The following is a 288,358-nucleotide window of genomic DNA, read 5'->3' as shown; positions in this document are numbered from 1 at the left end:
GACCATGTTCCAGATTGTATATGACAGTATTAGATTTGTTCTTGTTTGAAATTCCTATAAAACAAAAACTTGTTACTATATACATTACTTACTACACAATATAAATATTAGTACAAACTAGGAACAAATGTCACCTTGCACGGAAGATTGTTTTGTTTCACATGTGTTTGTTGTTTTTGACACAGAAGTGGAGGATACTTTTGATTTGGCCAATGTGGAGTCACAGATGCTGCTTTCAAATCCATAAAAAGTATGTTCCGTCATTGTACTTTCGTTAAATACACTTGGAATTCCAGAAAAACCTTCAGCAGGACTGGCAGGTGGTATGTCTTCTTCGATTTCCACAGTTTCCTTTGGTTGCAGTTTGTTGGTAGAAGTTTTTTTCAAAGCCAGCTCTATAAAGTGGAACAAATAACAAGGATATGTCATACTTTCATACAACAATGTTTATACATATAGTACCCCAAAACATTACACTGAAAATGTCCCAGGTTACATGGAACTGGCTAACAATACATTATTGTGTTGTGGAATTGGCACATTTAAGAAATGGTGGAAAATGCACATGATAGGTGCAACAATATATAATGTTATAAATTATTATAAGTTACCCTTTGCGGCCCTTTTTTTAGTATGATGTTTAAGTTCTGCTACTAGGTCAGATTCGGAAATTCTGCCCTTACAAAGACTTCTGGAATCCAAAACACCCTTGACTCCCTCCACCATAATTGGATTTATTCTCCTTTTTACGATCTCTTCCCATAGTTTCCATTTGAATTTGATCTCTGGGCCTCCGCCGGTTTTCATAGCCAACATTTTGTAGTGGCCCATTTTTTTTTTGGTCTGACGCCGACAATCACTGTAACGCTTCATGCACGTTCTGGGTGTTCGGCGATTCCCAGCTATTGCTGTCACTCTAGAGGCAATATCTTCCCAGATTTTTCGTTTAGCCCGTGCAGCTGTCATTGTGGATCTCGGCCCATAAAGAACGTCATAGTGTCTCTCAACTTCTTCTACTAATGCCATGTTTTCAGACTCACTATAACGCACTCCCTTTTCTTTTTTGCATGTATCGTCTGAATCATTATCCTCTTCATTCGATTTTTCAGTATTTGCATCATCTACACATATTTGCCTCTGTTGAGAATGACTGGTAGCAGAAGATTTGGCTTTCTGTCTCCGAATCTAAAAAACGGACACATTACAATAAATACCTTGACAATGCCGTCCCATATGTGTTTGATTAGGATAGGTTAATGAATGTGCTTGCCACAAATATACCTTTTCTTTTTTTTTTTTTCATATAAATGCTTTTTCCATTGCAGATATTCTGCGCTTTGAAGCCAATCATCATCGGAATCTAGGGATTCATCACTGGATGGTGTAGCTGGTTTCTTACATCTTTTTAGAGTCTACAATCAATTTGAAAAGATATCGTTGGCATGTTGCATTGTTAATTGTATTTTGTCCCAAATGCTAAATAAATATGTCAAAAATCACCTTTTTAGCATTGTCTCGATTTGTACCATGGCTTGTCCCCACAAATACATCAGACTCTGAGGGCTCATCATCATCAGATTGGGTCACAATATTGATAGATTCCTTCAAAAATGGCACATAGCACCCAAAAGAAAAGAAAAAAGGTCACTTCATTTAATAAGTTACAGAAAAGCCGGGCCTACAATGTTGGAATGCAAGGTTTGTACTAAACTTTAAATAAGTTAGTCCCTGACCCATAAATACCACTTAAAAAAATATATGCTTACCATTTGGCCACAATCCTCCAATATTTCTTGCCGCATTCCCATATCAATGTCTGCCAAACCATCACTCATGGAGGAATTAGATTCTTCCTGATGTTTTCTCAGAGTGGACTTTGACATATCTGTATGTAAAACAAACAATTCAACCACAAATTAGCACTGGTCCACTAACTACCCGTAAATGCCCAATAGACATCATAAACACTATACGGGATGTACGAAAAGGATGATCAGAGAAAGGGGTGTTCGGGATGCTTGGCTGCAGGTCCTATTCACACCTTTACATGTGTGTACTTATTAGTAAACATTTGTTCAAAAGGGCTGGCCTACAAAGAATTTTACTATTTATAACTCCAAAAAATACACTTTGGTAGCATGAGCAATGGGTTATAACACAAAGGCCATATAATTAATGAAAGAATGCATGGGTTGATGAGGGTTTCATTGGTGATATGTGTTGCTGGGCCTGTTTTATATGTTTTTCTAGAGTGGTGCTGGCGATGGTCCGGGTAGACATAACAGCAATAAAAAGCTGATCACCCTACTAGAAAAGCATAGAAAACAGAGGCAGCTACACATATCATGAATACAACCCTGATCATGGCACTTAATTACTTATAGCGCTATAAAGCCATAGATAACAGGGCCAGCTAGACATAACAGTGCAAAACACATGATCATCCCACCAAAACAAAACCACAATCACAATCCTCACACTGGAAAGATATAGGAAAAAGGAAAGGCTACACATATGTGGCCACAAAAACCAATAATCCCATGATAAACCAAAAAACACCATCATCCCAGTGGAAACAATTGACCAATGTAAGCACATATGGATATTACAAGATAGAATAACTATGGGATAAATCACCCTTTACACAAATGTGAGAATTCAGTTTGGTTGTGTGACTGACAAATTTTGCTTACATCTATTTTAATTTGACAGGGATAAATATATAAAGCTGTCACAATTGAGACATCATGTGCTGGAGGGGATCTGCAGATAATCAGCCTGATCAGCCCTTTTGGAGATAATCATTTTAATACATCCCTGACTATACAAATGCATATAAATATAGTGCATGGCCAAGGAGCAATACTCTGCAGAGCATGGACTGGCCCCTGCAGCGCAATACACCCACAGCTGAGAAGGAAACCTTTGAAAAAACCCTGCATTGAGAGTGCACAGCCAGCAAGCCCCAACACAACCCCTCACCATCCATCAAAGCTGCCATGAACAGTTGCAATGCTCTGCACGCGCACAGTGTGCCCCATGGCTGCAGACCATGACCAGCACCATAGTTTATCACTGCAAATATTCCGCACACCCTACACACCATAACATAGCCAACAACAATTAGACTAGGGAAACAGGGAGAGCAAAGATTTGTCCTAGTGTGGTGCACCAAAAGAAGAAATTGTATACATAAAATGTAACCTTTATTGATTCATATTAAGAAGCAAGCGAAAAATTCTTAAAAAACACAAATAGACAGACACAAGACAAATAAAGTGTGTTAAAACTTAACACGTGCGGGCGTGTTGTGTGTGTTTTAAACCGTATATGTCTTATATTAGATAGGTCAGACTGGCTCCGTTATTACTCCATCGGGAATTTATGGGATTCCCTAGACTCAGCACATATTATTATATCGGCTACTGAGGCTCCTCAATATCATGTGCAATTGTTAGGGTAGCGGTTGGCAATATCAAATACGGATTGTGTCCAATCTATCAATCCCCAAATTGGTTACCCTGCATGGGCTCTGTTTATACCATAAATGTCCTCAGATCCAAGGATAGATTGTAGACAATTTGGTCTCACTCAATAAGAGTTGAGTATGGGATATACAGTATATATGTTTTTTTTATTATATTGGTATGAAGTTACACACAGGAAAATAATTGCAGTATGAAATTCTGCACTAATCAAAAGCCAAATCGGCTGGTACTGTGTGCCTTTATACCAAGCAGAGCACTAGGCAGCAGACTGCGTGCACATTCTCAGGCTTCTCCTGAGTGCATAAATCACGTACAACAGTAACAATAATGTTAACAGGTTTCGTTTTGTGCTGGCAACAAGCCAGACTGTGACACAGGCAGAGCCCTGAGATGTTGTTACAATGTATAACTATTGCACTGATTGAATGCCAGAACGGCTGATACTAAATGACTTATAACAAGCAGAGCACATAGCAGCAGAGCTGCGTGCACGCTACAAAGTCTCCTGGGTGCAAAACAGTTCAAACAGTATCACAGTGTACGTTTGTGCTGGCATGAAGCCAGACTTAGATACGGAGCAGAGCCCTGAGAAGGGCTAGCGCCGGAGCAGCTGTCACTATGAGATTCAGGTATGAGTACGGAACACACAGCTATTGCGCCCGCACGGCTAGAGTTGCCAAGCACGCGCTTTCGCTTAGCAGCTTTGTCAAGGCAAAAAAAAAGAAAGTTTTTTTTTGCCTTGACAAAGCTGCTAAGCGAAAGCGCGTGCTTGGCAACTCTAGCCGTGCGGGCGCAATAGCTGTGTGTTCCGTACTCATACCTGAATCTCATAGTGACAGCTGCTCCGGCGCTAGCCCTTCTCAGGGCTCTGCTCCGTATCTAAGTCTGGCTTCATGCCAGCACAAACGTACACTGTGATACTGTTTGAACTGTTTTGCACCCAGGAGACTTTGTAGCGTGCACGCAGCTCTGCTGCTATGTGCTCTGCTTGTTATAAGTCATTTAGTATCAGCCGTTCTGGCATTCAATCAGTGCAATAGTTATACATTGTAACAACATCTCAGGGCTCTGCCTGTGTCACAGTCTGGCTTGTTGCCAGCACAAAACGAAACCTGTTAACATTATTGTTACTGTTGTACGTGATTTATGCACTCAGGAGAAGCCTGAGAATGTGCACGCAGTCTGCTGCCTAGTGCTCTGCTTGGTATAAAGGCACACAGTACCAGCCGATTTGGCTTTTGATTAGTGCAGAATTTCATACTGCAATTATTTTCCTGTGTGTAACTTCATACCAATATAATAAAAAAAACATATATACTGTATATCCCATACTCAACTCTTATTGAGTGAGACCAAATTGTCTACAATCTATCCTTGGATCTGAGGACATTTATGGTATAAACAGAGCCCATGCAGGGTAACCAATTTGGGGATTGATAGATTGGACACAATCCGTATTTGATATTGCCAACCGCTACCCTAACAATTGCACATGATATTGAGGAGCCTCAGTAGCCGATATAATAATATGTGCTGAGTCTAGGGAATCCCATAAATTCCCGATGGAGTAATAACGGAGCCAGTCTGACCTATCTAATATAAGACATATACGGTTTAAAACACACACAACACGCCCGCACGTGTTAAGTTTTAACACACTTTATTTGTCTTGTGTCTGTCTATTTGTGTTTTTTAAGAATTTTTCGCTTGCTTCTTAATATGAATCAATAAAGGTTACATTTTATGTATACAATTTCTTCTTTTGGTGCACCACACTAGGACAAATCTTTGCTCTCCCTGTTTCCCTGAATAAAATACATTTGTCAGTGGTAGCACACCCCTAAAATACAATTTTCTGGTATAAGTCCGTATACCACTATATAAGGGGGCCTCTTTAAACACGTACTCTTTACCACAATCCACAGTCTTGTGCGATTGCACCCAACCTGTATGCCAACAATTAGACTAGTCAAGCACAACAATGAGTTCTATAGTTATGAAGAATGCCAATCTGGTGTTGTTAACAAACAAATTACAAACACAATGACCCAATACACATTGAAACATCTGCACCACCCACATACATGCTACAGATGAATTTACACTTACCTAACGCTTCTTCCGCAGCCAAAGGAAAGCAATATTTCTGCTACACCCACGGACAGCATACACTTCCTCCTCAAACTCGCTCGCTCACACGTGGCGAGCAGCACAGGGACTTATATAGAAGATGTCGAGGCGGGAAACGGGAAAAAGTGACGCCCACAACTCGCAACATTGTAACAACCTCGACGGGAGTGGTCTCGCATGATTGGCACATTGAATACCCGAGATCTCGCTTCGGCGACATAATATAATCTGGCGAGCAAAACGAAAAAGTCAAATACTCGCCGAGGAAAATAAAATCGACACAGATTGAATATCCCCCTTAGTCCTTAGCATGCCAAACTGAGTTATTTGGAGTGATTTGAGGACAAGTCAATATGAACAAATTTATATATCAACAACTGTTATTTATTTTTTATCTGATGCCAGGAAGAAAAATTATATGATGACTCTTTGTTTAATGTGAAAATGGAAATAATTCTAGGTGCAGATGACAGGGTTGGTACACCATGTGGTAATGTCTTATATTACAATTATTAAAAATAAATCTGAGAATTAAAGTACAAGGTTATCTACTGGGTTATGATTTCTTGCTGTTACAATATGAAAAATGTAGAGCTCCAGCATAAGGCGACGAATCATCAGATTCTGCTCCAGGTGACCTGGATTTTATAAAAGCAACAAAGGATATGAATTGAACTGCACCAGAAAATCATTTTAAAATATCCTGAAGGTAAGAATATTTATCTTTTGCAAAAAAAAATAAAAAAATAAACACAAACTGTTGGAAATCGAAAAATAAGTAACATTTACTTTTGTTTTATATTAAAAGAAAAATGTACTTTGATATCAAATGGTAATGCTAATTTAAATATAAAAAGAGAAATGATAAAAAGTTGAAAACTTAATTTACATAGTACAAACTTTAGTTCAGGTGAGAAAAAAGTGTTTATAGCATGAAATGTGTTGGTCTAGACAGCGGGCACCACTGGAAAAAGCAGCTACCACACCAAACGACTCAAGACGAAAGCCGGAAGCTGCAGGACAACACAGAGAATCAGCTTGGCTGGAGCCACAAGTGTAGCATTCTGCACAGAGAGGAAGCCACAAACTATACAATTGTAATAAGTGGAGGAGGACACCCAATATACCACCAGTAGGGTGGCTGCAATATAACTGGCACTCCAGATCAATATACCACCAGTATTGGGATAGCTGCAATATAACAGGCACTCCAGATCTCCTCATTCATGAAATAAATACTGCCAGTGCCCTCTCTAGCAAATTCAATAAACATGGAAACTAGCGGCACATTTAGACTAGGAAAAGACAAATACACTAATCAAACTGCTGTAGCAACACAAGAGTGTTGCTAGTTTTCATGTTTATTTTAAATTACCTGAGAGGACACTGGGCATATTTATTACATATATCTAAGTATCCTTACCAGTTTGGGAGACTGACACTGTTCTTTCTGTACTGTAAACAGCTGCATGCACTTTGAAGCATTGCTGACAACATGGAGTCTGACAGCCTAGCCTTGCAGTAGACACATGATGTTCAAGAACTGTACAGTAAAGGTACTCCCTAAAGGATTAATCTTACATACCCCCACAGTACACACAACCTCCAAAACATTTTAAGAAATAGAATGGTCACGGATGTATGGAAACAGTAATTTACAAAAGATCATAGCTGATTACACTGCCAGTACCGTCTTAAAAGAAATACTGTCACCACTCACAAATAAACCGTTTACTTTACATGTTAATCTGTCTACTCCCTCTTACTCTATTTCCCAGTACACTAAAGTCACTAATATACATACCCCAATATAGACACAAGCGCACTCCCAGCACAATCACATACACAAAGTATTACATACACAATCAGACAAATCACAAGCTACATCAACAATACCACCATATATTTCTTCCCCTCTCCCCTGCAGTGCCTCTCAGTAGAGGGTACTATTTTTTTGCATTTAAACTTGATATATACATATATGTGCAAGATTCTATATTGGGCTCACAAAAGCTTATATATTATCCTGATTTATGGTTTCTATAGATCCTCTATTGAGAGGGTACTATTCCTTGCACTTCCAAACAGTCTAATTATTATGAGGCCTTAAAAATCCTCCTTCCACTTATTTATGGTATGTACATCTAGTGTATAATCATTATTACTATGAATTAAGTTATAGAAGGACAGTATCACTAAAATTTTAGATATATGCTCTTCCACGCCTGCATTATTTGAAGAACCATTAATATTTAATCATCATATAAGGAAGCTAAAACAATCCACCCCAGAGGGGATCAGATCAAGTCGGGTACCACCGACTAGGAGGTAATTTTCCCCACGATAACTATAACTATATAAAAAAACATTTTTTTTTAAAATAAGTATCAAAAACTTTTTACATCTACTGGTACATATATGGCTCTCTTTTGGACAATAATTCCTTTCTTAGGACTAAGTCTAGAAAATCTCGAAATAAGAAGTATAGACATCACTTCATTTAAAATCTGGATAAAAGGTATGTACCTTGATTCAACCATTTATAGTTTTGAACAACAAGGATTAAATCCATAGAAGGAATAAACCCTGTATTTTTCAATAAGACCAATATGTAATTAGAAAATCGTTATAAACATCTAAGAAAATAACAATTTATGACTCTGTATATATATATGTATATAAATAAATTTCCCTGAAATGTCATCATATTAATAGTACTATTAGGTTCTATCTCTCTTTTTCCTTTGTCTTCTCTACTTCCATTGTGTCAATCTTTTTGTATGTGTTTTTATTCTTGTTCTTATTTGGAATTTTATTCTATTCCATATAACTCTATATGATGATGATTATTATTTTTATTGCACTCATTGTTGTATTCTACAGTCGTAGATCAATTGTTTCCCCCTGATGAAGTTTCTTGATGAAAGGAAACGCGCTGGTTAACTGCTACAAACTGTGATTGAAAAACAACTTTTAAACATCGTGAATCACTCCAGCCACAAGGAGATATGTAAAAGAATTGCCCAAAAAATTTTTTATTTGAACATTTATTTGGATTTTTAATAAATATATTTTTTATATATTAACAAATGTATCTTCGTATATAAGTATAAATATATTTGGGTGCTAAGAAAACACTATTGGTTGGTTAATATATATATATATATATATATATATATACGGTTGAAGAAAAATGGCATTCATACTGCATGTCTAGTCCTGAAGAAAATGTCTACACGTCATTGAAACGTCGACCGCACTGACATGCATGTGTCGACTATTTTTACATAAAAACCTTTATATTTGAAAGTTCCTCGGAGTGACGCCATTTTTCTTCAACCGTCTGTTATTTCTGGATGGCACCCAGGGCATCTCAACAATAAATTACAGGAGTGCCGGCTCGCACATCGCTATATATATATATATATATATATATATATATAGATACAGAAGAAGTACCAACACACTCGCCCTTCCTAGGAATGGGGTGCAAACAGCACCCACATCCCAGGGTGGGGTGCGGTGGCCTGTGACCACACACTCTAGTAAATACAAACACAGGGGGCCCTGCACTCACTACAACAAACTAACTCACCTTAACATTCAAATAATCAATAGATAAATAATGGGGTTTTAGTTCATGAATTGATCAATGCATTTAAACTTGCAGCCCATCGCCAAGGGACACCATTTCACTGCAAGTCCTACACTAGCAACTGGTTTTCTTAGGAACCTGGCACCTGCTTACACATCATAGCTAAAATGAACATGTGTTTTTTTTCCTGGGTTAATGCTCAACTGCCAAGTAACTTATGGCTTTTATAAGGTGAGACAATCCCAAACACAGCACCTGAATTAGAATTAAAGGGGCAGCTGTCACAGGTTTCAGGTAAATGAGCTTATCAAGGGTGCATGAGAAAGCTATGATCACAGTAACAGAGGTTAATTAAAAATCAACCCAAATATATAGATACAGAAGTACCAACACACTCGCCATTCCTAGGAATGGGCCCCCTGTGTTTGTATATGTATATATATATATATATATATATATATATATATATATATATATATATAGAAAAATAAATTAGAGCGCTCCATAGTGTAGTATATCAAAGACATTTATTTTGTAAAAAGCAATTTGAGCCTTGCATAAAAACAGGCAGTTATAACGTACCGCAACAGGCGGTTCAACAACCGCTGGACAACAGCATATACAGTGGTCTTACACACTGAGCAGTAGGAGCGGTTACACTCGTTTAGTTCAGGTGAGAAAAAAGTGTTTATAGCATGAAATGTGTTGGTCTAGACAGCGGGCACCACTGGAAAAAGCAGCTACCACACCAAACGACTCAAGACGAAAGCCGGAAGCTGCAGGACAACACAGAGAATCAGCTTGGCTGGAGCCACAAGTGTAGCATGCTGCACAGAGAGGAAGCCACAAACTATACAATTGTAATAAGTGGAGGAGGACACCCAATATACCACCAGTAGGGTGGCTGCAATATAACTGGCACTCCAGATCAATATACCACCAGTATTGGGATAGCTGCAATATAACAGGCACTCCAGATCTCCTCATTCATGAAATAAATACTGCCAGTGCCCTCTCTAGCAAATTCAATAAACATGGAAACTAGCGGCACATTTAGACTAGGAAAAGACAAATACACTAATCAAACTGCTGTAGCAACACAAGAGTGTTGCTAGTTTTCATGTTTATTTTAAATTACCTGAGAGGACACTGGGCATATTTATTACATATATCTAAGTATCCTTACCAGTTTGGGAGACTGCCACTGTTCTTTCTGTACTGTAAACAGCTGCATGCACTTTGAAGCATTCCTGACAACATGGAGTCTGACAGCCTAGCCTTGCAGTAGACACATGATGTTCAAGAACTGTACAGTAAAGGTACTCCCTAAAATCAACCCAAATATATAGATACAGAAGTACCAACACACTCGCCATTCCTAGGAATGGGCCCCCTGTGTTTGTATATGTATATATATATATATATATATATATATATATATATATATATATATATATATATATATATATATATATATATATATAGAAAAATAAATTAGAGCGCTCCATAGTGCAGTATATCAAAGACATTTATTTTGTAAAAAGCAATTTGAGCCTTGCATAAAAACAGGCAGTTATAACGTACCGCAACAGGCGGTTCAACAACCGCTGGACAACAGCATATACAGTGGTCTTACACACTGAGCAGTAGGAGCGGTTACACTCGTAGACGCTTGCTTGCATCAGGTAGGTAGGGACAAGGACTCCAACGCCAGGCCACGCCACAACGCGTTTCGTAGTCACGTACTTCGTCAGAGGGCTGGCCTGGCGTTGGTCAGATACCTCTTTTATAGCCCGAAAATCCTGCACAGCTGTGATGCATTAATAATTTAAACCAACTCCATAGTATTCTGTCAGCATACAAACACTGCAGATTGTGGGCCAGTACTATCTCAGAACTAAGAGTTCTCACCTTAACAGTATTTTACCGCAGGTATGCAGACATACATGTACATACTATACAATTTAAAACCATTTACATACACACATTACAATTAATTGCTTAAACACTAAAAAAAACATATAATGGGTAAAGTATCTTTCACATCGATGGTTCTACATCAATATCTCTACATCAACAAATTTATCATGCCAAGATATCACAAGTATATAAAAAATGTTTTTACATCATATATTTTAAAAGTTACATAATCAAAATTACATTTAAAACATTTGAAGGAGAAGAGAGAGAAACACATTCTATTATATTAAGACACATTGGCACGCACGATCATATACATATATCATCACCGCATTTAGTGACATCGCTGATAGTACACTATCATTTGGGAGTCCCATATGCATGAACAAACATTATCAATCAGTGAATTTCTTATCAGATGTTTTTTTTTTGATTTATCGAATCACTTGTTCATCATATCGTTGCGTGTCTTTGTGTCCGCTTTTTAGCCAATCATGTTCTTTTCTTTGCAAGGTATAACAGTGGTGGAACAAGTTTTTGTGATAAGGGAAGAGAAAATAACATGTTGTTAGTTTCATAAAAACATTAGATTTCACTAGTCTATTATTTACATTCAATACGGCAGATTAAATAAGTAATATAGCCGATGCATTGTTTCCTTTAAAACATAAATATAAAGAGATATATAATACATTACTCAGAATGTCATTATAAAAATAATTGGAACTTCATCAATTTGGAATAATTTTACCAAGAATATATAGCATTCTGCTAATAATGCATTTTTCGCAACAATTACACATTTCATGGAAACCTTTTGGTCCATGGAAGTATGCGGGAAATCCCATGTAGGACAGCAGACTAGTATTGACCGGGCTAGTTATAATAATGGTGGAGAAAAGATAAAGACCCTATTGTAAAATACGGTGTGATTTCCACTCCCTCGTTCATACCATCGGGATACAATGTTTTCATGGTGTAAATCCAATATGACTCACGTTTTAACAAAAAAGAGTCCCTATTACCCCCTCTAATATCCAAATTGACTTGTTCAAGCCCGAGGAATCGCATATTTTTAGGGTCACTCCAAATAGTATAGTATCAAGTTTATCACAGATTGTCTACATTTTGTATTATCCCACAATTATTTTTCTTTTCTTGGTGATGTTTATATCCAGACCCACGGGACGGCAATGGGCACGATTTGTGCCCCGGGGTATGCAAATTTATTTTTGGGTGAATGGGAGAAACAGTATATATATGCCAATAACCCCTTTAAAGACTATATAGCGCTATACAGGCGCTATATAGACGATATCTTAGTAATATGGAAAGGCACGGAAGAACAGTTCAACGAGTTTGTTAAATGTATATATAATGCAGAATATAATTTAAGTTTTACTTCAAAATTTGATCCTATATCAATAGAATTTTTGGATTTAACATTGACGGGTAAACAGGATCCACAGACGAGGGGAGTGGATACTTGTACCTTCTTCAAACCCGTTGATAGCAATATTTATTTAGATTTCTCAAGTTGCCATTACAAAAATTGGAAAACTAACTTGCCTTTCTCTCAGTTACTAAGACTGCGACGTAACTGTAGTTCTTTACAAAAATTTAATGAACAAGCTGAGATCTACGTTGGTAGATTTCTAGAGAAAGGTTACCCCCTGGACCTTATAAATAAAGCAGTAGAAAAAGCAAAAGCATTGGATCGTAATGAACTTATAAGATATAAAACCACCGAACAAGCTAAACAAAAAGAAAAAATCCCCTTTTGCCCATTCGTGACTCAGTACAATGTACAGAATGGTTTGATAAGGAAAATATTAAATAAAAACTGGCATATTATGAAGGCCGACCCCATTCTGGGTGAAAAACTCACGAGCGTACCAGAAGTTGTATTTAGAAGAGCTACCACTCTGAAAAATCGACTTTCCCCCAGCCTCTTGTCAAGTGTTAATATAGATAGTCAAAATAAATTCTTGACTACTAGACCGAATGGTTTTTATACATGCGGTAAATGTAAAATCTGCTGTCATGGGAAAAAAGGCACTAAGCACGTAATAAGTGGGGATGGTAAAACAAAGGAAATTAAAAGTTTCATTAATTGTAATAGCACATATGTGGTTTATCTGTTAATTTGTGAATGCAGAAAGTCCTATGTAGGGAAAACAAAAAGGAATTTTAAGATAAGGATCCTAGAACACTATAGAAATATTAAAAACCGAGTGGAGAATCATAGTGTTCCAAGGCACTTTAAAGAATGCCAAGGGAATGACCCTAAAAATATGCGATTCCTCGGGCTTGAACAAGTCAATTTGGATATTAGAGGGGGTAATAGGGACTCTTTTTTGTTAAAACGTGAGTCATATTGGATTTACACCATGAAAACATTGTATCCCGATGGTATGAACGAGGGAGTGGAAATCACACCGTTTTTACAATAGGGTCTTTATCTTTTCTCCACCATTATTATAACTAGCCCGGTCAATACTAGTCTGCTGTCCTACATGGGATTTCCCGCATACTTCCATGGACCAAAAGGTTTCCATGAAATGTGTAATTGTTGCGAAAAATGCATTATTAGCAGAATGCTATATATTCTTGGTAAAATTATTCCAAATTGATGAAGTTCCAATTATTTTTATAATGACATTCTGAGTAATGTATTATATATCTCTTTATATTTATGTTTTAAAGGAAACAATGCATCGGCTATATTACTTATTTAATCTGCCGTATTGAATGTAAATAATAGACTAGTGAAATCTAATGTTTCTATGAAACTAACAACATGTTATTTTCTCTTCCCTTATCACAAAAATTTGTTCTACCACTGTTATACCTTGCAAAGAAAAGAACATGATTGGCTAAAAAGCGGACACAAAGACACGCAACGATATGATGAACAAGTGATTCGATAAATCAAAAAAAAACATCTGATAAGAAATTCACTGATTGATAATGTTTGTTCATGCATATGGGACTCCCAAATGATAGTGTACTATCAGCGATGTCACTAAGGCCCTTATTCTGATCGGTGCGGCCGGAGCCGATTATGCGGCCAGGACCGTGCGTACGAAACCCCGCCTTCCATACGGATCGCCAACTCCGTCCGTATGCGGTAAGAAGCTGGCCGAGCGGACCGCACGTGTATTTTTCACGGAATACGCCTCCTCCATCTAAGGGAACCTCCCCCATCATTCGATGGTTACAGACCATCGAATGCAGGACCGTGTGCTCCACCAGCACCCGCAACCTCAGACCACACGGACATTTTTCCGTGCAAAAGCAGGGATCTGGGCGGGCAGCTGACATCCGGCGATGTCATATGTGCGCCCCCTACACGTGCGTCACGGCCGCATTACCATACGTACGCCCAGCGTTTTCATGGGAACTCCCATGAAACGCGGGGCGTATGCATATTTTAATGAGCCCAAATAGCCCTTCATGCCCCTCTCCACCCCCTGTTCGGAGTGTTCACATATCATGCGGGATTGGGCCGTACGCCCCGCTCGCACATGCGCAGAGACGCCTCTGCACATGCGCAGACACAAAACATCGGCGGGCCGAACGCACGCGGATATATCCGCACCGATCAGAATAAGGGCCCAAATGCGGTGATGATATATGTATATGATCGTGCGTGCCAATGTGTCTTAATATAATAGAATGTGTTTCTCTCTCTTCTCCTTCAAATGTTTTAAATGTAATTTTGATTATGTAACTTTTAAAATATATGATGTAAAAACATTTTTTATATACTTGTGATATCTTGGCATGATAAATTTGTTGATGTAGAGATATTGATGTAGAACCATCGATGTGAAAGATACTTTACCCATTATATTTTTTTTTAGTGTTTAAGCAATTAATTGTAATGTGTGTATGTAAATGGTTTTAAATTGTATAGTATGTACATGTATGTCTGCATACCTGTGGTAAAATACTGTTAAGGTGAGAACTCTTAGTTCTGAGATAGTACTGGCCCGCAATCTGCAGTGTTTGTATGCTGACAGAATACTATGGAGTTGGTTTAAATGATTAATGCATCACAGCTGTGCAGGATTTTCGGGCTATAAAAGAGGTATCTGACCAACGCCAGGCCAGCCCTCTGACGAAGTACGTGACTACGAAACGCGTTAGGGTGTGGCCTGGCGTTGGAGTCCTTGTCCCTACCTACCTGATGCAAGCAAGCGTCTACGAGTGTAACCGCTCCTACTGCTCAGTGTGTAAGACCACTGTATATGCTGTTGTCCAGCGGTTGTTAAACCGCCTGTTGCGGTACGTTATAACCGCCTGTTTTTATGCAAGGCTAAAATTGCTTTTTACAAAATAAATGTCTTTGATATACTGCACTATGGAGCGCTCTAATTTATTTTTCTAGAAATCCTACACCTGTGAATTCAGGTGATTTGGAGCTGCCGGGCTAATTGAAAAGACCCAGAGTGCTTACTGAAATTGATTGAGACGGAGTATCTCCCGTTGTGTGTGCCCAAGTCACACTATTTCCATTGGTCTCTAAGGTTTTGTCTTTGCGCACTTATATTTTCTTTGTGCATATATATATATAGTTCGTAGCTGTGACGAAACGTGTTGGGCGTGGTTACCTGTTCCCGACGTGGTGACGTCCTGGTCTGGTCCGTGCTGTACCTATGGAAGCTCCCGGCTGTCTGCTCTGGTCCTGATGTGCCCCGTCTGCAACTGATCACTGCTCACGGTTCTCCATCGACGCTTGGTCCGGCTGTATAGCCTTGTCCACACGGCAAGCTTTCTACTTTTAACCCTATGTATGTCAGCAGTTATATGAGTAAAATTAAGTAAATAAGTAAAATTTGGTAAATTTATTGCTGATTGGTGCGCTTCATTCTTTTCTTTTCTACAAGCATACCCCATTTTGGATTCGTGGTTGGATCCTTGTAATGGAGCTGCACACATTTATGGGACATTCGGACCATTCCTGATATAAGACTGTTGGACTTTTTGCGCTGGGTATTTTCTCTCCTATATATATATATATATATATATATATATATATATATATATATATATATATATATTCCATAGACAGCGTACACACGGGGGACACTGGGGTGGGGGGATAGCATACATACATGGGGGCACTGGGATGGGGGGACAGCATATACACACAGGGTCACTAGGGTGGGGGGACAGCGTACGCACACGGGGCACTGGGGGGACAGGGTACACACATGGGGGCACTGGGGGGGCGGCGTACACACACTGGGGCACTGGGGGGAAAGCGTACACACACGGGGGCACTGGGGGGCAGCGTACGTGGGCGATAGAAGTGTGTGTAACAAAGCACAAGTCTGCACAGGGAAAAGGGAAGAGATGGGTGGGAGCCACCTTGGAAATTAAATCTGAGTTTTGTGACCTATTCCCTTTACTGAAAAAAAATATGGGGAAGGCAGTTCAGGCACATTCCCTGCTTGGTGCAAGGCTCCTAAAAAGGTTCCCTATCTCATCAGCGACTGACATTTCCAGTCACGCGCTCTGCAATGTAATAACATAGCACCGCACAGTAGGGCAACCTTAATAACATAGTATTGGGGGAGCTGGAGGTAGACTCGGAGCTGCTGCGGGCGGATGGTAGGCAGGCGGCAATGTATATTTTCTCTCCCCCTGCTCCGTATTGTCACACCGCACGGAGCAGGGGGATGTATGCTCCGTGAGGTGCCGGGAAGGGAGCCTGACCGTGATTTTCGCATGTGGAGAAGGGGGAGGGAGGGGGGAGCTGGGCGGAGGCGGTAGAATGCTCCATAGTTAGCAGGGAGGGGGAGCAGGGGGAGGCAGCGGGGCGGTCCGGGCTGAAAGTGGATAACCGGTACTTATATGTTAGTTGGGCGCCCAATTAGCATACGTACGTTACCGTAGGGAAATCGCATCGCATCCGATGTTTTGCATGCGATGCGATTTTTCTATAGGGTTGTATGTTAGTGAATTTGTAATGCCCCAGAAGCTACATACAGCCGAATAGGCATCAGCAGGGGAAGAGTAAACCCGGCTGCAGAGGGGGCGGTGACGGCCAGGAACTGACAGGCCGGAGGGGTACCTGATTGGCGGGTCGGAGGAGGAAGCTTGAGGGAACCAGGACCTGAAAAGGAGGTGTGCATGGAGGAGGAGAGTGAAGTAGCGTGAAGGAGTGTATGGAAGCCGCCGACCAAGCTGCAGAGGACCGGAGCCAGAGACGCGAACCACCAGACCACCGGGTGAAGCTCCGGAAGAGACAGAGCGGCGAACAGAAGGGAAGGAGTGACGTCACCGGCGCGACGCCTCTGAGAGCCGTGCTGTGACCCCTGCCCGACCCGGAGCCCGCAGCGTGACAGAGCCACCGGCAGGACCGAGGCGGGGAGAGCTGAAGCACCGCCTGTAGTGCAGGGACCAGCGTAACAGAGCTGGCACCTGCCCTAAGAGTCACCGACAGGAGGGAGGGACCCTGCAGTCGACTGCCCACAACTGTCCAAGAGCCACATAGCAGCTGAGAGTCTGATGCCACCATCTTGGGACATCCAGAGGAGAAGGGAAGTGGCAGCCATCTTGGCCCTGAGCAACTAAACGTGAGTTTGCCTTTGAGGCATCCAGAGGACTGACCCCACACCAGCCACAGCCTCACTATAGCAGTACCCGGCTCACAGACAGTCCCTTTACCCCTGAGCCAAGCACCTCCCTGCCAGTCGTTCACCCACACCTGCCAGGCTAACGGCCGCTACCCCCCTAGACCACTAGACACTTACCTCAGTAAGGAAACTCGCCCACTATAAGGGCCCGGAGGCCTCCTTACTGCAGCGGAGACTGTACTTCCCATTGTCCCTACCACTCCTTATCGTCCGGATAAGTGCACCACCACGGGCCCCATCCCAAAACCTTGTGCACAGGTTAGGTCACTAGGACCTGCGAGTCAGGACATGTCTAAGTAGTATAGAAGGGTGTCAAGAGTAGCTTGAGCAGGTTACCGGTAACCTTAGGTTAGTTTAAATACGACTACAGCAGGCTGTAGATCGTTCCAGGAGATTCAGCCTATCTAATTGCCTGGTGTATGTAAGGGAAGTATTGTATTGTAGAGAACTAATGCCTTAGAGCATGGGTCTTCAAACTGCGGCCCTTCAGATGTTGCAAAACTACAAATCCCAGCATGCCTTGCCACAGTTTTAACACTCCCTTATAGCAAAACTGTGGCAAGGCATGCTGGGATTTGTAGTTTCACAACATCTGGAGGGCCGCAGTTTGAAGACCCATGCCTTAGAGGTTCGGGAAACGTTTTTCTTGTTTATCACCTGATCCAGTGTTGTTAACCATTTCCCCTACATACAGTTCATAGATTGGGGAAAACATTTCCTGTTTGTTCTGTTGAAGTGTGGTAAACCATTTCCTATTACTTGAAGTTTATTGTGATGCAAAGTGTTTCCGATTACTTGAAATCTGCTGTGCTGTAAAGTGTTTTCCCTAATTCGGAGTGTACCGTGTTGTAAAACATTTCTTGTCACTTGTACGTTTATGGCATTGTCAAGCGTTTCCAGTCTGGGAATTCTTCCTCCTTAACGAAGAAAATAAAGATAGTGTTGTATCGCCATTGTGTCTGTCTCCATCCAAGGTCACTCCTTCCCCGGAAAACAAGAACCTCCCTTGACCACTCCGCCCACGTTACAAATTTACTATACAATATCGGGTGCCATGGCATCTGATAATCACATCACATCCGATTATTTGCATCAGATGTTTTGCATGCCAAACATCGGATGCGATGCGATTTTTCCATAGGGTTGTATGTTAGTGAATTTACTGTACAATATCGGGTGCCATGGCATCCGATTAAATATTTGATCCGATATATAGGGTTTTATGCCATATAATGTACTATCCTTGTATTATATGACATATAGGGGGAAATTTACTAAGATGTGTATTCTACTTCAGATGTGATGTTACTGTGGGCAACCAATCGGAATCTACTTCTTATTTTTTTTGCACCGAGATAGTAAACAGGATCTGATTGGTTGTCTATAGCAACATCATATGTGAAGTAGAATACACATCTTAGTAAATTTCCCCATAATGTGAAGGACGCACCCCCCCCCCACACACTATCCACGCCACCCCAAAGCATGGCGAGCGCAGCGAGCACCGCGTGGGGCGGCGGAACACGTCCGCCCGACCTTTTCATACCCCCACTATCCACGTCGGCGTGGAGTTGATTTTATATAGTGTGGAGAGCGCAGCGTGCCACCGAGCCCAAAGCATGGCGAGTGTAGTGAGCTCCGCGAGAGGACGTGTATTACATTACATGTATTTTGCCATGGCATCCGATATTGTACAGTAAATTCACTGACATACAACCCTATGGAAAAATCGCGTCGCATAGCATCCGATGTTTCGCATGCAAAACATTGGATGCAAAACATCGGATGCGAATATCGGATGCCATGGCACCCGATATTGTATAGTAAATTCGGTACTTGTTTCCTAGCAGGGCGCCCAGATTTCCAAGTACACTCAGTGGTTAATTTAGTTAATTTATTCACTGCACCCTGAGTGAAATCGCATCCCATGGCCCTTTTGTGTGGCATGAGATGTGAGATGAGATGTGAGATATGCGATCTCAGTAGTTCATATGGTAAAACACCTAAAACACCACCACTCTCCACGACACCGCGAAGCGTGGCGAGCGCAGTGGAACGCGTCCTCCGACCTTTTCATACCCCAACTATCCACGCTGGCGTGGAGTTCATTTTATATAGTGTGGCGAGCGCAGCGAGCCACCGAGCCCGAATCGTGGCAAGCACAGCTAGCCCCGTGAGGGGACGCGGAATACATGTAAAGTAATCCGCGGGGCTCTCTACGCTTGCCATGCTTCGGATTCGGTGGGTCGATGCGCTCACCACACTATATAAAATCAACTCCACGCAGACGTGGATAGTGGGGGTATGAAAAGGTCGGAGGATGCATTCCGCTGCGCTCGCCACACTTCGGGGTGATGTGGAGAGTGGTGCTGTTTTATGGGTTTTACCAAATGAACTACTGAGATCGTATCTCACATCTCATCTCACACATCTGCTGCACAATGAGACAGTCACCCGGCCAACGCCCCCGTCATATAATACCTGCTGCACAGCGCAATAGTCGCCCACCTGCCCAGCTCCGGGAGCACTTCCCTTCCCCACCAAAAGCACTTTCAGTTTTTTATTTCCCAGTAGTACTGGCAGTGCAGTGAATAAATTAGCTGACGTCACTCAGCTTACACCCGTACCTCCGGCACAGCACTATTACTAACATTACTAATCTCATTGTCATTAGAACGGTGTCAGTGTAAATAATCACACAGCGCCCCCCACCCCTCCATCCCAACCCCCATGAATAACATAAACACCACTAATTACACTTACACAAAATATTTTCAGTTTGCGAGCAGGCGTAAGCCATCTTGGTACACAAAAGTGAAGCCTCTGTTTGTACTCCCCCTGCTGGTGGCTTCTGAGGCTGCGCAACAAGTTGAAAACCCCTATCTCTATAATGGGGCATGCTTCACTAAATAAATAAAAAACTGTAACTGTCTGGTAAACCTTAACCCCAAAAGGCACTACACTGGGACAATGTCTATCTAATAAAACAAACCCCAAGTCTTAATTCTTCCTCTACCCTGAGTTATACCTTCCCAAAAAAAACCTCATAGGCTATATACAGTACCGGTTGACGATTCTATGTGTACATGCCAAATTTCAGCTCAGTACGTCAAGTCACTTTTGAGGTGTAGCCCCTTAAACACCATGCCCCCATCTGAAAAGTTCCCTATGTGAAAAATCCGTTTGACCGTCTCAGCCTTAATATAAGGCCTAGCGGCCAATCAGGAGCCGACTTTCCCACTCCCCAGGACCCCTGCCCATGCTGAATGGTCAGGGGGATAAATGCTTTGGCAGGGGGGACTTGTATAAAAAGTCTCCCCCCTGGCTGTGGCATTACCCTGCTGGCTGGTTGGGCCCGCTGCTGGTTCTTGAAATATGGGGGACCCCTACTCATTTTGTTCCCCGTATTTTAGGAACCAGGACCGGCCTTTAAGCCTGGTGCTGGATTTATAAAATCCAGGGGAACCCTATTTGTTTTGCCCCGTGATTTTATGAAACCAGGACCGGCTCTTTGAGCCCGGGGCTGGTTATGATCAGGAGGGGGGACCTCACGCCGTTTTTTTTACGTTTTTTTTTACTCTATTTTTACACCAGAAACATGCACAGATCACAATGATCTGTGCATGTCTCTGACTAATTAGCACATCAGACCCTGGTCTGAAAAAAGTGCGATATATATCGACCAAAAAAGTGCAATTTCCATTTGCGCATGCCATTAAATAAGCGATTTGTATACTTTTCTGTGTGAAAACATCTGGATGCGAATTAAGTGCGATTTTTTACTCACTTTTAGAAAGTGCGATTTAATGCCAAAAAAATGCGAAAAACGGGCCATTGCGCACCCTATTAAATGTGCGATTTGGCCAAAAATGCGAAAATATTCGAAATCGCCATTTTTATACGAAAATATCGCAAAAAAAACACAAATCGACTCCTATTAAATATCACCCCATGTCTTTTATCCTAACAGCCTGTGGCCTGTTTGACAAAAAAAATTCAAGAATCCATCTACACATACACCAGCTCTACCCAATGTTGGAGAGTTTACTAACTAGTGATGTTGGAATAACCGTATTATAGGCCGAACTGTAATCTACATTTAGGATACGAGCAAAGGTACCCTTAAATTCAAGGTGGGCTAGAACTCGATTTAGTAAAATGAGTGCTGCATCATCTGTAGATCTATTTGCTTTATAGGCAAACTGGAAGGGGTCAAAACCGGGTGGAATACATTTCTTAATATGTACTAAAACAAATCTTTTAAATGCTTCGATAAGGGAAGTTAAAGCAATAGAGCGGTAATCATTCAAGGTATAAGCTCTACCTTTTTTTGGTACTGCGGTAATAATGGTAGATTTAAACTATTGGGAAGACAACACATACTAAGGGACAAGTTGAAAATAAAAGTAAAAATGTGAGCAAGCTGTGCTGCACATTCCTTTAAAACTTTCCCTGGAATCCCGTCCGGGGCTTTCCCTAACTTGGTCCTGGAAAACACTGTCTAACAGAATTCACATCTAACTCTAGAGGGCGTACGTCCTCAGAGTTTCCCGCTGGAAGGGTGTGTGACACAGTTGGTCTGTCAAAACGGGCATAAAAAGTGTTTAAAGTGTCCCCTAATGAGGAATCATTGGGGCAGATGTATTAAGCTTTAACAAGAGATAAATCCAAGGGTGATAAGGAGAGATAAACGTCCAGCCAAACACCTGCTAACTGCCATGTTGCAGGCTGTGTTTGAAAAAAGTCAGTAAGGAGCTGATTGGCTGGACATTTATCTCTCCTTATCACACTTGAATTTATCTCTTGTTTGGCTTCATACATCTGCCCCAGTATCTTGATTTGCTGAAATTTTATAGTTTGTAATATTTTGGATGCCTTTCAATAAAGTCTTGGCATCATTTTCCTGGCAAAAAATACAAAATAAGCCTTTTTTGCCCTAGCAATTCCTTTTTTTAAATTAAGACGAACGGCCCTAAAAATGGTCAGGTCACCAGATCTAAAGGCGTTATTTCTCTCTAGTAATAGGGTGCGGACTTCCACATTTATCCAGGGTTTATCATTAGCAAATGAATGTATCTACTTCCTGACAGTCGCACTCTCTATGCTACAATTCAGGTAACCTAAGACCATAGTTGTCGATGTTCACGCAATTGTTGATGTCCATAGACTCTTCAAAAAATAATTCCAAATCAAAAGACTCCAACCTATCCTCCAGGTTAGCCATGGCACCCTCCGGCCAGACAGTGGTGACAGATTTTCATACGCCGAACAAGGGAAACATAAGTGGGGGTTAAAAACAAGGAAACATGGTCCGAATGACCAATGTTTGCCTCTCTAAAAGAATGGTAGGCATCCTTACTATTACAATAAACATGGTTGAAAACATTCTCTCCACTAGTTGGAGTTTTGACATATTGGTAAAATTTCGGTAATACTGACTTCAACAGGGCTTGATTAAAATCCCCTACGACTACAAAAATTACATTTTTGAATTCAGACTCTAAATCAGTGATAGCTGAATGTAACATTTCTAAAGCAGAGTCTACATAAGCCTGCGGGGGGGATACACACAGCAACCACAATTACTACTGAAAATTCCCTTGGTAGATAAAAGGGATGACATTTAACAACTGCAAATTCCACATCAGCTAAACAGGATGATTTAACTAAGCTAGCATCAAAAAGCCTTTCTTCTTTTGATTTACCGGAGTTATCCCTTCTATCAGCTCCGAACACGGACCTATCTGTAAGTTGAAAAGCAGAGTCCAGAACAGAATCAATCAACCGTCTCTGTAAATATCAAAAGAGAGCAGGTCTTAAGCAGGCACTGCCTAGCCACCTGAAATCCATCCATTTTATTTAGGAGAGCTCTCACATTGGCAGTGAATAAGCTAGGTAATGCTTGATGATAAGGGCACAGGCAGAGTCTTGCCCTAATGCCTGACCTTTTTCCCCGCTTTTGTCTCCATTCTCTTCTTGGTCTGCATCTCCATCTAGGAGCAGGAAACCTCCAGGGATACCCAGGGCTCCCATACCCTCTATATCCCTGGTCCATTTGTGACTGACCTGACTGATCAAACTCCCCAGTACCTCAATTCTCTCCTCCAACAACTCCTGGGCCATCCACGTCCAGGGACACAGCCTCCCTACTCCCAGTGCCGGCCATGCTCCCTCCATCAACTCCTGGTGCATTTGGGCCCACAAGCTCTCCTCCTGGACTCCCAGCATTCTCATTCAGGCTCCCAGCATACCTTGCAGGTGGGTCATGTGATTTTTCAGCAGTCCCAGGGACAGATCTCCCCCACGAGCCTCTCAGCCAGGCATGCCCGGTGGCACTTCCCGCAGGCCCCCCTGCATTATCCAGGACCTCCACAGCAGCAGCCAAATGGCCGCCCTGACCTCCATCTGTCCTGGGAGTGCCATGGCCTCCCCTGACAGCACCGCACCACGGCACAAAGCCGGCACGAGTGCCTCGCAGTATGCGGGAGGTGGGGAGAGGAACAAAGGCAGGGCCGGGTCCTGGGGCATGACAGAGCACATGGTCAGGACAGTGTACCATCAGTTCCAGGTGGCCATACACCATCAGGCAATCAGCAGGTAGGAGCAGCCCACCCATACAAAGGGTAATCAGTCTCATACACTAAAATTCATATCTAAAGTAGTCATAAACAAACATTCACATTCAGCTGTTCATTAAGACCTATTGGTCTGACCATGTCTAGCAAATAAATCCATTTGGATTCCAACCTTAATAGTTTAGTATTCTCCTCGACGATAGTCATCTGAAATATGATCGATGATCATATGCTTGAATGTGGCCATAGAGTGTTTGGCCTCTCTGCATAGTAGAGATGGGCAAAACAGATCACTAAGAAGAGCTGGGATCTAGTGCCCAATCTGTGAAAAGATCCGGATCTTTTAGGCGGGTCATCAGCTCACTTTGGAAAAAGGGGTAATTTGATAAGAACGAAGCATAATTTGTTTTACAATCATTTATTGCCATTTTTTTTTACTTTTTTTTAACAATGAGCTGAACAAAAAAGAACATGCATGACCGAGTAAAACACTGATCGATGGCTGGGTGCAGAATCGCCATTGATGGCAATCATCGATGGCATCTGCACCAATGGCCATCCCTAGCAGCAGCCTTGTTATTCTTTCTTTCACTTGCAGTCACAGCACTGTACTCAGTCTCCAGAGTTAGTACATCTCAGCTGTCACAGGTGGCAGTGCTGAGATCAGGCAAATGCATTGAAATCCAAAAACTAAACTGAAAGTAAAATAATGGTGGTTCACCTTTTTGGGATCGGTGGCTCACTCACTCTTTAATGGGATCCGTCCAAAAGATCTGCTTTGTTCGTGAACGAACCATCTCTACTGCATAGTGCCTGGCTCGGATGTTTTACCACCCAATGCAGCACCTATTGCCATTCTGTGCAGGGTCATCCGCTCCTTGAACATTCTAATTGTTTTCCCCACATAACGTAAACCACAGAGGCATATTATGAGGTAGATTACATGTGTACTGCTACAAGATAGTGGGTATTTGATCTCAATTTTTCTACCTGTATGTGGGTGTAAGAAATGCCTGCCACTTATCATGTGGCTACATACAGGTAGTACATCCCAGGTGAAACAACCATTCCTCCTGCTTTGTTAACCTTTTAATAATTTCATGTGCTCCATTATATCCGAATTAACTACCACAAAATATAGGAGACAAAACCGTGACGAGAACAGAACAGGTCAGTGTTGGAAGTGAGGTAGAGACATCCTCTGGTGAAGAAGTAGGCACCAGTGCTGGTATGGGAAGAGGAAGGCAACCTTTAGGGGTCAGAACCTGCACAGATCGAGGCGCAGGAATGGCCAGATATGGAGAGGGGGTCAATGCAAGCACACCAACCACCAAGACAAAAAAGGGGTGCAAGAGAACATTGTCTACAACCTCTCAAGCAGGACTTTCACAGCAACCAAACTGGCGGTCCTCAACAAAGGGTTGGGATATGTGCCCACCAACAACTTTAATGCATTTAATTGGAAAGTGGACCAATACCGCTTGATGAGACAGCTTAAACTAAAAGAATATTTTGAACAATGACCACAGGACGACACAATTACCAGAACCACATCCAGCTTTAAAAGAAAATCTAACTTTGACCTCCAGACCAAAATTGCTGCCATCTTGAACTTTATGGAAGCTTTAGATGTACAAGTATCAGTTAAAAAACAGAAATAAGAAGGAGGCAGGGACTTCCGGAGGTATGGACCTAAATGACGGCTGCGTTTTACAGCTCTCCAGGACTCCAAGCACCGATGGAGATCTCTTACCAGTTAACTAGGAGATCGGCGCCCAGAGAGAGAACCAGGAGCGCTGGGAGATAACGGCGGGCAAGGAAGTAGACTACGTGGCCACCCGCTGACCTATACCCCAGAGTCACAGGCACTGATACAAGTGCCGCGGCATACAAATCCATCATATTGGAGGAGGCATATTGGCAACTTGATTCTCACAAATCACCCTGAGCCACTGGTGTGCAGCATAGGCTGAGGACCGAAAAAGGGGAGCGTCAGAGAGGCTTGGAGCAGAGGATTTGTGGCTTCATGTGAGAGAGCAGAGTTCAGAGATCGATCCTGGCAGACATCAAGTAAACGGCTGAGGGAAAAAAAACATATTGAAGGAAGAAGGAATCCCCCCCCCACGCATAGAGTGTGAGTACACAGTGATACTGACCAGAAAAACGGAGGATGTTGGAAACCACACAATTCAGGTACAATAATATCCTTCCTTAAAGAAGGAAATGTGTGAATGGCAGGATAAAAGGGGAGACAGAGACAATTATAAACCTTAAAAACAAGCTGGGACTTGTAGTGCACCAAGAAATGAACTCTGACAGAAACTGCATATAACATTACACACCACATAATATCAAACTCTACTCTGATATTCGAAAGTGTGGTCAAATCTAATCGGGGACTGATTCTGGCAGCCAAAGAGGTGCTCCAAAAGGGGAAAACTTGTTAAGAGTCTAAAGACCCACTAACTTTGTTTACAAACATAACTATCTGATACTATCCACAATAAGGCAGGTGGCAGATGCCTGGTAGGATAGGTAAAGAAACAGACAGTAATTGCCAAAGAGAGGCTGAGACCGTGAGAAAATCTGTCTGTAACACAGGAAATTATAATCAGACTGTGGTAAAGCTAACGCTGTTTTCCTTCTAAGGCAAGTTGCAGTTGCCTTGTAGGATAAAAGGATTAGAGACAGACAATACCTGTTAACAGTTTATTTGTAGTCTGTAGCACGCCAAGAGAAAAGATACTTGAGATGCAGGAAAATCTCTTAATATCTTGTTTGTGAATTGGAAAACGTGGGTAAGAAATAGACACCAAGCCGCAAATAACCAGGATTGGGGCTGGTAACACACTGCAGCAAAGCCAAAGGACCTGTGAGAAAAGTGGTCTGCAGCAGTAATTAACAGACAATTGAATGCAGGGGCTAAATACTTAACTGCCTTGAGAAGTACAATACATGAATATTAACTCTCCCAAAAGCAGAGAACAGACACCTGATAGGAGGCAAACAGGAACAGAGATTGAATACTAACAGTTACACCTAGTTGGCCGATAAGACGCTATAAAAAAACTTACTTTTCATAAATAGCCCAGGTTGGTGAGAAGAAAAGCCAAGATGGAAAAGTACATTGCAAAAGTTCCCAAAATGTCCAGAGGATCCCAGGCTCAAAAGGATAAAGGAAAAAAAAAAGATAAATCAATGTCCCTGGCTACAATTTCAGCCCCAAGTTCACCAAACAATGCTGGTACATCAGAGTTGCTGGATAAGACCATACATATGGGACTCACACCAGAACAAAGAGCTAAAGAAATCCTGGATATATTATCCCCACTTCTGGATGTCCTATTAGCTCCACTGAAGCAGCAATAAACAAAGTCATTGAACAGACCTCGCAACATTCAGCCAGATTCACTGAAGCAGAAGATAGAATCTCTACACTAGAGGATAATCTGAAAGAGATCACCACGCAAATGCAAACGCTGGAAAACACCATCACCGCGTTAATGGACAAGGTAGAAGAACTGGAGAACAGGAGCAGAAGAAGTAATCTTAGGCTCATAGGCCTACCAGAGAGTGTTAAAGCCAAATACCTTATAATGTTTGTTTCAGAAGGGCTACCAAATAAACTTGGCCTATCAGATAGTGGGCCAATAGTGGTGGAGCGAGCACATCGAAAAGGTGCAGAACGCCAAAATATACAACAGCGGCCTAGACCGGTGATATTTAAAGTGAAAATTATGAACGCATACCGAAAGACTACAGAATTAAAATATGAATCCTCCCGCCTCTTGTTGTTTCAAGACTTTTCATATCAAGTATCCAATAAAAGACGCAAATATACAGAAGTGTGTAAAGAATTCCACGCAAAAAACATCCGGTTCTCACTTCTTTACCCATCTAAGCTATGAGTGACTCACAAAGGAAAGACATTCTTTTTTAAGAGACAGACTACAATATCAGGTAGTTGGCACCTTAAAAGTTACAAAATGTTACAACAACCTTTTTGGTTGTTATTTTTGGATCAGATAAAATATAATAATATTGACGGGAATAATAGTTATGTTAAATATTTAGATATTGCACTGGAATTTCTTTATCACAAATTTAGGTTGACTTGGAAAGGATTAGAGTGTTGGCATAGTGGTTCCCCCTTACTCGCTGGGGACCAAGAAGAGAGGGTAATACAATAGGAATAAGCCAAGTGGTAAGAATGGGATGATATTAAAAAATACGAATAGTAATACACAGATAAATTTATCTTTAATTTCATGGAATGTAGAAGGGCTAAACACACCACTTAAAAGGAAAAAGGTGTTAACCCACCTTAAAAAATATAGGCCTGATGTGATGCTCCTACAAGAGACTCACTGGAAATCAGATCCAAATTTTTTTTAGGGATGCTTGGATAGGGGAGTGCAGCCCAGCCTAAATCTCGAGGAGTGTTGATAGCCTTTAGGAAGACGCTCAACTATTCTATATCATCAGAATGGGCGGACCCAGAAGGGAGATTTTTGTTTTTAAAAGTACATATAGACAACATATTATATACTTTAGCATGTATATATGCCCCTTCAGGTGAAAATACTCAGTTCTAGTCAGACATATATATGAAATTACAGGGATGGAAGGAAGGTGCACTGATAGTTGGAGGAGACTTCAATGCAATTCTAGATCCCCATCTTGATGTCAGGACGACACCGGATGAGAACAAAGGAAATAGGCAAAAACCTATAACATTAGCCATGCTTATGGAAACATTACACTTGGTGGATACCTGGCGCTTTTTTAAACCCAGATACAAGAAAATACACCTTCTATTCCCATCCTCATAACTCTTTTTCTAGGTTGGACTATTGGCTGGTTGAGGATACTATGCTTCACAAGATAGAAGGAGCATTAATATCCAATATATTAATTTCCGACCATGCCCTAGTATTGGTTAAGGTACGCCTGGACAGAACTAAGGAGCAATCATTTAACTGGGGTTTTCCAGATTATATGTCTGAATCAGTAGAATTTAAAGAGTTTCTGAACCAGATATATCTTAACTATGCAGAAGACACACTCTTAAAACAAAGAGTTGTAGAATATCTCAAAACCAGCAATTTACAGGATCCAAAACAGCATGGGTTTACTGGGGGAAGATCATGTCAAACAAATCTTATTGACTTTTTTGACTGGGTGACTAAAGTAATAGATCAAGGTGGGGCTGTAGATGTAGCTTATCTAGACTTTAGTAAAGCTTTTGACACTGTCCCACATCGCAGACTGTTAAATAAACTTGAAAGCTTGGGATTGGATTCTAAGATAGTTGAATGGATAAGAGCGTGGTTGCAGGACAGAAAACAGAGAGTTGTAGTAAACGGAGTACAGTCAAAGGAGGGAAAGGTTACAAGTGGAGTACCCCAGGGATCTGTACTTGGACCGGTGCTTTTTAATATCTTTATTGGTGATATTGCAAATGGAATTGAGGGTAAAATGTGCCTTTTTGCAGATGACACAAAGGTATGCAACAGGGTAGACACACCAGGAGGGGTAAAACAAATGATTGAGGATCTAGGCAGATTAGAGAAATGGTCAAGAGAATGGCAACTACAGTTTAATGCCAAAAAATGCAAAATCATGCACTTGGGTCTCAGAAATCCAAAGACTCAATATAGTATAAATGGCACTATAATGGAAACTACTGAGGAAGAGAGGGATCTAGGTGTCACTATTTCAGGGGACTTAAAAGCAGGTAGGCAATGTAACAAAGCAATGAAGAAGGCAAGTCAGATGCTTGGTTGCATAGGGAGAGGTATCAGCAGTAGAAAGAAAGAAGTAATAATGCCACTGTATAGGTCATTGGTACGACCTCACCTAAAATATTGTGTGCAGTTCTGGAGGCCATATCTCCAGAAGGATATAAATACATTAGAGACTATACAAAGAAGAGCAACTAAAATTGTGCATGGCCTACATCACAAAACGTACCAGGAAAGACTAAAAGATCTTAATATGTATACTTTAGAGCAGAGAAGGTAAAGGGGGGACATGATAGAAACTTTCAAATATATCAAGGGTTTTAACAAGGTACAGGTGGGAGACATTCTTCACAGGAAGAGGAGCAACAGAACACGAGGACATGCACTGAAACTAGAGGGAGGAAGATTCAGGGGAAATGCGAGGAAGAATTTTTTCACAGAAAGAGTAGTAGATAAGTGGAATAGCCTCCCAACAGAGGTGGTAGACGCAAATACAGTAGTACAAATTAAACATGCTTGGGATAGGCATATTGATATCCTTACAAAAAAATAAGGATCAAATATGGTTTGAGGTAACATGTTTAAAAAAAGGGGCAGACTAGATGGGCCAAGTGGTTCTTATCTGCCGTCAAATTCTATGTTTCTATGTTTCTATGACAATAAAGTGAACGAAGAAGATATACATTTGTGCCTCATTCGGGGCACATAATAGCACATAATAGCCTACACTGCCTCTCAGAGGAACAAATATTAACAACGGCTTCCTCAGATCTTCCTCAGGGCCCTGAGGAAGTCCTGCGAAGCGTACGCCGGCCGACCAAGCCGTGCGGACATCTTCTGAGCACTGCCTTAATTGTTTTCTGTGTAAATTGTAATACTAGTCCTTTTCAGGACTCTAATGTAGCTATTGTGCATGCCTCTGCACGACACTGAGCGTTTTGGTCAAGAAACACTGGGTTGCTTTGCAGTCCGTACACCTAATACAGGGAGACGCTGCTGACAGCAACGGCATGTCACTTCATGAGCATCGGTTAACGTGACCGCATACATCAGATCTGTTACATACCAGACCTCTCTGCATGCAGACACTTAGCAACGTTCTGGCAAAGCTACTGTACCTGGTACACATGCGTTGGCCACAATGTGTCTATTATCAAGCCAGTAAATGTAGTGTTTAACTAACAGATTGTGCAACAATAAAAACTATAATTATGTATTTGCATGTCGAATTCCGGCATGTATTATCCATATTCTTATTGGTGCCTCTGCACCGTAATGAATTACAATTGCCGGCATGTATAACTAGAAGCTAATTGGAATTACTACATTCCAACTGAGTGTTATTAACCCTCTAATTGTTCAAGAAACTGCAGGACCTATAAGCAATTTACACAGACTCCATTAAGAATTTTGAAACACCTCTCCATCATATCTATAATTAATAAATTATTGGTAAAAGGAGCAATTGATAGGTGTCACTTTCCTCATTAGGAGAATACTACACATGATAGGCAGTTGTTTTCAGACCGCACATGCATTTTTTAATTGCACTGTATCCACTTGTGTTTATGTTATTTGTTGTTTGTCATATTTCGCAGTTTCAACCTATAATTAATAAAATGTATATTTTATGACTTCTTTCTTGTAACTGGTGCACCACCAAAGACAAACCTTTCTCTTTCTTAGTAATCCATTGTAAACCTTTTGTCCATGGAAGCACACCCCTAATATCTACGAATAGATCTATACAATTAATACAATAGGGGACCAACTGATTTTTCATTACCTTTAGCCTCCCCATCTTGTGCAACAAACCCTCAACTCCTAGCTTAAGACTATACAGTAGAAATCGCATCAAAATCGAATAAAATGCCACCAATCGAATCGATTGGCGCAATGAATCAAAATCCACATCAAACCATGTGTACCCACTATAAGTTTGCTTTTAAAATAGAAACATGTCCTAACTGGTATTTAAGTAACACTGCAAATACTTCAGTATTTATTTTATGAAAATTCACATTTTCGTTATAAATAATTTAATTGTGTTATCTACTAAGACAGACAAGTTTGTTAAAAAGAATGACTGCATCACTAATTACCACATTTATTTAGAAAGTATATTAACACATTTATTGAACATTAGGTCAATACATACTATGGAAGACAAAGTAACTGAAACTAGAAATCGCTTAAAAAAAATGTTAAGAATTTGCAAAATAAAGTTTTTTTTTTGTTTTGTTTTTTAATTAAGCAGCAAGTTAATGATTCTAATTAGGAAAATAACAACAGTATCCTTTTTCAGTATCTATAGTTTATTGAAACTGTGCCAAAAAAAGAAAAAAAGAATTTGCTATGCACAATAAGAAGCCTCTGCTCATATAAATTAATTGACATGTTTAAATAAGAAACTAGCTTACACCAATTTTGAAAGCTTTCCCTTTCTCCCTCTTTCTTTTTCTCTTCTGCCCTTATTCTAGTTAACTCGCAAAGGCACAATAACTCTCTTATGGACAAAACCATATGCACTGCAGGTGGGGCTGATGTACGGTAACATGTGCAGAGGGTTAGATTTGGGTGGGGTTTGTACTTCAAAGTGATATCTATATTGCAGTGTAAAAATAAAGCAGCCAGTATTTGCCCTGCACAGAAACAATAAAACACCCAAATCTAACTCTCTCTGCACATGTTATATCAGCCCCACCTGCAGTGCATATGGTTTTGTCCATAAGAGAGTGATTGTGCCTTTCCGAGTGAACTAGAATAACCCCCTTTGTGTGTGTTTGGTGGTACGGGGTCCCAGTGGGATACATTCAAACCTTGCAAAATAGATATTAGTATACCCATGCGCAAATAAAGAAGGCAACAAAATAAGACCTGTTGGCTTTAATTGAGCTGGAAATATTTGATCAAATGCAGTGGTTCCCAACCCCAGTCCTCAAGTTCCCCCAACAGTGCACGATTTCCAGGTCACCCGACAGGTGCACTCATTATACAGGCACAATTGAAAAGGTGGAGCTAATTATAGCACATGTGATTCTGTGTGACCTGCAAAACATGCACTGTTGGGGGTACTTGAGGACCAGGGTTGAGAACCACTGATCTAATGCACACCTCCCAACATTAGCCTCTCCAGGAGGGACACATTGCTCTGCTCCTGCACTTCCCTCCTAATGCATGATTGCAATCACCTGTGTTTAAGCACCTTTCTTAGCAATTAACCTGTTCAACACAGATGAGGGTAATCCTACATTAAGAAGAAAGTGCAGGAGCAGAGCATTGTGTCCCTCCTGGAGAGGGTCATGTTGGGAGGTATGCAATGTGCACAGACTCACCTTGTAGCCTATTTGCAGAAAATGAATACTGTAGTGTTCCTAGAATAATTCATGGCTTGCGCATATGCACCAAGTTCCTTAGCAATACATGGTGCATACATGCAGTGACAAGTCTGCAGGAATTCGCTGCCATGAATAATACATATGTACTTGCGGCAGGTGGACAACTGAAAACAAACTAAGGAAATGTGTGTATTATAAGTTTCTATTTCTGTGCTAAAATACTGCTTTGGACACATACAGTAAGGTTGCCCAAAAGTGCAGTCACATTGCATGCATGAAAAAAAAATCCAATACAGATTTGTACACATCCACAGTATGCAGCTATGCCATACCATTCCACCTCCTTGCAAAAGTATTCAAGCATAACAACAGTATCAACATAAGCATGCCTCCCATCTATCCCAATTACAGTGGGACAGTGCCACTAAGTGGACAAAGTAGCAGTTGGGAGAGCAGGGGATCAGCACATTGTTGTTCTCCAGAGCAGCTGCTGACCCTTATATCAGTGCCGGAATGGAAGCTGGGTTTTTTTCCCAGCTGCATGGGGAGTGCTGGGCACAAAGCCAGAATGACAAAAATGGATGGTTGTGGTGCTAAGCCTTGCCTATCCATTTGAGTCATGGCAAGCCTTACAATGGCTTTGACCCTTCTTTAATGCTGGGTGCGCCTCGGATGTGACAGATTGTAACTAGAAGAAGCCTATCTCTGGTCAAAGATAGCTGTGTATACTCAGGGCTGCCAAGAGAAATCATGGGCCCCAGTACAACAACTTTCCGGGACCCCCATGGAGGGCGCTCCCCGCAGACTCCACCGGTGCTGGCTCCCCCAACCCGTACGCCACTGCTTCCAAGGTTGGTGCTTACTAAATGGCAGTTATTGCATTGATAGAGATATCTCTCTCTTTGAGATTGAGCAGCGAGCTTAGGCTCCCTGAGCTCCTCCACCGCACCTTCCCCTCCCACGTACATGCTGCCAACAGCATCTGGTCCCAGCAGGGGCTGACTGGCAACTTTTAGCCTGGGGGAAAGTACAGAGCACTGGCAGCATATGACTGATTACACACTGCCTTAACTATAGTACCAGTAACCCTGCACCAGCTTTCCTCACACACTACACTACCCTTAACCCTGCTTCTTTTGCACACTACCCTAAACCTGCACCTGTTTCCCACACACACAATACTGCCGCTAACCCTGCACCACTCCCCATGCATACTATGCTATCACCGCTAACCCTGCACCCGCTCCCCACACATACTGTTCTGCTGCTAACCCTGCACTCACTTCCCACGCACACTATACTATCACCACTAACCCTGCACCCAGGGCCGGTGCTAGGGTGTCTGGCGCCTCCCTGCAACCTAAAATTTTGCGCCTTCCCTTCCATAGCCCATAAAAAAAATGCGAATTCTGCCGCTGTCCTGACCCCCGACACCCCCTAGTGCTACGCTACTCTGCCAGCAAACAGGGAAGAGGTATGCTGACAAAACCTTTTTTTTTTAAGCATAAGCTGTCCCAGTGCCGGTGACACATTGTGTGTCAGGGAAACCGGCGCATGCGCAGAACACACACCTGGGGAAAAGCGCACATCCGTTATGGGAGACAGCGTATCCTGGTTGAGTGGGGATAACGCACTTCCCATAACGAAAACGTAAGGTATGATACATTCGGGCTAACTGGGGTCTGCTTCACCATGAAAAAGTGGTGAAGCGAGGCTAGCAGCATAACGAACATTAGGGACATGATAATAAATCTACCCCAGAGAGGTAACGAGAGAGTCAATCAGAGACAGGTATAGACAGAGAGAGAGAGAGAGAGAGAGGCAGGAAGGCAGAGATAGATATAGACAGAGAGAAATAGAGAGGGGGAGAGAGAGTCACACAGAGACAGGTATAAACAGAGGGAGAGAGAGAGAGAGTCACACAGACAGGTATAGACAGAGAGAGAGAGGGAGAGAGAGAGTCACACAGACAGGTATAGACAGAAAGAGAGAGAGAGAGTCACACAGAGACAGGTATAGACAGAGAGAGTCACACAGAGACAGGTATAGACAGAGAGAGACAGAGAGAGAGGTATAGACAGAGAGACAGAGAGGGAGAGCGAGAGTCACACAGAGACAGGTATAGACACAGAGAGAGAGAGTCACACAGAGACAGGTATAGACACAGAGAGAGAGTCACACAGAGACAGGTTTAGACAGAGAGAGACAGAGAGAGACAGGTATAGACAGAGAGAGAGAGGGAGAGAGAGAGAGTCACACAGAGACAGGTATAGACACAGAGAGAGAGAGTCACACAGAGACATGTTTAGACAGAGAGAGACAGAGAGAGACAGGTATAGACAGAGAGAGAGGGAGAGAGAGAGAGAGTCACACAGAGACAGGTATAGACAGAGAGAGAGCCAGAGAGAGGGAGAGAGAGAGAGTCACACAGAGACAGGTATAGACAGAGAGGGAGAGAGAGAGTCACACAGAGACAGGTATAGACAGAGAGAGAGAGGGAGAGAGAGAGAGTCACACAGAGACAGGTATAGACAGAGAGAGTCACACAGAGACAGGTATAGACTGAGAGAAAGAGAAAGGGGGAGAGAGATTGATTGCTATAGACAGACAGACATAAAAACAAACTCACTCAGTCAGTCAGGGAGGCAGCTCCTCTTCTGTAGGGTCCCGGACAGCCTCTCTCTCTCACCACTGATAAGGCCCCAGTTCCACACAGTGGGATCACATGGGGGCATCTAGTGGCTCCTAGCAGTACTGCAGAGCCTTCCTCTGCAGATCACATTCCTCTGCTCTGCCTCCCCTGACCCTCGTGCAGGACATCATCGGCGCGGCTGAGAGCATAATGTTACCGGCGCCTCTGTCTGTCATGGCATGTGACAGGCAGTGGCAGCCGGCAGGAGCAGCAGGGTGCAGAGCAGGAAAAGCGCCTCTACTGGTCGCCGCCTACCTGCTTTGCATCCCTCGCTGAGTGGGTTGCGCCGGCCCTGCCTGCACCTGCTCCCCATGCACACTATACTATCACAGCTAACCACCTGCTCTCCACACATACTATACTGCTGCTAACCCTGCACTCGCCCCTTATCAGGGCCGGTGCTAGGGTGTCCGGTGCCCTCCTGCAAACCATACATTTTGCGCCCTTTTACATTGCCATTGCAACAAGCTGCAGCCCGATTGTGGGAGTGTATGCAACATGCGATCCTATGGAGGATCTCGGGTGCATGTACATGTATGCATACACCATCTCAGTGCTGTGTCGGCAAAATGTTGCAGGCACATTGCTGCCCCATACAAATGTGCCCATGCACGCTGCGAGAATCGTATACGTTATGGGCTAGATTGCATCGCATCACATCGCACGGCATGCATGCAATGTGTGTGCGATGCGATTCAAAAGCAGTACAAAAAGTATGTGCAGCACTCGTGACTAAGGGGGAAAGGAGGGGAGAGAAGGAGGAGATGGAAGAAGAGGGGAGGAGATAGAGGGGGCGGAGTGTTGAGGACTGGCAGCGGCACTGGTACAGAACACTGAGAAGAGGAAAGGAAGGGGAGGCAATGGGTAGGGGGTGGATCCTGACATCCAGGCATTCACAGAGAGCGCTACATGCCTCAGTGCAAGTGTCCATGAGGAAGAGGGGGTAGGTTGCAGGAGGTGGACAGTGTGTGCACGGTGCAGGAAGCTGCTCAGCCTCTCCATACTGCCGCCCGCTGTTAGACAGGTGCTGGTGGTGGCATGCAGGAGGTAGTGACAGTGAGGGCTGAGGCAGCTTTAGCAGAGCAGGGAGGGAGACAGCGCCTTTTCAGCATGGCACCTCCCTGCTTTGCAGGAGCTGCTGAGTGGGTAGCGCCGGCCCTGCCCCTTATTCACACTACACTGCTGCTAACCCTGCACCCACTCCCCACGCACACAATACTATCACTGCTAACCCTGTACCTACTCCCCATGCACACTATACTATCACGCTAACCCTGCAACCAGTTCCCATGCAAAATATACTATCACCGCTGTTCCCCATGCACACACACTATACTATCACCACTAACCCTGCACCTGCTCCCCATGCACACCACACTGCCGCTAACCCTACACCCACTCCCCACGCACACTATACTATCACCACTAACCATGCACCTGCTCCCCATGAACATTATACTATCACCGATATCCCTGCAACCGCTCCCCATGCACACTATACTATCACCACTAACCCTGCACCTGCTCCCCATGCACACTATACTATCTCCGCTAACCTTGCACCTGCTCCCCCTGAACACTATACTATCACTGCTAACCACCTGCTCCCCACACATACTATACTGCTGCTAACCCTGCACCCGCTCCCCATGCACACTACACTGCTGCTAACCCTGCACCCACTCCCCATGCACCCTATACTATCACCACTAACCCTGCACCTGCTATTTGGGTGATATCCAGCAAAAATATGTCCATTAAAATGCCCTATAAAGTTTTTAAACATCCTAGCACCTTATGTGTGTGTACCTCTAGCATGTTCAACCTTTAACATAACATAACTTACTAAACAAAACCTGAAATAAAGACTCGGAGACATAGGTTTGGCAGAAATTGTAAGCTGATTTATTATTCAAATTTTAATCTAGTTTGATTTCTTAAATTAATTAAATAATGGTGGCCAAGAAAGAACAGCTACTTAACTAAACTCCACCCCCACTAAACACTGCATACATAATCAAAACTACCCTACCAAGCGGTATCCACTCAACCTACTGCATTGACTACCCACCCACCTAGCTGGGTGGGGTCGCTGCCCCCGAGCGGGTGATCGAGCAAAAGGCCTAAGTCAATGAATAGGTGAGCACACCGAAAAACAATCTATAGACGCTGCATCAACAGATAATGAAGGCTAAAACTATTAACCTGTTGTTCTTTCCCGCCTATCAGTCAACGCGATTAAACCTAGACCCCCCATCATTAACCAATGGAAGGGAGGGAGGGAGGGAATACTCAGCAGGAAAGAGAGGAAGACTCCTCACTTTCCTGCTCTAATGATTCAGCCATTCCCTTACACCTTATTGGATCCCTGAGTCACATGCTTCCCAAGGGTCACACACACAGCATTGGATGTTTAACCCACTCCATGCCTATTGCTGGCATTACATTAATCAAATGGTTTGTAATAAACATATTTACTGAAATATATTTTCTATTTGATTCTGCATAATACCAATGAGAACTACAGTTTTAACTAAAGATAATTATAACAGCTTAGACTATGCTATACTACAATAGTATCTAAAAATTAACAACTGTGCTGAAACAAAAAAAGAAAAACATAGAATGAAACTAAAATGAATGTAAGAAAAATACATAAATTAAGGCAAAAAATATAGGTTTTATGAATGCAACCGGATCATATTTTTCATTAAGATGTAAGGTATGAATGTTCCCAATCATGCCATAGAACAGTTTTGCTTCAATTCAGCATTTTAAAAAGATCACCTCCTCTAGGACCTCTATTAACCCTTTGAAAAGCAAATGCCTTGAAAAGGTTGCATTTGTTGATATGATGAATTTTTATACGTCTAGGTACACTGTGATATTTAAAAATAAATCTTGTATTGTGGAAAAATTCTATAACATGTTTTAAAAACAAAGTTTATGTCGAAAAGAGAACAAATCTCTTAAGTCAAATAAATATAACTCAGTAGAAAGAAAAGAGTAAAAATAACAGTTTTTGTTTGCTGTCAACTAAGGCTTGAATAAACTAATACAGTTTTTAAAGAATGACTAAACATCTTAAACAGATTGCTAATGCCTAATATGGTGGAGTCATGAACTGTGAGCAATGCATTTAAATGATTATATATATATATATTTTTAAATATAGTTTTTTGGTTGTGATACATACAGTATAGTTTGAATCAATGGTTTTTGTTCTGTACATAGTAAAGTCCATTACAGTAATCCTGCAAATACACATGGATAGCATACAAAGGTTGACATTAGTATACATAAAGTCAGCATTGTGGTCAGGAAAAGGCATATCAACAACAAACGATCTTTAAGTGAGCTATACGTGAGGAATGGGATTGCAACTGATGCCTCAAAACGGTGCTGCACCATTTGCAATGATCTCCATGTCATACCAGGAGGTTGATTTGAGACTATTTCTCAATATATCTTTCATAGTTTGACCTAACGTTTGTATGTAGGGTAACCACCCATCCACAAATTTGCTAACCAGATTTTCTTTATTAGTGGCGGTTTCTGTCCAATCCATTAAGAACAAATATTGTAATCTGGGATGTAGTAATGATAGGGGAATAGGTGTTTTGTCTATCCATTGTGATAGAATTGTTTTTTTTCCCTGCTGCAACAATCATATTTAATAGGAGTTGTGTGCCCTATGGCAGCTTAAGTATGATTATATATTTTATATGATTGTATTATAGAACTTGCCCAATTGACATATAGGGGGAAATTTACTAAGGTGTGTATTCTACTTCACATGTGATGTTGCTATGGGCAACCAATCAGATCCTGGCTATTATCTTCTAGAGGGTGGTAAATAAATAAGAAGTAGCTTCTGATTGGTTGCCCATAGCAACATCACATGTGAAGTAGAATACACATCTTAGTAAATTTCCCCAATACTGTATGATCATATTTGTGTGTTTGTGTGCATATTTTTTTTTTTATAATTTGGATCCATAAACAAGTACTGATGCTTCAAGCTCAGAAATGTATATTCTAGTATGTATTTAATCAAGTTGAAATCAGATTTATTAGGAGAAAATGTTAATTCATGATTAACAGAGATGGTTTGATTGTGATCATACTGTAAATTAAAAGATATTCCACTTTGTAAAACAAAATGTACAATTTTGGAATCAATACACAGAGTCATTGTAAATGTAGATGTGACCCTTATGATAATTGATATGGGTACTTGTTTAGTTTCACGGCGGCCGATATATCAGATGCGATATCGGCCGATATATCAGCTGATATATCGGATGCGATCTGATGCGATTTTTTACCTGTTCATAACCCCACTATCCACTACGCATGGAGTTGATTTTATATAGTGTGGCGAGCGCAGTGAGCCACCAAGCCTGAAGCGTGGGAAACGGACGCGGATTACTGCGCTCGCCACACTGTATAAAATCAACTCCATGCGTAGTGGATAGTGGGGTTATGAACAGGTAAAAGATCGCATCGGATCGCATCCGATACATCGGCCGATTTCGCATCCGATATATCGGCCGCCGTGAAACTAAACAAGTACCTTTATATGTTAATTTAAACTACTGTATATTGGTTGCCATTTGTTTAGTAGTAAGAATGCTTATTTCTCCTGAAATTACATTTAAAATATAAAATTATTGTTAAATTCAATTAAGTTACCCTAAAATGTAGCTTATTGTTATTCTTTCATTAATAGTTAGATAAGCTCTGTGAACACCACTGAAAATATTTACAATGCCTTTTTAATTTTATATAGCATTCGAAGAGCATTCCTATTTAATTGTAGTCCTACTTTCAATTGCATTTTGGTGACCTTGCTGAGATCCCATTATTCAATCCACATGGTGAGGAGTAGCGGCCTGCATGAAAAGTGTTGCCCCTGTTGAAGAGAGGCTTGCAAGGTTTTTTGGGTGTAAGGTATGTATTTTTTTGTTTTTATCTGTCTTTTCCCCTTTGCTGCCAGTAGGCTGCCCCTAATTAGATGCCCGCAAGTTTACCCTGCCCTCTGCTCAGCCATACACGTTTGTCTCTGTTATAACAGCACCCACTCTGTTAAGCAGACGCCATCTAATTCATGCTGCCTTCTCTGACAACACCCTGATGTGTCTTGCTACGTGATTCTGAAAAACAGATGGGCGCAACATTTAGGGAGCCGCAATGTAAGAGCAGAGGAGAGAAGAGAAGTATAGCGAGGCCCCAAGCCTGAAGCATGGCGAGCACACACAGTGCACTTTTCTGGTGTCCATGTTGACTGTGTCATCATTAGGGACAAAAAAAGGTAAAAAATCTTTGTCAACCTTTTGACTGTCGACCTTCCCATTGTCAATTTAATGCTTGTAGTGAAATTGGGGGTTAACCCTGCACTCACCTTCTGATGTAGATTGTAGACGGTATGTACCTCTACTAAGTGGATAAGTAGAATTGATCTAACAAGACGTTTATGGTAAATAAGATTTATTAAACAAAAATGCAGGACTAGTTAAGTGAGAAAAAAAAATATATATATATATATAAATACAAAGAGCTTTGGCACTCTGGAGGAAGGGTATCAGCTGTGGCGGTGCCTTACTGACAGAGTCAATATACTAAAGAATTTATACCTTTATTGGAGAGTGCCGACTCTGATTTTTTTGCTCACGCAGAAACATCTTCCCTGTATATATATATATATATATATATATATATATATATATATATATATATATATATATACAGGTACTATGATGGTATAGATGTCCAGTGTACACAGCTCTCACTAGCTAAAGCTATGTCTGCTGTTAACTGGTGTAGATACCTGTAGATGGAGGATGTGGTGTTGGGGGCACTCTGTGGTTGGACAATACACAGAGGAGCAAGTGAACTTTGGGGGCTTGAGGGAGTGTGGGCTGGAAGTTCAGAGCAAAATAAAGTCAGAGGGTGTGCAGGGAGTATAAATGTCACCAAGGGCTGGCGTCCCAATAACCCCTGGTGGTACACTTTACCCTTACCTGCTGGATCACAAAGGTTTAATGGCTCCTGAGGGTCCCCCACCATCAGTTTCTGGTAGTAGGTGTTGCTGCTGGTGCGTCTGCACTGTCCGCAGAACGCCGGCTGGGTCCCCACACCGCTACTACGCTTCCAGCAGTCACTTCCGGGTTTCGGTGTGACGCGTCACCCGGGAGTGAAGAGAAGCCGGAGCGGTGTGCGCTCAACTCTCCGCAGATGGAGCGGTCCCTCTAGCTCAAACGGGATGACAGTTAGTGAGGTACCAAGGCAGATAGTGGTGGTAGGGGATTCCATCATTAGGAGAACAGACAGGGCAATCTGCTATCGGGACCGCGATCGCCGCACGGTCTGTTGCCTCCCGGGTGCTCGGGTCCGGCACATCGCGGACCGAGTCGACAGATTGTTGGGAGGGGCTGGGAGCAACCCGGCGGTCTTGGTGCACATCGGCACCAACGACAAAGTCAATGGTAGGTGGGATGTCCTCAAGAAAGAGTATAGGGAATTAGGTATGAAATTAAAGGCGAGGACATCTAGGGTAATTTTCTCGGAAATATTACCAGTGCCACGTGCTAGCTCAGGGAGGCAGAGGGAGATCAGGGAGGTAAATGTGTGGCTTAAGGATTGGTGTAGGAAAGAGGGATTCGTGTTCATGGAACACTGGGCGGACTTCTCGGTCAGGCGCCATCTTTTTTGCCGTGATGGATTGCACCTGAACGAGGAGGGGGCTGCGGTGCTGGGGGGAAGGATGGTTAGAGGGTTGGAGGAGATTTTAAACTAGGCGACGGGGGGGTGGGGGCAGCAAGACATTATGGGACCATCAGGGAGAGAAACCGAACTGGGATCAGGAATCATATGGGGGAAGGACATGGGGGGGGGGGGGGACGGAGACATAGACAAAGTCCTGGGACATAACAAGGGTATAATCGGGGGTAACTCTCAGGGTGCATCAGGAATGTCATGTAATAAAATGTTATGTTGTAACAGTCACGTTACCCCATTACAGTTCTTAGGTACAGATTATCTTAGTATACGGGAAGGAGGGAATGACAGAGGAAGAATTCCCGGAACTATGGAGAGGGCAGGCAGTGTGCATGGTGGGGAGGCCTGTAGAGAGTCTATTGAAGGGGAGAGGGGAAAGAGTAAGCTAGTAAAGAATTCAAATGGGTCCTGGGGTGAAACTAATCACAATATTAGAGCCATATCTAAAAATAAACATAAATTAAAATGCTTACTGGCTAATGCAAGAAGCTTAGTGAGTAAAATCGGGGAGCTTGAAACGGTGATCAGTAGGGATGACTACGACATCATTGGTATTACAGAAACATGGTGTAATGAGTCGCATGACTGGGCATTAAACATGGAGGGATATACACTCTACAGGAAAGACAGGGAAAATAGAAGGGGCGGGGGTGTGTGCCTATATGTAAATAATAACTTAACATCATGTGAGAAAAATATGAGCACAGACCTGGAAGACGACAACTCAGAGACAGTGTGGGCAGAGATAATCGACAATAATAAGAAACCAAAAAACAAATTTATAATAGGGGTATGCTATAGACCACCAAATATAAATGAAAGGGAAGAGTCTCTTCTTTTAAACCAAATCAAACAAGCATCAAATCAGGGTCAGGTATTAATTATGGGGGATTTTAATTTACCCGACATTGATTGGGAAAACGAAACAGGTAAATCAGCAAGAAGCAGTGGGTTCTTAAGCTTACTTAAAGACCAGTTTATTACACAAACGGTAGAAACTCCAACTCGGGATGAGGCGCTCTTGGACTTAGTATTAACAAATAACACAGACTTAGTTTCAAACACAAAAGTAATTGAACAATTAGGGAATAGTGATCACAATATGGTTTCACTGGAAATCAACTTCAGTAAATTACATCAAAAAGGATCTGCAAAAATACTAAACTTCAGAAAAGCGAACTTTGAATTATTCAGGGAAGCCCTAACAGGAATTGGGTGGGAAACGGTTATGGAGGGAAAAAATGCAGAGGAAATGTGGGATACTCTAAAAAAGGTGCTTGATTCACTAACTATTGAATACATTCCTAAAGTAACTAAAGGTAAATTCAACAAAAAAAAGCCACCATGGTTGGACAAAGAAGTAAGGTCAGCTATCAACAATAAAACCAGAGCCTTTAAATTCTATAAAAATAACTTGAATGAGGAGGCGTTCGCAAAATACAAAGAATCAAACAATACTTGTAAAGGGGTAATCAAAGCAGCTAAAATATTATATGAAGAGTGCATAGCCACTGAAAGCAAAACCAACCCAAAGAAGTTTTTTAAATACATAAATAGTAAACGTTTAATTAAGGAAAACATAGGCCCACTAACTGATACTAGTGGAAAAAGTGTTACTGAGGACAAGGGAAAAGCAAAACTGTTAAATGAGTTCTTCTCATCAGTATTTACTAAGGGAGAGCAGACTGTGGAACGAACATTTACCACAAACGTGACAAATAAGCCAGATCTCATTGTGGATTTCACGCCGAAGGAAATAATACTGAGGCTAAGCAAACTCAAAACAAATAAGTCACCAGGGCCAGATGGGATTCATCCGAGGGTATTAATGGAATTAAGGGATGAACTAGCTACCCCCCTACATTATATCTTTAGCAAGTCACTATCGTCAGGTATAGTACCAAAAGATTGGAGAATAGCAGAGGTAGTGCCAATATTCAAAAAAGGAAAAAAGGAAGATCCCGCTAATTACAGACCCGTTAGTTTAACATCAATTGTGGGTAAACTATTTGAAGGATTTTTAAGGGATGGTATCCAGGAATATTTAGATCATCACCGTCTACTCAGTACTAACCAACATGGGTTCGTGAAAAATCGTTCATGCCAAACTAATCTACTCGGGTTCTATGAAGAGGTTAGCAAAAACCTCGATAATGGAAATGCTGTAGATGTGATTTTCCTAGATTTCGCTAAAGCATTTGATACTGTCCCACACAAGAGATTGATTAATAAAATGGAGAACCTAGGATTGGGTGAAAATATCTGCAGATGGGTAGGGAATTGGCTATGTAATAGAGAACAAAGAGTGGTTGTGAATGGTGCCGTATCAGATATGATACCGGTACTAAGTGGAGTGCCCCAGGGTTCGGTTTTGGGGCCCATTTTGTTTAACATTTTTATTAACGATATTGGGATAGGGTTACTCAGCAATGTATCCATCTTTGCGGACGATACAAAACTTAGCAAAGTCATCAAATCACCAGAAGATGTCACCATGCTTCAAAATGATCTTGCAATTCTAGATGAGTGGGCAAAAAAATGGAAGATGAGGTTCAATGTAGATAAATGTAAGGTTATGCACCTTGGGAGACACAACCAGTGTGCAAGTTACAACCTTAGCGGAGAGGAACTGGGTAATTCCATACTTGAAAAGGATCTAGGAGTCCAAATAGACAGCAATCTAGGATGTAGTGCCCATTGTAATGTAGCTACAAAAAAGGCCAACAAAATTCTGGCATGTATTAAGAGGGGAATGGAAACTAGGGACTCAAGGGTAATTATGCCACTGTATAAAGCATTGGTGAGACCTCACCTAGAGTACGGAGTACAGTTCTGGGCCCCACACTATAAAAAGGACATCATAGAATTAGAAAAAGTCCAAAGGCGAGCAACAAAGCTTATTAGGGGAATGGAGAATTTAAGCTACGGGGAGAGATTAAGCAATTTGGGACTATTTACATTAGAAAAGAGACGTTTAAGGGGGGACATGCTCAACATGTACAAGTATATCAAGGGCCAATATAAGGAACTGTCACACACCCTATTTTCTACTAGAAAGGAATCTAGGACACGAGGGCATGAGTATAGATTAGAAGAAAAAAGATTTCATTCAGCTAGTAGAAAGAATTTCTTTACGGTCAGAACAGTCAAACTCTGGAACTCTCTTCCCAGAGAGGTGGTAACGGCTGGCTCATTAAATGCGTTTAAGGCAAAGTTGGACAAACATTTACTGGAGAAAAACATCCATGGGTACAAATAAGAAATATAATTTGTCTGTAAAATACCAGAACCTACCAAATCAGCAATGGATATCTATACCAGGTTGAACTAGATGGACGCAAGTCTTTTTTCAGCCTTACCTACTATGTTACTATGTTACTATGTTGTGGTGTGGATATGGGGATGTCCGTGCTGCTGTCTGCCTACCAGCACTTATCAACTTAATGCTTGTGTTGACCTTTTGACCATGGCAACCTTAGCCATGTTGACCTTCAGTGGTCGACCCAGTAAATAAAAACCTTCATTTGGTTGACTCAATGACCCATACCTGTTTTGACAGTGCTTAATCTCTTGGTGTGGGGGATGGGGGGGTTTCTGGTGTGCGTACACTCTATGTGGGGGTGTACATATACTCTATGGGCGGATGTGTGCCTATACTCTTTGGGGGGATGCGTGCCTATACTCTTTTGGGGATGTGTACACCCTGTATGGGGGGATGTGTGCCTATACTCTATGGGGGGATATGGGCCTATACTCTATGGGGTAGGAAGTGTGCCTATACTCTATTGTATTTTTTTTTAAGATTATCCCTAACCTCTTATAAAAAAGAAAATACATTAAATGAAACCTAAAATAAATACTGTATATACTCGAGTATAAGTCGACCCGAATATAAGCCGAGGCACCTACTGTAATTTTACAACAAAAAAACTGGGAAAACGTATTGACTCAAGTGGGACCCTCACTCGAGTATAAGCTGAGGGGGGCTTTTTTAGCATAAAAATTTTTCTGAAAAAGTAGGCCAAGTTTAGACGTCTAGAAGGGTATTCAAATGTTATTGTTTGGGGGTAATCATTTTCCCTGCTCTCAGTTAGATGGCCTTCACGTCTTTTAAACAAATGGTCGGGCATGATATTTAATTATTATTTTTTTTTGGGATGCACACACCCCCACTATGATCACATGGCAGCCACCCCCTCCCCTTCACAATCACCCAGCAGGTACCAGTGGGCCTTCAATGCTCCACATGCTGGTACATGTGGTTCTCCCAAGTACCAACATGTGGGGCAGGCATGCTGGGACCTGTAGTCCCACTCATTATGTCCCCCATATTTTAGGAACCAGGGCTGGCTCCTAAAGCCCAGCGCTGTTTCCACATCCTGCTAAAATGCAGAAGAACCTGTGTGATATGGTCATTAGGTTGACCCTATTAAGGTCAACATGCATTTGGTGGACCACTGAAGGTCAACATCTAAAATGTACTATATGTGGGGTGGGATGTCTATACTCTATGTGTGGGGTTTGTGTGCCTATACTCTATGTGTGGGGTTTGTGTGCCTAAACTCTATGTGTGGGGTTTTTGTGCCTATACTCTATGTGTGGGGTTTGTGTGCCTATACTCTATGTGTGGGCGTGTGTGCCTATACTCTATGTGTGGGGTTTGTGTGCCTATACTCTATGTGGGGGGTGTGTGTGCCTATACTCTGTTGGGGGATGTGTGCCTATACTCTATTTGGGGGGCGTGTGCCTATACTCTGTTGGGGGATGTGTGTCTACACTTTATGTAGGGTTGTGTGTGCCTATACTATGTTGGGGGATGTGTGCCTATACTCTATTTGGGGGGGTGCCTATACTCTATGGGGGGATGTGTGCGTATACTGTATGTGGGGGGATGTGTGCCTATAATCTATTGGGGGATGTGTGCCTACACTCTATGTGGTGGATGTGTGCCTATACTCTATTGGGGGGATGTATGCCTATACTCTATGGGGGGATGTGTGCGTATACTGTATATGGGGGATGTGTGCCTATATTCTATTGGGGGGGATGTTTGCCTACACTCTATGTGGGGGATGTGTGCCTACACTGTATGTGGGGGATGTGTGCCAATACTCTATGTGGGGGATGTGTGCCTATAATCTATTGGGGAGATGTGTGCCTATACTCTATGGTAGGATGTGTGCCCATACTCTATTGGGGGGATGTATGCATACTCTCTATTGGGGGATGTGTGCCTATACTCTATGGGGTTGTGTGTGCCTATACCTTACTGGGAGGGATGTGTGCCTAGATTCTATAGGGGGGGATGTGTGCCTAGACTCTATAGTGGGGATGTGTGCCTATACTCTGTGGGGGGGGGGGGTGTATGCATATACAGTACTCTATTGGGGGATGTGTGCATATACTCTATTGTATTTTTTTAAGTTTATCTCATTAAATAAAACATTAATTTTAAAAGAAAATGTAAAACATTATATATAATACAAAACTTTTATCACCACCCGACACTAAGGTAAATAAAATGATGAGAACTAACCAAGTTAAGAAGATTATTAAAAGTGGAAGTCCATTGAAAATGACTGTGAAATAAAAGATGTTCAAAAATCTGTCAACTTTTAAAAGACAGTGAAGAATTGAATATCACACTTATATCACAACATAAAAAGGGTGGGGGAAAAAGAGAGAAAAGGTGTGAAAAAGGGAACAAAACAACATTTGAATACCCCCAATATGTTGTTGAAGGCATTTCTCTTATCATATTTACTTTGCTACTGAATTACTGTAATACTGTAAGACCCTTTCTTCTTCATCCTAGATAATTAAGTGCTAAGTGGCCACAGTTTTCCATCTATCTGCAGTGCTTTACCCACTTACATTTACCTATATATATATATATATATATATATATATATATATATATATATATATATATAAATGTTGGATGAGCTAGAAACGTAGAATTTATGACAGAAAATAACATACCGGTCCACAAAGTATATATTTTTCGTATTTGAAAAACTCTTTACAACAGCAATATGTTTATCCCATGCAATGTTGAACGTTTTACTAATGCTTTCTGAATCATTATCCCCACTGCTGGTTTCATATCAATAATAAATCTATTATTGCATTTACAAAAAAAAATCTTCTCTATTTTACCTCCAGTCTTCTTTCTTTAGATTAACACTATGTACACTCGTTCTTGAAATTAACTTAATACTGCCTGAATCCGTAATGTTTTTCAATGTTTCTATGATAAATCTTCTGTCCATGTTGTCCTCTAAGCTGTAAATGAACTTGAAGACTTTTTGATAAGTACCTACTGTACATCATTCTAGTAGCCCTTGTCTAAAATTTGTTCTGCTTCCTTCCTTGTTGTTTTGAGGCCCACCAAAACTGTACACAAGTTGCTGTAAGTAATTATTTCTATTTTTAAAATTACAACTAAAAAAATCTGAGATGATTTCTCACTTATTACCGTAAATGTTACATACACAATAATACAGTAAGACTATACTGAGTTGGGAGTTGCTTTATATTAGAGCCACATTCACTGTAGTGAGCAAGTTGAGAAAGGTGACTTCTATACTTAGTTTTTATTCTTATGACATCCGCTTAATTGATCTTAAATTTCTTATAATGTGACCTTCTGATTTGGCTTAAAATTCATCTCTTCATTTTAATCTGAGCTTTAACTACCTCATCATTGTTAATTCTTATGCATATGATGAAGGAGCAATGTCATATATTAATGATTTAATAATTCAGACTCTGTAGACTACTTAAACTTTCTCTTTGTCAAACTGTTTTGAGTCTAATATCATTTTAAATTATAATGTATTTTTTTCGGAGATAGACATTTGTTACTGTTATCGTACTTTTAGATAACTATTACTATATTACTGTCTTAAATTCAAATTCTGTAGTTTACCGTTAAAAGCGTATGCAATATGGAATTAACACTTGTCTTGTATTAGTTGAGACAACTAGTTTGCTGTTTCTGAGATTCATCCATCTGAACTAGGAGTCTTGGCTCTGAACCATCACATCCCAAGATCACTTTCTGATATCTGTAGACTGCTCTTGGACTTAAAATAGGATGAATTTATGGGCCTTATTCTAGTTCACTCTTTCTGACAAAATCCTTCTTAAGCCCCTTTCACATTGCAGTTTTAACATGGCATATTACCGATTTTTTAACTGCTTTAAAACGGTACCAGCTGCAATATGAAAGCTCCACAATCAATTTACCGGTTACAAAATACAGGTATTTTGAAACGTGTTAAAAGCAGGATCCTACACGTTTCTGAGCCGTTTTTCCTGCAGTCTGAACAGCTCAGAAACGGTATTTGCTACACATGATAACCACACTTGATCCCCGCCCACAAGCAGGAAAAAAACATTTAAAATGACATTGTATGGCTTTCTATGGGTGAAACGGGCTGAATCTGAAGGTACAAAAACAGTATTGAAACTGAAATATACCTTTACAACATGCAATATGAAAGGGGTTTAACTGGCTTTTGACCCGTTTTAAGACATGTTTGCAAAAACGGGTTGAAAGCAGGTTTTTGGTATGTGAAGCCAGCTTTAGATGGACAAAACCATGTGCACTGCAGGTGGGGCAGATGTAACTTGTGCAGAGATAATTAGATTTATCTATAACCAGTTGGTGAACTGTTTGTCACCCAACTTTGCTGAAGCTCTTCTCCTTCCAAAGAATATCTGTAAAAGTGATTACAGCTGTGTTGTGTATGCTTCTTAAGATTAACTTTTCATGGAATATTTTAATTAGCTAGGTAAAATGAAAACACTTCATTTAATGGCTAATTTTGAATATTCAAGAACCTCCCATTATTGTATCTATAAAGTATAGGGATTTAACGTTTAACTTTTTATTTCCATGGCATCTTCTAAAAAATAAGTGAAGTACAGTACTGTAGCTATAACCTATTTCTGTTACTCATAGATTAAATGCAGACAAGAGCCAATTATTATTAGATACATGCTCACATTTCATTACATGGGACAGCTGATTTAGCTGTGCCTGTCCAGGCTTTGTGAAGGGAACCCCTATTGATATCCTCTGATTACATAACTGCGGTTTTCTTTGACAATACAAATGAACTCCTGCTGTCATATTGTATAAAACTACATTCGATTTTGAAAGCTGTTTGCACTTGTGGTGTGGTGCATGGCTCTGTTGCTGAACCTGCTGGATATCATAGAGAGATGGTAATTGTGCAGGCGCACAATGCCTCATGTCCTTAAATACAGTATATCTAAACCATCTCAGCTGTATGCTTTGACCGTGTTAAATAGAAGCATACTTTCTCACTGTAATTTGACAGGTAAGATATTTAAGTGGTATTTAAAATAATTTAGTAGAACTTAAAATATGTATAGTCAATTCTCAAAATATGTATATCATATTGCATTTAAAATAATGTTAGATATTAAAATATAAAAAAGCTACTTTTGAGAGATGGCAATTCCATGTCTGCTCTAGGGGCCTTTTTCAAATGTGGTCACATAGTTACTATGGTACTGGTATGCAAGCCAGTCAATGTTATATTACTGCACTTGGATCTGTGCCAGAGTGTGCATGTGCAGCAAGAGAAATGTGATGGAGTACCAAGGATTAGCTGCAAAGTGAGTGACAGGAAGACTGTATTTGGGCATGATCACAGGAAGTGGTCAGCTAGACACAGATGGGTCATGGTGTTTTCTAGGCATACATAAATTAGAAGCTATGATTTCAGTTGCTATTGAAGAGTCCTCTGCATTCCAGGTGAGCAGCTCAGCAAGCGCGTCTACAGAGGCAGTCTGATTCTGTGACGTGTCCTGATTTGAGATGATGGTACAAATGTTTCTGCAATTATACTCTATTGGATAGAATGAAGAGACAGCAGTGTATATACATGTTAGCTTCTGCCCATATTAGCAAATAATCTCATATGCATACAGCAAAAAGTTAGCAGCAGCAATAACAAGAACCACATGTAGGTCAGGCCCATCTTCACCACCCTTTTCTCTATCCATGCAAATCTCTCTTCCTAAATCCATTCTGCTTTGTCTTTTACCATTTCCTCCACCCTGTATTTCACCATCAATTCTGCTATGTATTAACCTATCTATGGCACTTGGTCTTACTCCATCTGTGCTGCTTTCAACATCTATGCTGTTCTATCTTTTCCATTCATCCCACTCTGTTTCTCTCTGTATCTTTGTCACTGTGTTTTCTCCCATCCTTGCCACTCTATAAACCCAATTTGCAGTGGGGTGAGGCACAGGCTTTCCTGTCACCCTAGCGTATATACCTGCATTTTGAATTTATAAAGTATGTCAAAAATACAGAGAATTTATCAAAAAAATCTTCTTTTTATTATTCTAATTTTTAGAATAAAAACTTTGGAGTAAAAAGTCTATGGCAGGTGAGGCAGTGCCTCACCTGGCTACCTTTTCTGCACATCTCTTATCAAAACTCAGCGAATCTCCAGCAGTGTATACCACTGCACATGTGTATAATGCCAGCATGTACCCCATGGTGTGTGCATATCTGGCTCTGGAACTTGCCAGGGACTCTTGAGCCATTTACCTCACCGCACGTCCCTGACAATTTGTGATTTTTTTATATTCTTACACCCATGAAACCCTGCCCACACCATCTATTTCATTCTGTCAACCCTTACAACCTAATCATTACCCATATAAACTATTGCTCTCAGTCCTCATATAGACTTTCAATACATGTAAGGATACATTTTAAAATACGTTTTGGATAATGATAAAAAAGTTGGGTGAATAAGTGGTGACATTTGAGTGTAATTGGTTGGTAAATTATTAAAGAGTTTAAATGTCAATTGATTAAAAGATGAGCTACTTTGACAGATTTTAAAGCACTGAACCATAGATTGCAGTTGAGATAAGGGAAGAGAGTAGTAAGATTAGTGATAATTGTGACATAGAATTTAAGATTTTGGAATTTGTTATATATTTGGAAATATAAATAATTATTATTATAATTTATTAATATGGCACCACAGGGGTTCAGCAGCGCCTGACAATACATAGATGAGAAAAAATACAAGAAAACAGTGATTGACAGTACAAATACAAATTAGGACACGTACATGGTAAATAGAAACATTTGCAGTAGCCGACTCTGATGATATTTTAACAGTCGCAAAGATATACAGTATTCTTAGAGAAGCTCATTAGAGCTTACAATCTAAATAAATGGCACTTGAGATGTGAGTATTGACTTAGATACCAAGACTGGGCTTCGTTTCACTTTGGACAGTGGGATGTGTGGACTGCGTTTTAGTTTGTATGATGATTTCAGCTATTAGTCAGTGTTTTTGGAGCTGAAAGTGAATACTGAATGACATGTATGTAGGGATGTAGGGAGTTGTAATCTAATAGGATGGTTGTGAGTTTTGAGTGGGATTGTTGTGCCACTGCTAGGACCTTCAGTTCCATAGAGTACATGTAAATATTCCAGTGAACACACAAATCTGTGCATCTGTCCACAATTTTGTGAGATAGCAATCTCAATCCATGAGAGTGGTTAATATGCAGTTAATTATATTATGTGATGTCATACCATATCTGTATTGTTTACAGAAATTGGACAGAACTTGTCCCTTTTTTCAAAGTTTGAGAAGCCTAAAAGTCAACGATTAACACTAACATTGTTAAGCTGGCATATATACTGTTCCTTTGCTGTTGAAATCACAGTTCAGACAAAAACGGAAAATGCAATTACCAGGTTTATAAATTGTTATAATGAAATTATTGAGCCACATAATTTAAAAGGCTTTTATCATGAGAGTCCAATAAAGAAGTGCCACTTATTAATTGAGTGCACTGACCTACAGTAATTGTTAAATATTTTATTCTGTACATCCAGGCCTGTATACTGGGACTAGGAGCTAGCATTGGACAGCCTGAAGGCATATGAATAGTAAATAGTAGTAACTTTATTATAGAGGGAACAGACAATATCTGGAATTTAACTGAAACTAATGTAATGTAATGTAGGTATTGAACTGGAACCAATGATGCAATGCTATCTCTCTGGAACTAATGGCAGAGATTATCATACTGGATCCAATGGTGTAGGGTATCAGACAGGACTGATTACATACAGTATCAGACTAAACCCTATGGCATAGAGTATTGGACTGAAACCAATGGAGTAGAACTGGGGTAGCCAACCCTAGTCCTCGAGAGCTACCAACAGTGCATGTTTTGCAGGTCTCCTCACAGAATCACAAGTGAGCTAATTAGCTCCATCTGTGGATCTTTTAAAATGTGTATGTGATTAATGAGTGCAGCTGTGCAGCAGCTAGGTTGTCTGTAAAATGTGAACTGTTGGTAGCTCTCGAGGGCTAGGGTTGGCTACCACAGGAGTAGAATATTGGACTGGAACTGATAGAGTAATTGGACAAATAAATGCAACTGGGTTATGGTCAGGAAGCAAATGACGTCTGGAGCAGGATTATTGTCAGGAACCAGATGATGAATGGATCCAGATTATGGTCAGGAACTGGATGATGGCTGGAGCTGGATTATGGCCAGGAACTGGATGATGGTTTGAGCCACATTATGGTCAGGAACTGCTGACACTTCAATCAAGAGCCAGGTGGCACAGCAAGATATCTGTACTGGAGTCTCTGGATAGGAAATAATTCTGCAGGAGCTCTCTGAAGAATGCAGCTGGAATGAAGATATCACTGCACTGGCAGCTTGAGAATTATTTTATACCAGCTGGGAGGCAGGGAATGGCTGCTGCTATCATCTGGGTGGCTGGTTGGCTGAGATTGGCTGAGAACTGGTCACATTGACGTAACCAACATGGCGACACTTATGTATGGGTTTAAATGGAATTCTAGTGTTCAGTGTATGACTCCGAATTCTGAATTGTAGGGGCCACTAACCACAGATCTCCCCACTAAACTTCTCCTATGCTGCCTTCAGTCTCTGATCACATGTTCCTGATTCATCTTACACCTACGGCTTATTTGATATTACCATGTACTGTTCCAATGTGCTTTTGAACTTGCTTTGCTTAGTTCCATCTGCCTGATTAGTATAATCATTTGTTGTCAGTCTCTGCTAACTGAACATTCTCTCTACATCTACATTTCTTTATTGCTAACAATGCTTACTCACTGCAATGCTTACTTACTGCTCGATTGCCCCAGTGTCGTTTGCCAGTATCGTTAGATTTAAAATTAGTTATTGGTTTGGTTGATCCCTTGTTATTTTTACATGATTTGCAATTTAAACAGCTAAAGAAACTTTTATTTTGTGTGGATTTGTTTTCAATGTGGCTTTTGGTAAAGCTTGGGACAATGTGTTGTTTTATATTTTTTGCCTTCCTATAAATTATTTTTGGTTTGTCAGGTAATGATGTTAGCAACATTTCATTGAGTTTAAGCACAATCCAATGTTTATGAATCATGTTTTCTACTAGTGCAGAATTGCTGGTATATTGAGTGAAGAAAGCGAAGTTGAAGATGTCTTGATTTTTTCTTTTGTCTTATAAGTTATAAGATCATTCCTTTCCATTCTTTTTATAACTGCAAGTTGTGTATCGAGATGTTCATCATTGTATCCTTTCATTAGGAAATTGTTTTTTGTTTCTTCACATTGCACTTGGAATGTATGGTAATCTGTACAATTTCTTTTCACACGTCAAAATTGGCCCACTGGAATGTTTGATATCCATTTTTTTTATAGTTACTGGTCGATGGCAAGATGTTATTTCCATGTACTTCCTTTGTATGTTTTATTGTTTTAAATTGTTCTTTTTCTACATAGATCTCCAGGTCTATATATGTGACTTGTTGTCTGCTTGAAATTGTAGTAAATTCCAAATTTAATTGGTTTGAATTTATGTATATAGAGAATTGCTCTAGCTGTTCTTCAGTGCCTTGCCATATGAAAAAAAAATCATCTACGAAGTGGTGCCAAATTACGAGATGTTCACTATGTTGGTTCAGGGGCCAGATGGAATCATCCTCCCATTTCTATATGAATAGATTTGTGTAGCAGGGGCCAGGGGGGTCCCTTGAAGTGGTGCCAAATTACAAGATGTTCACTATGTTGGTTCGGGGACCAGATGGAATCGTCCTCCCATTTCTATATCAATAGATTTGTGTAGCTGGGGGCCAGTGGGTCCCCATGGCTGTCTCGCCCTTTTGTAAGTAAAATGATCCATCACGCAAAAAGTAATTATGTGACAGGATGAAGTGTATATTTTCCATGATAAAATGTATTTGCAAATTCTTTAAAGATGTCAACATTTTATGAGAAATGGAATGAAATCTTGGACAACTGCTAAGAGAACCTTATGAGATTAAAAAATGAAGACAGGGAACTGTCAATATCTAAGACCAATGAAAATATTAAAACATATAAGAAAAGATTTGAGAATCTTCAAACCATGCAAGACTTCTCATAAAAATTACAAATGATAAAGTACCTAAGCTCAAGGAAGATATTATATTTCCAAAACAGCAAAAATTCAAGAGATCTGGATGAAAAGGAAATTTTCATTAGCACAGGAATGAAAAAAAGAACAAACCAGTTAAATAAACAAGACAATCAAAGACAATAAATCAGAACACAAAGGAAAATGAAGACATACATCACCAGACAACCCCTTATAAGGAACATACCACAGCAAAAAGAACCAAGAAATTACCAGACATATAACCAGACATATAACAGAGGAAATTTCTCGTATGACAGAAAGATTCAAACCTCATACCAGCAAGGACAACAATGTGCCCTACAAGAAGAAAAAGATGCTTCTAGAGACCATACAGAGCAGTTGGTACTCATATTTTGCGCATCTGTTGGCATTTTTGACACAGAGATGTTGGCACTCAAAGGCTTTAGTAGTATAGATACAGAAGAGTGAAGTGTGCATATGGTCACCTGTATCAAATTGTGATAGAGATCAATAAGATTAAGCAGAAAGATGGGAATCTAACAATCATTAATCTATGGAAACATATGGGTTTTAAGGGAACACAAGGTATACATTTAAATTCAAAGAGAGAAAAAAGATACTGTAAAAGTGGAAATAACTTATCAATGCAGGCAACAATAAACTGGAGGTAAGATATGTATTGATAGAACTTGTATTTTATTATTTTGATAAAAGTTGTAAATTTTGTCTTTGCTGGTTATGACAATTTATGAAACAGTGGGCTTGATTCAGAGTTGACCACTGATGTTGTGCATTCACAATATGTTTAATGAATGAATGTGCATGCATATGGATTATAATGCACATGCGTAAACCGAAATAGCGTAAAAATAATGAAAAGATCTAAGCACAATTCCCTCATAATTTGACTGACAATAAGTTGGCATTTGGGAGTGGAAAAATTCAGTTTTCTGGGAGTGTTCCAAAAAAGCAGGTGTGCCCAGGTGTTTTAAGAAAGGGTGTGAGCTGTCAGCCTTGGCCTCAATCAGTCTGTCTCTGTCAGAGTTTCTAGTTTTTAGGAATAAATTAATGCGCTAGGTGCTGCCTGACACCATCCAGTTGATATGTCACCACATAAACAAGAGCATAGGTCAAAAAAGAATATACTGACAGTTTTTTTCAGGCGCTCCTCTCTCTCAGTCATATATTCAGTACCGTTTTCCACTGGTGTCTCTCAAGAAAGAAGAGACCATATATGGTGTGTTACCCTAATTTCATACAGATATAACACATGAAATCCCCAAGTGGGGAACTGTACCCATGGCGATGCTATATTGATGATATTTTATTCATTTGGAGAGGGGATAGAGAGATTTTAGAAGATTTTTGTATTTATTTAAATTCAAATAATCGTAACATCACCCTAACTTATGAAATCAGCACACAGAAAGTCAGCTTCCTGGACCTGGCGATTTACATAGAAGAAGAAAAAATAAAAACAAAAGGTACTTGTTTCCTAGCACGGCCACACCGATTTCCATCGGGGTGGTCGTGTCGGAAAAATTGCGTCGATCGCATCGCATGCGATTTGGTCGCATGCGATGCGATCGACGCGACCGACCCGATTTTTTAATTGAATCAAATGTGAATAGGGTCCCTGGGACCCGATTTTACATTGGATTCAATGTAAAATATTCCCTAGACCCCAAAATTTTACAACATAAACCCCACCCCACGATAGACGCCAACCCGAAGCGTGGCGAGCGCAGCAAGCCCGCGAGGGGCGGCGGTGCGCGTCCTCCGACCTTTTCATTCCCCTACTATCCACGTTGGCGTGGAGTTGAGAATATATAGTGTGGCGAGCACAGCGAGCCACCGAGCCCGAAGCGTGGCGAGCAGACGCGTATAACTTCACAGGTATACGCGTCCGCTCGCCACACTATATATTCTCAACTCCACGCCGATGTGGATAGTAGGGGAATGAAAAGGTCGGAGGACGCGCACCGCTGCCCCTCACGGACTCGCTGCGCTCGCCACGCTTCGGGTTGGCGTCTATCGTGGGGTGACGACAGGGCCATATATAATGTCAAATGGGTCATATTGGCCCATTTCACATTTTTCACATTTTTTCCTATGTGAGATGGACTTAATCAAGTCCATCTCATCTTGTGCCATTATAATGGCACAAGACCGACGCAATGCTCCCGATTTCAATGTTAAAAAATATTTTAACATTGAAGCCTATGGCAAAATCGGGGGAATCGCGTCGGTCGCGTCGGGACCAATGTTGATGGTCCCGACCAACGCAATGCCCCCGATTTTTCCTTTGCCGGCAAAATGGACCTGATTTCAAAGGAAATCGGGTCCATCGCGGGGATCGCGTACCTTAACATAAAGGTACACGATCCCAAAGATTGTGGCCGTGCTAGGAAACAATTACCAAACAAAAAACTTCATTAAATCTACAGACTCCAGGTCATACATCAACAGGGATAGCTGCCATCAGGACAACTGGCTAATCTCAATACTGACTGGACAATTCAAACAATTAAGGAGGAATTGCACAGAGCCAGAGGTCTTTGAAATACAAGCTGAAGAAATGAAAAATAACTTTTTATCCAATGGGTATAATAAAAAAAGAATTTGAAAAATCGATGGAAGCCACAAAAAAACTGGATAGGAAAGAACTCCTAAAAAAGAAAGATACAAAGAAGAAACGAAATAATTCACAAGATACAGACGCCTTTAAGTGGTCTTTTATTACAGATTTTACAGCACAACACAGTGATGTCAAAGCCATTTTAAAGAAACATTGGTCTATCCTGAGGAAAGATCCAACCATAGGCACGATCTTACCTGATCAACCCAAGTGCATCTTCAGGAGAGCGCCCAATTTAAAGTCTTCTACCAAGCTCACCCAAACGGGTTAACTAAAGGGTTTTTTAGGTGTGGATCTTGCCTTGGGTGCAAATGTGTCACCAACAAATTCGGTAATAAACTTACCGAATAATCGATCAATGGGCAACCGTGCAATATCAAGGGCTTTTTAACATGTCATTCTATAAATATTATCTACATGATTGAATGTTCATGTGATAAATTTTACATTGGTCGCACGAGCAGATCATTGAAAATTAGAATAGGAGAACATTTATGGAACATTAAAAAAGGCCTTGATACTCATGCACTTTCATTGCACTTTAAAAAAGAACACAATTGTGATCCACAACAGATTAAAAACTTTGCTGCTATTAAAAAGATCACAATAGGAGACAGAGGGGGCAACATTTCCACAAAATTGGCTAAAAAGGAAATTAATATGATCTACCAGTTTAAAACATTAGTCCTAAATGGTCTTAATAAAGACTTTGAGCTAGAATGATTTTTATAAGTGTTGGAGCAGATTTGATGTGTTTTATTTGTCTCCCTCTGCTAGATTTTATTGGTGAAAATTGTTCTATTGTTCTTTTAATCCTGTTTTTGATTGTTTTTAAATGGATTTTTATCATTGTATTTAATACTCTATGGATTGAGGTATACTATTTCCTCTTTGATTTCCCGACATATTGAATGTATGATGGATTGGGGACTTATGCATGGAACAATAAAGTTGCACATACAACCACCGCAGGCAAAATGGCGGTGGAACGCAAAGACTTCCGGTATGCGGCAATGGAATGCATGCCATTTCCGGCGCCGCAAAAAGGATTTCCGGCGCGGACTAGAATATGTGCAACTTCCGTCAGCACGCAGCGCATTTCCGGAAAGCGGGTACGGTTCCCCACTTGGGGATTTCATGTGTTATATCTGTATGAAATCAGGGTAACACCATATATGGTCTCCTCTTTCTTTGATTGAGAGACATCAGTGGAAAATGGTACTGAATATAGAACTGAGAGTGAGGAGCGCCTGAAAAAACTGTCAGTATTTTACTTTTTGACCTATGTCTTTGTCAGAGAGTTATGGAACGATCAGACTTAATCACATTTGCACAAAGTGGAAAAATCATGTGATGTGTTCATGAACTGCTGGGTACCGAAATTTTCACTCACAGATTTGCACAGGGTGAGATTTCTTTCTGTTTGTGCAGCAGCTAACGACTTGCAGTCATTAAGCCTATTTATCAGAGAAGTACATTAAAAGTGACATTTATTTAGGTGTATTTAACTGTTGTGTTCAAAGTACAATGTTTTTTTTTTTTTTTTTAAGAGAATGGATGTTGAATTGAGGGCAAAGGAGAGTCATTTACCATTAAATTATTTAATTTGAAAGTTGGGTGTAGGCTAATAATTTTATGCATTATTCCTTGTAATGTACTTAAGATAGACCCAGTCTGTTCTACATTTTCATTGTGACATACTTATTTCTGTGCCGATGTACAGTAGTATTCAAAATCAATTAATCTATATGAGGTGTGAGTTGATGCTATCAAATAACTTGTCTCGTAAAAAAATTGAAAAATGAACATGACCTAATTTTTTTCCGTAATTAAATTAATTCCTGAGAGATTTAAATTTTTCATTGCCTAAAAAGCACATAATTTATTTGTTTATTATCAGTGATTGTTTCTCCTTTATGCAGGGTCTTATTTTAAAAAATGTATTGTAAAAATAAAATAATTAGAGGTTGGCAATTGATAGAAACTGACATAATCAAAAGGGACAACATTAAGTAGATGCATTAAGTAGAAAGCTGTTCCTTAAGGCCTAATGGATGGACCGTCTGGAGTCTATTGATCCATCTAGCTTCAAATCTAAGTAAAGTACAGCCTCTATTACCTCCTCTAATGTTAGGGGGAACACGATCAATTATTATGTAGTATATTGTGTGTATAGCATAATAACAGGTTGCTCCGAACCCTTCCCATCTAATGTGGCAAAAATGCTAGATCTATGGAACGCTATTTTTAAAAAAGTTTCTGATGGTATGTATTATAGCTGAAAGTGGGGTTTTCTTGCGTTTGCAAACACGCAAACCAAAAAGAAAGTAAACACTTTGTGGGCGCACTCTTTAGAAAAAATTAATTTGAATTATGAAGTTTAGTTAAAACATAACTTTTATTTGTGAACTGAGTTAAAAGATTGTGGCGCAAAAGAAATATTTAGTATAATAATTGTTTTGTAGTGTGGTTATATCTCATGATATTATATACACATTTATTAGATAAATCAATTTAAACCACACTTTTATATATCATTTACTGCATATAGTCATCTCGGGTATAGGAACCAGAGTGACCGTAGGCTGCAAAATGAGTTGAACCCCAAATAGTTTGAAATTTTAAAGGGGGATTAGCTGCCCCACGTCATATAATACATGCCAGTGTTGGCAACAATTCGGATACAGACATTAGGCGGCTCCAGAACTGCTATTCTAGTGACCTCTCGACCCCAAATTTACGATACCACACCTAGACTTCTCCAGGGGTCACCCACCTGGATACTGCCCAGGCCCTTCACTGCTTGGCTCCCAAGTTCGGAAGGGTTTTGGGCAGACCAGTGAGGTATGGTGGTATAATAGGTGGGGGTTAAAGCGTGTCACAGAGCGCTGCTCTGGTTAACTGCTGGTATTGTAAGGGGTATGTTTTATGATATATTCAGGCTGTAGCCATGACCATGGTTTTAACAGCTTGTAATTTCAAAAAATTAAACTTGCCTGCAGCACTAATGGAATCTCCCTAGATTATAGTTAATTCCCTGTGAATAATCTCACGCAGATACTGTTTGATGAATTATGCCAAGTTGTTACTGTTGTAAGGTATAAATTGTACTCAAATGATCGCTCTGTCACAATTGTGGTGCATTGTACTCAAATGATCGCTCTGTCACAATGGTGGTGCATAATAGTACTTGTACAGTCTAAACTGGCTGGAAGATATATTGTGGAGCAATGCTCAGCTGCCGGTGCAGTCTGAGATAGCTCCCCTACCTGACCCTGCTGTAGTCCAGGCAGGTATCCGTGATCTTCCGTGCAGTACTGAATGGCTGAGATAGGGCTGAAAATGCGGCCGTTTTACTGGGATCCTTGCCGGGTGATCCTGGCGTTGGCTCTCACTCTCTGCGGGGAATGCACAGGAGAGGTGTTTGAAGGAGTCCGGCTGCCTGTTCCGACAGGGTGATGTGAGAGACCCGGCGGGGGACACGTGTTTCGCCTACGTCGGCTTCTTCATGCAGCGCTGCATGAAGAAGCCGACGTATATATATATATATATATATATATATATATATATACAGAAGTACCAACACACTCGCCATTCCTAGGAATGGGGTGCAAACAGCACCCACATCCCAGGGTGGGGTGCGGTGGCCTGTGACCACACACTCTAGTAAATACAAACACAGGGGGCCCAGCACTCACTACAAAAAACTAACTCACCTTAACATTCAAATAATCAATAAATAAATAATGGGGTTTTAGTTCATGAATTGATCAATGCATTTAAGCTTGCAGCCCATCGCCAAGGGACCCCATTTCACTGCAAGTCCTACACTAGCAACTGGTTTTCTTAGGAACCTGTCACCTGCTTACACATCATAGCTAAAGTGTGTTGGTACTTCTGTATCTATATATTTGGATTGATTTTTAATTAACCTCTGTTACTGTGATCATAGCTTTCTCATGCACCCTAGATAAGTTAATTTACCTGAAACCTGTGACAGCTGCCCCTTTAATACTAATTCAGGTGCTGTGTTTGGGATTGTCTCACCTTTAAAAGCCACAAGGTACTTGGCAGTTGAGCATTAACCCAGGAAAAAAACACATGTTCATAAAATTGCACCTATCCTTACATCTAGGCCTCTAACGTCTTTCAAATACATCTGTTGGAAGCGCTCCTCCTCCAGTGGTTTGATCTCAATACTGTACTCTCTTTTGGATTCCAACACGGTTTCCTCCCGGGCTCCTCACGAAATAGCTTGGGAAAGGGATCTAGGTCTCTCCCTAGATGATGAAGACTGGGAGGAAATACGTGATAACTCGGCCTCTAGCTCAATCTGTGTGAAAATCAAAGAAAATATATATAAGCTTTTATATCACTGGTATTACGTCCCCTCAAGACTGTATAGGATGTTCCCTGGTACATCCGACAGATGTTGGAGAGGCGGCTCTGCAGAAGGTAATTTCCTCCATATCTGGTGGACTTGCCCGAAGATAGCAGTTATATGGAAGGAGGTGGTAAACTTACTTACAAACCTGTTGGGTACCGATATCCCCCTAGATCCTAAATACTTCCTTATTCCACTGAAGCCACCTACGCTTACCTCTCACCAGCATAAATTACTCTGACACGTCTCCTCAATTTGACCGTTTTTCCAATCGGTCAAATTGCGGCCGATTGGAAAAACCGTCCCCTGCCCCAATGCAAGCAATACTCTCTCGGTTATGGTACATTTATAGAATGGAATTCATGACTGCCACCATGCGCCATTCCCTTAAGTCCTTTCACAAGGTGTGGACCCCATGGTTGGCTTCTCCGAATTCCCCTCCCTCATTCGACCCATGTTAATGGAGGCCCCCCTTCCCCCACCCTTCCCCCATTCCTAATTTGCCCAGACCCCTCCCCCTCAATTTATCTTCAAGCCTCACTTTGGGGTCGTAGTGACCCGCTATTTCAAATGGAAGGTCCGCCACTGAGGGGCCTTAAGCTTTTTCTCTTTTCTTCCTTTTCCTCTTTTTTAATAAAACAAAAATCTCCTTTCTTTTCCTGTCCTCCTCTCTCTGTCTCTGTTTCTCCTTTCCTCTTTCTCTTCTCTGGTACACGTCTAAGTGACGTATTGAGATTGTACAATGCTTATATTTTGGGGGTTTTTTGTACTCTTCTCTTAAGCTATGTCATTATATATGACCTTGTTTGTATCCTGACGTGTGCCTACCAATAAAGTGTGTTTAAAAAAATAAAAAACACATGTTCATTTTAGCTATGATGTGTAAGCAGGTGCCAGGTTCCTAAGAAAACCAGTTGCTAGTGTAGGACTTGCAGTGAAATGGGGTCCCTTGGCGATGGGCTGCAAGCTTAAATGCATTGATCAATTCATGAACTAAAACCCCATAATTTATTTATTGATTATTTAAATGTTAAGGTGAGTTTTTTGTAGTGAGTGCTGGGCCCCCTGTGTTTGTATATATATTATGTATATATATGTATATATATATATATATATATATATATGTATATGTGTGTGTATGTATGTGTATATATATATATATATATATATATATCCTGATTCAAACCTCTTTACTATGCTGCGTACACTCACAACCTGGCGAACAGGTCAGCACCGCCCACAGATAATTCAAATGCTGTGCTAGTTATTTGAAAAGGACGGGTGCGGGGTCTGCAAAGTAAAAAACAATGGAGTATATTTGCTTGTGTATGGAAATGTAATTAAGTGATGAACAATGATAAATTGTGTTTTCTTCAGGTAGTGTGAAATTTAATGAGAATATACAGAGTTTTAAGAAAACATTCCAAACTACTATACAGCTATAGTAAGTTTCCTATAAAATAGTTTTATCTGGAGAACTTTCCACATCCCTCATTTTAACTTCAAGACAAAAATATTTTATGTTTTATGTTCAGTTGTTTATATTTACTTGCTAAACAATCATTGTGTTCTGTAAAATATGGAGCATTAACACAATAGTGTTATGTCTTTCTGATTTAGCCTGTGTAAAGAAAAGCCATACATTAAAAAAAGTGCAGCTATTTCATGGAAATAAGGTCCACACATGAGGGAGTCTCTTGAAATATATACACTGCATAGTGTATGGTATATAGTAGATGATAAGAATATTATTTTTATTTAACAGTACCATGATTAATTACATACTGCAAGCAATTATATAGGGAAGGTCAAGGTAAACTATAAATTACAATTCAAATATGGTGAAATGTAAAGTTCTTAGAAAATGTCACTGTATAATAACATTTATTTTTATGGCATGAAGGTTGTGGCAGAGAGTGAAATTAAATCTCTTTCACAAATACCGAAAAACAGAGGCAATCACACATACAGAAACACATAGGCAATCACAAGGTAGCAGACTAGCTACCGTAGCATTTGGGGAACATTGGTTATACAATTATCTCCAATTACAATGATGGAATTTAACCCCTTCCTGACACAGCCAGTTTTTGCCTTCCTGACAGAGCCCTTTTTTTCAAATCTGACATGTATCACTTAAGTGGGGATAACTTTTTTTTGCTTTTACTTATCCCAGTGATTTTGAGATTGTTTACTCGTGACACATTGTACTTCAAATTAGTGGTAAATTTGGGTCGATACAGTCTGTGTTTTTTTGTGAAAAATACCAAAATGTCGTAAAAAAATGGAAAATTTAGCAATTTGCAAAATGTTAAATTTTCTGCTTGTGAGACAAATAATCATACCACTCAAAATAGTTAATAACTAACATAGACCATATGTCTACTTTATGTTTCCATCATTATTTCAACTTCCTTTTAATTTTTTTGGACACTAGGAGGCTTACAATATGAATAGCAAATTCTCAAATTTTCAAGAAAATTTCAAACACTGATTTTTTTAGGGACAAGTTCAGTTCTGATGTGACTTTGAGGGACTTGTATGTGAGACACCCCCATAAATGATGCCATTTCAAAAACTGCACCCCACACAGTATTCAAAACAGCATTTTGGAAGTTTATTAACCCTTTAGGTGTTTCACAGGAATTAAAACAAAGTGTAGGTGAAATTTCAAAATTTCATTTTTTTTGCAGATTTGCAATTTTAATACATTTTTCTAAGGAACACAGTAGATTTTACTAGAGAAATGTGACTAAAAATTGATTCCCCCAATTCTTTTGTTTTCATAAATATCCTATATGTGGCCCTAGTGTGCACGTTGACCAAACCACAGGCTTCATAATAGAAGGAGCACCTACTTGATTTTGGAGCCTCCTTTTTATGAGATTATTTTTTAGGCACCATGTAGGTTTCTAGGCACCATAAGATGCTAAAATTTAGGAACCCCCCCACAAGTGACCCCATTTTGCAAACTACACCCCTCAGGGAATTCATCTAGGGGTATAGTGTACATTTCAAACCCCCAGGGGTTTCACCAATTGTGGTACAACTGGGCAGTGAAAATGAAAAATTAAATTTTTTACACAAAAATGCAGTTCTGGCTCAAAATTTTTCATTTTCACAAGGAATGAAGGAGACAAAGCACCCCAAAATCTGTGCCCCAATTTCTCCCGAGTACGGCAATGCCTCACATGTGACCAAAAAATACCATTTGGGTGCATGGCAGGACTCAGAAGGGAAGGAGTGATTTTTGGATTTTGCAGCTCAGATTCTGGTGGAATGTTGGTGGGTGCTATGTCGCATTAGGAAGACCCCCCAAGCACCAATACAGTGGAACCCCCCACAAGTGACCCCATTTTGCAAACTACACCCCTCAGGGAATTCATCTAGGGGTATAGTGTACATTTCAAACCCCCAGGGGTTTCACCAATTTTGATACAACTGGGCTGTGCAAATGAAAAATTACATTTTTTACACAAAAATGCAGTTCTGGCTCAAATTTTTTCATTTTCACAAGGAATGAAGGAGACAAAGCACCCCAAAATATGTGCCCCAATTTCTCCCGAGTATGGCAATGCCTCATATGTGACCAAAAAATACCAGTTGGGTGCATGGCAGGACTCAGAAGGGAAGGAGTGATTTTTGGATTTTGCAGCTCAGATTCTGGTGGAATGAATGGTGGGTGCTATGTGGCATTAGCAAGACCCCCGAAGCACGGTGAAATGATGAACCTAATAATCCATAGATGTGTGGTATATTTTAAAACACTCCTTTATACATAGGCCGGGTTTGTCGGGGCAAGTTTCACAGTGGAAAATAGTTTCCTTTCTTATTCCCTTTTTATAGCAAACTTTTCACCTTTTTTGTGTCCTGCCCTTTCTTGCAGTGGAGGGGAATTCGTTAGGAAAATGCTGCCCTTGTACAATACGGGGGCCAGTACTAGAAGTACTGGGGCCCTCTGCCTGCTGGTTCCCAAATATTAGGCCCTTTATGACTTCCTCTTGAAAGTGCATAAATGTCCCCCTCTGGCTGGTAGAACGGAATAGCACGTAAGCGTTATACAGTGCCATCTGGATGATATACACGGCCAGCTTCTTGTACCAGATTTTTGTTTTCCGCAGGGCACTGTACGGCTTCAGTACCTGATCTGAAAGATCCACTCCGCCCATGTACCTATTGTAATCTAGGATACAATTAGGTTTTGAGGTGTGGGTACTGGTACCTCGTACAGGGATGGAGGTGGTACTGTCTCCATGAATTGTTGTCAGTATAAGGACATCCCTCTTGTCCTTATATTTGACCAACAACATATTTTCGGTGCATATTCCCCTGCTTTCACCCCTTCTCATTACTTGGGCAATGTGCGTTTTTGGGAGGCCTCTTTGGTTCTTACGCACAGTACCGCAAGCTGCTGTACCTCTTGAACCAAGGGCCTTAAACAGGGGGATGCTAGTGTAAAAGTTATCCACATAGAGGTGATAACCTTTATCCAGGAAGGGGTGCACTAAATCCCAGACAATTTTTCCACTAACACCTACGAGGGAGGGGGGGCATTCTGGCGGTTCAATTCTTGAATCCTTCCCTTCATATACCCTAAACCTGTGGGTGTACCCTGAGGTGCTTTCACACAGCTTATACATTTTTATGCCATACCTTGCCCTCTTACTGGGAAGGTACTGGCAGAATTTAACCCTTCCTTTAAAATGTATAAGGGACTCGTCAATACAAATAAATTTTTTTAGGGATGTACATCTCTGCAAATTTGGCACTGAAATGATCAATGACCGGCCTGACTTTGAATAGCCGGTCAAAGGTGGGATCATCTCTGGGTGGGCACAGTGTATTATCGGTGTAATGTAAAAATTTAAGGATTATCTCAAAACGAGCCCGAGTCATGGCCATACGGTAAAATGGGGTGCTGTACAGAACATCTGTACTCCAATATTGCCTAATTTCTGGCTTTTTTACTATGCCCATATGTAACACGAGACCCCAAAACGTCATCATCTCTACTGCATCTACAGGGGTCCACCTAGCAAATGATGACGTGGGGTTTTGAGCAATAAACTGCTGGGCATATAAATTACTTTGGTCCACCATTAAATTTATAAAATCATCAGAGAAAAATAATTTGAAAAAGTCAATTTCTCTGAGACCTGCTGAATCAAATTGGATTCCTGGGATGGCCAAAAACTCAGGAACCTGGGGCTCAAAATTGTCTGGTGGTGGGGTCCATACGGGATCAATCATTTGGGGGGGGTCTCAGCTGCTCTACGGGGGCGAAGAGGAGCTTAAGGCGAATCCTTCAAATTCCCTGCTTGCATCACTGGCTGTGTCAGAGTCAGAGGCAAGCATGGCATATGCCTCCTCCGCTGAATACATTCTTCTGGATGACTGGGATGACATTTGGGATGACATTTGGGATGCCATTTTTATTTTTGTGTTTCTGTAAGTGTAATGTTTCAACACGTGTATAGTGTAGGGGGGGTACAAACTTTATTTAAACACGGGGGGTATGTAGTGTGTAGTGTGTATGTAGTGCAGAAAAAAAAAATACTTTATACAGGAATTTGATCCCAATAAAAAAAAAAAATTGAAGGGGTTAAAAAAAAAAAGGTCCTATGCCAAAAATTGAGCACAGATGTTGGTCAGTAACGTCCGTCACTGAACGGCGCTCAAAGGCAACAGGACACCCACAAAAACAACGTGGGTGTAAAAACAAAAAAAAAAACAATTTAAAAAAAACTGCAGAAAAAAAATGATATCAACCTGTGCCAAAAATGCTGTCCAGTGATTGTACGTCACTGATCAGCGGCCACAGGACACCCACAAAAGCAACGTGGGTGTAAAAACAATTTAAAAAAAATTTCCACTGCACTCTCCAAAAAAAAAACAATTTAAAAAAACTGCAGAAAAAAAAATGATATCAACCCTGTGCCAAAAATGCTGTTCAGTGATTGTACGTCACTGATCAGCGCTCAGCGGCCACAGGACACCCACACAAGCAACGTGGGTGTAAAAACAAAACCCCACTGCACTCTCCAAAAAAAAACTGCAGATCAGTGATGCAGTGATGCAACACTGATTAGCAGTGAGGGGCAGCAGACACACAACCTGACAGGGTATATATATATAAAAAAAAAACCCTGGACCCCCAAAAAGTTGCTGATTAATTAATTTAAACTGACCAGCACAAAAGGGGGGGCAGCAGGGGGGGCAGCAGTCAGTTGCACACGCAGCACAACCTTTGGTGCAACTGACAGGTATATATATAAAAAAAAAAACCTGGACCCCCAAAAAGTTGCTGATCAGTTAATTAATCAGCACAATCAGCACAAAAGGGGGGGCAGCAGGGGGGGACAGCAGTCAGTTGCACAGGCAGCACAACCTTTGCTGCAACTGACAGGTATATATATAAAAAAAAAAACTCTGCACCCCCAAAAAGTTGCTGATCACCTCAGATATAGTGATCAGCACAAAAGGGGGTGCAGCAGACACAAAATATAGCACTCTCTATCACTCTCTATCACTCTCTATCACTCTCTGTCACTATCTGTCCCTATCTCTCACGATCTGTGACTCTATGACACTGCAGCAGCAGCATACACAGAAGTCACAAGATCCAGGAAGTATCCAGCTGCTGGCAGCACGCTACCAGCGGTGATCAGCGGTGATCAGGTAAGTTTCAGGCAAGGATCAGGTATGTATCACGACAGATTGGCACGGTGACCGCTCTGCACGCAATTCCAGACCGGAATGGCGTCTGCAGTGCAGTCACCGTTAGTTTAAATCACGCGCCTTGGCTGTGATTGGTCCGTGGGTCCCACGGACCAATCACAGCCTTGGGGGCAGGTGGGGTGAGGTGTCGTCGTCACCGATGACCCCCTCATGCCCCCTGATGACCGGCGGTGATTGACACCTGTGTTACCGAGCGTCTGATTCGCCGGTAACACAGGAAAACGCTGTGAATGGCTGTTCACACTGAACAGCCAATCACAGCGATCGCCGACGGGGGGGCGGTATCGCAGCCCCCCCTGGGCATGCAGGGACATGTCTGCTGTCAGGGACAGCAGACATCGTCCCTCTGTCCCCGCGTCTATAGACGCGGGGACAGTTTAAAGTCATGACGTATATATACGTCATGTGTCGGGAAGTACATCCCGGCCATGACGTATATATACGTCAAATGTCGGGAAGGGGTTAAAGAATAAACAACCATTTATTTTATAATACAGATTATTTGTTATATTGGCGAGTGCCCATATCTCGCAGGGAGAATTGTGCTATATATATATATATATATATATATATATATATATATATATATATATATATACAGGTAAATAAGGTGGCACTCAAACGGGTTTTCTTCAGTGGCGTGCGGTGAGGTCAGTGGCTGGTGAGGCACTGGCTAGTATCAGAGCCAGAGCTCATGGTGGTCAAATTGGACTTAAGCCCCCCACATACCAGAGGACTAGGGACACCCACAAACTGACCTGTCACCTGCCAATATAGTCAGCAGTTTAGTACTGTCCCACTACCTTCATGCCAACTTCCGGCTAACCACAGCCCCAATGTCCCAGGGCCGGCACATGCTTGTATTACTTAGAGAACGTTTGTTAGAGAAAAGCTTCTCAAATCAATTTTTTTTGTACTACTGTCTTGTAGAACAAGAAACTGTGTATTGGCTGTTGAAAGGCCACTGTGTTTCAGAATTGTATCTTCCAAAGGAACAATGTTTCTAGTTACACAGAGGAATGCACTCATCAAGTGTAACTGTCCTTTGTGATTCAGAAAACATTATTTTACTTAGCCCAATGATGGGGAAAATCGCTGGGATGAAAAACGCTCAGTGCATACACACTGTACGGTTTTCACCCTTCTCAGCTATTTTCCTCTGGGTGGATGACTTTCCATAGGAAGACGCTATGGAAAGCTGTCCACCTCTCCACTCATCTGCGGCTGGACCAGAGATGATGCACGCATCTGCGCTCACTTCCCCATACACACTGAGCAGTTTCCAGCTAAACGTCGCCCACGTGTGTATAGGGCTTAACCCTGTCACTAACACAATATTTAAGTTGGCTTATGAATACTCAGGACACCCCAGCCACACACTGGGTAAGTCTATTCTGAACTGTGCCATATACACACCTATCACCACCCCACACACCCCTTATAAATATGGGTATATATATATATAGCCATCACCAACCATCCCATATATACATATTCCAACTATCGTCCCCCAAACACCCGTTATATACATCTATACACAACTATCTTACTGTATATACATCACACCACACCCACCCCTTCTATATATTATATACACACTCACATATCCCTTATATACATCTATACACACCTGTCAAATCACACCCACCACACCACACTTATATAATACATATATACACACCAATAACACCCCCACATCCCTTATATACATTTATATACACTTATCACCCTCCACTCACCACTTATATAAATATATAGACCTATAACACCCCCACATGCCTTATATACATTTATACACACTTATCACACCCCACCCACCATTTATATAAATATATACACCTATAACACCCCCCACATTCCTTATATACATTTATATACACTTATCACCCCCACCCACCACTTATATAAATATATAGACCAGTAACACCCCCACATGCCTTATATACATATATACACACTTATCACACCCCCACATGCCTTATATACATCTATACACACTTATCACACCCCACCCACCACTTATATAAATTTATACACCTATAACACCCCCCACATTCCTTATATACATTTATACACACTTATCACCCCCCCACATCCCTTATATACATTTATACACACTTATCACACCCCACCCACCACTTATATAAATATATACACCTATAACACCCCCCACATTCCTTATATACATTTATATACACTTATCACCCCCCACCCACCACTTATATAAATATATAGACCTATAACACCCCCACATGCCTTATATACATATATACACACTTATCACCCCCCACATCCCTTATATACATCTATACACACTTATCACACCCCACCCACCACTTATATAAATATATAGACCACCTATAACACCCCCACATGTCTTATATACATATATACACACCTATAACACCCCCACATTCCTTATACACATCTATACACACCACATCCATCCCTTATATACATCTATACACTAATAACACCTCCCATATTCCTTATATACACACACATCCCATATTCCTTACATACACACACATCTATAACACCCCACACACCACTTATAAAAATATATCAACCTATAACACCGCCACATGCCTTATATACATATATACACACCTATAACATCCCCACATTCCTTATATCCATATATATATACACCTATAACACCCCCCATCCTTTCCCCACACAAACAGTAAACAGTGGACACTAATAAGTTAACCTACTTTTTTGGGCAGGCAGACGTTGGGAGGATTTGAGCACGGACACAGAAGCTCCTGCGTTCCTCTGAGGTCTGACTCTGTGAGCTCTCCCTTCTTAGTGCAGGCAGAGCTGGATGAAGAAGAAGTGCAGCACGGCAGGGGAAGCTGGATAAGTTCACTGCAGCAGTGAAGTCCCCTTTCCTCCCTGCTTAGCACCCAGTTGACTCCGTGAGGTTCAGATGGGCTGACAGCCACTCAGTTGAAGCAGAAAGCAGGCGCTGTCAGTGCATCCATGTCCACCTATGCCCGCCTTCTGGCATTTCCGTGCTGGGACCCGCCATAAAACAGGACAAACTGACCTGGACCAAGGTTTGCCGGGCAGCCAGAGATTCTGCTAAGAAAATGGAGGTAGGCAACTCTGCACCCACCCTCTGCATGAGTGTGTTGGACCTAATGCCCAATCACCTCGGTGACAGGGTCACTCGTCCCAGTCACTGAGGCACTTGTATAGGTGCCGCTTCTCCAGCTTTTTTAATGGTCTTTTACAGCCTGATGCTTGGATCCCACCCACTGCCCGGCTCCTGCCCGCCCCCTGTTTCAGTTCCTTTACTACCGACAGCAGGAGGCACCGCTCTTGGTGCCTCCAAAACAACAAAAAAAATGGATTAATAATGAATAAAATAATAGAAAGCATATACTTATGACAGAATATATGTCATAAGTATTTTCTTTGTATTATTTTATTATGTTAATCATTTATGACAGGGGAGGCACTGCCTCCCCTGCCTCCCCTGACTGCACGTCCCTGGTTTTCTTTCAAAGTGTATATTCAAAACGGACCAACGTTTCGTGGTCTTCATCACCCCTTTGTCAAGGTACAAGTGTGGAACAAAACAATAATACGTGCTTACCTTAAATAGCAGAAGAGTGTGGTGGTGGCTAGTAGCAGCGTGCAGACCGGGAGAGGGAGCCGGGAAGCCGGAAGTATGCGTTGTGATGTTGCCGGGCAAGCAGGACTGACCTGTTTCCTGTCATTGGAACGCTCCCTGGAGCGCAAGCCAGCTGGTTGTTATGGCAACGTCCTTCAGACGTTGGCTTCGGCCGTGTCTCCGGCGTCTCGCTCACAGGCTGTTAGCTTGTGTCCTGGCCAAAGTGCATAGAAACATTTATAAACATAACGTTCATTTACATACATGGAAGTATAAAAGCATTGCAATGTGTCATAAAAGCGTGGAGCGCTATTCATAAGACCATTTTTAGGTGTGTGTGAATGTGACTGTGTCAACATTAAAAACAGGTGATCCAGTACCCAGACTGACTCTACCACTGGCTCCCAGGCCACGCCCCAGTTTCCAGACCGACAATGATACCCAAGACTGTCTTTTACCAGTTTCACCCACTGGCTATACTCATTCCCAGTAAGTAAAGACTCTCATGCACACAGTTTGGATCAGGGGACCAGGACAGAGGGTCGTGACCTGCTTGAAGACCAAAACTCCTTGCGCATTTCCCTGGCAAAGACCACCAGCAGGTTAGACTCTGCGCCTCTGCTCCTGGTATAAGTCAATACCCTGTCCCATATGTGCCCTTGTGTACAGTTCACCATGCAGTCCTGTGTATATATTCCTGTTACCAAAGTTCCTGCTTCAAGCACCCTCCACAGGACCAACATGGTCACAGCTGGGAACACGCACGACCCTGGATCCTAACACTAACCATCCAGCTTGCTGATTGTGTGCTAATTTGTGCAGGTGTCAGTGCATCTATACTATCTGTGTTTTTATATATATATATATATATATATATACACAGAGTACCACCGCACTCGCCATTCCTATGAATGGGGTGCAAACAGCACATGCCCTTCCCAGGTTGGAGTGCAGTAGCCTGTGACCATGTGCTCTAATAAATACAAATACAGGGGCTGAACACTCACCATTATAAACTAACTCACCTTAAAATACAAATAAATAAATTATGGGGTTTGAGTTAATGAATTTTGCCAGGCTCTTAAGAGACCAGTTGTTAGTGTAGGACTGTAGCAGTGAAATGGGTTCCCTTGGTGATGGGCTGGGCCATGGTAAAAAATGAACTTGGTCAACAGGAGGGGTGTGGTCAATGGGAGGGGAATGGCCATGCCCTTTAAAAAAAAAAATTGCATACAGGGGGTGCAGGCTGTGTGTCAGTACATAGGCTGCTGCTGCAGCTGCCTCTCTGCCCGACTCAGCACACGGCACTGAGCAGTGCATAGTGAGTGGAGGAGAGAGGCTCTGCTGCAGTGGTAGCCTCTCTTACTGCCCAGTCTCTGCAATGGGTTAAGGGAGACGCAGGACCCGGGCTCCTCTAACAGACCCATACTCAGGTTAAAAGTACATGCCCCTCCTCTTGACAGCACTGAATACAATACAATAAACAGACTCCCTTAAGTGGACTCATAACCCCTTGAGTGATACATTTTCCCGTGGCTGGACAAACCTAACAGGGCAGGTTTGTCCTGCCACAGAAATACTCACCACAGAAAGGGCAGCTGCTGCCTTGTGCAGTAGCTCCTGCTCCTCTGGGGTTGCTGCTGCCAGCTTTGGCTGTTTGCGGCCACTTGGAGTGTTTGGGTGTTCAGGTGCTCAGCTGCTTGTCTGTTCGGGCATTCCTGTATTTGGATGACTGAACATACGAATGACCGAGCACAGCTGAACCTCCCCAAGTGGTGACTGCTGGAGGCACCACTGGTGCACCCTTTCTTTACTGTGGCATGCATGGAAATTTCTCGAGGGAGCACGCTCCTGCAGCACATCTCATCCTGAGAAATTTCCAGCCATAACACCAAAGGGATTAAAGGCATATAAGGGTCCATTAAATGAAAAATATTTTTACTTTATTAAACTTTTGAGAATTGCATAAGCATAAACTTTTGCCCATCCATAGGACGTGCGTATTTGCGATATACCATACAGGAAAGATTCCCGGTAGACAGACACACCTGTGAGGCCACTTATAAGCCAGTCACTTATTTTTATGATTTGGCCTTGCCCAGAATAGTGGCTGTGTCCCACTCCTATATCCCACACACTCAACATTTGCCAGTTCTCAGAGCAGAGCACTCGATACTGCAAATACTGATCTAAGGTGGGTGTCCATCTACAGTATATCCATTGTGACATATTTTAAATGGACAGGAGTGGGTGCTATCTGGTGGTGTAACAGTTTCTGTTGTGTGTTTGGGCTCCACTGGGGAGGATTGGGGATGGTTATAATATTCAGGGGAATATGGTAATAAATAGTTTTTTTACTTGATGGAGGTATTGGAGTCTATTTCCGGCTCAGTGGGAGGTTTATGGTTTGTCACAACAGCTTTTAACAGTCTGGGGGTTACTAAACTGCCAAGCATATTGAAACCAACAGCTTTCACCCAGGTGTAGTGATGTGTTGGCTCCACCTTCATTTACTTTGGTGCTGCTCATGTGAGGCCATTACTACAACTTTTTCCAGTGCCACTTTTAGTTCCCAATCCGCCCCTGATCTCATCTGCCATTGGCATCAATTTCATCTGCCAGAATTCCAACACGATTCTGTGTCTCCGCTCAAGGGACTCCAAAGGCTCCTGCTATACAATCAAGCAAGTGAGAACCCACACTTGTGAGTGTTGAGACTAAAGCATTGGATGATAATATAATGTCCTAGGAATGGGACAACATCTCAATGTCCTTCTCCTCCACAATTTCATTTCAAAGTGAGAGACTGCACTTTCCACATTGTGGTTTTATGTGATTTTTTTTTAAATCAATTTTAGTAATGTATATTATGATTAACATCATGTTTTGAAAATTTACATCCAATTAATTTAATACATTTATTTTCTATATCCCATGGTGTTTTAATTCCTCCCCCAAAAACTAGGTTTTCTTGTTTACTGTTTAGTGACATATGTGGCCTCAATACTGCCATACAGCTGGTACCATGTACAATATGAATTATGTTGCCATTTTGTCATGGCATCTTCAGTTACGGCTAATCTATAAAAGGCTTAGCTGGGTGTGGCTCACAAGCCAACCCTTGTATAGATCTTACCATATGTACATGAGAGGTGAATGCAGCTAATAGATTGACACTCGGCAGGTATGCTGTAGTGTTGCCCTGCACTTCCTAAGGAATGCAATAAACTGAGATTCCTGCTCCTGGTGGCCGGAATCTTTATGTGACATCATAATGTCTAATGTACATGGTTTGGGTGTGGCCCGGCCAGGGTGCATTATTGACTTCATATAGCTTATTGAGCACCTCTATCTATGTCATGTAAAAATGTATATATACTGTATTTATTTTTCCTGTAAAATCAATTGCAGACTTATACCACTTTCACACTGCCTAAATGTTTTAATAAACGGTATTTTAAAATGGTATTTAAAGCGGGTCTGAGCCTTGATAATTGCACTAGATTACTGTTTTAAATACCATTTAAATACCATTCGCATCAGTCAACCCGTTTTAATCCCCTCAACACGTTTCAAGGCAGAATGCAGGGGACAGCCTATCACAGGTCTGTAATCTGTTGTTTTTGCTAAATACCGTTTCAGAGCCATTCTCACTGCATAAAAAACGGCTCTAAAACGTGTAGGACTCTGCTTTTTAAACGTTTTGAAATACCGGTTATCTTTAACCGGTAAATCAACTCTGGCACTTTCCCACTGCAGCCTTAAACGTGTTGAAATGTGAAAAAAACGGCAATATACCGTTTTACAAGTGCGGTGTGAAAGGGGTTTAACATAAGCTCTGTTTCTTGTTTGAAATCATGTTGTAGTTTAGAGTAAAAAAAAATCTGTACTTTTAATTGTATTCTTTTCCTAACAGCCTTGGATACATTTGTACAGTAAATAACTAATTGTTTGTATAATAATTGTATTTTAATCAAAGACAATAGAGTACATATAACTTAACAATAGGCTTTCATTTTTTATCTATGAGTTTGATTTAACAAGTTTTATTGTATAATGCAAGAAAGCGACAATAAAACCAAACAAAAAAAACAAAACTTTTTTTTGCTCTTTCATTGCAGCCTCCTGCGAATGTATTATATTGTAAACAATTTGAATACAAAGAGTTATAGATTAAAATATCATAACAATGATCTCTGAATTTATGTATTGTACAGGATTTTTTTTTAAGTGCTTGCATTGTTTACAAAAATAACAGAGAATTACCAATGTATATAAAAAGTGAACAAAATAATATATTTTATTACAAACCACAAGCTGGAGGTTAACAACAGTATTCTGGTAACTTTCTATAAAGTAAATAGGATATTTTCAGTTCAGATCTGTTTGCTGAATTTACTGACAATGTGCAGTAAAGTAGGAGAACCATAAAGCCCAGTATGCGGGGCATTAAAGTGCCTGCTGGAACTTGTCATTCCACAGCAATACAAATAGTATTTTAATAGCAGTTTTTTTTTATTATTATTATTATTATTATTATTATTATTATTATTATTATTATTATTATTTTTGCACTGCAACCTGCACAGATCTGACTGATCCATGCAGGCTGCCTATATGAATTTGTATTAGCTGCAGTATGTGTGGCCGCTAATACGAATTGCCATTGGAAAATCTTAGTCAATTTTCCCTATATCTTTCATATCAATGATGCCGGTGTTCTTAAAATAAAAACATGTCTTGTATTTTATACATCTTCATGTTGCAAATACTAGATTGTAGATTCACTCGCTGCCAACAGATGGCAGTGTTTCCGAGACACTGCAGATATATATATAGATGATGACAGCAGTACAACACTGAGATGCCCACAATTGCTCCTGTTTTCGAGCCATCACAACATGTAATCCATGCTAAAACTGTTGCAGGGCATTCTGGGATGTGTAGTTTAACAACATCTGGAGGGCCGAAGTTTCCCCATCCCTGATGTAATGGATGGAAGATCAGAGAACAGCTGATGAGCACAATTATTGAAAAAGTTGTGATTTTATCAATCTTTATTTGAGTCCCTGATATCAAACAAAATTGCAATGAATTGCAAACAAAATGCCAAATGGAACAATTCAGTTATTATAGATAAGACTTTGGCTCATTCTCCATAATTACATTTTGTGCAAGATGCATGATGGTATGTGATAAGTGTTTTATAAATGCATCTCTAGTGTTTATAAATGCATCTTACATTTAAATACATTTTAATACATTTTAAGAGTATTTATTCTCATCCAATCACAATGTATAATCCAAATATAAAATATCATTTATTACAGTATGCTTCAGCCTCAAGAATAAAGAACACACATAATGGGTGTATTGCCACCATTTTTAGGTTGCTAGGTTTGATGTTGCAAAGAAAGGAAAATGTTTTTATAATGTCATCTGTGATAAGATATATGCGTAATGGATGAATCAAATTTATAAATAGAAATACAACGTTTTTCACCATGCAATTTCATTCAGTTGAAAGATTAATAAGAACAAGGCTGTCTTTGTGAACTGACAAATTAATTATATGAATATGTTCTTAGAATTGCTATGAGTACTATATATATTCTCATATTCTCAGGATTTACTGATAAGCGGATAGGGAACACATTCCCTTTTATTTATTTTATTCTATCATATTCTATTTATTTCTATTTAATGAATGCTGATACCCATCATTCTTGGATTTTCCTTCTTTTGAATCATGTTTTTGTTAAACAACTATTTACCCACTGAAGAATTCATTATATGCTTTTCAATGTGTGTATAAGATGCTACCATGCAAGTTGTTAGTCATCTAAACTGTAATAATAATAACCCAATCAAATATTGTGAAAATCACTGGAACAGCAATCAAATTTGTCAGGTGTTTAAATGAATGCAGCATTTTATCAAGCCAGTAGAAAAAAAGGAGACCCTGAGCACAGTGTAAAGGTGCCTATACACGGTGCAATTATAGCACCCATTATGGGCTGGATCGCGTCGCATGTGTTTTGCATGCGATTTGCGTGCGATTTGCGTGCGATACGATGCCCGTGGGAGCGCACTTCGCATCGCACCGTGTATGGGCACCTTTAGACCTTTAGATCATTCATGAAAGCCTGTGTATGGTGCAAGTAAGAACACTGCTGTTAAAAAGAAAAACTCCATATAGTATTACACTGGAAACAATAAAATCTATGGAGAATTCCTCATAAAAATCCTCCAAGCCTGCTTTACAAAGGAATATTCTATACAGGGCCATTTCTAGACAATTTGGGTCACAGTGCGAACTGTAAAAAAGTGCCTCTTACTCACAGACACTTTAATAATGTTGAACATGCAACAAACAAAGGGGATTTGCCCTCGCTGCTAGGGTGGGTTTTCACTGAAAGGGGCATGGTGTTGCAGGAAAACAATACCTCACACCCCAGTTATGCCCCTGCATAATATGCCTCACACAGTAATGCTACTGACACCATGTTATATACCCTGGCTCTGGGGTGGCACACTATTGCATTCTAATTAACACTTTTCTCTTACTAATCTCTTCACTAACACTATTTCTTTAATATTTTAATTAGATTTATACTTTTGCATTGCTTCTTGTATATAGCTCTGGCTTCTTAACACTAAAAATGTATTAATACTTTAGTTTTCCCACTGGTGTGCTGTTCTGGGATTTCTGGCTTACACTGATTTTTTGGGTCCTAAACCCCACACCTATATTTAGTTATAGGGACCTCCAATACACAGAGAAGCCTTGACGACAGTTTGGGGGCTTATTCATATATTTTCAAATATATATGACCAAAACTCTGAATTGTATTGTTATGTAGTGTTTAAATTTGGTTACTGTTATTATTCAATGTGCAGGGGGAAACAATGTATTTCCCTTACCGTGTTATACCGCACAGTTATGCACCTGCTTACATACAGTATTATGCCCCACAAAATTATATCCCACAGTTTTGCCCCTGATAACATTTTATTCCCACAGTCAGCATTGATTTACTGAAAGCAGCATCTCCACCCCCCTTAATCTCTTGTCAGCGGTACAAGCACTTACAAATTCCTCTGTTCGCACATGTACCATTTCCCTGTTAACAGGTCTTAATAGAGGACAAACTGTACCTACATGTCTCCCCTGAGGCAGGGGCCATTTTTGAAGGGACATTTTGGACAGTATTCTACTTGGATGGCCAGACTGCAGAGAATGATGTGCCTGCAGGCATACCATGTGATTGCAAGGCTTGTCTGGCCCTAAAAACACACTGATTCTAGGTTTTCCATAATGAACATTGCATGCACTATTTTTGTTTTCTATTTATCTTTTATGTGTATTTTAATATTATAGATACTGCATACTGTATGTGTGTTGTTTATATTTCATCACAATTTATTTGATCCTTAGGGTTATACTATGATTTTATAATAATTTCTATCTAACTCATTAATAGGAGTGGTTTATAGTAATTTTCTCTCTGTGGGCACTTTGCATCAAGCATTGCATTTTGCATGCAATTAATTATGCCAGCATACAGTAGCTGTATTTAGTAATGTGTATGTCTGTACAATTGCAGTTAAGTTACAGCAAATGTTACACTTGCCAAACAATCTTCTAACCTCCTGTAGACTTATGCTGTGTGCACACGGTGAGATTCCCTTGCTATTCGACTTAAGATTTGAGTGCTATGTAATCTTTGCTAACTCTGTACTATTTACATATAATTCAAACAATCTGCATTAGATTTGCACCATATAGTCATTGCTGCCCTGTCTATCTGGGTTTCGATTTGTGCTGTCACGGGAGTGCGCATTGGGATCGCAAGGTAAAAAACCTGTACGATCTGCATACGATTTTGACTATATACTCAAAATCTCATGCTGATTGTACCCGTGTGTACACACCATAAGACTTCACATTTAGCAGCTGCCTTTCCCAGATGAATTAGGTCAACCCATTACTAAGATGTTCCTAGGTCGTATAATGGACAAGGCTACTATAGCAAGCTGGGCAAGACAAAAAGAAACATCAGTAAAAGGTAACCCACAAAACAGGAATAACAGTAAAACCCAAAACAGAACTAGACAGAACTGAATTTCCAAAACAGGAGAGAATAACCAAAAAATAATAACAAGCAACTGAGGGTGCAAGGTAGAGGTGTGACACAATAACAACTAGTATATTCACACCGGAGGATGGCATATATGGAAAGTAGAGAACTAGCAGCTAGGAGTGTCGGTAAGCAATATAATACAGACATAATCATACAGTAAGTGTAAATAGTACACCATTCCAGACTAGGACATGAGCCCAGATAGCACAGACTGAAATTAGGACCAAACAGCATGGCAGGTTCGTATCACTTGAATAGCTGACTGGAAATAACACAGAATACCACCAGGTAATGGACAGGGAGCAGGCTCCAGCACATGCAAGAGACTATAACCGGCACCTGGGTGAGAATCAGCTGGGAATAGATTTAAACAACCAACCAATCACAAATGAGCTTTCTGAGCACAGATAATAAGCAAGTTCCTCATAGCTGAGGCAACAGAGCTAGAGCAGGCACACTGAGGCTGATTATGGAAGCTGTATCTGTTGCCTAGCAGCAGCCAAGGACTACAAACTCTGTAGACTGATTGCCAGACAACCTCAGGGAACACTGAGCACAGCGGCATCCTAGGCCCCAGACAAACCAGCAGCATTGTAGCCTTCAGGATATACCACACCACGGCTGGTAACAGTACCCCCCTGGTGAGGAGTTAAGGAGCCCCTAACTCTGGTTTTATCAGGGAATTCTCTAACGAATGTATTTTTGGAGAACCAGGGCATGGAGTTGTTTTTCAGTCACCCAAGTTCTTTTTTCATGGCCATAGCCCTTCCAATGAACCAATAAGTATACTTGGTTTGGTAACATTTTGGAGTCCAGGTTTTTCTCCTTTACAAACTCCTTGTGCCCTTGTACAATTAACTGAGAAGGTTTTCTTTTGTCAAAGATTTTTAATACCTTTCAGAAGAACTGCAGGCTAGAACGGTGAAAGGTATTGGTGATATTCAGAGATTTTGGTAACTGAAGACAGAATGGCACCAGGTTGATTTGCTTAATAATTCAGAAAGGTCCAATACAGTACATTTGGGACCTATATTTTGAGAGGGTTGACAAAGCTTTATATTCTTAGTGGATAGCAACACCAAATCAACCACTTTAAAAAGTTTTATGGCCTCCTGTGATGGTAATAAAATAATTTACACCGAGTTGTAAGAAGTGCCTCTCGGACCAATTTCTCCTTTATTGTGACACAAATGCATGAGTTTACAAATCTGAAGTGATGCAGATGAAGCCGCACTTATTCAATTATCCAGCATGCCTCACAAGCACACACTTCTCATTGCTGCAAATGGGGCATGTAAGCATCTCACACGCAATTCCCATTCTCAGCAAATGGCGCACCAAGACAGAATGCTCTGGTGCAATGTGAGGTTGATAAGGCACAGCTCCATATTTAGGTTCAAATTAATTTACCCTAGGATAGAATCCAAAAAGACAGTAGAATAGTGAAGTTTTAGTAGCAGAATGACATGAATTATTAAACTCAAAATCAGCCACGGCGAGATATTACTCCCAATCCTTGTGGCATTTGGAGACATAGCAACACATAAATTGTTCTTGATACATGTGGCCATAGTTTAGAGGGAACAGACAGAGGAAATAAGGGATGTACTGGTGAATTTTATTCCTTGCACAGTTTTCACAAACAATGATGAAGGTTTTGACATCCTTTGCAATCAAAGGCCATCAAAACGCCCTGGACAGCAATTCAAGAGACTTAGAAACACCTGGGTGTCCAGCTGTCTTACTTACATAAAATATGTAAAAAAAATTGTCTGTGGAATATCTCTGGAACAAACAAATGACCATACGGAGTGTTCGAAGGAACTTGATCCTGCACCCCCTGAATGTGAATGAGAAGATTTTGAGAAATTTCCAACAAAAATTTGGGACGTAGGAATCATGTGAACCTTCACCTCCTTTGGTTCATGGACAACTGCAAAGCTTCGGGATAAGACATCAACCTTAATATTCTTAGAATTAGAATGATATGTAATAATATAATTGAATCAGGCAAAAAATAATGTCCATCATCCTTGTCTAGCTTTCAACTGCTTGGCCAACTCTAGGTAATTTTTTACGACCAGTCAAATTAGTAAGGCAATATCTGGTACCTTCAAGCTAATTCCTCCATTCCTCCAAAGCACAATTAATGGATAAAAGTTATCAATTACCCACATCATAATTATGCTCGGCAGTGGATAATGTCCTGGATTAATAGGCACATGGGTGGAGCTTCCCATCTGCTTCAGATGTGTCCACCTCTACTATGAAACACCGATCTGGGTTAGGGTGACGCAAAATAGAAGTAAAGGCTTTTTGAGATCCAAAAATGCTTGCAGGGCTTTGGAAGACCAATAAGCTGCATCTGCCACTTTCTTGGTCAGAGCCACAGTTGCAGAGACTATCAAAGCAAAAGATATTATAAATCTTTGGTAATAGTTTGCAAACCCCAGGAATTGCTGCACGGCTTTAAGATTGGTGGTTTGCACAGTCCAGGACTTCTTGAAGCTTAGGCTGGGTCCATCTGAAACCCATCGGGAGAAATTACATATCTATGGAAAGAAACCTTTAGGACCTTAAACTCATATTTCTCTAGTCTGGTGAATAAATTATTTTCACAACGTTTCTGTAGAACCAACCTCACATGTTCATGATGCTCTTTTAATGACTTGGAGTATATCAGGATGTCATCTAAATACACTGCGACAAACCTTTGGAGAAACTCCTGTAGAACATTGTTTATGAGATCCTGAGACATTAGACAACCCAAATGGCATCACCAAGTACTAATAATGCAAAAGTGGGTATTAAAAGCTGACTTCCAATCATCACCTCCTTTAATCCAAATTAAATTGTATGCACCTTGGATATCGATTTTAGAATAGACAATACAATAGTTGTATGAAGTTGGTCAAACAATACAGATACGGGGGGCAATAAATAGTTCTTAATGGTGAGAGGCATAAAAATCAGCCTTTCTTGCCCACAAAGAAAAACTCCACTCCCACTGGGGGTTTGGATTGCTCAAATGAATCCCTTCTTCAAATTTTCCCCATAATATTCCCCCATATTATCATACATGGCCTTGGACTCAGGAAGTGACACAGAATATATTATTCCTTTTGGAAATTTGGTGTTTGGAATCAAATTAAACACACAATCGTATGATCAATGTGGAGGAAGAGTGTCCGCCTCTTCTTAGGACAAAACATTAGCAAAGGTGTGGTAGTGTGCTGGTAAACCTGGAAGTTTTGGAAGAACCAAATGGACTGGAAGTGTTATATATTTGGTATTACACTGATTGCTCCAATTTAGCAACTCTTGGTTTTCCAATAATTATACTCCCTAAACCAGGGTAGCCCCAGAACCACAAGTGCCATGGGACAGTGGACAACAAAGAAGGAGAATGTGTAGCTCCAACAAAAAGATCCATAACCAAGTTGAAAAGTCCACTGGCCCTTTTGAAAGGGCAGTACCATCTAGCCTGCAAACAGTAAGAGCGGATTTAAGGCACTGCAACAGAATTTTTGTGTGACTTCACAAATCAAGAATCCAGGAAATTCCAAGCAGCTTCAATAAAGACATTAAGCTCCAAGCTCTGATTCTTGTATGAAAGCCAAACAGGAAGGAGCATTAGTATTATTATTATTATTAATTTATTATTATTATCCCCTCCACCTGACACCTAAAACAGAGCCTGCATTGCAGTCTCTGCCCCCCCCCCCCCCCCCCCCCACACCAGACAGCTAAAACAGAACCCCCTCCGCTACTTAGAGCTCCTGCAGCTCAGCCTCACTGTAGGATGCATGCATGTGACACACGGCTCCAATTGGAGGCTGCCCCCTGCACCATGTCCCATCTGGCAGCAGAGCCCTGGAGCTCTGTGCAGCTGCAGCAGGATGAGTGCATGCGGACCACCCACGCCATATACCTGCTTGCAAAGCCATGGCTTGGAACTAACATTTGGGGCATACAAAGGGAATGCGAGAAAGGCTGCTTACCTTCCAGACCTCAGGCCCTGATACGTTCTTCCCTGTCTCTGCAGATCCGGACCCCTTTTCTATAATAAGAGGGGAAGGAAATATAAATAAAACCTATTTGGTGGCCCGTGAGAAAATTATGATCCCTATTTCTCACTTCATCCTTAACCAAAATCCATAAAGGTACCATTTTAAAGATTCTGATGAATTGTGACTTTACAATTGCACAATGTATTGTTTCTTTAAATATTGAAGTTAAAAATTTACTTCAGTAAGCTCCACCCACCCCTCCACCTTCCCGCTGCCTTGGATAAGCTCAGTGTATGAAAAACATTGCAGATTCCATGCACTAACAAGACCAGCAGAACAGGCACATTACTGCCAATGCTTCTACCAGACCGCTGTGCACTCAATGCCCCCCCACCTGACACCTAAAACAGAACCTGCTGTGCAGTCTCTGCCCCCCCCCCCCCCACCTGACAGCCAAAACAGAGCCTGCTCTGCTACTTACATCTCTGCCTCGCTGCAAGATGTGTGCCCGCAACACTTGGCCCCAGTCAGAGGTCGGCACACAAGCCCTAATACGTCCTTCCCTGTCTCTGCAGACAAGTTGCCCAGAGACCCTTCATACTTAACCAAAATTGATAAATGATGTACCATTTTAAAGACTAAGTTCTCTTCTGAACGCTTAAGCATCTCCCCATTTGTGGGTTTTTTAAGATGATTACTTTTACTCAGGCATATCACACCCCTTCCTCACCTTCCCACACATATTACACACCTCGGTCCTCTATCTATATATATAATGCCAAAACCCTCCCTTTCCCATTCATATTACACCTCTCCCTTCTATACTCATACATATCACACCCCTCTCCCCTTCCCATACATATTACACCTCACCCTCCTAAACTCATTCATATAACACCCCATCCCCTTCCCAAACATATTACACCTCTCCCTCCTAAACTCAGTACAGGTCGGGTATCCCGTTTCCGGGCATCCCGTATCCGAATTATTCCAAAAACCGTGGTTTTTTGGAATAATTCAAAAAAAATCCCCCCCCCCCTAACCCTCTTTTAATACTTACCAAGTCCTCTGGTATCCACGGCAGGCCTTCAGCATCCTCTCCGGCGTCTCCAGCGGTCCCAGGAGTGTTTTTTGCGAGTGCGCGCGCGCACCGGTGACGTCACCGGCGCGCCTGGTAACTTGCGCAAAGCACTCCTGGGACCGCTGGAGACGCCGGAGACGGTGCTGGTGGCCTGCCGTGGACGCCGGAGGACTCCATGGACGCCGAGGGACCATCGGGGACCCACCAGGAGCAGGTAAGTATGGCAAAAAAAAAATTATTTCAAAAACCGGAATTTTCCCTTATCCAGAATGCTCGTGGTCCCGAGCATTTCGGATAAGGGATACTCAACCTGTAATTTCAAACCCCCTTTTCAGACATATTATACCGCTCCTTCCTATATTCATTCATATGAACCCCCTCCCCTTCTCATACATTTTACACCTCTTACTCCTATACTTATTCATATCACACACCCCTCTTATTCCCATACATATTATACCTCTTCCTACTATACTAATAAAAACTTTGAGCTTTCTAACCATATGAAAGAATCAGCATTTGCAGTGGAGAAGATCTATATAGTGTGCAGAAAAGCATTCAATCTCCTGCATAGATTTGGTAATCTGTAACGCTGAGCATTATTTTCATGAAGTTCAAAGTTAACTTCAAATAGTTAGAATTCTCCAGCTGTCTATGCTGGATCAGATAGCTTGTAAATTAATGGTCTGACTGCACTACCACAGGTGATGGGTTTGAATTGCTCGTATGTCAACAACTTGAAATGTAATAAGAGACAATGTGACTGATTTTAGAATGTTGTATTGGTATTAGCAAAAGGGTTTGTGGAATGAGACGGGCAGTCAGGGGATGTCAGGCTTCAAAGTGGAGGGAAGCTACAACTGAAAGTATTGTTTTTTTAAGAATAATAAAACAAGTGCAAAAAAAAGCATCCCCTTCTCTAAAGAGCTATAATCAGTATCATACTTTGAACAGCCGTAGTTACAGCACTGGTGCCAACTCACAAGGCTTCCGCAGGGATGGTTATGTTTTTTTTTTATTATGGAGACTATAACATAGAAAACATTCTGAGCCCTAGTTGGAAAGAGCATGATATCTTAATGAAATGGACAGGAGATGGTGGTTTGTCCTGCCTCATGTGCATAGCAGAATGTAATTAACTAATCGTCTGGCATGAAAAGAAGACTGTGTAAATCAAAAATTTGTAAAAAGTTGTAATGATAGCAAAAAATACAAAAATAAAATAAAAAAAATAGGCCATTAGTAAATATTTAATGTACATTAAATGTTACTGCTCATTGACAAGATTTTTTTTTTCTTTCTAATAATGCATTTTTAAATGTATGATGCTGGGATTTTTGCATTTTCATTTTCCGATTATATATATAATTGCTGATGCCTTAGGCAGAAAGAAAAAGTGACTCACACAAAGTCACATAAGGACCAAGCTTTCATTTGTGCTTGTTCAGTGAGAAATCTTGAAGACAGGTGTTCTGTCACATTTTAACTCCCAAAGCAATACGATTTTCTTTAGATTTTCAGTCACACTAAATTCTATTTCATGTCTTTGAAAATGTTCTAGATTGTTAAAGTTATTATTTATCAGTACACATTTGCATTTGTTCAAACAGATATATTTACATTGAAAATTTTAATTTAATTTGCATGATTGTTATTTTTGATTATGTCAGATATTTTTATTTTTATAATCATGATGTAAAATTGCCTCCTAAAAATAAGGTAATGTATTTAGAAATGACATACCTTTTCAATGGAAGATTCCAATTTTTTTTTTTATATATATAATATAATTTGCTGTTCTGGAAGCTTTTAAAAGTAGAGTGCTCTGGAGATTAAACATGTTGTATAAATGATACCTAAATAAAAGTATGTGTACTTAGAATATAGGGCCTTATTCTAGTTCACTCTTTCTGACAAAATCCTTCTTAGATGGACAAAACCATGTGCACTGCAGGGAGGCAGATGTAAAATGTGCAGAGAGAATTAGATTTGGGTGAGTTATTTTGTTTCTGTGCAGGGTAAATACTGGCTGCTATATTTTTACACTTCAATATAGATCTCACTTTGAAGTAAAACCCCACCCAAATCTAATTCTCTCTGCACAAGTAACATTTGCCCCACCTGCAGTGCACATTGTTTTGTCCATCTAAGAAGGATTTTGTCAGAAAGAGTGAACTAGAATAAGGCCCATAATGAGGTGCATGCCATCTTCAATTTGTTTATAGTCTATGTTTATATATCATACTTGCCTACCTGACCCTCTCCATGCAGGAGAAAATGCTCCTGTTTCTGGACTTCCCTGGTAATGTATGATTGCCATCACCTGTGGGGAGCTAGGTAAAGGTGTTTCACCACAGGTGATGGCAATCATACATTACCAGGGAAGTCCAGTAGCAGAGCATTTTCTCCCACATGGAGATGGTCAGGTAGGTAAGTATGTTATATATACTATACTGTACACCTAATTCATAGAGAGTTAGGCCCACTAAACTAGAACCAATAGATATAAACTCTTAATGGTATGATTTTTACCAAATAAATTGTACAGGCACGCACCCTTTCAAAACATGTACAATATAATCTACATATAATATTCCTCAACTGGTCTTAAAATGTTGATTTATTTTATTGCTGTAAACTCTATAGACAGAATGTAATGGTTGCCATGGATATCTTCATGGCACATGGTACTACACAGTCATTTTTAAAGTGAAAATCAGGCTGATTGCAATATTTATAAAAAATAACACATGGAGCAGATGCACACTCCATATTATTAATCAATAATAGAGGTTCTTAGTATATTAATTGGCCAAAAAATATTTGCCCACCAACCAGTTTCACAGTGAACTCATTTTTGGTGGGTCCCTAATACTAAGTTTGAATCTGGGGCGTGGAACCCCAAAAAGGCCAGCATAAGCAAGTCACCCCAGGGCAGCACACAAGTGAAAATACATAGGAGGGTATAAATATAAGGAGGGTTTGGAAAAGGTAAAGGAGTCGGGGAAGCACATTCATCTTCACTGAGTTAACCCTGCCAATCCAGGAGATGAAGTGACTCAACCAGGATTTTAAGTCTGATTTCACTCTGTCTAGTACTTTGGGAAGGTTTGCTTGGAATAATTAATGGTGGCAATGTGTTAGATAGATTCCTAAGTATTTTTATTTGTGTGTATGCAATTTAAAAGGGAAAACAGCTTCTAAAGTGAGTTTTGAGGAGCCCGGAATATAAAAGTCAAGAACTTCCGTTTTAGTAGTGTTGATTTTATATCCATAATAGCCAGAATAAAGGTTCATCTCAGAAAGGAGATGACATAAGGACTCAACTGGGTTGTGTTCAGATGGGCTTATTTTGACACCAGCAATGTCCACCTTATTATGTTATGGATCCTCGCCGCCAGGGGCTCTATAACAAGAGCAAATATTAAGGGCGATAGTGGGCAGCTAGGGTTTCTATATTTGATTGTTTCATGACTGATGCATAATTTTAACAGGAGTACAAAGAATAAACTAGATATACCATTTTTAAGTGAACTCTTACCCAAATGATTGATGCCGATGCTAGCCATCCAAGTTGATGTGCCATGATGTCTCCAAAGTGTGTGTAAGTGACTACATTACGGAACCTAAGCTTTAGTTTTTAATATTTTTTTAAAAATACATTTTATTGGTTATTTCCATTTAAAATAAATTCAAATATTAGTGTGTTTTAAGTCAACAATCAATCAAAAAATTCAAGTAAAAATTAATGACTAATAATGTGTGAAATAATGGACCTTTTCACAACTGTAATAAAATTAATCTTATGTGACATTATAATTCTATTGTGGAGGCCTTCTCACCCATGGAGATATGTGTAATGTACTGTAGTGTGTTTTACGTGTTTTCTACTCATCAGCCTCCTCCTCATCCATTTGAGTCTACCAACTTTTAGCAGGAGTCCTTGTTGCAGCAGTTGCGTAAACAAAAATGCAAAAAAGTGGAATTATCTTGTTTTTAATATGAATATGTTTAAAAAATTATAATGGGCACCATACATTGTGTGCTAATGACAACTATAATGTGCAGAAAGGACCTCACTAAGGTCCAGCTGCTGTTGTATCTCATGCCACAAACTACTGACTATCAGTACTTTGCACAAGCACAGGACCCATTAAGCTCCTGCACAAATGGGTCATGCAGCACTGGATGCAGCATAGCAGAAGACTGTCTGGGATTAACAGTCTGTGGCCATGATTGGGATTACCTCCATTTGGTTAAAATTGACGAATGCCTTTAATGCTGGGTACACACCAGGACGACTAGGGCCCGATCCCCTCAATCTAGATCCAATTCCGACCAATTGGATGTAGATTGTGTGCTGATTGGGCCCTTTTCTGTCCTGGTGTGGACCGATACCGATCCGATGCGCGGTCCCGCGGGTCGGTCGGTCGTTATTAAGATCCTACCTGCTGCAGGTAGGATCTCAATGACGACCATACAGCCGGGTGCGGGTCGCCATCGGATCGGACCCGCTCACGGTGCACATCGTGAGCGGGTCGTGCCCCCCGCGTCACCGTGAGCGGGTCGGACGAGGCAATGACGACCCGCTCACGATGTGCATCGTGAGCGGGTCGTCCTGGTGTGTACCCTACATAAGACTTTTGGGAGACTACTTGATTTAGCTCCTCCTTGATGCTGGTGTACTGGACCAGAAAATGTCACCCACTCCCTGTTTTGTGGGATGTATGCAGCTCCTCATTAAGTTTCCACTTCAGCACACTTTTAAAAAAAAATTGCTGAACTTTGGATAACATGTAGGCAGGAGCAGATGGCATACACTGCATTGTCACACTCTTCCACATGGAATTCTTCCTTTCAGTATATGGGGTGAATGTGGTCGGCATCGAGTGTAAGGCTACAGTATTCCCGGCTTCAGTTCACTCTCCTGGGTCTCTCTGGAGGTTAATCTTATACAATGCTGCCAAGCTGCCAAGCTGAACAGCTCTTAATTTATCATGTATGTGAGCCTGTTACACCTAGTAAAGAGTTATGAATTTAAACTCATTGTGCAATTTTAAACTCATTGTGTGCTTCTCCCTTCTTTTTGTATACCTTTGGGAATCAGAGTCTGCGGTGAGCCTTCTATGGAAGAAGCTGCGCTGGATGACATACAGGATTTCATTCATATATTGAAACTGTGCCGATTTGGACTTTATTGTCTGGCTACTATGGATGTAGCTACATTGTATATGGTCATATCGCCCGGAGACGAAATACAAGGTGGTGCTCCTACTTCCATGGTTCCAGATTGTGCATATCACAATAACAGTCAGCGAAAGCTGAATAAAGATTTTAGGATAGGATTCAGTGTCCAGAACAGTACACAGAAGTCAGGACTAGTGTCAGAAATTGTGGGGCCCAGTACAGATTACATATTGTGCCCACATTCTCACCAATCAGGATGCCAGCTGTTGGGATTCCGGTGTTGGCATCCTGATTTGGCATCCCTTTTGAGGTTGTGGCGCTGGTCTTCTTATGGCAGTTGGGATACCTGCATCGGTAACTGAATGCCGGCATCCTGACCACTGGGATGCTGACCCTATCCTATGATAAATGGGGTCCTCAATCACTGAATAAAGTCCTACTGCTTACTCTTGACATGCCCAATATACTGTAGTATATATTGAATCAGTACTGTGGCAGCTGCAGCAGCAGCAAAGCAAAGTTTCGAAGTAGTAGAAGCCATTACCTGTGCTGAGTGCCGACCTCTTATAGGGTCATTGAGCAGCAGCAGGGGGGCTCCTCCAACTTGCTGACCCTTTTATCTGTACATGGACTGTAGTGTATCATGCTGCTGCTACTAGGAGCCGGCAGCTGCTGTCTTCATGCACATTGCTCTGGCAGAGCAGTCAGCAGGGGGTCCTTTAAGGGGCTGCTGAGCAACAACAGCAGAGGGGGTTCTCTGGACATTTTAAGTTATCTTCAGTCATTGTTGGTGCTCAGCAGGCCCCCACATCCCCCTTTCCTTCACTACGGAGTGCACATACTGTTTAACTGAGTCCTGACTACTGCTGGTTATCGGAGGTTGGAGGCTGTCAGGACTCTATGGTCCACACAGTGACAGCTTCTCCGCCCCCTCCCTGCCCTGCACGTCACACACTCTCTCCCAGTCCCTGAAATCTCAGCCAGGGTCACAGCAACAAGCAGAGCACTGAGTTGCTCTATTACAGCAGGGACAACGTGAATGGGACAATTGAGCATATGCCCCTTCAGGGCTAAAAGCCCAGCCGCAAATGACTCCATTGTCTCCGGAACTTCTGCCCATGTTATCGCATAAAAGAGGTTAAGATATTTTTGGACAGACCTTACATGATACTACATGTGCAGGTCCTCCTATGGAATTTATTGCAGAACTAAATCGTTTAGTTTTAACACAAAATAATTTTTTGTATGGAAACAAATATTTCCTTCAATGAACTGGGACAGAAATGTGTGAAAATTTCCCCCCTGTTTACGCCAAGTTATATATGGCACAGATCCTGGAAATGCAACAGAGATTTAAGTCACATGGATACTTTGATCTAACACTCACTCAGGGCCTTATTCTAGTTCACTCTTTCTGACAAAATCCTTCTTTGATGGACAAAATCATGTGCACTGCAGGGGGGCAGATGTTACTTGTGCAGAGAGAATTAGATTTGGGTGGGGTTTTACTTCAAAGTGAGATCTATATTGCAGTGTAAAAATAAAGCAGTCTGTAATTACCCTGCACAGAAACAAAATAACTCACCCAAATCTAATTCTCTCTGCACATTTTACATCTAAACTAAACTAAAATAAGTGAACTAAAATAAGGCCCTCAGTGTCTCACCAAGGTCAGGCAGAGATTTAATGAATGCAATACCAATCATCTTAAACAGATTATTATGTAGTTATTTCTCACTCAATGTACAATTGGGATACAACATGTTTTTTCCTAACCAGAATTACCTTTCCCAGTTAGCACCTGAGTGACATCACAATCTGATTGATCAGCTTGCCAATAAATGTGTTGTGTAGGATACACATACAAGATTGATATAGGCTAACACTTATGATGTACAGGCACGTGTTAGAAAAAAGACGCTGCATTTTCTGATCTAAGTGCTACCCCACCAATGTGTGCATATAGACGAGGTTGCAATCTGAGAGACCTTCTAATGCGGCCAATGTTACAACCAGCCAAATCCACTAACACCTGGATGCCAACTCGTAGGAATGGGTGTTTTAAAGGTACCAATTGTATGACATGTAGATCTCTTTAGGTTGGTCCGTTCTTCCCACATCCACATGGTGGGTAGAAAATCCGGATCAAAGATCAACTACATTGCAGAATGGACTTCATTATCTATATCTTAGTGTGCCCTTGTGGTCTCTCTTATTTTGGACTTATGAAGCACACCTTTTTACTTTTTACTTATTTACATTTATATATTTATTTTATGTACTACATATTTTTTGAGCATACAGCTTTATGACTTATACGATAGTGAGATGCAAACTATGCTGGTTTGATCTAATTCTATTGCAATGGCCTTATATAGTATGCCGATAACACAGCTCGGATTAACTGAGGTATTCAGCATTAACACATTTGTGTATATGTAAATAATGTCTTTTGTCTTTATTTTGTATGTTTATAGTTTTTGGAAACTTTTATAAATATCTTTGAATGTCTAGTTTTGTTTTGCCATCAGGACTGGCTTCAATAGACGTAATGGATATGGTCCACTAATTAGATAAATATATAATAAATGGTTTTTAGAAAGTAATATGTCTCCACCTCTCCTCTTTTTTGGCAGATCACACATTGCTTGTTACTTCATGAGCATCAAAGATATTTCTGTTATTTGACACACATGGGACACTTCCAGTATTGGCCATGGAATGCATATTGCATTTTCGGTCTATGTGGGGAATATTATCGCAGAGTATTGGAGCTTGAGTCTCTTTTTTAGTGCTCCAGTATAAATTCTAAGTATATAAATACAAAGTATAAAGATGTTTTTATCTGCACGTGGCTCACGCTTTGCTTCCCATTACAATAGCCCCAAAGACCGGCAGTTCCTGTCTTTGTAATGCACCGGGCACTTCCGGTAGCCACTGTGAAACACATGATGCATTTCCGGTCCCGGGGGATTGTTAACAAAGCGAAATGGTGCTTCCAGTCCATGTTGGCCTACTGTAATGGGGATCACTACTATAGTGTGGTAGTTTTATCATTGCCTTGAGTTTGATTGATAATTTTTAGGTCTATAGGTAATGCATGGGAGTGATGACCTCAATTCTGGTGGGTTGACACCTAACATAGTAACAGTGGATATTTAAGCTGGCCATTATTTATATATAAATTTAGCCCAAATTATTTTATGTAATAACAAATTTCACTTGTAGCACTGCTCCCTACACACACCGTTTCCCAGAAAAATATATTCAGCAGACTAAAAAAAGGCATTATTTTCTTCAAAGCATTTGCTTGTGTTGAGATCAGTGCTTGGGTTCCATATACAGTATGGATGAATATAAAAATTAAGATTAGAAATAATCACAAAGGAGGGAACCTAAAAATAACATTTATTCATAAGTTTCATAAATAGTGCTCAGCATGAAACTATTCAAATACTGTATAAATACACAAAACCAATTAAACAAGTATTAAGTTGTAAATAGTATGTTCTGTAGCAGCTAATGGGCCTCAAATGGCATACACATGTACAGTAATTACAGCATGTAGTCTAACTCTAATACATTGCTTTATAAGGAATGATAAACAGCAATATTTCACACACCCTTGGACACCAAACTATTTTTTGTACTGTGTGATGGAATTCCATAATATGCTAAATTTAAATATTGTAATGAACAATAAATATTTGACAGTTCTTTTGGATTTAGTGCATATGTCCATCCATGTTCAGCTTTCCAGTCTGCAGTTGGCAGACTTTCCAGTTAGCAAGGTATTGTGGGGGAAATTTACTTCACATGTGATGTTGCTATAGGCAACCAATCAGATCCTGTCTACTATCTTCTAGAGAGGGTGCTAACTAAATAAGAAGTAGCTTCTGATTGGTTGCCCATAGCAACATCACATGTGAAGTAGAATACACATCTTAGTAAATTTCCCGCTGTATGTTTAGTCCTATGGTAAAGGCAAATTTTAAAACTTAGAGTGATAATCAGTGAAAAAGGTATTTTAAGGGAAAATATAATATTGATCACAGTTGTGCTTAAGGCTGAGGATCAGTCATTAATAGTATCTATACATATTGAACTTTCCTCTAAAGTAGTGGTGGGATTCAACTAGTTCGACCCAGTTCTGCAAAACCGATACCTAATGTACTATCAGTTCTACAGAACCGTTTGCTAATTATTGGCCGGGTAGAGAGCGAAACAGTCCAACACACAATCCCGCTGTGCGGCTCTCCTGCAGCCATGAAAACTGGAAGCACTTCGCGGTGTCACAATCGCCAGGAGGGGAGCTGCTGGGAGTGGTTGCAGGAGAGAAGAGCTCAGTGTTGGTAGTGGGTTGGTCTCAAACACTTGCACTCCAGTTGCCCTACCTGAGCCTCTCTGAGGCAGAGAGCAGAGCCTGCTGCTCTGTGACATGGTGCCAGTGACCGGTCCCAGAGCTATCGGAAGCCGGAGCCTGCTGCTGTGGGACCACTGGCCCTGTCTGAGGTATGCAGCTGAAGTGAAACCACTGTGTGACCCGGATGCGCCAGCCTTAGCAGCCATGTAAACTGGAAGCACTTCCCGGTGTCACAATCGCCAGGAGGGGTGCTGCTGGGAGTGGTTGCAGGAGAGAAGAGCTCAGTGTTGGGAGTGGGTTGGTCTCAAACACTTGCACTGCAGTTGCCCTACCTGAGCCTCTCTGAGGCAGAGAGCAGAGCCTGCTGCTCTGTGACATGGTGCCAGTGACCGGTCCCAGGGCTATCGGAAGCCGGAGCCTGCTGCTGTGGGACCACTGGCCCTGTCTGAGGTATGCAGCTGAAGTGAAACCACTGTGTGACCCGGATGCGCCAGCCTTAGCAGCTGTGATGAGGCAGCCATTTTGGCTGCCTCATTGCAGCTGCTAAGGCTGGTGAATCTGCATATGAAAATGTAATTCAGCCACCCATCCAATAATCACTGGCACATTTTCCATGTCCAATAGCGGACAATGCATAAGCGTTCCAGTGGAGCCTTTTCATTTTTGAGAAATAATATTAAATAAACATTTCATATACATTGAATGGAAAGGGCTACTGCATGGCCTCAGTTATGAAGCATTATTTACTTATTCACAGCAATGTCTGATGTATCCCTGCCTTGCCTGTGAGTGATGGGCATTATGGTGTGTGGCCTTATGTGTAATTGGCATTACGGCGTGTAGCTTTATGTGTAATGGCATTATGGTGTGTTGCCTTATGTGTAATTGGCATTACGGCGTGTATGTATGGGCATTACAGCTTGTGTAATACTGTGTATCGGCTTGGGGAATAATATGTAAATATTCTAGTTTTGTGTACCTCTTTTATTGTTCTCATTTCAATATTTCATGCATGAATTATTAAACTAGCTTTAGCTATATCTTTTGGTATACTTAAAATAGTCTTTAGGACATAGAACCTGTTGTTAAATTATTTGAATCCCACCACTGCCTTAAAGTAATCTTTTGCTTAGCTTCCAACCAGTGGAATGGCAGTTGGTGGTCCTGGGTGTGGCTCCCTTTCTAAATTTTGAGCTATGTTGCAGTCCCTCCTTTGGAGCCACCACTGCTCCTGACTGTCACTATTTTCATGCAACAGTCTCCTTTTTTTAGATTGTCCCTCATCCCATCTGGATCTGGCAGTGTCATGCAGTGGTGAGTGGCAGGTGGGAATGCCCCTTGCCTGCTGCTGTTCTGTTCTGAGCAGCAGGGAAAAGATGCTGTACGCATGCAGAAGCAAAGCAGTGGGGAGGATTGCATAATGTAGCACCCCACTCACCTTTAACTTGCAAATTATGGGTATTTTGGTACTTATGTAGTATCTGGGCTGCCGATTTTTTGATTGTATGCCTTAAGTTAAGGCATACAATCAGATGCGATGCGATGCGATATCGCATCGCATCGCATCGCATCGCATCCGATATCGGATGCGATGACCCGATTTTTCCATAGGAATCAATGTTAAAATGATTCCTATGGAAAAATGGGTCCTTTTCATACCCCTACTATCCAAGTGGGCATGGAGTTGGATATAAACCTGTGGCGAGCGTAGCGAGCCACCGAGCCCGAAGCGTGGCGAGCGAAGCGAGCCCCGCGAGGGGACGGTATTCGTCCCCTCGCGGGGCTCGCTTCGCTCGCCACGCTTCGGGCTCGGTGGCTCGCTACGCTCGCCACAGGTTTATATCCAACTCCATGCCCACTTGGATAGTAGGGGTATGAAAAGGACCCATTTTTCCCATTGAATTCCATGTTAAAATGGACTCAGTCCATTTTAACATTGATTCCTATGGAAAAATCGGGTCATCGCATCGCATCGCATCGAATCGCATGGTCGCATGCGATGCGATGCGATCTCCCGATCCGACCCGATTTAGAAATCGGCAGCCCAGATACTACATAAGTACCGGTATTTTTTATGGTGGGAGCAGGACATAATGACAAGACTATTTGTTCTTCCCCTTTAAGTGCTCTGTAATGTCTCTTCTCCTGGATTCTTCCAGATAGGAGACTTACAATATTGGTAAATATGCCCTTATCATTTCACTGCAGATGTATCCTGCTCCTGCCTCTGAGAATTTGCTCCTGTAATGTGCAGTAATTGTGGGAACACTACAGTATGTCACATGAGACTTCTTTCTATTTGCAGGCACGGCATTCCCATATAATCAAATGAATCTCAGGAGTCCACAGGCTTGCTGTGTAGGCTACACAGCAAGGCCGTATTTTGACACATCTGTATAAAGGAATTATATATAAAACCAATCATTTCGCACATTTAAACATTAAATGCTTTTAGGTTTTAACAGCCAAAATAGGTTAGATATTAAGTTTGTTCTCTGATACATAAAAAGGAAAATGAAATAAAAATTCTGACTGTAACAGAAAACAATTATAATAGGTTTAGAAACTAAAATCTTACAGTATTTGAATTTAGCACAAAATACAAATAACCATGTACAGTAGGTGAGATCTAAATGATTTCCTTGTTAAGTCCTGTTAAAGTGAAATTCGAGCACTAATTTGTACTGTTTATAGGTAGACCTGTTTCATGAATTGTTAAGTTTTGCTAAATATGTAACTTTTAATTACAATATGCAGCAACAATGTTAAATTACTTTCCCAAGGTGATTAGTAATAAACAAATTGGTCTGAGTACTGCAGTTTCGAATCTGTCTGTGAATATTTTATCTGATTAATTTACACATTGGCAAGTAAAAGTTGTTGGCAATTAAGGATGTTATTTTTACACGCCAAGCATAAATCTAAATCCCATTTCACTGACCTGATAAGTTTCAACAGATTTTTTTCATGCTCACTTTGTGATTATTGTTTCAATGATTAAATCAATGTGTGTGTGTTAACATTTATTTATATTGACGCTACTGTACATAAACAAATTATTCGGCATTCATAGTGAAATGGATGTTGCGTGGTCAGAAATATAATTTTTCTATTTTTTTTTACACATTAAGGGGCCAATTTATGAAGGATTACATTTACAATGTGATCTAAATGGAATATTACCACCCAGGATCGCATTGTAATATGTGCTCCTACCACAGGGATGTATCATCCCACACACACAGGGACAGTCCCTGCGATGTGCTGAGCCAGGTGGCCATAGGCTACAGCGGGCTACTACAATCTCAGAATAGCGGTAGCCCAGAGACCCAAAGCAATGCTGCCCAACGTTAATGAATCAGGCAGCTTTGCATCCCCCATAGTAACCTATGAGGGATGCGGGCGGTGGTGGTGCAGGAGGGATCGCAGCAGTGATTGGAGATTCCTGCTGTAGTCCCTCCTACATACATTTGGGTGATACTTAATATTTGCAAATAAACTTTTGGGGATTTAGCCACAAAAATTGAATGATGAATAGTCCTCTAAGGATCTAATATTAAATATTAGATCACCTACTATAAATGTAGTAAACTGTAATCCATAACTTATATATCATAAAATACATTAATATTGTAACAAAATATATTTATACAGTGCAGTTTCAACAGAACTGCTATATTGTTCCCTTAATGTACTTTATTCCAGTGACAAAATAATAATTCATTTAAACACATTCTTAATTAGCTTACTGTGCTTAGAATGTTCACCAAAGTGTTATCTAGCTAATTCTCTTTCTAACAAGTCTGTCTCTAAATATACAGTTTACCCTCTTAATATCCTTTATACATTTTTAATGTACAACTTTATCCACTTGTCATTAATGCATTTAAAATTCATATATTTCACTTAAGTCCCTCGGAATCATTAATTTGGCCTGTGCAAAATCTTTTTTAAATCTAGTCCCTACAGTAGGCAAGTTTCACCTTCAGTAGTGGCAAAATAATAAAACATATGATTTTATTATATTAGGTTCAATTAAAATTAATATAGCTTATTTTCTAACTTGTAGTTGTAGCATCATGGGGAAATAAAAATAAACAAAAATACCTGTGTTTACTATCTGATTAAAATGCATAATGAAACCTAAGGCACTGAAGTTTTAAAAGATAGATTTAGCAAACCTCGAGCAACTAATCTAAATGTTTTATGAACTCTGACTTGCACCATTAATCATGGATGCAACTGTTGAGAAGATTATACAGTAGCTATCATGCTTTTTGGGCCTATATCTCTTTTAAGACTGCAAATTTAAAATATAAAATTTTGCTAAAATCTGAGAATAGTAAAACAAACAATTTAAGAAAACCATAATAATTTAGGAATTATTTTTTTGGAGATTATAAAGCATTGTGCTATTTTGACATTAAAGCAATATGACGTAAACTGACAGATTCCATCTCAGAATAAATTACTATTATGAACAGTACAAATAACTATACAGTATATACTGTAATTAAATCATACATTTCTAAACCATTTACTGCACAGTATGTTCTACATACTGTAAGTGAATCTTGCAGTGGAAAAGATGGCTGAAATTTATAGAATGCATCTACATGTCATAGAGAACAGGTAGTTTTCACCTTTGAGCCAAAATATTTATCAGCAATAACAAAGTCATTTTTCTCATTGATAGCTAGCAATCACCCAAACATATGAGAATGAGGGGGGTATTCAAACACAGTCGTGCTCCCGCAGCCATCTCCCGACGGGGGAGATGGCTGCGGGGCCCTATTCAATGCTGTCTTCTCCGACAGCATTGAACAGGGTTTCACCGCAGAACGAGCCCGACAGCATAAGCTGTCGGGCTCGTTCTGCCGAGAAAAGCCGGAAATAGGCGAGCTCCTGGCCGGAGCTCGTCTATTTCCGTCATCAACTCGCGGCCTCGCCCCCTTCTCGCCGCTCAGCGGCCGGGACATTGAATCCCGACCGCCGAGCTCCAGTCGAGCCAAGCGAGAACGGGACAGGGGCACGGCTGTCGAGCTTGCTCGACAGCCGTGCCCCTGACATTGAATACCCCCCTGAGTTTCGACAATGAAAACCACTTTTCTGTTGGCTGAACTCATGCCAAACTAATTACATAATAAGTATTGACAACAAAAAAATTTAAATATGTGAAATGTAAATGTAAATATGTATTTACAGTACTGTATATAGCAAATAATATAATTTCTGTTTTGTGCAACTACCACCACTAATTTATTTTATTTATTTATTTATTTGTAGTTTCTTATATGTTTTTTTTATATAGTGCAAAGTGCCTCGGAGGTTTATGTGTGTGGTATTTAAATATGATAGGTTTGCTTGAAGAGTTGAGTTTTCAGAGAACGCTTGAATGTTTTGGAGGCTAGTGGAGAGTCTTATTATGCATGGAAAGGCATTCCATAGGTTGGGGCACCCCAATGAAAGTCCTAAAATAGTGAATGGGAGCTAGTAATCCATGCAGAAGACAGATGCAGATCTTGTGCAGAGTGGATATGTCGAGTTGGGAGATATTTAGAGATAGGTAAATAAATATATGTTAGTGTAGTATGGTTAGTAGATATATGTGATTAGAAGTGTTTTATATTGAATACAGTAAAATACAGGCAACCTGGCAGAGTGAATCAACAGATGATGAATGTCATGCTAGGAGCAGCATTCAAAATGGATTGCAGTGGTGAGAGTCTGTTTTGGGAAGATCAGTAAGAAGACTATTGCAATAGTCAATGCTGGATATAATAAGTAAAGCAGAAGAAAGAAGGGTGCCTGTGTGCTAGATGTACCCTCGTTGTAGGAAATATATTTTTTACTATTTGAAGCTGCAGTGAGAGATGTGGGTATTTAGCCACATAAATTATGACCAAACAAAACAGAAAAACACTGTCAGGGCGGGTGCTAGGGTGTCCGGCGCCCTCCTGGAAACCATACATTTTGCGCCCTTTCACATTGCCATTGCAACAAGCTGCAGCTCAATTGTGGGAGTGTATGCAACATGCGATCCTATGGAGGATCTCGGGTGCATGTACATGTATGCATACACCATCTCAGTGCTATGTCCGCAAAATGTTGCAGGCACTAGAGGTGCCCATACACGCTGCGAGAATCGCATACGTTATGGGCTAGATCGCATCGCACAGCATGAATGCAATGTGTTTGCAATGCGATCTGAAAGCAGTACAAAAAGTATGTGCAGCGCTCGTGACTGAGGGGGAAAGGAGGGGAGAGAAGGAGGAGATGGAAGAAGAGGAGAGGAGATAGAGGGTTGAGGACTGCCCTCTTTAGGCAGGATCTGTTCCTATAAAAGGACTTGTATTGTAGCACAGGCAATTGTGGATATAGAAATGAGGACAGTTTGTATGGTATACCACTCATGATAAGCGGGAAGAATCCTGCACTGTATTTTGCAGATGAATGGAAAAAACCTTTGGAGTGGTGACCTCTGCTTGTTGTCCTGTGTTGGCAATATGCTGCTCCATATGTGATGGTGTCCACAAATCCTGGATCAGGTAGTCCATAATTGTAATCCACAGTAGATAGATTAGTGAGGAAGAGGAGTGTCTATGCCTGACATGTTTTGCGTCAGGAGTAGACACGCTGTGTGACATTGTATCTTTCCTCAAAGTGCAGTTTCTATCTTTCTTCTTATGATTTAGAAACAGATTGAATGTGAGGAACAAAGGATAGTTCAGTGTCAAGGATGACCCCCTAGGCAGCGAGATTGTGGAATAGGGTAGATTGTTGAGTTGTCAACAGTTATGGAGCTATGAGGATGATAAATGCTTTTGGCTTATGGGAATAATATTAATTTTGTTTTGGAAATGTTGAGCTTGAGGTGGCAAGAATACATCCAAGATAAGAAGGCATAGAGGCATTCAGAGACTAGGATCAAAACCACTGGTAACAACTCAGGGGTTGATAAATAGATTTGAGTATCATCCACATACAGTACAAGTAATACTGAAATCCAAAAGATCTGTCTAGAGATGAGGTATAGATTGACAAAAGTAGAGGACCTGAAATTGAGCCTTGAGGAACTCAATAGAGGTGATGAAGATTATGTGGAATCGGAAAAATGAACACTGAAAGAGCAATCAGAAAGGTAAGATGAGAACCAGGAAAGGGTTGTATCATTAATACATGGGGTGTAGTATTTGTATGAGAAGAGTGTTATCAACCATGTCAAATGCAGCAGAAATATTTAGAAGAAATAGTAATAAGTAATAGCCTTTAAACTTAGCAGTGACCAGATCATTCACCACTTTAGTCAGTTCTGTATGTGTGGAGTGTTGAGGACGAAAGCCTGACTAAAGTGAGTCTAATAGGGTGTGAGAGTTAAGAAAGTGTGTGAGGCAAGAGTAGACAAGTCTCTCAAGTAGCTTGGAGAGGCATGGAAGCTGAGTGATGGGACTTTAGTTAGAGACAGTTAGGGCCAGATTTGTGGTTTTTTTTTTCAAAATTGGTGTAATCACTGCATGTTTGAACAGAGCAATAAAATTACCAGTAGCAAGAGAGAGATTGCAGATTTTAGTTAAGGTTAGGATAAGTGCAGGAGATGGAGTTTTAATTACTTGTGCATGTATAGGATCGAGGGGAGAGGTAGTGGAGTAGGAGGATAAGAAGAGTGTGGATACTGCATTTTCATTTATGGGCACAAATGAAAAGAAAGTACGAGAGGTTTTAGGTGGGGAATTGAGTGGGTAAGTGGCTGTGGAAGAGCATGCCATTTTATCTTGGATATTATCACTCTTGTCCTTAAAGTAGGAGGTAAGTTCTTGTGCACTGATGGTAGCTGGTAGGGAAGGTGAGGGAGTACACAGAAAAAACTTAAATGTGTTAAAAGTTGCTTAGGGTTGGTGGCATGAAAAGAGATGACAAAGTATGCTTGTTTGGCAGGGTATTTTTAGCAGATTTTTATCTGGTGCTGTAATCTTATGCTAGTACTAATTATTTTTCATATGCAAAATGTCATAATAAAATTGACATGTCTAATGAAATTTCAAACTGTCCACACAATGATTTATAAAACAGAATTATGGTTGATACTGTATTTGATCGTAAAGGGAGAGTATAAATTGTGAGGAGGGTGAATTACTGTAGCTGGAGGGGTATGGGGATACTGAGGGTGCTAATATGATGCTTTTCATGGGGTTCATTTTGGTGATGTTGAATATGCTGATGTTTTGGGGGGGGGTAATTGTAAGAGGGTTTCGGATAATGAAGGCTATTGGGTGGTGTTTAGGTAATACTGAAAGTGGTATTGCTAAGGGTGTAGTATCATGAGGGGGAGTGAAATTGCAGGCTGCTGAAGCTACTAGTGTCCTTCTCTTCTGTCCCAAGAACACTCATGCAGTACTTGTCTCTTACCAGATGGCTGTAGCGCCACCAACCTCTACCACCTCTGCACCACAACCCTGCTACTTCCTGGGTGGAACTCTGGGCTATGTGGAAAGAGTCAGTGCATTTAATATGCAGACACCAGGCAAATAGAGAATGTGGGGGTGGCTAGTTCCAAACCAATGAATTTGAGCTCTGTGCAGCAGCATAGGCCACACCATATCACACAAGTTATGTCTCTGGAAGAGGTTATTATTTATAGCTAATAAGTTGCCTTAATTCAATTATATTAGCAACTGATAAACAGCTATTATGTTATTATTTAGTAAAACCATATTTTCATTATTTTCTATGCAAATAAAAGCCTGCCTACATTTTTTTTCAATCCATACACACTGTTAGTTTAAAGAGCCCTAATATAAAGTAATATACAGTATCATAAATTGTCCTATTTTTAGCCGTATATATAGATATAGATATAAATATATATATTCACACTCACCCTCTTGTAGAAAGAGAACTTTGAAGAACCGCCGCTCAAAATAGTAAAGTCCAATGATATTATAGTCAGGACATCAGGAAAAAAAATATACATACAGTACACGGCAGGAAAACTGCGGTGTGCAGTTCAAACGGCTGTCGGGCTGTGTATGTAAATATTTTTTTTCCTAATGCCCTAAATAAAATATCAATGGACTTTACTATTTTGAGTGCCGGTTCTTCAAACTTTTCTTTCTACAAGAGGGTGAATGTGAATACCTTTATACTATGGACTGTGCACCTCCAAATGATGCCTACCATTTATTACACTACAACTGAGTGTGGTCTTTCATGACCTTTCAGCCGACACTCACAAATAATTCAAACAGCTTGCCCCTGGTACCATAAATGCTGATACATAGTTTTCCAAGTCTAAATGGACACAAAGGCACTCAGGAGACAGTTTTGCAATATAACAATTTGGTATTGGGTTGGGGACTTTTTGGGGTGTCAGCCCCTTCTTCAGCCCAATCCTACAGCACAGAATACACACACAAAACACATTTTTATACTTACAATCCACCGGAGCTGGACCCATGGAGCCACCGCCCAGTAGACGTCACACAGCACTTCCGCCTCAGGACGCAGGGGCAACAAAAATACTAAACATACATACAATAAAACATTTACATGTGTATATACATAAGGGAAATGCTTGTGGTGTCCAGACAAGAGAGTGGACCAAGATGCACAGAACACAATGTTAATGTGCTCTATAGCTTCCTGGCCACACACCATGCGATACCCCTCATCAACATTCCCTCGACCAGGACCTGCTTTCAGCAATTTCCCATAAGCACATATAATACAATGAAATAACAATTTTACCACTGATAGTATAAAATTCTGATAGGAAATATACTAAACAGAACGTCTTTAAGGAAAAATTACATGAGACTATTCCAGTTGATCTTTTCGTTCAATCTCTTAGGGAAAATGGTATCTAAACGAAAGATCCACTCTTACTTTTTCATCAAGAGTTTTTTGGCTGTACTGCCACCCCTAAGAGACTCAGGAACATTGTCAATGACAAAATGCTTGAAATCACTTATGGAGTGACCCATGGTTTTGAAATGATGCGCCACCAGTTGGTCGACCTCCCTCCCTTTCAATAAGAGGTTAATCGCCAACCGATGGAGCACCATTCTCTCACGGAAGGAGTGGATGGTCTGCCCTACATAGTAAAAACCACATGGGCAGACAATAACATAAACAACATGTGTTGTTTTGCATGTAAGGACCGATCTGATGCTGAACCTTTTCTGGGTATGCAGATGTTTAAAATCTTTACAGCTGATCATATGTTTGCATGTCTCACAAGACAAGCAGCTATAGCAGCCAGGTGGTTTAATATAAGTGTTGGGCGGCCTATGAATACCCATCCCAGTGACATCAGTTTTAACAAGCGTGTCTCTAAGATCCGGACCTCTTTGAAATACTGCCGAAGGACTAATGGTTCTTAAGGATGGAAGGCCTGGGTCAGATTTAACAATAGGCCACAGAGCATTAGTGGCATGCTTTATTATGGGGCTGGCTACTGAAAAGGAGCTAGACTAGGGTAGTACCACTGTAGTATCCCTCTGTTTTGATTTGAGTAGTTTGGATCTGGGCATATTAAATACTTGCTGTTTTTGCCCATGCAATGTAGCAAGATCATAACCTCTAACCAGGATTTTTTTGATAAGCACATCGTCTGGCTTCAACATTATCTGAACTACTCATGATCCTCTTTACTCTAATATTCTGGGATAATGGTAACCCTCTTTTCAGGGCCGGAGGATGATGGCTCGATACCATTAAGAAGGTGTTATGGTCTACATCTTTCAGATAAATGTCTGTGCTAATCTTGTTGTCACAGATAGTGACACTAACATCTAAAAATGGGCAATAGTAGCACTCCATGTTGCTGTATATTTGATGGGAGGATCACCTGCATTGATTTCTAGCAGTAATTTAGACAATAGATCCTCACCGCCCGTCCACAGGACAAAAATGTCATCTATGTAGCGGGTAAAAAGATGCAAGTGACATTTAATTTCAGGTCAATCGAAAAAGGTAATTTTCTCTTCTCTAAACATAGACAGATTGCTCCTTATCGGAGCTGGGGGTATGTCTGCACACTAAGGAAATTATATTTATATGATCAGTAGATCCATTCCCCAGCTCCGGAAATCAGTTAGTGGGGGTGCAGTTCCCAAAAAGTATAAGTTTAAGCATCAAGCAAGAGAGAAAAGGACTGTTATTTTGGAAGCACACTTCAAAGGAAAAAAGTATACTTAAAATTTAACTTTTAATGTGTCATGTTCTAAAAAATTCCATTATAGGACATGATGGGAGGTTGCAGTGAATTTTTAGGTGTTAAAACCACACATACAAACATATATACACGCAGATGGTGTTTTAGTGAAAAAATAGAAGAGAAAAGTGATCTTAAAAAGATATGTAACTGAAAATGTCAATTTTATTTATTCCAGCATGACTTCAATGTATTACTGAGAAGGTATCAGTGATTAATAGATTTCTTAGGTAATAAATAAACTTTTTTTACTCAATATGTCTACTGTTTTTACTGGTGCTCTTATATTTTATATTTTAATTGCCCTCTGCTGGTCAGCTGAGGGATCTTAGGCACTTTTATGTACAAGAGCCAGGAATAGATATATGTATGTCCCCTGTAGTATAGTTTAATGCAAACAACTAAATTCAGTCATCTAAATCAGAGACTGGGTGGTCTTTGTAATTCTGGCTATATTGCCTCTCTTATTGCCACTGAATAGTTGTTAACAGGTTTAGACAAACGCAGCAGTATACTTGTTTAAATACTTTACAGGCAAGGGTTCCCTCTGCTGTTTAGAAGGAGAACATAACATCAATTAATTTCTATTCAGTGTAGTGCATATTAGAATTGTTAGATATCTAAATACATTGAAGTAACATTTCTATATTGCTGATTGAAATTCAGTTTAAATCATAGTCAACACATGTTTCACTGCCCACGCAGCTTTCTCAAGGCCCTACATCTTTCAGATAAACGACTGTGCTAATCTTGTTGTCACAGATAGTGACACTCACATCTAAAAAATGGGCAATATTAGCACTCCATGTTGCCGTATATTTGATGGGAGGATCACCTGCATTGATTTCTAGCAGTAATTTAGACAATAGATCCTCACCGCCCGTCCACAGGACAAAAAATGTCATCTATGTAGCGGGAAAAAAGATGCAAGTGACATTTAATTTTAGGGCTATCAAAAAAGGTAATTTTCTCTTGTCTAAACATAAATATGTTTGCAAAAGAAGGGGCCAAAACGGACCCCATGGCACATCCCCTGATTTGTAAATAATACGCCCCATCATACAAAAAGTAATGACGTTTAAGTGTTAACAAAATCAACTCCATGAATAAATCATGGTTGAACAGTAGTGGATCCAAAAATTCTGTAATAAATGACCTAACAGCCTCTACACCCCCATCATGAGGGATGGATGTGTATAAGCTGCAGACGTCTAGGCATACCATGAGGGTCCCCTATGGTAGAGTTTCCATGCTATCCAATAACTTAAAAAAGCTGGTAGTATCCTTCAAAAATGTACATTTCAAAGGCAATAGAGGTTGTAACAGAAAATCTAACAGTTTAGCAACCGACTGATAGAGAGAGTCACGGGCTGCTATAATCAGGCATCCTGGTGGATTTAAGGCATTCTTGTGGACCTTGGGTAAAGAATACAAAACAGGAACAAGCGGCCACTCGTTATAAAGAAATTTAAACACTTTGGAAGAAATTTTGCCATCTCTCATAGCTGTTGTAAGGATACAATGAAGTTCATGCTTATTTATTTATTTATTTATTTACAGTTTCTTATATAGCGCAGCAGATTCCGTTGCGCTTTACAATAGTAGACAGTGATAAGACAAACTAGGTAACAACAGACAGACATGGAGGTAGGAGGGCCCTGCTGCAAGTTTACAATCTATAGAGAGTAGTTGGATTATTGGGAAGTTTCTTAGAGACTGCCGAATCGGCGATAATCTGTATCATTTTTTTTTCAATCCATACACATTGTTAATTTAAAGAGCCCTAATATGAAGTAATAGAAAATTAAAACACTTCACTTTATTGATAACTAGCTGACCCGCCCGGCGTTGCCCGGGAAAACCTTGGGGTTTCTTTATTTCCAAAATTGCTGAAAAATGTCATCTTACAGTATGCTGTGACAAAGACCTAAGATTGTAATTTGTTATAGATTCCACCATAATGTTAGAATGTGTTTGCATTGATACTCAATGATGGCAATGAAATCAGGTGTGGTGTTGTTGTTTGAAACACAACGCTCCTGAGTTGAAAACTTGTATGTGTTGATGAATTCCACATCCACTCCTGAGATTTAGCACCCACATCCACATCCACTCCTGAGATTTAGCACCTACCTTCTGAGGGTCAGAAATCGGTACAAAATCAGAAAGGGACATGTCCACACCTCAATTTCTATACTTTCAATGGTACAGTTTCTAGGGTGTGTAATTACAGGCGCTGAGTGCGTGGGGTCCGGGGTGGGCGTTACTTACCGCACCATAATTAATTAAAAATTCACTGCTCCCTGCCACTCACCGAACCTGCCTGCAGCAGTCTCTGAGGTCTGGGGATCTGTAAAGCACATGCACCGAGCATCTCTACCAAACAGTGGGGCAGCCCCTGAGTGTGGGAGCAGGTCCGCGGGCCTGGCCAAATGATGTCATGACGCGATGCACACTATCCGCACCACTGTAATGCACCACTGGGAATGGGTGCAATGGGCAAAATTCTTCCCTACACCCACCGGGCCAATCCACTGATCCAGCCATCACAATCATCAATGGATGCATTGAAAAGGTTTGGAGTTTAAGAAGTTGAAGAATAAGACTGAGAAAAAGAATTGCCATGTTACAAAGTGTACAATTTACTCAATAAATCGTGAAAAAAATATAAGTGTACATAGAAGTACAATCAAGAAATGAAAGTAGGATTAAAAAATAAGTTCTGATTCAAACTGATAATTGTTTGGATGGGTTGGGTTGTGAAACAAATCTATAGGTGAGGGTATGGATATTGTGGGCATAATTGGTGTTTGTTACACCTACAGTGGGCCCTCAATTGATGGGATTTTCACGGTCACAGTGTCACCATAGGGGGATTCCCAATTGGGGTCCAGGTGGTCTTTTGGGACCCTTTACAATCCTGTAGGTCTTTTCTCCTTGAGCTTACAGTCTCCCTTAATGATAGTCAATCACTGAGGGAGACTGTAGGCTCCAGGAGAAGAGACCAACGGGATTGTAAAGGGGTCCCTAAAAGACCACCTGAACCCCAATTGGAAATCCCCCTACGGTGACACTGTAGTGAGAATTTCTCATCAACTGTGGACCCCCTGTAGGTGTACCAAACACCAATTATGCCCACAATCTCCATACCCCCTCCACCTATAGATTTGTTTCGCAACCCACTACCATCCAAATAATTATCAGTTTGAATCAGAATTAATTTTTTAATCCTACTTTCATTTCTTGATTGTACTGTACTTGTATGTACACATATTTTTTTCACGATTTATTGAGTAAATTGTACACTATAACGTGACAAATCTTCATCTCAGTCTTATTCTTCAACTTCTTACACTCATAACATTCAAACAAATGCATGCAGCGCTCATGCCCATCGACCAAACATTATCTATGAACCAAAAGAGTCTGAGAAACCCTTAAGGCAGAGCTGTGCCTGATATCCAACTGACTAACAGGGTGAGTGCAGTGTACCCACTTTGTATTGATCAATGGGTGCATTGGCCAGGACAAAGATTTCTCAGTGCAACTGGCCGGGGAGCGCAGTGACAGGCTGGAGGACTGGAGAGACGGATATGGGGAACAAAGTAGAAACGGTACATTAGGTACAGTTTTTATTTGCCGGTACAGACAGTTAAATAAACGGCAAATTATTTTTTATGTGTTCTGTGTGCTTGTGTGTGTTGTACTGTTTTTGTGTGTGTGTTGTAGTGTATGTGGTTGTGTGTGTGTTGTATTGTATGTATCTGTCCAATGCGTAAGTGTGTGAGGTGTGCTACGTGTATACAGTATGTGTTTGTTGTGTCTTTGTGTATCTGTGCAATGTTTAAGTGTGTGTCGTACTGTTTTTTGGGTGTGTGTGGTGAATGTGTGTGTGTGTTGTGCTGTTAGAGGTATGTTATGTGTGTGTGTGTTGTGTGTATCTGCCCTATGTGTAAGTGCGTAAGGTGTGCTATGTATAAATCTGTGTGTGTGTAGTGTGCTGTGTGTATCTGTGCAATGTTTAAGTGTGTGTTTTGTGTATTGTACTGTTTTTGGGTGTGTGTTGTAGTGAATGTGGGTGTGTGTTGTACTGTGAGTGTTGTGTGTATCTGCCGAATGTGTAAGTTTGTGATCTGTGCTACGTATATATGTGTGTGTAGTGTGCTTTGCGTATCCTGGCAATGTTTAAGTGTGTGTGTTCTGTGTGTTTGTGTTGTACTGTTTTTGGGTGTGTGTTGTAGTGTGTATGGATTTGTATTGTACTGCATGTGGTGTGTTGTGTGTGTGTGTATCTGTCCAATGTGTAAGTGTGTGAGGTGCTCTACGTATAAATGTGTGTGTTGTGTGCTATGTGTGCGTATGTGGTGTACTGTGTGTGTGCGTGTACAATGTGTATGTGTGTGTGTTGTGTGGTCTATGTATATCCTCAATTATTTCCTAATTGTTAAAAGCCTTCACCATAATGTTAGAATGTGTCATTCATACTCAATGACAGCAATGAAATCAGGTGTGGAGTTGTTCCTTTGCAAACGGTTTCCCAGATCATCGATCTTTTCCCCAGAACATCAATGAAGGTAAATTACAACTTGGTGTTTTTTAAATTTCTAAGTGAAATTTCCCAAAAACGGCTTCGAGGTGCACACCACCGGGTCCAGAGGTATCTTGTTGCTGAATTTGGTGTCTCTGAGTGCCACGGTGTGTCCGCAATGCGCCGGACACGCACACACACACACACACACGCACACAGATTCTTCAACTTATTATATAGATATCAACATCTTGTACCTGTGACTTTTATATTTGAGGCTCAAAATTCATAAATACAGGAAACTGCCTATTGATGCAGTACTGTATATAGTGTTAATACAGTTCCAAGGAGAGTAAAGACAAACATATAAAAGTAGTATTACTGAATATGCTATCATATTCAGGGTATATGAGGGTCCCATGTCAAAAGCAGATGGATTGCTGTATACTGTACTGAATATAAAGCTAATAGAAGGGAGCACTAAACAGATATGCATTCTTTAATGATTTAAAAAAATGTGACATTACTTATATAATAAAAAAACATACAGTAAATTATAACAGTACAGAAAACAAACCACCTCTTGTGAAGAACATTGGCAGTTCTTATATGGAAAAAGTGTCTATGGTGCAAAGCTGTAAGAAAAAATAATTAGTGGCTGTATATAAATCCACTGTATGAACATATGAGTAAATCTTATGGTTTATAAAGAATCATGAGAACAATGGGGCAGATTTATTAAGCCCAGAAAAGTGGCTGGTACTTGGTATTACCCACCAATCAGCTGGTAACTGTAATTTTCAACCCAGCCTCTAACATAGCAGTTATGAGCTGATTGAACCATAATAATCCAGTCACTTTATCATTTTACCAGTCTTAATAAATATGCCCCAATATGTGCTAACTTAAGGAAATTTTTGTGGTTCACTTGCGCTAATTTATTGTTGAATGAGCAGCTCAATAATAAAGAGAAAAAAGAGAAAAAATAAATTTCCTTTTGCTTCCTGTAATTGTATGAAAAAAATGAGCGCTGGTAAAATGGAGAGGAGTAAGAAAAAAAGCGAGGTGTGGAAGGGTAAAAGATTGAGATTGGATAAAATTATTTTGAGAGTGAAAAAAAGGGGAGAGAAAAGCAAGGAGGCACCTGTAAAGAAACGGTTTTAGTTTGAAAAAATGTTTACGCTCCTTTGCAGGAGTGAAGTGTGAGTCCGTGCGGGAACCCTGTGATCTGTCCCTACCTCTATCCTGGTGCTGACGTGCAGGCTGCAGCGTGGGATGGAGCGAGCGGCAGAGATGTAATAGCCGCATCTGAGTCAGCTCCGTTGCTGCAGCGTGTCAGCGCGTCCCGTAGCGTCCCGTCTTTGACTGATGGTATCCTTAGCGGGGTCGGAGCTGGATAGCGGGGTGGCAATGGATGGGTATTCCTCTTCTGAACGGAAAGCAGGATCAACGCGTTTCATGCGCCAAGCGCACTTTTTCAAGATGAATTCTGCTGGACACTGTTGTCTCTTTTAAAAGAAGCTTTATTGATAAAAACAGATGTGGTCATCCACATTTGGACTCTATTTGTTTCAAACGTCGAATGTGCTCAGAGGTCCTTATCTTTAGTTGTCTCTTCGTCTGTCCGATAACTGATATCCACAGGTGCATTGAAGAAGATAGATAACACCTTCGGACAGACGAAGAGACAACTAAAGATAAGGACCTCTGAGCACATCTACAACATTAAAAGAGGCCTATCCACACATAGTCTCTCGAATCACTTTCTTACTTGTCATGAAAAAACCCCCAAGGGACTATCATTTGTGGGAATCCAAAAAGTACAACCCAGCTGGAGAGGCGGAGATCAAATTCGACGTTTGAAACAAATAGAGTCCAAATGGATCTTCGAACTACAAAGCCTCCAGCCAAAAGGCTTAAATATAGATTTCGAGCTTAATGCTTTTTTATAAAAATCCCCTTTCTTTCCTCTTTCTCCCCCTTTCTTCTCATTTTCTGCATCTAAAACTCTATTTTTCTTGGCACCTGTATTGAATTGTTTTTAAAAAAATTCTTTTTATTATAAAAGTTTTCTTTTATTGATAGCAAACACTGTTGCATTTTTAGCAAACTATTAATAATTTTTTCAAAATAAGTTGTCAAAAATAAGTTATGACACTCGCTTTTATTTATTTTATTTTTTTTTACCTTTTCAAAAGCTCCAAAATTGAGCCTGGCAATGTGGTTCCCACCAAATGTGGATGACCACATCCGTTTTTATCAATAAAGCTTCTTTTAAAAGAGACAACAGTGTCCAGCAGAAGTCATCTAGAAAAAGTGCGCTTGGCGCATGAAACGCGTTGATCCTGCTGTCCGTTCAGAAGAGGAATACCCATCCATCGCCACCCCGCTATCCAGCTCCGACCCCGCTAAGAATACCATCAGTCAAAGACGGGACGCTACGGGACGCGCTGACACGCTGCAGCAACGGAGCTGACTCAGACGCGGCTATTACATCTCTGCCGCTCGCTCCATCCCACGCTGCAGCCTGCACATCAGCGCCAGGATAGAGGTAGGGACAGATCACAGGGTTCCCGCACGGACTCACACTTCTCTCCTGCAAAGGAGCGTAAACATTTTTTCAAACTAACCCTGTTTCTTTACAGGTGCATCCTTGCTTTTCCCTCCCCTTTTTTTCACTCTCAAAATAATTTTATCCAATCTCAATCTTTTACCCTTCCACACCTCGCTTTTTTTCTTACTCCTCTCCATTTTACCAGCGCTCATTTTTTTCATGTGCTAACTTAAGCTCTCCAGTGTAAGGGGGATATCTATCTCACCACATATGTATAAATCTCTGATCCACGAGTGCAACACACACAGTCCCAAGTAGTGGAATATAGGTGTGTGTGGAAATTAATCATGACGGCAGCATATGTAAAGGATACTCAGTCCCATTGATGTATATTCCACAGTCTGAGCAAGATGCCGGCTGTGCGGGAGTGGGGGGAGAATAACTCTAACCGTTCTAAAATCTGCCGTCACCGTTCTAAACAGAGGTTACGGCTTGGGATTCTCACCCAAATCATAACAATATGGAGAAAAATGGGACAAGGTTGCCCAACTCTACAAGCCAGTGGCATCCCTCTGAAATTGATTAAATGGTATTATGTTTAAGGCCAAATTATTGTAGCTCCTTTTGGGGTACAGTAAATCATGACCAGTGATATAGAAGAATAACAAAAATAAAATAGAGATGAAATGAAAAGAGCAAGAAAGATGTTATGGTCTAATATTGGCCACACCTCATTTTCATGGCCAGCTGCATGAAGTGTTATCATGGAAGTGAAAACAATAAACAGTTCATCAGCTTTAAATACCAGATTTGGTGTAAAACAGAGACTAATCACATTTCATAATATATACCCCTAATTGCAGTCTCAGTTGCATAATTATGACTATAACATCAGAATTACTCCATTCACAGCCATCTAATGTTAAATACGGTCGGGTACGGGTGACCAGCTGATTTACAATCAGCTGAATGCGGCTGATCAGCTGTATATATACATACATACATACATACATACATACATATATATATATATATATATATATATATATATATACAGCTGGGTCAGTAATTTTTGGCTGATTCGAATGGCTATTCCATCGATAGAACATGGCCGTATGTGATTGGCAGATTTACTATCATTCATATTGGTGAATTCAGGTACAAATTTATCATTAAAAGTGAATTTCATAGAGACCATTATATATATATATATATATATATATATAATTTCAATTTAAGATATATATACCAAACTATGTATAATGTAGGTACAATTAAATGGTTAATGTAAACACAGGTGTCCGATACACAAAACAATGTATATAAAAATAATTAAATACAATTTATTTCACTACTACAATTCACTGGGCAGTAATATAAATAATTCACAATATAATTACAATAAAAAATGACCACATTTAGTATTGATCATAATGATGTTATTCTTGTGTTAACTGCTGTCTAACAAAGATGATTGCACATCCAGCTGGTTAGTTGTAGGAACACGAGAGTCAAATGGACTGTTGAATCCACTTAATGAAGAGAAAACAATCTTCGGTACTTGTGGATTATCACGGCTCCCATCGCATGCCATCGCATGCCATTGCATGCCATATATAGTGGCATGCGATGGCATGCGATTTTTGCAGTTTTTGTCAAAATCGCATGCAATCGCATCGCATGCGATCGCAGGAGGAAGCCGCTGATACGTGAAGGCGGAGAAACGCGTAGAGGGCGACGGGACATTTTCTGGCGACTGGATACAAATTGATGGGAGAATAACATCTAGCGACCGCAGTAAACTGCTAAAATCAATTGGTCACAGCAAACTCCCGAGTACCAAGAGCCGGATCCCCACCATTTCTCAAAGGTCATTCCTCAAGAAGGAGTGAGTCTATAATCCACTAACATGTGCACATGAGTGGGGGACAGTTACTCCTAACAAATGGGAGATTTTAAATTGATACTAACCAGTTTTTTTAATAATATGATGGACTAACAAGTTGAACACAGTTCAAAATACCATATTAACAAATCCTAAATTGAGCATTGTTATATGTGTGTTTGTCTTGTTTGTCATAGTGGCCACAAAAATCAAAGTATATGAAATTTATTGTTAATTGTTTTTAATAAATTATATATGATTTTGCAAAGCGCAGCTCCACTGTTTCTTTTTTTCTTGTAATTGCATTTCCAAAAGGGGTTGGTAATCCCCCTTTATTTGGGAGCTGCTGCAGTGCGAAATCTAAACAATCAGAGCTCAAACACTTTTTCTTTTTTCTTAGTATGATAAGTTGAATGATGTGTGTATCCACCTCTTTTTGGGTGTCATAGGCTTCCTCAGATAGTGAGCTTCACTATCTGAGGAAGCTGCTGACACCCAAAAAGAGGCCCAAAAATGAAAGGTAGGAGCCGATTGGCTGGTTGTTTACCACTATCCAATTTATCACTTTTTGAAGCTTGATACATCTGAATTCTAAGGAGGCTCAAAATATTACGATAGTATACAAATATAGCTGCACTCATCATTGCTGGATCGCCATAGCTTGTTCCCGTTTGGCATGTGGAATCACCATGCTGTGATATCGCTACTCAATGCATTTCTGTTAGCCGCTGGAGTGAATTAGATGCATGTACATGGCGACAGGATCATGCCATGTGTCTCATGTGGCAATTGGCATGGCAACTAGGAGCATTGCTACATTAGTCCAACAAAGGACATGGTAGATGCATGGGGTTCCAGAGTAAAAGCTGATATTCACTGTCAGACATCAGAATCACTTTATTGCCAAGAACATCAGTGCATACCAATACACAATACACAATGAATTTGTTTCCGATAACCACTGCTCCCATACAGTATACATACATAACAGACCAATATAAAAACAGGACCAATACAGACATGAGTACCTTTTGGTGTGCCTAAGAGTTAATACAGCTAACTGATTATTTTCCAAAATAATCTTCAGTACTACCACCCTCTTGTATTGTTTCTAGGCTCTCTTAGGTGTGCATTTGTGTTATAATGCATAATTACAGCAGTATGCTTCCCATATGAGATTATAAATGATAAATATAAAGGCTGTATCACCTTTTTTCATTGTACCTCTTGTTATGAGGTATGGTTTAGGTATGTCAAATCAACAGGAACTAGGTCATGTTTCAAAGGATTGTCCCCTAAGTACTGCTCTAAGCGCTCAGTGACTCTTAAAAAGGGGACTGCATAGAAAAGGTTACCTCTAGCTCCCAAAGGAATCCATGCATATGCCCATTTCCACATACCCTTACGCAATGACATGCCATCTACTTCAATATAAATGAGCCACATATATTTTTCCTTCTGCAATTGTAAAATACTGACTGATTTATTTCTAAACTACAATATAGATTTCACTTTGAAGTAAAACCCCACCCAAATCTAATTCTCTATGCACAAATTACATTTGCCCCACCTGTAGTGCACAAGGTTTTGTCCATTTGAGAAGGAATTTGCCTCCGAGAGTAAACCAGAATAAGGCCCATAGTTTGGAACAGAATCTGGTTATCCAGATTACCAGCCCAACACAGGAATGAACACTGCCAGCATTCTGATCGTGGCATCCCAAAAAAATTTTGTCCGTAATTACTATTTAATACTAATAACACATTATTTTTCCTACAGTGATTCAAATTAATAGTAGTTTTTCACCATATTGGTCATGAAACACAACACTCTTGCATAGTATTTCTCTAGAAATTTGTGAGCAGTAAAAGCATCTTCATTTTTTAAATTCTATATTAACTTGACTTCTGCTTCCGGCTCATGAAGCTAGCTGGCTGAATAGACCAGCTCCGACACCGGACCCCAAAACCCGCTGATTTGAGTAGGTTACTAGCCTCCCACACACCGACCCACCTGAACCGCCACATCAGGGAGTGAAATGGACAAAAATCCGTCCCCGGGAGGCCACCAGAAGCCGCAGCAGCAGAGAGCTGACAAACGCCGGGCTGAGACTGTCATGGCGCCGGAGCTGGACTCGGCGCCTCCCTCTCCCGCGTCTAAGTATGCGGAAGGCTCACCAGCACACTCTGCCTCATGCAATGCCAGGGACCCTGCCTCACCAGTCTCCTATAAAGACATTGTGGCAGCCATCCAGGCTACAATGTCACCTATGCTGAACAAGGCAGTGGCTGAAATCACCCAGCAGCTTCACCACCTCACCACAAGGGTCACAGACACGGAGAACAACATTGGTGCATTACACCATGATATGCATGATGTGAAGAAGGACATCATAAAGCTGCAAAGAGAAAATCATCAACTTTGGAACAAACAGGATGATATTGAAAATAGGTCAAGGAGACATAACATAAGGATCGTGGGTCTCCCACGATCTCCGGGAAACAAGTGCAGAAGCCCAGGCAGACATCGCCGACGTCCCACCTTAAAACAAACCGTTTGCAGGACTGAATCTGATGGGTTTGTTCCAGCCTAGCCACGCAGTTTACTGGTTTCTCCCCCCCCCTCATTTAGGATGACTTGAGCTAAGAACTGATCCTACTTGATACTACAGTGTTATTGCTGATATCAGCCCATATTACCCCCCCCTGCTGTTTAAAGTTAGGACCAGCATCATTAGATGAGCCAACCCAGAGAAAAATTCACACACCCATAACATCTGACTATAATCCCTTGTGATATGTAGCAGCTCCTCCACACCCCACTGTAACCCTGTAATGTAAACAAGTATATTACAAGCAAATTACCTTGATAAGGGTCACGGGTCAGCGGAAATGTTCCGGATTAAGTTTATTATAATGTTGTGCCTTTCTTAACGGCACTTTCAGAAAAGTACACACTTTACCAAATGTTTGCGGAATGTCTATTTATGTGTGTTTGAAATTTGTATGTTAACCATACACATTTTCTACATGTATCTGTTCCCCATGTCTTGTCAATGTAAGTTCTCCTTACCCTTTCCCCCTATCTATGTACCTAGGAAAACCCTTGAAGACAACCGAATGAAGGCATCCACTACTACACCTCACGGCCCAGAACATCCAACTTCGGACGACCATGGCTAGCCTGAAAATAGGTTCGCTCAACGTGGGTGGATTCCACTCACCGATAAAAAGGCGCAAGGTACTCCTTTATCTCCAGAGACAGAAATTAGATTTAATATGCTTACAAGAGACACTCCTACTTCCCCCCGAACTCCTTAAACTCCAAATGTATAATTGGAGGCTGATAGCCTCAGCACCCTACACAAGCAAGGCCAGGGGTATTGCTATCCTAGCGTCAAAATCCCTTCCGATAGAGATTACCTCAACCCAGGCAGATCCAGAGGGCAGGTTTTTATTGGTAACTGCTAAAATATATGATGCAGAATATACGTTATGCTCCATTTCTGCTCCGAATCAGTACTCCAAAGTCTTCTTCAAAACAATAATCAAACTGCTACTTCCACACATAGACTCCCGTGTCATTCTATGTGGTGACTTTAACTTGACAGCAGATCCAACCCTAGATAGATCCTCCACTACACGTACACAAAGACACTCCCCTCACATAGGAATCCCTTTCCTTCTACAATCCCTCAACTTGATCGACACCTGGAGGGCACTTCACCCCACTCAAAGGGAGTACACTTGTCTGTCCGCGGCACACCACACACTGTCGCGGATAGATTATATGTGTATCTCATCCACCCTGTTCCCACAAACTGTAGAATCAGAAATACAACCAATAATAGTCTCTGACCATGTGTTAATGCATATCACCTTACAGACTTCCAAAGAAATCTCCCCACATAAATCGTGGAGATTCCCAGCCCACCTTTCCCAATCCCTAGAATTCCAGACTAAGCTCCAGAAAACCCTAGAGGACTTTCATTTGAATAATAGCGCAACTTTGGCATCCGATCCCGCTTTGTATTGGATGACAGCAAAAGCGGTTTTAAGGGGAACCATAATAACGTATGAAAGGAGACATAGGAAATCTCTCTCTTCATCTTATATTACCCAGCAGACTGCTCTTACAGCAGCTTATTCCAAATACACTTCCCAACCGTCCACTTCAAACAGATCAGCCTACCTGCAAGCCAAATCTGTGTTTGAATCTACACTACTAAATATGACCAATAAACTCCACTTTATCTCAAACTACAGATACCACAGATTCGGTAGTAAAACGAGTAAACTTCTAACTAATATCCTAAACTCCACCCGCCCACCTATGACAGTAAACCACCTCTCTTTACCAAACGGTACCCTCACCACGACAAATGCTCAAATTTCCCAGGTTATGGCTGATTACTATACCTCTATTTACTCTGACAATCCCCCCACCAACAATCAACCCACCTGTCAGCAACAGCCATTGGAATCAACAATCCCACAGATAGAATGGCCCACCCTTCCATACACAAAACTTGATCCGCAGCTAGGCTCCAACCTCATCACTCCCATCACTATAGAGGAAGATAGCAAAGCAATCCGGTCTTTAAAACCTGCTAAAGCCCCAGGCCCAGACGGCTTTTCAGGTGACTTTTACAAGATGTACCCGGAGAAAATAGCCCCCATACTAGTATCAGTATTTAATGCCATCCTGATTAACAAAACCATTCCCCCGTACTTTAATTCAGCAACGATTAAGGTTCTTCCAAAACCAGGGAGGGATCTTACTAAGCCGGGATAATATCGCCCCATATCGTTTCTGAACTGTGACTACAAACTATTAACTAAAATATTAGCTTAACAACTGAATCCTGTACTGCCCACCATAATACATGACGACCAGACAGGATTCATAGCAGGTCGCCAGTCGGTACGCAATATAAGGAAAATACTGACAGCAGCCCAAAAGTCCTATTCCAATGAAAGTACGGACTCCCCAGACATGATCCTTGCAATAGACGCCGAAAAGGCATTTGACTTAGTGACTTGGAAACACTTGTACCAAACCATGCTCAATTTCGACTTCCCACCAGAATTCATCTCCTACATTAAAATTCTCTACTCTAATACTATGAAAGTTAGAATGCCCTTAGCCAAATTAGCTCACCCAAGACAGGACGGAGGCCTTGGAATCCCAGATTATTCCCTCTATTCACTGTCCTCGCACTTTCGATACATATCAGACTGGATCAGAGAGAGACTATCTATACAAACTCAGAAATCGAAAGAGGGATTTTTCACCCCTACTCACCTAGTGCCTTGTTGCACTCTCCCCCAAAACTGATCCCACCTTCAATCCTAAACCATGTCTTATTTAGGGGAACTTACAATGCATGGATTCAGATTAATAAAAAATTAAACAGAAACCCAATAATATCCCAATACATTCCGTTATGGGGCAATCCCCTATTCCCCCCCTCACTTACTAACGCCAACTTCCAGGAATGGAGACGCAAAGGACTGGACCTAGCCACTAAACTGTTCGACCCAGGAGGCGTTATGTGCACCTTTGAGACACTCAAATTGAAATATGACCTCCCAAACTCCAACTTTTTTATGTACCTGCAAGTTAGACACTACATTCACCGATACATACCAGACATCGATTCCTCTTTAGAAAACGACCCACTAACACCACTTTTTCACGCATTAATGTTTACTAAATATAAAACAAAAAACCTCATGAGCATTCTACAAGAACACAACACGTCAACCACACTGGCAAACACCTTGAGACTTTGGAGTGCTGATTTGGGCATGACGATAGAAGAAAAAACTCTGACTGATCATTTCCTTCTCTCAATGAAGATACTTCAGTCTGCATATCTTTAAGAAGTCCATTTTAAGACAATCCACAGGTTATATATTGCACCAGCCCAATCTAAACATATGTCCTCTGAGGCTACTGGGAGATGTGTTAAATGTGGAATGATGGATGCAAAATTCTATCATTGTTTCTGGACATGCAGAAAGATTCTGAAATTTTGGAGGAAGGTGATCTTCTACATTAACTCACTATTTGACACTGCGGTTGGTATTGACCCCCTGGCCTGCTTGTGCCTGAACTTCAATAACTGGCCTACCCTATCTGTTCAAACCAGACATATCCCATTATTGACTATCATACTCACCCTTTCAAAGAAAATCATTCTTATCCATTGGATTAAAACGTCAACACCCTCAATAAACGAGTTGAAAGATAGACTATCACAACTATTGCTCTTTGACATTAGGACACTACAATTCAACACGTCACCATCCATTGATAAATTCTATGGAAAATGGGAAAAATATATTGACTCATTATCTCCAGACTCACCCATTAAAGCAAGTATTCCTTCCCCTCTTGTTCGATAAGGGAGTAAACATAGGAACATAGGTTTCCCCATACAATGTGGAGTTTCGGCCTCTGGAGATGTCGGGGTCAGGTGCAGGAACGGTTTTTGAACTCGCCTATGGCCCTGCTTATTCTCTTTCGAGCTGGCTGTGGTGTTCACTTCATATGGATGTGTAGATATATATGCCATTTATTCAAGCTAATACACTAAAGGATAGATGCCTAGAGCAAACCTCCCCTGTGTGTCAATTGTCTTGTCTTACTCCCCCCCCCCCCCCCCCCTCTCTGCCTATACCCCTAAGTGCACAATCCGCATAAGAAATGTTTAAGGGATTCCCGAAGTTTGATCATTGCTAGGAATCTCATTTTGTTCGTAATGTTATTTACATATGCACATTCTGACATACTGTTTCAATTCAGGTATAGGTTGTGCAGAATGGAAAAGGTCGTTGTATAACCTATACAAATGACATTTTATGTGAAATGGATAATGTTGTATTAATTACCTTAATGTTACACTGTAAAACTTTATAAAAAATTTTGAAACTAAAAAAAAAATAATAATAATTCTATATTAACTTTTAGTTCTTCCGGAAAAAAAAAATTGTGCTGGGGCACCGATAGCTAAATATATTTTATTTTGTTACATGTGAATGAACTTCAAGGTGTTCTCTGCTACAAGCAGATATTTTTGGCTCACATAAGGCAGTCTAATGGATAATTTAATCATCACCAGGAGCCTCAAAAGTAGATAAATAAGTTTGACACCTAATATAGCAACCTTGTGGTTTTGCCATATTGAATCAGGAAAAATGTATAGGCTCACATACATAAACAGAAATAACAAACTGAATCATAAACAGTGTGACATACATAACAAAACAGAAGAGAGTAGCTGCAAAGCATATCAGTAACAAGTAGTATGTACCATAGAATGAAGCAAACTACAGCATAAATGTATGAGAAAGCATACTTTTTCCTCTAGCTGTCCTTTTGAAACCCATAACATTTGATGACCATGACATTAGACCTGGGGTTGCCATACCTCCCAACATGACCCTCTCCAGGAGGGACACAATGCTCTGTTCCTGGACTTCCCTCTTAATTTAGGATTGCCATCATCTGTGTTGAACAGGTTAATTGAAAAGAAAGACATTTTACACAGGTGATGGTAATCATACATTAAGAGGAAAGTCCAGGAACAGAACATTGTGTCCCTCCTGGAGAGGGTCATGTTGGGAGGTATGGGTTGCCAACTCCAGTCCTTGAGAGCTACCAACAGTTAATGTTTTCCAGATCTCCTCACAGAATCACAAGTGAATTAATTAGCTCGACCTGTGGATCTTTGAAAATGTTTCAGCTAGTAATGAGTGCACCTTTGCAGCAGCTAGGTTGTCTGGAAAATGTGAACTGTTGGTAGCTCTCGAGGACCGTAGTTGACTACCACTGCATTAGACTATATAGCCATGTACACACGGCTGCGAATGGGGCTGATATCGCTGGCAATATGGTCACTGGCGACCATATTGCCAGTGATAGGAATGTGCGCTGGCGATAAATCCCCGGGTGCGCGCTCCCGTTTTCATCCCCATTCTAATCGCTGGTCACAGGAGCTTGAAAAAACTACCCCTAGAGGCAGTGAAACGCGTTGGAAAGTTGCTACTCTCAAGGCCCCTCACTGTCATCGCCACACTATGTTTGTTTGGATCCAACCATCCGTCTTCACCTCCCCAATTTGGGAGAAATTGCCTACTCTGGACAATCCACATTGCTCTCCACAGATATCGTGATTCCCAAACGGAGAAAGTTCCATCTATCCCTTCCAACGGAGATCACAGCTTATTCAGCAATCCTACATGGATACCAGACTCCAAAGGGACAACCAATGGTAACTATACCCATCTCCAATTACGTTTACTGAATCCAGTGGAAAGCTAAATTGTACCCCTTCTTAAAGAACTGCATCGTTCCAATTGAGACTTTAACCAGGCGACATAATAGGAGCGGATCCTACCAATATCACCAACACAGTGGCACATAGAGAGGGCCATAAGAGAGTTTTTACTATTCATTATTTTATATTGTTTATTATGTTCATGTAATTTATATGGTCTTATATGCATATTAAATGTTTTTTACATTGATTATCCCTCATTGGTAAGCGCTACTTTTTTTTCTTTCTTTTGCTCCTGCGACCAGCTGATTCCCTCTGGGGCTCCCCCGGCAGAGGTTCCCTTTCATCAGCGACCATCTCTGGTCGCTGATGAAAAGGAGACACTGAGCAATACTATATCTCCCTCGTGTGTACGCACCTTTAGGCTGATTTTTAGTTGAGTGCAAAGCAAAAAAAAGGGACAAATAATTGCCAAGCTCCGTGTGCAAAACATATATTTCTTTTTAAATTCATGAATTCTATTGCATGTAACTGACACATTCTGAACAGTTTTTATTGACCCATCACAATTTAGATTTGAATTTGCCCTTCTGCTACACGGGAGGTTTCTGTCCTCCCTGAGCTCGCCTTCGGACACCTGCGTTACAGTTTGATAGGTGTACCGCCCCAGTCAAACTCATATTCCCATCACTGGCAATATGGTCACCTGCGACCATATTTCCAGCGATTTCAGCCCCTATCACCCCCGTGTTTACACAGCTTGAGTGTGATCAAAAGGGGTCAACACCCCGACACCTAATTATATATTATTGTGTGAGCCATTTCATTTGAAATTTTTGTTCACAGTAGAAATTGGCAGTTGAAACTGTATTACACAAGGGGATTGGCCCTCCATCTCTCCCTTTTTATCATTTCATAAATCCACTACCATGAAAACAATGAATTGAGGAGACTCATCGTGACATACCATCTGAACAGGGGAGTACGAGCTTCATTTTATTATAAGCGCCAATTTTCTTATAATTGAGATTTTTTCCCTACTTTCAAATGACAGAAACAGTTAAGGATGCTGTCATATAAAAATATAGCTAAGATGTTAGAAGCAGCTCGATTTCACAAATAATCAACAAACTGAAGGCACTGAAACTGAAGTTTTACCATGTAAACGACCACAACCGGAACCATAGTGGTGCCAGCCATTTGGAGTGGAACTACTTTGACCAGTGCATGAGCGTATTTGGCCATACAGCCCTCGCCCCTCCACTGTCTCTATCATCTAGCATCTCAACGGCAGAACAAAGACAGGGATCAGCGCCCGAAGCAAGCCAGGCCTGTGCTTCAGATTCCTTGCCTATAACGGATCCTGCGCCAGTACCACCACCCAACTTATTTGATCATAATATGCAACGGTCACAACCCCAAGGGCCCGGACCAACTGTGGAGCCTGAGAAACCAGAAGGCATCACAGAAACAGTGTCAGCGGAAGACTCCCAGCCTGGGACCAGCCAGATGCAGGCAATCCTGAAACCACGCCCTTACATGAAAATATTAAGTACAACACCATCCTCTGAAAAGAGGCTTCCACAAGACATAGAATGTCTGGGTATGGGCATAGTATGTGTGGTATACGGTCGATTTGTCGACGTTGAAAAGGTTGACATGGGATTTTCCACTGTTTAGAAATCTGACATGTGCTGGTGGGCGGTATTTCATGCCCTACCATCCACTATGGCGTTGAGGTGATTCTAATAGTGTGGCAAGCGAAGCATGCAAGGGGATACGGTGCACTTTCTCCAGTATCCATGTCGACATTCAGCTGAAAAATCTGTGAAAAGCCCTATGTTGACCTTTTGACCCAGGCGCATTTAACCCCTTCAGTTGTGGGTGGGTTTTTTTCAGTGAGCGCTTCCCAGACTAAATCAGCCGCTGCCCATCCCTACCTATGGAATCCAGCTGTGTGCATCGTTATGTTAGTCAAGGTCATGCTGTACACAGCCGGGTGGGGGAAGGAGGCGGGGCCAGTCAGCGGCTGAAGCTGAGTGCCACTCTGATCTCTTCATACAGCTCAGCGGCATTGGCCGACAGGGGGGAGCACAGGCAGTGGCCCTGCCAAGATATTTCATGGTTTGCCAGTGTGCGCACTGGAGCATAACCTATACAATTCTTGGTAGCGCAAGCAAAGGTTTTAATACGGGCCATTGTGTAGGTTGTAGAAGGCCACTAACATGTTTTCAAAGAAATGCAGCTTTATATTATTGAAAAGTAATGCATATTTGTATTTATTATGCCCACGGTAGCTCGGATTATGTCAACAGTCCTAACAGAAAAACTCCAGCAGGTACATGATGCCATGTCCCCACGGGAAGATGCCCGACTGGAATGTTTCTTTCAGGCAAAGAAAGAAATTAATCATGCCTTCATTTCACAGCTGCATGAAGACACAAGGATAGCCTACGGGAATTGCAAGATTTCCTAATCAGACAAAAATCTGAAATGCAGGCATTTCATATTCCTTTGTTTGAAAGAATTCTACCTCCCTTCACTTATCCACACCAAATGCCCCCTCAACAATATGCACACTATGGCCATTCCCCCTTCTACGACCCTACCCAGCCTCAACACTTCCAACCTCATCCTGCTCCATAAAGCCATGCATAACAAATCCACCCTCAATATCCCCAACCTGAATCCATCCATCCTCCACATACCCACCCTCACCAAATCCCCTCCTATCCCCCACCTGAGAGTTTGCATCGTACACATACTGAACCTACTTTGGAAAGGGCAACAACGCCAGATGCCCCATGTTTCACTGTGTTGACTAAAAATATGTAAAGTTTAATTTTTCACTTTTGTGAGATGTTAAGTTCCGACATTTCAGACAAGTTTGTATAGTATTTAGACGGAATTGTAGTTTTTAACGGTTTTTCTACCATTAAAAAGTGGTAGGTCTATGACCGCTTGTTAGACTTGAAGAATGTGTACGTGTCAATATTTTCAAACGGGGAATGCAGATAAACCACAAATAAACTAGTTTACTTTTTCAAGAAAAATCCAATAACATTAATAAACAAAACACAAAAAAAAATACTGTAGCAATGAGTGAAGGTTGCCCACTATAGCAGACCTCATCTGTTTTGCACGTCCTGAATGTTCATCCATGTTTGTATCCGATACAGGTGCAGGGTACACAGGTGAGTCCTGAATGGTCCACTCTGGCAGAAATCCCTCCCTCTTTAATTCGCAAAGGTTGTGTAGTATACAACAGGCTGCAACAATATTAGGCATGTTTGCAAGGTCCACATCATTGCGCTTCATCAGACAGCGCCATCGTCCTATTAAGTATCCAAATGCATTCTCCACAACCATTCTTGCTGAGCTCAGGGTGTTTGAGTACTGTACTTGGTTATGGGTCAATGCAACACTTTTGAGTGAACCCCTTCATCAGCCATCTCCTTAAGGGTTAGGCTGCATCACCGATTATGTGAACCGGAATTTCAATTCCGTCCACATATTTAGATTTCTAGGAAAAATAGAGAAACATATTTACATTAACAAACAATATTTGGTATATATGCACATTTTCACAGTCCTCCCTTCTACACCAAAAACCCTGGTCGGACCCTGGTCTTTCAACACAGAAGCAGCATCACCTCCCCCTTGCAGCAGCATCACCCCCCCCCCCATTCAACCCACATCTACACCCCCCCCCCACCTCCACCCCCCATGGAGCAGGTGTGATGCACCCCCCATCCCCTGTGGAGGAGGTTTTCGCAGCAGCATAGTCTGGTGGATTCCCAACGGAGGACAGGAACTATTTCCCATCCTCTGAATGGACCCCGCCACTCACTTCCTAGTCACGGCAGGGACCTCCAGAAAGCAACAGCAGACCCCACCCATGCAGTGCCAGATTAAGCCTTCGGGGGGCCTGGGGTACTTTAGACAGGGGGGCCCCCTTGCACTTGTCATTACTGGCCGCATACTGCATGGGAGAATATTACACTGTCAAAACACAGAGTAAAGGCAGAATAAACTTGGTCAATGGGTAACTGCAGGGGATATTACACACACACACACACACATACAGTACACATACATACTTACCACATGAAAAGCCTGTGTTCGTCCCTCTGCACCTTACTCTGTAGGAGACCTCACAGTCCTAGTGCTGCCTCTGATTGAAAAACCCTCCCATGACTAAGCTGCTGCTGCTGTTCTCCATGGGCCTGAGAAGCATGTAATGAGCTCCACCAATCAGAGCTCAGCACAAACCTCTCAGCCTCTGCCCTCTGACGCAAAGTGTCATGGGACTTAGTCAACTCCCAGTAGTGCATAGCACACTTGTGCAATCAGTGTGCTTTGGCTCCTGATGCTCAGCACCATTAATCATTGTCACATTGGCAGATAGGTGAAGCTGCAGCACTACCCCACTCCCATGCACAAAACCTTTAGCTAAAAAAAATAAAAAAAAATTATTTTTTTTGGAAAAATACATGCCAACACAGGGGGCCCCTAGCTAGAGGGGGGCCCAGGGGCACTGACCCCTTGTGCCTCCATTATAATCCGGCCCTGCACCCATGGGTCCATTTACACCAGCCTGGACCAGGGTCCTAGCCGGGTCCAACCCTGGTCAGGACCTGGGTTAAGGTCCCATGTAAAATGGACATGGTTCGACCCCATTTACACCCCAGCAGTGGTGTAAAGTCTGTATTATATTTTGCTAAGAACAACTATTTGTTAACATTGGTCGTTGAATCAGGTTTATATAACCTATGGGACTGCATAGTCTGCTACACCATTCATTGAACTACACATCCCAGCGTGTATTGCAACATTTATGATATTAGGCCCTGCTGTATATGGCAGGGGGATGGTAGGGCATGAAATACCGCCTCACTGCACATGTTGGCTCCAAAATCAGTGAAAAACCCTATGTTGACCTTTTGACTGTCGACCTAGTGCATGTCGACTTAATGCTTGTGTCGAAAAAACGTCATATCGACCATGTCCCATGTTGACCTAGACCCATATCAACCTTCTTGCAGGGGAGGCAAGAGGCTGATCTAGTGTGCAGTGCTGCTTGGCCCCCTGACATACAGTGGGGGGATATTTTTAAGGGAGTGCTCCCCCCAAAAAAATCGAGCATAGTGGGGAATGCTCCCTTAAAAAAAAAACACCACTGAAGGGGTAAAGCATTGTATGGAATGTACATTTTTATATACCTCTCTTGGAAACAGCCATCCACCTTGCTTGTCCTCTGCTACGTGGTACAGATCTGAATTTGCAAGGACACATGCATCATGTGAATGGCCGGGTCATCTGATAAATACGTCTGTGAAGCTAATTCCGTCCACATATTTAGATTTCTAGGAAAAATAGAGAAAAATATTTACATTAGCAAACAATATTTGGTATTTTACACCAAATCCCTGGTCAGACCCTGGTCTTTCAACACAGCAGCAGCACATCACCTCCTCCCCTTGCAGCAGCATCACCCCCCCCCATGCAACCCACATCTCTCCCCCCCCCCCCCATGGAGCATGTGTGATACACCCCCCCACATCCCCCATTGAGGAGGTTGCTGCAGCAGCAAAGTATGGCAGATTGCCAATGGAGGATGGGAACTATTTTCCATCCTCTGAATGGACCTGTACTTCCTAGTCGTCCATGTCCTATGTTGATCTAGACCCATGTTGACCTTCCTGCAGGACCCGCAAGCAGTTGATCTAGTGTGCGGTGCTGCCTGGCCCCTGGACACACAGTCGGGGGGGTATTTTTAAGGGAGTGCTCCCCCCAAAAAACTAGCCTAGTGGGGAATGCTCCCTTAAAAAAAACACCACTGAAGGGGTTAAACATTGTATGGAATGTACATTTTGTACACTTCGGATACAGGTTGTAGCTGGTCTGCTGTCCACCAGCGTAGCCCCAATGTTGGGGAGCCGGCGCTGGGAGCTGACACAGATGCAAGATGGTGAACCTCTCTGGGAACAGGCAGTCTGGAGGCGGGTAGTGTCCGGTCTGCTCACTACCAGCATAGCCCCGATGTGGGGGGAGCCGGCGCTGGGAGCTGACACAGGAACAAGATGGTAATCACGCCCAGGTATCTGCGATGGAAGAAGCACCTCTTAGCGTTGGAATGCCGCTGTGGATGGATCAGATGAGTGGTGGAATAAATCAGTCCGGCTGGGTTGGAAACTGGGCAACAAATAGATAGTGGTCGATGCTGTTCCAATATAGTGGAAGTCGGAATGGATAAGATAGGGTCTTATGATCTACCACAGCCTGCAAGACAATTGAATGCCGTCCCTTTCTGTTGTGGTAATCTGCTGGATTGTCATGAGGAGCAATTATAGGTATGTGGGTCCCATCTATTGCACCAGCACACTGTGGATTTCCCAGCGAAACAAAGCCATGAATAGTCTTGTCCAAACGTGTGCCTTGTGGAAGACAAATAAATCAATGTCCACCAAAGCACAGGTCACTTCATGCACTATGTTGCACACAATAGAAATACCAACTCCAAATATGCAAGAAATTGAGCAATATTCACCAGGGGTAGCGTACCACCACAAAGCAATGGCAAGCCTCCTGCTTGCTTCTATTGGGCGACGAAAGTTGGTAAGGTATTGAAACAGTAATATACTGGTTACAACATGTAATGTAAAAAGGGGTTTAACTGGCTTTAGAACCGTTTTATGAAATGTTTACAAAAACGTGTTGAAATCAGGTTTCTAATGTGAAAGCAGTATAAGATTTTTGTCTTATTAGTATATAATTAATGTTTAGCTTTTTATTTATTTTATTGATTTCAGATTGCTTAAAATGGGCTTCCAGTGCTAAAACACACATTTAGTAACAAATCATGCTTTTAATTCATTTTCAAATTTTAGCACTTGTGTGTTCTAGTCCTGGCAGTCCAGCATTGATTTTTTTATTTATTTTTTGTAAATTGAATTATACCAACCTTTAATAAATATACTGTACCCCTTGATGTTTGCAAGAACATACATGAAAATGTACTTGTCAGCAAAAATATCCTGGCACCACAATGTTGACCCTGGTAAAATGCTAAATGAAACTTATTAACACTGTCTGCAGTATAGCTATAAACATGCTGTTCCAAACATTTTGACTGCATACCATACTGCTGAGACTGGCATAGTACATTGGTATATTATAATTTTGGATGAAATTTCTTAGTTTGAATACACTTTCTAGACAGGAAAATGTATATTTATTTTGTTTAAAATAATAAGGATAATAATGTGGTGTGCTGTGTTATTGTATTTATTTCAATTAATAAGACCGAAATGTAACAGAAAAGTAGATATAAAAATTGGAATAGACAGAGCCAGATGGATGCAAGTCATTGCCAGATGGATTGAGTTCACTTACATCTGAGGTATAAATTTTACATGAAACTGACAAATTCTGAACATATTTTGCTTTCATTTTTGCTACAGATTTTACACCTAAACTTATTAACACTTAATAAATATGGGGACAAAAGCTCAACATGTCTTGGGGCTAGGATCTTTGATTGATACATACATTTATGCATTATAACTTTAGATACTTGTTTTCTCAGTTAGTTACCATATCAATTTTACTTTTATGAAACCTTTTAATACCACTTAATGATAAATGCATGCATCGTATACTTTATATATCATCAAAAATCATAATCAAGCATTATATTTACACCGCTAAGACTGTTAGGAGTCTGTCTAAAACAATAATGTACTGTGCATTATTCATCAGATCTCTGTATCACAACAATATGCTATATCAAATTATACCAGATGCTGACTCTTGGAACCTGATAAATTTATTGTCGCTTTTAAACATTAGCATTTTTTTCAAATGCAAACACATGACATGGCAGTGTTCAGGAAAACTTTTCAGCAGCATATTTTGCAGTTACCCAAAATTGTGATTCTTTTTGTTTATATGTTGAGGTGTACACTAATTTTGGGGACAATGTTATTGTAATGTAATTATTTAACAGGAAATATTGCAACATTTATTTTTATAAAGGGATTTCATTAAATATATAAAAAAATAGTTATTTTATATTCAATCTACAGATGGGGCAGGTCCCATCCTGGCTGGCGGATCGCCAGAACGTCAGCGCTGGCGACACGCCAGCAGCCGCGCCAGCGAATACACTGAGACGCGCGTGCGTCTCACGCGCACGCGCGTCTCAGTCTCCGTCTCTGTCCGTCTCCGCCTCAGGGAGACGGACAGGGTTAGGGGGGGTTAGGGGGGGATGCGGGCAGGCGGCGGGGACCCGGGGGAACGGATGGAAGCGCCGTCGGAAGGGGACGCGCGCGCCTCTCGTGCGCGCGTCCCCTTCACACCATCGCCATGGCGCTGGCGGGGGATGGTGGCTGGCGACGCCAGCGCCATCCCCTGCCAAGATGGGACCTACCCCATCTGTATCTTTCCTTAAAGAGGAGTTACAGTAATTGCCTTCACCAGAAATGCAAAATAATTTTGAAAAAACAGCACTCTGATGCCCCTTTCTCACTGCCGGTCTTAAACAGTATATTGCTGGTGCACAGACAGCGGGGGCACTGGGGATCCGGGCAGCGCGGTCCGTGCTCAGGAGGAGGAAGCGGAGGAAGGTCCATTAGGAGATTGTCATTTAATTGGCGGGGTCCCTGGCGCGAATGGGAAATAGTGGAGCCATTCATTAAATATGTGCATATTTAATTAGTGGCTAATTAGATATGCGCATATGTAATTTCCGGGCCCGCTATTTCCCATTCGCTGCAGGGACCCCCCGCCGATGAAATGACAATCTCCTAATGGATCTTCCTCCGCTTCCTCCTCCTGAGCACGGACCGCGCTGCCCGGATCCCCAGTGCCCCCGCTGTCTGTGCACCAGCCTCCTCCTGCATGATGCTTTCAGCAATTAGTCTGGGACCTGCCGACTAGCAGCCCTGAATGCCTGCTGCCTACCCTGCCTACCATGCTGCCCCGCTGCCCAGATACAAGGTACCAGCTGCAAGGTACCAGGGGAGGGGGGGCAAGGTACCAGGGCAGGGGGGGAGGGGGTACCAGGTACCAGGGCAGGGGGGGAGTGGGGTAGCAGGACAGGGGGGAAGCGAGGATACCAGCTGGCAGGTAGGGGGGGCAGGACAGGTACCAGGGGACACGAGGGGATTAAACGATTTACTGTGATGTGAATGGTACTTGAACGGTATTTAAAATGGTAATCTACTGCAATGTGAAAGCTAATACCATTTTAAATACCGTTTAAAAATACTGGTTCTTTAAACGGCTTGGCAGTGGGAAAGCAGCATGAGAATTAACACACATTTCAAACAAAAAATAGGTCCATTTCAATCAAATTTAATTAAGCATAGTGTCCATTTCTTTGAGAATAGTTCTTAAATATAATACTTCCAATTGTGATATCCTCTAATTTACACTTTTTCAAAGGGATACTAGTTTTTCCACAAAATGCGTCATCAACAAAAGTTGCTTCCAAAAATTTGCAAACACATTAAAAATTATAAACTAATGTTTGTTTCTTTGTGTTATTTTTCTTATTAAAACACATGCAGTATCTAGTTTTGGAACTGCCAAGAGATTTAAAATATGCAGGGCTGTTTTTATAGGACAGTAGTAATAATGCCAGGGAGTGTGATTTATTTAATGTTACAGGGTTGCTTAATTTAGTGTTTTGAGCAACTGACCAAATTTTGTTTGTTTGGTGTTTCAACAAATTAGTTCACACCACTGACCTCAGCAATACAAACAAAAGAAATTAAAAACTAGGAGCAATCTTAGCTGCTAAAACCTTGTGAGCTAGATGATATAGGGTTTTTCAACAAGTTGTCCTTGAGTGGTTCTACTTTTTACGCTAAATGACGTAATCTCTGTAGTGTATACAAGACAAAAAATGGAGAACCAACACATGTGTAGTAAAGTTAAATTATAAAGTCCAAATATCACCCGGAAAATGTGAAGTTATTGAGCTAGGTGTTTAAAGATTAGTGAAAAATAAATGTATAAAGGAGTAAATAGGTGTGAATAATTTAATTTATTTGACTGTTTTAGGGTAGATGGCTGTATATAAAGGACAATGGAAAAGAGACCATATAAACAATTGTTCATAACATTTTGGATAATGAATTATTTCTTATTTCAGAATATTTTTATATTTCCATGAGGTATCTTGAGGGAGGAAACCATGTCTGAACACAAAGTACATTCTAGAAATTATGGTTTTCGGAATAATTTGGTTAACAGATACAGATGTAGCCCCTCTCTTCATTGCCCGAGTCTCGCCAGAACATCCCCACTGGCGAGAGCCAGTGGAAAAGGACTCCATCAAACTGGAATGCAAGTGCGTCTCCCACACATTTGCTTCCCAGATTCTTTGTGGCTGGGTGGCAGGACCCTCCTATCTCTGTTTCAGGGAGATGGGTAGGTTTAAATGGGGATCAGGGCAGCAATGGAGACCATCGATGGGCACCGGGGAGGTGGCATTTGGCGTCGGAGAGCTCCATCGCCATGGGGCACATGAGCGTCTCATGCACGCGTGTCCCCTGGTTGGAGCTGGCAAATGACGGGGGCTGGCGATGGAAAACAGCCCCTGCAAGAGCGAGAGCCGCTCAGTCTGTATCTGGCTACTCAACCTGTACACATATCAAAGTAGATGCAAAAATTCAAACACATTCATAGTTTACCATATCTTTTCAACTGGATTGAATGGATTTGCATTATTCATCATAGTTTTTAGTGTGCTCTTGCACCAGCACTACCCCAGAAGTATTTTCTGATCCAGTATGGACAAATCTACATAGCCTATATAACTACTTAAAAACCCTCACAGATTGCCACACTGGGGGTTATTTTGGTTCACTCTTTCTGACAAGTTCCTTCTTAGATGGACAAAACCATGTGCACTGCAGGGGGGCAGATGTAACTTGTGCAGAGAGAATTAGATTTGGGTGGGGTTTTACTTCAAAGTGAGATCTATATTGCGGTGTAAAAATAAAGAAAACAAATAACTCACCCAAATCGAATTCTCTTTGCACAATTTACATCTGCCCCCTGCAGTGCACATGGTTTTGTCCATCTAAGGAATTTGTCAGAAAGAGTGAACCAAAATAATCCCCATAGTTTCCACTTCAGCTACAAGTGGAGATCCAGTTGGTTTGTGTAGTGCCCATAAAAGCTTACACTTGGTTCCTGAGCATGTACACTGCAAAATAAATCAAGATTTTCCATACAAAGGAACTTTCATTAAGTTTTGTATTAGTGTGATTATGCATAACAGATTATTTTATTTATACACATTCATTTCTTGGATAATCAACTCATGAGATGTGGGTAAGTACAGCAGGTACCTTCAATGCATACATAGCAGGCAAGACCCTTAATCATACTATCTCAAACATTTACCATCTTGAAAAAAAGAGAGCAATGGTATAACAGATTATACAGTATATTGAACTGTAAAAATATGTGGTATTCTATATTTTACTAGTTATGAGACATTCAATGCTGCTGGTGAAGAGGTTTGTACGGTGAGGATGGCTTTTCCTCACTGAAAATAAGCCATCCTCAATGAGAAACCCACACGCCATATTCAATGTTGGGGCCAAATCCTAGCCGTGTGAGGGCAGCAAGGATCCCCTTTCATGGCACGGTTCACCGCAAATGCAGCGAGTCCACCGCATTTTGTGGCAAACCTCACAATTTTAATGGCCACATCTGCTGCTTCCAACTCACCTCAGAGAACAGGTGAGTATTCCTTGAATACCCTGACAGCGAGTTATTGCCATTTTTATGTGACGATAACTCAACTTCAGGACATAGAATACCCCTCATTGTTTTCCTCTAATTCATATAAGCAAAATAATCCATAAATTGTGTCAGCCAATCATATTGTAAAATCTCCTTTTCATTCTCTCCAGTTGTTTGGGTCAGTGTCCATATACATACATACATACATACATACATACTATATATATATATATATATATATATATATATATATATATATATATATATATATATATATATATATATATATAATATATATATATATATATATATATATATATATATATATATATATATAGGAAACAGTGTATTTACAGTAGAGACCTATGTATGTCTTAAATAAAATATTTATTTTTATCTTTCCTTCTATTTTTGCCATCATTGGTTACATTTTCTACAAATGTATTTTCTATGGAATTGTTTATTTATCTTATAGTATGTGTTTACTAAATATACAATATTTTATATTGCTGTTATGCATTTATGTATAATATTTCTTTTTCCATGTTTGGTCTATTTAATGCACCACTTTGTATGGGAAATGTAATGAACTATGCACTCTTGTTTAAGTCCAAATGCATCTAATCATGTTGATTATTGCAATTAGATTTAAAAAAAAAGTTAAAATTATGGATCATGTGCCTTTGTGTAGTGAATTGGAAATATTTTTTGCATACTCATCTAAGGAAACTACTAGGTAAGCGTGAACCAGGCACTGGGAATTGTAGCACATTCAAATACTCAAAAAAATGCTATAAGTACTAATGTATATGTTTATTTTATTAATTTATTTGGGGTTTAACCAATGTAATCTATTCACATGAATGAATGTATCATAAGATGAAATCAAATTTTAGAATTAGACATGGTTCACTCTCTCTTTGACCATTAGGTTGGGAGAATTTTCTAGGTACAGCATTTCAAAACTGTGTAAAATTTGATAGAGAACTGTGATCTGGTTAAAGACTATTAAGAACTGTATTTGGTTTCATGACCTAAATAATAAACAGCATTAACTATTTTTAATGAACTTATCAGCAATCATAAAAATCAGTGAATTGACCTCTGACAGTGGTAATGAAGCAAAAAAATTAAGTGCTTTGAATTATGCCTAATGTGACAATGTGCATGCCATAAATTTGAATGAGCAAAAAAAAAAATAAATAAAAGCAAAAATAAATAAAAAATAATAGTATAAAAAATATGTAGGTAAGAACAAAATCTATTCCATAAAAGGCCATGGATTGTGGTATTATGTTTACAGTTCTTTTTTGAGAAAGCTGGGGATACCGCAGTGTCTGGTGTCTGATGTTCTGCCGACAATTGTGGATATTTGCGGAGGTGTCCGGTGTGATAGCTGCTGAGGATGGAGACTAATTAACTGACTCTGATCTTCCTTATGTTCCCAGTCTGTGCGCTGATGTTGAAGTCGCTGGCTTCTACTCCTGTCATTATGACGTGGTATTGGCAATTTGGCTTTGCCTGTCTCTAGGGCAGCACGTATGGAGTTGCGATGATTCGCAATGCGTTCCCGGAATTTGCGGGTTGTCATTCCCACATATGCGAGACCGCAGGGACAATTTAATAAATAGACCACATGGTCCATTTGACAGTGCAAACGATGCTTGATTTTTATGGCTTTACCGGAGTGGGGATGTGGGAAAGTGGCCCCAGGGATCATACTGTCACACGATGTAAATCCCGTATATCAGAAGCAACCCGGTCTTCTTGAATGCAACCAGGTGGTCTTTTGCTAAACTGAGGGTGTGGCCATTGGTCTCATAAGAATTTCTTTTAAGTTAGGACTCTTTCTAAACGCCATCATGGGTGGTCCATATCTTTGTAGTTTCAATGAGTTATCTGTCGCTAGTATCGGCCAATGTCTTTTTATGTTCTGAATATTTGATGATGCGTGATCATATGTGTTCACATAGATCATTCTCTGTGATGTTTTTGGTCGAACTGAGGTATCAGGTTCATGTTGTTCTCTAGTCATATTTTGCCGTGCTTTCCGCAAACATCTGTCGAGTGTTACTTTCGAGTATCCTCGTTGGGTGAATCTTAGTGTCATCTCCACTAATTGGTCTTCCATCAGAGCTGGCAAGGTGTTATTTCTTATTACCCGCATGTACTGCGATATGGGCAGATCTTCCTTAAGGGCTGGAGGATGCTGGCTTTCCACTGATAACAAAGTGTTACGGTCCATAGGTTTTCGGAACACACTTGTCTGTAATACTCCATTGCTCAAGGTTACTGTGATGTCCAGAAAGTGAATCTCTCCTGTTTCAATTTGATGCGTAAATCGAATTGGGTGCTCTAGGGAATTGAGATCCAGCACCATGGTTTGAAACTGTTCTTTTGAACCAGACCATAACACGAAGATATGTACTCTTTATACTTTGCCAATATGTGGGTGCTTTCATAATTAACCATGTACAGACCAGCGTACGCCGGGGCTAAGTTTGAGCCCATAGCGGTTCCCGACGTCTGAACATAGTATTTATTGTCGTATAAAAAATGGTTGCAGGTCAAGATCAGTGCCGCCATATCAACAAGGAATTCTGTGGGGGGTTCCTGGTTTTGTCTTTCACCTAGCTTTTCAAGTAGCACCCGTAGACCGTCTATATGCAGAATAATGGTGTAAAGAGAACTTACATCGATGGTTGCTAGATGTAGTTCACCGGAGATCTCAACTTGCTTAAGTTTTTCAATGAAATTGGCCATATCGCAGATATAGGTCTCACTATTTCTAATAAGTGGTTGCAGGTGATAATCGACAAATTAAGCTAGAGGCTGAAGAAGAGATGATTTGGCGGAGATGATAGGCCTGCCCGGCGGTTGTGTGTGGGATTTGTGAATTTTTGGCAAAGTATAGATGATTGGACAAACTGGATATTGCACTGTTAAAAAGTCAATCCCCTTTTGTGAGCCATTTGGAAGATAAACCACGGGATAACAAAACATCCACTTGTTTTTTGAAGTCCGGTATTGGATTATGCTTGACCCATTTTTATGTGTTGTTATCTCCTAGTTGCCGAGACAATTCGTCATGGTACTGTTGCCAATCCTGTACTACAACAGCACCCCCTTGTCTGCTGGTCTTATCACTATGTTAGTATTACGTTTAAGCTCATTTAAAGCGGTTCATTTATCAAGGGTCAGATTGTAATATTTAGGGCTATCAGGCAGCTGTTGAGAGTCAAGTTCCATTAGTCGGACAAAAGTTTTTATACTTGGATTCACCGAGTTGGAGGTCAAAGGTTGAAGGTAATCGAAATTCGGATTTGTTAGTTGGCATTGCTGAATCTCCGAACTGTTCTCGTAGCCTGAGCTTTCTACTGAAAAGATGTCTATTTTGGTCTCAAACTTATCATGTGTGGTAGTTGGGACAAAGGATAACCCCTTCGAGAGAACGGATAACATCGCTGGCGTTAATGGAGTGTTAGAGGGATTGTAGACTAGGTCTGGACCGGTTTTCGACTTCGTTTTCCCAGTACCTCCGCGACGAGGGTGTGGTCTGCACCCCTTCCTCTTGGTCGTCGTGGTGGTTTTCTGGTATTGCTGGTACCCTCGTCTAAAAAATCGGATTGATGTCCAGAAATATCAGTGTCGGAAGCTGAGGCTGAGGTCGATGAGCCCTTCTTGACCTGATGTTGATATTGTTGGCGTCGTGGTTTATATGGACGTCTGGTATTTCCACTGGTGCCACCAGCCAACCATCGATATACGGAGTGCGTTTTGTAGTCTGATGTGACAGCTGTGAGTTTACTTCTTTTGAAGGAAATTAATTTGTTCTTGTAGGTGTCTAATTGCACTCCAATCTTATCTATCAGGTTACATGTTTTATAATTTTTTATTGTTGTCAGGTGAATAGTGTTGAACTCATCGATGTCCTTCTTTATTTTCTTTAGCTCGGTCCCAACCTCCTCAACAACCAATTACATCAGGTCGAACGAACATTTGTTCAAGACCCCGCACCAGTGGCTGCAGAATGTGGGGTTATTTCTCCCGATTGTTGGTACATTGGGAACCCTAAAACCCCTTGGTATATATTTTTTCCAATGGTATTCGGACAGAAAATGTCCGTGCATTGTTAAATCAATTTCTCGCTTTCTTAGCTAAAGTATTCTTTGCGAAAGATCAGTTGCAGATTCGATAGGTAATGTATCAAAGTCTGATTGATCAAAAATGACATATATATATATATATATATATATATATGCCTGATGAAAATACCACATTGGTATAGAAACGTTGCAAATAAAGCCTTCAAGTCTATTTGGAAATACTGGAGTGCCGTGTCTCTATCACGTTTACAGATTCCCTACTCGGGCACCTGGGCTATATTACTATTCAAGTGGATGTGCCGGACTTACCAAGGTATGTATATATATACATATATATATATTATAAGGGCACGGTCATGCCCTTATATTAAGGCTGAATCCAACGAACAGATTTTTTCCCATAGGGAACTTTTCGGATGGTGGCATGGTGTTTGAGGGATTACACCTCAAAAGTGACTGGACGTACTGTACTGAGCTGAAATTTGTCATGTACGTGTAGAATCGTCAACCGGTGCTGCATGCCAAATTTTAGGGCGAAATACGAAATATAAAAAATTGACCAATTGGGAGCGATCTAAACTTCCAGCTGTCAGTTTTTTCTGACACTTAAGAAATGACAACTTGTCACCCATGTTAGTCTATGAGGTTTTTTTTGGGAAGGCATAACTTAGGGTAGAGGAACAATTGAGACTTGGGGTTTGTTTTATAAGGTAGATATTGATCCAGTGTAGTGCCTTTTGGGGTTTAGGGTTTTCAGATAGGTACAGTTTTTTTTTTAATTTAGCGAAACACGCCCCATTATAAAGATAGGATTTCTCAACTTGTTGCGCATGCGCAGTGTGACCAGCAGGGGGAGTACAGACAGAGGCTTCACTTGGGTGTACCAAGATGGTCAACGGAGATGTGAGGGCTCTGCAGTGGCAGCCTACACAGGAAGAGTACTCGGGCTGCTGCTGATCAGGAGGTGTCACATTGAGTGCACAAATAAATTGGAAGCACAGCTCCTGTCCCCAGCGTCGAGCGGCGAGCAGCGAGTTTGGGCATGTGCAGCCCGCCCGCAACTCCTAACCTCTGGCATCCTCCTTACTTCCTCCCCACTGAGCGGCGAGTCTGGGCATTTGCACGAGGAAGGCTGCCTGCAGCTCCTATCCTCCGGCGTCCTCCCTACCCCCCCCCCCCCCGAGCGGCGAGTCTGGGGATTTGAATGAGGCAGGCCGTCCGCATTTTCTAACCTCCGGCATCCTCCCTACCTCCCCCCCCCCAGATGAAGGGGAAGCGGCGAGCGGAGGAGGGAGCGTGAATGCCGAGCGCCCCCGAGTGGGCTTAATATTTGTCATTTTCCGGTGGAAGGGCAGCTTGTTTGACTGCAGATATTGCCATTATCTGAAAATAGATTTCTTAGCCTTCATTAGTATAAAAACCTAGAGTCCCAACTTTCAAGAGGTGCTGGAAACTTGGGGATCAGAGATCAGGAGCCAGAGCAATCCATTGACAAAAATATAAAACTGTACACCAGACATTTGGAGCTGAAGCAGGGACTGGCTGCTGGAAGGCTGATATCTCTGGTTCAGGGCATGATAGAGACAACCCACTAGCGTCCGCAGATAGGTGAGAGTCCCAGATTTTGGCATATACTCTCAGAAAAACTCTAAGTCAGAGATAACCTGATAAACTGACTGGGAATTGCAATTAACAGGTCGGATGTGGACTGCTGCTTTGAAGTTGGATATCTCCAGTTCCCTAGGGCCAATTTTCTAATTCCTGGTATCTCTGGAAAAAGGGGATCCTCAGCTACCAGTGTAGGACCCTTATACACCTGGGGCCCCTGGGCAAGTGCCCATTAAGCCCATACGAAAAGATGGCCCAGCCCCCGGCGCTTGGTGACCTCGGCCTGAAGAAACCCCTGCAACGGAGGAGAGGCCAGGCATGCAGGCCCCGGCATTAAACACCTGGTGGGCTGGGAGAGCCCCCCCACCCCACGTGCAGTCCCAGCTCCAGATGAGCCCCAAGGAAAGAGGTAAGCTTAGTAGCCCAGGCCAGCCAGCACTGTGGGGGCATATCTGGCACTGTGGGGGGCATAACTGGCACTGTGGGGGCCATACCTGGCAATGTGGGGGGCATACCTGGCACTGTGGGGGCCATACCTCCTGGCAATGTGGGGGGGCATACCTGGCACTGTGGGGGGGCATACCTGGCACTGTGGGGGGGCATACCTGGCACTGTGGGGGGGCCATACCTGGCACTGTGGGGGCATATATCACACACTGGGGGCATATCTAGCACGGTGGGGGGCATATGTGTGGCACTGTGGGGGCATACCTAGCACTGTGGGGGTATACCTGGCACTGCGGGGGCATATCTGGCATATCTTCATTATCTCTACTCCTTCACAGGACACGTGTCAGTCTGCTCTGTGCAGGGGCGTACCTGGCACTGTGTGAGGGCATACCTGGCACTGTGGGGGGGCGTACCTGGCACTGTGGGGGGCGTACCTGCCACTGTGCTGGGGAATATCGCACACTGGGAGCATATCTGGCACTGTAGGGGGCATTTTGCGCACTGGGGGCATATCTGGCACTGTGGGTGGATATATCATGCACTGGGGGCATATCTGGCACTGTGGGGGGCCATACCTGGCACTGTGGGGGGGTATATCGCACACTGGGGGCATATCTGGTGCTGTGGGGGGCATATGTGTGGCACTGTGGGGGCATATCTAGCACTGGGGGGGTATACATAGCACTGTGGGGGCATATCTGGCATATCTTCATTATCTCTACTCCTTCACAGGACATGTGTCAGCCTGCTCTGTGTCGTTCCAGTCCCGATGCTGGCTGCTGGAGGGGAGCAGAAGAGGAGAACAGCACAGTGCCAGCAGCAGAAGGTTAGGAAGCTCAGGAGAGTGCACTGAAGAGAGGAGGAGGGGGAAGAAGGCTGCAGGGGACCTGGAACCAGAGGTCCGGACAGGATGAATGAAGAGTTGCAGAGCGGTGAATCATTCAGAGTGTCTGCGGCACGTTGCGGCACTGCGTGTGTGTGTAGTAGCTGGTGGTGATCTCAGCATACAATACAATTTGGTGCTCCCCAACCGTGCGCACAAACTTAAGTACAGAAAAAAATGGTGTACATAATTTATGACCAGGCGCTGATGCGTTCAAGTAGCTTGTTTTGCCTCTCCACCATTAATTGGTCGATGGTACCATGTGGGAGGGAATATCAAACATAATGAAGTATGGTTTAAGTCATCAATACTTTAATACACAGACAATATTTTTTTCTGGTAAATCACATACAGATTGTAACCAGCAATATACAAATTATTTAAAATTCTGGTACAATAAAATCTTTCATACAACAATAATAGCAATCCAAGTGGGGGGGGACACTGGTTTGGCTCAAGAAGATGTGGAAAATTACCGGAGGTGTTGGAACTGATTAACAGTTCTTTTGCGCATGTGAGATTGTCCCGGGGCAAGTCACAGGTATCAGATCCTTCACTTTCCGGCGCTCCTCTTCAGAGTCATGCAGGTCACTCCCCCAGTCCTTACCAACGCATTTCGACTCCTCACGGGGTCTTTTTCAAGGTTTTTTGGAAGGTATATCCTGCTGTAGTGTCTGTTCTTCTTTTATATGGTGTTCCCTCTGTCATATCCGGTAAAGCACTTTCGGATCTCGGTCCGTCTCCCTCTGTGCTCCATGCCGGAAGTGATGTATCGTCTCTCTCGCGGTGTCATATCCGGCACAGCTTTCAATGTCAGTTGCCGTGGTTACGAGACGCTTAGTATCCTAGTGCGGCCGGTGTTCTATGGTGCCGCATATTGTCTGTTTTGACGGCATTGTGTTCAAACTGGTATGGTGCAGTTGAGATTTAATGTTGATGCCACCATAACTGTTATTTAAAGAACATAGTGATCAGTAATGATTCTCATTCACATATAATTTAAAGTGATAGTGCATGCAATATATAGGTGCAATCGCAGCATTTCATTCCTGCAAGCATTCAAGGTGACAGTGCTTGATACTTAAAGTGCCAGTGCATATATCTGGTTTTATACATATTGCAAAACAGGACTTTATGGCAATTTAAAAATGAACAATATAAAATCCACAATATAAGATACACAGTAAAAAGCGGGGAAGCTATAGAAACCATTTAATTTCATAATCAGCGTTTAGTCCTTTAGGTATTAAGGTGCCAATCTCATAGATAAGTTTCATTTCAGCTTTTGCTAATTGGGTGGCAGGGTCTCTCTGTCTCCAATGCCCCTTCACCCATTTTAGACCGCAAAATTTTGTAATGACAGATGTATCTTTTTGGTGACATTTATTAAAGAGACTGGACAGTGCGTGGGTCTCAAGACACTTTTTGATGTTCCGAATGTGTTCGCTCAATCGTAATTTTGAGCGGTCGCGTTGTTCGTCCAATATACCACAATCCACATGTGCACTATATTCCGCACACTACATTTTTTGTATTGCAAGTAATAAAGTCTAAAATTTTAAAAGAATGGCTGTTTATAATTATCTCGCTTAATCTTTGCCCAGAACCTTGGATGTGCCTACACCCTATGCATGTGCCACATCTAAAAAAAACCTTTCGACTTGACCGTCAAGATGGCCTTTCTAGTTGGCTGCCCTTCGATATATGCATTTTGGTTTTGGGGGTAGAAGTGGTCCAATGACCGGATCTTTTTGGATGATCCCCCAATGCCTTTGTAGAGTTTTTTCAATGGATTTATATTGGCTATTAAAAGACATGATGGAAGCAAAATCTAACTTTGGGTCTGTGGTTCTTTTGTATTCCTTTGGTTTTAATAGTGTTTCTTGGGAAATACTCATAACTTCATTTTTGTTTTTTTCCACATGTGGCCCACAGTAGTTGGAAGACAAAATCTTTTGTTGTAAACCCTCAGCTTGTTGCTCAAATACCTTTTGTTCTGAGCAATTCCTTTTGACCCTTCCAAACTGTCCCCCTGGAATGGCTTTCAACCAATTGGGGTGGTGGCAACTTGAGGTAGGGATAAAGGCTCCTGAGTCAGTTGGTTTTGTATAGTTTTTGGTCTGTATATGATTGTCAGCGATGTACACTGTTACGTCTAAAAAATTTACCTCCGTTTTACTGCTAGTAAAAGTTAATTCAATATTAAGATTATTTGTGTTTAAAAAGGTATAAAACTCATTTAAAATGGACTCTTCACCTCTCCAAATAAAAAAATACATCATCGATGTATCGCCGCCAGGACACCAGGCTCGCTCCGAATGGGTTATGGGACCAAATGTTGTCATTCTCCCATTGGCCCATAAAGTTGTTAGCATAGCTCGGAGCGAACCTGGTGCCCATGGCGGTCCCTTTCTGCTGTAAATAAAAGTTGTCATTATACAGGAGATAATTGTTATATAAAATCAACTTAACACCTTCAAGGATAAAATTTAGTAATTCTGAAGGGAGTTCGCTTTGTTTTAAGAAGGTGGAGGTTGCGCTGGTGATCTCAGCGCCTAGTATTTTTTAACCACACATACGTGGAAGTGACCCCTGTGGTTGAGCAGTTTACTTCTTATTACCGGTAAAAACTGGGCTTTTTGAAGTCATATACCTCTGCAGGACAGAAGTTTTATCAAAACTGACGTGGTCAGTAACCCTTTATATCCATTTTTGCTGTTGGAAGAAGTCTATCTTTATGGTACAATTCAGATTGGATCCCCATTTACCCTTGATGAAGTCCTAAGGGACGAAACGTGTAGGGTTTCGTATCCTAAAAAGTTTTGCACATCTTGAAGTTGGATCTGTTGTCATTCACTTGAACAAGATTGTATCTGAATCTGTAATCTGCATCGAATTTTGTACAAACTAATTTTTTATTGATACTTTATCATTGTAAAGAAAATTAGAATAAACACAAATCTTATGTACCAATGTATGATCATTAATGTACAAAAGTGGTGAAATATCTCTCTTCTTTCTTCTATCTTTCCCACCTGGTACCTATATTAACAGCTAGGTATGGTAGAAGTGCAGCTCATAAAACAGTGCAGAAAAAGGACCACACTCCCCCCACTTTTAATATATATATATATATATATATATATATATGGAAAAGATAGAGATAGAACATATAATTTGTAAAATAATTCCCTTTCTGTACAAAACTCATACCGTTATTCAGCTGCAGTCGGCTGATTACCACTAGACATATAGGAAAACCCCTGGCAAGCAGCATGCATGGACCGGTTTCACCGATAGATTGTGTCAATCATGGGACCTCCTGTGTGTGTTCTCCGGACATCCAGCGTCAGTCATCACAGACAGGCAGGGTTGTTTTCCCCAGCACCAACACTACAGCTCCAAGCTCAGGAGGGCAGAGTTCCCATCACATTGACCATGACCCTACGACCATGACCCTACGCGCTTCGTCAGAAGTCTTTCATGCAGCTTGACAGGGGTTTTAATATATGTAAAACTTGCCATTGAATGTAAAATAATTGCATTTCAGGGTTCAGGCTCACCAAATCTGTAATGAACCAGAAGGGTTACAATTAGCCCTCGACAAAATGTGCAATAAATTTGTTGCAAGAGGCTACCCTAGGGAAGAGGTGACACGCACTCAGAAGAAGGTTTTGTCCATGATCAGGGAAAATTCCTTTGAGTTCCGCACGCAGAAAAAAACAGATTGAGAATATAGTGATTTTGGGTGAATTTGTTCCACCCTGCCAGTGCCAATATCAAGCACGTTGTTCAGTCACACTGGCCCACAGTAAATTCAGACACATCCTTACCTGCACTACAAAACAAAAAAATCATGCAGTCGTACACCAGAAGTAAAAATCTTAGGGATTTTTTGGTTAAAAATGATGTGGTGTTCCCCCTTCCCAGAAATCCTTCATTTCTGGGTAGACCTAAAGGAGGGTGTTACAGATGTTGCAAATACACGACCTGTAGCTGTATGATTCCTGGGGACACGTTCCACCATCCATTCTCTGGTAAAAAGTTTCAAATCTTTCACAGGTTGGGGTGTTCCACTTGATTTGTCATTTATTTGATAAGTTGCCCGTGCGGCCAATATTCTGTCGGGAAAATGGATAGAACATTCAAGGAGAGAGCCGCAGCCCACCGCTCTGCCATTAAATCTGCCATGAACACGGGCCATAGCGAACAACCGCTCGCAAGACATTTCCAGGAAGCAAGACACAGCCTGTCATCGCTGAGGTACTGCATCATTGACCATGTTCCCCCTTGAAACGGGGGGGGGGGGGACATGTCATTACGCCTACTACAGCTGGAGAGTTGTTGGATTTTCCAGCAGGGGAAATTGGTCCCCAAGGGGCTTAATGAACATTCAGGGACGTCTTGCTTCTTGTGAGGTATAGCAGTTGGTGGGATTATCAGCTATATTACAGTTAATATATAGGTAGTGGTCTTGCCAACCCAGGGAGGTTGTTTTGCCGGCTGACATTCGCCACCTGGGTATGGGTAATCTTGAACAATGACAACAAGGCCCCATTTCTTAGATATCAGTATAGTGTCCCCTTATAACTCACCCTTATGAGTTTGTTACAGTGTCACCTTTATGAGTCTATTACATTGTGGTCTTATCATTAGCCTTTTAATTAAGGAAAGATAGAGACTTATGAACACTAGTTGCATTTTACTGAGATTATGGCTGTTTTCACATACAGTATGTATGATGATGCAACTTATTTTAATTGTTTGTTATATGTTTTTTATATATACATTCACATATACCTGTTAATGCAATTGGCAGCTTGCCTGCAAGAGATCGCACAGCTTGCCTGCAAGGCATTGCAAAGCACTTAGGAAGCGGTTTGTTTAATGCTGCACACACCATTTTTGTCTCTCACTAGCAGCCTTATATGATGTCTTAGTGCATCTGTTAATGTATGTGATGTTGTTTTTATTGTTCTTTATAGATGTTGTCTATGCATTTTGTGATGGTTGGGCAGGTCCTCTCGGTCTCCCGGTTGAGCAGGGCTCCAGTGACTTCATCATTAGACGCCCCTGGGACGCTGAGCACAAAGAACCGACGGGACCATCACAGGTATTTATTCTTGCATGTCACATTGTATTAAGTTGTTTTTGTACTTTGATAAAGGGGCCAAGGAGCTCCGAAACGTTAGTGAAGTAGTTGCCTGCAGTGTGGTTATTTGTGGGTGCCACCATCCCACCACATTGCTGCATATGGTGGCAGGGGGTACCTTGCCACAAAGGAGGGCGCCACATTATTTCTGAGTACCTTACCCAGCAAACAATCTGTTTGGAGTGCAGGCCCCACAACTGCATATATATATATATATATATATATATATATATATATATAGCGATGTAGATGGCGCGGCACTCTTGACTGTTTCAAAGGAAACCAAATTGGAGCCAATAGCTTTATTAACGTTTCAAATTTTATTTGTCATCAGGATAAAAAATACACACAACATTAACCTTTATATAGACCCACCATGTGCAAACAGATCCGGCCAGGGTAGTGATGCAACACGCCCCTTCCGTTACAGCAAAAGATGACGTCATCCCACCTGGGAGGCGTCAATCACCTTGATTACCATTACCATGGTAACCATGAATAAAGTACATAGATCACGTAAAACTGCCCAGCCAATATTAAATACTGGGTGTGGTAAAGAAAAGATAAGAAAGTAGACCCCAAAGAGTAGAAGGTATGAGTGAAAAATACATGAAAGAACAGGAGCTCCCAGAGGCCGAGAATCGGCTACAGTCCATGAAATAACAATGTGACAGTAATACGATACAAATAATGCTAATGATTACAATGGTTACAAATAGAGGTACCGACAAAAGAGACAAGCATATATGCACCATGTAAAAGAAAGATGTTTAACGGAAAACTGAAAGTGGCATTTGCTCGTTTAACCCACGGGGTGCCAGACATTCAAGTTGGTGAATCCACCAGACTTCTTTTTGGAGCAGAAGTTTGTTCCTATCGCCACCTCGCCGCGTGGGGGGGATGCAATCAATTATGCGGTATCTGAGGCTAGACAGAGCATGTTTCGAGGTGGCGATAGGAACAAACTTCTGCTCTGTTGCATCGCACGTTTGTATATCACCTTGACAAAGGGGCTAGTCCCCGAAACGTTGGAAATTGTTTTGCACGAATAAAAATCCTTGGAGTGCCGCCGCCTGCCTGCTATTCTGTCTATATATATATATATATATATATATATATATATATATATATACACACACATATGTGTTCCAAATAAGGTGTCACTGGTGTGTTGTTCAAATACTGTAGGTGGAAAAAATGGATTTTATTCCATGCAGAGTTATATATATATAGGGGATGGATAAGGTGGCACTCTGAAGACTTGGTTAAACAAACAATGTATTTAGTTACTGTGTCATAGCTGACACGTGTTTTGGGCATGCACGCACATCATCAGGGATAACACATAATGCCAATGCACTCACTTAAAAACCCCAGAAAGACCCACCTACAATTAGCAAATAGATCCCTCACGTGCGTTGTCTCCTGTCGTCTTGCTCCTGCAGCACTGATACCGGAACCTCATGTGCACCCAGCAATGATGTCATCACTGTAACTGGAATGTACTAGGCAGAAGAAGGCCGGTGACCCCGTCAAATATGCAGCTCACACGGATGCTGAACATTACAATAAATGCATCAACGAATTGAAAAGCCGGAGGACCCTACACTGTGAAAAAGCAGACAATTATATTAAAATTTAACATCACATTTAAAAATATACCCAAACAGTGACTGTATAATTAAGTTTGTTATAAACAGTGGGAGGCAAAGGTTATACGAATCATCTGAGCATACATCAATGCCCATCTTCTTAAAGTCATTATCACACATTTGTATATTGCAGTCATTATATTAATTACCAAACAGTCATTTATTATTAAATAATTATAAAATATAAAATTGTGAAGGTCTAGATTTTCATTCAATCCCCAAGGGGAAATAGCATCTAAATTAAATATCCATATGCTTTCACATTGCAAAAGATTTTTACCTCTATTACCACCACATATGAAAAAGGAACCTGGTCAATGATTTTAGATCTTATCCTTGAGATGCTATGACAGGTATTCAAACAATGCCACACCACTGGCTGATCACTGCTACCTGTGTTTAATGTGGATTGATGATCGGACATCCGTTCCTTGAACTGACATTCTGTCTTGCCCACATACTGTATTAAACACATGGGGAAAACAGAACATAGATGACAAAACGTTAGGTGTATGTCAGAGGAAATTTGATAGGCAATTTTTTATGTATGTGGATGGCTGACTGTATTGCCAGTCATCATATACCTACATCTTGTACAGCTGATGCACTGATAACAGCAATTAGCTCTTGTAAGGAAATGTCTGGGGGTGACATATTTATTCAGTGATGTTACATCTAGTTTAACAAGTAAATGCTTAAAATTTATACCGTGTGAATATATAGGCATAATCCTAGTTTTAGATAATACTTACAGGTCACCATAGGTTTGTATCAAGGGCCATAAGTTTTTTGCTTTTTTAGTTAATCTCTGACTGGCTGTTGTATATTGATTAGCGCATGGGATACGATCCTTGGCTGTCGAATTCTGTCTGCCACTCACCAGTGTATAATTTCTGGGTATGCTCAAGACACTTTGTTTAGATTTTATTAAATCCTTAAATTTGTACCCCCTTTGTTGGAATTTTATTATCATTTTATCCAGGCTTTTTATAGTTTCAGCCTGATCATTGGTTATCTGATGTACTCTCAACATCTGAGAGAACAGTAACCCCTTATGGATTGGTGCTGGATGAAACCATCATGTCTTAAAATAGTATTCCTGTCTGTTTCTATCACAAAGAGGGAGGTCTTCATTTTATTGTCTGCAATTTGAATCTGAACATCCAGGAAATTGAAATTGGTGGTACTAAGGGCACGTCAGTTTGATTGGACTGCCTGATGAATTCTGACTATCCAGTAAATCAGTTAATGTTTGCGCTGATCATAAATGTATGTATGTAGGTATGTAGGTACAGTAAGACACATTGTGATCTGAGATTAAATGGAAATAAAGCATCCTCAATGCAGCTTATGTACTGTAGGCATTGGCGTACAATGGGGCCACATTGGACCCCATCGCACAGCCGGGCATTTGAAAGTATACATGTCCATTAAACATAAAAAATTCCACTAAGGATTAGTGTTAAAAGTTCAATGATCTGGTCGACAGGTGGACCCTTATATTCAGGAGCCTTTTTACAGCCTCTATACCATCAGTTTGTGGTATATATGAAAAAAACTGGAGACATCTGCATTGCACAAAATTTTATGTGCAGGCAGAGTCCCCAGAGATTCCAGAATATTAATAAGGCTGGTTGTATCCTTTAAGTATGAGGAAACCTTTTGTATGCGCAGATTTAATAAAGTGTTTAAATAAGTTGGCAAGGGTTGATAAAGCGACAGTCCCATCATTTCTGTCAGGGGGGCACTAAAGACACTTGTGCATTTTGGGAAGTGTATAAAATAATGGCATAATAGGGTAATCACTAGTCATAGCTTTTTGTAATTCAGGTATTATCTAAGCAGTAGGTACCACCTTGATCAATACACTGTCTAGCTCAACCTTACACAAAGCAGATGGATCTTGCAATAAACGTTCATATACCAACACATCACCCAGTTGTCTTAGACACTCATCCATATATTGGGAGAGGTCCTGGACAACTACTGCTCCCCCATTATCCACACTGCGGATTATTATGTCATCATGTTTCCTTAATTGGCTCAATGCCGTTCGATCACTGTATGACAAGTTCATATATATACATGAGGATTTTTTACATGAGAACTACCTGATCGATCCAAGACTCTTGAGAACATCTTTATAGATGCATTGTTACTATTGGTAACAAAAGTTGACTTTGGTTGAAGGCGTTTTTAATTGGATAGGTACAGTATGTCACTGTCCGTTTTAATTGTCATCTGGGTAGCAGTCCTAGAGAAATGTTCTCTTAATCTCAACATCCCTAAAGGTTGAGTATAATCAGTTGAGGTAGATGGCATCTCCATGCCGCTTGCTGATGTAATAGAATGTTCATAACCTGTGAATTGCCCACGTATTTTACCTCACCTGTATGGAATATGGTGCTCACCAGCAGGTCTTGTAGAATTAAGCCAGGGATATACCTTCTAGCTGTAGCTTTCATTTCTTGTTATGTTTAAATTTTATTAGGAAAAGACTAGATCACAGCATCTGGGAAAGGAGCCGATGAATTTGGAAAAAAAATATATATAATATAATAAATTAATAAATGTACTAAAAATATACTGTTACATCTTCCCCATCTGCATTGGTTTTGTCCATTAAAGAGAGAATTTGCTTTTGCACGTGAACCAGAATCAGGCCCTGTGTTGTTGTTAAAAATCATCACACATGGTAGATTTCATTACGATCCTCGTCATCACCCTTATCACTACTAATATCATAACACAATATTAGCTCATCCCCAATTGAATGCACAACTACAGAAGTATCTCTATTGTAATTGGCAGCAAGGAGCTTCCTCATAGAATTTGTAGTTTAATTTTTATGAGCATCCATTTACCACATTTTTCAAAGTACCCAATTGCTCACAAGGGGGTAGATGTATGAAGCAATATGGGGTCCCATATTGCTTTTTACCTCCCAGTATTCAAAGGGACTGTGTAACATGCTAATTTTGTACATTGAAATTAGAAAAAAAAGAAAAAAGGATATTTAATTATTGTCACAGAAGCAGCATTAATTTAGAAATAAAATATAACTTTTAATGTTGATTTTAAAATACCTTAAACCATGAAATATTAAAACCTTAAAGAAATTAGATAATGTGAACAAAATAAATGTGCAAATAAAACATCCACACTGCATCAGTACATGCCACATTCTCAGTATATCATTTACATTTTGACTTAAATATTTTACAAATATCAATATATTTGCTCATGTAAAACCATGTATAAGGATTTAGTAATAGGGAAATTACAATATTTTATGGCACCCTAGGTAAGATGTTAGCTTACTGCTCCTAACACACATACACACAAAACTGACTTAACAGAACCTCAGGTGAAAGTGTGGAGGTGGCGTCTTAGAATTTCAGCACATAAGCCCCGTACACACGGGGGAGATATATTGCCCAGCAATATATTGCTAGCAATATATTGCTGAGCAATATATTACTCAGTTTCTCCTTTTCATCAGCGACCAGAGATGGTTGCTGATGAAAGGGAACCTCTGCCGGGCGGTGCCTCAGAGGTAATCAGCTGGTCGCAGGAGCAAGCTCCTGCGACCAGCGATTAGAATGGGGCTGAAAACAGGAGCGCGCACCCGGCTATTTATCGCCAGGGCACACTCCCATCACTGGCAATATGGTTGCCAGCGACCATATTTCCAGCGATATCAGCCCCTATCGCCCCCGTGTGTACACAGCTTTACTGTTTGCATAAAGTTCAACAAAAATGCCTCTCACATCCTAAATTTTGGGATAGACTCAGGAGCACCCCCTCCCCACAGATTTTGGAGCCCCAATTCAGCTGCCTAAAGCTATATACAAAAAAAAGCAAGGCTTATTTGAGTGTGCAGCTGGAATCCAAGTAACCATTCTTTATTACTATGCATTAAAAGCGTATGTGACTGTATGTGTAATATATATTAAAGAAAGTTGGTTAAATATAAGAAAATGTGTATATAAAGTTAAGAGAGTTTGTGAATATGTTTGTATAAAACAAACCTCTGGCTGTTTGTTGATTTTTGTATTAGTTCTCTCATACAGGAAGTTATTTTCACATTTTTGGATTATTATTTTGTAACTGGGTATTCACTTTTATTCTAACCCTAATGTGCTCATAAATAACAAATGTATCTCAGTCACTGTTACATTCCTTAAGAGATGTCTGTTTGTCAAAAAATTCAAGAGTTTAATAATTGTTCATCTTCAATTATTAATATTATTTGCTACAGTGTACATATTTGTGCTGCACTGGTTGTATTAATCCCCCAGTGATTCAGAGATGGCACTCCAACACACATCCCAAAACTCAATTGTTATTCACTTTAAGTAGTTTGTATTTCAACAATATATGTTTTTATTGCAATAGTATCTTAACTCCTCTGTTAGTTACAATGTATCCACATTTTGTATTTGTTTTCATCTGAGTGTATTCCCAAATTTCTGCTGTATACTCCCTTATGCTGCTTTCCCACTGCAGACCAGTTTAAAGTACTGGTGATCTTAAATAGTATTTAAAACGGTACTAGCATTCCCACTGCAGCAGATTACCGTTTTAAATACCATTTAAGTACCATTCCCATTGCAGTGAACCGTGTAAAATGTAGAGTGCCTAACCCCCCCCCCAGTGTAAAGAGTGCCTAATCCCTCCCCCCCCAAGTGTAAAGAGTGCCTAACCCCCGTACCTGCCCTGTGCCCCCACCTCCCCTCCCCTTGTACTTACCTGCATGGGGATGCAGGGCAGTGGGGAGGCAGCGGGGGTCCATGCAGGGTCCAGGCAGTCCCAGTGCCTGATGAGAACTAGTAGTTCTCACTTTGCGCATATGTAATGAGTGCACGTGCATAATAATGCGCATATGTAATGAGCGGCTCTTTATTATGCACGTGCACTCATTCCACATGCACAAAGTGAGAACTACTAGGTCTCATCAGGCACTGGGACTGCCTGGAGGCTAAATAACGTTTAAGAGGCATTCCCACTGCCTCTTAAACGTTATTTTAACGTGTAGGACTCTGCTTTAAAACGGGTTGAAATACCATTTAGCTTTAAACGGTATTTCAACTCTGGCACTTTCCCACTGCAGCCTTAAGCGGTAAATTGCACTGAAAATCGGCAATTTACCGTTTTTTAGCTGCAGTGGGAAAGGGGCATCAATGTAGTGAGTTTAAATTACATAACGCACTTTCTCCAACAGGACTCAAGGCGCTTCCAATGTTGGTAATTTATTCCCTTATTTGGATAATCACATGTAGCAGCTCATGGGTAACTGATATAAATCTTATATAGATATCACGTGACAAACAATGTTTTAGTCATGGATTTGTTTATCCTCACTATATATAGAGGGTTGATATCTTGTCACAATGTATATTCTTTATCTAAAGCAATTTTAACTAACAATAACAGTTACACCAGCGTAGCTATCAGCTGTTCCACCATAGGATTTTTTAAGGTGTGTGTGTCATGTCTTTATTGAAATACTTGTTTTACAGGCACCAGCCTTTTGGGGTGGTGGCTTTGGCCAAACATTATCCTTATTCCTCTAGCATGCTATTCTCATTTGATTTTTACTAAGGCCTTGATATAGTTTTTCGGCCTTATCTATATGAAATCCTGGAAAGGCAAGGGTCAGGTTCCAGCTTCACTATCCACATTAAATGTAGTTATACCAGCCTCTTTACATCCTTATTAATTAATGGAATTATTAGTGAATTAAAGTCACATGGTACAAGACTGTATTGTCCCATATTGCCTTTGCTTTTAAACTCAGTTCTTCAAGATTGCCCACTGTTTTAGGGTATTATAAATGAGGCTGATTGGTTCATATATCACATTTAGCCCAAACTGAAATTTGCATTTATCAGAATCGAGGTGGGCCTTTGGGCCACTTATAGAGAAAATATGGATTGATTTAAAGCAGGCATGTCCAAACTGTGGCCCTTCAGCTGTTGTGAAACTACACATCCCAGCATGCCTTGCCATAGTTATAGCAAAACTGTGGCAAGGCATGATGGGACTTGTAGTTTCACAACAGCTGGAGGACCATAGTATGGACATGCCTGATTTAAAGTATCTGAAAACAAAATATCCACTGCACTATACCTTTGTGTGGACTGTCTGGTCCAATGATGTCTCCATTATTCAATAGAGATAAAATATATTATTTTAAGAAATAGTTAAATGTACAGTGTTATTTGTGGTCATTTCATTTTAAAACTATTTTTAAACTAGAAAAAGTTTTTTTAATATGTAGTTTTTATATATTTCAGTACAAATATTTAGCTGCTTTTGTTGTATGTATAATCAAGTTTTATACTTCTATATGCATTCCCTGATTTCAAGGGAAAGATTTGTATAAATATTTTTGAAATACAGTATATCAGATAAGCAAAAAAATGTAGGAAACATTTTATAGTGAAAATCTTCATAGATATTTTATTTATTTATTTATCCTTATGTATCAATGCTTATTTCCCTATAGATTATAAGCTTGCGAGCAGGGCCCTCCTACCTTTTGACTGTCTGTAAATACCCTGTTTGTTGTATAACGGAATATGCTGCGCTATGGCCCTTATTCTAGTTGATTCGGATGGGTGCGTATTTCGGACAGGAATCATGTGTTCTTTGCCCCACCTACTGTACGGATCGCTCACACGGTCTGAATGCGGTAAGACGCTGAGTTAACGGACTGCAAGTGGATGTTTCATGTGAACACGTCCCCCATTTGTGGGAACCTCCCCCATCCTCCGATGGTCACCAACCATCGAATGATGTACCAAGGGGTCAGGCAGCACCGAGTGCACCAGACCACTCGGACATGTTTCCGTATGAAAGCAGGGATATGGGCTGGCAGCTGACATCTGGCTATGTCAGCTGTCTGCCCCCCCCACGTGCGGCACGGCCGCATTACCATATGTACGCCCAGTGTTTTCATGGTAACGCCCATGAAACGTGGGGTGTACGCATATGGTAATGAGCCCAAACATCTCTTCATGCCCCTCTCCACCCCCTGCTCGGATGGTTCCGTACGATCGTTTTCTGCATGTAACTCACGCTGTGTTCGGACGTGCGAAGCATTCGCACATGCGCAGATACGCCTCTTCACATGCGCAAACACCAAACATCGGCCGTCCGAACGCACACGGAGCCATCCGACTCAAACAGAATAAGGGCCTATATAAGAAACTGTTAACAAATAAATAAATAATAAATAAATTTATCATTCTCAATTTGTTGGAGGAAGCTTTTAAAAATTGTCAGTAATATAAAAAATAATTTTGATTTCTATTTTAAAAAATGAGATCGGTTTTATTAGAAATGCATAATTTTGTATATATTTTAGTTTATTGGGTTTATGAGTTTCGTTGCATTACTGTATCTCTAATCAAATTCAATGTTTGTAGTTTATTCTGTAAACATTCCATAAATACAGTTTTTATTTCGGCTTAATAAATCACCACACATTTTGTGATATTATGGTCAGTACCACTAGCAAATAAAGAGAGAAAATGACACTATCAACAGCTAAATTACACCATTAATGCTACTTAGAGTCTATAAAACATAAATAAAGGAGCAGTAAATCTGCTCCTCAAACATTTACATGCCCCAATGCTTGGTTTGGTTTCCTCTAGAGAAGCATGTGGAAACCCCCTTCCTTAGTGAAACGTACAGTTGCTCCATGGGTAGTATATCAAGAATGCTGCCTTTGCTCTTTTCCTTCCAGGGACTAAGGGATAGCTGTAAAAAGTGTTAAAGGAGAGAAGTGTTATCAATGCACACGCATTTAGGCACATGGATCACTTCTTCCCCATAGGCTGTATGAATGCAATGCTGAGTGTTACATAACAAGGGTGTTTTGTGTCTTTGTAGACAGTTTATATTCCTTACAAATTTATGTACATCCATAATACAGCTAGTAAAATTTCATTTTTTTAATAATTTCATTTCATTTCATTGACATATTTTGATTACTTCTAAAATATTTTTTAATATTCTTATGTCAATAAAAAATAATCAGTAATTCTTTATATAGCTATATACAGTATCTATCTATCTGTGTGTGTGTGTGTGTGTGTGTGTGTGTGTGTATGTATGTGTGTGGGGTAGTACAAACTTTTTTTTTTTTAAATACACAATATAATATCTTTCTTTACCAGTGGTTGCTTCAAACTAGGGAACATACAGATTTAATAAAAAAACAAACATATAAAATCTAATTCATTTACTTGATCCTGCTATAAGCGAGCAAGCATAGATTTAGGATTGACAATTATTGATCTGTCATTTCAATTATTTATTATTGTGATAGATTTCAGAGGAAGCATTTTGTCAAGTTCTATTGCTTTACCTTTCGTATTTGTATCTCAAGAAGTGATACCATTGATTATACTTTCCTTCTAGTATTAAATGGTTTTCCTGCAACATAATCACATTAGGTTTCATTCTTATCAATAGATTAAGGATTTATGATCTAGTTTGTGGTATATTAAAACCCTTCACATTATAGGAAATCATTTGTATTTCAACGTTTCCAAAAAGTGTCTCTTCTTATTAACATAATATGTCTGGTCTAGTAGGTCTTAGTGTCTATTGTAAGTTATAGAATCAATTCAAACTTTGCATTAAGGTGCTGCAAAGGGATAACCAAAATGTATACATTTCTTGCAAGTACTGTATTTGCTGTTTTAGGTTATGGTGTGTTATTCCACACATTGGAATGGACCAAGCAAGCATTTGTTGTACAGTCAGTTCTAAGACCTTGTTCTGTAAATGATAAATAGTTTTGATAAATGGTAATATAATTAACAGTTGATTAGAATACAGTATGCAATGTATAGGTTTTTATTATCTTAACTGAGGTCATATGTTCACTGCGTCAACCATATTGACGGTTGACCTAGATACTGTGAACATAAAATTATTCTTGACTCAAATCTCATTCAATTTTGTACTTTTCCACCCATCACAGTAACTGATGGGTGGATTCTGATTGCAAAACAAAAGACTGCATACAGAGTCCATGGTCTGTATTTAACTCACGGAATACTAATTGATTATATCCTTTAATCTATAAGAAAATCCGGTACTTATGTATTATCTGGGCTCCCATGTTAAATGCACCCCAATTTTTCATACCCCTACTATCCAACTACGCATGGAGTTGATTTTATATAGTGTGGCGAGCGCAGCGAGCCACCGTGCCCGAAGCGTGGCGAGCGGACGCGGTCTCATTAGAAAAACGGAAGCCCAGATATTACATAAGTACCGAAAATCCTGTTACACACATTTCCAGAATATCAAGTTCATATCTCACAGAAGACACAAAAGTCATTAAAACCAAAATAAAATACTTCAAAAGGCTTAACCCTTTGAGTGCCAACAACTCTGTGAGAAATGCACAAAATATTGGCTAAAAATGCCAACATCTCTGTGAGAGATGTGCAAAATATGAGTGTCAACATCTCTGTAAAAGATATGAAAAAATCTGCTAAAAATGCCACGGTCACTCACATTTGTTATATAAATTCAATTAAAAAATGACACTTCCTTATGATGAATAAAAATGTTTGCTTGACAATTTTCACACTAATTTTGACAACTTCACTTGGCACTCAGAGGTTTAATATTGGTTTTACAATACAATATGTTTTGAATACAATAACTTATTTTCCTGCCAATCGTCTACTGATTCTCCACTTTGTCAGCAACTAAATTGGTTGTCATTCTAAAAATTCAGAATAAATAGACCTACACCAACACTTTCAGTTCTTTACTAATCAAAAAATAGCCCCCAACTCAACCTTTATTCTGTGTAGGAGCTGTGTATGTCCACAACTATTTTTTTATGGTCCACAACTATTTTTTTATGGTCTGCCTCCGCTCTTTTGCACAACATTTTTTTCTTCTGTCCAAACCTTCAATTTTTCCCTGAAAACGAATCCCTTTGGGTAAATATATAGCTCATTCCAGAAAAAACACAGTATAACCTCCATAAGGTATTTGAAATAATTAAATATCTAAACACAGTACACATAGACTTTACATCCATTTTTTTTGCACTAATACATCCTTCTTTCCTCAGACTAACCTTATGGAGTGATTATATGATCCATCAAGATGTTTTTAGCCATGCAGTCTGGTTCAACCAAGATGACTATGCAATGTTTAGCACACACATGAACCTTAAATTACTATTGACTCTGAAAATCAATTGACCAACACGTGAGAATCTTTTTCATCACTTCCCTTCAAGTGTTTGTGTGTATCCATTCAGTGTGGTTCTCGATATGTTGTTGATGATGTTTTATTCTAAAGTGGACATAAGGCTAGAAAATAGGTGTGTAGTCTTGGAGATCATTAACACCATTATTGGAGAAAAAAATCTTTATTTCAGATTAAGAAATCTGGTGCTGTGGTGATTGCAAGGTACTACTGAGTCCATGGCCTATCATGTCTCTGGTGTGCAAAGCAACATTGCATAGTCATTTACTCGGTTCCTTCAGTGCTTGCAATGGGAGCTATAATTATAATTTACCATTTCCTGCTCGTGTCTGATAGATTATTAATCTGGCATTACAGGAGTTACTATAAAGACTTTAATTCCTGGAAAAGTAAGGAATATATGACAGTTTAAATTGACTGACAATTATACCTAGCAGAAAAGATCAAAGTATGTAAGAGTTCACATGATACTCACTTGGAGAATGTTTGGCATGGTAATGTACATCCCAAAATTGGCTAATGCATTATCAGAATTCTCATTTAACATATTTTTTTTTTATATGCTAGATGACCATTTGCTATAAAATGCATTAAAAGATTGTACAAGGGAGCAAGCATCATGGTATTATTGGCATTTTAAAGGACTTAGACAGTGTGGTTTAAAAACTGCAACAGATGATGATGTGACGTGCATGTCCGCTTACCTATGGGTATTCTGTTGCATCATTTTGTGATTTAGTCTGATATTTTGCTTTATAAAATCCACTTATCAAGATGCACCAATTAAATAGTGTAAGGTACTCAGGATTTAAACCCCACCACTTACTACTGCGACACTCATTTTGTCACATAGTAACCTGCAGGCAGCATCCTGACAGCAATTCTGCTTTCCAATTTAGAATGTTGTCTTTCTGCAGTTCTTCCTGTCATCTCTATGCACTGGGAAACGTTGCTGCAGGTCAGCTAACATCTACTCTTCCAGTTGCAGACTCCAATCAAGTCAGCTGATTCTATCTTCCAACCCGTGCACAGGAAGGGGGATAAAAGGACTCCCAGGAGCAACTGCATATTGTGAGGAGAAAAGGGGAGTTGTATTAGGTGGGTGCACACAGGTTATTTGCCCAGAACATCCTGCTGCCAGATTAATGTTCCTTTCTCGTGTGCTCCACTGCATCTCTGGTTTTCAGTCTATGTGCTGTGCAACTACTAGAACCAACTTTTTCCACATTGCTGTTATATACAGTGGATTGCTTAATCTCTATGAGGCTATACCATCTAGTTTGCTAGCACACTACCCCAGAACTTTGCTTAGCAACTGTACTCTATTCTCTGAGTTTAGCCAGGCTTACAGTAGCAACTGAATCCTACTCACTGGGTTTAGCCCAGCTCAATGATTCAAAGTGCATTCTGTTCTGTTACAGTTCATCGTCTCACGCCAGTCAGTATAAAGCGCACTCCTTGTCTAATGAAGACTCAATTCTGTTCCCCAGTTTGGCTAGTGCAAATAAATATTCAGGGCTGGACTCATTCCTGTTCCAGCTATCTTCTGTATCAGCCTAGAAATCACAAGTTTACTTCACAAACCATCTCTTGTTCAGCTCAAGGAGTCTGTCTTATGGAAGTCTTATGGAAGTATAGTATACATAGTGCATCATTTGCTGAGACTTCCAGTAGACTGACTAAGCCTCCTAGTGTTACATTTAGGGAGGCCAATCCCAGGCCAATTTTCAGGGGTGGATTAAAAACTCTCAATCTCCTGCCTTAAGTGAGAGCGGTTGGGCAGGCAAGGTGAATGGCCTAGTAGGTGCATGGCCCTAACATCATTCTTTGCAGCCACACAACCTGGTTGCTGGCCAGTGACTGAACTAAATGCTGCGGCAAAAAGGGCGAAATGCAAATAAACATTTTGATCCAAAGATCCAGGGATTGGAAACTAAAATCACAGGACTGAAATGCTTTTGCCCTAAATATTAGGATCCCACTAATTTTGATCTTGAAATTGGCACCCTAGTCACATCTCATGTGCAAGATTTATCTGCGCATGAGATGTGACTAGGGTGCCAATTTCAAGATCAAAATTGTGCCAAAAATTAGGGTGTCAAAAATTGTGTCTTTTAGGAAATACGATTTCACCCCAACTCATCTGGGTTAGAGAAGTAGGTGGGTGCCCAACAAGGTGGAAATATGGCACGTGGTCCACTGGGTCAATTGGATGTAATTCCTCCTCACCAACACATTTTTGGGTTGTGGATTGGCTCTTTTTCAAGGTATGGAGGAGAGCAAACTGAAAGCGTATATATACCCCTTCTCTCATCTCAATTAGAATGGTTCTTAATAAAACACAAACTGGAGTGGTAACTGGTGCCCGGAATTCATGTCTCCCAGACCACATAAGCAAACTTCATATGATAATGAAACATGTTCTCATAAAACATATATAGAGGCAATGGTTACAAATATACATCAAACGCAGAATATTCATAGCTATATCATAATAGGACATAAAGATAAAAGCCACAGAAATCTGTGGATCAGGGAGTCTGGAATATCACATTAACCAGTGCCTGCTTCATCAGCGGAAACGGAAATTATGTTGACTTCCAGGACCGCTGGAATGCATAGTCGCGGCTCTATGGAACACATGCCGCTTCTGACTATCTGTCCGGTATTTGTGTCCTCTGAGCGCCATATTATGGGGGATATATCTCATAGTTTCACAAATATAAATAAGGAAAATAATAGATTAATTACTAAAAAAAAAACTTTAGATTTTATTTGGTTTTGTGGGGAAGGTGTGTTGATGGCACTGTTAACAATAGTTTAGATTTTTCACTCTTCTACATATAAACTTGGAGTTGGTTTTAAAATGTTTACTGAGCAGTGGGTCATTCGTAATTATACATTCTAGCTGTTTAGGTTGGCTGGTAAATTGAGTGATAAATGCAACATCTGAATCTTCACTCTTAGGTTTAGCACTTGCTTGCCTTTGACCTCTATTAGATAGGAGTTATCTCCCTTTGTTCTCGGCTATCTTAGTGACCGTCTCATAATTCCCCTTACTACGAAATTGGTTCTGCAGATTTTCTACTTGGCATTCATATAAAGACAGATCCGTACAGTTTTGACTTATGTGGTGGAATTGACTTTTAGGTACACTCTTTAGAAACACAGATGGCTGATTAAGCCTGAAGGGGCATAAACCACTGAGGGTTCTTCACAGGTTACACAGTGCTGTTGGTCACATGTATGTTAATGAGGATGGGCACAAGGCCTATCAGAGCAGGGGGAGGGTTCTAGACAGGTTAGGAAGGGATCACGAGTTATAGTGACTCTCTGTCTGAAGAAGCTGGTAAGGCACAAGCTGTATCTTATACTGTCTCTCTATCATTGCTAAATCTTTCTAAAATCTTTCACCTTCTCTCTCCCTTTTCTGTCCCTCTCTTTCTATCTGTGCAAGCCAGTGTAACATAGAGACAGTTAGAGCCCAGTGTAACACACAGACAGTCAGAGCCCAGTGTAACACACAGACAGACAGAGCCCAGTCAGTGTAACACACAGACAGAGCCCAGCAGCTACATAAGGCTAATTTACTGCATCTTTAATTACTGAATCTATAGATAAAAGTACAGCAAAGCCCAGCAAATACAGATCTAATGAAATGAAAGTATGCACTGCCTAGCCAAAGTCTATGTGTGGGGTGTCTGTGAGTGAGCATGTGTGCTCATGCTGCTCACCTTTCTGTGATACTATCACTATACTATTAGTCCAGATGCCCAAACACTTACTGCTGCTGCTGCTGTTACTGAGTCCTGAGCATACTGCTGTGCTAAATCTTCTGCTGGGATCTGGGTAGGTGCTTCTGCAGCAGCCATGTTATTCAGATCTCATGCAGTACACAGGAGGCAGTACATGATTGCTGCCACAGGTGGCAGTGCTGAGCTCAGACATGGTCTGGACTCTGCGGATCTACATTGTGCTGATGACTCATGAGTCATGCAAATAGTTCAGTAGTTCAGTTAGTTCACTTCCTACAGATCCCTAAACTAATCTCTGACTCATACAGCCATAATGAGACTGTACAGTGCCTCTGGGCTGCCATGTGTGGCACTGCCGTGCTCAGGCACATGTATTGTGTATGGAGCAGAACTATAGTATGCACTGCCATGCTGCCTTCATATTCGATCACGAGCTACACTCCCAATCATGTATAGTATGTTATATACTGTAGCTCTGTTTACTCCACAGGACAAAGAGGGATATGTATGAACCTTCATAATACATAAAGTGGAGCAGTTTCACATTGGGGAAAAGGGACATGTTAAATACTGTATTTTAAAAGCAAAAAATAATGACAGTATATTACTCTGAATTTGGGTATTTTACTTGCATATTATGGAAGTTAAAATAATAACCAAAATGGGATAAATATTGCAGAGCTAAACAATGAATAGGTCCCTATAGTGCCGCTTTCGCACTGCCTAAACGTTTTTACAAAGCTGTATTTTAAGGCGGTATTCAAGACGGGTCTGAGCCTTGACATTGCAGTAGATTGCCGCTTTGAATACCATTCACATCAATCAACCCGTTTGATCCCCTCAACACGTTTCAAGGCAGAAGGCAGGGGACGGGTCTGTAGTCTGATGTTTGTTTTTTTGCTAAATACCGTTTCTAGCCATTCTCACTGCATAAAAAATGGCCCTAAAATGTGTAGGATCGTTTTGAAATATCGGTTATCTTTTACCGGTAAATCAACTCTGGCACTTTCCGTTTGCCTTAAACGTGTTTAAATTGTGAAACAACGGCAATATACCGTTTTACAAGTGCAGTGTGAAGGGTGCTGTAAGGGTGCTGTATAATTTACTGCTTCTAAAATAGGTTTAATAAATCAGATTATTTCCCATCTGATCATTCTAACAAGAATATTACTCCTCCAATGAGCTAGTATTAGAAATCCCTGCTCTGCGTGTAATAATGTAGTCTGGTTCATCTAGTTCTAATCACTCCTCTCAGTCTCTGATGGAATAATGAGCCGGACAGACTGTCGTATGTATGCTCGAGTGTAGGTCATCCCGAATATAATGTTCTCAAAAAATGAGCTTATACTCGAGTATATATATATGGTAGTCTTCTGAGCGAATCTTTTGGGTGAACTAGATCATAATGAAATAGTCACAAAATTAACTAGATTACCCATCACTAAGGGGTAGGCCGCGGCAATGGCGCCAGGACCTCCTGGCAGCCTGGGGGCTGGGGCAGAGCTAGTGCCCATGGCGCAACTACCCCGGGGTGCGGCAGGGCCGCCTGGATGATACCACTGCCCAGTCCCCGCCATTGCAGACACCGGGTGTGCGGGAGGTGCAGCATCCTGGCGTGATGGTCAACGCCATGAGGCAGGCTTCGACCCCCATAAGGGGCACCACCATATTATATAGTGAGGCAGGGGGCGGGGTACTCCTGCCACGAGCACTGCACACCCCTCTGGCATTCCCAGACTGGCCTGCGGGGTGACGTGTGACAGGGATGTAGGGCTGGTAGTGCAGGCTACTGGGGACGGCCACCCCCCCTATTGTTGGACCCCCAGTCACTCCTGTCCATCCCCGGGGACATGCCTCCTGCAGGACCGGCCAGGCGACAATGGCAGCGGAGGACCAGGCTGGTCCCTCAGTGCAGTGCTAAAGGGGGGTCTAGGGTAGTTCCCGAAAATACTTCCCCTCTGTTGGCTGACGCGGTGTAGGGCCCCTGCCACCTACTTCCTGTAAGGGAGTACAGCAGTTTATGGCCCTTCTGAATTCCTTCATGGACCACATGTCTGGGCTTCCCCTACTGGGGCTCTGCCAGCTCCCAACCCTGCCATTTTGCCTGCCCCTGCTGAGCTGCCTGGGGTTACAGCCTCTTCACAGGTGGCGCCCGTAATTGTGTCCCCAACATGTGCCGTGGCACGGGAGCTCAGGCCGTTTGCCACTTAGGCCTCGCAGGGCGGGCCAGCTCCTCCTCTGGCGGTTGTTCCTGGAACCTCGGCTGTCGGGACCCCTGGCATGTCCACAGAGGTGAGCCTCACTTCAGGTGATTAGCCTGGAATGGAGGGGCTAGCTATGCGGGCTATCGTGCCCAGGACACTGTGGTGCTATCAGGAAGGATGGCACGAGGGGGAACAGTTTAGGCTGTCTGCCCCTCATGCAGGTAAGACACCTGGTGCGGCTATGGTGGCCTTTGTCTGGAGTTTGTACTCCTTGGGGTGTTGTTGCCTCAATACGCAGGATGCTGGCAGGGGTGTTCTTTTTGTCTCTGCATGGTAGGGCGGACCCGTCCTGGTCCTTTCTGGTGTCCAGTGCGTTGCGTGGATGGCTGCGCGCCTCGCCGGCACTCCCAGACTGCAGGCGACCAATTGATTTGACATTGCTCCCAGCCTTGCTGGGTGCCCTGAGGGACATTTTGCTGGCCTGACTATGAGGTCCTGTTGTTCCGAATGGCGTATGCAATGGCTTATCATGGTGCCTTCAGGTTTGGGGAGCTGGTGGCGCCGTCAAAGCGAATGCCCTCACCACTGACCGTGGATGACCTGGTGGTCCATGTGGATTCGGTGCTATGTCACCTGCGCCGTTCCAAGACTAGCCAGGCTGGTAGGGGGCGGTGGCTGTCTTTGCTGCCATGTGCGGTGGAAGGGGTGTGCCCCATGGCGTTGGTTACGGCCTTCGCGCAGGTGCACCCAGACCTACCTGGTGCATGGCTGATGCATGATGATGGGTCACCGCTCACCAAGTATCAGTTTTGCCACGGATTGGGACTGGCGCTGGAGGCCACGGGTCTCGATCCAAAGGAATTTGGGTCACATTCCTTTCGGATTGGGGCTGCTACCTCGGCGGCTGCGGAGTGCCGCTCCGATTCAGAGATTCATTCTCTGGGTCGATGGCGCTCGGCAGCATTCCGTAGGTACATTCGGCCGACTTTATCTATCACTGCTCACCATGGTCAACTGGACGCATAAGCGCTCGCCAACTTCCAGTGGGGGCCTTGAGGTGTGTTTTCGCATCCGCCCGGGGGCACAATTTGGCTTCAATTACAATCTGACATGGCGTACCTGTTAGTTTACTCCGGGCGGTGTGTTTTGTGCCTCAAGAGCTGATCGGCCACGGTTTTCTCTTCCCTCTCTCTCTCTAACCTGGTTAGTGTGTGAGTGCTTGTTGCAATTGGGTCTCATGCTAACTAACCTCTTGTGTGCATATTTTAATTCGACGGGACGTTAAGTCCGGGTGGATGTTGGGCCATTCCTTTGTGTACTGGGCCTCGCAGGCGGATCTTGCCTCTGATGTATGCATGTTCCCACAAGCTGGGGAGGTTAGGTGGCTAGGAGTACGGGGCATGAGGTGGTGTGCGCTGCAGGCTCAGCTGATGCGGGCCGTGAAGCAGTTTGGGGTCCCAGAGGTCGTTATATTCCACTTAGGCGGGAATGACCTTGGGCGAGGATCCGCTCTGGAGCTGCGCTCCGTGTTTATCTGGGACCTCCACATCATTGCCCAATTTTTGCCATCTTGTGTGTTAGTGTGGTCCTCCATGATCTCAAGGAGAGTTTGGAGGAACGCTAGATTGTGCCCCCGCCTGGAGCGTTCACATAAGAAGGTGAACGCTGCGGTTGAGAGATACCTGCTAGTTAACGGCGGGGGTGTCATTCTCCATGACGCCATCGACTTCCAGCGTCCAGAGCTGTACAGGAGCGATGGCGTTCAGTTGAGCACAGAGGGCGTGGCTCTGTTTTTAGGCGACATTTTTATCTTCAAGGTGCTGAGCGTTATTAGTGGTGGCGGTGGCTGCGGCCTAGGGCCTGGCTGTGGCGGTAAAGAACGGTCATTCTTTAAGAACTCTGTGTGTGTAGGTAGTGGGGTGCACTCTCCCTCGACATCGATTGTCATGGGCCATGCTTTTGTCTGGGGGGTGGCCGTCACCACCAGGCCGGGTGGCTGACCAGGGAGAGTGATCACCAGCGATGTATGTATGCATAGTGATCTTTAACCCCACCTTTCCTATAGTGACCGTTCTTTAGTGCCGCCACCATTTTATAGTCATAGTTTTAGTTGTCAAAATAAATTTGACATTCTTTTGAAACGCCAGCACTTTGTGTCCGTGTCTTATTTTAGGTTAAGTTATTTAAGTTTAGAGTTAAGGTTGTGTTTAGGTTTGTCAACAGACAAGGTGTAAACCGGGAGGATACCCGATGGTGAGTTTAAGAAACACAGAGGGCTGATTAAGCCTGAAGGGGCATAAACCACTGAGCAGGGGGAGGGTTCTAGACAGGGTAGGAAGGGATCACGAGTTATAGTGATAGACTCTCTGTCTGAAGAAGCCCCACCCACCCTGCCCTCTTTCTCTTCTTCTCCGGCGGCGGTAAAGAACGGTCATTCTTTAAGAACTCTGTGTGTGTGTGGGCAGTGGGGTGCACTCTCCCTCGACATCGATTGTCATGGGCCATGCTTTTGTCCGGGGGGTGGCCGTCACCACCAGGCCGGGTGGCTGACCAGGGAGAGTGATCACCAGCGATGTATGTATGCATAGTAATCTTCAACCCCACCTTTCCTATAGTGACCGTTCTTTAGTGCCGCCACCATTTTATAGTCATAGTTTTAGTTGTCAAAATAAATTTGACATTCTTTTGAAACGCCAGCACTTTGGGCCTTATTTTGGTTCATTCTTTCTGACAAAATCCTTCTTAGATGGACAAAACCATGTGCACTGCAGGGGGGGCAGATGTAACATGTGCAGAGAGAATTAGATTTGGGTGAGTAATTTTGTTTCTGTGCAGGGAAAATACTGACTGCTTTATTTTTACACTGCAATATAGATCTCACTTTGAAGTAAAACCCCACCCAAATCTAATTCTCTCTGCACAAGTAACACCTGCCCCACCTGCAGTGCACATGGTTTTGCCCATCTAAGAAGGATTTTGTCAGAAAGAATGAACCAAAATAAGGCCCTTTGTGTCCGTGTCTTATTTTAGGTTAAGTTATTTAAGTTTAGAGTTAAGGTTGTGTTTAGGTTTGTCAACACACAAGGTGTAAACCGGGAGGATACCCGATGGTGAGTTTAAACCAATTCAAGTGATGGTTACTGTCTGCTTCTATAAATGAATTGCAGTCCTTAGCCTTAACAAAGTTTTTTGTTTTCAATTGACCTTCTTCAACATAGAAGGTTACATCCAGAAAGTCCACAGTACTGTTACTTATGTTGAATGATAATTTGATATTACAATCAATAATTAAGATGTTTACAGAATGATTCTAGTTCTAGATTTTAATTTCAGAATTAAAATGTAAATATTATTTTAAATTTAATTAAATGTAGATTTCATAAATATACAGTAAAGTAGTCTCAAAACATTGCATGGAATGCATTGAACTTTTTTGTTCTTAACCTTGCTCCCTCTATATTAGATAGATTTGCTAGCTCTTGTCACCATGGGGTGACGAGCTCTATTTTACGTGCTCTTTCTCTCATGCAGGCTCTTTCTCTTGTTTGTGCTCTTTCTCTCACACGTACTCTCTCTTAATAGATATCTATCACCAACAACCATATTACTTTGTAGAATAGAATTTAGTATTGTCCATCTTAAGACAAGTCTCTAAGTATAAGATACTTTGTGGGGTTCATTACTCTAATGTCTGAATAAAATCTTTGTAATTGTTATATGCTGCATCTTGTTTGAAAAAAAACTATAAATATTATTTTAATCGCATTTAATGACTTTTGGTAAGATTAGGCTTATATGTCTATTTGAGTCTATGGCTCAAATTGGCATCCTATTGCTTTCATTCCAGGTGTCTCCAATGACTATTTTGAAAGTCTTTATGGTGAAAGCAGTGCTGGGGCATTTGATACTAAATATATTGAAGATGTTGCATCAGGTAAAAACTTACTATAAATAAATTACTTTATTTAGAATTGCCAAATTTTTACAGGGTTTTCTCGATGAGGTGTCAAGAATTTATTATCTAAACAGATTTTGGTGCACAATGGGGGTTATTCTAGTTCACTCTTTCTGACAAATTCCTTCTTAGATGGACAAAACCATGTGCACTGCAGGTGGGGCAGATGTAAAATGTGCAGAGAGAATTAGATTTGGGTGAGTTATTTTGTTTCTGTGCAGGGTAAATACTGGCTGCTTTATTTTTACATTGCAATATAGATCTCACTTTGAAGTAAATCCCCACCCAAATCTAACTCTCTCTGCACATTTTACATCTACCCCACCTGCAGTGCACATGGTTTTGTCCATCTAAGAAGGAATTTGTCAGAAAGAGTGAACTAGAATAACCCCCAATGTACCACCTGTGGATTCTTTGCAGACTTCACTACATTAACACATGACTATTTCCACTGTGAGAGTTTTATGTAATGATCCCTGTAAGATACGTTTTAATACATACTACTAACTAAACAATTTACTCTAACCTCACAGTGCTTTATGAAGTGAAAGATACAGTAGCAAAGATCATAAATCATGGCAGATGTTATTGTTTTGTCTCTGAAAATTCTAAAGTTAAATGCTTATTAATGTCTGGCATTTTCCCGGTGGAATTCTGGAATCTGTATGAGCTACTTTTTTCTTCATAGTTTTCATTGTTTTAAAAATAAGATGCATTTAAAAAAAAAATGTGGGAAAAAGTCACATAACATGACTTATTTTGCACTTTAGCCCAGATGCAGACCTGATTGCTGGGGTGCAGGATATTGGAGCGCAGCGATCAGGTAAATGCTGCTCCATGTCTCTGTGTATCCGGATGTTCATTCCTCTCTCCTCTTGAGCAGCACACTTAATACAGTCACTGGTCAATGCTGAAGTCAGGCCAGGATGCCGCCTCCTTCTTCTCTGCAGCCTGTGTGCTCAGCCAACCACTGAGCCACATGAAACAGTATTGGACAGCTGAGCCTGTTCTAGTCATCGCTGGCAGCTGTCAACTATGGCAGCTGCAGCAGGGAGTCAGTACTTGAAGCACAGTGAAACTGATCGGATTTGTAAGAGCAATCTGATTAGTGGTGGGGAGCACTGAACAGGTCAGAATTTTTGCTATGGGTGAATGGGTGGTCTAGTGCACCTGCGTACCACCTACAACTTTCGTTGGTGACCATGATCACTCACCATCCAGCCTTTGCCTCTTGAGTTAAGCGCCTCTCACTGTCCACCCACCAGTCTACTACAGCTAACACTCACTGCCCTGAACTGCTCTGATAAACTAGAAAAAAAGTCAGTGGGTTACTTGTCCTCCCATTCTGATGCCTCTGATTAGGAATCAGGCAAAGACACACTACCATTTGCTTTTAGCTTCCATTCAGCCCCATTGAAGAGGGGATACCGTGTACACAACCTCTACTTGAAGTGAAGACAACATCAGATCCGAACGAGATTCTAATATCATTTGGTGAGATGGGACAAAGGTGCAGTTGAAAAGGGAAGATCTCTTAACCAGAAATATTACACCTTTTTTAACTGCATCAGTATGTTCCCCACAGACTCACACTTAATTTGCAAGAAGGTGCTTGGTCTCTGGCACCTTGTAGCCAGTGATCCTTTGCTTTCCACTACTGTACATTGGGCAAAGCACCCAGATTTGCATACAAGCGCAGTCCAAACCTTCTTGTAACTGACTAATCAAATGGAACACTAAAGAAATATTGGCTTAGCATATTGTACAAGATGCTCCAAATGCTACTTTCTTTTGACTGGCAAACATTTTGTCAAGGCATAAGATACACAATCAAACACAAAATGGAATTGAATAGTATGCTTGTTGTTTATGTATGGTGATGTTCGTGGAATCTACTTTTGTGGGAAAAACTGTAAAAATGTTGAAGGAATGTTAGCACAGCTTCTCCATTCAAAGATTTTGAGTAATCTCAGAATACAGCTGTATTTAAAAAAAATTGGCAGTATTAAGACTTTTTTTTTTTCAGGAAAAACAACACAGTGAACCAGCTGAAATTGCATTATAAACCACATACCACCCCTGAAACGAGGAGGCTACAGGAAAAGAATAGTTCAGAGAGATTTCAGTTGGATACTGAGGCTTAACAGCCTTAATGAGGAATTTGAAATAGATGCTTCCTGTGATCTATTGCCCATATCCTGGAATTACAAATAACTCCCACAGTCCAGCATCCACAACAGCATTGATTCATGTGTGTTGATGTGTAGTTGTGCTTTTGTTGCTTTCACTGGTCTTTTATTTCCTCTGACATAGACATATTACCTCAGCAGTGGGTTTACTGGCCATGGGGGATTATTCTGAATTATCTCGGAAATTCACAATCACTCTCTAATGGACAAAACAATATGCATTGCAGGTGGAACTGATGTAACATGTGCACAGAGAGTTAGATATGGGTGTTTTATTGTTTCTGTGCAGGGTAAATGCTGGCTGCTTTATTTTTACACTGCAATATAGATATCTGTGTGAAGTACACCCCCACCCAAATCTAACTCTCTCTGCACATGTTACATCAGCCCCTCCTGCAGTGCATATGGTTTTATCCATTAGAGAGTGATTGTGCCTTTCCGAGTGAATCAGAATAACCCCCATAATCTAGTCTTTTCTCAATTTGAGGGGCATTACATCTCTCCACCTGCCCTGTTATCTCCGCCTTAAGACACATTGGGAGAAATTTACTAAGATGAATTCGTAAAAAAAATTGTATTTTCATAGTAGAATACGATTTTTTTGGCATATTTGTATTTTTGGCATTTACTATGCCAAAAATATGATTTTTCGTATTGATGGGACATTCGTATTTGTATTTACAAATATGAATGAATACACCATTGATAGAATACGACAGGAATCACCATTCAAAAGAATGGTGATTCCTAATTTGCTAAGCAGCCGTATTGATAATACGGCTGCTAATTAGCATAAAATAGCCACGAATTGCCGGCCAAATACACCAGAAAAATACACTTTATTTTCCAGGGGTATTTGGCAGAAGCCTGCATGGATCAGTCAGATCCATGTAGGCTTCAGTGTAAAAAAAATAGAAAACTAAATAAATAAAAAACAGCGTGGGGTCCGCCCCCATGGCCGTAACCAGCACCAAGCTGAAAGAGCCGGGGCTGGTAATAAAAAAAATCAGGAAACTGGCCAAATAGGGGTTCCTTGATTTTTTAAAACCAGCCCCAGGCTCCAGGGCCGGGGCTGGTTCCCGAAATATGGCAGACAAAATTAGTAGAGGTCCCCCGTATTTTAAGAATCAGCCCCAGGCTTAACCAGCCAGCAGGGTATTGCCACAGCCGGGCGGCACTTATTGTATAAGTACTCGTTGCCAAAGCATTAACCCTACCGATCAGTCAGCCCATACATACTGATACTTACCTATCTTGAGCTCATAGGTTGCCCTCGGTCTTGGCCCAGTGTCCTGGTCCTGGTCTCGGTTGGTGTCGACATCCGGGTCCGGTGTCCGTGTCATCGTCTGGGTCTGTGTCGGCATCCGGGTCCGAAGAAATCCATAGGGGACCTGTGGAAGCAAATTATACTTACAAGTCTCCTCCGGCGAAGATCTGTCCTCTTTGATCCTGAAGTAGTCCAGGTCTTCAGAAAAAAAACGCGAGTGTCCCGGTACCCTGTCGCGAACTAATAGGAGAGATGCAGAAGGTTTATCTTCAGCACCTTTCCTCCGAATGAGGAGCTGAGAAATTCTGCTCAGAATCAAACATTAATGTGATAGCTATGTGTATTGTAGTCATTTTGAGCAACAGTGTTAGGACCTGCAGAAAAGTGGGGTCCCTTGAAGGGGGCTGCAGGCTTAAATGCATTGATCAATTCATGAAATAAATCTCCACTATTTACTAATATCAGTTAATTTAGTGAGTGCAGAGCCCCCTACAATTTCTGTTAAAACAATGTGGTCACAAGCCATAGGGCACCCCAAAACTAGGAAAGGTGAGTGCCGATATTTAGTGTATATATATATATATATATATATATATATATATTTTTTTTTTTTTTTTCTATAAAATATTTCTTTCTTTACACAAGTTTGCATCATGGCTTGTATTCTATGGTTGAGATAATACTGCACTTGTGGTTGCTCTGATAGCATTGATTCTCCTTCATTTTAGTCTTGCCAGTCTCTGCATTGTTAGCAGATGTGCCTCTCCTCTGGATGTTGCTGCACTTTGCACCCACAGTCGGCACAGTACTCTGATTATGGTTTACCAAGCTCCCATTTTTTTGATGGTTTCAGTAGCCATTGGTGAATTGCCAGCTCTGATGACATCATAGGAAAGTGTCACTTTACGTCTGACATTCTAGAATGCAGCTTATACATTTACAATAGTGACATGTTTATGGATACTTCAGATAAGAACTTTGTATTGTTACCATCCAGCCAAACCAATCCAGGGGCACCACACCACAAAACTTCCAGTACCCTAATCTGGGTCTATGATTAACCAGCAAGGAGCCACATGATGCTCCATGTGGCAAATAAGGACCTGCACATCCTCATAATGCAAGCTCCTTTCTCCCTCTCACAACAGACACATACATACATACATATACACATACATAAATATATACTGGCAGATTCTCAATTAGTTAAATGATACAACTGAGGTGCTAGAAAGGGAGGGCTAATTCTATGCTAGAAAGACATGCAGATTTAGCTGCTCTCATTAGAGTGGCTCCCAGCAAAAGGAACACCGGCTGCCAGCCATGTTAAAGAATGGGGCATGCACACATTCACTGCAATGAGACAAGTGAGTGACTGAGCCATCCACCGGCCTGCCCACCACTGCTCTTCCCCAGCACTTGCCAGCTAGGGGGATCTGGTGAGCGCTCGGTAATACTGAGAGCAACTCCATCTGTTGTTTATTTTTCCCCAGCACCCTGAGTAATACCAGTAACAAAATATAAATCCTACAGTATATCGTACTAGAATTCAGAGCTCTTGCTTACATATATTTGCACAAAATTATGTGCAAGCCCTATGGCTTAAAGCTGGAAGCAATTTATCATATTATTCTCCATCTACATCTTACCTGGCCCATGCTAGGTAAAATATATTTCTGAAGCAGGCTTCCTTTCTTTTAATATATGACTCAAAACATCAAAATTCATGTCCACTACACAAGACAAGTCTACAAGATAGCAGCTCTTAGATCTTTCTTTGTCACCACCTAGTTTCTGTCCACAATATTCTTTTAATGGAAAGAGGAGGATGCATGATATCTAACATCATGCTGGGCAGCGCCTGCTGTTCAGCGCTGCCCAGCAGAAGCAAGTCAATTGCACATTTTCATCCAGATATCCTGATTGGGAGCTAATCTTGGAATTAAAATACCAGCAATTTTTGCCTTAAATCTCAGGATCCTGCCAATCCCAAGCCTGGGATTGGTATATATAATCAGTATAGGATACAATGGAGCAAAATTAGGAAATGTACATCTGCAATTGTGCATGCTAAAATGTCTTTCAGTATTTGTGAAAAATGAAGCTAATTCCTTTGAAGCATCAAGTTTTTTGTCCATTAGCAAAAGTGTTTTATTACTACAGTATAAACTATTTTTACATTGTAAAACAAGTGGGAAAAATACGTTTTTCATATTGTTTTTATTAGGGGAAGGTTGAAAATAATTTCTGAGCATACCACGATACAGTATGTAGATGCGCGTTAGTGGTGCCTCCAGTGGTGCCTCACCTTCTAGCAGCAACCCTCCTCCATTGTTCACCTGTCTCCACACCGGGCACTCCCCACCACCGATCACTCCTCTCTGCCACCGCACTCAAGAGTTTATGTGTTCTAGCACCTGAACACCTGAGTACATACGACACCCACCACTGAAGGGGTTAATGAATAGCAAACAAATCAATTTATAAAACATTACTTTTGGATATGATCATGACAAGTCTCCAAAGATTTAACTTTTTTTCCCCAATAATTATTGACATCAATTAGCTTTCAAGTAACTGGATTTCACTTGAATAACAATATATAGCAGGCTACTGATATACTCTTAATTCAGTTGAGGGCATAGAACAATTGTAATATTGCTGTTTTCCCAAGCATGTTTATTTTCTTCAGCATTGTAAATGGTCAAGTGGTATATAAAGGTCCTAATGGAAATTGTAAAGCTTTCTCAAAGAATAGGTCAACTTGCTTACATTGTGGGAATTGACTTCACTGTGTCTTGAACAGATTACATTTATAAACCAAACACATATACTATCAATAGCCTGGAAAAACCTGGCAAGTTATTCATGTACAATACAGTTGCTGTATCTGATGAAATATTATATAACTTGTATATACATAGATATATTTATGTTACATATGAGAAAACAGCTATGAAAGAAGAAAAAAATAAAGGTGATAAAAATATTGTATTGTACAAGTAGAGTAATCTAATGGTGAAAGCTATGATCTTAAATTACACATTTAAATTTAACATTTACAACATGATTTATTTGTGCATTTATGTTTGTTTTGTTAAAATAAAAATGTTGGATATTCTACTGCATAATAATTTTCTTTTAATTTATATTTATTACATTTTCACATATCAAAATAAAACATAATAGTGTTCCAATTTCCCATGTGTATCTGTGGGCCTGACAGAATAAATCACAAATAGTGTATTTAAATAATTGTCATTAATATTTACTAAGAATTAAACATCCAGTTTAATGCTGCTTAGTAGACTTCATCTACTTCCTGTATCTAATTAACAAGTTTAAAAAAAAAATCTAAATAAAGTGTACAAATAATTGTCAGGAGCTTAAAAAAATTAAGAAAATATGTGAGGTCTCTAAAATAGGAAAAGACAGGGCAAATATGGTTGAAGGTTAGACTGGGTACACAGGCAACATATGTCATTTTATCCTCCTGATCAGACTGTCAAATTTAGTAAATTGTCTATTGTGTAATCCAGAGGCGTAGCAAGGGTGGAGCCGGTGGAGCACACGCTCCGGGCGCTGATATGTCACCGGGTGCACTCTGCTGCCGGTTCTCCCGCCCTGCTCGCCTGCTCCCCCTTACTTAAAGTCCGGAGGGCATCCCAGGTGGATGCGGCAGGGGTCCAAGCGGAGTATGCGTGAGTGTGCGTGGATTCAATAAGCGGCACTGTCCAGGACCGGCAGCAGGATGGGGGCAGGGGCACAGTAACAGTGGGGATCAGGCGGCTCTCAGCACAGAAATTCCCGGCAGCAGCTCCAGATCCCCTTGTGCACTCACAACAGTGTCTGCGGCTGATAGTCGCCCAATACCCGCTGTTATGTGTGAGAGGAGGGAAGCCCTATGTGCCTACAAGTGGCTACTGATGCTGGGGCAGGGCCGTCTGTTCGTATGGGCTTAATGGGCACTTGCCCAGGGGATCCAGGTATATAAGGATCCCCGTTTTCCAGGGATACCAGAATTTTGAAAATCGGCCCTGGGGAACTGGAGATATCCAAATTCAAAGCAGCAGTCCACATATGACCTGTTAATTGCAATTCCCAGTCATATTTCTCAGGTTCTCTCTGACTTAGAGTATATTCCAAAAGCTGTGACTCTCCCCTTTCTGTCGACACTAGCGGTTTGTCTCTATCATGCCAAGAACAAGAGATATCAGCCTTCCAGCAGCTGGTCCCTGCTGATTGTGATGTAGAAATAAGGGCCCTGGGGGCCCTTTTACTTGTGGTTCTTAAAGTACCTGCATGTGGGGGAGGAATTTTGAGACTTGTTGTTATACAGCAGAGCCCATGAATATTTCTTTAATTCAAATTTTGACAACAATATTATCAACCAGGCACCCACCGCCCAGGTAGCCCAAAGTTTCAGCCCTGGCCTTGAGTGGCGTGGTAGGGGGGCCTTTATTGGGGGTCCACACTCCCTCAGGGACAGGATGCAGTTGGCACATCAACAAAAAAAAGGTAATCTACAGGTGGACACACGAAAAAGATCGACACATACAATAGGTAGACATAAAAAACATTATTCCCCCCCCCCCAAACATGTCTTTCATACTTTACTAGTCAAGTGGACATAGAGTTAGATTATAATAGTGAACCGAGCATAGCGACCAAATATGGTACACTTATATGGTGTCCCAGTCAAGTATGTAGACAAGAAAGGGTATGCCAGCGCTGGCTGTAAGCAGTAAATTTTAGACGGTTCTCATAGATAAAAATAATTTATTAACTCTAATAATATAAAATGGAAAAAACAATATAATATAACTGAGACAATGCAAACACAATATATAAAAATTAAAAAAAATCTATTGATTAATCACATCAGTGATCTCAAGGGTGGTATAATCAATAAAGAGTGTTTTGTTTTTGAAATAAGTAACTCATTAATAAAAAACTGGGTAAGAGTTTTTGCATATTACCATTGATATGATCTCCATTTGTTTTTAAGGCGCTCTTAAGAAAACGATGCAATTTTCTTTGTTAGCAGAGAAAAGATTATTTAATCTTACTCAATATCTCTGTATGGATTCGTTATGGAATCCCGGTGGTAAGAATCGCGGCGGTGAAAATCCCGAAGCCGGAATCCCGACTGCCGACATCCCGACAAGGGGGGGCGTGGATTCTCTCCCCCCCCCTTGCGGGGTTGCTGCGCTCGCCACGCAGCGGGCCCGGTGCCTTGCTACTAATTTATTCTCACTCTAATTTATTCTTCCTCTGTGGGTGTCGTGGACACCCACGGAGGGAGAAAGATTTTGGCGGTCGAGATTTCGCCGTGCGAGTGTCCCTATTTCTGCAGCCGGAAAGTTGAGAGGTATGCATAATGTGTTCCCCAGCTGTGGAATTAGACTGCTGGCTGTTAGAGCCCAGTTCTGTATGCGGGGACCCTGTACGTGTACCCTCCTCCTTTTCCCCACACATTCCCATTGCTCACCAGATATCGCATTCGGTTTTTGGTTTGTTGTCTAAAATCTAACTCTACTACTGTACTTGTGCAATTTTTTTTATCATTAGTCTCTGGATGGATTGAATGACAGCCTACAGTATTCTATTGGATTTAAAGAATTCTGCCTTAGCAGACCCAATTCACATGTAGTGTTTGGTGATCTTATGTCAACAGGCTACTTTTAACAGAATTCCTTTTTGACATTTATGCCATATTAAGCTAAGGGCACACAAGGCGATATGTTGTCCAATCCAGAAAATCGGAGCAACATACTGAGCACATTGTCTAAAGTTTATTGGCATTCGCATGTTTCCACAGGTCATTTGTTGGGCATGCAGAATGCACAATTGGATAATCCTGGCATTAACCAAATGGAAAATGGATGATATATAACGAAATTGTGCACTATTGTATATAATTTGGTGTATTGGCATGGCTGACATATCATTAATTACACACATAAATTAGGGGATGATTCTGGTTGGTTTGCAAAAGCAAACTCCTTCTTTAATGGACATAACCTTGTGCACTGCGGGAAGATTTTACAATATAAATAAAGTGCGCAGTATTAAAGATATAATTAATTTATTAAAACTGATATAATTAATATGTCCAAGAACACATAATGTACTGTAGATCCAATACTCAAGTATTATAGTAAATATAGTCTATTACATTGCTCTGTTGTATAGTGATGTTAGGGTTTTTTTTTTAAAGCCCCACAGCCCTTCTGCCAACCGATTACATATGCCCATTCCTGCCTCCAAGATTTTGGTGGTTGTGCTCCTTATCTCTGATATTCTCTACCCCTCCCTTTCAGACTCTTCACCTCCCTAGAAATATTTATACTGGCTTTCAAGACACACTGTTCATTAAACCCAGCCATCTCTATTCTAAGCCATCCGTTTATGCTCATGTCTACGCCTTTTGTGTCTGTTTCTCCACTTCAAGAGCAGGGCCCACTCTTCTCAGGTTAATTTCTTGGAATATATATATATATATATATATATATATATATATATATAGCAGGAGGGGGGATGGCGGCACTCACAGGACGTCAGATGAAGAAATAAATCCACACTGGGACTCGATCAAGTGGTTCAACCTTTCAGTCTTACTTGGCTTTTTTCAAGAACAGAGGCATTAGTATGCCTCTGTTCTTGAAAAAAATCTTCATCTGACGTCCTGTGAGTGCCTCCATCCCCCCTCCTGCTATATCTGTTCCTCTGCCTAGAGAACCATGAAGGCACCTGGGCAAAGTAACTCTTGAAAAGTTGTGTGGAGTGCCAGCCTTACAAAGGATATATATATATATATATATATATATATATATATATATATATATACCACCCTAATATTTTAATATTTGCTTCATTGTCCTTTCATCTGATGCAACTGTCTTTATTTACCACTAGCTGACCCACCCGGCGTTGCCCGGGAAAACCTTGGGGTTTCTTTATTTCCAAAATTGCTGAAAAATGTCATTTTACAGTATGCTGTGACAAAGACCTAAGATTGTAATTTGTTATGGATTCCACCATAATGTTAGAATGTGTTTGCATTGATACTCAATGATGGCAATGAAATCAGGTGTGGTGTTGTTGTTTGAAACACAATGCTCCTGAGTTGAAAACTTGTATGTGTTGATGAATTCCACATCCACTCCTGAGATTTAGCACCCACATCCACTCCTGAGATTTAGCACCTACCTTCTGAGGGTCAGAAAACGGTACAAAATCAGAAAGGGACATGTCCACACCTCAATTTCTATACTTTCAATGGTACAGTTTCTAGGGTGTGTAATTACAGGCGCTGAGTGCGTGGGGTCCGGGGTGGGCGTTACTTACCGCGCCATAACTAATTAAAAATTCACTGCTCCCTGCCACTGCCCTCACAGAACCTGCCTGCAGCAGTCTCTGAGGTCTGGGGATCTGTAAAGCACATGCACCGAGCATCTCTACCAAACAGTGGGGCAGCCCCTGAGTGTGGGAGCAGGTCCGCGGGCCTGGCCACATGATGTCATGACGCGACGCACACTATCCGCACCACTGTAATACACCACTGGGAATGGGTGCAATGGGCCAAATTCTTCCCTACACCGCCGGGCCAATCCACTGATCCAGCCATCACAATCATCAATGGATGCATTGATAAGGTTTGGAGTTTAAGAAGTTGAAGAATAAGACTGAGAAAAAGAATTGCCAGGTTCCAAAGTGTACAATTTACTCAATAAATCGTGAAAAAAGTGTACATAGAAGTACAATCAAGAAATTAATTAGGATTAAAAAATATGTTCTGATTCAAACTGATAATTGTTTGGATGGGGTGGGTTGTGAAACAAATCTATAGGTGAGGGTATGGATATTGTGGGCATAATTGGTGTTTGTTACACCTACAGGGGGCCCTCAATTGATGGGATTTTCACTACAGTGTCACGGTCACAGTGTCACCATAGGGGGATTCCCAATTGGGGTCCAGGTGGTCTTTTAAGGACCCTTTACAATCCTGTAGGTCTTTTCTCCTTGAGCTTACAGTCTCCCTTAATGATAGTCAATCACTGAGGGAGACCGTAGGCTCCAGGAGAAGAGACCAATGGGATTGTAAAGGGGTCCCTTAAAGACCACCTGAACCCCAATTGGAAATCCCCCTACGGTGACACTGTAGTGAGAATTTCTCATCAACTGGGGACCCCCTGTAGGTGTACCAAACACCAATTATGCCCACAATATCCATACCCCCTCCACCTATAGATTTGTTTCGCAACCCTCCGCCATCCAAATAATTATCAGTTTGAATCAGAATTAATTTTTTAATCCTACTTTCATTTCTTGATTGTACTGTACTTCTAGGTACACATATTTTTTTCACGATTTATTGAGTAAATTGTACACTATAACGTGACAAATCTTCATCTCAGTCTTATTCTTCAACTTCTTACACTCATAACATTCAAACAAATGCATGCAGCGCTCATGCCCATCGACCAAACATTATTTATGAACCAAAAGAGTCTGGGAAACCCTTAAGGCAGAGCTGTGCCTGATATCCAACTGACTAACAGGGTGAGTGCAGTGTACCCACTTTGTATTGATCAATGGGTGCATTGGCCAGGACAAAGATTTCTCAGTGCAACTGGCCGGGGAGCGCAGTGACAGGCTGGAGGACTGGAGAGACGGATATGGGGAACAAAGTAGAAACGGTACATTAGATACAGTGTTTATTTGCCGGTACAGACGGTTAAATAAACTGCAAATTATTTTTTATGTGTTCTGTGTGTTTGTGTGTGTTGTACTGTTTTTGTGTGTGTGTTGTAGTGTATGTGTTGTATTGTATGTATCTGTCCAATGCATAAGTGTGTGAGGTGTGCTACATATATACAGTATGTGTTTGTTGTGTCTTTGTGTATCTGTGCAATGTTTAAGTGTGTGTTTTGTGTGTGTCGTACTGTTTTTTGGGTGTGTGTGGTGAATGTGGGTGTGTGTTGTGCTGTTAGAGGTATGTTATGTGTGTGTGTTGTGTGTATCTGCCCTATGTGTAAGTGCGTAAGGTGTGCTATGTATAAATCTGTGTGTGTGTAGTGTGCTGTGTGTATCTGTGCAATGTTTAAGTGTGTGTTTTGTGTATTGTACTGTTTTTGGGTGTGTGTTGTAGTGAATGTGGGTGTGTGTTGTACTGTGAGTGTTGTGTGTATCTGCCGAATGTGTAAGTTTGGGATGTGTGCTACGTATATATGTGTGCGTAGTGTGCTTTGCGTATCCTGGCAATGTTTAAGTGTGTATGTTCTGTGTGTTTGTTGTACTGTTTTTGGGTGTGTGTTGTAGTGTGTATGGATTTGTATTGTACTGCATGTGGTGTGTTGTGTGTGTGTGTATCTGTCCAATGTGTAAGTTTGTGAGGTGCTGTACGTATAAATGTGTGTGTTGTGTGCTATGTGTGCGTATGTGGTGTACTGTGTGTGTGTGTGCGTGTACAATGTGTATGTGTGTGTGTGTTGTGTGGTCTATGTATATCCTCAATTATTTCCTAATTGTTTAAAGCCTTCACCATAATGTTAGAATGTGTCATTCATACTCAATGACAGCAATGAAATCAGGTGTGGAGTTGTTCCTGTGCAAACGGTTTCCCAGATCATCGATCTTTTCCCCAGAACATCAATGAAGGTAAATTACAACTTGGTGTTTTTTAAATTTCTAAGTGAAATTTCCCAAAAACGGCTTCGAGGTGCACACCACCGGGTCCAGAGGTATCTTGTTGCTGAATTTGGTGTCTCTGAGTGCCACGGTGTGTCCGCAATGCGACGGACACGCACACACGCACACAGATTCTTCAACTTATTATATAGATGTACTTGTTCTAGATTGACTTGTATAGTAACGTATTTACTGTAATTGTTATTTTTTTGCTAATTTATGTATTGTAAGGCACTGCAAAACCCTTGTGGTGCCATATAAATAAATGATTATACAGAATGTATAGCAGGACTAGGGAAGATATACACTCAACAGTCCAATAACAATAATAAACTTTGGGTAAAGTATTATAAGAAAATGCAGTGAGTAGTATACCCCATGTGTATTCTCCCAAGGCAATCACTTCAGGGGTGAGAGATGGTTTTAGATTTAGATGGAACAGCAGCACTTACTATGGCTGGAGTCAGGCATGATGGCGGCAGCGAGTAGGGGGTAAGGGGAGAGAGGGTGTTACGGGTCCGCACACATCTATTTACAAATTAATAGGTATTCCTATTGTTGGGTTCTTCGCCCTAATATTGTGTTTAGGCGATGGGTGCTATCCAGGCAATATAGTAAGCATGGGAGAGAGAAAAGAGAGAGAAGGAATTGCGCTGTGGATGCACACCAAAAGATTGGTCTGTATTTGGAGACAGGTAATTGGCCCCAAATATAGAGGAGAGAATTCTTTTTTAAAATATAACTTTTATTAGTATTAGTTTTAAGAAGAAGAGAGACCCACAACCTGTACCGATTTTTTAATATATAGAATCTCACAGGGTGGTCTCCTTCTGAGACTTGTGAAAATTTTAAAGAATTAAAAATGGACTTTAGACGTACATACACATAACATACATGTGACGTGCTTGTTGCACGAAAGATAAGAAAGGTGATTATAATAGGGATAAAAGGTTTCCCTTAGGCCGGCTACAAATTATGCTGCAATTAGGTACTGTAGTGTATCTTGTGGGTTTAATCCCCAGGTCAGAGGATAATTTTTATCTCTCAGTCTTGTCTTTATGACAATAAGTGCTGATATCACGAGGTAATAAATCCTAACCAAGTGGGAATTAGAACCCCCCCAATTAAAGGGACCTTGAGAGATAGGATACCTCCCGGACTGGGAATTAAACCCAGACGCATATATACAAATCATGAATCCCTGCAGAGTGGGAATTTAAAACCCCAGAGGCAGACAAAGACAGAACACCTCCCGGCCTGGGAATTAAACCCAGATACATATACACATGTTATAAATCTCTCTAGAGTGGGAATTAAACCCAGATACATATATACATGTTATAAATCTCTCCAGAGTGGGAATTTAAAACCCTGGAGGCAGACACCCATAGGCAACAAACTCCTCCAAAGTGGGAATTAAAACCCGCAAGATGAGAGAAAATGCCTAAAAATTTCCTCCAGAGTGGTAATTAATATCGCCTTCAAAGAAAAAAACCCTGAGAGATAAAAATTATCCTCTGACCTGGGGATTAAACCCACAAGATACACTACAGTACCTAATTGCAGCATAATTTGTAGCCGGCCTAAGGGAAACCTTTTATCCCTATTATAATCACCTTTCTTATCTTTCGTGCAACAAGCACGTCACATGTATGTTATGTGTATGTACGTCTAAAGTCCAATTTTAATTCTTTAAAATTTTCACAAGTCTCAGAAGGAGACCACCCTGTGAGATTCTATATATTAAAAAATCGGCACAGGTTGTGGGTCTCTCTTCTTCTTAAAAATAATACTAATAAAAGTTATATTTTAAAAAAGAATTCTCTCCTCTATATTTGGGGCCAATTACCTGTCTCCAAATACAGACCAATCTTTTGGTGTGCATCCACAGCGCAATTCCTTCTCTCTCTTTTCTCTCTCCCATGATGGCGGCAGCACAAGCTCTGGAGCCAAGAGCACAGGGTAGCAGTGGCAGCATGACCGCACACAGGCTGAGAGAGAGAGCAAAAAGGCATTGCAGGTGAGGCCTGGAGAGATGGACTTGCTGAGGGGAATCTCAAAGCTACACTGACACACTGAATGTACAGTAGTAGCACAGCGTCATGGGGCACAAGCTGCTACTTGGAGCTGTGGCACTGCCTCAGAACTAGGCTGCATATGGGAGAGTTGCTGCACATGCTTCCAGAGAAAATGAACTGCAGGGCAACACTCTGGGAGAAATATTTGGGTCAGTGAAGAGTGGGTAGAGATGAATGGACACAATCCAGTGCAGATTTTATAGCAGGTCTACAGGAGCTCGGTAAAGCATGTACTATCTCCCCGAGGGGCAGATTTATTAAGCTTGGTGAAGTGATAAAGTGTCTGGTTTTTATCACCTGCCAATTAGATCCTAACTGTGAAGTTATAGGCTTGATTTGAAGGAGCTAATTGACCGGTGATAAAAAAAACATACACTTTATCACTTCACAAGCTTAATAGATCTACCTTTCCATTCCCCCTTCAACAGCAACTCTGAACCTTTGTTTCTATTACTCATGTCTTGCATACAAGATCATTGATTGTTCATTCATTCATTGTAGCTGGAATTCTGGTGTTTTTACACTCTAAAGGACCATGGGCATGTTGTGAGGCCATATAAATAAAATGTAGTAGTAGTAGTTCCATAACTACATTTTTTAATAGTTATTGATGAAATGACAATAATACTGCAACTTGATGTGTTTTTTTATTTATATTACAAATCTTATGCCAAATAATACCTTTTTGGAAAAAGTTTTTTCTTACCAATCTCTGCTTTAGATCCACACCATCCCACATATGAGCAGGTGTCATTAAAGCGAGGAAATTGCAAATTTAGTTCCCTCCCTATCTTTTGAAAACCTATTGTTTCCATGTCCAGGATAATATCACTTGATGAATAATAACATATTATTATTATATACAGTTTACTAGTTCAAAAGAAGGGACTCCACTCTAACAGTGCAATAACTTATTATATCTTGTAGGAACTTTATTTTTTATGTAGTGCAGCATGAAAAGGGGTCCAAATCTCTAACCATTATCTACATTGTCATCACCATCACATACTTCTAACCATTTTAATACAGTATATATATGTGCTTTGATCATTTGTGATGTTACAATTTTTTTTTTAATCCAACTCCCTTCTTATAATAGTTTAGACATTTGGTACTGTAGGTTACATTTTGTATACATTTACTAACTGCAATATTTTTAGACTGGCAAATATGGACAACATTTCAATGATCTTTTTAAAAATATATAAACTGCATTGTATAGATTTAAACTGATGTAGCTAGATTCCTTTTAATTATAAGGTGTGCCTAAATGACGAGGTGACTTTTGCTGTGGTGGCATTGTATCTAATCGCACTGGGTTATTGTGTTTGCCGATAAATGGCGTTGCATTTTTTTTCAGTTGCGCTTGTGTAGTGAATAGCTTCACCTCAGTTTCTTCATTCATGGAAAATTGTTTCACGTGGTCGAATTCATGATGATTTCTTCCAGATCAGCGCAAAGAGCTGTTATTGATTTCTTTACACAGAAAGCGAGCATGCTTGAGAAATTATTTTGCTGGATGAGGGCGGTGTACGGAGACCAGTCTCTCAAATGGTGCACCATTTTCCAGTGCCATGGCCCAGACAGGCACATGTTGTCACTAACCCTGCCACGATTTTAGCTGTTTATTGATCTCATTCCCAAATGTTGCACCATGCAAGACACCGCTCTCCATACTCCGCTTTCATCCTGTGATAAATGTGCTGATCTTGAGGAATCCATCATGCATTCAACTGTGCAAATCAACGTTCCAGAAATGAAGAAACTGAAGCCATTCACTACACATGCGCAACTAGGAAAAACAACACCACATCTCTCAGCAAAGCATTATACCACTGTGATTAGATACAATGCCACTACATCAAAAGTCTATTTTTATTTAGGCACACCTTATTTATTAGGCTAACCTCTAGATACACCATTCCATATGTCATATCCTTTTACATATTTAAAAATGTATTTTATTGTATGCAAAATTCTTAAACTAAATCATTTGTCACAAAAGCTTGTTAAGTGCATCTAATAATTAGAACTCCTAATCCATTTATATATCCTTGCTTAATCTCTTTTCAGAATTAGCAGCTGTCAGGCCAAAGCCAAAATGCATATCATAAAAGTATTAATTTGACTGACAACACTAAGATTATACCAGATGTACTACCTTACATGTTCAAAAAAACTACACTTAAATTTGAACTTCTCGTTGCTGTACAGATTATATTCAGTTATATAAAAGCAGAATATTTACAACAACAAAAAATATATTTTTGTAAAATCCTATTACATATTTTTATAAATTACTAATTTAATGATAACAAAGGTTTTGTTTTTGCTAAAAATACAAAATGCAAGTCAAGTGAAAATGTATGAAAAATGATATTGTTTGGAAGCTAAAAATACAGCAATCAAATATGTATTTTCTAGAATTTTTGGTATGAGTTAGAAATCATTACACATGTAAATTTTATTAAGTATTGGTTTCCCCAAGGGAGTGCCACATGTTTGTGCCAGTTTACATTTTGCTCATCCATGCATATTATGTCCTTTTTTAGCCAAGTTTATTAAGCCAGTTTGTTGCATATAATTACTGCATGAGAAATAAACCTAGTTGCCATATAATTAACACACAATTACTTTCTCGTTTAGCAGATAATTTTATTTTTACTAGCACATTAAATGTAATACTATTCATCTGCTCTAACTGTACAAATATAAACTTCATTGTTACTTTATAACACAGTGAAGATGCCACTCTAAATGAATAGCAAATATGTCAGTTGATAAAAGGTAGTCTATAATATTTAAGTATTAATTAACAGTACTTACATTTCTGCTGCTCTACACAAAGGACAAACTATCATTTGTTTAAATTAATTTTAAAACCATTAAATAAAAAATTTATTTAACCATTTTAAACAAGTATACAAATACAAGTTTTAATGAAAAGTCAACTAGAACATAATAAAAAAAGAAATATAATTTTGAACTGGGTTTCATGTATACATTGATATAAATAGCTTAACCACTAAAACCATCAAAGTATGTAATACACTTCGAGGCAGCTCCCTATTATTATTATTATTATTATTATTATTATTATTATTATTATCTTTTTTTTTTTGCTAATACTTTTGAAGTAGGACCAGTGATATAATTCGGGTAAAATTAAAGTGCAGTAGGACAATTAGCATTCAAATGTTTACACAGCTATGTTTATTGCAAAAAGAAAACAAAACACCTAAATAAATGATAGGCATTTAAGTGTTATTTGCAAATAGAAAGTGAAATTATAATTGAGCAATTCCTGCTGTGCAGTGCTAAATATAAATAATAAAAATAAATTAAAGTAAGTCTAAGCTGAATTGATTGATGGATTAATAACTTGTGAACTACATGTCGAGGAACTTCCATAATACATTTTTTCTGTAATCTTCTTCTAAAAAATTGTATCTATACAAATATCCCCTAGGATGAAATATAATAAAAAACATTGGAAAGAAACTTTGTAGTTTGTATAATATCCACGTAGACCACTAAATATTGTTTGTTTTTTTCATCTGTTCATACAATTACTATACATTCATTAATTCAAATTCCATTAAATACATTCAAGAGAGCAGTGTACGTACTCCATGTATTTTATTAAATTAAAGACAGACAATTTTATAACAACAATATTAAGGATAGAGATAAGAGAGCAGCTGGGTGCTAGGTGTGTGTTGGTCATTACTACTGGCTGCTGTGTATATAATAACACTACTACTGACTGCTACTGTATGTATGTCTTTTACAATACCTGTATGTGAGATTTCTTGTCAGTCAGTGTCACCCTTATAATGATGAAAATGGTGATTTGCCTTTAAGACAGAACTTGTCCCACAACACTTTGTCCTTAACCCAGGCCACACCTTTTTTAACCAGGATTGATTGCAAAGGCTGGAGGGCATTTGTCTCTTTGCACTGGGAGTCAAATTGTTTAGGAACTGCAACTGTATGTATCATAATTACTGTACTTATAGTACAGTACAATATAATGTAAGAAATTATACTGTATATTGTTACAAGAAGCACTGTATAGTACACTGCATATGGACTATATGGTATGTTTATAAATTTACATTAAAGATTCTGATCTACGCAAAGGGAATGATAGATCAAGATGTCTATCAAAACTAGCCAATTCTGAATATTTGAATTTGTATTCTTTATACAGTAGCTTGACAAAGCAGCACTGATTGATTAGTGTCTCTAGCACTGTTTGGTGTCCACTTCACAAGCACTCATTACTCATGGCATATTACCATTTTGACCAGAGACTCCCAGCTGTGGGATCCTGATGGTCACAATCCAGATGGCTCCTAAAGTGAAGTACAGGGGTTGGGTTAAAGTTAGGTACTAGATGAGTTAAGATCAGGCTTCCAGAAGGGGTTTTCGTGTTAGGCTATGACAGGGATGTGTTAGGATTATTATACTTACTAGAATCCAGAATTTTGACAATCTGGATGCAGGGCCAGTGGTTGGGTGTCCGGCGCCCTCCTGCAAACCATAAATTTTGCGCCCTTTCACATTGCCATTGCAACAAGCTGCAGCCCGATTGTTTGAGTGTATGCAACATGCGATCCTACGGAGGATCTCGGGTGCATGTACATTTATGCATACACCATCTCAGTGTTGCAGGCACTAAAGGTGCCCATACACGCTGCGAGAATCCAAAAGCAGTACAAAAAGTATCTGCAGCACTCGTGACTGAGGGGGAAAGGAGGGGAGAGAAGGAGGAGATGGAAGAAGAGGGGAGGAGATAGAGGGGCGGAGTGATGTGGACTGGCAGCGGCACTGGCACAGCAGACTGAGAAGAGGGAAGGAATGGGAGGCGGCGCTGCTGCCTGTTTGTCATTTGTTTGACAGCTGACAGGCGCAGGGTAGGGGGCAGGGTAGGGGGCGGATCCGGACATGACATGTCATCCAGGCATTCACAGACAGCGCTACATGAGTCAGCGCAAGTGTCCGTGTGGAAGAGGGGGCATGTCGAAGGAGGAGGACAGTGTGTGTGCGGTGCATTGAGCTGCTCAGCCTTCTCTTTTGGTGCACCAGACCTGTGACAATCCCTACTCTGTCTCAAACCAAGCTGCTCAGCCTCTCCATACTGCTGCTGGCTGTCAGACAGGGGCTGCGGGCGGCGTGCAAGAGGCAGTGACAGTGAGGGCTGAGGCAGCTTTAGCAGAGCAGGGAGGGAGACAGCGCCTTTTCAGCATGGCGCCTCCCTGCTTTGCAGTAACTGCTGAGTGGGTAGCGCCGGCCCTGTCTGGATGCCATTGTTGTTTTCATCATCAGGATAGTGACTTTCAGTATTCCATGCCAAACCCCTATCAATTATATGCATTGACATATTTAAAAATGGAATGCAATGTTTTGATCTACTCTAGTTGTCATAATAAGATATGGAACAATAACATCCCTATCATATGGTAACATAACTTCTCTTAACATAAATATTCATCTGCACCTTACACAAGACACTGCAAAAACTCTAATCCATGCACTCATTATATTACTTATTGATTATTCCAATGGCCTCCTTACCGGTCTTCCTAAGAAAAGACTCTCACCACTATAATCCATTTTGAATGCAGCTGCGAGGCTGATCTTCCTGGCTAGACGTTCATCGTCTGCTGATCTGCTGTCAGTCCCTCCATTGGTTGCCTGTATATTACCGCATTCAATATAAAATACTTCTACTTACATTACTCTGACTACACAGACTTATATATCTTTGCTTATTTCAAAATATATCCCCACCTGACCTCGCCGCTCTGCACAAGATCTGCGTCTCTCATTCACACTCATTACTCGCTTACACACAGAATTTTTGTCCGGCAGCACCCATCCTATGGAATGCCCTTCCATGCACACAAGACTCTCCTCCAGCCTCCAAAATTTCAAGCGTTCCCTGAAAACTCACCTCTTCAGGCTATCTTATCATATTCAGGACCCCCACACAACCTCCAGTAGCATTCATTCAGGACCATCTTGTAATCTGATGGGACTGCCATGCTATGGAATTCTATCCTTATGTATCCCTCCTATTATCCCTATAGATTGTAAGCTTGCGAACAGGGCCCTCCTACCTCCATGTCGGTTTGTATCTACCCAGTTTGTTTTAATCACTGTTGTTCCAATTGTAAAGCGCAACGGAATATGCTGCGCTATATGAGCAACTGTAAATAAATAAAATAAATAATAATAACAATGTCCTGCACTGGAGCAATATGGAATTGCTCATGTAGTTTGGCATCCACTGCTGCAACTCATGGCAAGTTGAATATCATATAACAGGGGGCAGATGGGGCTGATAAATTAATTGAACAGTGTCTAACAAGACTGTCCCTTTTATTTTATTTTTACATTTAATAGCAATTATTATTGTTCTCTATAATCACATTACCAAAATGACACACCTTGCTGAACTTTACTAGTGTAATTTAGCAAACTTTAGGGTTGATTAAAATGCTGTTTGAAAAGCACATAGGGCCTTATTCTGATCAGTGCGTACTTTCCCGAATTCTTACATAGCGGGCCGCACGCCACGCTGTGCGGACATCGTCCGTAGAAACGCCCACCGAGCCTCCGCATTCGGACAGACTCACTGTTTAAGAAGACGGTGTGTTTAGGGACGACATACAAACCTTGCGTGTGCGGTGGACACGCACAGATTCGGCGCGGTCTTACAGCATAAGCACGGTCTTACCGCGTCAGAACGGACGGGAACCTGGCCGTATGCACCGATGCGGTGTATTTACGCACAAATCACCACTATTATCAGAACACCCAAATCTGTAACATGACCCACTTATGCAATTAGGCAACCTAATTGCTAAAGGGATTGTTTTTAATGGTCATCTATTAATTATCTAATTGATAATTAAACACTTTAATACCACTTTAGATTAACCCTTACATCATGCTAAGTTCACAACATTCTTTCTTGCTCCTTTACGCCCATGTGTTATGTATGCATATTACATCATCAATTATTCTTCACATGCAAATACACACATACACATCAACACACTATGTACATCTTTACATTACCCTTCACTTTCAACCACTTTTATGCACTGAACCCATCTATATATACTGTATATCCCTTTTGCACCTTACATAAATAAACACCACTATTTATACTTATATACCTATATTTATACTTATACTGTAAAATTATACAATAACACAAAGATCACTTCTAACTTTTATGACAAAAATTTATTAACACCTAACAACATAAATTCTATAAAGTCTTCAGACCAGGAGGTCGCACACATTCTGGACCTCTTCAGCCATGTGGAGAAGGTGCTGGCGCAGCCTCAGGAGGGCCCCTCTCAACCCCTCACCTTCTTGCCTCTGGTCATCTGTGGGCATGTTAAAGGGGGATCAACATTAATTATGCTATTCAGGTCCTTGTACAGTCAATCCTAAGTACCTACAGCATGAGAATTCATACATACAAACAATTACATAGGCAATACTGTTTGTAATGGGAAAAAAAAGATGGGCCCACACACACACACAGTGGCTTACACTACAGAATATGTGAGTGATAAAATTGCCAATGTATGTATCAAAATCATAACAACACTTGAGCCTCACTCACACTTCTCCTGCCTTAACACTCACCAATGTACTAGAAAGCTACATCCAATAGAACATGCCACATTTTGTCATACATATGTACCTGCATGTCACTGCTTAATAGCTAAACTGCATGATAGATAGATAGATACATAGATGGATACATAGATACATAGATACATGGATGGATGGATGGATGGATGGATGGATGGATGGATGGATGGATGGATACATAGATACATGGATGGATGGATGGATGGATGGATAGATACCACATTTAAAGGCTAGCCTAGTCCCTCTACCCCTTACTTCCTGAATCATTGTCACATTGCCAGATAGGTGAAAGTGCAGCACTAATCCGCTTCCATACACCAAACAATTTCTAAAGGCAATCCATCCTACAACATAGCTTTGCAAAATACATGGCAACAACACGGGCCAACTGGCTAGAGGGGGGCCCAGGGAAACTGCCCACTTGTGACTCCATTATAAATCACGCCTGACCATACACCATTGATGTTTTATTTGTGCTTGTATAGAAAGGCCCTCCATAAATAAACACTCATCACCTACGTGAGCCTCCAGATTCCACGTTTTCAGCTTGGGCCTATAACCCCTAAGTGTGTCTGTTGTAACCCACTTTTGTTTATTAATTAATAATAGAGTAAAACACACTAGATTCAGCAGTGGTACATAACAAATAGTAGTACCACCAATTATTAATGATGCCTTATGTTTACCTACCACTTCCTTCAACCTCCACCACCTCACATGCCTCCTCCTCGTCCACGACCTCCTCAGCCAGCTCCTCGTGGGCCACGACCTCCTCGGCCACCTCATCCTGGCCCATCACCTTCGAGGCCACCTCCTCCTGGCCCATCACCTCCGAGGCCACCTCCTCCTGGGCCACCTCCTCCTGGGCCACCTCCTCCTGGCCCACCTCCTCCTGGGCCACCTCCTCCTGGCCCACCTCCTCCTGGCCCTGCTCACGGGCCTGTCTTGCACGGTCACGTGCTGTAAGAAAATTCAAAATGCAGAGTGTTAAATAAGGCACATGATTTGATCATTCATCATGCAGCAAAAACAATGACATATTAGACCCACATTACAGCATGTCAAACATGAAGTACCACACATATAGTGTATGCCATGTTTAACTCGTGACGGCCCAGCCTGGTCTCCATAACGGAGACCAGTGCCCTCAGCTCCGCGGGAGAGAATGGCGCTGCTCTCCCATAGGTCGCCATCTTAGCAATGGCACAATTCAAGCAATCATGTCCTGTAATTGGTTGTTCAGAGTGATATTTGGTATTAACTTTATTGTTTATTTTGTCATTAACAGCGTGTATGCGCCACAACAGACGGCTAAACCATTGCATCGCAAAACAACACTTGCTGTAGCTTTGCATAGTTGAGCAGACCATGCCATTACTTAGTATCTCCAAAACAGACAGGGTGAAAGAAGTTTGCAACCCATTATATATAATCTATTACATTCACCAAACATGGGTGAAAACAGCAGGTGAAATAGTGTGCATCACTAGCCAGTTACACCTAACTCTACAAGGTACTAAACTAGACAGCTTTATTATAGTGAAAGCTATACACCAGAAACATAGTAAATAGTGCAAGCCCTTTTCCCAATATTAGGCCATGGTGCCATGTGAACACTTACCTTCTACCGGCCCACACTAGAGATGTGGAATTCAATGTACCTAGCATCAAGCCAGTATTTGGAGACCTTTCACATGTGATTTGGATGCAAGCACTGATTACTTTTGCCTGAGTGGTGGACTGGATTTACATATGGAATGGGTTAGTGTCATTAGTAGTACATACCAAACAAGTGCACAGTACAAATGTACATTCACATATACATTTCATGTCTGGCCACAGTTTGAGGTGTTTATTGGTGTTCAAATCTGCCATTAACTACTAAATCAGACTTAGCAAGTATGCCTGGTATTTTTTATTTTTTTGCTGGTATGGGCGTGGCCTATGCGCAGCACGTTCTACGCTGCCATACGGAACGCTGCCGCACGGAACGCAGGGTGTCGCTGATGTACGCCAATTACAGAAATAGTATATAAAGGTGTGATAGAAAAACTAAATGTTATTGCAAACATGGCTAGGAGGAGACCAGGAGTGCCAGGAACTTTTTGAACGCCTGGACTCCAGAACCTCCTATGTGCCCCTCACCACAGACCAGCCAGTGGGAGAAGAGCAGGCTGCTGGGCCATCCACATCAGCCCAATCTGCAGCTGGCCCATCTTCTGCCTCAGCAGAATCATTGGGAACACAACAGGTGGCTTCCCAACAGAGTAGACTGGCCAGCACTTCAAGTACAGCGACAGGTGGCCCTGGCCGTGACCATGGGCGTGGCTGAAATAGGCCAACGGAGGAACCAAGCAGCAGGAACATGGCATACGAACCGCAGGAGCTTGCCATACTGGTACCCCGTGCACGGGATTGAATCGAGTGTCCACAGGACAGGTTGACACACACAAGGAGATGGAAGATTTGGGAGGACATAACTGCGGAGATTAATGCGGTGGCTCCACAAGTTCGTGAGGCGGAGCACTTTAAGAAGAGGCAAGTTCATGTGTGTTACATTTGACCAGAACAAGACCAGTAATGTTTAAAATAGATGTTAGATGGTGTTGGTAAATGGCCGGTCACGTTGCTTGGAGCCACAGACATGATTGCCATGTCATTTAGTCGATAGTTATTGTAGGGTGAGTGTGAATGTATCTTCTAAGGGTTGTTTGTATATTTTAATAGAATGTAAGTTGTATGTAATGAAGCACATGTTGTAATCTGTTGCAGATTGCAATGGTTGCTACAGCAAACATCAGGAGTGACATGTAGTAATATGTAAACTTTGATTGCAGGTGGCACGACTTCAAAACCAACCTCAAGAAGAAATTGACCAAACGGTGGGAACACAGCCACACCTCTGGGGCTGGCCCCATGCCAGCCCGGCTGAAGCTTACCCCCCTGGAGGAGATGGCAGAGTGCTGCATTGCAGTAGAGGAGGTCCGTGGGGTGAGCAACATGGATAGCGAGGCCCCAGCGGAAGTCTTTGCTGCTTTTGTTGAAGGTAATTATTTGCCATGGCATAAGTAGTTGGTACTAATTTGCTTTGAATGTGTTGTAATTGTAATTTTCTCTTTCACCAGCATCCCCACTGCTTCGTCAAGAATCTCTTGAGGAGGTGGCGGAGTCTGTGCCACCTGCCACCAGTGGCAGGCATTTGCAGCAGCAGCAGCCACCGGCCGACCCGGAATACGACAGGTGGGTGCAGGTGCTTGGGCAGATTCACCAGCAGGGAGACTTAGCATCAGAGCGGATGCGTAGGACCGAGGAGGTCATGCAGGGTTTGGTCAGCACCCAGCAGACAATAGCTGGGAGCCTGCAGGCTATGGCTGAGGCCCAGCAGTCAATAGCTGCAAGCCTGCAGGTGCTGGCAGATCAAGCCCTGCGCCAAAATGACCTCCTCCTCCACCATAATGAGCTTATGGTGGAGCTAGTTTCCAGCAATAGGGCCCTATTGTCATCCGTTTATGGTGCATTCCCACCAGCAGCACTCCCTGCTGGCAGAGGGGAAACACCATCCCCCCCCCCCCCCTCACCAGCCACTGTGCTCCACCTGGGCCGCCATCAGAACGTGGCCGTGGCCTAAGAGCTGCTGCATGTGGCAAGGAGCCTACCAGGGCCAAACGTGCCCGCAAATGAACTTGTGTCCGCATTAATCTCCACCCTTATGTGTTTCCAAATCTTTCATTGAGCTGTGTGTGTCAGCTTCCTGTGTCCAATCCCGTGCAGAGGGTACCCACATTTGCCCTCAGTTCGAATGTCTTGTTTGGTTCCCCTGTTGGCCTCTTTCGGCTACCATTACTGTCTGCTGTACTTGAAGTGTTGGTGCTATACTTTTGTTGTGAAGCCACCTGATGTGTTCCTAATGATTCTGCTGTGGCTATGTATGTCATAATTATTATTTTTTTTTATTATTATTTTTTTAACATTCCTGCCATGGTACCTTTTAATTTGTTGCATGTGAGAAATAACATGCTTTCCATTTTATTTTTGAATTTATTGTAATAAATGAATAAATAAATTTTTATCCCCAAATGTGTGGTTTAATTGTTACATGTAGAAGTGACATGTCTATTTATATTAGTGATATTAAGTTCTGTCCATTGGTTGCAGTGTAAATGTGTGTCCAAACTGCAGCATATATTTGTGTGTTTAGTAATGTTCCATTTAAGCTGCAATGGTTCCAATTGAAGCACTGACAAGCGTGTAATTAATGAGTAATGAGTAAAGGAGTGGATTGTATTGTGTTCAGCTGACATTGGTTGAGGTGCGCCCGTACTGATTAGGCATTCCGATTGCCTAGCGCATTACCAAGTGGTGTCCGCAAAGCAATACTTGCTTATGAACACCGCATATTTCTAGCCTTTTGGTTCGCGTGCATTCGGTGTTCTGTCCGAATGCACGCCTACCAGAATGAGTGCACTCCCTCGTGTCCGCTCATGTTTACGCCCAGTTTAGCCCACTTTGAAACTACGCCCCTGTGTAGTTCCGAATGACGCCCATAATACGCCCATATTTCACGAGTGATTGCGGTGCACATTTCTGTACGGTATTAGTGAGAACAAGTACGGAGACCATGCGTGGCACACGCGCATAGCGTTGCCCACGCATGCGCAGATGGCTAAAAAACGCCATCCGAAAGAGTGCGCGAATGTACACACAGACCAGAATAAGGCCCATAGTGATTATAGTAGGAGGCTTTATAATAAACATACAGAATAATTTTTTAGGTTCAACCTTTTTTGTGTTTTAGTTTAAAAATGGAATACTAGAATACAGAAAATAAATGCATATAATTCAAAACATTCATTGTGCTAAAACATATTAACAAAACTGAAGATTTGAATGGGTACAGAAAAAGTACACTGTTTTAGGAAATAAAACTGCCATTACTGTATATTTGGCAAGATCAAATTCACTAGTTACTAGACGGATGGTAAAACAGTTGAATGAAGATGACACAGACAGCAGCTGCCTTTATATTGCCACAATTTTTCAATGATAGCTACTTTCACGATCTCATGCTGTTGTTTTTTAATTGCTAATTATGTGGTAAAATAAAAATAATATTATTCAAATTGAAAATTAGAGCAGAAAATATTATCATGTTTGTAATATAAACATCTGGTTATTATGTGACTGTTTTTATAACAGTTGAAACTTTTAGTACCTCTTGGCAGTAATGTAACTAAGGTAACATGGGCACTTTGGAGTGTACTTATTCATCTGTGTCTTCCAATTGTTTCAAGAAAGAATGGTGTATTTGCACCTGGTAAAACTGAAGCTGAGTACATAATAAAATCACATAGACTCTAAAAAAGTCAAAATACACATGTGACCATTTAACAGTTGTATCACTAGTAGTTTTTTAAACCTTTTTTATAATTGCTTTGAATTCAAAATGTCATTTTTTTTTAAAGTTTGTGTAGTGAGGGGGTATTAATGTTATACCTTATTCCTTTCTATTTATATTTTTAAATGAAATACATGGATGTACAGTGGTATACCAAAGGTTAGTTTTTTGCATTTTCACGTAGTCTATCTTTCAAAACTCAAGGAGCCAAGTGGTTTCTGACTATCAAATATTTTATGAAATGCAATTCCTGGCATTAGCATTTGGTTAATTAAAAATTAACTATCTAAGCAATAATTCGTTTTTATTTTCTTATTCTATTGCTACGTACCAAATTTGTATGTTTGTGTACAGGTCACTGCATACATAACATTAACCCTTTGAGTGCCAATGTTGTTATCAGCGATCCTCAAACTACAGTATCTATTAAAAATGCCATCATCACTCACAGTGACTGTTCTTTAAATCTAAATAAATACAAATACGCCACGTTAATTTGTTGAAGATTAGTTAAATATTGCTCCCAAAAAAAGAGCACTCGCTGTGAGCAGCGCTGCCATTTTTAATGGATATTTTGAGAATCTCTCACAGTAACTTTGGCAGTCAAAGGGTTAAGGAAATACATAATAATTTTGATTGTATTAAATAAAACATATCTATTCATAAGATACAGATGGAGCTGCCATCAGCCGGGTGGACAGAGATGTGAGAGCGGCTCACTCGCACGCACGTCCCCATCAGCAAGGCGGCAGAGATCGGGTGACGGCTGCATGGCTTCCGGAAGAATGGTGCATGTGTGCGCCCCATTCTGTGGGCGGGCGGGAGACGGCGATAGGAGCCGCTCCTATGGGTGTGTCTTCATCTGTACCTGATGATGTTTGGTTCATGTCATTTGGGAAAAAATATTCTAGGCCTCTAAATACTGCTCTCAAATCCCTTTATAAAGGTGACTGGTTTTCATTTGTTAAATAAGTTTGTTCAGGAAAAATTACCTACAGTACAGTGATCTAGAGTACAAAATGCAATGAAACTCATTTTTGTCTCTCTCTAATTACTAAAACCAAATAATAATTTTTACTTGTTACCACATTTTTAATGTTTAACTAAATGATTCAAATAAAATACAATTATTATTGAAGAAATAATACTTCAGTTCAAGGTGCTGTGCATAGAAGGTTATTTGCAGCAATCAGATGCCACATAGGTCTCAAAAAAACATAAAATTGTTCATTATTTTTAACCCCATTGCACTTGCACTATGCATCTGCTGGCATATCCATCTCCAATGGCTAAAAATAGAGCAACCGTAATATCTTTCTATGTGCACACATAATTATACAGATGGCAAGAAATCAGACTCACATTTTGCACCTGACAATCATAAATGGCCTGAAAAGGTAGCATACATCAGACCCGTCATTATTTTGTACATTTTTAAGTTTTTTTCAATGCCATAACATGTAAGTACACTATTTATTTAAAACATTTTTACTTCAGAATTTGTCATTTTATATTATGCATAATTACAGTTTATGTTTTAACATGGCATTTGTTGAACCCAAAATATATGTTGATTATAGCAAAACAATTTTTTAAGGTTATTGAGTAACCTACTTTATTTTTGCACTGGAATTATTTTTGCCATTATGTAGAATATATTGAAATGCATAATATAAAGCAAAATATACATTGATGATTTGTAAAGCAGTGCTTGAAAACTCTTTTACTCCTACTCTGTACTACTGAGCACACTAGGGGCAAATACGACTGTCTCAGTCCTATTTGTATTTTGTATATGACTGAAAATGACTGTTATCAGTGAAGAATTTAAATTTGGGTAAGGATCATTAGGTCTACAAGATAATGGTCGACAAGCATTGGATCGACACCATTAGGTCGACATGCAGAAAGGTCGACATGGGTCTAGGTTGACATGAGTCCAGGTCGACAGGTTATTAGGTTGACACAATCATTAGGTCATCATGGGCAACAGACATGCTTTTTTTTTTTTTACTGTCGACCTTGCCCATGTTGACCTAATGCTTGTGTGACCTAATGACCAGTCGACCTAGACCCATTTCGACCTAGACCCATGTCAACCTAGTCCCATGTGGACCTAGTCCCATGTCGACCTTTCTGCATGTCGACTAAACGGTGTCAACCCAATGCTTGTAGACCTAATGACCATATCCCTTTAATTTACACATTCGTATTCCAGAGCATAATTTAAAAAGGTGTCATATTTTTGAGATTTGTACCTGTACTAGAATAAGCCTAGTATACGTTCATATTTAGAAATACGACTTGATAATACATTTCAAAATGACATTGGAGTAATGTAAAATTCAAGGTGTATTAATTTGTATTTTTATAAAAATACGAATACGACAGGTTGTTACGGTCGTAAAATACAAAATACTGATGTTATTTCACATGACTGGTACACATGTACAGTCGTGTGAGTTTGCAAGGGGATCGATTACTGAAAAACAGCAAACCACTATGAATAACCCCCTAAGTTAGCTGGTCCTATGCAGATCTTCCTTATACATATATAATATCATAAGAGCTAATGTAGAGCAAGATGTAGAGCAGAAATTTCTTAGTTACTGCAGACACTGGTGAGTGGTGACTCTCAACTGGAGATTTATGAAATACATACAGGTGTAGGTTGTACATAGTGGTTATCTGCACAAGTTTTTCTAACTGGTATTGATGAGCATTGTGGAAACTACACAGCATTGCAGACAGATGCATGCTATTAGAGGCTGGAGCTAAGAACAGGAACTAAAGATCTCAGAACTTGAGTGTGCGCCATAGTATATGCACCAGTATACATATGCAGGAGGTGATGAACAAGTGAGGTAAAAATAGGTAGCTCTCATAAGTCATTGGTGTATCTGGAGTCAGCTTATGGATCCAACGTGACCGAAGCCATGCAATACTAAAGCTAGATAAAAAGTGCCAAATCACCAGCAGCTAACTGTGTTCAGTATGTTTACATTTAATGAAGTGGTCAGGCCGGTTTAAGCACTCCGTAGGTTTAGGTGACTTTGTGGGTTTATTAAGAGGGAGTCTGTTGTGTGCCAGGCTGTTGGCATTAATGACAGAAAACAATGGAGTATGATGGCATATAAAATTGTACATTTTTTTCATTATGGGATCAGATTGTATTATGCTTTAAATATAAGATGACCTACTTTATCAAGGATTTATAATCGAACTTCATAGAGATTTGTCTCATTTCAAGGCAAATTTCTTTACAATATGTTAAACCCATCTAAACCTAAAATTTGACCGCAGATAAAGCTACTGATGTAGTTAAATGCATTATGGTCTTGCTGCAGACACGTATTTCACCCATCTATTGACTGAGGAGTCCGGACCAGTGCCAAGAAATTGCCACTGCCGCTGTTTATTTATTTTAAACCACCCCTACCATCGACTACCTGCTGTGGGAGTTTGTACCAAGTACCATCTTCTTGCCTACACCTCAGATTAATCATTGGCTTCTGCAATATACACCAAAGCACCCCACTGGACATTGGGAACTTCAAGCCCCTTGCCATAAATTGGAGATAATGTACTTGGAGAAGACTGACGTGATTCTACCAAAATGGTGGTGAATAAGTCAGTCTATTGAATTTTCAGCTTCCCATTAGTGTGGTATTCTACAGGGGCAATTTTAACTTGTTTAATGTTTATTCCAGTTAAGATTATATCAGACAACAAAAGAAAAGGTCTTTAAGTTATTAATAACAAAAGTTAGCCATTACATATAAACAAAAATATATCCCAAATAATGCATACATGAGATACACATTAAAATAAGTGACACTTTTAGAATAATTAATTTGTAATGAACCATCAATTTTCTATTTTCAACAATATTAATAATTTAGAATGGGAGAAGGAGGGGGATATTGCAGCATTTCCAAAGATATAATCGAATAAAATTGACCTAGCGGTAGATATTTAGATAGCTCACGCATGATTTACAGACATCAGTGTGGGAGGTATGGTTATAAATTTGAGAAGAGTAATACTCATAAATAACACTATTACAACAATAGTAATATCAAAGGTATCAGAGATTAAAAAAAAATATCAAACAAAGTAATCATCAATGTGTACATCAAAAAGTATACAAATTTCCTTTTTTCAAGGTTGTGGGTCTGCTTGTGATGAACAGTCCCAAAATATCATAGGAATGGGAGGAAGGTACCAGAATGTAGCTAGATAAATACATGTACTATGACATATATGATAGTAAATCCATTATAATTGGCAAATGTGCTGTTATTCATGAATTAAGGATCATTTTCTTTGCTACAGAGACAATTATAGCTACAATAGGAGTGGTATCAGGTGAGTATGGGTGGGAGGTAGGGACCATGTATCAAAGTTGGCAAACAGCAGTGGAATGGGGTCAAGGGAAACATCCAACAAAAATTTAGAGTTAATATTACATATATGCTTGAACCAGAACCTCTTACTGCATCTACAGGTCCAATAAAAATGGAAGAAAGAGGTTGAATTTGGGACAGGTGCCAGATTCCTCAGGAACACAGTGACTATGTTGGCACTGCAAAGTGTATACAGAAAATGACACTACTGCAATAAAGGTACATCCAAACACCATTTGTGGGTTTTTTTCCCCATAAACATGTAACAGGTAAGGGAGATAGCGCTTCATATAACAGTTTAGTTTTTAAATGAAAACTTGGAATTTAGACACTAAACTATTGTAAAGCATCAGTGTGGGCAGCGGTGTAGATGCAGTACGTAGTGAAGCAATGAAATGTTGTAGTTGAAATAGTGCGAAAGACCTACAGATGGAGATGGCTTTTACCAGCCCCCTGCCATCCGCTGGCTCCCACCAGAGGGCGCGCGCACACCAGATGCTTGCACACCCCATGGCAACGGAGCTTGCCCTGGGTCCATGCTGCCTCCCCCGCTGCCGCCAGTCCCGCTCACCGCCCTGACCCCCCCTAACCCTGCCTGTCTCCCTGTAGCGGAGACAGGCAGGGACCCGCAGCGCCGCTGTTGAGAGACTGGAATGCACGTGCATATGAGACACAAGTGTGTCCCAGTTCAGTGTAGCCCCTGTCCGCCAGAGGGGAGGGTCTGGCGAGCCCCAGCAAAGGATGACAGGGGCTACATCTGTATTGGTAAGATGGCCAAAATTAGATTGAATATCAGATATTGGCCGTAGGTTGCCTCCAGGGTTGATACTTTGGATATGGCTTTAAGTCCTTTGAAACTAAGGAGCTGGAAACCTGGATTTTCCATGCCCGGGGTAAACATTGGGTTACCCCAGATAGGGCGTTACGGGGAGTTATGGGGATCACAGTTGAAAGCAGTAAAAATTGACCATCATGCCACATAAGTGTCACTAAACAGTCTATTATGAATAATGTGTATGGGAATATGTGATTTGGGGATATGTAAAAGAGCATTGAGGGAGTATGGAGCAAGTAAGGCACAATCTACAGCAAAATCAGAGTATTTGCTGAGATCAAACAGCAAACCAATAGCAAATTTACAAAGTAGAGCTCTAGAATACTGTTTCAGATCAGGGATACTCAATCCACTACAGTAGTTAAAGTTTGGAAAGGGCTATTTTATTTTTTTACATTTCCAGATACATTTGGTAATAGAAGAATTGATACTTTTATATCTTGGTTACTTAAACGGATAGGGAGCATCTGCATAACATATAGCAATTTGGACAGAATTATATATTTGACTACCTCCACCCTTCCCAACAGGGACAGTGGCAGATCTCTCCAGGTATCCATGGATTTAAATAGGGTGGATATAATAGGTTTAAAATTGCAATATAGATTGGTCATAGTAGCAGGTATTTGAACACCAAGATATTTAATTTGACTAGACTGCAGGTTAATGGATCACAAGTCATCCCCAGTTGGCATGATTCATCAGCTCAGACTTACTAATATTAATTTTATAACCTGAAAAGGAACTAAATTGTTGTATAATAGCAAAAGCAGTAGGGAGTGAATGTTCAAAAATAGAAAATAGAAGCATATCGTCTGCGAATAATGATACACTTAAGTCTACAGGGCCAATTTGAATACCACGAAAAGTCAAAGATTTGCTAAAGGCAATTGCCAGTGGCTCGAGGGCCAGGACAAAAAGGAAGGGCGATAAGGGGAACCCTTGTTGTGTGCCCCTAAGGATAGGAAAGGAGTCTGATAAAATACCATTACATAATATTCTAGAAGCAGAATGTCTGTATAGAGTGTGTATAAATTAAATTAAACTGGAAGGGAATGAAAATTTATGTAAAATGGCAAATAGGTGGTCCCAACTAAGTCGAACGCCTTCTCGGCATTAAGCATGCATGCAGGCGGGATGAGATCAGAAGCTTCAGGTACCTGTGATCGGTTGGGTGGGAATGGTGAGCTCCTCAGATCAGGGTTTGGTGTGGTTTGTTCAACAGCATGGGAGAAGGCATCTCGTGAGACTAATATAGTAGAAAAATGTGAGAAAAGTACTATCTTGACACTGATCACAAAAATGAATGTTTATAAAATGTAAATTTAAGATGATAAGAGGCAAGTTACACTCAAACAAAAGCTAGAAAAATACAGAATCATGAAATGACCTACTAATATTATAAAATCCTGAATATGGATGCAATACAGTTTGGATTTAATTCTAGACTAGTTGACCCTATTTTTGTATTCCTCTTCTTCTGCTGTTTGAAAGAAGAACGTACAGTATACAGTATTTGGTCTTCACCTTGATGATGTAGGGCTACAGAAAAGGCTAATTTTAAGCTCTTGACCAGACTTTGTTGGGTCCTGGCAATCAGAAAAAATGCTCACAAATGTATGCAGTTACTGATTCATTTGAGATATCTGTAAAAATCTGTATGAAATAGTTTTATATTTAGTTTTCCGATTTTTACTAAATCATTGACAAAAAATTGTAATCTTTTTAAAATATCTTGCTGCTTTTTATCAGGGAATAAATTATTTGATATAATTGAGAAATAAATAAAATTTTGACAGTAAAACATTATGCATTTGCAGTTATGATTGAATATTTATGGTAAAATTATATGATGAGTATCAAATGATGCATTATAAATACTGTTCTCTAATGCTGCTTTTTCAAGGTGAAGCAAATAAAGTAGTTTACAGTACTCCTGGGACAAATATTATGTCTTCAATCATAATTTTTCCAGACAACCAAACAAAAACAATCCATTTGCATCGTTATGAAATGTAGTTATATTGGAAACAAATGTAATGGCATGAAAGCAATTCTCACACTATGCTATACACAAAGCATAAATCTAAAAATATTGATGTGATATTAAAATGAATAAGGTGCAGAGGATATATATATATATATATATATATATATATATATATATATATATATTCATTCACAAATTACATTCTACAGTCCTGGATTTGGTTCACCAAACTAAATCAATCAAAACAAGTCTTACAATACCCCAAAAAAATCTAAATGCAAAAAAAAAAATGCATTAAGGAGCTGATACAGAGTTGTAAGGGCATAATTTACACCCCCACCCACCATCAGAAAACCTGTAGTTTATGAATGTTTTGCAATGAGACACAATATCATCATCATTTTACACTGGCATGTACCCTAAACTGAATTTGCCTTTTCAATTGAAGGCAAATTCCTTCTAAAATGGACAAAGCCATGTGCACCGCACGGGGTGGGTGGGGGGCAGATGTAACATGTGCAGGGAGAATTAGATGTGGGTGGGATTTTACTTCAAAGTGAAATCTATATTGCAGTGTAAAGTAAAGCAGTCAGTATTTTCCCTGCACAGAAACAAAATGACTCACAAAAATCTAAATCTCTCTGCACAAGTTACATCTATCCCACATGCAGTGCACAGTTTTGTCCATTTGAGATGGAATTTGCTTTTGCGAATGAACCAGAATAAGGGCCTGAGTGCAAAAGATGCTTACATCCAACACTAGACAACTTATGTTCTCATGCCCTCATTGTATTTCACCTACCTGAAAACACTGTGGGTGAGATTTAATAGGATGAGAGATTCAGAAAGTGAGAGATTTTGTGAGAATTCTCCAGTTTTTTTTAAAGCGGCAATCATTTGCACTTCAAAATCAGACTGGTTTTGCAGTGTAAATGATTGCCGCTTAACCCCTTCCCGACAATTGACGTACATTTACGTCATGGTCGGGAAGTACTTCCCGACACATGGCGTAAATGTACGTCATGGCATTTAACTGTCACCGCGTCTATAGACGCGGTGACAGTTTCAACATGTCTGCTGTCCCTGACAGCAGACATGTCCGTGCATGCCCAGGGGGGGCTGCGATGCCGCCCCCCCGTCGGCGATCGCTGTAATTGGCTGTTCAGTGTGAACAGCCAATTACAGCGTTTTCCTGTGTCACCGGCGAATAACGTTCGCCGGTGACACGGGATCGGAGGTGATTGGTGCTGTAAAGTACAGCACCAATCACCGCGGGGTGTAAGGGTGACACTGGTGTCACCCCACCTCACCCCGCCCGCCCCCAAAGGCCGTGATTGGTCCGTCGGACCGACGGACCAATCACAGCCATGGAGGGGGGTTTAAACTAACGGTGACTGCACTGCAGACGCCATTCCGGTCTGGAATAGCGTGCAGTGCGGTCACCGTGCCGAGCTGTCGCCATTTACTGACCAGAACCTTCCAAAATACTTACCTGATCACTGCAAATATCTTGCCTGCTTCATCACTGCTTGTGTGTGCTGGATGCTTCCTGGATCCTGTTACTTGTGACTTCCTGTGCTGCAGTGTAATAGCGTTAGTTAGATAGAGAGAGATAGAGAGAGATAGTGTCAGAGAGTGCTATATTTTGTGCTGCTGCAGTGTGATATAGTTATAGAGAGAGAGAGAGATAGAGAGAGATAGAGAGAGATAGAGAGAGATAAAGAGAGATAGAGAGAGATAGAGAGAGAGAGATAGAGAGGCCTAGTGACTGAGAGTGCTATATTTTGTGCTGCTGCAGTGTAATAGTTATAGATAGAGAGATAGAGAGAGATAGAGAGAGAGAGATAGAGATAGTGACAGATTGTGCTATATCTTTTTTATATAACTGACTGCTGCCCCCCTTTTGTGCTGATCAGTATAAATTAACTGATCAGCAACTTTTTGGGGGCGCAGGTTTTTTTTATATATATATATACCTGTCACTGCTGCTGCTGCAGTGTCATAGAGTGTTAGATAGTGAGAGATAGAGAGATAGAGAGAGATAGTGACAGAGAGTGATAGAGAGTGCTAAATTTTGTGTCTGCTGCCCCCGCCTTTTGTGCTGATCACTATATCTGAGGTGATCAGCAACTTTTTGGGGGTGCAGAGGTTTTTTTTTTTTTTATATATACCTGCCAGTTGCACTGTCAGTTGCACCAAAGGTTGTGCACCTGCTGCCCCTCACTGGTAATCAGTGTCGCATCACTGATCACCTTTTTTTTTTGTGTGTGTGCTGTGGGGTCTTTTTTTAATTTTTTTTTTACACACACTGTGATTTTGTGGGTGTCCTGTGGCCGCTGTGCGCTGATCAGTGACGTACATCACTGATCATCTTTTTCGGCACAGGGTTGATCTATTTTTTTTTTTTTTTTGATCAAATTCCTGTTGCCTTTGAGCGCTGTTCAGTGACGGACGTTACTGACCAACATCTGTGCTCAATTTTTGGCGCAGGACCTTTTTTTTTTGTTTAACCCCTTCCATTTTTTTTTTTAACCCCTTCAATTTTTTTTTTTTAACCCCTTCAATTTTTTTTTTTTTTTGTATAAAGTATTTTTTTTTTCTGCACTACATACACACTACACACTACATACCCCCCGGGTTGAAATAAAGTTTGTACCCCCCCCTACACTATACACGTGTTGAAACATTTCACTACCAGTAACACAAAAATAAAAATGGCATCCCAAATGTCATCCCAAATGTCATCCCAAATGTCATCCCAGTCATCCAGGAGAATGTATTCAGTGGAGGAGGCATATGCCATGCTTGCCTCTGACTCTGACACAGCCAGTGAGGCAAGCGGGGAATTTGAAGGATTCGTCTTAAGCTCCTCTTCCTCCTCTGATGATGAGGGACCCCCTCAAAGACGTCCCCGTAGAGCAGCTGAGACCCCCCCCCAATAATTGATCTCGTATGGACCCCACCACCAGACAATTTTGAGCCCCAGGTTCCTGAGTTTTTGGCCATGCCAGGAATCCAATTTGATTCCACCGGTCTCAGAGAAATTGACTTTTTCAAATTATTTTTCTCTGATGATTTTATAAATTTAATGGTGGACCAAACTAATTTATATGCCCAGCAGTTTATTGCTCAAAACCCCACGTCATCATTTGCTAGGTGGACCCCTGTAGATGCAGTAGAGATGATGACGTTTTGGGGTCTGGTGTTTCATATGGGCATAGTAAAAAAGCCAGAAATTAGGCAATATTGGAGTACAGATGTTCTGTACAGCACCCCATTTTACCGTATGGCCATGCCCCGGGCTCGATTTGAGACGATTCTTAAATTTATACATTACACCGATAATGCACAGTGCCCACCCAGAGATGATCCCACCTTTGACCGGCTATTCAAAGTCAGGCCGGTCATTGATCATTTCAGTGCCAAATTTGAAGAGGTGTACATCCCTGAAAAATGTATTTGTATCGACGAGTCCCTTATACATTTTAAAGGAAGGGTTAAATTCCGCCAGTACCTTCCCAGTAAGAGGGCAAGGAATGGCATAAAAATGTATAAACTGTGTGAAAGCACCTCAGGGTACACCCACAGGTTTAGGGTTTATGAAGGGAAGGATTCAAGAATTGAACCGCCAGAATGCCCCCCCTCCCTCGTAGGTGTTAGTGGGAAAATTGTCTGGGATTTAGTGCACCCCTTCCTGGATAAAGGTTATCACCTCTATGTGGATAACTTTTACACCAGCATCCCCCTGTTTAAGGCCCTTGGTTCAAGAGGTACAGCAGCTTGCGGTACTGTGCGCAAGAACCAAAGAGGCCTCCCAAAAACGCACATTGCCCAAGTAATGAGAAGGGGTGAAAGCAGGGGAATATGCAACGAAAATATGTTGTTGGTCAAATATAAGGACAAGAGGGATGTCCTTATACTGACAACAATTCACGGAGACAGTACCACCTCCGTCCCTGTACGAGGTACCAGTACCCACACCTCAAAACCTAATTGTATCCTGGATTACAATAGGTACATGGGCGGAGTGGATCTTTCAGATCAGGTACTGAAGCCGTACAGTGCCCTGCGGAAAACAAAAATCTGGTACAAGAAGGTGGCCGTGTATATCATCCAGATGGCACTGTATAACGCTTACGTGCTATTCCGTTCTACCGGCCAGAGGGGGACATTTATGCACTTTCAAGAGGAAGTCATAAAGGGCCTAATATTTGGGAACCAGCAGGCAGAGGGCCCCAGTACTTCTAGTACTGGCCCCCGTATTGTACCAGGGCAGCATTTTCCTGATGAAATCCCCTCCACTGGAAAAAAGGGCAGGACACAAAAAAGGTGCAAAGTTTGCTATAAAAAGGGAATAAGAAAGCAAACTATTTTCCAGTGTGACACTTGCCCCGACAAACCCGGCCTATGTATAAAGGAGTGTTTTAAAATATACCACACATCTATGGAATACTAGGTTCATAATTTCACCGTGCTTCGGGGGTCTTGCTAATGCCACATAGCACCCACCATTCATTCCACCAGAATCTGAGCCGCAAAATCCAAAAATCACTCCTTCCCTTCTGAGTCCTGCCATGCACCCAACTGGTATTTTTTGGTCACATGTGAGGCATTGCCGTACTTGGGAGAAATTGGGGCACAGATTTTGGGGTGCTTTGTCTCCTTCATACCTTCTGAAAATGAAAAATTTTGAGCCAGAACTGCATTTTTGTGTAAAAAAATGTAATTTTTCATTTTCACTGCCCACTTGTATCAAAATTGGTGAAACCCCTGGGGGTTTGAAATGTACACTATACCCCTAGATGAATTCCCTGAGGGGTGTAGTTTGCAAAATGGGGTCACTTGTGAGGGGGTTCCACTGTATTGGTGCTTGAGGGGTCTTGCTAATGCGACATAGCACCCACCATCATTCCACCAGAATTTGTGCTGCAAAATCCAAATATCACTCCTTCCCTTCTGAGTCCTGCCACTTTTTGGTCACACATGAGGCATTGCCGTACTCGGGAGAAATTGGGGCACAGATTTTGGGGTGCTTTGTCTCCTTCATTCCTTCTGAAAATGAAAAATTTTGAGCCAGAACTGCATTTTTGTGTAAAAAAATGTAATTTTTCATTTTCACTGCCCACTTGTATCAAAATTGGTGAAACCCCAGGGGGTTTGAAATGTACACTATACCCCTAGATGAATTCCCTGAGGGGTGTACTTTGCAAAATGGGGTGACTTGTGGGGGGGTTCCACTGTATTGGTGCAACATAGCACCCACCATTCATTCCACCAAAATCTGTGCTGCAAAATCCAAAAATCACTCCTTCCCTTCTGAGTCCTGCCATGCACCCAACTGGTATTTTTTGTTCACATGTGAGGCATTGCCGTACTCGGGAGAAATTGGGGCACAGATTTTGGGGTGCTTTTTCTCCTTCATACCTTCTGAAAATGAAAAATTTTGAGCCAGAACTGCATTTTTGTGTAAAAAAATGTAATTTTTCATTTTCACTGCCCACTTGTATCAAAATTGGTGAAACCACTGGGGGTTTGAAATGTACACTATACCCCTAGATGAATTCCCTGAGGGGTGTACTTTGCAAAATGGGGTGACTTGTGGGGGGGTTCCACTGTATTGGTGCTTGGGGGGTCTTGCTAATGCGACATAGCACCCACCAAAATTCCACCAGAATCTGAGCTGCAAAATCCAAAAATCACTCCTTCCCTTCTGAGTCCTGCCATGCACCCAACTGGTATTTTTTGGTCACATGTGAGGCATTGCCGTACTCGGGAGAAATTGGGGCACAGATTTTGGGGTGCTTTGTCTCCTTCATACCTTCTGAAAATGAAAAATTTTGAGCCAGAACTGCATTTTTGTGTAAAAAAATGTAATTTTTCATGTTCACTGCCCACTTGTATCAAAATTGGTGAAACCCCTGGGGGTTTGAAATGTACACTATACCCCTAGATGAATTCCCTGAGGGGTGTAGTTTGCAAAATGGGGTCACTTGTGGGGGGGTTCTACTGTATTGGTGCTTGGGGGGTCTTGCTAATGCGACATAGCACCCACCAAAATTCCACCAGAATCTGAGCTGCAAAATCCAAAAATCACTCCTTCCCTTCTGAGTCCTGCCATGCACCCAACTGGTATTTTTTGGTCACATGTGAGGCATTGCCGTACTCGGGAGAAATTGGGGCACATGTTTTGGGGTGCTTTTTCTCCTTCATACCTTCTGAAAATGAAAAATTTTGAGCCAGAACTGCATTTTTGTGTAAAAAAATGTAATTTTTCATTTTCACTGCCCACTTGTATCAAAATTGGTGAAACCCCTGGGGGTTTGAAATGTACACTATACCCCTAGATGAATTCCCTGAGGGGTGTAGTTTGCAAAATGGGGTCACTTGTGGGGGGGTTCTACTGTATTGGTGCTTGGGGGGTCTTGCTAATGCGACATAGCACCCACCAAAATTCCACCAGAATCTGAGCTGCAAAATCCAAAAATCACTCCTTCCCTTCTGAGTCCTGCCATGCACCCAACTGGTATTTTTTGGTCACATGTGAGGCATTGCCGTACTCGGGAGAAATTGGGGCACATGTTTTGGGGTGCTTTTTCTCCTTCATACCTTCTGAAAATGAAAAATTTTGAGCCAGAACTGCATTTTTGTGTAAAAAAATGTAATTTTTCATTTTCACTGCCCACTTGTATCAAAATTGGTGAAACCCCTGGGGGTTTGAAATGTACACTATACCCCTAGATGAATTCCCTGAGGGGTGTACTTTGCAAAATGGGGTGACTTGTGGGGGGGTTCCACTGTATTGGTGCAACATAGCACCCACCATTCATTCCACCAAAATCTGTGCTGCAAAATCCAAAAATCACTCCTTCCCTTCTGAGTCCTGCAATGCACCCAACTGGTATTTTTTGGTCACATGTGAGGCATTGCCGTACTCGGGAGAAATTGGGGCACAGATTTTGGGGTGCTTTTTCTCCTTCATACCTTCTGAAAATGAAAAATTTTGAGCCAGAACTGCATTTTTGTGTAAAAAAATGTAATTTTTCATTTTCACTGCCCACTTGTATCAAAATTGGTGAAACCCCTGGGGGTTTGAAATGTACACTATACCCCTAGATGAATTCCCTGAGGGGTGTAGTTTGCAAAATGGGGTCACTTGTGGGGGGGTTCTACTGTATTGGTGCTTGGGGGGTCTTGCTAATGCGACATAGCACCCACCAAAATTCCACCAGAATCTGAGCTGCAAAATCCAAAAATCACTCCTTCCCTTCTGAGTCCTGCCATGCACCCAAATGGTATTTTTTGGTCACATGTGAGGCATTGCCGTACTCGGGAGAAATTGGGGCACAGATTTTGGGGTGCTTTGTCTCCTTCATACCTTCTGAAAATGACAAATTTGGAGCCAGAACAGCATTTTTGTGTAAAAAAAAATAATTTTTCATTTTCACTGCCCAGTTGTACCACAATTGGTGAAACCCCGGGGGGTTTGAAATGTACACTATAGCCCTAGATGAATTCCCTGAGGGGTGTAGTTTGCAAAATGGGGTCACTTGTGGGGGGGTTCCTAACTTTTAGCATCTTATGGTGCCTAGAAACCTACATGGTGCCTAAAAAATAATCTCATAAAAAGGAGGCTCCAAAATCAAGTAGGTGCTCCTTCTATTATGAAGCCTGTGGTTTGGTCAACGTGCACACTAGGGCCACATATAGGATATTTATGAAAACAAAAGAATTGGGGGAATCAATTTTTAGTCACATTTCTCTAGTAAAATGTACTGTGTTCCTTAGAAAAATGTATTAAAATTGCAAATCTGCAAAAAAAATGAAATTTTGAAATTTCACCTACACTTTGTTTTAATTCCTGTGAAACACCTAAAGGGTTAACAAACTTCCAAAATGCTGTTTTGAATACTGTGAGGGGTGCAGTTTTTGAAATGGTATCATTTATGGGGGTGTCTCACATACAAGTCCCTCAAAGTCACATCAGAACTGAACTGGTCCCTAAAAAAATCAGTGTTTGAAATTTTCTTGAAAATTTGAGAATTTGCTATTCATATTGTAAGCCTCCTAGTGTCCCAAAAAATGAAAAGGAAGTTGAAATAATGATGTCAACATAAAGTAGACATATGGTCTATGTTAGTTATTAACTATTTTGAGTGGTATGATTATTTGTCTCACAAGCAGAAAATTTAACATTTTGCAAATTGCTAAATTTTCCATTTTTTTACGACATTTTGGTATTTTTCACAAAAAAACACAGACTGTATCGACCCAAATTTACCACTAATTTGAAGTACAATGTGTCACGAAAAAACAATCTCAAAATCACTGGGATAAGTAAAAGCAAAAAAAAGTTATCCCCACTTAAGTGAGACATGTCAGATTTGAAAAAAATGGCTCTGTCAGGAACGCAAAAACTAGCTCTGTCAGGAAGGGGTTAAAATAACCTGGAGAATTCTCACCAAATCTCTCACTTTCTGAATCTCTCCTCCTATTAAATCTCACCCTGTTTATTTTCTCGAAAAATTGAGTTCACTCATTTAGAAAATTGAATTCACAGAATTTAGAGATTTGAACCAAACCATGTACCGGTTGGGATTTCCTGAGAAAAATAGAATCCTTAAATATAGTATTCATCAGTCCTTTTTGTAGTTCCCCCTTTTAGTTGGGATTTTGTGCTAGAAACAAAAGTACATGAGCTGTAATACTTTTTTTATTAACAACTACTTTATTACTTTTATGACTTTATTACAAAACTAATTCCGTTGCTTTGCAGGGTGTTATAGAAACTTAGATGAAAAGGAATGGAAACTGTCTTGTTCATGTATCGGGTATATTAGTTCAGGCTTTCATTATACTACAATTAATAAATTTATGCTATAAATGCTTTTATTTCTATATTAAGTGCTAATTAGGGTAAGATTTATTATGAATCAAATTATTAATAATTATTGTAGTACATTATGTGGTGAAGTTTTAGCTTTTGGATAAAAAAAACATTGTACAAATTTAAGAATTAAACAAGTGTCTTTTTCATTCAGCAGATAAATTTTTGTCTTTTATTTTATTTCTATTTATCTTTTCATTCATTATTTTATTTCTAGTTATTGTCTTTTGGTTTTGCTATACAGTATTGATACTTTGCATTATAAAGCTTCTCCATGTCTCTAAATCCGGGATGCAGTCAAAATCCCGACGGTCAAAATCCTGACGGTCAAAATCCCGAATGGGTCAAAATACCGACAAGGACAAAATCCCGATATTTAAAATCCTGACAGGTTCAAAATCCCGACATTTGAAATCCCGACAGAGTCAAAATCCCGACATATAGAATTTACAGGTGAAACAGTCTACATGACTTTCCGTCTACAGGTGCGAGGTCGACATGGTTTTTTCACATGTTTTTACATACATACACCCCTTTTTTTGCTGCGCGGCGGTCCTGCCTGCTTTATGTGGGCCTGTGTGCTGAAAATGCCAGGGCCGATTTCTGGTCCCAGTCCGGCTCTAGTAAGGCGGCATGGGAGGGTAAAAATAGTTGCCTGACTCCTGTCAGGATTCACACCTTTAGGATGCCTTCATCTGTATTCTGACCACCGGCATCCTGACCACTGGTAATCCATGTGCACCCACAGTAAACAGTGAATGTATACAACAGAGAATAATACATTTGCTTAAGCCTCCACTGTATGTACATGTTCAATTACTTATTAAAGTCTTCCTCGTATACAGTTTAAGTAAATACAGTCATCTTGCTCTGTACATCATTTTGAAAAACTTTTAACTTTGACTTGGAAACTTAACACATAAGGATGGTACATTTCTAATAGAGTCTAACATTTGACCCTAACATTTCATTATGTTCATCTGATAGAAAACCATTCTCACTTAAATATAAAGATTAGGCCAAAGTCAATTGACACCAGTTCTTTTCTAGGGATAAATACCTTTTCTTTGTAGTAAAAATATATTTGTATACAGTATAGAACTGCTGTATATGCTACTGTACATGTACATGTTATTTATAGTGTACATTATTTTGGCCTGGAAGAAATATTGGTTTAACTGGCCAGCACAGAATGCGGCGACATCCAGCTGAAGACAGGCGGTGCCACAGCTGCGGCCCCTGGCACGACCCCCAGGCACTTCAACACCATCGGCCTGAAGATCTCTTGGTGAGGTCCCTTGAGACGTATATCCTTGAGTATATCCCGGGCAGCAGGATCCCTGGCCACGGCTGCTACACACGGCTGCTACACCTCCAGGTAGATGATGTGATCAGCAGACTCCAACCCTGTGCATCAGAGGAGACTACAGGCCTGCAGGCCCTGTCTTAATGACCTCCAGTGGATGGAAGAGCTTCCCGTCCTGTCTTTGTCTGGCCACATGCAAATATAAGTCAGTCTCCACTCACATATTTGCGAGTCCATGAGAAATCATTAGATGGTCGCTGACCATGGAATGATTTCTGCTGCAGCGGGATGTGTTTTCATAACACAATACCTCACATGGATGCGGGGGGTTATGGCATGTGTGTGTGTGTGGGGGGGGGTGTATTCACCGGGGTGGTGGGGCAGGGTCAAATTCACTTGAGGGTCAAAGTCACAAATTTTGATGGATCTAGTTACTGAGGAAAGATCTAGTTACTGAGGAATGGAAACCTCCTGATAAAAGTACCTAACAAAATTACAGGTTATCTAGAAAAAAACCCACAAAGATGTTACAAGAGTTAAACATTTTCAGAGACTCAATAGAGAAACGCATGGAAATAGGTCTCAAAAAGCAACACTTTATATTAGATGCTGCACTGAAGCCAGCTTTAGGGGTCTAAAGGGTGGGTGTCACAGCCTGGAGGCAGACATACTTGATGGTGTAAAGAGAGCTGAACTTCTTAAAGACATACAGCTGGTGGTTGAGTTCATTTTGTACACTTCCATGGTCAGGACACCTAGGACAGGGGCACAGCTGCAGTTGCCAGCAGGGCAAAAAGCCAAAGTTGCTATATTTGCCTTTCCAAGGAGAACAGGGGAAGATTGGGACACTGGGATGGTGGGCCAGTTTCCATTCAGCCGGTCCTTGAGCCCCCACATCGGCCCGCCAGCGCTGGCTGCAGCATTTGGAGCTCAGCTCCAAACAGGCAGCATTATGAAAGACACTGACAGACATATAAGCTTCTGTGCATGCACAGAAGCTCATTGAAGCAAACTTAAGATGACCAATGGGGGAAGCTATTACACAAGTCCAGCTGTAATAACTCCTTCCATAAGCCTTTGTGTAGCTTAAGAGTCACATTCACTCACTCATCCAGGATCCATACTCTGCAAGTATCTGCTATAGGCACATTTCCTTCCCTGTAATAACCCCACAGTGACTAAGGTCGGGGGACTTGTAAAAAAAAATGCTGCGGAGGTCACTCTACTCACTGCCAGCTGCTGCTGTTTCCGTATAGCACTGCCCTCATCTCTAACAGGCAAACCTTGGCTTATCAGTCACTCACCCCTTCACATGCAGCAGAGATGAGCAGTCAGAGAACAAGCTCTGCCTCCTCTCAGCATGTTCCTGGGAGGGAACATATCGCGTCATCCCGTTTGCGCTTCCTCCAAGTGGAACGCATTTCTGCTCACTGGAACGGTTCACCATCTTTAGAGTGGCCGGAAAAAAAAAGTTCTCTTTTTTTTTCTCTTTCTGTTTTAAAGTTTCCCTAGATTTAAAGAGACAGTAACTCTTGGATTGGTGACATATATTGTGTAAGTTGCTTCTGAAAATCGCCAGTGGGTGTACAATAACTACTTTGTATTTATTGTGCTATATAATAAACTGTTAAAAAATAAATTACACCGCATGTAAGGCCTGTATTTCATATTACCAGAGGCGTAGGGAGGGCGGAGCCACCGGAGCTCATGCTCCGGGCGCCGATTGGTCAAATGGCGCCGGCCCGCCCCCCCCCTCCGCAAATGATCCCTGCACAAGTCAGTGGTGGTGTAAATAAGGCTCTGTACTCCGTAGCCCAAGCATTTGCAGGGGGAGCCAGCCATACGTGGGCGCAGTGTCAGTGCAGCAGCAGTACCTGTAGAGGCAGGAGCTGGAGGCTGGAGGAGAATGCCGGGGCTCAGTCCTTGGCGGTGATAGCTGCTCAGCAAGGTATGTGAAGCAAGGAGGAATTCTCCCTGCTCTGCTCCCTTGCTGAGATGAGGTGCGCTCAGTGCTGTCAATGCCCATAGCAGCCTGCGCCTGTCTCTGTGACTTCCGATCTCGCTCTCACTCCAGTCCTGCCTGGCACACTTCACTTGATTTATAGACTGTGACAATCAACCTAAATCCTCACAGTAAAGCATATTACAGTGAGGCTTTAGATTTATTATAAAGGCTGCCACAGTCTGAGTGAGCTGAAACAATCACATGAACTTGCTGCTCCTGGAGCCTGCCTGCCTGCCACCCCAGGACCAGGTCTGAAACTTCTATGATTATATGTTCAGTGGGGGAACAGGAGGAATAACTTTGATGGGAGGGACAGGAGGAGGGATAATTGTTATAGGAGGGGAAGTAGTGATGGGTGAAAAGGAAGGATATGTATGAAAAAATATATAATTAATGTATGGGGGCCCCAAAACTTTTTTGGCAGGGGGGAACAACATTTCTAGTTACGCCACTGTCACAAGTTCAAGTATAATACTATCTAACGGGCAGCGTGCTCCGGCGGCTGCCCTGCCCGGCGTCTGCCTCCTGCCCTGCTCGCCCTGGTCCCTGCTGCCAAGCGTCACGGACGGTGAGGCCGGGAGGCAGGCTGACACTCCTCTATGTCCTCAATTGCTGCTGCTGCTCGGTTCGGCTTCCGGGCAGCGCAGCGTAGCAGCACTAAAGACTCCTCCCAGAGTCACCTGCCTCTGCTACGCAGCAGATTCCGTTACAGTGTCTTATATAGTGCAGCAGTGTCTTATTTTTTAAGTTTTTTCTTTTCAAATGTAACATGCTAACACATGTTACCCACGCCCTCAAATCATTACCGGGGGGGGGGTGTGTGCGAAATTTGCCCTTGCTCCGGGCACCATGGCACCTAGCTACACCGCTGCATATTACACCACCGAGTAGTGCCACTTACTCACATTAGGAAACACAATACTGCATCATATTCACAATATGGTACACAGTAGTGCCCCTTTTACACAATGCCCACTGTAGAAGTGCTGCTTATACACATAATAAATGCCAATGGTAGCAGTGTCGCTTATATACATAATGCACACCAAATAAATGTATTTATTTATTTACAGTTTCTTATATATCGCAGCAGATTCCATTGCACTATACAGTTGTAGACAGTGATAAAACAAACTGAGTAACAATAGACAGACTTGGAGGCAGGAGGGCCCTGCTGCAAGCTTACAATCAGATGCCCCAATCCCCCCCCTCCTCCACACACACACACTTGCCTCCTGTATTACTGGTGTTTCCTAAAAGCGGCCACATTGGTCCTGTCTCCTCTCGCTGCTGGCTCTTCTCCTTGTGGTCCCATGTCTGCCGCTGCTTAGCGCTATCAGAGGAGGACTGCCCCATCTATTAATATGGGGGACCCGGCTCACAGTGAGCAGACAGACCTGCCTGTACACATAATCCCATGGATGGGCAAGGTGAGCTGGCTGAGGTGGAACCAAATACGACAGATGCAACACAGTTTTTCTCTGTGCTGGCTCATTTTAACCCCCTGCCTACCACCACATATACACACATACACAGTACACACTAAAAACATAGACAGTACACACACACACCACCACATATAGCAGTACACTACACACACAAAGTACAAACCATAAACAAACACACACAGTATACACACATCCACTGCTGCCACATACTGTGTACACAAACATTACCACATATACATACACAACAACATGAATATAAACACACAGTACACACCCCACCACACAAATACACACACACGCATTGCACACACTACCACATATACACACACACACACACAACTATATATAAATATATATATATATATATATATTCATCAAATAGCCATTTTAGAACTATTTACACAGTTCCAGGCCATATGCAGCAGCAGCTCCTCGTGTAGTCTGGGAGCGGGGCTTGTAACTGAGGGGCAGATTTATTAAGCTTGGAGAAGAGATAAACTGGAGATAAAGTGGAGAAAAGGTAAAAGGAGATAATGCACCGGCCAATCAACTCCCAACTGTCTTTTCAAACACAGCTGATTGGCTGTGCTTTATCTCCTTTTACCTTTTCTCCGCTTTATCTCCAGTTTATCTCTTCTCCAAGCTTAATAAATCTGCCCCTGAGTGGCAGGCTCTGCACATTTTACATCTACCTCACCTGCAGAGCAGCATGGCTTTGCCCATCTGCAAAAATTGCAGCCTTGCTAACAGGTCTGATTCGGGCCCCTAGTACATGACATGTTCAAAAGTAGCATGAGATTGTTTACATTTGTACATGTTTCTTTTCTAAATAAGACTTTCATGCCTCTTGGCTTAATAACATTCTTAAAAAAAGAAAGCATTAGGGTTTAAAAAATGTAAGTTGAAAAGCCAATCATGGGCGCCAGGGGGGAACTGCTTAAAAATGTCCACAGTGACTAGTTATTCTGTCTTCTACTAGCCACTTTTTCCCCATTAGCAATTGTTCCGTTATTTTATGTAAACATTGTTCTACATGAAGCTTATTTGGCCAGTAGCACTCTCATCCACATGTACTTTAATTGGGAGGTGCATGTGAAAATAAAACAAAAATAAAAAAATGCTTACCACTGTGGGAAAAGCTGGCAGCTATCAGCTTCACACTAATTCCACTGTCTTGCAATAATAAAAATAAACAAAATAATTGTAGTGAGTGAACTTAAGTGCCACTCCCCCCCCCCCCCCCCACTCCCACACACACATATAGTATGGCAAACTATTAATCCATCCACTTGAAAGACATTTATTTAAATCAGTTAACACATTGCAAAATTCTCTGCACTATGTAAAATAATGTAAGACCATGTTCTACCTTAAAAACAATTAGAGGTATTATTGATTGATTGATTGATTAATTGATTGCTTGATTTCAAATGATATGGTCCTGTGGCAGTTATTGTCTGGTAATCACTTGACATGACACATCATTTATGTGGAGAGGGCACCAGGGATGTGCAGTCAGGGGATGCAAAGCTTCCCCTGTCATTTTGTTTAAAATAATACAAAGAACATACCCATGACACACATAGTCTGAGTCATACATGTTTTCTTTATATTATTTTAGGGATTTGTAATATTTAAAATAGTTTGGGAGGCACCAATAAGTCTACCCTAGCAGCCAATGAGCTTTTAATGGTCATCTAGTTAGCACAGTTTTTTAAATAGCAATTGGTAATTGGCAGCATTGGATATGGGCGAGAAGGGCACACTGGGGGAATGTTGTGGTAAGGGCTTATGGTTAGGGGTGTGACCAATATCCAGAGCAGGTGTGGCTAGCCGCCATATTGGATTACCTAACTTTTACAGAGTGCATGGTTTTGGCTCCTTTAATCTTTAGTGGTGGAGGTGGGCTCCAAGCTGTTTCTCCTGTACCCCTGTGGGCTAATCCGACCCTGCTGATTTGTTTCTTTGGTAATTGTACTCCAACTACTCATTCGCTGCACAGTCGCCGTGTTCCGGAGGGCTGGAGCCCTCACTGCCAGCCCTTGCTGACACACTATTCAATGAGGCAGGGGCTCGCTGCCCCTGTCAGCGAATGTTAACCCCTGCAGGAGCCAAAGGACGGCAGCAGGCAGGGAGATGGAAGTCTGCCTCAGAATGTATGTGGAGGGTAGGAGTGCTCCCCGCGCCCCAGGCAGAACAAGCTGCCCCCCAGGAGAGCCAGCAGGGGACCGGGTATGCACTGCTCCCGATCATGCATATGCAGTGGCGGATTCAGGGGGGGGGGGGGGCACCCGGGCACGTGCCCCCCCTGTCATACCATTTTGTAGCTGAGGACCAGGGCTTTCCAACGAGCCCAGCCCCGTGTCTCTAGCCCCCCGGGAACCAGAGATATCGCCTGGCAAAGCTGTAACGTTTTTTTCCCCATAGGATAATATGGGACCCGTCAATTCCGACCCCCACCCAGTTCCGACGGCTGCCAGTTCCCCCGTGACATCACAGCAGCTTGTGGTTATATCATTCAATTCCAAATCGCTGGGCCTTCAATATGATACCAGGCTGGTCCATATCGGTCAATCGGTTCCAGAGATATTGTGTGTAAACCGATTTTTTTTTAATGTAATTTCATGGCTGTTCATGTTCTTTGAGGGCAGATTACTCTGGAACCAAACATTCCAGTTTCACTGGACCAAAATAATTCAAAGCCCACTCAAAATTCTTTAATATGATACTTGTCTCATGTAAATGGGTCAGTTGGTTCCGAAGATATAGCCGGTTAAATGAGATAACCGGTTAAAGGGGGGGAGGGGTGGTTTTCTCTCCCCCTCACACCAGAAAATGCAGGGACTAGGCTGGTGTAAAAGGGGCCAACCTGGGAATGCATTTTCTGATGTGAAAGGGGTATTATTTCAAATAGCCGGGACCTGCAGTGCTCTGAATACAGCCAGGCTCTGCCACTGTCAGTGGCTATCACTTCTGCCTGGCGGCAGCTGTCCCCCGTTTACCGTGAGCATGTATTCCCCCTTGGCAATGAGCATGTAATCCCACATGGCAACGAGCATGTAACCTCTGGCAATGAGCATGGAACCCTTGGCAATGAGCATATAGATAAGCAGCACTTGGCTCAATCCGTGTGGCATTATGTGAATTTTGTCTCAGTCCATGTGGCATTATGTGAACTTTGTCTCAATCCGTGTGGCATTATTGTAATTTTGGCACAATCCATGTGGCATTATGTGAATTTTGGCTCAATCCGTGTGGCATTATTTGAATTTTGGCACAATCCATGTGGCATTGTGTGAATTTTGTCTCAATCCATTTGGCATTATGTGAATTTTGGCTCAATCCATGTGGCATTATGTGAATTTTGGCTCATTCCATTTGACATCATGTGTAAGGGGCAAGTATAATGGGAAAAAAAGAAAACACAGGGGTACACTGCGCTAAATATCAACAATTCTCAAGAAATAACAATGTAGTGCCAATTGGATGAAATAAATGTGAAATATTTATTAAAAAACCATAATAAATCAAAGATCCCTTTCTTCCCCAAAAAAAGGGGGGGGGGGGGCATTTAAAAAGAAGAGGAATAAATGGTGTAGTCCAGTTCATACGGTACCGTATTCAGTAGAAGCCATACATCGATGTATGGCTTCTACTGAATACGGTACCGTAAGAACTGGACTACACCATTTATTCCTCTTCTTTTTAAATACCCCCTCCCCCCTTTGACTTTTTATGTTTTTTTTTTAATAAATATTTCACATTTCTTTCATCCAATTGGCACTACATTGTTACTTCTTTAGAATTGTTGATATTTAGCGCAGTGTACCCCTGTGTTTTCTTTGTATCCTAACGTGGGGCTGACTACCCCCTTTTCCACACTGCAGCTTGGCAGAGCACCTCTTATCCATTCCGTCCCCTACACCAGTGGTTAACTTGTTACCCACTACCCTCCCAATGCAAGTATAATGGGGTCTAGTATTTTGTTGTATAATGTGTAGAAGTTGTACATGGTGTTGTACACTACACTCAAGGACATGCCCCCTGTTGAGTGGCCACACCACCTTTTCCGGAGCGCGCCCTCGGCGCGCGCACAACTACATCCTTCACTTTTGTCGCCATGGTGGGCCTGCGTACTTTAAATGCCAGGGCCTATTTTTAATCCCATTCCCACCCTCTCTTTGCCGCTCTCTTAGCATGTACACTGGCACCACTAACACCGCCCCTCCCCCACCCAAACCCTCTTTTATCATGGTGCCCCCCCTGTAATTTTATCCTGGATCCGCCCCTGTGCATATGTAATGATTGGGAGCAGTGAATATATGAATATGTAATGAGCGGCTCTTGGCTCCTGGCCCCCTGCTGGCTGTTATGTGTAAAAACAATTTTTTTAAATTAAATATATATTAATGTGCTGTAAGCACATGAATAAAAATAGCATGCACCTTCACAGAATAAAATTCCTGATTTTGACACCAAATTTAAAAAACAACAACATTGTTTTAAAAGTTCACATTCCACTTCACCATGAAAAGATGGCGATTGCTACACGGTGACATACGGCGAAAATCACTTAGAAAGCAATTCGCCATCTTCTCATTGAATACACTCACGGCGAATCACATTGAAAAACCCATTGAAAAACCACAGCGAATTGTGGAGAGTATCAGATGGCGAATTGTCCTTCATTCACTGTTCGCGGTCGGCAAAAAGTGCACGTTGAATAGGGTGATTCACTTTCTGACACAAAAAATCACCTCCCAAAGTAAAAATAGCACAAATTCGCCATGAAACATGGCGAATTGGCCTCATTGAATACTGCCCAATGACTGAGGAGTAATTATCGATTGATTGGGAATAGGTCTGGGAATAATGTTTTCTATATAGAACCATTGATTGCAGTTTACAGATTAAAATATATATATATATTTTTATATATTTTTATTGAAGCACCAGGTGCAATAGATACATAGTATGACAATGCAATCAAATTCAGTTGTTACAATCATTGTGTTGTACAATAAATGTGATCTTACAATTAAAGCATAGCGTACATGGTCTTATACATTTTCAATAAGCTTGAACATTATCTAGACTTGTATCGCATTGGCAAAGTTGATTTTTGGGAATTATAACAAACCTAGGAAAAACTTAAGAAAAGAAAAGAATAAAACAAAATTAAACTGTGGCTCTCCCCCCCTCCCCCCACCCATCCAAGGACATCATGTCTATGCAGTACCACTGTCCAGCGTTATGGGCGGGTCCCCACCTATTAGTCGTAAGAGGTACCACGATGTATTCCTGACCTGGCCCCTCATCTCCACGGAGAGAGTTGCAATATAACTCTCCCACATGGAAAAGAACTTTTCCACCTTAATTTCCTTCTCCAGTGAAACCTCCACCCAGTCCATGCGAAAAAGATTAAAAAGTTTGGATTTAAACAAGGGTAAAGATGGTATTGTGGTGGAGATCCATTCATGGAGAATAGTTTTTTTTGCAGCAGCGCTTATAGCTGTTAATAAGCGTTTGCACCCCCTCGTGACCCTAGCCCCCTCAGGGATTATTCCAAAAATTGCCCAAGCAGCATTGAAAGGCAGGTAATTGACTAAATGGGTTTCAGCGCAGCGTTTAATTTGAAGCCAAAAGCCCCTGACCACTGGGCATGACCACAAGCAGTGATATAGATCTGCAGAGTCTTCCCAGCATCTATAACATGCGTGTGACGTAGATCTTCCCAACAGAAAGCTTTGATGGGGTGATAAATAGGTTCTATGCAGAACATTAAGGAACATCTCTCTATACATCGCCGAGGTGATCAACCCACAGGAGACATTATAAGCCCGTAAAAGATCTTGAGCAGATAGGTCGGGGAAATCCCTAAGCCAATGAATCAGTCCGCTATTGACAGACTCATGATTCAGGTTGGTTCTAAAGCAATTATAATAGTATGAGATAGCTTTTTTGGCGATTGGTGGTTTTGCCAGTAATGAGTCAACTTGGTTGCTCCAATCTTTTTCCGAGAAGGAGTTGATTATCGTGAGGATATAATGTTTTGCTTGCAGGAAGGCCAGAGGGAAACCCGATATGGAGGCGTACTTTTCTTGAGCCTGCTCAAATGTCAGGGGTGTGTTTCTATTTTTATCTACCAGACACCCTATATGTGTAATGCCAGCTACTCGCCAGATATTGAATGGGTATCTGGAATTTCCATGTTGAAAATTTGGGTTATTAAGAAATGGTAAGAATAACGTTTTATGTGGGTTTGCGCTTACTTGTTTTCTAGTAATGTGCCAAATTTTCCTGGTATTCCATAACAGTGGATTATTTTTTTGATGCTCTAGAATTTCGTTTTCTTGTGAGTGAAGGAAAGAAATCAAGTCCCCGGTGTCGAGGAATCCCCGTTCTAAAGAAGTGTTGGTGTAAATTTAGCTGTTTTGGATCCAGTCCGATAAATATCGGAACATCGCAGCTCTATTATATAGTTGCAAGTTTGGAAGTCCCCGCCCTCCATTCATCTTAATCTGTTGTAGTTTAAGAGGGTGATTTTATTTCTTTTTTTCTTCCAAATAAATTGTCTAAAGCATTTATTAATGTTTTGTAAATCCTTTGTTGTGATAAATAAGGGGAGGGCTTGGATTAAATACATAAGCCTAGGAAAATATACCATTTTAATTAGGGCTGCCCTTCCCAAATAGGATAAAGGCAGGTTTTTCCAGTCCTCTAGTTCGTCAGTCATCTTTTTTATTGCCGGTGTATAATTTAATCCATAAAGATCTATTAGCCGGCGGGGGATGTGTACCCCCAGATATAGGAAATGTTCTCTCGCCCATGTTACGTTAACGTTCGATAAACTATGTGGGAATGTGTGTCTGGGGCCCAGGTAGAGTGCCGTCGATTTAGTTTTGTTAACTGTAAATCCTGATATTTCTGCAAATTGGCTTAATATGTTGAATATGTGAGGGAGGGACTCTATAGGATTTGCCATGTATATTAGAATATCGTCGGCAAATGCGGTAAGTTTGATGGAGCTTCTGCCTATTTGAATTTCTTTAAATTTAGCATCCATTTCCAGCCTTCGAAGTAGGGGGTCCAGGGCTATATTGAATAGTAGGGGGGACAAGGGGCAACCTTGCCTGGTACCTCTGTACATTTGGATCAGGGTGCTTTTACTTCCATTGATAATTAGATTGGTTTGAGGGGCGGTGTATATATATTTTATAAAATTAATGAATAAAGGCTCAAAGCCTCTTACCCTGAGAATTTTGAATAAGTGTGGCCATAATACTGTGTCGAAAGCGCGGGTTGTGTCTAAGCTTAATAAAGTGTTAGCGGTGGAATGTGAGGAAGCTGCCACAGCTGCAATTGCCGCCCGTATTCCTTTCACCGACTGTCGCCCCTTAACGAATCCCAGTTGGTGTGGGGTAAGAATGTCCGGTAGAATATTTTGAAGGCGGTCAGCTAGGATTTTAGTGAATAGTTTCACGTCTGTATTAAGAAGACTGATTGGTCTGTATGATTCTAGTTTTTGTAAGTCTTTATGGGGTTTGGGGATTCAAATCGTGGACGTTTGCGTGAAGTAGGGAAATGGGGTGTGATTTGCGATAAGATCATTAAATAGTTCAGTCAGTGCGGGGGCGAGTTGTAGTTGAAGTAACTTATAATATTCGTTAGACAGCCCATCAGGTCCCGGTGACTTGCCCAACTGTTTAATGGCGTTTAATACCTCGTCTATGGTTATCTTGCCGCGCAGTTTTTCTTTTTGGTCCAATGTCAATTCTGGGAGTGTGATATTATTTAGAAATTCAGAGTGTTTTTCCGTATCAAATGGAGGTTCTGTATATAGGTTCGTGTAATAATTTTCAAAAATTTGTACTATATCTTCAGTGTTTGTGGCTATAGAGTTATCAGAGGGATGTTTTAAAATATTTTTTTAAGAACAGTTTTTTTTTTATTTTTCTTGATAATTTTTCTTTTACAATGCAAAAACATACAATACAAATGTTAAAGGTACAAACCTGTTACTGTTGTATTTGTGTTGTATATTCCTGTTTCAGAGGTACAATAGACTATAGAACAAAAGTATGCAAGAATAACATATGCTGAAGTTCTGATGCAGTGCTTGGGATTTCTGAAACCTGTTTTCTATATAATTCTGTTTATATATAATAACCTGAAAATAGCTCCATGGTGCTGAAGTGAATCAGAACATTCTGTACAGTAAATGTGAAAAGCTGTTTGTGTAATCAGATTAAAGAGAAAACATCCTAAATACATTTATAGAGTAGAAGGTATAGGAAGGTATAGGTTAAAGATAACCTATACTGTATATACATTTCCCAGAAAAGGCAGAAGCAAGGGTACATCTCTTATATCAAGTGTCAGTTCTCTATTGTATATATTTTTATGTGATTAGAATTGGAAAGATAAGGCAAGAGGAGGAGGATTTGGGATTCCAAATTATCACCCCAAAAAAAAAAAAAAAACATCTTGGAAAACGACCTATTTTAATTCACAATTATCTCAATTTACAGACCAGTGTTGGATTTTACCACCAAGACTTGACAGTAGTGAAGAGCCACTAGGAGAGGCAGGATATAGTGGGACAGAGTGTGTAAGGTACCTGGTGAGCTGCCTTTTTGGTGTGCAGCATGACTGTGGTGGAAACTAAAAAATATACCATGGCACTGTAACGCATCTGCAAAAAAATTTCAACCAAAACCTTTATAATGAGACAAAACACACATTTGCCACCTCACGTTACCACTGATAGGGCTACAAAAATGCTATAAAAAACCCACAATACACCGGACTAAGTCCACACATTGACATCAATGTTACATTTTAAAAATAAATAATAAATAAAACACTAGCCATTAATAAATCTACAGCACACATTTCTACTGACCGCCAAGAAAAGAAATTGCCAGAGAGTAGCATGCACACTTTCAGTTTCAAGATACAGTACTAAAAAGAGAGTGAGAGAGCGAGAACCATAATAATTAATGGGCACTCACCAATGTTTTTAAAGATTAACGGGTTTATTCACAGGTGGTTGGATTACTTACCTACTGTCACCTGTAAATAAACAGGAACTCGTTTTTCTATGCCCCCCTCCCCCATTAGGTAGAGACATGGCCAGTGGTAAGGTTTTTGGCCTCCCCCTGCAAAACTGGAATGGTTTTCTGAGAGAATTACTGTGCAGGGCCAATGTGGAGGTTACAATTTTATACCTCATCATTAAAGTGGTGGAACTCAGTTCCACCCCATTCTCCCTCACTTTAACCCCTGACTAGATGGATATAGTCCTGGAGTTATTGGCACTCACAGAGTTATAATGGTGTCAACGGCCTAGGTGCCTTCATATGTGCTTTTGCACTATATGTAGCAGGTGGAGAGGAGACAGTGGCATTCTGAGGACTTGTTTCTTAGAAAAGACACAGGCGGAGACATCCTGTAGCAATGTTTCGGTCTTTGACTGTTATCAAGCTCAAACAATAAGTAACAAGACACTTACCTATATAACCTTCATCCTCACTGTGAATGGATCATCTGTAATGCCCGGTCGTCGAGATCCAATGACATCACCTGCCGATGACGCAGACCCGCCGGTGTGTTTGAACTTCTGGGCTGGTTACTAGGCGACCCTACAGTACATGTAAACAAACAGTGCAGTACATTAAAATGTTAACCGGCATCTTATACCTGACAGCGCCCCCAACAGGATAATTCTGTCAGCCACTAAGCAACATATATGCTGTCAGTCTAATATTACAAAAAGCATGCACTGAAACATTTAGCAGGATGCAATAATGTGCCAAATAATGAATCTATAATAAAACAATGAAAACTGCAAGTTTCATTCAAACCAGCTGGGAACATGGTGTTCAGACAGTGAATCCACCAAGTCTCCCGCTGCAGGAGTAATTTGTCTTGATCCCCACCTCTCATACATTATAGGAACTAAATTAATAATTTTGATTCTTAAAGTCACCAGTCCATGTTTAAACGCATGAATTTGTCTAGGGACAGTTTGTTCTATTTGACTTGTCATACCCTACAAGGCTTGTCTAATATGGGACCTATGATCTGCCATCCGCTCTTTGAATTGTCGGGTGGTCTTTCACAAGGGACAGCATATAATGTAAATAACAAGCGTCATGCTGCACATCAAAACTTGTTTTTTCTTTTAACAGTCTTTTTACAGGTGGACTACAAGTCCCAGCGGGCCCATTAATGCCTCGCATGCTGGGACTTGTGGTTCTCCAAGTACCAGCATGTTTCGGCCGGGGGACCTTATGTAAAAAGTGTCCCCCAGCTGTGTCATGACACCACGGGCTGTTGGAGCCCTGTGCTGGTTTCAAAATACGGGGGACCCCCAGATTTTTGGTCCCCCGTATTTATGGAACCAGGACCGGTCCAACCGTCCGGGGCTGGTTTCAGAAATACGGGGGACCCCTGTTCTTTTTGTCCCCCGTATTTTTGGAACCAGGTCCGGTTCAATGAGCCCGGGGCTGGTTATGCTCAGGAGGGGGGACCCCACGCCATTCCCCCCCCCCCCAAAAAAAAAACCCTTAACACATTTTTTAACACAGGACCATGCACAGATGTCAATGATTTGTGCAGGCTTCTGGCCAATTCGCATATCAGAACCATTTTCCCAAATTCGCATCTCATTAAATATGCAAATTGTATACTTTTCAATGGGAAAACATCTGGATGGGAGTTCCATTGCGAGTAAAAATCGCACTTTCAGAAAGTTTGATTTCGCTGCAAAATCTGCTGTTTTTCGCATCTCGTTAAATATGCAAATTTGGGAAAAAGTGAGATTTCGCCCGGTTTTGGCGAAAATATCGCAAAAGTCACATTTTCGCATCTCATTAAATGTCACCCTTGATGCCTATAAAATGGATTCCTGCATACTCTAACAATCCAAATCTGAAGAAGGAGATTCATCCTTCAGAAACATGTAGCTTGGAGGAACATTTATTAAATGGATGCACTTTAGCACTAGCACTTTGTTTGGACACTCCAACACAGGAAATAACCATGGATTTCACCCACAAAGCTCATTGCTGTGTTGCAGAGCGCATAAGTTCGGAGGCCATTGATTTTGGTAGCATTAGGCCCACTACAGTCTTCAGTCCAATTAGGGTGAGATACTTTTTCTTTTTTTCAGGGGTGACCTGTTGGTCCTGTTTTACATTTGGCATCTGTGATTGTAATGTGTGTATTTGACGTATTTAGTTTTTTTAATAAATCACCATCTGTTTTATAACCCTAATTTGAAATATGGGTATTTATTAAATATATAATGTCTTTTATGGTCCTTGCGTCAATTGTGCACCTTGTTAGTAGGTATATTCTAAAGTCCCGTACACACGGGGGAGATATATTGCTGAGCAATATATTGCTAGCAATATATTGCTCAGCAATATATTGCTCAGTGTCTCCTTTTCATCAGCGACCAGAGATGGTCGCTGATGAAAGGGAACCTCTGCCGGCGGTGCCACAGAGGTAATCAGCTGGACGCAGGAGCAAGCTCCTGAGACCAGTGATTATAACAGGACTGAAAATGGGAGCGCGCACCCGGTGATTTATCGCTGGGGCACACTCCATTCGCTGGCAATATGGTCGCTCAGTGACCATATTGCCAGCGATTATAGACCGTGTGTATGCACCTTTATCGCTTACATGCTAAGTGAGCAGCACCTATTGTAATTTATTGCACATCATCTGATCAACTACATTGCCGAATGTAGATTTGCATTGCCAAATGTCTGCCACTGAATTCAATTGATATGCAGCTCCCTCCACTGAATGGTACATGGGGTATAAACATATACAACCAATCAGGGAGAGTGGGTACTGTAGTTATAGTTTAAATGAAAAAGATCTAATTTTATTAGTTGTCATGACTTACTAATATACACTCACCAAGGGAATGACCTTGTCCCAAGGCCAATTTAGCCATATTTAGTCTTTCAAGCCTGCTATTAAGGTGCATACACACAATGCAATTTTCTTGTAAGATCCCCATGGCAGCCATGACACTGGAATAACTTCCCTTCTCCTAGTTTAGACAGGATCTTTTTCAGAGACCGCCCACCTTGAGTATATTAGTTTCCTCCTCCCTCTCCTCTGTGTCTTTTCTTTCTGTCTCCGTTAGTTAGACAGTGCAGGGGTTTTAATTTTGTTTAAAGCAGGGTTACTTTGATTCCAGCCAGAGCTGGTTGGGTGGCTCCCCGGGGAGAGGAAGAGTATGTGAGGAGTGTGGGTGACAGTACTCCTGTCTCACATGCTAAATCTATCTGCCAGTAAACTACCCATGTAAACCTTGGTGTTGCAAATACAGTACATAGACTCTAGGCTGGTACCTGTAGTGCACTGGCTGGGCGGCGGTGATGCTGACTTCAGCAGGTGTCAGGCGGCCAGGGCTGGGAAAGTTTCAGCTGTCGTTTAGGCATTTCTGCTTTAGACAGCAAAAACAGCATACTGCCGACGGTGGATAGCAGCGGCGTCTCTGGCAGAAGGGGCGGAAGTGCATGAAAGCCTTCACTTTCGCCTAGCGCTGACACAGGTGCGCTGACTAAAGGGTTTCCCTGGAAACTTGGCTGGAAACATTAGTCCCGCTTGGCCATGCTGAAAGTCTGGAAAGCGGTAAGGAAATGGTTAAAAGCACACTATTTAAACCTGTGCTTTGCTAGCAAGATTGTCAGTCTTTCTGTGCAGTCTGCTAATCGGTTCACAGGATGGATCTGTCTTCTTCCCCTAAGCCTGATGATGCCCAAGTGAGATAAACCCTTTGTTTTTATGGGCATTATAAAAATGTATTTTTAGCTAGTTAGTAATGTCCTCCTTCTGGTTATTTGTAGTGTGCCTTCATCACCTGTACACAGAAAGAGGACTTCTAAAAAGAAGATTATGTCTTGTACCTACATGGCCTGTGATAATGTATTTACTTTGGCTCATAAGGCTACTCTCTGTGGAAATTGTATGGCATCTCAAGCTAAAGTAACTAAACAGGTTGATCAGACAGATGTACTGAAGAATTTAATGGAATGGATGAAGAAGTCATTTGTGACTAAAGAAGAGTTTATGCAAGTGCACAACCCTAGGGATCAAGCAGGTTTCTCTCAGGATGGGGGTGATTCCTTAGGAGGATTGGCTGGCCAGGATGATGATTCTGGTTAAGAATCTGGAGAAGTGGAAGACTCTAGAACATTTACGGTAATTTGGACCTGGTAGAAAGCCTGTTAAAGAATATTTACAAGGCTATGAACTTTAAAGAAGTTTCAGGTACTACAGAGGAAAATCCAAAATTTCAGGATAGGTCAAAAAGAACCAGAACTTTTCCAGTACATAAGGTTGTTAGGGATATGATAACCAAGAAATGGTTGAATGTTGATAAAAGAGTGGTATCAACCAGTAGATTGGAGAAAATGTATCCGTATAAAGACGAAGATTTTCTAAATTGGTGCCTTATTGCTAAGGTGGATGGGGCAGTATCAGAAATCGTATCAAAAACCACTATCCCAGTGGAAGATGGGGCTGCATTTCGTGATGCAATGTTTAAAAACCTTGGAGAATGCCTTATGTAAAGTACTGTACACTCAACAGCTGCAACATCACTTAAAGCGAGTGTGGCCACAGCTTCAGTGGTGAGAGCTCTGAGGTTATGGGCAACAAACTTGCACACAGACATAGAAGATAAGATCTCTAAACAATACCTACTTACAAGTGTTGATATAATGCAGAAGGGCATTGAATATTTATGTGAGGCCTCTCTGGATACAGTATCTTTGTTAGCAAAAACTATGGCAGGAAGGGTCACGGCAAGAAGGGCCTTGTGTCTTAAACCTTGGAGTGCTGATGCAAGTTCAAAGAATAGACTAATTATGCTACCCTTTGAAAGCATGTATTTATTTGGGTCTAAACTAGACACTATGATTCAGAAACACCAAAACACCAAAATACAAAGTACAAAAGAAGGAATTATTTGCGAAAATCCAACAGTTACTGGATGTGGAAGCAATAGAAGTTGTGCCAGAAATACAGAGAAGGAAGGGATTTTATTCTAACCTCTTTTTAGTAAAAAAGAGCATAGATGGTTTCAGAACCATTTTGGATCTGAGAGAGCTCAATACATTGATAAAGACGTTGAAGTTTCATATGGAGAGTGTGAGTTCCATAATTACAGGGATAAAGAAGGGCGAATTTCTAGCATCAATAGACCTACGCGATGCCTATTACCATGTGCCAATTTGCCCCAGGGACAGGAAGTTCCTAATATTTGCAGTGATGGAACATCATTTCCAATTCACTTGCCTTCCCTTTGGACTCAAAACATCTCCCAGAGTATTCACAAAAGTACTGGTACCTCTGATGGCAGAACTAAGACAAATGAAGATTCAAATCTGGCCATATCTGGATGACCTGCTCATAACAGGAGAAAACAAACATGTACTACAGCAAAATATCGAAAATAAATATCAAATTTCTGCAAAGACATGGCTGGGTCATCAATATAGAAAAGAGTCATTTGAGACCGACTCAAAATATCCAGTTTTTGGAAGCAAGGATACATACCAGAAAATTTCTGTTGCCCTATCATTAGAAAGATGACTAAAGATACATCTTCTAGCAAGATCTTTGTTACAGAAGAAGAAATTTCCTCTGTTCTTGGTGTGACAAATGCTGGGAATGATGGCTTCATGTATTCATATAATACCTTGGGCACAGTGGAGGATGAGGATACTGCAATGGCAATTTCTCCCATTTATGAGAATCAACTACAACGACAATCAGTTAGTTTCATTGCACAGCAAAACAAAGAAGTCATTGACCTGGTGGACAAAAGACTTTGAAGTGAGAGTCTTAAGTCTGGAAAGTCCAGAATATTTAGTTTTGACAACAGACACAAATCTAATGGGTTGGGGAGCCCATATGTTGGGAACCTCAGTTTAAGGAACCTGGTCGCAGGAGGAGAGTCTGAGATCTTCAAATGCGAGAGAATTGCTGGCAGTTTGGAAGGCGGTGTGTTGTCTTACGCAACAGATTCGAAATACCAACTTGAGAATTATGTCGGACAACAAGACGGTGGTTTCTTATGTGAATCATCAAGGCGGTACCAGAATCAAATTTTTGATGGAAGTATCAGAAAGGATTATGTCTTGGGAGGAGATAAATCTACTGTCAATTTCAGCAGTATACATTCCAGGTCCAGAAAATGTGATAGCAGATTTTTTGAGTCACAAAGAAGTGCTTCCAGGGGAATGGGAGCTGAACAAAGCCGTCTTCAATATAATTGTGAGAAATTTCGGAAGACCAGAGATAGATCTCATGGCAACCTTTTCCAACAGGAAGGTGAATACCTTTTACTCCAAGTTCTATCATCCACAAGCTCAAGCCATGGATGCTCTCTCGGAGAAATGACGGTTCAAACTAGGTTATGTATTCCCACCAATTCCGATGATAAGCAAGATTCTGAAGAAAATAACAGAGTGGAAGTAATAGCCATTCTACCCTTTTGGCCCAGGAGAGCGTGGTTCTTAACAGCTCTAATTATGAATAAACAGAATCCTTGGAATCTGCCAACACAACCAGATTTACTGCACCAGGGACCAGTTTGTCATTCAAATCCAGATATGTTTTCCTTAAAGGCATGGAAATTTAGCTGCAAATCCTGAGAAGATATGAATTACCCCATTAAGTCATGAAAATGATTCTGGAAGCCAGAAAGAAAGTGTCTTATTTGGCCTACTATAAAACGTGGCTCAAGTTCTTAAGTTGGGGGAAGTTTGCGGAAAACTTCCATGAGATACCTACTTCTAAAGTGTTACAGTTCTTGATGGAAGGATTCAAGATGAGTTTGGCAATGGCCACTATTAAAGCGCAAATTTCAGCCCTGAGTATCCTACTTGATCGTAGCTTGGTGGAAGAGAAGATGGTGAAAAGATTCTCAGGAGCTACAGTATGAGGAAGATCCGGCCTCCCATAAAATCTTTAGTGGCGCCTTGAGATCTGAATTTGGTTCTGTTGGTTTTGTAAAAAAAAACTTTGGGAACCATGTGTTAAATGAAGCTCTGTCAGGAAAATAATACTGACCAGAGAATAAATTCTTTTTACCTGCATATATCATGGTCTCCCTCACGTTTTTTGGTATGCTTGGGTATGTCCCAGTGTCATTGCTGCCATGGGGATCATACAAGAAAAGTTTGAAATATACTCACCGATAATTCCTTTTCTTTCTATAGATCCCATGGCAGCCATTTATTTCCCTCCTAGATATATGTGTTTTTCAGGAACCTTCAGAATGGAGACAAGCAGAGGGGGGAGGAGACTAATATACCCAAGGTGGGCAGTCCCTGAAAAAGATCCTGTCTAAACTAGGAAAAGGGAAGATATCCGAGTGTCATTGCTGCCATGGGATCTCTAGCAACAAAGGGAATTATTGGTGTGTATAATTCGCACGTTTGGCTATGGTCAATTTTCACTGTGCGATTACCCTTGAATTCCCCAGTACCCAGAGTCCTGGAGCCCAGAACCATCCAATATTGACTGCATTGAGATTGTGATTATATTTACTTGAGGTTTTGACTACAGTATGTATGATTTTGACTGTACTAGAATGGTAGAGTGTACACAATATAGTCAAAGTTGGGCTGCCTGCATAGTCTATTTTGTCTTGCAATCAGTGCATAGTCATCTCAAGCTGCATACACAATATGTGATCTGTACTAACTTTTCTTCCGATTTTGACAACATAGTACAAAATATAGTTCAACATCGAAAGTACATATCGCTCAGTGTGTATGCACCGTTAGTAGGACAACAAACTCAATGAACTTTCTATTTTTCAATACAGATTGTAGCATTTTGGGCTCTCCTTTTATTTACCCTCAGTGTATACTGATGGTGTGCCTTCAACTAGAAGGCGTAACTAGAAATTTTGAGCCCCCCCCTGCCAAAAGATTTCTAGCACCCAAACATACATGATGCTGACACAGACATATAGCCACTGACGCACACATGAAAGCTGACACAAATGCTAGTACTAGCACACCGACATTGATACGCAAACAGATGTTGACACAAACAGATGTTGACACAAACACTGACACAGATGCTGACTTGGGCATTGCTACATGGACAGATGCTGACACACAGATACAAGGAGGCTGACACATGTACAGACAGATACTAACACACTGCCAGATGCTGTCAAGCAGACAGACACACATTGGCAGACGCTGGTACACAGAGTGAAACACGGTTTCTGACACACAGAATGACACAGACACATGGAAGCTGACACACAAATGCTGACGCAGACAGATACTGATGTAGACAGATGGGCGCTGACACAAATGCGGACACAGATGCTGACAGATGCTGATACATACAAACACACAGACAGGTGATGACACATGGAAAGATGTTGACACACTGATGCAAACAGGCCGTGACACACAGACACATACTGACACATGGACAAACACTGACACAGACACTTACACAGGTTGGCCAAAGCTGCCAGTTGCCAGAAATATCATTGACTGATGAGAAGAATGCAGGGTGGTTCCTGTGCTTGTGGGAAGACAGTTGCCGGGTGCCTCAGCAAGGTGTGTGGGGGGGGGGGGGGCAGTTATCGAAGAACTCACCACCATCAGGTGCCAAAGCGGGGGGTGTTGGGCAGGGAGCGCAGGCACTGGATGTCTGTGCGCGTGGGGGGCTGTAGCTTGTATAAAACACAGCAGTCGGCAAACGGAGCAGGACGGACTCAGGGGAGAGTAATGACAGGTGGCAGCCTGAGTGAAACTGGGGGAGCAGAGCCACAGTGGTGTGGAAATCTGGAGTTGAGGGAGTGGCATCTCAGGACTGCAGGTAAGCAGGGGGCCCGGATAAGTGCAAAACAGCAGTACCCTAAGTGCGGTAGTAGCTACTAGTATGTGGCGGGTGGGAAGCAGTAGCAGCAGAGGACCAGGACAGCAGTAGGGACAGGCAATTGGCCAGGTCCCTTACACACTCCCAGTAATGCACTGCGGGCAGGCATCGGCGGTGGCATCAGGAGGTATGTGCAAAGCAGCAGCACAGTTAGAGCGGCCGGAGAGTAGGCACAGCCCCCACAGATCACTGCACAAGGACCCTGTGCCCCCATGGCATCGGCTCTCCCCCCGGCACTGCTAGGGCTGTGGAGCCTTAGCTACGCCTCTCTGTGCCTTCCACGAATGCCTTAAAAAAGAGTAGTCAAACATACTGTAGCTGATAATTTGCATGTAAAATATCTACTGAAAAAATTACTGAGAAATAACATGCTGTATCATGTATTTTTGGAATGTGCATATTGTATATGTCCTTTATGTACTATACCATTTGTGCGGAACAATCTGATATTTAAAAATTTGCATACTGTATTTTAAATGACACCATTTTGATATAAATCACTTAGTATTTTTATGCTAAAAAATTACCTGTAGTTTGTAATACATATTTTCTCCCTTTCATATTCTATTAATTGTTACAAAATAACAACAGCAGAGATTCATTTATTGCAGTGTCCAAAGACACTCATCATATATAAGTATTTAAAGAATACTATGATTAGGCACAGTGGTAAATTCACATTGGAAGAATTTCATGCTGTGGACAATTATTACAATCCAGAATGCTAATTGCTTTTCGATTTGCAGGCTGTGCTTCCAATAAGGATCGCTGTGCACCTTCCCAAGAATTGCTTCTTAATGATGACTTGCCTCTATTAAAGGACAGAATCAGCTTTTACAAGTTGGAAAATAAGCATGTTGTTTTTAAGAAAGAGAACAACTATTGGAATGAGCTAATCTACTATTGCAATTTAAATTAAACAAACAGAATTTTGATATTGCTTATTGTTGTTTGAATAGGTACATTTATACAAATTGATTCCAGTAATATTGTAAATATTATGTTAGAAATTAAATTCAACCAAAGTCTATTTTACTGTAAATTAAAATTATACAACTCAGTAATTACAAATGCGAAACAAATAATTTGTTCATGCGTGTGATATTTGTTAGACCAATTAGTCCAATTTCTGAAAATCGAAAATGTAAATCTGTAAAATTTAATTGAAAGATATACAGTACAATTAAGCCCGTTCAAAGCAAATGCTTCGAAAGCTAGTCTGCTACTTTACCTTATGATTGCCAATACCTCCCAACATGACCCTCTCCAGGAGGGATACAATGCTCTGCTCCTAGGCATTCTTCTTAATGCATGATTTCCATAATCTTTGTTGAACAGGTTCATTGACAAGAAAGGTGCTTCAACACAGGTGATGACAATCATACATTAAGAGGGAAGTGCAGGAGCAGAGCATTGTGTCCCTCTCAAGCCCCGTACACACGGGGGTAGGGTTACCACCTAGTCCCTTTAATTATGGACACATATTAATTATACAGGTTCTGTGGCTTGCTGACTTCAAGACTCCACTTCACCTGATTTTAAACTGCCACAGAACCTGTGTAATTAACATGTGTCTGGAATTAAAGGGACTAGGTGGTAACCCTACACGGGGGAGATATATTGCTCAGCAATGTATTGCTAGCAATACATTGCTGAGCAATATATTGCCCAGTGTCTCCTTTTCATCAGCGACCAGAGATGGTTTGTTAAAGCGGCAATCATTTACACTGCAAAAAAAAAAAAAAAAAGTTTAATTTTGCAGTGTAAATGATTGCCGCTTTAAGAAAAACTGGAGATTTCTTACCAAATCTCTCACTTTCTGAATCTCTCATTCTATAAAATTTCACCTTAGATCACCAAAACTGAAAAAAGCAATATGTAAATGGGCTGTGGTGTAAAATTAAATTTATCGATCACATCAATGGCAATGATAATTCACAATAATACATGATGTCTCTGCTCATTTATACAGCATTTGTGCTTTACATCAGTATCATTGGTGTTTTTTTTTAAAATAAATTAAAGAAATAACCTTTAAAGCTACATTTATTGCAATTCACTTAACAGAAACCAGCTTAAATTTGGGGGATGAATACAAATTCCTCTTTTATGCAGATACGCAATACACAAGTTTTTAACAAACAAAAATTGCTAATCAACATATGTGCTGCCACTTCACCTCCCATTTGTGCTGCTGCTCCCCCTCCCGTACGTGCTGCCTCTCCACCTCCCATACTGTATGTGCTGTCGCTCCCCCTCCCATTTGTGCAGCTGCCTCTCCTCCCATTTGTGCTGCTGCTTCACCTCCCATTTGTGCTGCTGATCTCCCTCCCATTTTTGCTTTCTCTCCCCCTCTCATATGTGTTACCGCTCCCCCTCCCCTTTGTGCTGTCACTGTGGTTTCTGGCTGGCTGCCTCAGCTCTGCTCCCGCTGTCCATGTGGTCCAGCTCTGCTCCTGCTGTCTCATACCTCCGCTAATGTGTCTCTGCCAGGCTCCCTCTTGGAGTGGGCCACCTCTCCTTTTGCCTGCTACTGGATCCCCTGTCAGGTGGCCCTGCTGCTATGGTCTTGGGCATCCTCCTGGGTTTACCCGGCACTCCTCCTCCCACCCACAGCTGGTTCCCCACTGGGTGGATGGCCCTTCTCCCACTGCTGCTTTGGTCCCCTCCAGCTGCTGGATCCCTGACAGGTAGGCCACCCCTCCTTCTGCCACTGCAGAGGTCCTTACCAGGTGCCCATGTAAGGTGAGGTGGACCAGCTCTCTTCCCTTCCTGTCCCTCTCCGGCTCAGCTGTCACTCTTTCCTTGCTGTCACTCTGCCCCTGCCATCCCTCTCCCTGCCCCTTCCATTCCTCTTCCTGGCCCTGCTGTCCCTCTCCATGTGTTCCTGCTATCCATGTGTCCTTGTTGTCACTCTCTGCCCCTGAGGATCCTCAACCTACTATTCCTGTCCCTAAGACCTCGCTGTCAATCTCCCCATCCCTCTCCCTTCCAGTTGTACCCCTGCTGTCCCTCTCCATGCCACTGCCATCCCTCTCTCTGTCAATATGTACCTGCTGTCCCTCTATCTGTCCCTCTCCATGTCCTTGCTGTCCCTCTCCCTGTGTTCCTATCCCTGCAGTCCATCGCCCTGCTGTTCCTCTTCTTGTCCTACCTGTCACTATGTCCCTGCTGTCACTCTCAACCTATGTTTCTCCATGCCCCTGACGTCCCTATCACTATGTTTTTGATCTCCCTCCCTGTCACTGTGTCCCTGCTGTCCCTCTCTTGGTCCCTGCTGTCTGTCTCTGACCCTGCTGTCAGTTTCTGTGTCCCTATCACAGCCTCCGCAATGCTGCTTCAGCTGACCACAGCCTCCTGTGCATCACCAATGACCACAGTCTCCTCCACACCGCTGCTGCATACAACAGCCTCCTCTGCACTGCCGATTCCACTGACTGCAGTCTCCTCCTTCACCGATCACAGCCTAAGGTAAGGTTATCTTTCCCTCCTACTTGTATGTTTCATTATCACTCTCTGTCATCGCTCTCTCTGTCCCTGCTGTCACTCTCCCTGCTGTCCCTCCCTCTGTCTTTGCCATCCCTCCCTCTTTCTTGCCGTCCCTCCCCTGTCTTTGCCATCCCTCCCCTGACCTCTGTCTCTCTCTTCCTGCCATCCCAGGGAGAGATGGCAGGAAGAGTGAGGGATGGCAGGGGGAGTGAGGGAGAGTACAGAGTGAGGGAGAGTGAGGGATCACTCTCCCTCACTCTCCATGCCATCCCTCAAACTCCCTGCCATCCCTCACTTTGCCTTCCTCTCCCTGCCATCCCTCAGTTTGCCTCCCTCTCCTTGCCATCCCTCATGCTCCCTGCCATTCCTCACTCTGCCTTCCTCTCCCTGCTGTCCCTCACTCTCCCTGCAGTCCCTTCTGCTCCCTGCCGTCCCTCACTCTCCCTGTCTCTCTGTCACTCCCTGTCTCTGTCCCTGCTGTCACTCTCCCTCTACTTTCACTCTCCCTCTCTTTATCCATATGTCCCTGCTGTCACTCTGTCTCTGAGTTGTGGCTCACACTGTGTTGCATAATGTGAATTTTGTCTCATTCTGTGAGTATTATGCATCATTCCGCGTGTATATGGTGTGGTATATTACACTTAAGGACATGCCCCTTTTGTGTGGCCATGCCCCTTTTGTGTGGCCACACCTCCTTTTCTGGAGCGCAAGAGGACATTTCTATTTTTACATACCCCTACTTCAAAATTTCCACTTCAACCACTTACTATAGCTGTTAAGACATTCCTGTATACTTTAATGAGACTGCTACAAGAATGAGAGGTTTCCAAGCCTATAAAATTCCCTTATAACTGAACTCATTCAATGGTACTTGAGCAGCCACCAGGTTTTATGATATCAGGCTATAGCAGCTAATTAAAGCAACAGGAATCTGCGAGAGGGTTATGGAGTGCAATATGTGGGTAATGAGTAGCATCGGAAGGCCAGTTAGTATGGGTTATACCCCTTTTAGACATACTACCCGGGATTTTAGACCCGGTTAAATAACGGGTTTTGAAAATCCCGGGTCTATTGCAGGTGCGCAGGACCTGGTATTTTAAATTACTAAAAACCCAGACATACGCTAGTCCCAGGATTGTGCGTGTGCACTTGAAAAATCACAGGGGTATTAGCTTTGGTGCGGAGTAGCACAAGCAGGAGCAGTAACACAGGTCTGTCGAATTGCGGAATCCAGATAGTTAGCTCAGGTTGGCCGGATTGTTGAGCAGTACCAGCAGGACAAGTAATGCAGGTGTGCCAGAATGTGGAACAATACTGTAGGTTGACTGGATTGCAGAGCAGCACAAGCAGACAAGGTGGTACAGATTGCCCACAGAGGCGTAGCTACCGTAAGGCAGCCACCGCGGCTGCTTGGGGGAGCAAGTGCCAGCGGGGCGCCCCCGGTGCCCGGGCACTCTGGTCAGACCCCCCCTTACCCCTCTGCATGCCGCCGCCACCGCATTCAGTCCGGCACCGCAGATAGCCTCCAGGCTCCGTCTCCTGCAGTAATGAAAAATGACACGACAAAATGGCTGCCCCCTAATAGCAGACAGTTTTTAAGGATGCTCTAACATCCCTAAAAAAACTGTCTGCTGTACGGGGGCAGCCATTTTGTCGTGTCATTTTTCATTACTGCCGGAGGCTATCTGCGGTGCCGGACTGAATGCGGGGCCGGCGGCGGCATGCGGAGGGGTATGGTAATTTTTTGGCGGGGGGGGGGGGGGGGGGCGCCACAATATTAGTTACGCCTCTGATTGCCCAGATTGCAGAGCAGTACTGGCAGGCCAGGTAGTTCAGGTAATCAGAAGGGCAGAATATCCAAGAGTAGAAAAAAACATAGGCTATGGTCTAGGGACTAGTGTTGAGTGTATAGCAACAAACTATAACTAGCAGGGTTATGCCTGAGGATGTCAAATTACAAACCATTTGACTGTGACTATCAGAGAATTATTTTGAGCCAGACAAAGCGTTAAGTTGTTCTTGATGAACTTTTCTCCAGAATGTCCTATGCTGTGAGATAAACGTAGATGTGTTAAGATCCTAAAAAGCAGGTTTAAATGAATTTGCGTTGGAATTGTGTACAAAAATACAGATGTAGCAATGCTGATCTATCCTATTTTACCAACATCCTGCCTTCACTGTCGGGCCATGAAAAATGTCCTGTGATAACGCACAAGGCACACTATTGAGAAAGCATGCAAAGGCTTGTGATTGCACTGCTCCGCAGTCTGGTGGGGATTGCTCTAATGAATAGTACAGGTCAGTGTTGTGGATAGATTCTGTACAGCATGCAAAGCGCCATCACTATTCACTGGCTGCCTTCCACTTTTTAATTAATTGTGATGTGTAGTCACTCAATCAGTAGCTGTGCTTCCAGATCAGTTTCTCCCATACACTAGCACTGCTCCGGCCCCCAGACTGTAAACTGTATGTTCTGCCACTCTCAGCAGCAGACATCTGTGGTCACGAAACTTCACTTCAGTGAAATCAGAATCTGCTTTATTGGCCAGGTATACTTGCGTATACTAGGAGTTTGATTTGCTGTGCAATAATGGGTAACAGTTAAACAGTGACAGTACATATATACATAACATATAGGCATAGTCTACATGTACCCTGGGGATTAAAGACGCAAGGAACACATATCTGCCAATCTGCACAGCACCTAGGCAGCCATTAGTGTCATCACATGTCACTGCAGGAGCCAGGTAGGTAACAATATAAGAGACATTAGTTATCACACAGGGAAAATATATTCGCTGAGCTGCACAGCGCCTAGGCAGCCATCAGTGGTGCCACTGGTCACCACTGCAGCCAGGTAGCAATATAATCAGAGACAGTACAGTTATCACATGGGGAACACATACCCACTGAGCTGCACAGCACCTTGCAGCCATCAGCGATGCCACTGGTTGCCGCAACAGCCAGTCAAGCAACAATACTGCAGAGACATTACAGTTATTACACCGTGATTATATACCTGCCGAGCTGCACAACAACTAGGCAGCCATCAGCGGCACCACTGGATGTTACAGCAGCCAGGTAGGTAACAGACAGTACAGTTATCACACAGGGACACATACCCGCTGAGCTGCACAGTGCCTTGGCAGCCATCAAGACAGGAGACATGGGGTACATATGGCTGAGTGGCACAGTTCCTTGGCAGCCATATTGTGGCACCATCTTGATTATGCTACTCATGGTCGAAGTGTCTGGAGTGGGGAGGGGGAGAAAGTTAGTGAGGCCAAGTTGGGTGGGGGTTGGAGAGTCAGTAAGGCCTAGGGCCAGAGTTGGGACCTCACTTAGTCAAGGTCCTCTGCCCAAATACTAAAGCCATACCTCCTCCTTGGGGCTTCTTAGGGGCGGTGTTTCACCCTGTAGCTGGGGGCAGACGGGCTCCTCCACCACCATCATTCCAGCTGGGACACACAGGCCAGGAGTCCTTCTGCTGTGCGGAACGAGCATCTGGGGTCCGGTGTAGCAGCTGCGGCCTCCCATTGAGCCAGGGGGTCCTGCTGGCCGTGATAGTGTCGTTGCGCCTGGGGGTCATGCCGGGGACCACATCTGAGGCATCGCCTGAGAAACTCGGTGCTCCATTTGATCTCCTGTGCCCTCTGTGGCTCTCTATTGCTGCTCCCAGGGGTCATGCCGGGGGCCACAGCTTTGGCACCACCTGAGGCACTCAGTGCTCTGGTGCTCCTGAGCCCTCTGTTTCTGCTCCTGTGCCCTCCATCACTGCTCCTGTGCCCTCCATCTACCTCCCTCTTCCTCCTCCCATCAGCGATGATCCCCTTCTCCGGGGGCCGGGCTCCCACTGGAAGTCCTCTAAGAGACACTACTGTATAGCAAAGCCGTTTACTGTATAGCAAAGCTGTTTACACATTGAGCTTAGTCCAGCGCATCATTGCTTCCCCCTCGTCAGTCTCTTGCTATAATTACTGCTTCGCTTCCATGGTTGAGTTATTTTCTATATTTCATATACTGTGTTTGCAGTTTTTTATGATTTGCAGGAATAAAGGTGTGTCCACATCTGCAGTATGCATGGCTTTATGTGCATGCTGCTCTTATCCACTCCCACCATACTCAGTGATTTGCATTCCCATTATGCATGTACACATCATGGCAACAATTAATGTGGACACATTAAAATGTTTTGGTCATGGAAAACATACAATTTGTCAGATGGAATGGGAGTCAAGTCGGACACAAACAAATCTGTAAACTAGGACATATACTTGGTTTGTTCTATTTGGTAATAATCAAATCAGTTATAATTGATTACAGAAATTACAGCACATTTCTAAAAAGAAATTGATTCTAACCTTAAAAATGCAAAATAGCAAGTCTCACAGAAAAAAGTGAACTCTACTACCTTTTTTTATCCTGGCCTGCAACTGTAACACTATACATTGAATTCTGGTGGGTTTGAAAAAATTGGATGCTCACTGCTCTAAAAATACCATTCAAAATGAGATCTGATCTATATTTTGAGCATCAAAGGTGCATACCATTATATTGGCAATGTTCCAGGGAAATGTTTGATATTATAACATCCTAGCTCCCTGTCATGGGTCAATGTTTTATTGACACAGACGCGAGTCAGAAGTACAGGTAATCCTGTGGTGAATATCAGGACAGTTTCTCACTATTTCTAGTGGAGGAACCGGCACGGCAGAATGAGATGGCACAGAGTGAGAGGATTGGTTGGAGCTGATGGTGTACATCTGGAAGCGAATGGATGAGTCTGTAGTATACGGAATCTGGGGATGCTGGAATGCACTGGACCTGGGTGTATTGGAAAGACTTTGCAAAGTACTGGATCAGGGGATACTGTAATGCCTCTGTATTATATTTTTCCTGGGAACCTGGAATATGTCTGGAATCTGGAGATACAGGAAATTAAATATAATACACTGAATCCAGGGATGCCGGAATAAGAATGGAACCTGGGAATGCCGGAATGTCCCTTTAATATCCTGAATCCGGGGACGCTGGAATATGACTGGAATATGACTGGAATCCAGGGAATGCCGGAATGTCCCTTTTGAATATACTTAATTCAGAGGAGCCGAATAACATAAATATGCCTCCTTAGCAAAGACAGAATTAGAGCTACTGAAATAACTAAGAATGGCCTCTCTGGTGGCAGAGATTGGTGACAGGAACAGAATCTGGGATGACAGGGGTACACAGTGACTAGAAAGCAAAAGCTCTGGGTACTGGATGGTAACTACTGTAGATACAGAGTCATATGGTAAACTGCAGTACTCCGGGATAGTGGCTAAATGAAAAACCGTGTCAGGTTAGCTGGTGTCCGCTGTGCTCCAGGATAGGAGATAAATGGCAAACAGCATCTGGTTAGCTGGTAGTGTCTGGTATCCAACAGATTGAAAACTGGAGGTGGCTAAGAAGCTGTAGCAACCTGGAAACTGGGCAAGGACTGAAGAGCCAGTATCAAATGGAAGGTACAGGCACAGACTGGATATCAAGCTGAAGTGTGGCAACACAGGAGATTGCTATGGAGGAATATACTGGTATCAGGAAACAGGATTTGATCACTGACATTGCTCAAGGCAATTTCTAATTTCTTGAGCAGAGGTTTAATTACCTTGCCTTGTAGTGATTGGAAGACTGGCTGGATGGTTCCTGGAATATCAGAAATGGTCTCTGCAGCTAATTGACACTTGGAGTCAGTGACTGCTGCCAAGACTCCTTTGCAGGGTTGGATAGTATCTGATCAAAGTGTTACTGCAATGCTTCATACAAAGAATGGTGAGAACCCTGTATGATAGTTGCTGAGCATACTAGAGAATTTGCAAGAGTCCAGCCACAGGCACATGAGGAATTAAGAAATGGTTGTGATCTCTGAGGCAGCCTGAGATTTCCACAGGTGTGCAAGTGGTGATGTAGTCTGTGAGAAGCAAGACTGGGGAACTCAGGGGTAGATGTCTTAAGCTCTGTGAAGTGATAAAGTGTCTGGTCTTTATCACTGGGCCTATCATCTCATAACTGTCATTTTTCAAACCAAGCCTGTGACTTCACAGTTAGGAGCTGATTGGCCAGTGATAAAGTACCAGCTACATTATACCATCACTGAGCTTAATTAATCTGCCCTACAGAAACACTGCAGACAAGAGTTCATGGCATGTTTTCAGCATAAGCACGTTCGTGACAGCATGTTTTCAGAATAAGTAGGATCATGACACTCCCACACTGCTCTTTACAGGCAATGGATTTTAAAAAAAGAGAAGGATAGTAGCGCTAAACATAAAAAAATTGCAGGGTTTATTACACACAAAATTAAAAAGATTGCACAACAACAATAATAGACATATGCAAAGGATTTGGCACCTATTAGGCTACTTGGTAGGGTGGTCCATTCCTAGTACACCGCCATGAGTGTTTTTTTCAAATAAATGTCCGGAGGTAAGATGGATATATAGTTACCGCAGGGAAGAGTCCAATTGAAGATAATTGATCCTTGGTAAGGAAAGCAGTCACTGCAGAGGTCTTCAGATGGTTTTGTATGGAGTTCACAAATATTGATGCGGAAGAAGATGTAAACAAAGTTAGCTCCGATGGCGGCTGGTCTGGGCCAAATAGTGGTGGTAGTAGCAATGTGGATGCCAAAGTGCCTTTGTCCTGATGCGTTTCGCTGTCTCAAAGTACAGCTTTATCAAAGGGATGTTGGTATGCCTGCAGTCAGGGTTTATATACCCTACTACCAATGAGTAGTTAGTTGCACCTGTGCTTAATTTCATCAATAAAATTACATAAAAAAACAATAGAGGAATGAACAAGGAGGCAAGATAAATAACACATAAACGATATTCTATAATAAAGGTACTAAAATTCATTGTATTTGACATTTGACAAACCAAGGTTAAAGGACACTGTAATTTCATTGGTCCGCATATTCCTAACAGAGATTGTCAGTAACCGTGGTTACATAAACACACAATAAGTGAGCCAATCATTGTGGCAATATTAGATCACATGGGGTTAGGTTAGGGAGAGTGGGGCGGAAGTATTGCGTAATGAATACATGTAATCAGATCTAAGAACGCACGGTACTCGGCGTGCGATTCAAGCCTCGTTTTGAAACCGAGGCATGGGAAATGAAATAGCCAATAGGCTTGTATAGAGTCAGCACGTAGTTGGAGGGGCAGGAGTGATTACGCGATGTAATCACGTGATCGGGATCCAGCAAGCAGAGATGCGCGTGCGGTTCAAGCCTCATTTTCAGAATAAGGTCTGGAATACAAAACAGCCACTAGATTTGTGATGACGGTTCCTATAGTTGTACTCCGTTGCGGAAATCCCGCGATATTTTGTGCGGGTAATGTCTCACTGTGAAGATAGAGACTGGCACACTAGTGAGCTAATCAGCTTTTTATTAGGGGTCACATATTAAATTGTAACACATACCCCAAATGTTTATTCAATCCCTAGATATCTAAAATATCTTTTATGTAATTTTATTGATGAAATTAAGCACAGGTGCAACTAACTACTCATTGGTAGTAGGGTATATAAACCCTGACTGCAGGCATACCAACATCCCTTTGATAAAGCTGTACTTTGAGACAGCGAAACGCGTCAGGACAAAGGCACTTTGGCATCCACATTGCTACTACCACCACTATTTGGCCCAGACCAGCCGCCACCGGAGCTAACTTTGTTTACATCTTCTTCCGCATCAATATTTGGGAACTCCATACAAAACCATCTGAAGACCTCTGCAGTGACTGCTTTCCTTACCAAGGATCAATTATCTTCAATTGGACTCTTCCCTGCGGTAACTATATATCCATCTTACCTCCGGACATTTATTTGAAAAAAAAACACTCATGGTGGTGTACTAGGAATGGACCACCCTACCAAGTAGCCTAATAGGTGCCAAATCCTTTGCATATGTCTATTATTGTTGTTGTGCAATCTTTTTAATTTTGTGTGTAATAAACCCTGCAATTTTTTAATGTTTAGCGCTACTATCCTTCTCTTTTTTTAGCTTTGTATTGCCAAGGGGATTCTCACCCCCTTTTATAGTAGCAGCTCCATAAATCACCCCACCACAAGCGCCCAATAGGTTGTTACTACAACCATTCCTTTCTTAATGATGGATTTTACCTATTGAAGTTATTTCACCCAGTACTGGGATACTGCCAGGATTTAAAATAAGTATTAGGAGTCAGTGTGGAGATGGTGAACACAAGAAATTGGCTTAAGAGGGTGCAGAAAAAGCAAAACCACCAGGAACTAATCAAATAGACCCTGGACTAAGGGTTTGGGGGTAAGCTACCCAGCGCTGACAGGTCATTGTGGTACTTGTAGTTCCACAGTGGACACCCCGCAAATGAATGGGGCTTCACCCCGGCTCACCGCTATCAAAGGGGGTGTTCCAAATGCAGACACTAAAATTTAGACGCCTTAGTGTCTAAATTTACACTCCCTGCAAACCGCTAAGAAGGGGGCACCTAAATTTAGACGCTAAAGCATCTGAATCTAGACTCCCTACAAACCGCTAAGAAGGGGGCACCTAAATTTAGACGCTAAAGCATCTAGATTTAGTAGGATGTAGGGGTACATAGGGGTGCACTTTGCAAAACACTATTAAACCTGTTCACAATGACACTAGTCAACGTAACAGCTGTCGACCTTGTTAATTCCACTATCCACGCCACCCCGAAGCATGGTGAGCGGACTCGGCACGTGTCCGACCAACCTTTTCATACCCCCACTATCCACGTCGGCGTGGAGTTGATTTTAACTTCACAGGTATGCACGTCCACTCGCCACGCATTGGGCTCGGTGGCTTGCTGCGCTCGCCACACTTTATAAAATCAACTCTACGCCGAAGTGGATAGTGGGGGTATGAAAAGGTCGGTCGGACGCGTACCGCGTCCTCTCGCCACGCTTCGGGGTGGCGTGGATAGTGGAATTAACAAGGTCGACAGCTGTTACGTTGACTAGTGGCATTGTGAACAGGTTTAATAGTATTTTGCGCAGTGCACCCCTATGTACCCCTACACCCTACTAAATTCAGAGGTTTAAGAGTGTTTTGCACAGTGCACCAGTATGTACCCCTAGACCCAACTAAATTCAGACGCTTTAGCGTCTAAATTTAGATGCCCCCTTCTTAGCGGTTTGCAGGGAGTGTAAATTTAGACGCTACAGCTAAATTTTAGAGTCTGCATTTGGGACACCCCCTTTGATAGCGGTGTGCCAGAGTGAAGCCCCGTTCGTTAGTGGTGTGCCGGGGTGTCCACTGTGGAACTACAAGTACCACAATGACCTGTCAGCACTGAGCAGCGCGCGCTGATAACGTACATTACATCTAGAGCGGCACGCGCTCAGTAAACACAGAGTCTGGCAAGCTGCCAAGTTTCATGAGAGACTGTGCATGCAGTGACGCCGTGAAACTACACAAGTACCATATATATATATATATAGGGAAGGAGGTGAACCAACCAGTGGCAAAGCACTTTAAGGCATGTGGACACAAAGTTTCGGACTTACGGTGTATGATTATAGACCATATCCCGCCACTGACCCGGGGAGGAGATCGGCAAAAGTTATTAAACCAGCGTGAGACTGAGTGGATATACCGGCTCAACGCTCTGGCCCCCACGGGACTTAATGAAAAAATGGCGTAGAATGTGTTCTTTTAGTGTGTTATAATTCTGTGAGCTTTTTCCCAATTCTGCGACACAATTTAGTATGTATAGCTAGGACAACTAGTTCATTAATTAATGTACATATAGGCATTTTTGTGTAAATATAGGATACAGCACACAATATATTTACTTAGTTAATACATGACCCAGTACGCATTTTAACATAGGCACAGTATAGAACAAATAGCAGGTATGACACCAGTTTTTTTACAGCACTAAGCACTTTATACATCCAGTAGTTTAAGAGCTGGTCTTCATGATATATTTTTTTTCACACACAGGAAACCCGGAGCCGCAGTGGGACGCAAGCTTCCAGCGTCGCTAGGCAACGGCCAAGGTGAGAGCGAGGCGGAGCACTAATGACCGGAAGCCGCGCACACAGACGCCCGGGGATCCAGCAGCAGCACCACGCAGACATGCTATTTAAGGTAAGAAACAAACAGACTAATGGTTTCTGCACAGCAATTTACTTTTTATGCACGCCCTGAGGACAAGACTCATACCTCAAAAAACGTTGGAGTGCCGCCTGTCTTATTTGGGGCTGGGAGCCGGCGCCATTAAAGACCACCTTATATATATATATATATATATATATATATATATATATATGGATCCCCAATATTCTAATTCACGCAATAGCCTCTTTCACAAATATGTATACAATATGTTGCAATTAGATGCTCGGCAGCCTCACCACTAAGTTCCCTGAGGGATAGGGAACAAACAATGCCCAATATTTTTACCCAATAGTGGTATGGCGCCTAAACCAAAGTCCAAATGCACTCTTGCAAGTTCCACATCCAGTGAAGTAAGCAGGAGATGTTTTCCCAATAATTGTTTATTTTTCTTCACAGGGTTGTCAAGGTAAAAACCCAACGCGTTTCGTCTCATAGAGACTTCATCAGGGGAATATAACAGTCTACAATTATATAAAACAATATTTCACTTTACAATACATAAAAAGCATATAAAAGATTTTCTTTTATCTTTATATCAAGAAATAAAAATAAGGGAACTCCCAAAGAGGACAAGAAAAAGAGAATGATAGAACAAGACGGTGAAAGTAAGATGGTGGGCTGGTGAATTTCTACTATAAATAATGAAATAGAAGATACAGTATAGTGTATGGTGATTTCACTTTATTGTTGTAGTATACAATAAACTTAAATTTAAGTACCTTGTGATCGTAAATTATTCGGATCTGCAGAACATTTCCCTTTTCTTTATATGTATATATAGAGAGAAGTTTTCCAGGGTTTTTAATATAAGGACATAGTGTTCCTTGGACCTTTAAAAATTTAGAATATTATTAATGTGATTTTAAGTGAAGTATTTTAGTAATTTAATGGTGTTTATCTTTTCATATTACATACCTATATATTAGGAATAGACAGTGACTCCTGTTGGTAAGTTTAGCATGTGCCAATTAATGTGGCATGTGAATATATAATTAATTCAGTGATTATTTTAATTTCAGTTAAAGTGACTATAGTGCAATATGGTGAAGACTAGTTAACATACCTATAGCTTAACAGGTCTTAGTGTTCCTGTCAGCCTCCTCATAACCAGAGTTTAAAAGGTTAACCTAATAATAAAATAATTTGCATGGTTTAGTGCCCAACCTTTTTATCTCATGATATGGCCAGGTTACATAATATTGGTACCTTACCTAAAATGCGGATGATTATAGTTCATCCAATAAAAATTATGCAAACAAATCTACAAAAATAAATAAAGTAAAATATACTGAGTATTTTTAACATTGGTTATAGATTTCTCAAATTACCATAAATTAAATATGTTTAAATTTTTTCTGTATTGGAGTTTTTCACTCCTGAGTCTTACCTCCAATAGGACTTCTGATCGCTTCAGAGGGGCTAACCGAATGAGGGCTTACCTAGCCTGGTCTCTATTTATAAGGGTATAGGAGTGACATCACTTCCTCCCATGTTCTATTGGTAGGAGATTTAGATTAATTAATTCTCAATACATATATATATATATATATATATATATATATATATGCTTTTATGCCGGCACTCCCAATCTCCATAACAACGGTCCGGTGCCCTCCAATACACACAATACAGTTCCAATGGAGGGGGCACACGGATGAATGTAATCAAACAATAAGTGTATTAGGGCATGACAAAAATCGAGCGCTTTCGGGGAAGCATCCCCGTCTTCAGGATAGCAGCCCTTGCACAAGAAAAGTGGGTACCATTGGACGGGATATCTGGAGGATTTGGGACCCCCCAATAATCCCAGGGCTGTCACTCGCGTCCGTGGGCTGTGGACGCTGGGCTGATGGGCCAGCTGGGACTTGTAGTCCACCTGTAAAAAGAATGTTAAAATAAAACACACACAGAAAGGTATAACTTTATTACACACACAACTAAACACCTCACTTTTACACCAACATACTTACCAATCCAGGGTCCAGCGCTGGTCTCTCTGCTGCAGAGCCAGATCACCCCGGACTGACAGCGGGGTGAACCGGATTTCTCCTGCGCAGATAACAGCCTCTGTAGCGCTGTCCTAGCGCTACAAAGGCTGCTAGTGTGGTTGGCTTATGCGTCTCCATGGAGATGCATAGCTCAGCCAACCAGGGCTCCTCCAGGTACCCCGTCCAAGCCTGACCAGCCACGGTGCTCATGTTTCGGCTGGGGGAACTTATGTAAAAAGTGTCCCGCGGCTGTGGCATGGCTCATTGAGTCAGAACTGGTTCCAAAAATATGGGGGACAAAAGCGTAGGGGTCCCCCGTATTTCTGAAACCAGCCTCGGCCTGGTTCCAAAAATACGGGGGACAAAAAATCACGTGGTCCCCCGTATTTTGAAACCAGCGCCAGGCTCCAACAGCCTGCATTGTTATGCCACAGCCGGGGGACACTGTGGCTGGTACCTGGAGGAGTGGAGACCCCACCCCCAATAAAGGGGTCCCCCCCAGGCTTCACCCGTCCAGGACTGAAGCCCGGGGCTGTCACTGGCGTCCCAGGGCATTGGACATTCCTAACATTGCTTTATACAGGTGAACTACAAGTGCCAGCAGGCCTCCACCGCATGCAGGGACTTGGAGAACCACAACAGAAAAGTTTGCACAATGCAGGTAACTTTCTCCCAGAATCTGCCAAACCCATTGTCCATCAGGATGCCAAGCAGAAAAGCATGATTTATCACTACACAGAACATGTTTCTACTTTTTCACAGTCCAGTGTCAGTATGCAGTGTGCACCACTCTGCTTGTAATAAAGTTAGGTGATGTGAGGCTTGCATCCAGCTGCTCATCTGTGAAAAACCCATTCCATTTAGCTCAAACTACATAATTTTTTGCACATACATTACAGGGTAAGTATCCCTCATCCAAATATCCGTTATCCAATTATTCCGAAAACCATAGTACATAGAATGTACTTTTTATTATTTTGATAAAAACCTACTGGGTACATCTTTAACTGGCACTACTGGGGCCATGATTTGTAACTGCCACTAAATATGTGTAAGAAAATGATTGCTTGGCATTCAACTTCAGTGTCTGAGATTGTACACAAACTTTCAATAAGGTATACTTATGTACTGCCTGTAATGGTAACTTTTATGCACCTTAGAAGTTGTTGCCTCCAATCTGTGGTTTTATTTTTTAAAAATATGTTTATTGAATTTTTAATAAATCAAGGGGGGATATACAGTAAAGTAAAAAGGGAGGGATACAATAAGCATACTAGGTGCTGGCGTTTAGACCGCCAACTGCCAGCCCCCGCCAGTCGCCGGAAGGAGACGAGAGCATGTGACGCTCACATATCCCCTTCTGGCAGAGCCCACCACCGCTTCCATGCCACTCTTCCATCAGTGCCCGCAGCCCCCCACAGCCCCCTAACTCTGCCCATCTCCCTGAAGCATACTGGCAAAATACTGGGACACGAGTGCCTGTGAGATGCTTGCGCATCCCAGTCAGATGGAGTGCCTCTCCGCCGGCGATCACCAGCGGGGGCATTCTGGTGATTCCCTGTGCTGAATGAGAGGAGCTCCATCTCTATATTGTGATAACTTGGAAAGAACCACATCCAGCTGGACGAAAGATCAGTGGGTTGATTTTTTTTACTGCAACTTCACAATCCACTGCACACCAAGTGTCAGGAATTTTATATCACAACAGGTTACAGTTGCAAATATATATATATATATATATATATATATATATATATATATATAAACTTGTTTGCAGGGCCGGGCACAACCTCCGAATTATTGGTACTTGCCAGGTGCCTTTGCCAACAGGATAATGCAGACTTCTTTCACATAGGACACGGCACTCCAGGTCGATATAAAACGTAGAAATTTTATTGAGACAGCAACGTTTCAATACATCCGTATTATCATCAGGCTCAACATTGCTAACAAAGACACATACTTATATACCCCCCAGGTGTACCTTACGTCTGGGTAACGCCCCCCAGACGCAACAGCGTGCTATGTAAGACGCACACAGTATATCACATTGCTAAGCAACAGGACTTACTATGATGTCACTTAACCCTTAACATGCACTATCACGTCAATAAATAATATTTTATAATTCAAACATATACAAAATATATAGAAAAAATAGAAAAAAAATAGAAAAAAAATATATATATAGAAAAAAATTATTATAGTAAAAAACAAAAAACAAAAAACAACACAACAGCAAGATCATGTAATTCCTATACCAAAAAACATTACATACAAAGGACCATATAATCATATCAAGAAGATAGGTCAACAGTTTCACAATTATATCAACACATTAATACCGGAATATTCATTGAGACCATTAGGGGCAACTGTGCCCAAACGGGCAATCCAGCGCGCCTCACATTTAAGTAGTTGTAAACCACGATTACCTCCCCGGATAGAGGGGGGAATGTGGTCTATCATTCGATATCTCAAACTAGATAGACTGTGTCGTTTCAAGGCAAAATGTCTGGAGACTGGTTGGTCACTTGTTCCCTTCACAAGAGCCTTCCGTATGGACGATCTATGGGCCGTCATCCGCTCCTTAAAGGGGCGTTCAGTTTTTCCTATGTAAGATAGGCCACAAGGACATAATATCTGATATACCGTAAAGGGTGTACTGCACTTAAGTAGATGTCTAATAGGAATTGGTCTACCAGTCTGCAACCCACTTTCATAGATGGTCTAATAGATATAAGTGCTGAAGCATCTGTTTTGACCAGCATATCTCTGATGCTCTTGGATCGCTTAAAACTAGGAAGAAGTTTAGTCTGAGATAAACCCAGATTAGAATCCGCTTGTACCAGTGGCCAATGCCGACGTATTATTTTAGTAAGAGTAGGGCTATGTTGGTTGTATGTAGTTACCCATGGTAACCGATCATTAGACCCTTCATCTGATTTAGAAGCATGTAACAATTCCATTCTATCCATAGATAACACTTTTTCCTTGATAGTTTCCAATTCAATTAAAGGATATCCTCTTTGGGAAAAACGTGTGATCATGTCATCCATCTGAGCTATTGCTATCACAGGATCTGACACTATACGTTTAACCCTCAATAGCTGTGAATATGGTAAACTACGTATTGTTGACCTTGGATGACAGCTATTATAATCCAATAAATTATTTCTGTCTGTGGGTTTGGCTTACAGACTAGTGGAAATAATTCCATTGTTGATTTGAATATGAACATCCAGAAAATGGATTTCATGATCACTAAATGTAAATGTAAATTTAATCGGGTTGTCGCTGTTGTTGTGAGCTTCTAATAGTTGAACTAAATCTTCAGGTGCACCCTGCCATAATACCAATAGGTCATCGATATAACGATAATAGCGAACGACTCTATCAGCAACCGATGGTTGACCAAAAAATAAACTTTGTTCAAGTTTGAACATGAAAACATTAGCATATGAGGGGGCGACCGCCGCCCCCATCGCCACGCCCATCAGTTGCAGATAGAATCGCTCGCCATATACAAAGAAATTCTTTGACAAAATCATAGACATAAGTTCCACAATAAAGTCCACATCAGGTCCCTGATATAGTGGATTGTTAGACAAAAATCGTTTCAACGTAGCTAATCCCATGGTGTGTGGGATAGATGTATACAGTGCACTAACATCGATGGTGAACAGATACACATCATTAAGCACACTAGGTATGTCATGCAACTTTTTTAACAAATCTGTTGTATCCATAAGGTACCGTGGATGTCCTCGAATGCATGGTTGCATAAGGCTATCTAAATATATCGATGTAGGTTGCATTAAAGATCATCTTGCGGCCACAATAGGCCTACCTGGAGGATCGATGATCGATTTATGAATTTTCGGTATACAATAAAATTGCGGCACCAAAGGAAACGCTGGCAGCAGTGCTTTTTTCAACACTTCAGTAATAATACCATTATCCACTGCATGTTGCAAAATAACTGACAATTCATTGGCAAATAATGCAGATGGATCTCTATCCAATCTGCGATAAGTCGACACATCATTTAAATGACACATAATTTGTAAATGATATCTGTCCAGGTCCATGATCACTAGTGCTCCGCCCTTGTCCGCGGGTCGGAACACCAGTGACCTGTCCTGAGACAGAGATCGCAAAGCAAGACGTTCCTGTTTACTGATATTAGCACGAATAGGTACATGATTTTTAATAGCAGTTCTGGCTTCAAAATCAGTAACAGTAGAAAACGTAGAGATAGTCTGATTAAGAGACTGGGGGTCAAATGTAGACTTCGGCATAACCTTATGTAACTGTTTAGGGATAGAGTCCCGTACGGATGTCGACATACTCACAGTACCAGAAGGCTCGGTGTGGGGTTTATTGTAAAATTCCTTTAGACGTAAAGAACGGGACAATCTGTGATGTTCAACAGTCCACTGAAGATCATTAAAACTAGAGGATGGAATAAAGGATAATCCTTTCGACAAAATCTTCTCCTCAGTTTCAGATAACTGATGTGAGGACAAATTCAGAATTAAGTTACTTTGGGTTTCGGAGGCTTTCTTCCCCCTCTCCCGGCGGTTCTGGCCCCCACGTCTGGTGAATTGCCGGCATCTCCTGTGTGAGCTCTCGTACGTACCGCTAAAGGGATCGATGCTTTGCGGTTTTTTTGTTGTTTAACACTGTTATCACTGCTTGATGAATTAAATTCAGTAGAGCTTGGTACTTGGTCGAATCTTTTGCGACCCCGTCGAAAAAACGGTCTCTTCTCCTCTCTGTCTCGATATGGATTGGTCCAATGGTATACAGTGTGTAATTCATAGTCTTTGTCAACTTTAGCTTTCTTTTCCTTTTTAAATTTAATCAGTTCTCTTTTATAAATCTGTATTTGTGATGACAATTTATCATACCACTTAGTAGATGTATCACTCAATAAATTCGCTTTATGTATCGATTCAAATGCAACAATTTTTTCTTTGCAAAGGTTCACCTCTTTTGAAGAAAACTCAATAATGAGCAACATCCAATCTAGGGAACATTTGTTCGCAATGGCGACCCATTTTCTGCAAAATTCTGCATCATATTTTCCTATGGTCGGTGCATTTTTGATGCGTAGACCTCTCGGGATCTTCCTAGCCCTATGGTATTCACTCAGTGAAAGGGCATGGTAATGATAATCCGTTTCTCGTTTGTGGATTTTCACCAATTCACGGAATACATCCTCTAATGGTGTGGCCTCAGCCTGCTCAGACAATTCACTTTGTAGTCTAATAGTATCAGCCTCAGTGTCCGTATAGCTGAAAATGTCACCTATAGCATAGGTAGACCGGGAAATCCCGGCAGCAGTTAAAGAGTCCACAGGTATAGTATCCATGATCAAGCAGGTGCTCCCCACCTCATGTGCAGGTGAAGTGTTTCGCAATCCACCAATTAGTGCAGTGTACGGGAGCCGCTGACCACAAGGTAATTTCGAATAAAGGGGGTGCCAACAGCAGAAGTAGATGAACACCACGGTAAATCCAACTTCAATATAAACTTGTTTGCAGGGCCGGGCACAACCTCCGAATTATTGGTACTTGCCGGGTGCCTTTGCCAACAGGATAATGCAGACTTCTTTCACATAGGACACGGCACTCCAGGTCGATATAAAACGTAGAAATTTTATTGAGACAGCAACGTTTCAATACATCTGTATTATCATCAGGCTCAACATTGCTAACAAAGACACATACTTATATACCCCCCAGGTGTACCTTACGTCTGGGTAACGCCCCCCAGACGCAACAGCGTGCTATGTAAGACGCACACAGTATATCACATTGCTAAGCAACAGGACTTACTATGATGTCACTTAACCCTTAACATGCACTATCACGTCAATAAATAATATTTTATAATTCAAACATATACAAAATATATAGAAAAAATAGAAAAAAAATAGAAAAAAAATATATATATAGAAAAAAATTATTATAGTAAAAAACAAAAAACAACACAACAGCAAGATCATGTAATTCCTATACCAAAAAACATTACATACAAAGGACCATATAATCATATCAAGAAGATAGGTCAACAGTTTCACAATTATATCAACACATTAATACCGGAATATTCATTGAGACCATTAGGGGCAACTGTGCCCAAACGGGCAATCCAGCGCGCCTCACATTTAAGTAGTTGTAAACCACGATTACCTCCCCGGATAGAGGGGGGAATGTGGTCTATCATTCGATATCTCAAACTAGATAGACTGTGTCGTTTCAAGGCAAAATGTCTGGAGACTGGTTGGTCACTTGTTCCCTTCACAAGAGCCTTCCGTATGGACGATCTATGGGCCGTCATCCGCTCCTTAAAGGGGCGTTCAGTTTTTCCTATGTAAGATAGGCCACAAGGACATAATATCTGATATACCGTAAAGGGTGTACTGCACTTAAGTAGATGTCTAATAGGAATTGGTCTACCAGTCTGGGGATGATTGAAAGATGTGGCAGGTATTAAAAAACTGCATGTAGTACATACACATCGTATACAACCCACTTTCATAGATGGTCTAATAGATATAAGTGCTGAAGCATCTGTTTTGACCAGCATATCTCTGATGCTCTTGGATCGCTTAAAACTAGGAAGAAGTTTAGTCTGAGATAAACCCAGATTAGAATCCGCTTGTACCAGTGGCCAATGCCGACGTATTATTTTAGTAAGGGTAGGGCTATGTTGGTTGTATGTAGTTACCCATGGTAACCGATCATTAGACCCTTCATCTGATTTAGAAGCATGTAACAATTCCATTCTATCCATAGATAACACTTTTTCCTTGATAGTTTCCAATTCAATTAAAGGATATCCTCTTTGGGAAAAACGTGTGATCATGTCATCCATCTGAGCTATTGCTATCACAGGATCTGACACTATACGTTTAACCCTCAATAGCTGTGAATATGGTAAACTACGTATATATATAAATAATTTATTGGATTATAATAGCTGTCATCCAAGGTCAACAATACGTAGTTTACCATATTCACAGCTATTGAGGGTTAAACGTATAGTGTCAGATCCTGTGATAGCAATAGCTCAGATGGATGACATGATCACACGTTTTTCCCAAAGAGGATATCCTTTAATTGAATTGGAAACTATCAAGGAAAAAGTGTTATCTATGGATAGAATGGAATTGTTACATGCTTCTAAATCAGATGAAGGGTCTAATGATCGGTTACCATGGGTAACTGCATACAACCAACATAGCCCTACCCTTACTAAAATAATACGTCGGCATTGGCCACTGGTACAAGCGGATTCTAATCTGGGTTTATCTCAGACTAAACTTCTTCCTAGTTTTAAGCGATCCAAGAGCATCAGAGATATGCTGGTCAAAACAGATGCTTCAGCACTTATATCTATTAGACCATCTATGAAAGTGGGTTGTATACGATGTGTATGTACTACATGCAGTTTTTTAATACCTGGCACATCTTTCAATCATCCCCAGACTGGTAGACCAATTCCTATTAGACATCTACTTAAGTGCAGTACACCCTTTACGGTATATCAGATATTATGTCCTTGTGGCCTATCTTACATAGGAAAAACTGAACGCCCCTTTAAGGAGCGGATGACGGCCCATAGATCGTCCATACGGAAGGCTCTTGTGAAGGGAACAAGTGACCAACCAGTCTCCAGACATTTTGCCTTGAAACGACACAGTCTATCTAGTTTGAGATATCGAATGATAGACCACATTCCCCCCTCTATCCGGGGAGGTAATCGTGGTTTACAACTACTTAAATGTGAGGCGCGCTGGATTGCCCGTTTGGGCACAGTTGCCCCTAATGGTCTCAATGAATATTCCGGTATTAATGTGTTGATATAATTGTGAAACTGTTGACCTATCTTCTTGATATGATTATATGGTCCTTTGTATGTAATGTTTTTTGGTATAGGAATTACATGATCTTGCTGTTGTGTTGTTTTTTTTTTTTGTTTTTTACTATAATAATTTTTTTCTATATATATATTTTTTTTCTATTTTTTTTCTATTTTTTCTATATATTTTGTATATGTTTGAATTATAAAATATTATTTATTGACGTGATAGTGCATGTTAAGGGTTAAGTGACATCATAGTAAGTCCTGTTGCTTAGCAATGTGATATACTGTGTGCGTCTTACATAGCACGCTGTTGCGTCTGGGGGGCGTTACCCAGACGTAAGGTACACCTGGGGGGTATATAAGTATGTGTCTATGTTAGCAATGTTGAGCCTGATGATAATACGGATGTATTGAAACGTTGCTGTCTCAATAAAATTTCTACGTTTTATATCGACCTGGAGTGCCGTGTCCTATGTGAAAGAAGTCTATATATATATATATATATATATATTATAGTAGTAGGTTACAACTCTACACTACATCCAGCATACATGAGGTCAGTGAATCTTCCTGGTCTCCAACTCCAGCCTATTGCTTGGTTGACTTGATCAGAATCAGGAGCCCTGAACTGTGTCCCCAGCTGAGGTTTAAACAAAGCTATAAGGTACTCCCAATAACATGACTTTTGTTCCCGGCAGGCGTCTAGACCGGACCTGCCAAACACATTACTCACGGATTGTTAGATGATGAGGCTATCTCAACGCTCTGTGTCTGAGAGCTACCCTAGGCCCATCTATCCAGCTGTGAAACTATTATCCTCTTGTGTCTGTATATAGAATATTATATATACAGTATAATAATAATTAACCATGGATACTCATTGGATACCAACCTTTAACCTATGAACTTGCTTGCCATGCTGTAAACCAAAATCACTAAATTTTATACATTTTATTTCAAATCTAATATGCACATTAATAGAGATCTGTAATATCATTTTTTAGGGTTATTTTTTCCTTAAATTGTAATTGAAATGGTGATGGCAGTGGGAGATTTGGATGGATATATATTAGTCAGTGGCGGATCTTACCACTGCATAGGAGAGGCACTGCCATGATGCAGGCCCCCCTCCAGCCTGGTTCCAGTCCTCATGGCGGGGTTGGGTGCATGCAAAGCGGCTGCTTCGGTACTGTGCATGCACTGCTCCCAGCCTCTATGGGTTGCTTTTTCAGGGTCCGGCGTATTCGCAGTATCATCATTGTACTGCACATGCACAGAACCCGGTGTTTATGGGCTGCCGCTCAGCAGCCCATGGGCCCTTATTCTGATCGGTGCGGCCGGAGCCGATTATGCGGCCAGGACCTTGCGTGCGAAACCCCGCCTTCCATACGGATCGCCAACTCCGTCCGTATGCGGTAAGAAGCTGGCCGAACGGACCGCACGTGTATTTTTCACGGAATACGCCTCCTCCATCTAAGGGAACCTCCCCCATCATTCGATGGTCGCAGACCATCGAATGCAGGACCGAATGCTCCACCAGCTCCCGCAACCTCAGACCACACGGACATGTTTCCGTGCAAAAGCAGGGATCTGGGCGGGCAGCTGACATCCGGCGATGTCATATGTCCGCCCCCTACACGTGCGTCACGACCGCATTACCATACGTACGCCCAGCGTTTTAATGGGAACTCCCATGAAACGCGGGGCGTATGCATATGGTAATGAGCCCAAATAGCCCTTCACGCCCCTCTCCACCCCCTATTTGGAGTGTTCACATATCATGCGGGATTTGGCCGTACGCCCCGCTCGCACATGCGCAGAGATGCCTCTGCACATGCGCAGACACAAAACATCGGCGCCCCGAACGCACGCGGATATATCCGCACCGATCAAAATAAGGGCCATATAGAGGCAACCTTTAGGGAGGGAACACCGCCCAATGGGACTGGCCCGATAGGAATAGGAAGTCACTGCAAGTCACAATGAAACCAGAAGTGTCACAGACTGCATCTGGCTTCACTTAGGCAGAGAACAATGGTGGATTTTACCTGGAGGGTCTGCAGTGTCACGAAATGGGTGTGTGGAATCAGTCGTGACTGGAGTGGTCAGATGGTGGATTGATGCGGATCTCAGGAAGAGAGGCGTGACCAGCCAGAGATGGGTTAACACAAACAGGTTTATTGAAGGAACTCATATAACAGATAATGTAACCAGGATCAATACTTCTTGATTGGACAAATAATAAATAGATGCAAGTCTCTGATAAAAAACAAGTAACAAGAGATAGCAGTCCTTTGCAAAAACAAACAAGATGGCAGTCCGTTCAAAATAAACAAGATATGTGCCGGTAGTTCTGGGAGGATAAGGCAATGTTCAGGATTTGAGTTTAGAGAAAAGGATACCTGAAGATTGGACGATTGGCTGACTGAAGATTGGACGATTGGATGATTGAAGATTGGACAATTGGATGATTGAAGATTGGATGGCTGGATGACTGAAGATTGGATGGCTAGATGACTGAAGATTGGATGGCTAGATGACTGAAGATTGGATGGCTAGATGACTGAAGATTGGATGGCTAGATGACTGAAGATTGGATGTCTGGATGACTGAAGATTGGATGGCTGGGATCAGGATACAGCTGAATGACAGGATTACTGGAAGATTACAGCAGAGACGTAGCACACAATAGCTGGATGCAGCTTGTAGCAGGCAGGTCAGGAAACTGGTATCAGGACAGGGTAGCGACTTGGCGTTGACACAGGAACAGGTGACGGAGATAACAGAACTGAAATGGCTGACTTGGCATATAACAAATAACTGAAGAAAACTGTATAAACACAGGAACTAGATGAGCAGGAACTGGAGCAGGAATTGGACAATTTGTGGACCAGACCGGGAGCGCTGGACCAGCCGGACAAGCAGAGCCTCTGGGAGCTGAACGCTGAAGACTCACGCAGGGATTCCAGGAAGCAGGTTTGAACTGCACAGAGCATCCAGCACATGCAGCAGGAAGACAAGTTGCTGAAGTCAGTTCTGCCTCTGTGAGCAAGATATTTATCCCCCCTGCCTTGTATTGATTGGAGGAAATGACAGAGGGCAATCTGCAATCTGAGGCAGGAATCCAGAATACTTCAGTCTGAACTAAACAGGTGAGCCACATGGAACAGGAGTGCAAAGGGTTACAGGTGATTCCAGCTTCTGCCAGGATTTCTATCAGGTGCAATCAATCAATGAACCAGCAATGCACAGACTGTCTGGCAGCATGAATGGAGACAGGACTGAGTCAGACTGAGACACAGAGCAGAATCACCATACAGGTAAGCTTGACTAAGCAGATCTGTGACATGCAGCCCATAAGTAAAAACTGTCACTGATATTAGTCATCTGAATAATAGACATTTCATAAATTCTTATATTGTGTACCGTATATACTCGAGTATAAGTCGATCCGAATATAAGCCGAGGCACCTAATTTCACAACAAAAAAAATGTGAAAACTTATTGACTCAAGTGGGACCCTCACTCGAGTATAAGCCGACAAGGGGCTTTTTCAGCATAAAAAATGTTCTGAAAAAGTAGGCTTATACTCGAGTATATATGGTAAGCAAAATTTTGTCAGTATTCTCTTCTCCAATAAGGCAGACCTCTAGAATTTTTTTTGCAAAGTTTGTATAAATCCAAAATAGTCATACAGTATGCAACACTTCAACGGTCAGAAGTTTTAATGACCTGGCAGTAGTGATAGATTTTTTCAGACTCTTCCATTACCTAGACAAAGACAGGGCCAAAACAAAATAACAAGCCTACAGAAAAGGTAAGTGCTAGATGTACAGAGCTATGTAATGCATCTAGTATTTGGTGACCTTCATATTTAAAAAGCAGACATTGGGTGATAATGCTTGTACGATATCCCGAAAGTTAACTAGATATACAGTATCTTTTCATATTGTGCATAATATATGAATCCCTTCATATGTTTTCAATTAAAAAGTCTTGCTCATGCCTTCAGGTTATTCATTTTAAAATGCCATTGATCAAAAAAAAGTTATTTTACTTTAAGGATTTAGATAAGACAAAATGAAGCAGATGTATCATAACGGCGCTTATTGCACCTCTGTAATACTCTCATTAATGAGGCAAAGCAGGAAGGGACACCAACAAGACGCTAGTTCACACATCTGCCCAAATAAGTGTATTGGTGGAAAAAAGTGGGAACGTTTTTCCAATGCTAAATATACAATAAAAATACGTGTATTCATAGGCGTGCGCAGCACATTTTATTAGGGGGAGCACCATCAAAGGAGTGTGCCTAACACCGCCAATCAGGCGTGTCTTCCATCATCTATTGGCACTCGCTACAATATAAAAAGTCTCTCAGCCACACCAAAATCCCCGGCCTATTTCAGTTTTAATCTTCTAATTACTCTGTGTAACAGTACATGCAAATACAGTCTTAAACATATATGGATGATGCAGGTATTTAGCATACCTCCCAACTTCTGTGTTGGGGAAATAGGGACACTCGCGCGGCGCCCGAAAAGGGGGTGGGGCGTATGCAAATGAGGGTGCAGCTTATGCTAATTAGTCGCTGCCTCATTTTCATACAAGAATAGACGCTGTGCGCATGAGCACAACGTCTATTCTATTAGATTGGGGGGTGTCCCAACTGCCACCCCCCCGCAGCGGGACAATGCCTGGCGCGGGTGGGACAGCGGGACAGGACCCGAAAATCGGGACTGTCCCGCTGTAATCGTGACAGTTGGGAGGTATGATTTAGTGATGGTCTAGTTCAATTTACAATGCAAACACACATATAATTGATTGATGGGCGCTTCTTTAAATGGAATACAGTTCTAAAAAGCAAAAGTCTTTGGTTAAGGGTATTGCTGGTATTGTTAGCGGCAGAGGTGTTCATAAGGGTGGGGTGAAGCATTAGGAGGTGCCTGTGCACCTCTAACACTCAATGTGCGCACACCTATGAGTGTATTCCTAAAATAGTTTTATTGTACAGCCAAACATGTATAACATCTTAATTGCAAACAGCTGTTTTATATACCTGCAGTATTCCACTGCAGGCATAACATCCACTGAAATAAACACATTTAAACTTTAAAGACATTTAAAGACATTCCCTGATGTTCAACAAACACATTTGAGTACATTTAAATGAAGTCCCGAGCTGTTAAATATGTATTTCCTACTGTCACTAAGTGGATATCTCATATGCATTTTTTTTCAGCATTCATTTCTAGGCAATCAATCAATTATTTAATCTAAAATATCAACCTTTTGTTATAATAGCTCAATACAGTGCTGTAAAACATAAAATAAAAAATCAACATCAATTGACATGACATGAATACATTTTGCATGCAAACTGCTGTCTTTCAGCACAATATGAAGGGGAATTGTTGTTTTTTCACGTTTGTTTTCCCCTTAGCAAGCTGTTTTTATAAGGTTAGACATATTCCATGACAATATAAAATATAGCCTATAATAAGACTCTCTAAAAATAGTATATTTAATAGTTGGTAGAGATGGAGGTATTTCAAGGACCTACATTATTTGCACACTGATGTTTCTTAGTGGAGCAGTGACCTAAACCTAAGCACAAGGCCACTTATCAGTACAATAACAAAAATTCCGAATCATTAAACAATCAAAAATATGGAATCATGTCAATATAGTCATTTATAATGCTATTGTTCATTTTTAAGCTGACTCTTCAAATATCATATAATTAAAGCCTAACCTTTGATCTTATTAATCATAAACCTACTCTATTTGTTTTGCATTTTTGATCATTTTTATTCCTCCAGTATAAAAAATATATACAATAGCAGTTGACAAGCATAATAAAATAATAAACACAATGACTAACAATATATTTGATTATATTAGAAGTATAGTATAAATAACACACATCCAGGGAGTGCCTAAGCTTTTATCTGTAGTAGTATATGCCTTAGTGCTGCTGCCTAATTCCAGGCTTATATTAAAAAGTGCAATCTACTCCTTGGCATTTAGCAACATCAGAGAGGAGAAGGCAGCTGCAGAATAGATAGGACTAAAAAGAAATTAATTCATAAAAGTAAGTAAAAAAAATGGTTATAGATATTGTGAGGTTATGTAAAACAGGTACAGGTACTAGGAATGCATGCTTTGGGTGATTATGGTGAGATATTGATGTTGATTTATATTCAAATACAACACCAATTTACCAGCACTTGATGATCCGGAACCTCTTTTAAACTGGACACATCAAGTGCCAGGGGAACTCAAACTATGGAAAGGGTTTAGACTAGAGTAGTACTGCCAGTGGAAGGGATCCATGCTGTGGGCAGCATAGCAGTGCCGTAACTAGGGGGGGGGGGGTCACGCACACCGGGCGCTGGAGGGGGGGGGGTGCTGTTAGGTCCGGGGACAGCCAGCAGAGGTCCGGTGAAAGGCAGCGGGGTTCTGGGTAGCCGCTGTAGCAGCAGCTTGACTCTGTCCGTCTCTTCTCTCTCCTACTAGCGCGGCGGCGGGAAGCAAGTCTTTTCAAAGTCATCAACAACGCTTCCCGCGCCACACTAGTAGTAGGGACGGACTGAGTCAAGCCTTGCTACAGCTGCCTGTCCCCGGACCCCCGCTGGCTGCACACAGGAGTTATGTAACTTGTCAGCGGGGAGGGGGAGGGGGGGGCACCAAATGACTGCCTTGGCCCGGGCGCCGGAAACCCTAGTTTCGGCCCTGAGTATACACACTTACACAATTAAATGTGTGGGTCACTTTTGGATGATCATGATAAAAGGGCATATTTTGCATGTAACCCACAATGGGGTATAGAGAATCCACCAAAGGACTGATGGCAGACAGCGGTATGGTCCACAACAGGCAATCCCAAGGGGTCCAGTCGGCAGCAGTGATCAGCTTAAGCGCGCTTTCAGGCTCAACAGCCCTTCCTCAGAAGCGTATCACTAGTGTCTAGCGGGGCCCTTTTTAAGCCCCACCAATTTTTGATAAATTGATGATAGATAAGATAGATAAGATAGATAGATAAGATAGATAGATAAGATAGATAGATAAGATAGATTGATTGATACAGTACATACAGGTATAGTGCCTTTTTTGTGTCAATGTGTATCGAGAACATATTATCACACCTCTTTACTTATTTTTTTAGGTGAGTGCAAACTTCGATTCAAGACAACGATCAATGACGAAGTACAGAAACAGGAGACACAAGACAGGTAATTAATAATATTAATTACTGATAATATGTACCCGGTATACGTTCACACTAAAAAACGTGTCTAGCCAATCCACCACCCATAGGCCCTTGTTCAGGTTGACTCGCTCGGATGCGAATTTAAATCCTTGCCGGTCACCCTAACAATGCCTTGCAAATGGTTGGCTGGCACCAGCCATTCCGTTTTTTAAAAGGTGTTAATCTATAGTGCACCCTTGTGATTCTCAGCCTGGGTTTCACAAAAAGAGTGAACCTTTACCAAATGGGTTCATAGGACAGATGCAGAAAAACTGTTTTTGTGCAAACCTTGGCGAAAATACACATATGCAGTATACCAGGGCCATAACTAGGGGGGCCACGCGCACCGTGTGCGGTAGGGGGCGCTGTCAGGTCCGGGGACAGCCAGCGGAGGTCCGGTGAAAGGCAGCGGGGTTCTGGGTAGCCGCTGTAGCAGCAGCTTGACTCTTTCCGTCTCTTCTCTTTTCTACTAGCGAGGCGGCGGGAAGCAAGTATTTTCAAGGTCATCACCAGCGCTTCCCGCGCCACACTAGTAGTAGGGACGGACGGAGTCAAGCCTTGCTACAGCGGCAGTCTCCGGAACCCCGCTGCCTGTCCCCGGACCCCCGCTTTCTGGGTTCATAGGACAGATGCAGAAAAACTGTTTTTGTGCAAACCTTGGCGAAAATACACATATGCAGTATACCAGGGCCGTAACTAGGGGGGCATGGGGGTCACGCGCACCGTGTGCTGTAGGGGGCGCTGTCAGGTCCGGGGACATCCAGCGGAAGTCCGGTGAAAGGCAGCGGGGTTCTGGGTAGCCGCTGTAGCAACAGCTTGACTCTTTCCGTCTCTTCTCTCTCCTACTAGCGAGGCGGCGGGAAGCAAGTCTTTTCAAGGTCATCACCAGCGCTTCCCGCGCCACACTAGTAGTAGGGACGGACGGAGTCAAGCCTTGCTACAGCGGCAGTCCCCGGAACCCCGCTGCCTGTCCCTGGACCCCCGCTGGCTGCACACAGGAGTTATGTAACTTGTCAGCGGGGAGGGGGAGGCAACAAATGACTGCCTTGGCCAGGGCGCCGGAAACCCTAGTTTCGGCACTGAGCATAGCCACGCTGCAGCTTTACAGAAGATGCATGATGGCAGACTTACAGGCGAACTGCGGAGGATGGTGCACTGCAAAAGATGGACTGCAGTAGGTGTTATAGGTGCTGAGGTGAGGTTGCACTGTGGGGGTGAGGGAAACAAGATGCGGGTCCCCCGTGCTCCAGAGGATAAAACTGATAATCCACCAAAACAGGTAATCCGGACCAGTGCTGGATGCCAGGGTGCCGGATTATAAGTGTTACCTGTACATAGAACTGGTGGGAGTGTGTGCCTTGGGTGTGTAGGGTATGGTAAGATGGACAGAGTTATAGGTATTTTTGTTTATTGTAAAGAACTGTAGGGAGTGTGTGCTTTATGTCTGTATGGTGATATTGGGGCTATTGGTGTTATTGATTTATGTAAAAATTCATAGTATTGTGTGCTTTTGGTGTGTATGGTGACATGGGAGAGTTTGGGGATTTATTTGTGTTTTTTTAAAAGAAATGCTGAGTCTCTGTACCTTAAACTAGGTACACACTTAAAAATGATTGAATGATTTGCTATCAATCGCGTCATTGGTCTGTTTAATTGTGTAGTGTATAGGCCTGAGTGTTGTAGCTGAACACAGAAAAACTGTGAAAAAATGTGTAGATGTTTGATGAATGTGTGTGTGTGTTGCATCCTTCAAAATCTGACAAGAATTCCTATTGTACTTCTCACACAGTGGCCCTTATTCAGATCTGATCGCAGTACAAATTTGTTCTCAAAATGGGCAAAGCCATGTGCACTGGAGGTGGGGCAGATGTAACAGAGAGAGTTAAATTTGGGTGGGGTGTGTTGAAACTGAAATCTAAATTGCAGTGTAAGAATTAAGCAATCAGTATTTACCCTGCACAGAAACAAAATAACTCCCACAAATCTAACTCTCTGTATAGATGTTACATCTGCCCCACCTGCAGTGCACATGGTTTTTCCCATTTTAAGAACAAATTTGGGTACTTATGTATTATCTGGACTCCCATGTTAAATGCACCCCATTTCTTCATACCCCTACTATCCAACTACGCATGGAGCTGATTTTATATAGTGTGGCGAGCGCAGCGAGCCACCGTGCCCGAAGCGTGGTGAGCGCAGCGAGCCCCGCGAGGGGACGCGGTCTCATAAGAAAAACGGGAGTCCAGATATTACATAAGTACCCAAATTTGTACTGCGGTCAGTTTTGAATAAGGGCCAGTATGCAAATACTGTGTAGAGTAACATAAAATTGTAAACTTACATAAAAACCTTAGCACAACTTCCAACGGCACCAAAATTGTCACGATTGTTGGGACGAAAAAAAAATAAAAAAAAAATTAGTAGTGTGTGCCAAGCTTTACTCTTGTTTAGCACCATTTTATAATGCGATCATTTTAATGAAGATTAGAGGCAAATTCCTTCTTAGCTGGACAAAACCATGTGCACTGCAGGTGGGGCAGATGTAACATGTGCAGAGAGAGTTAGATGTGGGTGGGGTTTTTCTTCAAACTGATATCTATATTGCAGTGTAAAAATAAAGCAGCCAGTATTTTCCCTGCACAGAAACAAAATAACTCACCCAAAGCTAAATCTCTCTGCACATGTTACATCTGCCCCCCTGCAGTGCACATGGTTTTTTTCCCAGCTAAGAAGGAATTTGCCTCTAAGAGTGAACTAGAATAAGGCCCTGAGTTACATGTAGCGCATTATTCTGAATTATTCCTACAAGGTAGCATTTAACTTGGTTATGAACCCATAGTTACTTATCTTACAGTATCAACTCCATCTTTATAGTCTTTAAATTGGGGGTATTCATTAAATCAATCAGAGCAGCACTGCATACCTGTTATTTAATGATTTAGGTACCAAACCATATGTTACCTCATTGTTGTCAGAAAGAATACTATAAATGCCTCAACTTTATTGTTGGATCATGGACAGTGACGGATCCAGAAACAAATGACAAAGGGGGACGAAGGTGGGAATCATGATAGGGCCTTAAGCCCATGCTTCTGGGAAAGTGAAATGGGTAACAGGGTAAAGAAGTGGGTGATGTCAAGGGGTGGGCAGTGGGTGGTATAGAGGCACTGTGTGACAAGGAGAGGGTGACATGAGAGAGGTTACAGAGCTATTAGGAGAGAGGGAGGCATCAGGTGACATTAACACAGCATTGGAGAAAGGCAGTAAGTGTCAGGAAGAAGGTGATGGCAGAGGCAGTAAGTAACAGGGTGACATAGAGAGATGGTGGGGAAAGGTGATGCCTTGGAAAGGCAGATGGGACAGAAAGAGAGGGAGATGGAGAGATAATGACAAATGGGAGAGGCAGATGGTGACAGGGAGAAAGGGAGCATTTACAATAAGTAACCAAATAAATATATGGAGAATCTTGAGTTCAGCAGTGTTCTTCCTGGCCAACTCATGTCCGAGCACAAGTGTTCTGTGAATAATCTAAAGCGTGTCTTTCCTCAGCAATGCCTTTCTTTTCAGCATTCAGACACACAAAGCGAACACCAGAGTTACCTCCAAAAGCTAGATATAGTTTTCACCATTTTGTACTGTCAACTAACTAATGATCCATTAATGGAAACAATGGGGCTAATTCAGACCTGATCACTGGGCTGACAATCTTCGGAGCCCACTGATCAGGTCCCACGTTTTAGTGAAATGTCTCTTCACTATGCACGGCTGCGAATGCAATCGCAGCTGTGGGAAGATGGAAATTCATATGGCCATCAAATGAATCTCCCCCTGTGTGCAGTGCCATGCAAGCGGAGACTTAGTCATGGGCGATGGCTTTGGGGAGCTTAGGACTACTGATGATGTCAGCATCCCTCCCAATGGCCAGGAGCCACCTGCATTTTCTGGGGCACTCCCAGAAAATGGTCACTAGCTGTCAATGAGCCTGTATGGCCTATGATCACATGCAGATGGCTCGTGCATGCATACTGCAAATGGTGAGCATGTGCAATGATTGCCAAGGCTTTGAATTTGCAGCCCTGTGATTAAGTCTCAATCGGCCCCTAAGCCTTAGCCAGTTGATTACATTCCTCAGTTATAACCCAGCCTGGGTTATAAATGGGGCTAAGCTGCACATCCTGGCTTTCTGGGCTTCTCACTTCATTCAGATCACTAGGCTTCTGGCTGCTGTTAGTCATATTCCCAGGACACTTTTGAAAGACTAACTGCTTCTCATACTGGTCCAGCTCCTATGAGTTCTAGCCTAGCATGATGCATCTGTAGCACTGTTAACTGCCCAGTTATACTGGTTCCAACACAGCACCTGTTATTCAGGTGCCGCATGGAGACTGACCTTCTTTCGGCATGTTTTAATGTGGCAGCGCCACATACACTCCTTCATACTCAAGCGCATTTGGTGGCCATTAAGACAGGTTTGTGTCAGTGGCAGCAAATGGTGCTGTTGAAAAAAATTCCACGACTCCTCCTCTGTCTGCGGCAGGTTAAACTTTGTCAGTTTCTGCAGCCATTCCAATTTAACAAGGAGCTTATACGAGCGTCAGAAATAATACAGCCGCAGTCACTTCACTTTCACCTCTCACTGACTACGGTAACTGCGTAACTCTGACTACGCTGGCCACGGGAACACTACGCTGAATCTGATAGGGACGCTGACTATACGCTGGCCGTGGGAACACTACACTGAATCTAATAGAGACGCTGACTACTCTGGCTGTGGGAACACTATGCTCAGTGCTATTTTTGTAGGAAAATAGGTTCAGGAACTGTGGGCAGGGCAGAAGTGGGCAGTGATGTGGGTGGAGCTACCAAAGGGAAAGGCATCAATTGGTAAACAATGCCCCCATCCAGTGGCGTAATTCTAAAAAATTACTTAGTGATACCAAAGGCGCACGCCCAAAAATTGGTGTGGCCACACGAGGCTTGGCCAATGAAAATGGGGGACGTGATACACATATGACCCCAATAGTGCAGTCCGCAATGCCCAATATACATATGCCACACATCGTGATGGCTATTATACTTATGCCACACAACGTGATGCCCATTATACATATTGTATGCCACACACTGTGATGCCCATTATACATATGCCACACACCGTGATGCCCATTATACATATGCCACACACACAGAGATGCCCATTAAACATATGCCACACAAGGAGATGCCCATTAAACATATGCCACACACGGAGATGCCCATTATACATAAGGCCCACACAGAGATGCCCATTATGCATATGGCCCACACAGAGATGCCCATTATACATATGGCCCACACTGATATGCCCATTATACATATGGCCCACACAGAGATGCCCGTTATACATAAGGCCCACACATATTGCATGCATTAAATCTTACAGGGAGATGTCTCGATCCCCGCTGGCTTGCTGCTGCTGCTTCTGCTCAGCTGCCATGCTGCTGCTGCAGCTCAGCCATCATGTTGATGCTGCTGCTGCCTCTCAGCTCTCCACCCCCTGGCGTCGCTTATAAGCCTCACTGTCGCCAAATGGTGATGGTAACACAGATGAGCTCACTAGAGGTGCGCGCATGCGCGGTGACGTCATCCGCGCTCCAGCGCAATGCATGGCTGAGAGCCTGGGACCTTTTTAGATGATCGAAAGGTGGAGGGCTGCCGCAGCACTGTATTTTCTAGGCTGGCTGCATCAGGAGGAGGCGGGATACATTTTACAGATGCCGGGCGGCCTCGAGCAGGTTCCGGAACACCGTTCCTGATGACAAAATTTTTCATTTGAACTTCAGGAACAGCGTTCCGGACCATTCCGGCTCAAAAATAGCCCTGACTAAGCTACTTCTGACAGGGACGCTGACTACACTAACTACGCTAAGCAGCTACGAGAACACTACGCTACTTCTTACTGACTACGTAACTACGCTGGCCGTGCAAACACTATGCTGATTCTGACACGGACACTATGCTAACTACGTAACAGGTGCCATGCTATTACACAAGTACCGAAGTTTATAAGAGACCGTAGAAGAATCTAGTTTAATTCCTAAAATTCAGTCTCCAGAACATGTAGAGATTTACAGTAGACATGATACATTCAGTCCCAAGAGAACCAAAAGTATAAAGTAAAAAAAAAAAATACTGTAGGTGACGAGAGAGTAACCACTACAACTGAAAAAATATGACTGCTATACAGAAGAGAGAGGACTACCATCTGCTACATTTAAAGGCATATACGTTTTATCTATCTTTTGCTTGACTGACTCATTCTTTCCCCTGCTAGGAGTAGTAGGTTTATGCATTGAAAGATGTGAAACCTCCTTAAAGTCTTTCTTTGGGATTTCCCAGAACATCACAGAAGTTGTCGTTATTATTGAAATATTTAGAAAATAGCTAATCTACCATTCTAGAAATCTTCACCTTGTGTTTACACTTGTCATCCATTATCGGCTTTAAGAATACCAGCTGTTGCAAATTATGCCGACACAGTATACGGTCATTAGGTTGACATGGCTAAGGTCAACAGGGTTGGAAGGTTGAAACAAAGCACTAGGTCGACAATTTTTTGTCCCGAACTTTTGAATGTCGATCTTCCCATTGTTGACCTAATGCTTGTGTCAACCTTCCTACCCTGTATAAGGTGGGGAAAGGGGGAGTATGGGAAAAAAACAGTGCACAAGTTTCAAATGTAGATTATAATATGCTCAGATATATTTAATGTCCACTATCATGTAGAATAAGATGAGATACACTCAATATACTGTAAAATAGCTCCTGTGGGGTTGCGCTTATGAGAGTAAGTTTGGAGTATTTAGTTTTGAGAAGACAAGTACCCTCTTTTGTTTGCTACAACAAAAAGAGAGTATTTGTCGTCTCGAAACGGGATCTTTCAACTATGTCAACCTTAGCCATGTCAACCTATTTCATGTGTCGACCTTCAGTGGTCGATACTAATATGGGTGGACCTAATGAACCATACCCACAAAGACAAAGCTCAAGGTTTTGCACCTTAAAAATTTGGTATCCTTTAGTATGTCATAAGGAAGCATAAAAATGAAGTCCCAAAGGATGTTATTGGGATTTACTTTTAATTTAAATACTCAAAGAGTCCTCCTCCTAGATCAACTCCTACATAATCAGCATCTGAGGAGACAACAGACAGGGGCCTGGGGGGACACAAGAGCCCATCACGCGCAAGCTTGCGCCTGCTGGACGCAGGGTTAGCCTCCCCCCTTGAGCCAAACTTTGGCCTGCATGAGGGGCAGAATGGCCGAAATCTCTAAATGCCCGTACAAATTCTGCACATCCTGGGATGGACTGGCCCCTGGCCGCTGAAGACCTGCGCCGACTTGAACCTGAATCCGATGCCTCCCCAGCACCAGTCTCAACCAAAGGAGCCAAGGCCCTTGCCCCTGAAGCCAAGGCAGCAGAGAGCAATACCAAGTCAAACCCAGGGGCAGCGACCCCAGCCCCACTGCCAGCCATGGGAGCGGTTGTAGCCCAGCGGCAGCCACCGCGGGCCGATTTCCCGCACCTGGGCCTCACTGCATTCCCAGCCTCAACACCCCTCTCCAGCAAGGTCCGACCCTGACGCTCCCAGAAAGGTTTATATCCATACTGGGGGTCTCTGGATCCGGAGCATGCGCATTGGCCCCTATGTGTACTGCATCCCGCACACCCTGTAAATCAGCCCTATCCGTTGAATCAGGCCGGGAACCAGAGCCAGACCACCGCTGCTGCCGCCTGGGCCCAGCCGAAATTTTAACCTTAAGGCCTGCACGCTGCACAGGCATATTAGCGCTGCCAGACTCAGACCTCTGCCCAGCTCCCTCATCGCCGCGGCAGGCGTAACCGGCATCTCGGCGCATGCCACGTGACGTCACTCGCCCCTGCCCGGCAATGCTACTAAGAGACGGGTAGGCCGCTGCCGCAGCCACCCGACCCGTTTCAGCCGCCGGGCGCCTTCCCCTTGTGCGAGGCGCTCCGGAGTTCGCAGGCCCCAGCCGCGCAGCACCGCCCTGGCCAGCTGGTGACGCTCATGGCTCCCTGTCAGAACCAACGCGGTGGGCGCGTCCAGAGGACAAGCGTCCCCCGTGCAACGCCATCCTTCCCTGTCCGACCTGAGCCACCGGGGTAGCAGAAGCAGTGACCGCGGCCGGTCGATGAGGACCAACCACAACTGCGCGCCTCGCCCCCGGGCCCAGAGCCAAGGCCCGAGAATCGGCGTAGACCTCAGGTGAGACCGCGTTAGCACCACCAGCGGCATCTCAGGCAGCAAAGTGAGCAAGCAGGCGAACAGAGCACCTGGGCTGCTGGGGAGTGGATTGGGGCATATTGTACAATGAAATACACTTTTACATGCAAAGCAAGGGAGAGCAGAGGGGACACGTCTACTCACCAGAAGTTTCCAGGAAAAAGAGGAAGACTCCTACTCCTTCCTGGATTAAGATCCCAGCTAACCATCCAAACCTAGCTAACCCATTGGTTCCACGAGTCACATGCTCGCCAAGGTACACACACAGCTATCATGTTTTATTCACTCCATGTCTATTTCAGCCGTTACGTTGTTCATATATGAAAGATCTGCAATCTATACTATATTAATTGACAACCCTGTATAAAATTCACTGTCTAAATGTATGTATTACATTGTTTGAATGTATAACAGTATCTTTTCCCCCCTATGTTTGTTAATCTCTAAAACCTTTAATAAAAAGATTTAACAAAACAAATACTTATGAGGAGCTCTTGGGAATCTGGCCATTTGTATACCTAACCACTTTAAACATTTCTAAAAGCAAGTTATTAAAAAAAAAAAAAAAACATGGCTTTGGACATTTCTGTAATGTTTCTTTAAGGAAGCTTTGAATACCAAGGCACTGTCTCAAACTTGCAGGATGACATAATTTATTATGAATTGAAACCCAATAAAATAATAAACATTTTATACAGAATAAAAGAACCCTTTGAGTGATGTCATAAGGGTTCATGCTATTTCTGTTGTCTGTTTCTTGCATTGTGATATGTTGTTGGAAAGCTTATGACTTTCCGAATATAACCAGGGCTGCTGAAAGTGCCTCTGGGCCGCAGTAAAAAGGGATGTGGCCAATAGGAGAGGGCATGGCCACACCCCTGTAAAAAAAAATTGCAGGATATGTGGGCTGTGTGCCGGTGCACAGGCATATGCTATGTAGGGGAAAGAGAGATTGTGCTGCTGAGGCAGCTTCTGCTCTCTACTCCCACTGCCCAGTCTCTGCAGCAGGGAAGGGGAACGTGGGACCTGGAGCGCTCAAACAGAACCGGGCCTGGGTAAAAGGTCCCCCCCCCTCTTGACAGCACTGAATACAACACAATAAACAGAGTCCCATAAGTGGACCCTTAACCTCTTGAGTGATGGCTTTGGCTGTTTGCGGCTGCTTGGAGAAGATTGGGGCCGCTTTGTGGTGGCTCAGGAGCGCTCGGTGTTCAGGCGCTCAGCCATTCATCTGTTTTAGGCATTCATGTGTTTGGACACCCAAACACACAAATGGCAGAGAACGACCCATCCTCCCCAAGTGGCCCTTCAGGGGTTTCAGCCACCACCGGCTGAGTAAACACGAGGTCCTTATCACAATTGTGATAGGTTCCTAACACTAAGTTTCAAGTCTCCAAAGCATCATACTAGTGACAGTTTTAAGTGTTTAAAATTTGGTACTGATAACTAGTGTATATTATTTAGAGTTTACCTCTGCATTTTCTCAATTTTTTGGGTGGAACTACAGTACATTTCTCAGCATGGTAGCATCAGTCATTATGTTGAGCATTAGGATGTGCAGTCCTAAACGCCCAGTCTCTTATCCATTTATTTGTCTGTTAACAATACAGATCTAAGGTACAATGCACCATAAGAAAATCATACATTCTACCTTTAGAATAAATCTACAACTTGATAGAAGTTTTGAAACTTCAGCATCGATGCAGGATTAATAAAACAAATATTTTTGGGGAATATCATTTTCAATATATAAAATAAAGTTCAAATATAAAATACTTGCACATAGCTTTGTTGTCATTTTCATTATTAGTTTACAGTTAATATAAAAAAAAGTATTACCAGAAAATCATGAATAAGAAATCACTTGAAAAGAGTAGATAAACAAAATGTATAATGATTTGCTCAACACCATTAATCTGCTCATTTTAAAGTTATAAAGACAAACATAGATTCAATTCAGAGCACAATTTAATTATGGTTTGATTATCTGATATAAATCTCAATAACGTACGCTTCCTATGTCATAAATTGTAAATTAATTGGCTGACAAAACTTGAATGTTGTAATCATTTGTTTGCAATGTAATTAATTCAAGACAATAAAAACACGCAATTGATTTATTTTGAAATTAGATGAATTTGTTTTGATACAAGCTAATTAAGCAACATTGCCAATTTATACACAATGTAATAAAATTGAACATGGTATATTTGATAGATGATATTTTGGATCTGTAGTGATATCATGGTGTTTTTCTTTTTAGTTAAATTTTATACCCATACCTAACTTGAATGATACCACTTATGTATTTACTGTACTTTACTGCAAAAATGTTTCTGCAAGATGATAAACATAATAAATGTAAATTATAATCTTTACTTATATTATTAAAAATCTGGATTTGCAGCTGAGTTTCAACAGTACACACATTGTTGCAGCAATCAAAATAAAAAGAACTTTAGAATTAATAGAATTAGTCAAAAATCTAAACGTTACATTGGTTATTTGTAGTGATGTTTTGCAGAGTCTAGAAATTGAACATGGATTACTTTCTTCACAGAAGTGCAATGTCATATTTGAGACACATACTGTGGGGTGGTACTCAATCCCCACCTCTATATGCGACAGGTGGAATTCGACAAAACAGATCAAACTTTAAAACCAGTCGGATCTGTTTTTATGAAAATGGATGTGAATTGCCGAATTCACAGCTGGATCTTGACAATCCATGGCCGTTTTCGCTGACCACGCCCCCTTTTTGACAGTAAGCAGGCAGAACATTGAAATCCGCCTGTCAATATACTGTCGAGCTGGACGTAATGGGCAGGGATTCCAGCTGTCGGGATGCTCCGACAGTCGAAATACCGCTTTGAATACCCCCCTAAAATGTATATGAATTAAAATGATTTACAAATAAAAAAGGAAAATATGACAAGCCTGCATGGCAGTTGCAGGAGGAGAAAACATGAAACTCTAAAAACAGGAGAGAGAGCAGCAAAATTGGTATTTTCCAGAGGGAGGTACCTGGATGATTGGACAGTTGGCATACTAGGGTTGGTTGTTAACATTGTTGTTCCAGGGGAGGAGTGACAGCAGTAATTACATGCTGAGGGTGGAGTGACTGGGCAGAGGCAGGAATTGCCTAGAGGGGCTGTGCATCAGAGCAGTGCAGCTGTGAATCAGTAAAACACCTCCAAGGGGTAAGTTTATTAAGATGGGAGTTCTGTTGAAGATGGGATGTTGCTAAGAGCAAACAATCAGAATCTACTTCACATTTAGCAATTTCTAGGAGAAAATAAATATAATCTCATTGGTTGCCAAAAGCATCATCCCATCTTCAATGGAACTCCCATCTTAGTAAATAAACCCACATGATCTGGAAATTACGTTTCAGAACAGAGTACTGTACTTCTCCTTGGGTCCAGATAAGTGCTGATGAATTTAGCAGTGGGACAGAAAGAACCTGAGTTAATGATACACACACACCACAGTCTGAGAGCAGTCTGCTTGCATAAATATAAAAAATTCTTCCTTTATCATGTTGTGTCATGTCAAGAGTGGACAAATAAAACAAGCTGGCTTAGACTGGTGGTCTCATCGAGCTGGAGGCTGAATTGTTTGGGCTTGAAATCAGATCTGCAACTACTTGAGCCAAGATGTCATTGCTCATGTCATCTATTCTGCTGCTGCTGATGTCATTTGAAAGTGAAATTTGGGACAACTTCTGGTACTTATGTATTATCTGGGCTCCCATGTTAAATGCACCCCAATTTTTCATACCCCTACTATCCAACTACGCATGGAGTTGATTTTATATAGTGTGGCGAGCGCAGCGAGCCACCGTGCCCGAAGCGTGGCGAGCGGACACGGTCTCATAAGAAAAACGGGAGCCCAAATATTACATAAGTACCCAACTTCTTTTCAGCATCTTTTCCAAGCATGATATTTGCCATCTTCAAAGCTGCTGTTTTTACGAGTATTTCACCAATGGTGTGTGGTTTTCCCTGCTTTGTGATCAGGTATGCAACTTCTTATGATGCTGTTAAGATTTGCTTGTCAATTGATACAAAGCCAAGAACAGGCAGAGTGGCCTTTTAATCGAATCTGGCTCTCTTCAACTTGAATTCAGCAAGCACTTTGTTCATGTATTTCCCATTTCCATGCAGCTTTAGGAAGTGTTCCCTTAGTTTTCCTGGTGCTAGTGTAAAACTGCTTAACTTGGCATTGCAAATCATGCTTTTAGGACACTAACTTCCATCACATTCTAGTATACTAGTGAATCTATATTGTTTGTATTCATCCAACCAATTTCTTATTTAGCCCAACAGAGTATGAAGGGTTTGTAAAATTTAAAAGGACATCACAAATGAAGTACAATCATGACAGTCACAAGTCGACTACTGAGCACACCAAGTTCCTTGCAGCACAGATATCAAGACGAGCAGCCAATGATGGCCATGCTGAGCGTGACATCAAAAATCATGTGTATGCGAACGCATCCGCTCATAATCTAGTGATCATCCTCAACTCGGAGAAATATCAAAGTGATCATCTGGTTGATAGACACTTCTTAGAAGCCTAGCTTCCTCGCACTATAGGATAAAAGATCATGGGTGAAATGTAATAGGGTGAGAGAATTAACATTTTTTTTTAAAGTGGGAAGATTTAGTTGTATGGAATATTAACTCTTTAAGAGATTTACCCTTGTGAATTTATATTATATAAATATTTTTTTTTAATTTGGAGTGGGTCAGAGGAGGATCTTTTTTTTAATTTCAAATCTTTATTACTTTTCTCAATTTATCATACATATAAAGACAAGTAAAAAATAACATTACAACATACAAACACGTACGTATAGTTACAATTCAGTGCATTTTTGTTGCTTTAGCAAAATAAAATACATTTATGTCACATTACGCCAACTCCTTGCTACCCTAACACATATTAAAAAAGAAAAAAAGAAAGTCTCATCCGGCATGACAGATATTGTCAAGTCTATCCCCTCTTTACATGTGGTTATTCACCTATATGCTACCCTGGTCCCTTCTAAGGGTTTAAGATAAGTTTAGCTATTCATTGCTGCCCGGGTAGTTATATAGGGGTTGACCTGGTTGGAGGCTGGGTGGCCCGGGGTCAGCCTATAATGCTGGTCATTTCTAGACCTTCGAAAAAATAATAATAATAATAATAATAATTGGCACCATAGATGGGTTCGGGTCAAGGTGGTGACCCCTGGATGTAAGATTTAGGTATATTTATAAAGGAGTATATAAGTTTCAGACAGGATAATTTTACCATTCCTATTGATAGCACATCAATACGACTACGAATTGCCGTATTTTCGGGATAGTAAATGTCAAAAATAAGTGTATTTCTGGATACAAATACACCTATTTTTTTTACAAATTTCCTTTAGTAAATTTCCCCCCCAGTGTCTACTATTACATTTTTAACTTCTTCCCAGAATTTGGCGCCCCCCCTGCACTCCCACAGCGAATGCAGGAAGGTGCCGGAGGGATCGCCACACCTGGGGCAATCTGCAGCTCTTCTACCTGGGAATTTGCTTAATGTTTTAACTGAGAGGTATGATCTGTAAAATATATATAATTGCGTTAGTTGGACCCGAAGGGAGTTAGTGGCATTATTTATGGATTTCATTGCCGTTGACCATTCTTCATCACTCAGTTCGCCTATGTCTTTTACCCATTTTTCCCGCAGGTGTATCAGTCCATCTTTAAACAATTCTTTCCCCACGGTCTTATATACCCTAGAAACATTTTTTTTTTTATTACTTGACTTTAATATTGTTTTTGTCGGTGATTCCCCAAATATCGGGGAGTCACTGGCAAAATATGACTGTATGGTACTTCTCAGCTGCAAATAACGATAGAAGTGCGTTTGAGGCAGATTAAATTCTGTTTTTAATTGGGTAAATGATTTCAGCCCATATGGCATATAAATCTGTTGGATTTTAGTCACTTCATAAGGGTGCCAAACTTCATTTATCTGTAAATTGGAAACTTCCTGGTCACTGAGTTGATCTACAATCCGGTAATCTATATCCGTGAAATTTACCCCCAGTAATTGGTCTACCTCTCGCCAAATTTTTATGGCCTGTATCATTAGAGGGGGATCTACGCTAGTAAGTTTCCCTTGTATAATTCTTTGTTGTGGGTTAATTCTTGTGGTTGAAAAAGATATTAATTTATTGGCGTATTCTTAACCGTACTCCCCCTGAAGTAGCCACGGTCTTAACTGTGCTAGCTGGGCTGCCAGGTAGTATCGCCTCATATTCGGCAAACTTAATCCTCCTACACCGTTATCCCTCATCAAGTTACTTAAGCTTATTTTATGTCTAGCTCCATTCCAGATAAATGCCGCTATCATACTGTTAATTTTCTGGAATAGGGGTTTTTGGAGGTAAACAGGTGAATGGTTGAACGCATATAAAAATTTGGGAAGAACCACCATTTTTACCAAGTTTATTCTCCCCGTGACTATCAAAGGGAGTTTGGTCCAGGCTTTAATTTTTCCCTTAGCCATACAAATAGAGGTTGAATGTTAAGTTGAACATAATCTCTAGAGTCTGAGGATATATTTATGCCGAGATACTTAAAGGTTGTAACCCATTTCAATGGCTGGGCGGGTATTGGGGGCGGTTTTAGGGATGAACTAACTGGAAAAATAATCGATTTTGTATTATTTATTCTAAAACCGGAGAAATCACCGAAGTTGTCAATCAATCTTAGAACCACCGGAAGTGACTTATTATGGTCTAATAAATAAATTAGGAGATCGTCGGCGTACAGGGAAACAACATCGTTACTACCACCTAACGGAAGACCCACGATTGCAGGGTGTTGCCTCAACAGACAGGCCAATGGCTCTATTGCCAGGGCGAACAAGACAGGGGAGAGAGGACACCCCTGTCTCGTCCCCCGGGCAAGAGCAAAGGCTGGTGAGGTCCATCCATTAACGGATACCCGAGCCCTCGGACTGGTATACAAAAGCTGTACCCATTTGATGAAGTTAGGACCCAGCCCGAACGCCCGGAGCACCGCCCAAAGGTATGGCCACTCAACCGCGTCGAATGCTTTTATGGCATCGAGTGAAACCACAATTGCGTTGCCACTCTCCTTGCCAGTGGTCTGTAAATGGGTATAAAGATGACGAATGTTTGCAGAGGTGTCCCTACCCGGCATAAATCCCGCTTGATTTTGATGGATTAAAGTATGTATATGTTGATTTAATCTATGGGCTAGTATTTTTGCCAATATCTTGGCCTCGACTGAGATCAAAGATATTGGCCTATATGAGTCGGGATCCCAGGCTGGTTTCCCTGCCTTTAGGATCACAATATTTTAGCGTCAGAAAAGAAGGATGCCGGGACGGTACCCTCCACAAAACATTTGTTGAGTGTTTCTAGAAGTAAAGGTGCCAAGGAATTTATATATTTCTTATATATTTCAATAGGGATCCCGTCTAGACCCGGGGCTTTCCCACTCGGTGAGTCCTTAATTGCTTTGACAACCTCCGTGATCTTTAAAGGGGATTCCATATCTGTTTTAGCATCATTATTTAAGGCTGGGAGAACGATATTTTCTAGGAACTCCTCAATCTCAGCAGAATTATGTTGTAGCTGGGAAGTATATATCCTGGAGAAATACAGCCTAAGTGCTTCCCCAATTTGTGAGGTAGAGCTTACCATTTCCCCCTTTTCATTTCTAATCACACTAATTGTTTTAGAGGAGAGTTCTGCCCGGGCCAGGAAAGCAAGATATTTACCTGACCTGTCTGCGTGGCGATACTTGGCCTGCGTTTTATGGAGCATGATTTTAGCATTTTCTGCTTTCACTACTTCTAGGCATGTACTCTGGGCTGTTTGCCAGGACTGGTAGGCACTATCGGTATTACTGGCTCAGGTATTCTGCTTCCCTGACTAGACAGGTTTCTTCCTTTTCCTGGATTTTCTCCCTGCTATTTCTTTTCAGTTCAGCTATGCATTTCCGTAGTGTGCCCCTCAGGTATGCCTTAAAGGCATCCCATTGTATTGCTGCTGAGGCAGAGCCTTGATTAACTTCCCAATAATCCCTCCATTGATCTTCCAAATTCATGTTATTGTTAATGCTATATAACCAATTCGGGTTGAAGCTCCAGAAGCCACACCCCCGATCATTGTCAAGGGAGAGTTCCATATATACAGGAGAGTGATCTGAGATACCTCTCGGTCTGTATTCAATCCTATGAACCAGGGGGGTGAGACTTCTGGAAACCAGTATATAATCAATTCTGGAGAAAGTGGCATATGATGTAGAAAAACAAGAGAACTGGCGAGTGGAGGGGTTTTGTATCCGCCATGGGTCTGCCCATCCAACATTTTGCATAAAATTAGCCAGTCCCCTGTTACTCCCCGCTATTCCACTATTGCCACTTCTCCACCGATCTAATTGGGGATCCATGGTATTATTTAGGTCACCCATACATATGACTGGAGAGTTGGGGGTGTGGGCAGCAAACTCAATGGCTTTAGTCAGGATTTTATAGGCAAAGGGTGGTGGAATATAAATGGCCAGGATGATATATGGGGAGTCGTGAATTAGACAGTCCAGAAATACATAGCAACTCCCTGGGTCAGCCCATATCCTCTTACAGGTAAATGGCAACGTTTTTCTTATCAATAACGATACTCCCCTAGCGGAGGAAGTAAAAGAGGCATGGCAGGAATAACCAACCCATGGCTTTTTCAAGGCCATTAGTTTCCCTCCCACCAAGTGGGTTTCGGTTAGGGCGACTATGTCTGGTCCCATGCTCCTTAGTTGATTCATAACAAGGGAGCGTTTGATTTTACAATTCAACCCTCGAACGTTCCAGGTCACTACTTTGATCTTTGTTTTTTGGTTATGTGACCCCGCCATGCCTCTTTCTCAACATTCTTAAGGCAAAGCAACAAGTCGACATGCGCAATGTAACACTAAATATACACATTAACAATACGTACTGTACATCATCCCACAACCCAAAGGTTCCCTCCCCCCGCCCTGTATACCTCCCAGTGCTAGGCATACCTAATCCCCCCAAAAGAACCCCAGAAAAAAAAAACACAAGTAGAAAAAGAAAAAAAAAACAATTAAATCCCTCTTTTTTAGGGGACTCTACCAATAAGCCACCAATATGCAAGTGGCTCCCTGACATGACATTTTTATACAGATTTTATACTTTTTAAAAAAAAAAAATTTTTTTCCCCTTTCTTCCTTCCCTTTTCCTTGCTTCATCCTTTTTTGGAGGGGAATACCATTGAATATTTTATATCCTGTTCTTGCAATCTTCTTTTTATTTCAACAAACTTTGCTCTGTCTTTCTGGACTTCCAGAGCGAAATCTGGAAACACTGAAATTTTCACCCCGTTATGCTCCAAAGGCCCTTTCAAGCGTATCAGACGCAGTATAGTGTCCCGATCCTGAAAGTTTAAGATTTTAACGATCAGTGTTCTGGGGGGGGGGGGGGGCTCCGGGTGGCAGAGGACGGAATGGCACCCTATGTGCCCTTTCAACCGTGAAATGATTGGTGAATGGGGATTTCCCATATTTTGCACAGAGCCAATCTACAATAAACTTGGGTGCGTCTGTTCCCTCCTCATCCTCCGGCAAGCCCACAAAGCGAAGGTTGTTCCTTCTAAGCCTTCCCTCAACGTCCAGCAACTTACTCCTCATTTCTTAAATTTGCAGATCCATCTTATTTTCTTTCTTCGACCAAAGATTGTTAGTATCTTCCAGAGCTGATATGCGGACCTCTTCTGCTTTGATCCTCTCCGTAGTTGCTTTTAGTTCGGATTTTATTGCGGCAATATCTTGCTGCACTTCATTGACCTGTACAGAAAGGCGTTGTTCGGAGTTGTTTATAGCCTCTAATACCTGTTGGAGTGTGATCTCCGGTACTGGGGTTGGGCTCTTGCTTTTAGTTGGGGTAGCCTTCGGTGTGGATGTGGGGGTTTGTGCCGTATTTCCGCTCTGGGTACGGGCATACCTCTCCAGCCGAGCGGCAGCCGATGTGGTGCCTGTTTTTCCCATTTTATATAAGAGTGGGTCAGATTGTCGAAATGTCCCCTTATACAACTTAGGGCGCAGCAGCCCTCTCTAGCTGTGATGCCCTTTTAAGTATCAGATGCAACACCCCTATTTAACGCCAGAATTAATACAAAGAAAGTCACGGATAGTAATGGTAATGCAAAATGTTAAACTGGCTATTACTTCCCAGTTTTTGAGGATTCAAAATATCACTGTACTTTCCACACCGATATTTAGGGCCAACAGTATTGCATGAAAGAGTCACAGATAGTAGTAATAATGCAAATGTTATACTGCACCGGCTTGTTGCTTCAGGACTTTGGGGATTCAGACGTCACTTTGCTTACTGTGGAGGACCCACAGTTGTATGGGTTTACTGTTCAGGAGTGTTCCCCTCCTTGCTCCTGCTCTTGTTCTCTACTGGCTATGTTATGTCCAGTATGTACTTGCGGGGGCACAGCTCAGGATTTCCCTTTGTTCAGAGGGCAGTTCTGCTGGGCTTCTGTGGGGTTGCTGGGCAGCCTTTCAATAGGTGACGATAAACAGTCTATATTGTGTGTTAGCAAGCCACCCCTCACCAGGCTTGGTCTCGGCTCTGTCTGCCCCCTCCGGCGTCAGTCAGGTAAATGCTATGTTGCAAGGCACCATTCACGGGCAGGGAGGGAAAGGCTCTCTCACAGCCTTTTGCCTACCCGGTCTCCTGTGCGCACCTGCTGCTGCCGCCAGTACCTCCGCGCCTGATCTGTGTGAACAGGGGGGAGGATGGCTTTTCCACAGCCTGCGCTCGACCCCCTGTTTGCCGCAGTTTGTTGCTGCCTCCACTGTATGCCGGGGTGGAAGTGAGGACGCGCTGGGTAGTGTGGAGGACGCGCTGGCTCACGGCTTCTCAGCTTCCTGTTCATGTCACTCCTCATGCGCCGCGCTGAACCTCCAGCGTGACGCCGTCTCTTGCCTCTCACTCTAGCTCTCAGGTAACGGCTATAGCTGTTCACTCCGTTCGGCACGCCCCAGGATACCACCAACCTCCGGACGTCCCGCAGGCATCAGGTATCTCTGTCCCCAGATTTATGCACTCTGCCTGGGCATAGTATTTAGTACGGGTCTGCAGATATGTTTAGGATTGATTCATGTCAGGGAGTTCATTCTCCCACCTCCTCACTCCTGCACCGCCGTGGCTCCTCCAGAGGAGGATCTTAATACATACTGTATTGTGAGGTCTTTATAATATTCAATGTAATATTGTTTTAAACAACATTGCCAAGAAGTTAAAATAATTTTGTAGACCTCGCTATTTATAAGGATGGAGAAAATCTAGCTACAG

This window comes from Crinia signifera, chromosome 5, assembly GCF_055691185.1.
Source record: "Crinia signifera chromosome 5, ASM5569118v1, whole genome shotgun sequence".
NCBI classification, from domain to species: domain Eukaryota; kingdom Metazoa; phylum Chordata; class Amphibia; order Anura; family Myobatrachidae; genus Crinia; species Crinia signifera.
The sequence above is the reverse complement of the archived record's forward strand: the minus strand, read 5'-3'. Positions refer to the sequence as shown.